This window comes from Drosophila subpulchrella, chromosome 2L (genome assembly GCF_014743375.2).
Source record: "Drosophila subpulchrella strain 33 F10 #4 breed RU33 chromosome 2L, RU_Dsub_v1.1 Primary Assembly, whole genome shotgun sequence".
Lineage (NCBI taxonomy): Eukaryota > Metazoa > Arthropoda > Insecta > Diptera > Drosophilidae > Drosophila > Drosophila subpulchrella.
In genome coordinates this window covers 18,491,321-18,719,824 of record NC_050610.1, presented here as the reverse complement: position 1 = coordinate 18,719,824, position 228,504 = coordinate 18,491,321, and the positions used below count along the sequence as shown (strand labels likewise).

General features: G+C 38.7%; 6 protein-coding genes across 13 annotated transcripts; 4 read left to right on the top strand and 2 right to left on the bottom strand.

The window, feature by feature from the left end:
- Positions 1-1,422: 1,422 nt before the first annotated feature.
- Positions 1,423-3,841, bottom strand: LOC119547289 (spindle pole body component 110). Of its 2 annotated transcripts, none has more exons than XM_037854077.1 (2): positions 3,710-3,762; positions 1,423-3,639 (listed from the first exon to the last, which is right to left on the bottom strand). In XM_037854077.1, exons 1-2 carry the CDS (start codon positions 3,729-3,731, stop codon positions 1,466-1,468), a joined length of 2,196 nt encoding a protein of 731 aa, XP_037710005.1. In that variant the 5' UTR covers positions 3,732-3,762; the 3' UTR covers positions 1,423-1,465. The 2 variants fall into 2 exon arrangements, with proteins under 2 accessions (XP_037710005.1, XP_037710003.1); XM_037854075.1 differs by having other exon boundaries at positions 1,424-3,642; positions 3,710-3,841.
- A 4,191-nt stretch (positions 3,842-8,032) lies between these two features.
- On the top strand, positions 8,033-29,685 carry LOC119546735 (cytoplasmic dynein 2 heavy chain 1). The gene is made up of 25 exons (XM_037853230.1): positions 8,033-8,112; positions 8,170-8,486; positions 8,751-8,835; positions 8,940-9,069; positions 9,127-9,587; positions 9,648-10,176; positions 10,320-10,743; positions 10,810-12,719; positions 13,979-14,195; positions 14,263-14,529; positions 14,588-15,271; positions 15,749-15,931; positions 16,126-17,027; positions 20,039-20,164; positions 20,229-20,363; positions 20,420-21,347; positions 21,426-21,542; positions 21,744-21,857; positions 21,917-22,019; positions 22,652-23,107; positions 23,161-24,490; positions 24,549-25,849; positions 25,915-27,293; positions 27,354-27,659; positions 29,389-29,685. Exons 1-25 carry the CDS (start codon positions 8,076-8,078, stop codon positions 29,659-29,661), a joined length of 12,714 nt encoding a protein of 4,237 aa, XP_037709158.1. The 5' UTR covers positions 8,033-8,075; the 3' UTR covers positions 29,662-29,685.
- Positions 18,190-28,556, bottom strand: LOC119546734 (putative mediator of RNA polymerase II transcription subunit 12). Of its 4 annotated transcripts, none has more exons than XM_037853226.1 (4): positions 28,342-28,556; positions 22,318-22,464; positions 19,704-19,850; positions 18,190-19,456 (listed from the first exon to the last, which is right to left on the bottom strand). In XM_037853226.1, the coding sequence occupies exons 1-4, from the start codon at positions 28,399-28,401 to the stop codon at positions 18,344-18,346; spliced, it is 1,467 nt and encodes a 488-aa protein (XP_037709154.1). In that variant the 5' UTR covers positions 28,402-28,556; the 3' UTR covers positions 18,190-18,343. The 4 variants fall into 4 exon arrangements, with proteins under 4 accessions (XP_037709154.1, XP_037709155.1, XP_037709156.1 ...); XM_037853227.1 differs by having other exon boundaries at positions 19,719-19,850; XM_037853228.1 differs by lacking the exon at positions 19,704-19,850.
- Positions 29,686-81,497: 51,812 nt separating the features above from the next.
- Positions 81,498-81,617, top strand: LOC119548579. Its single transcript, XM_037855897.1, has one exon. It carries the CDS (start codon positions 81,498-81,500, stop codon positions 81,615-81,617), a length of 120 nt encoding a protein of 39 aa, XP_037711825.1.
- Positions 81,618-92,310: 10,693 nt separating this feature from the next.
- On the top strand, positions 92,311-215,502 carry LOC119547459 (putative neural-cadherin 2). Of its 4 annotated transcripts, XM_037854336.1 has the most exons (17): positions 92,311-92,903; positions 93,243-93,719; positions 110,241-110,276; positions 123,709-123,753; positions 135,881-136,601; positions 184,367-184,510; positions 189,764-189,879; positions 191,486-191,650; positions 194,349-194,486; positions 197,921-198,341; positions 199,231-200,139; positions 201,976-204,301; positions 205,118-205,288; positions 207,630-207,871; positions 212,850-213,071; positions 213,149-213,322; positions 213,911-215,502. In XM_037854336.1, the coding sequence occupies exons 5-17, from the start codon at positions 136,547-136,549 to the stop codon at positions 214,222-214,224; spliced, it is 5,397 nt and encodes a 1,798-aa protein (XP_037710264.1). In that variant the 5' UTR covers positions 92,311-92,903; positions 93,243-93,719; positions 110,241-110,276; positions 123,709-123,753; positions 135,881-136,546; the 3' UTR covers positions 214,225-215,502. The 4 variants fall into 4 exon arrangements, with proteins under 4 accessions (XP_037710264.1, XP_037710263.1, XP_037710265.1 ...); XM_037854335.1 differs by having other exon boundaries at positions 92,311-93,719; XM_037854337.1 differs by lacking the exons at positions 92,311-92,903; positions 93,243-93,719; positions 110,241-110,276; positions 123,709-123,753; positions 135,881-136,601 and adding exons at positions 158,874-159,002; positions 176,648-177,107.
- LOC119547460 (akirin) lies at positions 187,748-188,470 on the top strand. The gene has a single exon (XM_037854339.1). It carries the CDS (start codon positions 187,847-187,849, stop codon positions 188,396-188,398), a length of 552 nt encoding a protein of 183 aa, XP_037710267.1. The 5' UTR covers positions 187,748-187,846; the 3' UTR covers positions 188,399-188,470.
- Positions 215,503-228,504: the final 13,002 nt, after the last annotated feature.

Below are 228,504 nucleotides of genomic sequence, written 5' to 3'. Positions count from 1 at the left end.
AAACAAAGATAAACATTTTTTTTTGGGAGATTATTAAATATATGCCAAACTGTAAAGCAATATATTTACACAGCCGGCTAAACGGAACTCAATAAAATTCACGCAAACAGTTTTGTATTTACAATATCCTCGTGATAAATTCATGTTGGCAGCTTTATTTTTTCTCTTCCGTTTTTGGCAGCATTTACCCATGTGCAGATTAAAATATGTTTGCCATGGGTTTTATGAGTTTCTCGCATTTTATGAGGTGCCCAGAATATGGCCAAGAAACGAGAACCGAAATTGAATATTAAATAACCTCAAGCAATAAACAGAATTACATGGCGTGCGAATGCTGTGTAGTTGGATGTATAAATTGTTTATGACAATAATATCCGTTTGTTTGTGCAATCATTTAAAAAGGATTACACGATTAGCATGGTACGGCGGCAATTGATAACCGCTTAAGGCGATGCGGAAATTGTCATTTATATTAATTTTCCTCATAATCGCTTATGCGAACCAACTGCTGTTTAAATGGCAGCCAATTCCTCTTAAATGTTAGCAAAGTGTTGGAAGGGAAATACTTGAGGATTCTCAATACCAAAGATCCCAAGACCACCTATTAGCCAAACTGGGGGTAATCAATTTTAATGTTCGACCCGAGGCTTGGGCCACAAATTTTCAACAATTGAAATGTGTGCGGCCTGTCAAAGGTTAAAGGCGTTCTGTTGTATTGCCAAATTTGCTCTTGACCAACGAGCAAGGCGACAAAAGTGGGCGGTCTCCAGTGAGGACCACATTGTCAATCAGCAATTCCTTAAACACAGCTATGCTTCATCCCCATTCACCCCATCTACACGATCTCCACTGGGTTATTTGCCAAAGTCGGAATGGCAAACACTTGGCCTAGTCCTCCGAATTGGGTTTGTGTATGGGTTTGGGATTGCCACCTGGCCAAAAGCCGGCTGCTGTGTCGAAATTTATGCATTGCAGTTGACTTATTAGGGTCTATCAACCCCACGTTGAACCCCTGACCCCCCACCCAATCGGGCTGTTGATTCGCTTTGATTTGGCCAAAATGCCCCCGAGCTGGCCAACTGTGTGTGTCAGAGCTGCGCTTTGCATTCGGTTTCGGCCCGCTCCGGGGGGATGTGCTCTCGTTAATGGTGGCTAATAATGTTTAATTATTCATTTGGGATTTCCAGAAGAGATGCCCGCCATCCATAGCTTCGTAAATAGGAAGTAACATTCCTTTGTTTCCATTAAAAGAACAAATATTTTGTAAGGCAGGCGATACTTAAAGTTTAAATTTATTAAATACTATTAAAAGAAAACCAAATTTTTCAAGCAGGTCGATCTTTTAATTTAAAATGTGGAAGATTTTATTAAAAGAAAACGGTTTTCTAAGCAGGTAAATAATTTACGTTTAAATATTTTATTGTAGAACTTAAACCCATTCATACAAATGCATTTCAAAAGATTTTTAAAATTTTGTGATTGTTAACTCGTCATCACTATTGTCTTGATTTCCTGTGGATGGGAAATTATCAAAAACTTCATTATTAAAGTGCTTGGAGTTATTAGTTATGGTTATGTCATCATCCGTTCCCTCTTCGTTTACTAAAGGGAAGTCTTTAGATTTAGCTCCAGATGGTAGTACTCGATCGGGTAGAAGAAATGTCATCTTTTCCAGACAAGCATCTACATATTTACTAAGATCTTTGGAAGCAGGCATATCCGGAAGAAGATTGCCAATCTTTTCTGGACTTAAATCTCTTTCTAAACCTATTTCACAAGCAATAACATTCTTTTTGTTTTTGTTTCTGCGTTTAGTAAAATATCCATCACTTTTGGTATCGTCAAAATTACACTCGCTTAGGCCTGTCATTTCTTGTGGGGAGATATTTCCTATTTCTTGAAGAGCACTTATCGGTGTCTCATATGCAATCACGTTTTCTGCATCCTCATTTAGATTATTTAAAATTGATTTTTGAAAACTATAACCACAACTTTGGGAATTATCTGTATAATTCTCCATTATCTTTTGTGACTTTTGATCAAGCTGTATTTCTTTAGTACCAGTATATTCAGAGATCTCGATTTTATTCGATTCATTTTCAATTGAATCGGTTATCGAATCATTATCATTAAATTCTTCTCTATCGGTACAATCAAGTGAGCGCAGACTTAGAATATCTGTCATACGTAGAATGGAATCATCCACTAATTGGTGTATTTCAGAAAGCGGTGTTTTATTTTGGCTGTCATCATATTCAAATTGTTGCTTGCCTACTTCTGTATAATTTGTCATATATTTTGGTGATAATTGTTGATCTTTGTTATTTTTGATGACCTCAGTCGTCGACTGATCGCGAGACCTATTTAAACTCATTTTTCCGGAATTATTTTCACTGGAGTCCATTTTACTTAAATCATTTTGGATCGGTTTGGTTTTAATGGATTTTGTTTGAACTTTTTGAACTTTAATTGCAGACTGATCCTTGTTCATTTCCAAACCAATTTCAGACGGTTTGGCTATCATGGAATCATTTTTAGTAGAATCGACTTCAATTGAACTATTGTTATTAGATTTAATCTTAACGGAGTTATTCTCAGAGACATCATTTTTCTTTAAATCTTTTTTTGTTGAATTTATTTTAATAGACATTTTTTTCATCGTTTTGATAAACTCCGATTCATTTCGAATCATATTTTCAACAGAATATTTTTGGCTAGAAGCATTTCCCGTTGAATCGATTTTAACCGAACTGTTTTGAGTCAAATTAATATTAATCATGGTTTCAGCCGAATCAATCTTAGAAATTTCATCTTGTGTTTTCTGTTCTCCTAATTTTGAAAGAAGCTCGTTGATTTCTCTTCGTACACGATTGACAATAGAATCTGACAATCTTTCAGACCGAAAAGTTGAAAGTTTATTTAACAGATTTAAAATATCTTCTGTCATGTGGCTCAATAAAGCGTTGTCCTTTTCCACCTCTGCCATAAACTCTGTGAATTCTCTTTCAAAATCCTTTTTGGTTTCCAAAAACGGTTCTGGTTTCTCCATAAAATTAGTCTTCATTTGGTTTAGTTTTTCAACAGCTATTTTTCTGTGAGAAAGAAATTTTTCCTTTTTCACTAAATATTTTTCTATCGAATTGATTTTCTCTCTTTGAGCGTTTACAAACTGCTGATCATTCTCGATTTTTCTTGATGATGTCTTGAGATCAATGATTTTCTGCTGAACCCAGTCCAAGGCCTTTAGAGGGGTGAAGCACCTAAGACCCTTATTATTACTTACGTTTATGTAAACGTAATCGGTGGGTTTGTACGAGATTGTCACATAAATTCCTTTCCCTTCATTTATAACATTCGCCTCGACTTTGCTGTCTTCCATCAATTTTAAAATTACCTCCGCAGCTTTTTCATACATTATAATCTCGTGCTTAACTCTTAACTGGCACTCTTTGAAAATGGCCTCCCAGTTGTCGTAATCGGCTTTCATAAGTCCTATGTCCAGACGGAGTAATTCACACTCGTATTCATCGCACATGCTTGAATTAATTTGCGGCTCGATTTTATCCGGACTTTTAACGCAAACTATAGGAGCTACAGCTGTTATTATCTCTTTTGGTTTCGATGGTAAATTCATCTTAGCTTCTGCCAATGAAGTAAATGTAGTTTTAATTCTGATTGTTTTTATTACATTTAAATGGTTTATTCTTACCCGGAAAAATATATTTTTTCATTTTTAGAAATTTTATACTTTTTATTTTTACTTTTCTTTCCGTTTACTAAAAGTTTATTGCGTATTTCAACTAGGTTGTTGAGCATTAAACACCTATGCTCCTCAGTTTACACTCTACAGCAGAACATAAATTTTTAAATGTTTATTCAAGAGTTTTACTAGTTTAATCAGTGGGATAGAAAATAAAATGATTTCAATATGGAAAACTACATAGATTTACTAGGTCATCAGAAAAATATCTTCACATTAAATTCAAAAACTTGAGACCTGGCTCACCTTTAAGGACCCGTGCTGCTCCTCAGGAAAGCCCCAAAGTATGCAGCAACAATTCATCGCCGGGACAGGGCTTTTAATCAAGCCAAGGACCCAGACACGAATACATACATATACGGCTCATGTTTACATATTCCTGCATACTTATGCGCTCCTCGGAGACAGGGACAACATAATCACATGCGTAGCTGCAATTTCCGTTGCATATTTACAGGCGCCGTCTCCTTGGACCGCCCCGATGATATATAACTGCGATTCGCAGGCTGTAAATTTTGACTCTCAATGCGAGCTGGGAATTTGACATTTACTAATTGCCGGATTATGCCGCACAGACACAGTGAAGACCCCCTAAGGATGCGAGGACTCGAAATGCATTTCCCAATCGAAAAACTCCCCAACTATGTAAACTGAATGGCAAGCATTTCGCAAATGAAAGGGGTTAAGATGCTCTTAACTTTCGAGCCAGAGGTAGCAAAGCCAGGCAGCCCGACTAAGTTCTATTTCCGCTCGAGAGGAGGAAATTCCAGCATCTGTCATCGGCAATATCGACGGCATTAATTAATCAACGTTATGCATGTCAATCGACATCTCTCTCCTCTAGTGCTCGTTGGCATTTTGGTTCTTTTTTTTCCCCCAGCACAATATCACTTTCGCAAATTGAAGTTGCTTTTCCTGTCTCTCGATTTCTGTTGTTGCATGTGTGGCATGCTTCATGGCAAGTCATGCATATTCATTGTTTACAAGCACACAGACACCCACAAGCATAAACAATAGCTCGGCAATTCTACCTGATTTCTTTTCAAAAACTTCCATCCACTCCGCCCCAATTAGATTCATCCTGCCATCCTGGCTTATTTGCCGATGCATTTGGTATTGCTTGATGCCGTGGTAGCCAGAAAATATTTCGCATGCAATGGCCATCATGAGTTTACCCCATTTCTTTTGTTTTGCCATTTAAGCTATTTGAGCAATTAACCAAATCGTATTCGGTAAGGAGGCAAAATGTTTGGAGTTGTTAGAATGTTAGAAAGCTAACAGAAGGAATCGAATTTTGTTTCGATTTTTCCAAGCGTTTTATATATATCCGAAAACTTGGAAAAAGGCAATTTAAAAGCATGGTGCCTCATAAATGTATCTTAAACATTGTAATTTAATTTACATATTATATAATTTCGGTTCATAAAATGCCCCAAACTCGTATTTTAAAATCCCCTCTCAACCCTTCTGGTACTGATGTACCACACTTTTATTGGCCATCACCAGATATGAAGGAATTTGCCCAGCAAGCCCACAAACACGACCTGTAACTGCTCTTCTGTTTTCAATTTATATTTATTTATTAGTCTGGACAAGCATAAATTGGATGTCGTCGACAACACATAACAATCATAATCTTCGATATAATTTCCACTTTATGGTTGCCTAGCTGTTGGGCTATAAAAATTTACACATTGATATGCTTTTATGGTAGGCAAAAATAAAATAAGGAAAGTAAACAAATAAACAATGTACGGGGACATCAAAGAGCAATTTCAATGCAAAAAGCCTAAGACACACATGCTTCCCAATTTTCCCAATTCCCCCCTCCTTCAAATGCAAACGCCTCGAATGTTTTGGCAGTTTATAGACAAAAGGTTGGTTGGAAAAGCTGGCAAGAATAACATGTAATTTGACAAAATCCATAAACCATAAATTCTTGGCCAAGCCAGCACTAAAATTGCCACATGCCTGGAAGGAAGTTCCACCATTGTCTTTGTCAGTGGATTTGTTTCGCAGCCCCCCGAAGAAAACTGTCTCGTAATCGCAGGCAATAAAAAAACAGAAACACATAAAATATTATCGATACGAGTGCGAGTAGTTGGCAACCCTGGCAGCCGCATAAAAATCCCCCAAAACCATAAATCGCCATCAGCCAGCGCAGCCATCACGACTATTAGGTTAAATCAACCCAAAAGACACCAGCTCAAATCGGCATTGAATAAATTTAGTGCCCACTTTTGGGTATTTATCATGTAATACTCTGTTCCATTTTGTTAAATGCCCAATTAGAGGGCTTTTGCTCGGATTCCCTGATGGGAGCTGAATACTCAAATGAGCTGCAGATCATAAATTGTGCCGGAAGTAATGCCTGTTCTTAATTTGTAATTGTGAAATATTACTGCTTAACAAAATATTCTGTATGACAAACAAGAAAACATTGAGTATTATATAAAAATTAAACTTATTTTATCTAAAATATTCATATAATTAAACTTATTTTGGGTTCTTAAAACATGTTAGTTATATAATAAATGTTGATAATAACTAAATATCTACTGTTATAGCCAGTCTCCCCATTTTAAGTGATGAATACGAATGAAGAGAAAGTTTGTGGTAAAATGAAACAGGAAGCAGAGATGGCAGAACAATTTAAGCATACAGTTAATTTGCTTAAATGGCTAAGGGCTGCCACAGAAATGCGAGTGTTGACAGTAGTAACAGTTTGAGCCTTTCTACAAAAAACAAAAGAAAAAAGCTGCTTTTTGCAAGCAAAAAAAAAGAATTCCCATTTTCCATGAAACTTTGTTTGATTCCAAACAAAAGAGAGTGGGGAAAGTAAGAGGGATGGATGAAAGGAAGTAGAAGGCAAACATTTCGGCGTTTGCTGCATCAAACACATGCAGACAGCTTAAGCGCCTGATGCTTGGCTTTTCCTGTGACTGTGAGCCACCCAAACCCATTCTGCGAATCAGCCAGCCTGCATCGGTTATTAAATTTGCGTGGAGTTTCCCTCTGTCCCTTTGTAGGTTAAGCCTTCGCCCGGAATATGCGGTAGCCTAACTCATAGTTTACGGAGTTAGTTGGCCTAACTAAGTTTTGCACCAATGCCGAAAGTTTAGGCGCAACTTGAATCCCCCAGCTCAACGAAAATGCGATTAGAATCAAGACAACTTCGGCCCAAGTGGAAAAGGGGATATAGAAAATTAATGGCTACCCGGATATATAACAGAAAAAAAATCTTAAGGATTTATAAAGCCCAGTTATTAATAAACCAATAATAAATATTTTTAAAATTAAAAAAAATTGTATTAAATATTTAAGTTTAGCTCAATAGGCTCTAAACTAAAATCTTTGGTCAAGAAAAGAATTTTCTGTTTAAAAATAAATTCGGTGAACTCGAAATAAGTCACACTCCTGCCCCAAAAGTGGACACATCACCTGCTGTCCCCCAAGATTGAGTTGTTACAGCTTTGGCAAAGTCATAAAACCGGCTCCTGTCAAATCTGGTCATGTCCTGACCAGAGTCCTTGCCCGTGTTCGTCCCAGATGCCTGGAAAATGGCATTTCAGCACGCCCGCACAATTCAATTAATGGGCATTCAAATGATATAAACCTGCTGAGGCATTTTTAGTGCAGTCGCCCAGTCGAGTGCTTCGTTTCATTAGCAGGCGTCCAGAGTGGATTGAGGTATTGCCAGGGGATGCATGAAAACTGGACAGGGGCTAGCACAAACCACACAGCTCCTCCACAACACATACAAGCCATGGCAACTACAACACGTGTCATATGCCCAAGGGTAAACAACAGGTGCAGGTAGGAAAAAACACCGAAACCCAACCACCGGCTTAGTAACAGAAGCTAATACACTGGGGAAACTAAAAAGTAATTAAGCAATTATCTAAATATTTTTTAAATAACTTAAAAATAAAAAAGAAAAAATGTTTAATTAGCTTATTCACCTCAATCAGAATGTATGTATTCCTGTAAAACCCATTTTAGCATTACTATTTGTAAGTGTAATGAGCCAAAGCGCAATAAACTTTATAATAAAGCATCAATCCTTTATTAAAACAGAAGCAACTTAAATTATAATATAAATAAATGAATGTATGTGATTATTATATCTTTTAAATAATAAATGTACTAAACGCTTTATTTCTGTGTAAAACCCACCACGTCGGGGCAACAATGTTCTAGTTGCCCATGGCGACCGAAAAGGACAACAAATGGTTTCCTTTTGAGAAAAGTGAAAGAGTTTTGGTGAAAAGTGAAAATTAACAAGAGGCGTTGGAAGCGGAAAAACTAATTCAAGATGACCCAGCGCACTAAGTTTATAATAAATACCTCGGGTGAGTATTGTGGTATTCTAACCATTCGAAGTCATATAAAAATATGATATCGTTCAGTGGAATACTTCTCCGCCCGGTTGCCGGGTTCAGAACTGGACGAGCAAACGGCCATGATTCTGGAGTTCCTGGAACAGGAGGAGCACACGGTCATCTCGGCAGTGCACAGTAAATCCGATGGCAAAATCCGGTTCCACCATCGCATACCGAATGAGGAGCTCTGCCTGCTTTTCTACAAGGTGCCGCAGGTGGGGCAAAAGCACCAGGAAGATAGAAGTGAGCCTCTGCTGGGCATTTTAACCCTTGAAGGGGGCCTGGTCAAGTCGATTTACAATTCCGTTTCTCGGGTTTTCTCGCCCTCTGCCAACTCAGCCCGGGTAAGTCTGCAAACATGTGATGTATAGTGTAGTGTAGTGTAGTGTAGTCTAGTGCAGTCTGGTGTAATATTCTACCTGGCTAATTCCCTGACTCGCTGTCGCACTCTCCATAGTCTTAATCGCATTTGCGCATAATTCAATACAGTTTGCAATTTCATTTTGCCAGTTATACTTTGTCCTGCATCCGGCCATCCAATTTGTTTTTTTCTCCTATGAGTTATATGTTTTTTTTGCTGTAGTACTTTCTTATATTTTTATTTTTAGCGCAGCGAATATGGACCCGAGTTGAGTGGGATACTGGAGAACTTGCATCAGAACTTGGGATCCAGCCTGGGATTACCACAGAGCGGTGGGTTTAGATTTTTAATTAAATACATAAAGTGATTTTAAAGTTATAGAGCGGATGGATAAGAATTTATGTGGAATATAATTAGCTTTAAATGTTTTATAAAGGCATTACTAGTCTGCGAGATGAGATCAAATATTGGAAACAGAAGCTGGGTCAAAAGTCTAGCTCCCGTTTGGACCGAGAAGCGGCGCAAGTGTTTATTGGCGTTCTGGAAAATATAGAAAAACAAATAGGGTAAAGTGTAATGGATGGTATAGATTCATTTAAATTCAATTTAATTTGCAATTACAGTACCATTGATGGAGCCAATCCGAGTGGCACTATTGAGGAGTTCCTTGACCATGCCCACAACAATCTGGACGAATTGTGGCGACTGCCCTACAATTATCCACAGCAACGGATGACGGACCTCCTGGACATCATTGGAAAGCGGCTGCTGGAGGTCTGTTTGACCCAGTTGCTGGCCGAGGACATCTGGAGTCTGAACTCCAGTCACGTCAACAATCTGATGGGTCAGAGCATTGATACGGTGGATGCGTGGATACAGCTCTGCGACTCCCTCACTCGACTCTTCTGGCCGAACTACGTGAAGCATCCTTGGCTGGGGGATCCCCATGTGCCGAAAAGAGGACAACTGTTTAAGGAGCGACTCAGTGAAATCCGGAGCATCAAACAGCTTTACAAACAGATTGCCACCTTGCTGGATGACGCCGAGCTGCAGGAGATGTTCCAGGAACAGGCTCCATTCACGGGTGAGTCTGAAAAAAGGGTTCAACTTAGGGAATTATAAATACTAAAATATCCTTCTATAGATTTCAACATATTTGACACCACCTCGCTGGGGCAGGCAAAGTGGCACAAGGCTCTGCAGCACTTTGAGCAGGTCCTTCAGCCCATCGATGAGCGAATTGCCGCCGCCCTCAAGGGTCAGTTGCATAACCACCTGAGTAATCCGCGGCAGGTGATCTTCATCTTCTCGAAATACGAGACACTCATCCAAAGACCGGCTGTTCTGGAACTGCTGACCATCGAAAGGGAGCAGTTTCTGCAGTCGCTGCACATTCTCTTGCAGGATTTGCGCAAGGCGATGGTGGACACCAATATGGAACCAGATACGGGTCATTTGTCGGTGATTTGTAATGAGTGTCGCTGGCTGAAGGTGGTCCAGCATCAGATCCAGGAGATCGAGAAGGTGAGCCATTTGATTAGTGGTCGGGAGGGCTTCGATAAGATCAACAAGGCGGTGCAAGAAATCAAGGAGGAGACCGAATCCCTGCTGCGCACAAACTTTGAGATATGGTCGGGGCAGTGCTCAACTGACGTGAAAAGCGGCGAGCTGAGGTGAGACTACACTGAAAAAAAACTATCGTTGCAAAAATAAAATCAAAGTTTAAGTCTTAAAACTAACATTGAACATATTTGAACATATACCATATATTTTATCAGTATATTTAATAATTCATTGAACCGCATATTCAATTTAGACTTCGCGACGATCAGGCGGTGGTGAAGTTTGAGAAGGAGGGTCGCCAATTGATGCGCGTTACTTTCAATCCCAAGCTGGTGACCTTCTGCCAGGATGTGCGCGAGTTCGAGAATCTGGGCTACAATGTCCCCTTGGAACTCCGAGCAGCTGCCACCCATGCAGCCAAATATATGTGCTATGCCCGGCGACTGCAGCAGATTGCCACTTTCCACAATACTATCGGGGATCGGATGATTCCCTGCCAGAGGCCAATAATGCTGAAGAATGCCCTGGAGCTGCAGTATCTCGTCCAAAGCGAAACGGTTGCCTGGCAGGACGAGTCCTCCGTCCAGCGATACGTTGATATCCTGCAGTCATCCGTTTCCAGACTTTCCAGGGATAATACACTCCTAGTGGGATATCACGAGCAGGCCAAGAGAACGGTTTGTATCTAGCGAAGCCATAGGATATACTATACAAACTTAACCTGGCCAACTCTATTCTTTTAGGTCATGAAGCTAATGTCCACCGATCTCTTTAGCCAAAACCAAATCTGGATGGACGAGCTGCGACATCTGCGCGAACTGGTTGCCACCTTGGAACGTCAGGGCTACACCCATTTGGATGCCTTCAAGCTGCACTGGGATCACCAGTTGTATAAAGTGCTGGAGTACCAGTATATCTTTGGACTGCTCGATATGAACAATAAGCTGCCCGACATACATGTAAAGCTGATTTTGCGACAGCGGGAGCTGATCTACAGTCCGCCGGAGGAGGAAATTCGTGACCTGTACTTCAGTCAGTTGAGACGCTTTATCGAGAGACCCTGTAATTTCCACGGACTGTCGGAACAAAGTCAGGAACTCTTTAAATCCATGGTCACTGTGAATCGTCACCACTTTGGACCTCTATACCAAAAAGCAGCTGAGTTATTTGACAAGCTGGAGGATTTCAAGACCATTTGGTTGCCCTGGATTGCCTTGGGTTGTGTGGATGTAGAGCAGCTATGTGGAATCCATCTCAATGAAGCCCCGGATTGGGATCGTAACTTCAGGGCCTGCAAACACTTCAGTCAACAGTTTGCGAAACTTCAGCAGGCCGAGGAATCCATCGACTGCATAGTGATAAATGTCCTCCCACTAAGAACGGATATAGAATACATTAGCAGACGGTACTGGGAGGCTCTGGCGAATAGTTTGAGAACGGCCATACTGACGGATGTGAGTTTGATCCAGGAGTTTCTGCAAAGTGCCTTGCAGTTCCTCCAGAATGTGCCCATGGATGAGGGCAGTATTAGCCAATCGGGAATGAAGTATGAGAAGATAATGAGTGAGCTACCGCAGATTGAAAAGACATTGGAGGCGGTGAAGGAAAAGGACGCCTGTCTGGCTGGTTGGTGCAAGGAAAGGGTGACTGCTCTCACCGGAATCCTGCAGCAATGGGAACAGTTGCAACCTCTTCTCGAGAACCATGCCGTGATCCTCCAGCGACAGGTGGACATGATTAAAAATCAGGCTGAGACTCAATTGCAAAATCTCAAAAACGAGGCAGAGAAATTTTTGCTCAGATGGGAGTCTACCATAGCCGAACTGGAGGCCAATGAGCATTCAACTCTGGAGGTTTTCAAGGAGCGCAGACTCCACTGGCAGCAATTACAGGAGAAGAAGAAGATGCTTCTGGAGGAGTGCTCCAAATTTAACATGGAATTTCCATCGGAGATGCTGACTCCCTTTACAGAAATCGAGGGGCAAATGGAAGAGCAATCGAAGCAATGGCAGGTCTATGATAGTTTCCTAACTGAACTGCAGCCAATTCTTCAGGAGGAGTGGGCCATTTACAGGCGACGTCCTTATGTCCTAAACGAGTTCATTGGCAAGTGGGAGGGCTCTGTTCATGCCTCGATCGATTTGCCCTCCAAAAGAATCCGTCAGCAGGTGGAGAGAATTCAAGCAGCTCTACCAATTCTCCAACAACTCCAGTCGGATTCTTTAAGTGAACGCCATTGGGCCAGGATATTTCAGCTGCTCAATCATAAGGAAACCAAACCATTGCACTCTATACTACTCCAGGATATCTTACAGGACTTTGACATCCTGCAATCGGCTGCCCAGGAGATCGGTAGTATAGTCAGGCAGGCTTCGAGTGAACAGATTGTAAGACAGGCACTGGTGGAACTCGATCAGTGGTCAGTCACGGCCCAGTTGAAACTGATCACTAAAACGGATGCCTCGGGCCAGAGTGTCTCCTTGATCAAGGATTACCAGGAGGTGCTCAACAAGATTGGGGACAATCAGTCCCTGCTGCAATCCGCCAAGAACTCGGCTGCTTTTGATAGCTTTTCGGATCAGGCAGAGCTATGGGAAAGTCGCTTGAACACGCTGGATGCCCTTCTTAGCAGCTTAAATCACTCTCAAAGGCGGTAAGTGCTTTTAAGATATGTATTATTATACCCGTTACTCGTAGAGTAAAAGGGTATACTAGATTCGTCGGAAAGTATGTAACAGGCAGAAGGAAGCGTTTCCGACCCCATAAAGTATATATATTCTTGATCAGGATCACTAGCCGAGTCGATCTAGCCATGTCCGTCTGTCCGTCTGTCCGTCTGTCCGTCTGTCCGTCTGTCCGTCTGTCCGTCTGTCCGTCTGTCCGGATGAACGCTGAGATCTTGGAAACTATGAGAGCTAGGCTATTGAGATTTGGCGAGCAGATTCCTGAGCTTCTTACGCAGCGCAAGTTTGTTTCAGTAGAGTGCCACGCCCACTCTAACGCCCACAAACCGCCCAAAACTGTGGCTTCTACAGTTTTGATGCTAGAGTAAAAATTTAAACTGAAATGAATTGTTCTCATCAATACCTATCGATTAACCCAAAAAAAAGTTTGCCACGCCCACTTTAACGCCCACAAACCGCCTACAAACTTCAAAAAATCGTAAATATGAACGCGGATATCTCGGAAACTATCAAAGATAGAGTATTGGGATTTCAGATTTAGATTCCGTAGCCTTGTACGCAGCGCAAGTTTGTTATGCGAATATGCCACGCCCACTCTAACGCCCACAAACCGCCCAAGCCTGTGGCGCCCACAATTTTTATGCTAGATTAAAAATTTTAACTGAAATGTATTGGTCTCGTCAATGCCTATCGATTGATCCAAAAAAAAATTTGCCACGCCTACCCTAACGCCCACAATGCTTAAATCTGTCTTCCGCCGGTAGGTGGCGCATTTAAATCTCGCTTTGCTGCTTGCATATCTCCATTTCCCTTTGGTCCCTTTAGCTGAGTAACGGGTATCTGATAGTCGAGGTACTCGACTATAGCGTTCTTCCTTGTTTAGGAACTGTAATCATTATAAGTTCTATAAACCAAATCACATTTTTATGAATATTTTTTGAGCTTTTAATTAATGAATCCAAAAGTACAAATTATTTTTTTGGATTAATATGGACTAATAAATAATGGATTATGCAAAAAGATTGAAATGGTATTATATATAGTCAATCAAGACAAAAAATGTTTATTGATTTTAAAAAATATGCAAATTATGTATTACTAATTCAATAAGAAATACTTATAAAGTTATCGTATTTTGTTAGTAGGTTAAATAAATATAATTAAAAAATTCCGAAAACCCTTCAAATTTTTTCTAAAAATTAATTTCCAATTTCAAATATGTTTTCAGTTGGGTTTACTTGGAACCTGTCTTTGGATCTGGTACCCTGCAGCAGGAGCAGGCGCTGTTCAAGCGCATCGACAAGGACTTTCGTTTTGTGATGCGGGAAATCGAGATGGATCCGCGGGTAACTTCGCTGACGAAGATAAACAACATCAGCACCATTGTCAATGCACTGGAGACCCAATTGGCCAGGTGCCAGCAGAACCTGATGAGCTACATAACCGTGAGTGGCTAACGCAATCCAACAAATCGCATTATCCATCAGGATGTATAAGTAATCCCTTCCGCAGGACAAGCGCAACTCCTTTCCCCGCTTCTACTTCCTGGGCGATGATGATCTACTCGAGCTCCTTGGACAGGCCAGCAAGGATGCGGATGTCATCCAGCGGCACATCCGTAAACTGTTCCCCGGCTGCCACAGTCTCAGCATCCGGCAGGTGGCCCCCAATCCGGCCACATCCTCCGATATCAATCAGTACAGCATCATAGCCGTGCACAGTGCCGAGGGCGATGAGCTCAAGCTAAGCCAGCCCATAGAGATGAAGGGCGACATCGAGGTGAGTCTCTATCCCAACAACTAGATTATTTTAAAATATATAAGTATATCATATGCAGAGCTGGCTGAATCAACTGGTTAAAGTGGTGCAGGATACATTGCGTGATCAAATCTACGAGTGCTACACCAGCACCACCGGAGCAAGTGATAACCTGGATGAGAAAATCCTTAAGAAGTACGCCAGTCAGGTTTTGGCCACCTCCAGAGCCCTTCACTTCACGCGTCAGGCGGAGCAGGCCATTGGTGGCATGTCCTTGGGAAAGCTGCAGCAACAGTTAAAGGATGAAATCAACCACTTGGCTGCTCTGAAAAACAAATCCCAAAACGGAACCCTGATCAGCCTAAAAATTAGGGCCCTTCTTCTGGACTTAGTACACTACTCCGGTGTGGTGGAGCAGCTCCAGAAACACAATGTGGTGCACACAGCCGATTGGCATTGGCTGTGTCAACTCAGATATTACCTGGGGAAAGGGACCGGAACGTCGGGCGGAGTTAATACCAATCGACAAGTTTGCGTCCGCATGGTTTATGCCGAATTTGAATACGCCTACGAGTTTCTGGGCCAGGCCAGCAAGCTGGTCCACACGCGGCTCACCCACCGCTGCTATCTCATCCTCACGCAGGCGATGCACATGGGACTGGGCGGTAATCCCTTTGGCCCGGCCGGCACCGGCAAGACGGAGTGCGTCAAGGCCCTGGGGGCCATGTTGGGCCGCTTGGTGTTGGTTTTCAATTGCGACGAGGTGAGTCATGGTACACTTTCGAAAATAGTGCGCACAATGTGCACTTTTACTTACAAAATCACTTAACCTACACCATATTTTAATATGAGGATATACATTTGTTGGTAATAAGTACCAGTAGTTAGCATGTATCAAAATAATCAGTCATTACTTAAGTCTAAGAATATCCTAATTTTACATATTTACATAGTCCGAAAAATTAAAGGTTATATCTCATGCAACCTTATACCATAATTTATAATATCTTGTATGTATTTAAAAATTTGTAATTTTGTTTAAACATACTTTTAAAACCAGAAAGATTATACATAGATAGATTTTTAAAATTTAGAGAATTAGATGACAAATACCCAGATGTTCTGTGGAACATTTTTGTTAGTCTTTTTAGAAAGCTATTCTTTTATTTCTCAGTATATTGGTTTCTGAGTGCATGATAATTCCACTGCTATACGTCATTATGCCATGGATTGTTTGCAGAATGTGGACACCGAATCGATGAGCCTCATCCTCACCGGCCTGGCCCGCTGCGGGGCGTGGGGCTGCTTTGACGAGTTCAACCGGCTGCAGGAGGCCACTCTGTCGTCCATCTCCATGCTGATCCAACCCATCCAGAGCGCTTTAAAGGAGCGGGCCAACAGCGTCCAGATTGGCGAGAGACAGGTGAGCAGGATGAGTTATGAAGCGGGTCGAAGTTGAAAATGCTGTGACAGAATTTATGGCATGATTGGTTGAGTGCCGAACGAATACTGAAATGTAGACTATAATGAATTTTTAAAACATTTCTAAGGCATATTCTTGTCTTGATAATTTTATTATATCCTTAATTTATTCAAGGGTAACTCTCCCTTTCTTAGGTTCAACTCAACCAGCACTGCGGCATCTTTGTAACCCTGAATCCGGCCGGAGCTGAGTACGGTGGTCGCCAAAAGCTGCCCGGCAACATCCAGGCTCTATTCCGACCCATTGTGATGCAGCAACCGGAGCCGGGGGAAATCGCCCGGGTTATGCTCTTCGTTGAGGGCTTTTCCGAGGCCTCCTCCATTGCATCCCGCATCGTGGAGCTGTTCGATTTGTGCGGCAAGATGCTGTCTGCCCAGCGGCATTACGACTGGGGACTCCGGGAACTAAAGACGGTGCTCCTGGTTTGCGGAGAGGGTCTGAGGGGGCAATTAGCCGGCGAGAAAAACACCCAGACCACCACCACCACCACTGCTAACGAGGAGATGTCGGTGGTGGTTCGCTGTTTGCGTTCATCCACCATGTCTAAGCTGGCCCCCCATGATGTCACTCGATTTGAGATGATGCTTCGGAATGTTTTCCCCGAGATTGACAGCTCGCCGGCGCCAGAAACTCAGCTCCATCAATCTCTATCCGCCGCTTTTGCGCAACTGGGACTCTGTCGAAGCGAGAGGCAAATTGAAAAGGCTTTGCAACTGCACGAGCAGCTTCAAAAACGGATGGGAGTGGTGATGGTGGGGCCACCAGGATGTGGAAAGTCCACCATCATGGCTCTCCTGAAGCAGGCTCTCAGTGGATCCCAACTGAAAGTGCACACCATCAGTCCAAAGTCCATGAGTCGAGTTCAATTGCTTGGCCGGCTGGATGCCGATACTCGTCAGTGGCAGGATGGAGTGCTCACCCACACTGCGGTTGCAGTCAATCAGGAGCCATCCCATGTCCATTCGTGGATCATTTGCGACGGCAGCATCGATCCAGAGTGGATAGAGGCACTCAACTCGGTTCTAGATGATAACAAGTAAGTATAACGTACCTAAAATCCTGCTGTTTCCCCTTCACCTCATTTGTTCCATGTAAAATTTGGATATATTTTTTAGATAAATATCCCCCCTTTAAAGAACTCCATTCTATTCTTAGCAAATCTCGTTTGCTGCTTATATTTCGCTCGTTTTTTGCGCATAAATTCGTAATAATTATTTCGCGGCTGGCAATACTATATCATCATATTATATAGGTATACAGTTAGCATTAATCGTATTGTAGATCGTATCATCATAGACTTGCAAATATTGTATCATCTATCACTTAGCGACTAAACAAAATACGTACAGACCTAAAAAACAGAGAATTGCTGGAAACTATACGACAGAAAACAAATTATGACGGGGAAGCCCACTAAACTAACGTAATCCGGATTGCGTAACGCAACATAATACGTATCGGCATTTTTTAAATGGCGTCTACCTAACATACATAAAAAATTAACCTGGTTGTGTTTCAGTGCGAGTGTGTGCGTATGAGATGTTGGCACACATCCTTGGGAGTTGTGACTACCATATTAAATATGGGATAACATTATGCGATTATAGAAAAGAAGAAGGTTCGATCGAAATCAGTACAACCTTTTACATCTTATGAAATAAGGAAATTTATAAAAATATCAACCAATTCTCTACCAACATTTAATATCAATGATAGATTAATATACAAAAGTCTTACCATTTTGAATGAGCTATAGGTGCATTTTATCACAATGTGTTTTCTTTTAAAAGTTTATGAAATTTGTTCTTGATTCTAATACTCTTGGTTGGTTGTTCGTAGTAAATCGGTTGATATTTAAATGTGGTCTTAACGGCCACAACAAACAAAAAATGTTGATGCAGATATGTTCACAACTTTGATTCTTAATCGGCTTATCAGCATTTAAATGATATTGGACATTTGGGCATCAATATCTTTTTCACATTTTCAATCCCGGTTGAAATGAATTTCATATAAACATATTTCGTTTAAACAGTTTTAAAGTTTGAGTTGAGACAAGCGTAATAAATAAAGCTCTTTGCAAAGAGAGTTTATGGTAAATATCAAAAATGAAGTATACTTTGGAAAATCTTAGTCCATTGCAGATAGACATTATTTCATGATTACCTGTCATTCCTGTACATACACCTTTTTTCTGTGCTTGGACATTTCTGGCAACCCAATACCGTTAGTTCAAGGGACTTCAAAATTACATAACTAATAAGATCACAACTCCAGGCGTGTGTGCCCTCAAACTATCGGATGCGTTTAGCTGGCTAGAGAATTGAGCTTAGGACTACAGGCGAGAATATCTCACTGCGGTGCATGTTGTAGTTGCTGTGGCGGCGCAGGTTGCTGCTGTTGTTGTTGCTGGTGTGTTGCAGGTGGCGGGGGCGGCAGCGGTGGCAAGGTAAGCGAAGGGGGCGGGGGCGGAGGTGGCAGGGATCGCATGTGTTGCATGTGCGCCTGGGGAGCCATATGCTGGAACATGTTACAATGCTGCTGCTGCTGGAGATGATGTTGCTGCTGCTGTTGTTGATGTTGCTGCTGCTGATGGGCGCTGAAATGATGCTGTTGCTGCGGCGGTGGCTGGGCGGGATTCACGTCGGGTCCGGTTTGGAGTACGATTTCCGGTTCGAGGTTTATAACCATATCGGAATCATCTTGATGGTGCTGCTGGGGATTCCTTAGCGAAGCCAAGGCTGCCGCTTGAGCTGCTGCCATTGCCGAGATATCCTGACCGTACTCCTGTTTGATGCCATTCGGTGGACCCGCATACAGAGTGGCACTGAGGTTTTGATGCAGGATGGGATGGCAGAGCTGCGGCATCAGCGTCACCCCAGCGATTGGCAATGCGGGATGGCCGAAGCTCCGTGGCGGATAGAGTTGCTGCAACTTATTCAGCTGCTGCAGGTGCGAGGCATGGGCGGGGGGCGTGGCCAGTTGAGTGAGCTGGCTGGTCATCATTCGGTTTCGCTGATGCGCCAGCTGATGGCTCAGGTGCTGCTCCTGCAGATGCGTGGGCGGAGGTTGCTGATGCTGCTGCTGCTGTGGCACCTGCTGATGTTGCTGCAACTGCTGCTGTTGCTGCAGCAGTGGCGTCGGCAGCTGCTGACTTTGGGGCGGGGCTGGTGGCACACCCAGCTCGGGTTTCACCACAGGCACTGGCGGCATCATGGCTGCGAATTCCGGCGGCAACTGCGTCGGGTCCCCGACCAGTAAGCCCTTCTTGCGATCCTTTCGGATCTTATCCCTCAGCTTCTCCAGCTGCCTGAATGCCTCGTTGGCTCTTCGCGCCTTCTTTCTATCCCTATCACGTTCCTGCTCCAGCCTCCTGTACTCCGGATTCATTCGCTTGATCCGTTTCCTCTCCCGATCTCGCTCCCTTTGGATCATCTTCAGTCGCAGTTCCTCCTCGGGGGTCAACTGCAATCGGAGATGAGAAAAGAATGGGTGGAAAACATATTAAAGCACGGTGTTTCGGGCCACAGAAACTGTGGGAGTTTGTCTGGTTCGGAGGGTTCAAGAAGTGTCAACGGTCCCGGGATCTTCTAAGCCCCTACCCCCTAATCTCAAGCCATGTGAATGTGTGTGTGTCGTGTGATTCGAGTGTACGATTGTTCGAGTGTGGGATAATGATAATAGATAATATAGTATATTGGAAAAATGCTACGTTAGCACGTCGTGCCTTCTTGCGGAATCGATCGCGCTCGCGTTCCATTCGCCGGTACTCGGGATTGAGGCGCTTGATCCGCTTCCGCTCGCGATCCCGCTCCCGCATGATGAACTTGTGACGCGCCTCCTCCTCGGGGGTCATCAGCTGAAATTACAGAGAGAGCGGTTGGTTGGCAAACGGCAGTCAGCAGAAGGGGTCGTGTCTCGATCTGAGTCTGAATCTCGGGCAGTGTTCTTGTGTGGCTAAGCGTGGTCTTATACGGTAGAGTGTTCTCCTCCGAACTTGTCTTGAAACCAGGATATCCATTCCATACAACTTTCTTATCTTTAAAGGCTCTTAACTTTGCCTTCGGGCTGGAGGATTGAGTTCGGGAACAATGTCAACTTTATATTCGAAACAGACGATGTTAGGCATGCTTCACCGGCAACGATTTCCAGAATGGGTATTGTCAACATGAGGTGGGTTGTTGAAATATATTATATATATATATAATATATTATAATATATATTATTCTTAAATAGTTATGACTACTATCCTGCTAAGGAGATACTCAAACATGAGCTATCAAAGGAACCCTATGGCGATCTTTTGCAGAATTACGTGGATGGTAACTTTCAATATGCAGTGGATTGGGTGGAAAGTCAACATTTACTGAGGTAAGTTGCTAACGTATTTGCAAAAAACTGGAAATACTTTTCTATATTTCAAACAGTCACCTACCCGGAATAAATCGCGCCCACCTCATGCGATCCCTACTGTTACAACTCCACGGCTCACAATTTCTAGAGGAATATGGAGCAGCCACCCTTCGTGCACTTTTTGGATATATACCCAACGATAAGCAGCGGGAGTTTGCCCAACTGGTCCTAAAACGCGCTAATCTCTACATAGCCAATCCTAACTACGCTGAACTGACTTACTATGATAGCCGCAAAAATTCCCTGGAGCAATATTCAGTGGATGCAATGGAGATACCAGAGAAAGGATCTCAATTAATAATTACATCCTACATGAAGACGTACTTGGACATACTGGAAACACTGCTGAAAACCCAGGGTAATCGTATCCCGCCCTTTATGCTAATAGGTCCGAGTGGCTCCGGTAAAACCTTGCTACTTCAAAGAGCAGTTCTGGACAATTCGGGCTACCAGTTGGCCACCATTAATTGCTCTACCCAACTTACACCCAGCTATATTTTCCACACTTTAAAGACCCACTGCGTTACAGTGAGTGGAATCAAGGGCAGAGAGTACAGACCAAAACAAGCGAGATTAGTGCTATTCATGAAAAACTTGGACCTCTGCCAGCAGGATTCTTGGGGGGCTTGCGAAGTGGTGGAACTGCTGCTTCAACTGGCCCAACGAGCAGGCTTTTATGCCGAGAATCTCGAATGGATTGGCGTAAGCGGGTTGCAAATTTGCGCCTCCATTAGCGGAAACACCGGAAAAATCTCGCCGCGCTTCTTTGCTATCAATCAGTTTGTGCGAGTTTCCCGACCCACGAGACACGATATGCTGGAAATCATCCAGCGGCGATTGGAACCTCTTTTGGAAGAGCACTTCAGGGGTTCGGCAAATCGAGGAGGGTCGGGAGTCAATTTGCAGCACGTCAGCGAGAGCCTGATGGAGTGCTTCGAGAAGGTTGGTATCCGTATCCTCATCTCCCATCCTGGAATTCATCATCGCTGGACCTGCTAATTGACTTTGCCCCATTTTTAGCTGCAGGCGACTTTCACCACCGTGGGTGGCAGGCAGGGGCACTACCAGTTCAGCCCCAAATGCATTATGAAGCTGCTGGACGCACTCGTCTTTTATCCCTCCAGCGATTTCAATGAGGTATGGGTGTAGTGAGAGAAAAAATATTATAAACAAAAATATACAAACTTATAAGTAGCAAAAAAAATCAATCCCTAGATATTGTTTATAATTAAAATTGTAATATCGAAAAAGTTATCTCAGAATTTCACCTATCCAACCATAGCTCCATTTGAAATATTTTCTCTCAGTTTACGACTAATCAGATTTGGTCTTTTACAGGCTCTCTACTGCGAGCTTTTGGGCATGTTCCGTGATAGATTGATTAGCGAAGAGCATGTCCAGCAGTTCGAAGCGATACTCAAGCAAACGATGCGCAAATATTACGGGAAGGAGGTAAGTTTACTTTCCTGTTTTGCTTAATGAAAGCTTGCTAATGAACTCTGCCCTTCAAGAAAGTATTTTTCGTGCCAAAATCTCCAAAGTCCAGGGGTCAACTGCATTGCCTAACCCATGACGAATGGCTGGAAGAAGTTCAGCGTCAAGTGACCATTTGCAGTGAGTATCGAATGATATTTAAGACCCATTTAATGTCAGAATATCGTTATAGTTTAAGGACAAAAAAATATTTCACTATTCAATCCTAAACAATACTGTTAAGTAAATTTTAGTCGCCACCTATACATCCGAAGTACTAAAAATCCTAAAAAAAAAGCCACCTTAGCCCTATCTCAATCAATAGATTTAAAGTCAGAGGTCTCCTTACGCATCTGTTGAAGTTGCCCGTTGGTAATTCCGCAGTTTCAAGACAAGGGAAGGAGATGGATGAGAATTTGGGGTAATCGGGGATAACTACACTGGGCCTGGGCGTCAGCTTGCGAAACCGATCCCGCTCGCGTTCCATCTGCCGGTACTCGGGATTCAGGCGCTTAATCCGCTTCCGCTCGCGATCCCGCTCCCGCATGATGAACTTTTGCCGCGCCTCCTCCTCGGGGGTCATCCACTGAAAGTACACAGAATCATCGAATTTCGTCTGAGCATCGGATCAATTTGAAAAGTGTTTAAGTAAATGGAGAGGCTGAAAACCAATTAGTTTTTAGAAGAAGGGTTACCTGAGAGTCAACCTAAATAAGCTACGATTTTTAAGATGTAATAAAATAACATCTATGTATATTCTCAATTTCTTATAGATACCGAAAGCTACAGCATCACAGCCCCCATCACAGAGGAACTTTTGAACAACACTGCTAGAATAACCAGAGTTCTATCACGAACCGATGCCCACATGCTTATTTTGGGTCAATCTGGAGGTCGCCACCTGGATGCCATATATGCGGCAGCCACTTTGCAGGAGGCCAAGGTGCTAACCCTGCAAGGTGGGTCCTCCTACGACGTTTCAGAGTTCTACAACGACCTTAAAGTGGCCATGCAAACAGCTGCCCTGGAGCAGCAGATGAGTTACCTACTCATTGAGCATTGTTGGGTGAGTTACGTGCCGGATATTCTGAAGCCCATTGAAGCCCTACTCGAAGGTAGCGAGATACTAGAGCTTTTTGGCGAAGATCTGGAGACAGTGGCCAGCAGTCTAAAGCAGGCGGCACAGCTCGAAGGATACCAGGAATCTTTGGGGACCTTCTTTATGAAGCGTGAGTAGATATATATGTAGATCATTTCTTATCTGACCATTATCCAATATAAGGTGCCCGTGAGAATCTCCACATCATCCTAGTGCTGGATCCCAGTAGTGCCAAAGTACAGGACTACTTTAACAACTTTCCTGCCCTGCATCGTCAGATGGATTTACTGTATGTAAGGGGAGAATCCAGGGAATCCCTTGCCATTCTGCCCAAGCAATATATCGAATTGCTCAACGAATCAGTCGCAGGCGGCGGAAGTGGGCGTGGCAAGGTACCCGCCTGCAGTCACTTTGCAGATATATCAGATGAACTGCCCCCCGATGAGGCTTCCCAAAGATATTACCAACTCATCCGTAGCTATTTCCACATGTACAGCAACGCGGCCAATGAAATCGATCAGAGATTGGGTAAATTGCAAATGGGAGTGGATAAATTGGCCTCTGCTCACGCTTTAGTGGACACCCTGAAGTCCAATGCAGCAGCCCAGGAACAGGCGTTGGGTGAAAAGCGACAGCTGGCCAACGAAGCTCTGGAAATGATTTCATCCACGATGAGAAATGCCAATGAACAAAAGTCCAGCATGCTGGAACTGAAACAACAAACTCAAAAAAGCAGCGAACAACTGAAGGTTCGACAAAAGGAAATCCAACAGGAATTGGCAGAAGTGGAACCAATTTTGGCGGAAGCTAGTAATGCAGTGGGTCAAATCAAATCGGAGGCTTTATCCGAAATCAGATCACTGCGAGCTCCTCCAGAGGCTGTGCGGGATATTTTAGAGGGCGTACTCCGTCTAATGGGCATCCGAGATACTTCCTGGAACAGCATGAAGACATTTTTGGCCAAGAGAGGTGTCAAGGAGGACATAAGATCATTGGATCCAGCTCGAATTAGCCCGGAAAATTGCGAGGCTGTGGAAAGATTACTCCTGGCCAAGGGGGATTCCTATGAGTCGAAGAACGCCAAACGTGCCTCGGCAGCAGCTGCTCCTTTGGCAGCTTGGGTGCAGGCTAGTGTTCGGTATTCCCGGGTGATCCAGAGCATCAAGCCCCTCGAAAGGGAACAGAATGAGTTGCAGCGGAATCTCAATGCAGCCGAGGATGAAATGCAAGAGTTGGCCAGTGGACTGGACGATGTGGATAAAAGGGTTAAGCAGTTGTCTGCCAAATTGCAGACCTACACACAAGAGGCGGCGGTGCTGGAGCTTAAACTTCAGGAGGCCAGTGGAACCTTGCAGGCGGCAGAGCTCTTGGTGGGCAAACTAAGTGCTGAATATGCTACCTGGAGTGATCAGTTAACCGAGCTTAAGAAGGCACACAAAACACTGGATGGAAAGACTCTATTGATAGCCATAGCTGTGAACTACTATGCTGGATTGGGACTGGAACAAAGGAGGTGAGGATGGAAATAATTTCTCTACATTTTAAATCTTATTATTATCTTGGACCCACAGCTCCTCAATCAAACGACTGGCGGCGGACTTTCATCTGCCCTCCAACTTCGATCTCCGTGGATCACTGCTCACGGAACAGCAGCAAATTATTTGGGAAAGTCAGGGATTAGCCCGTGATGCGCAGATCATAGAGAGTGCTGCTCTTCTCAGGGAAATGCTTTCTCTACCCTATGGAGCCTGTCCTATTCCCCTGCTCTTGGATCCCACTCAAACAGCAGCCAATTGGTTAATGGCCCATCTCAAGGGAAGCGGAAGAGCCTGCGAGTTGACCACCCACGGAAATGAGAGGCTGTCCTATCAATTAGAACTAGCTGTTCGTTTTGGAAAGACTCTTCTGGTCACCGATTGCGAGCAACTGCGTCCTCCTATCCTTCAACTCCTCCAGGGTCATATTTTCGTTCGATTCAACAAGCGACAACTAGCCGTTGGCTCAAAGTTGGTGGATCTTCACGAGGGTTTCCAGCTGGTGCTGATAAGTAAATCACATCGTTTGGATTTACCCGAAGAGCAGAGAAGTCAACTTAACCTGCTGAGATTTACGGTTACTGCGGCTGGATTGGCTGATCAACTGATGTCCAAAGCGATTGTGTTGAAAAATCCAGAGTTGGAGCAGCAGAGAATAGAGTTGCTACAAAAAGAGGGGGATCTTCTGAAGCAGCGAATGGATATGCAGGATAATCTCCTTGAACAACTATCAAAATCAGAGGGAGATATCCTGCGAAATGAGCAACTTTTGGCCAGTTTGAATGAGGTCAAACAAAGCAGCGCACAAATTGAAGAGGCCCTTAAACAAAGTGGGCAAATTAGGGATACGCTTCTTGCCCAATTCCGTTTCTTGAGAGAACTCTGCTCCAAGGCGTCAGCCTTTTATGCAGGTCTCATTCAGGGGTATGAACTATCCGCCTTAGTTTACACAGAACTATTTTTGGGTGCGCTCTCGAAAAATCAGCGAGACGAGGCCAAAGTCTATGAATTACTAGTAAGATCTGTATACATGAATCTAGCTAGAGCTACTTCCCGAGATAGTCAGCTATCCCTATCCCTGTGGGTTTGTCATCAGGCGTATCCCGACAGATTAAACGCCAAGGAGTGGGAGTTGTTTGTGAACAACTTCATGGGCAGTTCGGATGGTAGTATGCTCTTGAATCAGCTGGGAAAACTACCCGATTGCATGGCCAAGGAGGCGCAGTTAAAGCTGGCCATGTTGCTACAGTTGTTCCCGGATTTGCGAAGCAAACTTCAATTGGAGAAGGATTATATCTGGCGAGGATTCATCGAGGCTCAAGCGGATGATGTGCTGCGTAAGTTGAAGAAACTATTTTAGTTTATAAAATTCCCTTAAGAAAATGTATTTTTAAACTTACAGCTGCCTTGGGATCCAGTTTCCAGCGTGTACTTATTGCTCAGATTTTCCGACCCGACTTGGTGCTCCTCCAACTTCGCAAGGTGAGCAGTGATCTTCTGGGAATTTCCCCAGATGCATCCACACAACCTTCTGTGGAGCAGTTGCTACAACAAAGCAGTTGTGATCGCCCCATTTTGATGGTAAGTCAAGCGGAAAATGATCCCACTACCGAGTTGAGAAAGTGGGCCAATCAAAAGTACAGGGAAATGGCCATTGGAAAGGGTGCTGAGAAGAGAGTTCTATCGGAAATGCGACAGGCTGCCATAGATGGCCACTGGTTGTGTGTGAAGAATGTGCATTTGGTGCCCGAGTTTCTAACACAAATGGAAAGGGAACTGAATGAAATTCAAAAGTCCAAAGACTTTCGTTTGTGGCTGCTGTGCGAATCCACCGAGGGATTTTCCGAGTCTGCCGTTTATAAGTGTCTAAAAGTGCGGTATGAGCAGCCGAAAGGACTCAAGCAGATTGTGATGCGTTTGCTCCAGAACTATGCAGCAGAACAGGATCAAAGCTTGAAGAACCAACCAAAGAGTCTCAAGATGCGACTGGTCTACTTTATCCTAACAGCTGTACTCCAGCAAAGGCGTCAGTTTATACCACAAGGTTGGTCGAAATACTACGAATTCGGGGAGGCGGATCTCAAGGCGGCATTGGGTATCCTTAAGTGGATGGATCAGCAATTGAATTCTGGAAAAAGCGATTGGTTGCTATTGCAACGACTTAGTGAAGCTCTGGCTTTTGGTGGAAGAATTAACAACCTAAGGGACTTGGACATACTCAGGAGCTATCTAAATCAATTTTGTTCTGCGGATGTTTTGAGCAATCGCTGGTCACCTCTGGGATTATCCCTATCCATTCCTACTAGCGGTCAACTTCAGGACTATTATGCTGCATTGGAAAAGCTTCCCGAACTAGATGAACCCAGTATGTATGGCTTGGCCAATCAGGCACAACAGCAACGCGAAATTGAACAGGCTAAAAGGATTATCAGGGAACTAAGGGGATTACACTATGGAAGAGGATCAGCTGGAGATGCAGGAGGATCGGGAGAATCCAGAGGAAGCGATCAGCTTAGCGATCGTCAAAGGCTAGAGCACCAAATAAAGCCCTTACTTAATCTGTGGCGGAAATTAGCTGGATCCTGTACCATAATTCAAACGATTAAGGAGTCAAAAGAGAATTCCGGGGATTCCCCCTGGTCACTCTTTGTGCTGGCTGAGCTGAAACTGGGAGCAGATCTATATGGCATTGTCCACCAAACCTTATCACAGATGCATGCCTGGCTCAAGGACTCGCAGGACGTGGATGTCAGCACTCTGAGAACTCTGGCAGAGCAGCAGGTTACAATGGAATATATTGGGAGTGTTAAATCGTATATTTCATTTTAATATCATCCTTAGATCCCTGCCAGTTGGCTGAAACTATGGAGTGGACCTGGCAGCAACAGTGCTGTCGATTATTTGAGAGCCCTTATTATTCGAGCTCAGGCTGCAGAACTGCGATTTAAGGAGCAACTGCATCTGGAATTCGGCGAGGAAATCAATCTCGTCCAGGTGTTTAACTGCGAGAACCTATTGGCCTGTTTGAAGTTGCTGCAGTCTCAGAAGTTGGCAGTTTCCACCGAACGTCTGGAGTTGCGAACTTGCGGGCAACTGAATTCAGATGGGAACTCCTCGGATACAGTACTCAAGCTGGCGCCTTTAAAGGTAAGTAGTAGATAATAAATATTTTTTGAGAACTCTAACCAAACTAACCAAACTACTAATATAACCATTTATCAAACAGGGAACTATTTATAATTCGTTTAGACAGTTTCATTTGAATTATTTGACTTTGATTTAAAGTATTGCTTTTAATAGAAATAATTTATTCTATGATTCTAAAAATAAGGTAGATAGGTAGTCTTTTTAAAAATATAAATAAGTCAAAATTACTTTAGGTCAAATTATCCCTTCTATATCTTGAAGTCCTCAAAAATATAAAAAATTTGGATTTGAGCTATGGAATCATTTATTCTATGATTTTACAAATAAGGGAGATAGGTAATCTTTTTAAAAATATAAATAAGTTTGTCTTATTACTTTAGAATTACTTTAGGTCAATTTATGCCTTCTATATTTTGAAGTCTTCAAGGTTTTAACAAATTTTGGATTCGAGCTATGGAAGCTAAGAATTTGCTTTTATTTAGGGTCTTGCAATGGATGATTTGCTCAGCTTGTGATATTTTTGATGCTTTTTGATGTTATCCCAAAAACTAGACTGTCTACAGTTTGTCAGTTAGAAAACCTTTTTCCAAAACCATATCCTGAAACCCATACCGATATTTCTTATGGGGACTGATGGCATCCTCCCCCTCTTTCTCATCGGCGTCTTGTCTTTGTGTCTCACCTTCCCCATTTTGGCCATAAAATGGGTCTCCATCGCCGTCTCCATCCTGACCGTTTCCATGGCTCCGGTGTCCGTAATCCTGAGGCTCCTGTTTCCCGGTCGTCGTTTCCGTTCAATGCATCGAAATTATCCTGCTAATTTGCGCTGGCTGCCCGTTCTTTTCAATTTTTCTCACGCCGCTTTTTTTGTTTTCATTTGATTGACATTCCGGCACATTAGAGTTGGTCAGGGCTGCACATTTGTCCCGTCAAATCTGGCTTTTTCAAGGGCTGCGGGAACATTGTGAGAACTGCGGACAGCTAGAATTCTGGCTACCTCTTAAATTTTGTTTAAAGGTGTTTCCATTTAATTACAAAAAATAGGATACAAAGATAAGATCCGTAAGTTTTCTTCAAAAAATGCGTTGGGCTTTTTCTTTTTCAAAAACAGCTTTTATCTTCTTGAAATTTGGCATCACTGAAGAGAACCAACTCACGGTAGTATCGATATATTGTAATGTATATCAGGGCTGGCAATAAAATTAGGAAAACAGAGTACTGTAAAAACTGTTTTAAAAAATTTGATTATGTTTTCATGAAAAAATAATAAAAAATTGAATACACATTAAACATATTTGTATAAAGTTATCCTTACTTAAATAACTATTAAGTAACATCCGTTATTCAAAGGTAATAAAATAAAAATTAAATGTAGAGTACTCTCTACATCTTATGTAAAAAGTCTAGTTGAAGCACTCGCTAACTATGGAGTGTGAAATCGCTAAGTGTGGATTGTGACTTCGCTAAGTTGTGGATATAGTACCGAAATAGGAAACTCAAAAAATATCTCCGATTTTTAAACTTTTTTGGGAAACTTGTATACACATTAAATTAAAAATCTTTGTGCTAATAACTTAAAATTTTTTTTTTTTTTATCAATGACTTGAAAAACCACCTACAGTTGAGGGATTTTGTTTTTAGCTTATGGACCAAACAATATCAAATTCTAAAATCTTTTTTAATTACAAATTGAATATTTTTTAATGACGCAATACGTTTTCCATTGCAGATTGATGGCGCCAAGAGTGGACAAGACAAATCCAACCCCTTCTACATCAGCTACAAAATTAAAGAAGACGCTAGTAAATCGACGGCCAGTTCTTTAAAATATGGGAAAAATTCGCTGTATCCCACCCAAAAAAATGAATCGAATCCCAAATTGCCCTTATATTCTCGCAGCTGTCGGGACAAACTAATTTGCCACCTCAACGTTGATATTGTGACGGGAACATCCGAACAGATACTCTTAGCTGGAACCGCTCTGATCGTCGAGGATTATTAGAAATCAAGCAAATAACCAATTTACTATAAGCTGATGTCAACAAAAATATTAAGGAATATTTATAAAGCTATCGTATTTATTATATTGAAAAAATCGTAACATTTTACTTTAACAGATGTTAAATAATTTATTATTTGAAATCAATTTCTTCTGTTTGACATATCGCCTTTTCAGACCAACCTTACTGTCAGTAATATTTAAACAACCAACAATTAGGCAGCCAAACACAAACAGCAATTAAACATTTAGGATCTGGACTCCGACTGCAAAGTGCTAATTGATTTCCATATGTCTGATATTACGGGTTTCTCGGTGTCTGTGTTCGTTTGGGGATGCCCCGAAAATTAATTTCCCACTGCCGAAGGGATTTTTGTTGCGTCCTGTGTCCCTCATAATCTACTCATATTAAACTAATTGGCGTAAATTTCAACAACAAACTGCCATAAATGTTGGCCATACTTTTAGTTGCCAAGACATCCCCGACCCCCTCGGGCCCAAAACCATTTTACCGTCAAAAACTTGTCTTAACTTTAATTAAGTGGCATTATGTTCAATTAGGCAAAAGTTTCCAATATGCAAATTAACACAATTTGAGTGTAAAGTGCCTCCCGGAGAAGAGGGGCGTGGGCGGCAGGTTGGAGAGTGGGCGTGGCAACCAGCTTCTGTGGCAAATAAATCAAAGTGCCTCGAATTGGTGGGCGTGGCAGTTGGTTAACACATTTTGCACATTTAGCTATGCTAGATTTCTCAGAATTCGTTGTACGCCTTTCTTAACTTGTTGTGCTGTCGGCTATGGATAATAAATAATTTATAACGCTTCAAATGGCAATTTCTTAGCTTCTAGTTGAGGAATTAGGCTTCCGGGATAAGGGGCAATAAACTCAAATGTCTTAAGGTTACTAAGAAGTAACAATAATAATCCCCGAAATATTGTAAGTAACAAATCTGGAATTAATTTTAACCAGCGGTGGTCAGTTTTCCATTAATCGGGCAAAGGGATCACTAAGAAAATAATCCTTTTGCTTAAATTTCATTCTGAATTACTTTCTGTAAATGAATAAAATGCTTCTTTGTGAAAGTACATTCATTTTCAATAGCTTGTAGTTTGCATACAACATAAATGCTAAATGCCATTATATTTGGAACCCAAAACCACATTTATAAGACCCTTAACTATTTGACCCACCGCAATGTTGGATTACCAACTTACCCAAATAGTTCATCGCATTTAATGTGAAAGGCTTGTGGTTTGGTGACTCGGAATTCGCATTGGATAATCCCCACAAAGTTCCAGCTCAATTAGGTGCCCCTTCCTAACCCCCAAAAGTCGCAATGACGATTAAATTTCGAATGACTAATTTGTAGTTGATGGGCGGCCGATTCCGTAGTGCACACTCCCATGCGCAAATTGATATCCTTTGGCTTGGGCAGCGTTTGACATATGTTGGGGCCAAATGGTTATGTCCTTGTAATCCTTGCCAGCCTACAAGCAACGGTATCGTCATCTAATTGCAATCGCTTTAATTAAAGTATAAGGCTAATATGACATTTGCATGTGTTTCCGCCCATATCCTGGTACAAATGAATGTATGTACCGTAAATGAAAGTCCTTCAAATGTGATTAATAAGCTTGCACTAATGCCGAACTTTTGACTTTTCAGCTGGGATCTGGTCCTTTGGCAAGGGATTGGGTTTCTTCATTGACATCGACTCCTCTTCGATGGCACCAAATGACCCAGGTTCCCATTATAAAGGGGTTATGCCATTCACTCCAATGCCTTTGAATGGCCACTTTCTCCTTTTATTGGCTGCTCCTTTGAGGGGTTTTTCTGATTTGATGACTATTTGAAAACAAAACTGTTATGGGCATTAAATGAGACAGAAGAAGTGGGGGACTTAAGAATTTCCTTGAAATAGTTTGGGTTCTATAAATTGTATGGTATGTTTTTGCTATCAATTATGAAATTACCATGAAAAAATTTGTAATATAAAAAGCAGCTTAGCTCTGTTTGGTTGAGTCCAGATATTTATTTTTATTTAATCTTTGAAAGAACAACGAGTTTCTCAATTAAAAATGTTTCTTACCTCTCTTGCTGAGCTTAAAAGAAAATAATATGAAAATGTTTCATAAACTTTAAAGTTGCCAAGGAATTTGGCCATAAAGTTCATAGCTCCATGGCAAACTTCTGCTTCGATTCGTTCGTTTCAATATGCAAACTTTGGCTTCGAGAGTCTACAGCCTTCTCCGGCATTATCAAACCTTTCCTCCTATTTCTTTTAGGTTAATCCCGAGTTATCTCACCTCGGCCGATGAGTTCAGGAGCAGCAAAAACACCGAAACATAGAGAATAATTCATGCATAATGCCGAGCAGCAAAGAGGATGTAGAGTCAACAAAATGCAGATAACGCGATGGCAGCTGTGCCTTTCCTTCGTTTTTAAACAGGCTTTGCTGTCAGCGGCGGCATTTCCGGTTCCGTTTTGCCGCTCGCTGACTAGCGCCACCTGGCGGTCGCTCTCTCTACCTTTTTGCACTTCAGGCACGTGATAAAAGTTACCTTTATTGTTTTTTTTTTTTCACAGGGCTGGCAAATAAATTGCATTTTTGTTTCGGCAGCCGCATTTCATATTTGTATTCCTGCACTTGCACTTTTTTGGCCCTCTTTTTTTTGCTTAGCTGCTTAACCCCATGAAGCCGTTTTTCTTTTTCCTCTTACCAAGTTTTGTATTTATTTGCGTGTAAACTCAGTCACGTTCGCTGGAAAAAAAGAGCGTGGGGAAAATGGGGGTGCAATCAGCGTTTTATGCATTCCAGCCGGGGAGTTGGAAAATCCCATTCAAAAGGCCCCTGTTTTTGGTGGCTTTTTCCTGTGTCTGTTTTTTTCCCGCCCCATTCTCGCGCACAAAGGTGCATAATTTTAGTTAAATTTTTGGCATTTCATGCACGAAAACGTTTCTGGGTTAATTTACGTGCGGCATTCAATAATTGTATCTCCACCAAATGAACCCCTCATCCCCCCGTTGAATTCCCCGTGCAAGGCACATGCAGAATGTGACAAATAAAATTGAATTAACAGCTAAATGAAATGGAATTTATGCCCCGCGTGTGCTGATATATTTTTGCCTCTGACCAACATAATTCGGTGGCACCATTGACCTGGCAACAGGTGCAACACCCACGGGCATCGGCATTCCAAATAAGAGCCTTAATAAGAGCACCATAAACCAACACATGCTGCTTTCGGCAATCAAAATTTAATTGTCATTTCAAATAACAATTGTTCAGAAGCCGTGTTGCTGTTAATGCCAAATGCGGAATTTAATAACATTAATTGTTGGTCAGCTTGAAATCCGAAAGCTATTGTTGTAAAACTACCCCAAAACAAATTGATACACAATTAAAATTTTGTTGAAGTGCAAGAAAGTAGTTTCTAACTATTCAATAAATCAATACATATATTGTATATGCGCAGTATTTATTTAAAGTTAGAAGGCATAAATGCCATACCATTGTATCTATGATTTCATTTCATTTCCACACACAGAGAGAATTTTGACGTTCCCATCTGAGTTGAAAATGTGCTTTAAATAGAACGAATTTTTGAAGTTGAACATTTTTTCATTGTGCTTAAATCAAGTTGAAGTGCCGTAATATACATTGTATATCTTAAAAACTAAACTGTTTTTTAAAAGTTGTTAAATGAACTCAATTTAACTTTTCTCTTCCCACCATTTCGTTCTAACATTGAGAACATTGATACCAAAATGAACTTACACGGTTTTTAAGAAGGAATGCTCTTAATTCAAGAACAATGTATACTTGAATATTTCTCTCTGAGCAGCAAAGGTCAACTTGCAATTAAGTTTGAGAACATTGATACCAAAATGAACTTACACGGTCTTCAAGAACGAATGTTCTCAATTCAAGAACATTGTATACTTGAATATTTCTCTCTGTGCAGCAAAGGTCAACATGCAATTAAGTTTCAGAACATTAATACCAAAATGTACTTACACGGTTTTCAAGAACATATGCTCTCAATTCAAGAACAATGTATACTTGATCATTTCTCTCTGTGCGGCAAAGGTCAACATGCAATTAAGTTTTGGAGTGAACTTGGCCGTAGAAAATGGGACAAAACCTCAGAGTAAAATAAAACTGCATGAATCGAGAACGAATTAAATGGAACGAAACTTTTATGACTGCACCCCTCGCTTCACATGAATGTCAGAACAATTAGGCAACAGTTATCTGTCCATTACACCAAGAAACTCTCCGGATAGATAGGACTCCGTCCCCCCTGCCTGTCGTCATAAATTTTGCGGCCCAGGGCATTAAACAAACTAGCACAAAACTCATTTGGTAAACAGGCAGGATGCAGGATGTGCATGTGTGCATGTGTGTGTGTGTGGGGAGTATCTGTGTACGAGTATCTGTGTGCGGGATTAGGGGAGTGTGCGTGCACTTTCAACACACTGCAAGTGTTGCAGTTGTGAATCTTGAAAGTTTTCGGCCCGGTTTGTCCAAAAACTTTTCGTTACCGCTGCCTGCTGGTCATGTTGCCCATGGATTTTGCTTTGGAATTTGCAGCTTTGTTTTTTCCAAGGGCCTTTGCATACACGGAGGTCCTTAGCCTTGGCAGCGACTTTGGGCCGCAAAAGTTATGGTCGGAACACGTCGAAAGCCAGGTTCCCCCCTGTGCCTACCAGATTATGCTCCTTGCCCCTTTTTGCGGTCCTGTTGGGCACATAAAAGACGCTCGGAAAAGCTGGGGGAACTGTGAAAACTGCAAAAATGTGTTAATTAACCAAATGTGAGTGTGTGTTTTGTTTCGGGAAAATTAACACTTGTGTGCGTCAAGCGCAAGACAACTAATTAGCCTGTTTATGGTTAAGTGTGGATCTAATATAATAAAATGCCCCTAGGGCCTACTTAAATCGGTTATTTGAGATTAATTTGGGCAATAAATAACAACCGTTATTTAAATTTCGTGAAAAATAGTTACATATAATATAAATTTTGTAGAACCCAAACTTAAGATGAATTTTAAGTTTGTCGGTTAGAAAATTTTAAATAATTTTTAGGTTCTGTGATTTATTGAAATTAATATAGTGAAACCGACGTTGAATAAAATAGTCGTAGAAAAGCCACAATTGTTACGATAGGATGAGTAATAAAATAATACTTTCCTAAGTATTGAATTGAAATTAATTGGCTTAAAAATAATACCACAAATCCAAATTCTAGACTGTTTAATATAGAAATTAAATTTTAAAGTATTATATTTATATTATTAAGCCTTAAATCTATACTTTAATATCATTACTGCCTCTGGTATACTTTAAATACAACCGGTATTAAAAGTTAACTCTCTGTTTTTTTTTGGGGTACAAAAATATATTTAAGATATTGTAGGATACTTTGTGGAGTAGCTTATAATGTTTTTATGTGTGATTTATTTATTTTAAGCCAATCACAAATAGGTTAGGTTATTTTGTGAAACCCAAAGATTTGTTTGTGACGTTTTCGAATATATATCTTTTGCTTGAAAGAGACACTTAAATTGTTTCAGCGCTCCGTAAATTAAGAACCGCATGTGATAGTTCATTAATTCAAATTGTGGACTCTCCACAATTGATGATGCTTGCTCTGGGATCTCCTTATTTACTATATGATTCCCATATCCCACATTCCACTCATTTGATTTCATTTGTTATCATCATCAAGGCGAGCTCAGTGGGATGGAGGGGTTTTTGGACTCAATTTGCGTCTGCTTCTGATTTCTTGTTTGGCTAATTTATGCGCTCCGCTGGATAATAAATTTTATATTTACGTTAAACAAAAACAAACACGAACAGAAAGTCACATCGGTCTAACCATATGTTGTCCCTCTTTCCCTCTCTCCCTGTGTTTTTTCTGCCCCTGACAATATGTCATTTGTTCCTAAATTCACCAGCGTCCTTCGCTTTTCTACCCGACTCTTCTTTATAAATATATTATATATATCCCTTGCATCGTTGTTGTCTCGATTCCAAACCATTTGTTATCGAATTTGTTTGTGCTTATTTCGTATGCCAAGCGGCACAAGAGTCCTGTTCCGATGTCACAGGATGGGCTGGGGATTCGCCATGGGGCGACATGTGTCCTTGTGGGCTCTGCACGAGCTCCTCCATCACATCCCATCGCATCGCCCACATATATGCATGTTAATTTGCTGTGATTCAATAGGTTCCCATTGAGTTATGGTGACATTAGGCACGGGAAATCCTCCAGGGATGAGCATTCGTTTGCATGCTCATCCTGGGCCACAAAGAGGCGCCCACTTTATGGCTGAATAAACGCAAACAAATTAATGGTTCAGTGTTGTTCGAGTTCCCTTTGAATTGGTGAAAAACGTTTTAAATAAATTAAGAATGAGAGGTGATTGTTATATGAAAATAAACTCTGGTTAAAGCAACACTTAATTACATCAATCGTGTGAAACAAATGTGGGGGAGGGACATTTTAACTCTCTAGAGCGATTTTTTTTCGATTTCGCAAGCTGCACATTTTAATGAATGGACCTATTGTATTAGTTTTTGGCATGTAAGTCGTTAAAAATATTTTACCCTACGAGTAACGGGTATACAAATTATTTTACTTAGTCTTAATTACTTTATTTAAATATTAATCATTTTAAAAAGGATAATACAAAGCATTAAAACTGTTTTTAAATGCAATTTTAACATTAGAATAATAACAAACTGGAATTACCAAGCGAGAAAAGGTTTGCTTTTTAACTAACTAAGTTAATTATTAAAATAGTTATTTTCTCCCTTTAACCCAATTAATATTCAACTTTCTAAGCAAATATTTATCTCCAAGGTTTCATTTGACATTCCTCCAAAGCTGATAAGGAAACTTTCCTCGGATCTATTCATTACGCAAATTAAGCAAACTAGTCCCGGACAACTTGAAATTCACTTACAAGTAACTTCAATTGATTTCTCTTGTCACATTTCCCTGGACAACCCCCCTTTCGTCCCGTTGCCTTCGGTTCCCTCGGCATGAAATTATGTTTAACATGCTTTCAAAGGAAATTCTTATAAATGTTTATGCATTTCCGCTGCGCATCCACAAACTGCTTTGGTATTACAGAAGCTTATTGAAAACTTTCACAAACTGTTGCCCGATTCCTTGGGGGCATTTTATCTTTATGCCAACCCAGGCCAACCGGACCGATTTTATCCGAGGTCATGGGGTTGAGGTTGAGTTTGGAGGTTGGAGGCAGTACTTCAAGTTATTTTTGTGTATAAACTGCTATAGAAAGTGCTGTGATTTCATGGTTTTTGGCCTTCTTTGGAGGCAGCAATTGATTGGTGAAATTTGTTCGGCTTCGGAACTCTTCTTATTGACCACTTATGCAAAGACATGTCCTAACCTTCATTAGCTTAATTTAGTTCAAATACTATATTTTTATGAAAACACATAATATGTATAAAATCTAGTTGTTAAAAACTAAATCCAGTGTTTTTGGGTTGAATATTTAAGTGTATGGAAACAGCCTAGACCAACATGGAATTTCCTCACACATTTGCATTAACATGCAACATATGCCACACAAAACATACATCACAAAGTTGCATATTAATTTCCTTTGGTATTTTTTGTGTTTTTCTGTCCAGCTGGCTGGAAACATATTTTGTTTTTATTAATTTCCACTTCAAGTTGCAGGAGGTTCTCTTTTCCTGCGCCCTGGTAATGTAAACTTTTGCTTAAAACAAACAGGCAACGTCACGTGATGGACGGTCAACAACTTCAGGGGCAACCGGAGAAACAACATTCGAGATGACGGTCGGCTTGATATGTAAATCATATAGCCAGATGTGTTCAACATTTGCAGGGTCCTGTTCCCATGTTGATAAATCATAATATGCCCCATAGCTGTGTTCCACTGTGTAAACGTATAATGTGTTACATGAAAATTTCTAAATTTATTAAGCATTATTTTACATTTGTTGGCATTGCAGTTTGAGTAATGGGTGCTAAATTTAAAACAATGGAGGTAATTAAATGTTTAAGAGGCTGGATTTGGTCTTGAAGGTTTAAAGATTACTCTAAAAAAAGTTTATATATATAAGCCAGCTTAATATGCTCTTTAGTATACCCCCCATCAAATTCCATTTGAATTATCATAAATAATTCCCACTTAAATTTAATTTTTCCTTTCACCTCTGGAATGATCCAAACTCGCTTCTTCGACTTTTATGAGCTCCTTTGACTTTCTCAACTGCTCATCTTTCTGGTTGAAACTTACGGACAAGAAGACGGGATATTTTCCAGCTTTATTCTAGCCAATCTGCGTTGAATATTTACTCGTTTTTCCTTTGTTTCCGCATGCACAAAAAGTTGTGCATTTCATGGTCCATTTTTTATTCGTGGCGAGGTCGTCTTGGTCGCTTTAAAATGCACAAACCCGGTTGGTCCAAATGGGCTTCCTTTTTGGCTACCGCTACTGCACAGTCGAAAATCCAAAATCCAAAGCTTTATGTTTGCGTTAACGTGTGCAAAATCTGATGGTTGGCACTAACTTGCGGATTTAGGTGTTGAAAATTATGTGTAAAATGTGTCACAGCTAAGCTCCGCCATGTTCCGGGCTAAGTTTGGTAAAAAGGGGGCGGCCGAGTGGGTGGGCGTGGCGACCACGTTACGTGGCGAGTGCTAAATGTCGCCCAAGGCCAGGCCATGCCCCTTTCGACTCTACAATACCCCCCATTCTCCACCCCCTTTTGCAAATTTTCCCATTTTCCCTACTACGCATCCAGCAGGTCACATTTTCGAGTCATAGTTTTCAGCGCCTCCATCGCTGCATATGCAGATGAGCGGGACACTAACACACACAAAAGACAGAGGAAAAGCGGGAAAAGCTGAGGATGGAAAGGGAAAGGGGGGGAAGGGGGGTTGGATTTCTGGGGATTGGATGGCAGAGCGTGTGCATTATACAAATGAGTTTATGCAATTTTCGACTCAACTTGAACTTTGCGCTGTTTTTGGCCAACTTTCGGAATAAACTTTAGTTTTAGATTTAATCGGTTGGCTACAAAAAATCACAGAAAATTTGATTAATTAAAATAGCATTTTCTAAAATGTTGAAAAGTTTCCTGATTAAAGTTTTAAAAACTGCTCAAAATTATGCCTGAAATTAATTTAAAAGTTTCTGTCAAGATACTATTTATTTATATTCAAGTACAAAAATTAACTTTGCACGTGATTTCTAGACTTTTATTTTTATACAATATTATTTAGCCATCAAAGCCTGTGCGTGAAGTGTCATTAGTCTGCACATATTGCCTCTCAATCTCCTTTGGCCTCGCAACCTCAAGACCTGCATGGCACTTGAAGCTGATCCACCGCATCCTCAGCATCCTTTTCATCCTGCAGGATGGCTTTGACCTGTGCTTCATCTTAATTAAAATATTTAACAAGCACTTTTGGTGCAGGCAACAAATTAATGCCAAAGGCCTCTTATCACAAGGCAGAAGGGACCACTAGCAATAACAATTTATAAACGACGTTATGTGGAAGGGATGCAGTGGAAAATGTGATACTTTTTTATTAAAAATGATTAATATCACCATTGGACAGACTTTAATATGGACTACAACTCTTTATGGACTGATATAAAGTACAAATTTCAATAAATAAAGCTACAATTTAAATTTCAAAAATAAAATTCGATTTATTTTTTGGAATTTATAATTTTATACCCAAATCATTTAAGGTAAAAAATCTATTAATTTAAAATGTGTATATAAATTAATATTTAAATAAACATTATGATTATTTTGTTACTTTTGAGACCGTAGTTTCAGCCAAAAACAGTATAATCGAAATGCATACTACTTAATAGAGCTTAGATCAACTGTTTAGCTATTAGGACCCTGCTGCCTGTGAACAGAACCGAATTAAAGAACTTAGTTTATTATCGCTTTTTCTCCTCGCAGCAGGCCGCAGCTTGGTTATTTTGTACAGGACCCTTATCCCGGCAGGATCCCCCATTTTGGCCACCGCAGTGCTGTTGCAACAGCCGCCTCGACATTGCAGTTGCTGGCTGCCAAGTTTGGCCAACTAGGCAGAAGCGACACTGCCAGAACGGCTAACAATCCAGCGTCAGTTGCCAGTTGCCAGTTGCAAGAATGGGCCTCGGAAAAGTGCAGCTGCCACTGCCCCAGCCCTATTCCATACCCCCAATCCGTGACAGCAACAGAGTCTGGAAAAGCGTGGAAAATCTAAAATATTTATGCGGCCCGGCTGGCGGCATCCATCGCCTGCCGGCGCTTCCTGCTCGTTGTTCATCAAAAAGTTCGACTGGGCGAGGGGGGAAAAGTCATACAAACTCGATGAAAAATTGAAAAACTATTAAAATTGTAAATGTAAGCAAATAAGAAATTTCATCTGACTAGCTGGAATTGCAAATAATCTAAACACCGGCAGTGCAAACTTCCATAATGCTTTAAAAACTTCTGTCACTTAAAACATTTTATTAAGAAATGTTTACAACTTATTGAAATAAAATAGCAAATATAAAGGTACAAAATTAATGTACATTTTGTAAAAAATCCTGGTTGGCTAGGCAACAAAATTCAACACAATTAAAATAAAAATGATAATATTTTTCTGTTTTTATTTATACTTTGGAGCTGCTTGTTGCGTTTATATGCTTGAAGCTCGTTCGTGGGATGCCTGATTTGTGTAATTGTTACGGTAAGCTAAAAAAATAGTTTGTTTTATTTGTATATAGCTTAAAATCAATCCATTCAATGGAAACAAAAAATCAATTAGAACATTTAAATTGACCAGTCAATGTCCCAACTTAAGCGCATTAAAGATAATTGCAATTTGTATTATGTAAATTGCCAGTGGGAAAAGTAAAAGTGGAAAACATGCCAAAGGCAAAACAAAAAAATGTGCAACATTTTCGTGAGAAAAAACAGTAAACAAATTAAGTGCAGAACGCACGCGTGAATACTTCTTTTTGGAATTTTCCTTTTTTTCATAATTGTGATAATTGTTTTCCAATTGATCGAGCATGAATGCAATTCAATCATAAAGTCGCCATTTTCCCAGTCTGCTACTATCTTATATTTCTTTTGCTTATGACGCATATATAAATGTATGCAAAACTTTTTCGTATCCCATATTGGAGTGTTGGCTATGCAAAAATAGCCACCATTTATTTGGCTTAATAAATAAATTAGTTGTTAGCCGAATTGTTGCATTAAATTGGTGATTATTGGCCTTAGCCATTGCCCCATAATTGGTTTTCGTGATTTCATAAAATTTGAATTTAAATTGAAAACTAAAAGCAACCAACATTTTTGTTTAATTGCATTCTGCTTATTAAACGTGCGTAAGAGCATTTATACTGATAGCGAACTGTTTTGGCCAAGGATATCCGGCTGGAAAATCATTTCCGGGATTTCAGATAATAAATTGACTTTGCTGTTTTCACATTTAAATAAATAATTGAGAGCATTGATTTGTTGGCGCTCTTCTCAACATAATACTGTTTTTACTAAGATATATTGGGGCAAGCATTTTGGTAATGGTTTTCCAGGTACTCACTTTGAAAATACAGTTCCAATTGGATAAATAAGTGGGTGAACATATGTATAAATAAAATGAAAGTATATATTAATGGCTTTTTACCAGTTGCATTGGTTCGACTTTAATTGAATTTGAAATCTCAAAAGGCTTTTGATTGTCCAAGAAAATCCTTCTGTCAGTGGCAATAAAAGCTGGACCCGAAAACTGGGTCGGTGGCTGAGTATCTGAGCCCTATTGGCAGCAAAGCGGGCTGGGCAATTGAAATGGCCTACCGACCTGGCCTACACACATACACGTGAGGGCTGGGATGGCTCACACGGATAGGGAAACCGCACGGTCCCTACACGGTAATTATCTAACAAGATTACGCAAAATGTTCCTCCCCAGCGATGGAAGCGGAAACAACGACAGCCGTTGCAACGGCAGTTGCAGTTGGGGGAAAATGGCGAAAAGCGGGTGGGAAAATGCAGGTGGGGAGGTGGAAAATTTCAGGAGTAGGAGGGGGGGGGGGGGGGGGGGGGATGACAACGCCTGATGACAGTGGGCAGAATGCAAAATGTTGTTAAGTCGCTGGCAAAACGCTCCGATGCACAAGTGGACTGTTGGGTTGTTGGATTGGTGGTTATGGCATCGCAACGGAACTGGAACTGGATCCCAGCAGGCGGTGGCGTTGGATTACGGGCCTTAATCCTGCGAATTTCTCGCTTTTACAACTGGCTTAAAGTGAAAGTATGTCAGTCTCAGGTGTCCTTGCATCTGCTGACGAATGGCGCATCCAGACAGACGGATCAGGCACAGTTGCTGAAATCACTCGCAATCCCCATCATGGGGGAATGTTTGGTATTTCCCCAGAGAGGAAAGGTGAATTAAACTAAAGCCAACTGATTTAGGAAAGCAGCGAAATATAACTAGATATATCAAAGTAAAATGAACTAAATCATTAAACATCTTTTAAAGTTAGATTTGATATTCTATCCAATTTATAAATGGCTATCTTGAAAGTTTTAAGATCTTTTATATTGATTTCCAAACCTTTTTGTATACTAAATTTATCTGAAGAAGAGACAATCCATATTAGTTGAGCCAAATTAAAAACATGTGATGCTTTCAAAGTTCAATTTTAAATGTTGTCCAATTTTTAAATTGCTATTTTAAAAGTTTTAAGATCTTGTATATTAATTATCAAAACTTTTTACATGCTAGTTTTAAGTGTACTTAAATCTTCTATTTTCCTTTATTTATTTGTTAGTCTTTTCCCACGAGAAATATATTTTTTTAGTTGTGGGGTACAAATGAACTTGATAAAAATATCATAAAATGTTAAATTGCAACTCGCAAAGGGTAGATTTAAATTCATATTTAAAAATATTTTCACTATATTTTTTCTGATTCCTCTCCTAAATTGTTTTTGTTCTGGTTCTCGTTGAAGTAAATATTTCATGCGAGTCTCTTGTGACTTTTTAAAGTTTAAAAACACTTTCCATGCTGCCAGTTACATTTTTGCTGAATGCAATTTTTATGCACTCCAGATGCACGCGGAGTTCGCAGCCTGCAGTCGATATTTTATGTATATTGTTGAGGGATTTTATTTGGTTTTTCCGACCAGCCAAGGTCTGAACATCCTGTATCTGTGGGTGTTTTTGTGGGCGAGGAAAACGCGCATCAAATGCAAATTTGTCCCCTCCTTTGTTTGCGCTTTTTGTTTATTTCGCTTGCTGTGTGTGCTGATCTTTTGTTGCCATGTGTCTGCATCTGGGGATAATCTCAATCCCTACTTGGAACAAGTTTACCTGCATACGACCGGATTATTCGAATTTACTTGTGTATATTTATAAAATGTACATTACCTAACCGAAAGTCAAACAAGTGCAAATGCTGTTTGTAGAGATGACACTGGCAAATTTGTATTTTATTGCTAGCTGTGATAAAACAAAGACATAAAAAAGGTATTCGGTATATTAAAAATGTACCTCTGACTGACATTTTATTTTTGTTACATTAAACTCGTTCTTATACTAACCAATTTTAAAGGTACAAAATTATTACACTAGTATTCATTCAAATATTTAAACTTCGGGCTGAAATTTAAAGGTTTTGGAGTTAACATTTAAAGTATTCCCCAATAGAAACACTTGATACCCCAATATAACACTTGATTTCCCAATATAACACGATCCGCAATGAAATCCCACATTGGTTTGTCGGGCTGCTATTTTGGTGGACGAATTTCCAAATGTTTTTGTGTTATATTTTTGCGGCAACGATTTGCGGTGGTCGTGCAAATGTTTTGTTATCTATCGCTGCTTTTAATTGATTTTCCATGTGCGGTTTGTAGATTGGTAATGATTTTAATGAACTGCAATTAATTTCGGCTACTGACATGGCCAAATGCAGCAGAAAACACGAGCCACCTAATATAATAAAATAAATTTCTGATTTTATGGCACAAACGTTATTTTTGGCATTTAGAGTTTTAAAAAGGTTTCATGTGCTGTCTTATCTTAAAGCTAAATGATTCGTATATTATTTGGTGTTGTTCATAAATGTTAATATTTAAAGGACGAGTAAAATATTTTCTTTCATACTTTAAAGAAATTATATTAAACTACTAATAAATTTAAGTTAAGTTAAATACACTTTATTTTAAGGTATTCTCTGTGCATTTTCATTAGGTTAATAAACTCCTTGGGAGGAACCTAATACGCTAATTAAACTTTTAATCTTTCAGATCCCTCTGTATACACACGCTGCCGAGGAGGGGGAACTAAATCAAGGTAATCTTGACAAAACCGCTCCAGATGAAACCGAGTCAAGGCCCAAATCTTTTCAAGTGGGTGCGAGCCATCAGCGAGCGGTGAGGGCAAACCACATCAAAATCAAGTCAAAACCTAGACAAACACACTTGTTAGCTTATCATGTTACCCATGTTAAGCGTATTAATGGCAGCGAAGACGATGACAACGATGAAAGCAACAACAGTAAGAGGGCGTCAGCCAGGCAAACAAACAAACAAACAAACAAACATGGAGGAAGAAGTAAAATATTAATAGCCAGCTACTAAAATAGCAGGAGCCCAAATCCAACACAAAGAATCGGAATCGGGGCCAAGGAACCAACGAGTTTTGAGGTCCCCAATAGGGGAAGTAGATGGGTGGTTGGGCGTAGGGAGTGCCTAAGCCACTTGCAAAGTCCTGGCTCAGACAGAACTTCGCATCCAGCCAACCATGAAGCCATCGCCCACATTCCCTGTTCCCAGAACTTTGGCTCAACCTCAGAATTGTGTGCGGCTGGCTGTTAATGTCCCATCTCGGTGAAATCTTGGGTATGCCTGGTATAAGGAGGTTCATATCTGGTAATTTATGCGGAATAGTTTGATTCGCAACTAAGTAATATGTCTTTATGACATGTATTTACATACTGTAAGGCTGATTATATACTTACTGTACTTTAAGTAGAAACAGCTGAAAAGTTATATATAAAATGGTAAAATGAAAAATATAAAATTATATATGAAATCAAAATTAATATTATTTTTTATTTTGGGAATTTATTTATTTGGATCCCCAACCCTCTGCAATTCCTTAATTAAACATATTCCCAACTGGCACGACCATGTGGCCCTTTCTAAACATTTTTCATAACTTTTTCAGCCATGTTGTTATCGCACGCTCCTTTGTTTGCCGGTTTTAAATGTGTATGGTTATAAATTGCCATTCATTGACAACACAGGCGTTAAGCTGGGGGGCGTGGCCATTTCTCATGTTAAACGTTAAACACAAAAACCAAACGGCAGGCCAGACTATGCCATATATTGACATATTGCCGGGCTTTAGTTTCCTGTTTTTGATAGGACGGACTGACTGGCCACCAAGCGACCGCGCCATAAAAATAATCAACATAAATTGTGAAGAGCCAAACAGTGTTTGGGGGGGGGGGAACAATAACAATAAAAATAATAAAGCAAAACAATGGCAGAATATTTATGGGCACTACGAGCGAAGAAGAGGCCCTACAAATAAACAAAAAAAAAGAAGAAAGATTGTTATGTGCCCAAATGACTGTGAAAAAAGCGCCCCCTCAGCCGCTCTCTAAATATACTTCTGTCTGCGTCTGGCAACGTAAGCAAATCAACCAACCAGCACTGGGCCAAATGCTGCACTGGGAATAGGCATCAGCGAACAGGGAAAGCGGCTCACACAGATACAAACTGCTCACACAGATACTCACCCACACACTCGGCAGCGCAATGCATCGTTAGTCCTAATGCTTGGTTACCAACAACAGTTAGTCCCCGATCTCCACACCATTTTCCTCGCCATAAATCTTCCACATTTTTGTTTTCATATTTATTTTTGAAAAGTTACTGCGCTTACGATAATAATGAATTTAAAAAACCTTTTAATTTGTGCCTCACAAAGAACAATACGGGATGATCTATTATTGATTTTCTTATAATTAAAAAAAACTAGTCGAGGGATTTACGTCATATTCAAAATCATATTTGTTTATGATGATTTTTTTTAATTTTGCAAGACATTAGTTTATTTTTTTTTTAAAAATCATTTTTTTAATACATCCATGGTTTTCATGGGAATATAATGGCGATAAAAATTAAGTCATAATGTTAATTTAATATCAAACAATCTACTATAATTGATAGTCTTATAACTTAAGCTATCTATAAAGATGTATACCTATTATTAATATTAGTATTTTTTTGGGAGTTTTTCAATTTTCAAAACCTTAATTTATTTTTTTCAAAAAAATCGTATAATTTTACAATTTGTTTTTCTTGGAAAAATTATGGCGATTAAAAATAAATCACAGTATTTATTAGATATTCCTCATTCCACTGTAATTCTTAGTCCCATAATTCAAGCGATCTATAAAGATAATGAAATAATTCAAGGCGAATTTAATCTTATCCAAATGTTTACTTATGCTTATTGTTTGACCTGAATTGAGATTCAGCTAAGGTTCTGTTCGGCTGGGTTCTTATCTGCTGAGCTGTTAAACATGCAAAGTCACTTTGTTGGGATTGTGTGTGTGTGGGGGAGTTTGCTTATATGTGCAAACAAATTAAGGCAAAAGCCAAATATACGGAATATGCAAATGTTTCTGCTCTTAATGTTTGTTGCCACTCCAGCCTTGGGATGAGGCATTTTTTCTTGCGGTTTTTATTTTGATTTCAGTTGCTTTTTTTATTTTGTTGTTTGTTGGTTGCCAACCTAAAAGTTTCTTTATGTAAATAAGAAATTTATTTTTATGTAAGCGCGAGCCTAAAGTTGTAAAATTGTTTGTTGCCACTGCTTTTCGGTCGACTTTCCCCGTTTTTCCTCCCAATTTTCCTCGAGTCCCTGCCGGCTTCTACATCTTTTGTGGGCCGTTGCTTTATGGCCGGGTTCCTTAATTTAGTAGTTGGCTCTGAAGACGTAACTGTACATTTGGGAGTTGGCCCTCTGCTCTCTTGCTGCAATATCTTATGATTGCCGGCTGGATAATGTCTATAATTCCGCTGCTCTTTTCACTTGTGTAATCTTTGCAGTTTAATTTACATTTTTGTGAGGGCCACAAGTGAGTGTTGTTGCTAATGGAAGTGTTGGCCAACATGACTGACAAATTGCAGGATAAAAAACACCTTAAAATATCTTGGGATTTAAATGTCTTAAAGGAGATAAAGCAAATTCATTATAAATACATAAATTAAAATAGAAATATTTTATACACATATAATTTTTATATTTTTATTTAAAAAGTTAATATTTAATATAAGTAACGGTTGGATTTCTGGAATTAAATGCCACTCTTAAAATACTAAATATCGGAATACTTAGGCTATTTTTAGATATCGTTTTAATTTGTTTTAATTATATAATAAAGATTTCCTTTATATGTTACCCAAAATGCTTCCTTTTCTATGCCAATCCACATCCCCTATTACAAACGTAAAATTAACATGCATTTCATGCCTAACTCACATATGCTAGAATCCATAAAATTTTGTTGCCTACTTTTTCGGGTAGCCTGCACGCAAATTTTCACCAACGAAACAAACCGGAAACGGGGAAAAATAATAATTTACAGGAAATCAATATGGAAAATGGCGAAAAACACTGAAGCGCGCAATCAGGGGTAAAGGCAAAGGCAATTGGCACTTCATCACTTAAGCACCTGAAAGGCATTTTTCACTTTCAATTTCGTCGCAATGCCCCATAAAATCAAGAAAAACGCTGATAACACGCACACAAGTGCCTGGCAACCCATACATGGACAGGGTCTGTCAATCGAGCAGCTGCTGTGCAATTTACACGCACGGCATCCAAATTGACAACCCGGTGACAACAGCAACAACAAAAACAGCATCAAATACACACACAGGCGCAACTGAGGAGACAACCATCGAGAATTGTCGAGCGATGTACGTGTGCACTTTGGGCGCAATCATAAAAAACAATTGAAATGTAAAATATAACATTTGCTTTGCTCCCTTTTTATATGCTCTACGAAGGAGTATGTGCCATATCAATAATATTTCTAAAGCTCAGTTCAATAAATACTGTCCTTTTAAAAAAAATAAAAGTAAAGTAAAAGTAAAATGTTCCAAATAAGAAATATTTTTATAAATATTAAATCAATCCTGAAATTAAATTCACAAATTGAAATAATTAGATACTCTTTACGTTCTTAATAGCTTCCTTAGTTTCAGGTATATCTATATAGAGTCGATTAGTGATCTCGACCAAGAATATTTATACTTAATATAAACTATACAAAACTATTTAAAAAATGAGAGTGAAATAAATACTTTCCATTTTAAAATAATGTTAGAAACAATAATAATAAATATTTTTTATGAATAATAAATAAATACACTAATTGAATTAAACATTTATAATGATCAGATCCCTTTTCTGTCTTAATAGCTATAGGTAAACATGGCTAGTGATCCCAACCAAAAATATTTATACTTTATGAACAATATTAAAAGCTATTTTAAAATGGAGAGTTTAAAAAACACTGCCCTTAAAAATAATTATTAGAATTATTTCCTATTAGTACATTTTTTTTTAATATTATATTAATACAGAATTTAAAGTTCAAAATTAGACAGATCAGATACCTTTTCTTTCTGCTTCTGTAACTACAGGTTATCTATAGATAAACTCGGGTAGTGATTCCGAATAAGAATATTTATACTTTATATAGAATACACCCTTTACTTGTAGATAAACAATTTAAATTCAGAAATGTTCAGTAAATCATAAGGACTGCCAGATGTTTTTCCCTAAGAGTATACCCCTGTTCGGATTATATTTTATTTAAAACGATTCTGTTAAAGCTCCTATCACCTGGCACCAAAAGATTCCGCTGGCGATGTTGTTGCTCTCGATGCTTTTAGCAATCGCGCGTTGATTGCGTATACGACGAGTCAGCCAAATGCACACACAGCAATTTCTATTGTAAATTGTTCACATTTCTCACACAGGTTCAAACAAAAAACAGCGACGAGACAGCACAGTGGCAGAAGCGGAAAAATATAAAAGTATAAAGGCAAGCCAAAATCGTCTTCGTCATATTTTCTGCCCAAGGCTGGCAAACAAATTTCGGTCACAGCCCTTTTGTCTTCGCCTCCTGTTTTTTTTCCGACCCCGATGCCATTCTTTCCTTTTGGCCGCCGAAAGGTTTTGAGTGGAGGGGAAGTTGCGGCGACATGTTGTCAATAAATTGACAGCAATTGAAGGTTTATAAAACACTTTTTTGGCCCTGGTTTTCGGGCTCGGTGCCTGAGTGTGTGACAAATATTTGAGGAAAAAAACAGACCCAAAAGCAATAAATTGTCTGGTTAAAATTATGTTGTGCACCTTATTTCGCAGTCAGATAATTTGAAATTTATTGGGCTTTTCTCAAGTCGCTTTAAAGTCACTCAAAAAATCGAACATCAATTTGAGGGGGAAGGTGAATCGCTTTCCCTACTTCTATTTTACAAACCTAATTTTCCAAGAATTAGCCTCTTGCCCAAAATTAGAGCTTGATGCTTGGCGTAAATCAAAGGGAAGTCAGCTTCTTTTCACCGAAAATAGCTCCCTCTGGTGCCAGACAGTCAGTCAAGTTGTAATAAGTATCCACCGAAATTAACATGTCTCCGCCGAGAGACATTTGTGGTAAGAGAATGGGTGTTTAACAGTGGGTCCCTCTTGGAAGCCATGTGGATTCTATGGAAGTTGGTTTTAAATACCATTGCGGAGTGTCGAAAAATGTTAGTGCCCCTTCTTTTAACGATCCACATATGAGTCCTCCATTCGAATTGCTTCCCCTCCAAAACTTAACAGAAATGTTGGCTGTTCTCCCCTTTAATTTTGCATAGGCAACATGTGGCCCATCAGCATTTTGATTGACATTATGGTAGTTTTACAGTCATCACTTGAACTTGGGCAACTTTTGAAATTGTTGGGAATATTTGATTTTAATTTGGTGTGATGCATGCGGTTACTTTGTTAAAAATGGCATGTTCAAAGGTTCAAGCGATCTAAGAAAAGTAACGAAATAATCGGTTTAGAAAGGGTTGCGATAATTTTAAATACATTTTTAAGCAGGTATCTTGAATTTATTTTTAAAATATTATATGGCCCATTTTAATAGGAAGTACGGAGTTCTAAAACCTAGACTTCAAAGTGCATTTTGGAGGAAGCAAGTACCCAATGTTATTAAACTGCACTAACCTATTTCCCTGCAATAGAAACAAAAGTTAATTGCCGGCTATAGCTCATTAAGCGTATTGAACATAGAACCTGGTAATTGGCAATTAATCTTGCATGTCTGAAAACAATTTCCAGTGCCTCGACAGTGCTTACAATTTTTATTTTACCATCACTAATTGGCAGGCAAACAATGGAAAGAATAAAATGGAAAATAATGTGGAAACAAAAAAAAAATGTCGAGAGCTGGGAGTCAATGTGAATGATTAATTAAACACATAAATGACTCGGCGAATTTGCTTTTCAGTTTTAATTCATAATGAATCGGCATCAAGAGCGAGAGTGTTGTGTACACATGAAAATTTGATATGTTTGGTTTTCAGGAAGCTGTGCGTTGAATAAAACATGAGGCATGAGGTTGTTTTGAGGCTTTTGGGCTACTAAATTGGATTCGAAACGTAAGTGGCTGCATGCTGGTTGCTTTTGCCAAATCGATGCGAATCAGGGCCACTTCAAATTACACCTGTCCCAGACTTTTGGCTAATCCCACGGGCCAGGCCAATACACACACACACACACACATTTGGCGAATTATTGGCAAGTCGAGCAGCAACAACGGCTTCATGGCTGTGGACACTAATCTAAGCAATTGTGTTGGTCTATTTGCATGGCCCACTCACACACACACACAGCCTCACCTGCCGAGTATCTATATGCGCAGGTTGTTTGTTATATTTGCTAAACGTTCGCCACAAATACAGACACACACCGGGAGTCGGGGGGCAATTACAGATGGCCGTGGCTGGGGCCCAGGGAAAGTCCCCGCCCACCGAAAGTCATTTACATGAATATAATTTTGGGGGGCTTCGAAATGGGAGAGGTTAGTCAAATTCCGAAATGCGATTTCGGCGATATATTTGCTGGAATTAAAAGCCGATGAAATTGTTCTTTCCAGAAGGGGAGTATATATTGAGTAAATAATCAATTGCCATGGAAATGAAATGTACTACTAAATAACAAATAATAAATGGGATTAAAAATGTTTAATGAACTTAATTGTTCATTCTGTAAATTAATCTCTTTTTATTAAAGAGAGATTTAATTAAAAAGTATTTTAATTTGTAGATTAATGCCATTAGTCACTTGATGGATATTAACGAATAAATAACTAGCTAAGGACATTAATAGTAAATTTTTTTAAGGATTTGTAGTCAATGGAAGTCACTTTATATTAATAATGTATTTTTTAAAGATCAATGTATTTTTCTAAAAAAGAAAATAAAAAGTATTTTATCTAAATTGTAAAATGAAATTGCCATTCCTCCAAGCTTATAAAATTCAGGCAACTACTTTCTTGAGTGTAGTCTAGCATATATATTATTTTAAGTTTGGCTTACTAAATGTCGATAGAACAATTTAATTTAAATTCATTCAATAGTGATTTCAGACAATATTCAAATTAAGATTAGAATCGGCATCTCGGAACCACCTTTATTGTGTTTAAATTTGGCCCTGGCCATACTTTGGCTAGTGAAAATTGCCAAAAATCCTGCCCCCTCGGTGCTTTACACTTTCTCTCTCCGGGAATTCAGCACAAGGCACAGGACACGGGGTTCCCCTCGTCCTTTCTCCGCTTTCGCCCAGTGGTTTTGTTCGGCTTGTTGTTTAGTTGTCTCTGGCTGCTGCTCCTGTTTGTCATTTGTTTGCAGATTTTTGTGTAGATTCTGTGGCTTCTTTGGCGCTGGCTTAGTTTATTTATTGTTCCCACACTCCCGCACTCGGAAGGTCCAAAAGGAAAATATGTCAAGGTGCGCCGCAGGAGAGCCGAACTTGTTTTTCAACCCCCCAACTTTCCATTTTCACCCGTAAGCTTGAGTAATGTTTGCAGCGGCCTTGTGGCTGCCGTTGGCTCAGTTTTTTGGTGGCATTGTAAATAATGAAGACTTTAAGCTGGCTGAAATTAGCGCTATATTGCTGTTCCAATGTTTCTGCATACCTGTGGCCTCCTGTTTGTTTTTCTTAATGAACTAAACAAGGAGGCATAACGCAGTCTAATGAGAATCTGGTAAAACACATGTGCATATGACTTGACAGGGCGGAGAAAAACCCCTTTGTTTATGGCTTATTAATGGAGAGAATTATTCGGCTTGATTCATTCTGCATAATTGCAAAAGAAATTACGCATTTTACGACCCATGAATATTTATGACTGACTTGTTGATTCTGGAAAGGCAGTGAAATGCTTATTTAAAATTTAGAAAGACAAAGGAATCAACAAAAAAAAAACATTTTTAAGTGCCGTGGAAATCTGAAAAGCTCTTTGAAGAATTTTCCAAGCAGCTCACACACACTCCACAGAATGCATTTGATGCTCTTTTGCACTCGTCTTGCATTCAAATTACAAATGCACATTGTTTTACCCCCCGAAACAAGCATTTTTGTGGCCTGGCTTTACTTTATTTTCCCCTTACGCCCCCCATAGAACTCTATTTTAGTTTACTTTAGTGCATTTTGTTGATATTTATTTTGATTGTATGTACTTTCGCTGCTTTTGTTGCGGTTGCCCATCAACCCCTTTTGCAGCTTTGTATTTAATTTTGTTTATGCACAACTCGAACACATATTTGAGATTTCTTCGGTTCGCAGAGCAGTTTTACCCCATATCGGGCACTATTCAGCCGGCAGCCTTGGCTGTTGTCCTGTCATTGTCCTGGCTGCCAGAGAGATTTTCCCTACTGTTACTGGTACTACTACCACTACGCTGGCCTGTCGTTGTCGCTTTCCCATGTCGACGTTTATTTATGCAAATTTAATTTCCATACTAAACGCTCTTTTGTGTGTAAGTGTGTAAGCGGGGTGAATTTGGCCGGTTGTGTGTGTGTGTAAGTCTGCTCGAAAAATTCACTTTGCCTTGCCCATTTTGGCCTGATTTTACTTACTCTCTCGGTGGGCGGGAGCTGCAGCTTCTGTGGATGGCGCAAGTATTTTTCCATTATTGCTTTTTATCAGCCTTGATAAGTGAGAGGGCTGTCGCTATTTTCCCCCCCTTTCCACCCACGAAATTTTATTACACTGCGGCGTTAAAATTGTTTGCTTGCTAATAGAAAATGATTTTTTTTTACACCCAGCCACGCTCTTCATTTGCATGCCTTGGGCCGAGGGAGCAATGCCCTTAATTAAGTGGCAACAGGATGCGGGGAAAGTATGGAGAAATTCGGTCGGGAGTAAGCGGCTTGTCATATGTGCTTGTTCAGTTGAGTGCCTCTGCCATCAGAAAGTTAATTTAAAATCTCCAGCATGCCCCTCCCTGCAAGTTTTCCATTTGCTTTAGTTTTCCATTTCAAGTTTTTCATCTTGTTTTTTTTTTCGGTTATGTCAGGACCTTGCCAGAAATCGGTTTTATGTAAATGACGCTCAGCGGCAGATAAAACATTTTAATTTTTTTGTCTTGCTCCTGTTCTGGCAGCTGGAGTTATTGGCAAGCATATATGCTGTATATATAGGATGTTGGCATTGAAACTCGTTCCAGGATAATTTTTGCACACCCACACACATTTTGACCATGGACACAAGCTCCGTATCTTTGGTTTTCCCTCATTTTCCATGCATTTTTTTGCGGCTCACCCAAATGATTCTATTCGTGTGTGGTTATGTTTTCATTATGGGTAAACTTTTTTTGGCCCCAGCTGAATACCTTCGTTATTGTGACCTCTACGGATTTTTGTGGTATTCAAAGTGACAATTTTTTTTTAATTTGGTTATTTAAGTTGAATTCTCTTCAGTACAAAATATTTGAAAAATTCCGGGGACTCAAATAATGTTAAAATATATATGACTATTTTATAGACGTTTTTATTCGATGTATTTTTATAAATAATATATACTAAAAAGCTAGATAAATAAGTTGCTTATTAAATATTTTAAAATAAATGTATCTTATATATAAATGGCCAACGGTCCATATCAATGTGATTTTCTTTATATGCTTGAAAAATTCTTGAGACAAAGTGAAAGAAACTCGTTGGACTCATGAAAATAATGTTTCTTTGTAATAATTAATTAAATATTCCATCTTAAATGTCTCCTTTATTGTTAATTAATTTCCGAGAAGCGCACTCAGCTTTAAAAAGGGCTGTGAACATTGAACCTTCGGCCAGTTCTTGACCTCTCGGGTCTGGGCCAAAACATAACACATGTGGCAGGACCCAGACGACAGACACCCAAGGTCTGTCTCTCGCAGCATGTGGCCTGCTTTACGGCGCATAAGGGATACAAATTTTTTTGGCAACTGCTGAATTGCTGGCTGAATGGCTTTACAGGGAAATAAAGGACTGCGTGTGGCATTCTGAGGATTGGGTAAATAAAAATCGTTGGGACGTCAAGTGGCGGCAAGAGCATTTAGGTGGCGTAGAGTTGCTCTAAAGTTATCAACGCGCCACTTTTGCCGCTTGAATTAATTTTTTTTTCCAGGAGAGTTAGAAAGGGAGAGGTAGAGGTATCGAAACGGATGTCCTGCCATAACGCAAAGCAAACCGGAAGCGCCAGCAGAAGCTGCTGTTTGTCGTCGTCGTTGCCGCTAAAAAGGAGCTCGGCTAAAAGGATTCCGCCGCAATTTGTTTGATGTTTGCTACGTGTTTTCAAATATTTTCCTCAGTTTCAGCTGCAGCTCCAGCTTTATCCTTTCGTCCTTGCTCGCTGGCGACAGTTGGTGGCCCAGTGCAACAACAAATACTGGAAAGTATTTCATAGAGAATTTCATAGAAAATTCTTCAAACTTCGAGCAGACTTCTTTTTATGCGACTGCAGTGGATGCGAAAAGAAATGAGCATCCCATGGCGACTGCACATTTATTTCTGTGTGCGGATGTTTGGCCAATAATAAACTTGGTCCCAAAAACGCTTTGGAAATAAGCTTGCAATAAAATATATTTTCGGTTCGTTTCCGTTCGACTCTGTCAATATGAGGAATATGTGTGAACCAAAATCAATAAGTGGTAACAAATATTTGAGCTATCAATTCAGACTAAACGATTATATTTAAAATTGAATGGTTTTAGGTTATTCTATACATTAAGTATTTTTGTCCACATTATAAATTTGCCCCTGCTTTTTAATAAAAGTTAACTAAGCCTCTATGTAAATTAACATAGAATACCGCTGTGCTAGTTAATTTATCATAACTGTATCAAACCCAACCACACTATAGAGCACAAAAATGAAAAGAAAAATACTTACCGAAAAAAAAAACGAGGAAAGTATAATGCTTCCGCTTCGCACTTGTGGCAAATAAATGGTGAGAAATTTCCATAAAATAAAAGTAAATGTAAAAAACGCACACACGCAGGAAGCAGAAATGAAGTTTATGAGAATGTGAGGGGGTGTCGGTACAAAGTAGTAAAGTCCCTAATAGAAATGAGGCGTGGCCGGGCAAGGAAAACCGCACAAAACTAATTTCCCCAAGGCGCGCTGCAAGAAAAACAAGCATCTCAAATGGGAGGAAAACGCCCCGGAGCAGACCAACACCAGCAGCCCATTGGAGCAGACAAGATTAGCGAGTTTTTCCGGATAGGTTCGCATGGGGGATCTAATGGGGCGTGCTTATATACAGACGATATATGAATGGTTTCTTTCTTTGCCGGGGGTCCATCAAAATGTGTATATTTAGGTATAATAAACATATATACCAAGGATGTGGAATTAAAAGTTAATACCTTAGAATAAATATCGTCCCTATTTTAAATGTTTCTTCTAACTTTATTATTTTGGATATTTTTTTTTCAATGCTCAAATATTATATTATTCCATTGAAAAAAATGTGAAACGTCATATCAGAATTTAAGGTTATTTAATATTTACCTCTTACTAGATAGTAAATAAAACTTTAAATATACATTTAATACCCATCTCTAAATTTTCAAAAGAAAAGCAAAATTGAATTTAAATGGATAATGAGCTATAACATTGTATTTAATATTTAACTCTTACTAAATAGTAAATCAGACTTTAATTAGGAATTTTATACCAATCCCTAAATGGTTTAACGAAAAGCAAAGTGTAATTCAAGTGGAAAAGGAGCTACAATATTTAATATTTAACTGGTAAATAAAACTTTAAATATAAAATGTAAAAAAATCCCTAAATTTCTAAAAGAAAAGCAAAGTGGAATTTAAATGGATAATAAGCTATAACATGTTTCTATAATATTAATGCTGAGCAAAGCATTAAAATGCGTGCCAACTCATTTCAAATTCATTGCTCCTTAAAACGTTCTACATATTTATGTAATTTAATACGCTCAAAAATGTTGAAGCATTCTACGGTTAGTTAGCTGAAGTTAAATAAAATACAAGTTAAATCCACTTCTCTCGGTTGCTTTTTAAGCCACAGGAACTTTTCGCAATTGTTTCATTTTCTCCCAGGAGTGTTTATTTTCGCCCCCTGCCATTTTTTCACGCCTCAAAAAGTGCGACAAAGTATAAAAAATGTGGCAGCCGCACAAAGGACACAGTTCGAGTGCACAACATGTGCTGTGAGTACAACTGGAATTGTAAAAATATATATATATAAATTAGCAACAATCCGTCAGCGACTTTTCACTGCTCCTGCCGTTTTATTTCGCCAGCCCCCCTCTTTTTTGTGCGGCCTTCTCCTTCCTTACTTACTTAAGTGTTATTAAAGGCGACGACTGACGACTGCAGACTGACTGACTCTTAGGCATAATTGTTGCTTTACTTAGCCCACCCACTTGGGCCACCCAGCCCCCATCATCCACCTTTCACCACCCTGAAAGCTGCACCTTTTACGCTTTTGCCTGTAGTTTATTTCATTTGTCTGGCACTCGGCAGCATTTTCACTTATTTCCCTGACTCGCATTTGCTTTTCCTCATTTTCCCTGCTTTTTTTTTCCTCCTTTGGCTTTTATGACTTTTGCCTTTTAGTGGCCTCTTAAGATGGCCAAAGTGTTTGGCAGCCCACGCCGCGTATGAGTAATGAGGCGAAATGCCGCATGATATTACTCATACGCCCCGTTATTCCCGTGTCGCTAATAATAAACACCTTTGGGGGCCTATCAAATATGTGCATTAAATGAAGTGCGGATGTTTATATTGCCTGACAAATGACTGGGATTTAGTGGTCTGCAAAAGAAGTTTCCCACCACCTAATTAATACGGTTTGCAGGTGAACACAACTTGGGGCGTGATAAACATGGGAAAATCTGCCAATTAAGCTGCTGGAAATACATTTCAATTACGGCTTTCAACAGGCTCGTCTCCACCTGATATGCCATAATTTCGGTATATACATATATGTGTGTAATATGACCGATTGTTTGCCCTGGGCTATATATCGAGCTAATGCCAGTCACGTCATCCTCAAGTCGGGGGCTTATCAAGGTCCCCAGCTGTCGACCGGGGACTTAAGTCTGCAGCGCCCGTATTTTGAATATTTGTTTGTTTTACTACCCTGCCCCCGCCCTCGTGTGTATAATGTTGCCACTTCAAATTAATTTCTCAAGAGCTCAAGAGCACATGTGACGAGAGCACAAACAGGAATATTCCCTTTTCTAAACACTAGCTGGGAAAACAATATCGTGTATATTTACTTGTATATATTTTCTGAATGCGACTGGCAGGGAGACGGGCATTATGTCGTCGCTTGTTAAATCTGTTCAATCTGGGCGTGCGATGACATGTGTTTGCGTCTAGTCCTTCGTCCTTCGTCCTTGTTCTTGTTTTTGCAGCTCAGTTGTGGGCAAAAATTTGCATTAAATTAATAACTCACAAGATAATTCGTGCTGTTGATGTGAAAATGCTGCCATTAAAATTGTTTACCTCAAGCTAAATGAATCTTGTTTAGCTAGTTAGCAAATGCATGTCGTCTGTTTGCTTTGCGGTGTTACCCAATTTGAAATATGTACTCTAAATTATTGCAGATATTATGTTTCAAAATGTAGTTAACGTTTTTATTTACCTCTGCAAAGCAATAAGAGCGCATTTAAATTTTTAAAAATTTTCACTTAGCCACATCAGAGAATGGCAATAATTTGGGTATTCCAAAGCGAATATATTTTTCAATCATTTTACCAATTTATCCAAATGAAAACAAAAGCGGGCCATAAAGGAGATGGCAAAAATGAGAAATATGGCTCGCTCTCTATTTCTCGATCCAAAATACGCATCGAAGCGTTTATATATTTCATTTGCCATTGAGCACTTACGTATTGCCAGCAATTTTTCTGCATCAAATGAAATTGAAGTTCCGCTGCCCTGAGTCCTGCCAAAGTCCTTGTGCCACGCCCCCGATCAGGGCTATCAATATCCTCGCGTAAAAGCGGAAGAAAAGCGACTGCGAGGCAATCAACAAGAAATACATTTACCCCACAATTTTCCCTACCATTTTCCTTTTCCCTGCCATTTTTTTTCCTTATGAAATCTCGCATGCTTCATTGCCGATGATGAGGAGGGGGGATGGAATTTTCCGTGGGTGAGCAGTCAAAACATTTGTTCATTTCCGTTTCACGACAATATTCATATTAGCGGCAAATTTCTGTGCCTTCAATTGGAGATTTTCGCCCAATAAACATGCCGGGGCATTGGTCCATGATGATTGCTCTGCTCCCAATTCATTTCTGGCTTTTTGTTTATTTTAACTTCGGCATTCGGGGAGTCGGGAAATGAATTTGAAATCCAAACATTTCCATCCATACACGTTATTATTTATTAGGCATTTGTGCTGATGTTTTTATATTTATAGCATTGGCCCGAGATTTATTTTTATTGCCAAGTTATTACGCATATCGGTATGATAATAAATTTTCCAGCCCGGAGAAAAAGCAACAGAGAGCTGAAAATGCTGGCGATACCAAAGTGAAAGCTCTATTGAAGCGTGCCATTTCCACAGGATTCAAGTTTTTTTCCCCCCTTTCTTCCGGACTAGATTAAATTTTATGCATATATTTTGCTTACATTTTGGCAATTTCACCATTTCCTTTTTCTGCATTTTATTTTTCGGGGTAAGCCCCTTGAATTAGTCTGGGTAATTTTGTTGCCAATTCGAGAGCTCTTCGAAAAGGCAGTGCTCGAGTCTGTTGTTCATGCATATATATTTTTATTTCACTCTATATATATACGTATATCTGTGTACTCATGCATTTCGAAGAGTTATTGCATCCCTGTGCATCTTGGTTGGCTTTTGGGTGTCATTGAACTTGCCGAGTGTTTTCCATTTTCGAGGCAAATGTTCCATAAATTTAAAGCACATAGAGTTCCATGTTGTCGTCTCCTTGTCGCTTAGTCCATTGTTTTCGGTCCGACAAAAGTAATTGAAATTTGCATCTTGACATTAGCTGGATGAAGTATTTGCACCACACAAGTTATGACAGTTTAAACAGACGTGCTGAAGTAAAACATTTAATAAATTACAATTTCAAAGAAAACTCCGCTCATCAGCAGAGATTTGAAGCCACAAAACTATCTTACTGACTTTTGGTTTGTCATTTAAATGTCTGTTCTTGTAGTTTGGGAAGGGTTACTTGTTGAAAGCACCCTGGAGATTTAAAGGCTTTTCCTAAGACATCTCAGGTTTTACAAGTTTTTTGTTCAAATATAACAAATAAAAAAGCATACGACTGGACCCAAGTCCTTTTAAGAATGGTGTTCTCTAGGGTTTATGATGAGTTAAGACTTCTGTTGGTTAACGAAAATAAAAATATATAAAATCCTCCCAATTTAATTTACAATGTGCTTAATTAAATTGGGTAGACTGGTAAGACTGTTTAGGAACTGCTTGTCGGTAGCGTCTTATATTCCAATTAATTTTGGAATCAAGACCATAGAACCAACCGACTATTCCGATTGTGTCCATACATAATGTAATTAATCACAGGCACAAGGCCCGATTGACATACACATTGTACTTGATTGTGCAATCTCTCCCACTGAAAGTGCATTTGCGGGTTCATTTAAGTGTGGAACCCAGTTTCCGTATTAGAAGCCTTCGCCAGAGGATAACTAAATTTCAATTAGGTTTAAATGTAAGCCCAGTAAATTTCCGAGTGTCCACTAGGGCTATCTATTTGCATTAGTCTGCGAATGAGAATGTACGGTATTAATGCGTAATTATGCTAACAAGTCAAAGGTCTGCCCTCTGACCTCTGACCCCAAGCGGTACTCCTAATACGACTAAATCAGTTTAATTATAAAAGATTAACCAGCCGGTGTCTGACAGGCAGACTCAGTCGACTGCTCTCTATGTGGATTTAATTGAAATGCCCCGCACACAGTCGATTCAAACCCAATAACAATGCTGTTGCCGAGGCGGAAGTTTGTTTTCGGCAACTAATCCCAAATGATTAACGAAAATGCGCGTGAAAGTGTTGGGATCCCCGGAATGTCCTGCGGCCCCTTTCCCACATTTTCAGTGTCTGTCTTCGTTCCGAAGGATATGTGTATCTCTACTTATGTGTATATATAGCTCAGGGAACATAATTCAATGTGGCCCGGTTGTTGTTGCCTGGCAAGTGTCAATATTGGCGAAGGGAAATGGAAAGCGTTCACAGTGAATACATTTGTAATAGAGATGGGTGCGTGAGCGGAAACTGGTAATCAGATGAGGGATAATCAGGATAATAGTATTAATTCATGGCTTATGACTTGAGCGAAATATTTCATAGATATAAAATAACTGAATGGAGTCTAAAATATCAAGTCGATAGAGTTTTAATTTGGATCTTAATGGCTTTACTCTATTTAAATCCATATAGTAACAAATAAGAAGTGTAAGATCCAATATACAATTGATATACATATTTTAGAATACAAGTTCAAAAGGTTATAAAAAATAAAAAAACAATATTTTGTATTTAATAAAAAATACCGTAATAAAAAAGATATAATATTTTAAATATTATATTAATCAAATATTTTCTACCTGAATTCCATCGCTACTTTGTAATGGTGACAGCCTGTACCGCGTCGTTTTGTTGCGTGAATGTAGGATAGGCGTTATATGCGTGCGGAATTCAATAAAAATTCTAATGGTTTTCTGATGATAATCTCATGACTGTGAAAATCAAACAGCCAAGCGTTTCCCGGGCAATATTTGCTTTCTGGTCTGCGATTGGGTTTTGGTTTCGGTTTTCTATTGCCTGGCTTCTCGTACTCGTATTTTCCTAAATATTTGCCACGCTGCGCGCTGTCAACTTGGTAACTTCGATTGAATTCCTTTATCTGGATGCAGGATCCAGGATCCACTTCATGCTTCGTTAACTGTGAATTCCTGCCAGTTCTGGGCGCATACGTCTCAGTCTGTCTCCTTTTGTTCGGTCGCACACCTTTTTTGTTTGCCGCCCAAGCTCACATATTTGTTAATACCTATATCCCCGACTGCCAGGGCTGCACAGGATTGGATTTAATCCTATTTGCCGCATTTGCTGCTTGGTTAGCTTTCTTCATTTCGCTCGCAGCCCTCCTTTGCTTCCTTTGCCACCCATTATTTTAGCATTTGCACTTTGACATTGTGATTGGCATTGACAATTCGCTCTTTGTTTTAAGCTTCCACTTGAGATGACCCTTTTTTCTGTGTTGGAAATTGAAAAATAATATAAACAGCTTAAGCTTAAAGTTGCTCTGGGGCTCACGTTGCGTATGCGCAACTTTTCATTTGTGTTTCTGTCTGTCTGTGTTTTTAATCTAGACAAATAGCCGTAGGTCGCAGACGTCTAGATGGATCCGATTAAAATGTAAATAATTTGAAAAATTAAATGTAAGGCAATGTAAGTTAAGCAAAGGGCTTGCAATTTTTTAAAACAAATCTGATTTGACCATTCTAGGATGGTATTATTTTTAATTACCAAAAGGAAGTTGAAAAGGAAACTCTTGCGGTATAAATAAATGAAACACTTTCTAGTCTTGAACCATTATATTTATTTTTAATTTTATTATTTAACATAAATATATTCTTATTTCTTTCCCTTAAATTAGTCTGTTAATGTTGACTTTCTTCTATTCAGCTTTAACATTAATAGTTTCAAGGGAAGATTAAAATTCAACCAGCTCGGCTGAACGCCTTTAAGACAATGTTTTAGTTGGCATAGCATCCTTTCCGGCGCAATTTGCCCCTCTAAAGCAGTTGGCCCCATATCCGGGCAACTTTCACTCGAATCTTTGGACCACAATCGCATGTCCCGACTGCGGTTGAAAGCAGCCGCTGGCGTTGGCGATAAGTCCACCCAAAAGTCATTAAACTTGTACTCGCAACTTTTTTCGGGGCGTGGCCGTGAAAGAGCAGGCTAAAGTCAACTTTTATGCACATGGCCGACGTCAATTCGATTCAATTTCTTGGCACTAAACACAGATCTTCTCTGTGTGTGTGTGTGTGTGTGTGTGTTTATTTCCGGTTCCGGAGCTTCTGGCCCACTTGCACACTGCGTGCAAATGGCTCAACAAATTAGCGACAAAACTTTACGGACGCCACAACACAGGGCAATTAAAAATACACAAGTAAAACAGGAGTAGCAGGAACAATAATTACAAAATGCTTTTGGCGAAGGAAAGTTTTTGGTGGTTCAGTGCCGCATCAGCAGGCGAGTAATAACAGTTTGGCTCCAGAATCCTGGACGAGCAGGAGCCGTTCCTCATATTCAATTTCGTGCAGCTTTTAATTTTAATTAGAGCCAATTAAAAGGAAATGCTCGCTGTTTGCAGTCTCTCCCATTCCATACTGCTCTATCTCTATTTATCTACCATTTTCACCCGAAAATGTGCACACGCACACACAAAACAAATTGTCCTGTGTTTTTCCTGTTGGCTCTTGGCATCTCAAGCGGGATTCCTTTAACGTATAATTGCTCTGCGAAACTACAAATTCTCCACAGAATTTCCCGCCCCACTCTCGGCTGCGGTGAGGCCAAAAGCCGAGTGAAAAAACAGACAAAAGCAGTTCCAGTAGCTTAGAAAAAAGTCAGCAAAGCGACAAAGGCGTAATACAGAAAAAGAGAGATTGTTGGTGGAAAAAATTTAAATCAGGGTAAAAAACTAACTTCAGATACTCTAAAAAATTATTTTTGTACAGTTAAAAATGTATAATTTGGTAAAAATATTTTTATTACGAGCTGAAATAAAATCACGATACTGTTAAAAGTATAACAATTATAGATTACAGAATTTAATTGTAATTGAATAAAGAATTTTAAAATATTTTCTTTTGTTCAACATATATTTTTTTTTAATACTGCATATATAGAAATTAATTAAAGCTTTATAGTTTCTTTATCAATATTTAATCGGCAGAATATGATGCAGATTAAAATGAAAAACGGTCGTCGGAAGTCATCAATCAGCTTATGTGCCTAGCTGTAAAAAAATACTGCAGCCAAAGTGATTAATATATTTTATCTGATTATCAGGATAATGCCAACTGTGGCATAGTCCTTGCTGCCATTGCATCATCGAATCGCTGGAGGCCATGACACGAATTCGCATTTTGTCATGCGTCTGTGTTTGTCTATGTTTTATGTGTGCGGTGTGTTTTGCCTGCGAGTGCACAAAGTTAAATGGTTTTTTCATATACTATCCAAGTGTCTCCGTCTCTTTTGCCCACTCTCCCTCTGTCTCGCTCTTTTTGTGCGTGTGTGTGTGTGGTTCTGGAAAATAGCATTTGGTTTTCGGTGTTTGCCAGCGGACACAGAAAACTACACACACAAATTCGAATGTGAAAATAATTAAAGTATTTAATAAACTGATTCACAATCCATTTTTTCCCATGGAATGTTAAGCAAACACAGGCTTTATAAATAGTGAACTTTTTCAATAGGCCAAACATAATGGTGCAATTTTATTAAATGTATTTGACTTAAAAATTGTATATGCCACTTGCCAAAATAATACGCAAGCAAATAGGCTGTGTGAATGTTTTTAAGGGGTCAATGATAAAAATGTTAAATTTTATTGCATGGATGATACTCGTTGCAAATCGAGTGAACAAATATTTAAATAGAAGTACAAATATTTAAAAATTGAAATCAAAATACTGCTAATACTTATATAAACTAGTTTTAAATTTTGTTCAACTTCCAATACTCGTACACTTTTTTCAAAAGTGGCAAATATATGTCAGCAATAAGTATACGCTCTGTTGGCAAAGGTTAAAGAGTTCCAGTTGAAAAGTTCATGGAGAAGTTTCGCCGCGAACGCCTCATTGTGATGCATTCGTTTCCTGCCAAATCAACTGTCAAATAGTGAACGGTACTTTTGATTATCAGCCATTTTGCATACCACCCACCAGGGTTGCCAACCCCCCTGGATTTTCGCCACGGGGAAGTGCGTGTGCTGGGTTTGCCTTGGGTACATTTAAATTTCCATTTGAAATTGGCAGCTGCTGCGGCGGAAAAAGGGGGGAAGGTGAAACAGACAGCTGTTACAATATTATTGACTCATATCGCATGCACGGCACAAGCTCACGCCAACTCCTCCAGGACACCGGAATATCAGGATCCCCGAACCCACCTCCTTTTCGCTGAGATACAGAGCTCGTTTATACGCCTGCTATTTTTCGGAAAGAAGTGGTTTCAATGATAATAACATACTGATTACACGCTATCTCAAACTCACAAGGAGGTTCGAACCAATATAGGTTAAAGCATAAAGTTATTATATAATCAGATGCTTAGATAAGGTTCTCTAATAAGAAATATTAACATTTATAGCTAATGAATAATAAAAAAATTGTGAAAAATTAAGTATCTGCGTGTCCAATTTTTCTTTATTATGTATTTTAAATTGATTACCTTCCGTTTGCAAAGAGTATTGTTGCATACTTTTAGACACCTTACTGATTTTCATTGCATTGCGTTCGTTTATTTTACTTTTTCAACCGTGTAAACACAAAAACCAAAGCAAACAAGCTGTTCCCGACCTTCCTTTCTGATTTGCCATCGACCCAAAACCTGTGGGTTGAGTTTTGAGTGCGGCGAACTTGGCATAAAATTAAGTGCTCCATTTTAATTGAATTGATGTCGGTCGGAGAGCCAAGAACGTGTTCCAGACTTCTGCGAAAGGTAGCTTTTGACAATCTTGTGTCAATAAATGGCTGGGCGCTTCAGCCACATATGCTGCCAATTTCGGGGTTGGCATACCTTTTGACTTCGCTTTTTATGGTCTCCGGTCTCGGTCTGTTTTATTTCGGTTCAGGTAATCATCGGGGAACTCGACAGGCACGTCTTCGTCTTGAGTTCCTTTCTTTTTTATATTTTCTTCTCTGAGTGGCAACATCTGTTTGATAATGTCTGCCAAATGTTTATCACTTTTTTCGTGTGATTTTATTTTTGTATTCCTCTCCATTTATGCCGTTCATGAATGCATAAGCTGAGATTTTACTTAAGTTGGGGGGCAGAGAAGGGTCCCTAAAAGTTGCCAGAAATGCCAGCTTCCACATTCGAACGAAAAAGCATTTAAAGGTCATGAATAAGTTTAGAAAGTTAAAAGCAAGTCGATGTAAGAGGCAGCAGATTAGCAAAGTTTTAAAAGTGTTTTAATCTTATTTCAACAAACTAGAAAATTATTCCATCAGTTTAGACATTTACATATTACAAAGTTCAACTGTATATAATAAAATATGATATAAATTCGATAACAGAATGTGAGAATCACAAGAATTTAAAGATACAGCAACTTTTTTACATGTTAAATTAAATATGAAACAGATCCTTGCAAAAAAGTAAGCCCTTTGTTTGAATTTTTTCATCAGTGCACATAAGAGATTACTGACTCACAGCATTGGTGGCCACACATAAATAGTCAACAGGTTAAAAATAATAAATCATAGCCCAGTGACTCAACACTGGGAAAGTGTCGTTTAAATTCCAATTTTCAGCATCGATGCCGGCAAAAAGTTGCTTTCATTCCCCGTTGGATCGGGAGTTAATCGGTGGTGGCATGTGGGTGCCCCGGATCCGATCCGATGATACATCCGCTACGTTTCGATCAAGTGGCGGTTGTTAAGTACAAAACGCTTGACATCATTATCGCGACTGTCAACAAAAGCTGCTCATCCCGAATCTGTTGATTATGTTGTTGTTTTCAACGCCGAGGAGGTTCTGAAGTTTGCCTTCTGATTGACAACTTACAGGGGGTTGGTTCGAAGGTCCTCAAAACTTTTGCACCCCAGTTGTCAATTGTCACTCGAATCCAATTTAACACACAGACACACACGATGCCTGAAAAGGCAGTCGTAAACAGCGTTTTAAGCAGCCACGCACCGTGTCGCCCAAAAAGGCATCACCATTATTGGCATCGTCATCGTTATCTGACAGTTTGTGTTCGACAAAAGTGTCGAGGTGTTAACGGAGCTTGCTGCTGCTTTCCACTTGGCGGTGGCAACCCTGGCAACTGTCACAACTTTTTGCATCACGTCACGCATCCTAAATGACAAGGCAAAGTTTCTGGAAATATTTAGCTTAACTTTCCGCTAAAAACGACTCAGAACTCTGTACTTTGCTCTTTAATACAAATCTATTGATAACTTTGATTGATTGTCAGGTATGTTAAGTGAAGAATCAATGATTTTCGTTTTATGTAAGTTGCAACAGTGTACTGTACTGTGTACTGTGGAGATATATAACGAAATATATTTTTAGGTAGTTTATTATCGTATCCTTTAAATATAAGTTTTTATAGTAATACACAAAAACTTTTAAAATAACCAATTTGCCAACAATTTTAATTGCTTTTACATTTGACGATAAATTAAATTGCCTTTTCATCCACCCAAAATTATAGAAAATCTTAAAACTATATTTGAAGTTGATTTACAAAAGTTTACCCTCCTAAATAAACATAACAAGATGAATACGGGTTTCTTTGACTTGTGCTATGCAAATGTTATGCAATTTCATTTTTAGCTTTAACATTCCAACTAAAATGTTTTCCCACCCAAATTAAATAACAAAATGTTTTCGAGACCGAGCTCCCCCGAGCAAGCCGCAAAGGTAAATGAAATGTGCAATCTGCGCAAATCGGAAAATCGAAAAACTTTTAGTCCAAAAAATGTTGCCAGCAGGCGAACATGGCAAGCTTGTGTTTTCAGGGAAATCCGTTGGAGCAGCAAATGTGTTGTTAGTCTTAAAAAAAACAACTCCATTTTCCCCATATATAAATATTCATTTATTTTATTAAAAATATTTTTTGGCTTACCCTGAAGTAAGTAAACCGGATTACAGACCTGGAAGGAAAGGCAGAGAACTCAAATTCCCGGAAACATATTTTCTCTGGCTAATAATAATTACGTTTGTCTTCTGTCGGAAATGAAAAGGTAAACCTTATGTTCGAGTGGCATTTGAAAAATACAGAAAAGTATTTCGAGCTAAAAGAAATCAGGAAAAATGTGTGCGAGTGTGAGAAGGCCATTGGGAGTCATATTGAAAAATATGTCAGCTTTCATACTAGAAATTTGCATTTGGCAACGAGTTGGTCAAACTAACACCTGGCATTGTGAAATTGTAGTGAAACATTTCTCTATTTTTTGCCATTTAGAAAATTGCTGAACACGTGTGCGCTCGTATGTAGAAGCAGTTGAAATAGTTTGCACATTTCCATAAAATATAATTAAAGGCTACTCGCCGGAGACACAAGTCTAACAGATTTTGTGTTAAATTCCATTCGTAACTCCAGAGATTTCTTGCATATTTTGCGGTGTTGGCTCAACTTATATATAGCCCGGCTTTCAACACAATTATCCTTACGATAATTGTGCAAATGTCTCAGTCAGTATTTTGGCAAAAATAATTGCATATTTTATTGTAACTGCTGTTTGCAGCTGACAAATGCCTTTTGTGCTGTTTGTTTAATTGTAACTACGTCTAATTGGGAGAATCAACACTTGTTTTGTGCAGGCATCTTAATTAAAATACATACACTCGGTTATATAGGGCCGTAGGGGTCTGCTGCTGAAGTTTGAATGACTGCCAGCGGAGCTGTGGGAGAAATCGAGTAGACGCCCCTTGAAAAATTTATCTGACATTTTCGCTCGCTTTGTTTCGAGAGGAAAGCTCCGCCAACAGGCAAGAGCCAAAAAAGAATTCACGCTCGATTTGAAGCTCATCCTGGGAGTCTATCAGTAACAGCAGGTACACGGGGAAAATAGTTTCAGTGGTATTATAAATGTTTTTTAGAAATATGTCTTATTTGTTTGTAAATTGTAAGGTAAAGGGGACTAAGAAACTCTTAAGTGTTCTATGACCAGAGATCTTAACTTGCATAATCTAATGATAAGAGTAAAATTTAAAAAATTATACACTTTAATCTGAAAATCAACTAGGAATAATGACTGGAGATCGCGGAACTTTTCCAAGTGCAGAACGCCCAGTCCCTCTGCGAAAGCGACAGTTGAATGGGCCCCATCTCAATGAACAGACCCCGACATCCCGTACCACACTCATTAGATCTGCCCACTGACATTGGCAGGAGAAGTCCTCCTCTCGGGCTGACAACCCTTTTCCGAGCTCTGATATTCGTCACCTAGGAACTCCAGGATACCGGACTAGAAATTGTTTTTACATAAAAGAGAAAGGGAGGGGGCACAGATAGTTAGAGAGAGAGAGTGAGGAAGAAAGGTCCCGGTATTTTCTGGCTTTTCCGGTGTTATGTCAGTCATAATCATTCTGCTCTACATCGCCATCCCCATCGGCCATTTGGCTGAATGGATTTCGGGTAGATGTTTGCCCGAGATGTTGCCCCAGGCTCAGAATACAGGACATGGCCCAAACAATGGTTAACCAATTTAGTGGAAAGTGTGGGCGGCGAGTGTCTGAGCGTCTGTTTTGCGGTTGAAATCCGGCTATTGTTCGCAATTGATTTTAAATTAGCTTCATTTGCAGTTTGCTCGGGTGGCTTCAAGTGGACTTTTAACGGTGGCTTTAAACGTAGCCTGTGTCAGCATCAAAAAATGTACAACGTTTATAAATTGAGTCCTGATTCTGTTCTTGATTTTTATATAAACTGAATGAGTGTGTTCTATTAAATTTAGCTTTAAGGATAAATTTACTAATTAATTAATTAAGCTGATTAAAGGATTTTTTCAACTTGCGATGCTTTTACTTATTTATCGGTTGACTCTTAGATTTTTGTGCTTATCATTTAACAGGATTATGGGAACTATGCATTCAGAGCGCAATAATAATGGCAGACAATGACCGGGCTGAGAGTTTGAGATGCAAGACGAAACAAAGGCGAAACGCAAATTGCATACAAATGCCGCGGATTGCAGGGAACGTCTTATAGCCGTGCTTAGTTTAATGCGTTTCCCCGGAGACCTCGACACTCCCGGAGTGAGTTGACTCGAGTTGGCTCACTTCCGGCACATTGCGACCATTTTATTTGGAAATATTTTCGCCAAGCCAACTGCTGTCTGTCGTTCAATCCTTTGCTATTCCCCTTACATACAGAAAAAACATGGTCTCAAAAAAGATTTACAAGACTTATTAATTTTTAATGTTATTCTCATAATTACCATAGAATGATCAAAGTACGATTATTATAGAGAAATATTAAATTTAAATATATTTTTTTAATTAATAGTAAATAAATGTTTAAGAAATTAAGTTTTTTTCAGGACTTTAAGAATTGAATTCTTATTGATTCCAAAAAAAAAGAAAATAATAATATTATTATTATAGAAAACAAATAAAAAATAAAATCATAGTTATTTTTTCTCAACCACTACTAGCTTTTTAGTAAATTAAATTCTCTCTAGGTATTTTTCCTTGTGCACTGACTTGGCTTCTGTTTGTTTTTACTTCGGCTTGTTGTCAAATAGTAGCCCAGCTATAGAGTTTCCCATGGAGTTGCGGAGAAAGCGAGACAATTGACAAATGTGCTGGGTTCAACAAACAATAGATTGGCAGGGGTATCTCCAGAAAATGATTTCGTCTCCGCTTGGAGAATTTAATTTCCCGACTTCGTGGGAGCAAGAAAAATTATTGACCTAAGTTTTTGGCATAAATTCTTGAAGTGTCGCGAATAATTTGAGTTTTCTTCAATTTCGCCTAAGTGCCCTGCCAAGTTCGGGATTTCCCATGGCACTTTTGAGTGCTATTAGTGCATTCATTCATGCAGCTCGGAATTGATGTCAGGTTCTTTGACTTACGATGCTCCGCAGCAGGCTCTTTGGCGCATTGCCTTTATGAAAGTCATAATTCCTATTTTCGCCCACTTTTTCCTTGCTCTCGGCCGGTTTTTGCATTTTTCCCTGAGTCCACTTTAAGCGACTGAATGTGATGAAAAGTGAAAAAGCCTTCTTCTTGAAAGGAGCTTAAGGATGTCGAGGTAACTTTAAATGCAGCAGTATAACTGAAAGTTGAGAGGGCTTTATAGTTTTCAACTGAATTTTTTGGAAACTTTAGACTCGGTTATATAAACTTAAAGGAATTATTAAAATTTTTTTTTTTCATTTTTATAAGCTAATTTAATTTAATTTTCATATGTTCAGATTTTTTATTTAATGGGAAATTAATAAATTATAAATAATAATCATTTTAAAATTCTTTTTTATTTATGTAACGATTTTTTCTTAGAGTGTTTGGGGAAGAAACGCCTATTGAACATTTGCCAGTTGTTAAATTAGAATATATCCAGTTTTGGCACGCGGCCGCAGCCTTTGCATAATTTAATTATGCCAACTCTCATGCATATTTAATGTAAAAGCTTTTTAACGCCTTCCTTATTTATGTATTTTGAACATTGCAAATTTATTCTTTGTTATTGAAAGCAGACAGAGGAAACAACAACATTATTTGCCCGCGAAGTTATTTTGCCATCCCACTTTTTGTTGGCCCCTAATTAAAAACACTTTTTCGGTCTGAGCTTCTATTTATGCCGGGTGCTCTAATTGGTGAAAATAAGTTTTTGGTTCCATTTCCAATCTGGCGGCGGATCGGCGGGTATGGTGTCCGAATCGATTTTCAATTTGCCAGTATTGAATTGTGGCCTGCGGAGGCAACTTGACAGCAAAATGCTCAACTGCGGTCCGTCGTTTAGATAGGCTGACCATTTTCCCAGGGAAAATTGATAAACAGAAAGAATGCCATGGCATGCCCAACACACAAATCGCCATCTGCATCTGTTGGCGTTCATTTAAAAAGTGTTCGCGGGCCAATATTGATAGCATTTCCCATGTGAGGGCGGTGCGGCCTCTATTGCTTCAATTACTGGCCAGTGGAGTCATGACAACCCAAAAAAAAAGGGGGAAAATGTTTGCGTAGTTTGGCAACTCTGGTCAGTGGGCCTGGCGTGGATCTGCGGGCTGTTCCCTTTGCCATACCTCTCTTTACATTTCAATGGGCGTGCGGTGGGCGTGGCCACTTTGAAGCAAACAGCCCTTGATGTTCTGCGGAATTTGACTTCCAACAAGCCGGAATTCGGTTGCTAGCAAGCCCTTTTCAGTTCGAATAAATAATAATTCACAAAAATGTTTATTGAGAGAAATATCTGCATTTTATGGAAGATCAGAGAAATGTCAATGGTACTTATTGAATACCATTGTACCTTGAGTGAAAAAAACCAACGTATTTAAACCAGGACCGTAAAAAATAATAATAAATAACAGAAACCATTTCAATTGAAAGAAGTATATTTATTTTATTGACTATCAGTAAAATGTCAATTATTCGTGTTGCATACCATTGTACCTTGAGTTAAAAATAATTTGTATGAGGGACCGAAATAAATAATAATAAATTACAGAACAAATTCCAATTGAAAGGGGGGAATTTGTGATTTTCATTTTAAAGGGTCTTCTGGAACATTGTTTAAAAATATGGCTCTGTAAGAATCAGCCTTATTTATTACTAAAAATAACCCAAATTCCCAGTAAGTATATTATTAAATTATTTTAAGTTCGGTATCGATAACACTCTGTTTTTAGAAATTTCTTAAAGTAATCCGGCTACTTAAAATATAAGTTGTAATGGTAATAATGGTAATGGTTGTAATAACACACACTGGAAATTTAAATATTACTCAGGCCTTTTATTAACCCATCTAGTTCGTCAGTTATGCTCTTCATTATACCCTCGGCAATTAACGGATAACCAAAAACCCAAAGGAACAGCCCAAATAATTACCATATTATATATCCGAGGGGGCAGCAATAAAATTAAACATAATTACAACAAAGTGCCTTCAGCCAATACAATCAATGGATAAAATTACACACACACAAAAACATGGATTGAAGAGCACACAAATGGGCAAACACCAATATTGCGGGAAAAATGGTATAATTTTGCAGAGCAAAGAAAATATTTTCGTTAGCTTTTGCATAGAAATCGAGTGGCCATTGTGAATCGTTGGCAAAAACTGAACAACAAATATAAACCAGGCACACACATATAAAATTTACTGGTGTACCAGCACAGATTCGCAGAAATAAGAGGGCAAACGTTGCTTTTTATTAGCAAATGCGTGTTGTGCCAGTCGTACGTGCCTCGAATTAGTTTTTTGCGATTTGAATAAAATGGTTTTGAATAAATTTGAATGCCACACCCCAACACGCACCAGTACATAACTACGAATCCATGCAATTGTTAACTGGGCAATGGATATTCCAGCGAGGGGCAAACGACATTCAATTGTCCCCCGAGGCAATTTCGTAATTAGACAATCGCAAAATCGATGGGTTTTTGTAAAATAGAATAATTGTGTGCGTGAATGATGACGATTGGTGCTTTAAATGCAATTGCATTATGTATGTCTATGTAGAGAGTAAATCAATTGTTTCTGTAATAGTCAGAGTTTTTTCTGAGTTGTAAGGCATTTTTGGAATTTAATTCCTAGCAACACTTATTAGATTCCATATGCTCGAATTTATCAATTAAATATCCATCAATTCGTTATTGCATTTCAGTACTTTGTTTAGTATTAAAAAAAATCAATTTAATAAACATTAATTCGTTATCACATTTAATTATTTTGTTTAGTATTCTTTTCCCCTTTGACATTTTACAATCATAATTGAATTTTTCTGACCATATTTTTTGTAATTACGAATTTAATTGACTTTTACATTGCAATTAAAGCATTTATTATGTTTCCATTAGAGGTGAACGAACACAAAAATCAAAATTAATGTAGGCCAATTAACTGAATCACAATTAGCCGACCCCTTCCCAAAAATATCCAACTTAATCGCACAGGCGTGACCCGGTCAAAGGTTAAGGCAGCATCGAGTGGCAACATAAAAGTCGAGCCTTAAATAAGGCACACTCGTAAAAACAAAATAAGGGCGGGGCCGGGGGCACCAATACAATCATAAATCTAAGTGCGCATCTGGGTGTGTGTGAGTGTTCGCTGGCATTTAGGTGAGCGTTAACAAGCCAAGGACTTGTATAATATTTTCTAATTTCTCAATTTCCCGCACATTGACATCCGGAACTAATAAAAATAAATCGCACTTTGATATCCGCTGCGCATTGCGTTCGTTCATTTGGCTCCGTTTTCCTTTTTCCCCCAGTTTTTTCAATAATCGTTATAGCCAAACTCATATAGGCACACAATAAAAAAAAGTAGTGTGTTGAATGATGATGATAAATTTAATTTTTTTTTATTATTTGTAAAAAATATATTTAGTATCAATATTTTAAAACATTTCTTTGGATGTGCTGGTTCCTTAAATAAAATCTTCTTGCATTATTAATTTTTCATAGCTAGTGGCCTTTAACTTTTTTTAAAAACATCAGTGCTGGAAGAAGTTTGGTATTAAAAATAGTTATTACTTTAAATTGCTACAGATTTTTGTTCAGTGCACTCACACACACACTCACCCACACATGGGTGACTCTATCGGCTGTCAGTGTCGTGGCCCACTAACATTTTTATATCATTTTTCGTATTTCTTTTCCATTGTTTTCCCTTTGGCTCCCCACACTTTTTTGGCCTGGCGAGTTAGCGCCAACAATAAATAAATACGCTCACATTCTCGCAGGCACACATACTCTCACGCACACACGGACAGAGATACAGTTACAGGAAATTTATAGATCTGACCGGATGTGCGTCTCTCCGGTGACAGAAACCGAGAGATAGGGGAAATAGTTGGGAGCGAGCCCCATATCTGGCAGATACTGTATATATTACACTTTATGTGTGTGTCTATTACATGTACAAATAACAACAAAATGACCAACTAAATAAATAGTTTTCTAACCGCACAGAGGCGGGCGGAACAGGCAAACAGGAATGTGTGGCAGCAAACACCACTCCAATTTCATAGAACTCGCTTCGACGGCTTCCCAGTGCCCAATTATACAGCAGGGGTATACTATTTGCACGAGATCGAAGGGAATATTCCATTTTAGAGAGGTACATATATATTTCTGAGGGAGATGGATAAAAGAATAACACCTTTCCTGGCTAGTAATTGCATTGCATCTGAATCAAACTCAATTTCCCAGCCCAGCCACCTAAGCTCAGCCCCTTGGGCAATTGTTCCAATCGAGCACTTTCGGGCTCCCTGGCAATTTGAAAATAGAGACAACTCTGCGCTCCTGCTTTTCTGCTGATTTCCTGCTGCTGGCATCGTAAATCCTGCCGGAGGGATAGCACGAGTGTATATATCACCGGCCCTACAATATAAGCGACTCAGGGAAAGACGAGCCAAGGCAAGCGTATTATTGCTTCAGTCTTACTGGCTGTATCTATTTCTGTATTCGGGGACTGCACACTTGGCGAAATCGTTTGTTTCAAATTACAAATAAAAGTATTAGTTTATTTTTGGAGAAATTATTTTTTATCAAAATTAAAGGTCTATAAAAATAATGAACTATATTAAAAGAAACCCAAAAAGAATTCTATAAGTATTTTGTTATATATATTTTGGGTAAGGTTGAACAATAAGTTAAACAATACTATTAATGCGTAAAACTATCATTAAGTGTTAGGTTTGACAAATTGAAAATTCGATGGGTTGAGACCATTTAACTATTATAAAGCTTTTTTGTGTATAGAAATGTATTACAAATAGCAAATATTTTGATAATAAATATTAGCTCGATTTTAATAAATGTCAGATTTCTAAAAAAAATATTAAGACTTATTTTTGACACCTCCCAAATCTAAGTCAACCTTAAGGCGGGTTTCAAAAATTTTCAAATGATTAAATATTAAGAAATTCCTATTGGTTTAGAAAACTTTTTCATGATTTAATCTTTGTTTTTATTTCAAAGTTTGTACCATCAATCTTCCTCTTTTTCTCAGTGCAGGACAATAAAATTTCTCAAGTTGATGATGAGGAGCAAAACGCTTCTCATCGTGTGCCATGTCTTAGATATATTCACTTGCAACAGGAAGAAAGCAGGTCAGAAAATGCAACAAAGCTGCTTATCGCTTAACGCTCTGGGTAATGCGTTTAAACTTGATGATTGATTCTGGGCAAATGCCCTTTGACCCCCTTAGCCAACCGCTCTCCAAAAAACCCCCTTAAGCCATTAGCTGCAACTAAGTGCAGATACCGATAGACGACTGAACAAAAGTTTCTTGGTCAAACTTTGAGGGGGTTCGGGTTAGGGTTATCCCAGTACGGCCTAGGCTTAGCTAAGGGAAATCCCCTTTTTCATCCCCCCTCCCCTTTCACCACCTCTTATAACAGATTTTCCTCCTGCTGGCGCCATTGTTCCATTCATTTTATGTTGTTGCCTGCGTTTTATTGACTGAAGTGTGGCCTGCTATGGCGATGGCGGCCATTGTGCCCTAAACTAAAACAAAGTACTGTTAGAAGCACTTTCTCCCGCTGCCAATGTGTGTGTGCGAGTGTCTCTGTGTGTGTGTGTACTGGTTATGACTCGCCGTTATATGCGTGCGTGTTACTGCGCAAAGATGCCCCATAAATTTCGCGCGTTTTCGCCTTTTCGCTTTGTTTTTAATTTTTTGTTGCTTTATTTTCAGTGTTATTTTTTATGGCACAATTATTTTTCTAGCTCTAAGTTTTTCTTTTTGCACTATGACTGTGCAAATCTTTTTTCTAAGCTTAATGACTTTGGCAGTTCTCGGTCACTAAATCAAATTGTTATTGCCCGCTCCTATTTCTCGTTGTCACCTAAATTAATTTTACGATGTCTGATGTGGCAAGTGTCTGCCGACAGTATTGGTTTTTTTATGTGCTCCAGTCAATGGCAAAAAATGCTGAAGACTTTTTTGCAGCTGGTTCCAGCTAATTGGCTGAAAAGCCTCTTTAAAATCGAAGGAATAATGTCGGCGACAGAATTACAAGTGCAGACAGGGAAAAAGAAAAGAACTTCCGTTCTGAAAAGTTCACAAGAAAAAACGAATCGACAAAGCCATAAATTTTCTTCATTAATGCAGACCCAAGTGACTGTGCAACTGTGAATCGAAAGGAATTAATGTTTCAAGGGGTGGTATTATATTCTAGGACTTGCTGAAACTAAATTAGGTAAATTCATTTAATTGCCATTAAAAAAGAGAGGTTTAAAATTTAGTTTTAGTTTCTTGAAGTCGTCGAAGGAATTTCTTCTTCATAATTTCTTAGTTCCCATTTAATGAGGCACATTTTAAAAAATGTCTGTCTTTAAATATTGGCTTTCACACAAAAGAAATATTGAATTTAAGTACATTCACTTTGTCTTTATAAATAATGTAATAGACGGGATAAATAATAGTTCTAAAATGCATCCCACGGATATTTGACACAACTTGGAGACCATGGTTAGTAGATTATTTAAAATTAAAGTCAATGATGTCAAGAATTTTCATCCGATTGTAGGCATTAACCAAAGACCAAAATTTATTAACTTTAAAAGGAACTAGTGCTATTTGTTATTTCGATATTCCCATAAATAAGTATATTCTTAGGCCCCATTCAACAACATTGATTTCAGTCTTCGGCCATGAACCCTGGCACTTATTTAAAAATATTTTCCCTTATAAACAGACCATCGAAATTGGTGAGGGCACCCGTGCAGCATATTTACCTGGTGTTTCGGCACTTCGGCACACAGTATTTATGGCCCAGTGCTGTAGTCAAATATTTTTCCACGCACTCAACTCACGCACGAACTGAAGAGGGGGAAATTCACAGTGGCAGTGGCAGTGGCTATGGAATCGGTGGGAAAACGAGGCTTTTGTTTGCATATTTTTTGGCATAGCACTTAACGCCCAGGCCGAAACGCAGAGCCGACCACAATGCCCAGGTTCAACATGCCATCCCACCAAACTCCGGCTGTGCAGTCCGTCGGATTGGGTCCCGATCCCGGGCGGGGACTTATCCCTGGCTTTTCGGTCAGTCCGGTCGCCACTTTATGTACTTGCATTTTTCCATTTCCACATTTAAAACGCCGCATTTCCCTCTTTGGCATCGGCCGGTTCGGTTTTTTGCATTTTGCCAGTGCTTTTGTTTTTCCCATTTCCATCGTGACGACGACGGGGCTCAGGTAGCGTTAACACTTGTTTAAAAATTTGTTATTGGATTTCTTTTGTTCGCATTGTTTATTTATTGTGGCAGTCGGCCGATTGGAGAGTGACAAAGGGGACAAAAAGCGGGGTAAAGAGCCGGGAAAATGGTTAACAGGATGCCCGGAGATGGCTGACAAGTTGGCCTCCCATGGGTCACGAGTTCCCCTTTATATCCGTTTATCCCCCTTTTTTTTTGGTATGCAAGCATGTCTGCCCAGTAGCGCCTTTGTCACTTTCCATTGGTTTTATCGGATTGCACGTAATATTCCCCGGCAAATTGAATATAATTGCGCTTAAGCTGAAAAGCGTATTAACCAAATTGAATATCATCGTCTCGTTGAGGTAACGAAATTTATTTAAAATGTCATATGCGCAAAAAGAAATCCCGCAAAGAAGAGTTTCGTTTTGATTGGAGGTGTTTAATTGGAAAATATAAGCCAATAATAAGGGGGAAAATATATGTACTAGCAAAGGTATTCCCAACCTACAGGTATTTATATTTTTTGTGGTATTTATGAACTGTTATATAACAAACTTTAATCCAAAATTTACAAAAGTTTGTCCTTTAAAAGTTTCATTTCTTTGAATGAAATAGAAATCCCATTTATGCAGATGTTTCCTCTCCCTGTCTTGGACAATAAAACATTTTATAATTCACCTTTCTCGTTTTAGGCTAATTAACTTGTCAGCAACTTTGTTTGGCTAATTTCATAATTGAAAGGACAGAACTTGTTGTTTTGCCTTGGTTCACATATGAAATAGGAACAAGAACTTCGTTTGTGTTGGCCAGCAAGTAAATGAAGTTAATTAGAGGCAAATGAAATATGAGAAAAGTTGGCATTCAAATGCTGCAAATGCCCCGTAAGCAAAGTAAAGCGTTGCCATGGTCGTGACTTTGTTGCCGAAACATTATATTTTCGAGCATTAAATTTCAGGGGAGCTCGAGTCACGTTTTACACTTCAGCAACATTCGCCGGGCATTACAATTGCGTAAAATTGTTCAGTTGTTGCTGAAATTAAGGGCTAGCCAATGTCTGGTCTGTGTTTTGGTTTGTTGGCCAGGTCCTGACCCCCGAGTCCTGGTGAAAACAGGAACGGCGGGGAACAGCTGCGAGTAATTTTAATGGAAATATTCATTCGCGCCCACAACGGAGACAAGCGGCGGTTGAAAGATGGGCGAACACTTTCACCGGCAGCACTTAATGTAATGTAATTTGAATGCTTTCGGTTAATTATTCAGGAAATTACCCAAGGCTTCTCAAATGGTTTATATCAGTTAAACGCACACTTTGATGTCGCGATTTGCTGAGAACTTTAGTTGGCTAATGTTACACTGGCTCTGGTTTTTCGGCTGGCTAATTAACGTTCCTGAAGGAAGTCGCAAATTCAATTAGTTACATTTTTCAAGTATGTTTAAAGTACGCTGCTTTACAAAGAAAACGGTATCAAAGATACTTTATTCATTTTTTCAATGCCGTTTCGATTTATTTCCTTTGTCACCCTAAGCTCTTAGATTGAGACATTCCGCATTAAAAATTAAGCCAATTTCCGATGCGCCATTAGGGAAATGTCACGACCAAATTTAGACCACTTTGATTCTGGTGCCGCATTTGATCTTAACATATAATTTGATTTGCTCTGTCAAGTATGAATATTTCCTATTTTCCACGCTTTTGGAGTGGATTTTCTTGCTGCTGTAAATCAATGATTTTGAAAATGAGGTGGAGAAATATAAATTTCAGTGAGGGGTGGAAATAAGTACAGTTTGTAAGCTGTAATATTTTTAGTGTCATGAGATATAAATATACAAACTGGGGTTACTAGAAAAGGAATATAATTTATTGGTGTTGCTTTAAAAAAATATTTTTACCAAAATCCGTCTCTGAAAGAGTGGGTGATTTAAAACCAACATAAAGAGGCTGAGATAAAAGAATTTAATTATTAATATAGAAGTTTAATATGACATTTTTTTTTTATTTTTTAAGATTAAGTAGATTTTTAAATAAAATGTTTGATTGTCTGACATTAAAGTTCCATCAAGAGCGTCTTAAAGTTTTACTGCTGTACTACAAAGATGGAAAATGCCGGCAAAAAGCATCCTTTTGTCCTGGCATAAATCAAGGCTTGTCTAGAGGGCAGGTGTGTGAGGCTACAAGAGTGGGAGTAAAAAAAAAGAAAGCGCGGAAATCTGCATTAACCAAAAGGGCATTTGGGAACGGTGGCCGCGGCCACGCCTGCTGCAGAAATTAAAAGCAAATTTCCGACACTCTAGAGGGCTCTCTCTTTTAGCCGTTTGGCAGTTTTATGAGCCGGCCTTAAAATCACGTTAATGATATTTACAGCGGCGGCTATGCGGGAAGCTGGGCTGCAAGCTCGCAAGTGGAACGGCGGACTCACTTCGGCCTTTTGACCAGGAACACTTCCGTTTCCGCCTCTCTCGACCATGGTGTTAACTGTGTGAATTTCCCAGCTTTTCCCGGGCAACGCAAGTCATTTGCATAACAAAGTCCGACGAGCACACACAGTTGGTATTTACAACATTTAAATTAGACATTAAATTTGAAAGATGGGCTGCCGAGGAACTTTGCCCATTTCTCTCTCAGGTGTTCCCTTCTTTATTTAGCCTGACATTCCCGTCTTCTTGTACTTTTTTTCCGCCAAATTTATTTAAGCTGCAGATAATTTTTGGTCTCGGCACTCGGCAAATGCCGCCCTTGATTTACTTATTTACTTTGCTTTTATGGCACTGAAATGACATTCCTCCTTTTGTTGCCGCGTGTAATTTGGCCAGTTGTCGAGTGTTTTCTTTGGGTCGATTATGCCGATAAGCGTAATTCCTTCTTTTGGCCAGAATGAGACCAGTCTATATATTAACTTATTGGCAATTACAAAAGAAGATAGCAGCTGCAGAGTCAGCAAGTTTGGAAATCGTAAATATGTTTCGGGAGTTCTAGTTTAGTGCTAACGTAATTCAGGGGAATTTATGGGTATTGAATTGGTATAGTCATTGGATGTTCTGTATTTAAGGAAAAATGATTACATAAGGCTATTTAAGTTATATACATTAAGAATTAAATAAATTTTAAAGTGTAAGACAGAAAGGAAATGGAGTTTAAAATCAATATCTCCTAATACTTGTTTTAAAGGGTTAGTTATATATAGTCAAAGGGAATTTTGTAATTAATTACTATCCTTAAAAAAATACTTTTGAGTGTGAAACCTAAATATAAATATATTAGTAACTCTATAAATTAGATTAAACTTTAATAATTCGATTATTACCATAGTCTGTGAGTCCTGCTGTATCCCCTACTTGATATAAGTGCTATTTGGTTATCTTCTATAAGGCAGAACCTGCTGCAGTTTGTGCTCAAAATATGCCCACTTATGGCCATTAGGACTAAGAGCATAACAAAATACCAGAGCCGAAAGCGCAAATTAATTCTCATACAAAAAGTTTATTGCTGCTGTCTGTTTTTTGGGGGAACCCCAGGCAGGAATCATAGCAACACTATCTAGATGCAGGGGCCAAAGAGACCGGAGAGCACTAAGGAAATCAGCACATTTGGTTTTAACGACTATGTTCCCGGCATTTTTTTCTGGTAACAACAAAGAATATGCTCCACTGCTGGTATATCTTTGCCTTTGGTTGTTTTCATCTCGCTTTCTTATTTTTTTTTTGGTCCAACCAGCTCGTTATTGTTGCTTTTTAATGTGCATTTGCTGTCGCCGGTGGTGTTGGTGGTTGGGTGGTGCTTTTTGGCCGCCATTTGAACAATTCAGCACTGCAAAACGTCACAGGACGAGACGCTGAAAATTCCTTTCAAGGGGTATGTTCATATTTGACAACATTTTGACTCCAGATGAAATCCAAATAAAAGCAGATTTCCAGCTTGGGTCTGTCGGGGCATCCGGCTATGATATATTCTAGAGTTATATTTCTAGATTTCATTTTATATGCATATCCATTCGCATTCATAAGGCAATCAATCTTCGGCTTTCCTTCGCTCGGCAGTTATAACTGCCCGTTTTCTGGTCCTTTTCCCTGTGTGGTGATGGTGGTGTCCTGTGAATTCAAGCAGCTGAGGAGCTCTTGAAATATGCAGACAGATGAGCCGGCAACAACCATCACCCACGACAGCAACAATGGCAATGCGATGATGGCAAACTGTTATTATGCAAACAAATTACATGGCGGATATTTCACTGAGGGAAAATAAACGTTTCGACTTACAGAAAAAAATACATTCAAAATGTTTCACACTTAAATTTGCAAGAGAGGTTTCAGATTACACTTAATCTTCCGGTTTTGGGACTGCGGGCTTAAATCGTTGCAAGCTTAAACACTCTCACTTAAGAAAACTATTTTTTAGAATTGTAAGTAAACGATTTTTATATTTTTTATGATGATTTAAGAAGTCGTTCCAAATGGTTCACACCTAAATTTACAAGAGAGGTTTAAATATTAAATTTAATCTTTACGTATTAGTATTGTGGTTTCAAATCGCTGCAATACTCTAATTTAAGAAAACTATTTTTTAAATTTGTAAATAAACTATTTTTATATTTTTAATGATGATTTAAAGTCCAGTCGAAAATATTCTGAAATTATAACTTTCTAAGCGTCAACACTTTAAGAATATAACGTATGTGTCCTATTAAAAAATGTTTAAAGAGGAATTCTTTACCGACTCAGTGATTTCTATCTTTAAACGATCGAAAGTATGTATTATTCGAGTAGTATTTATTCTAAGCTGCTGAATAATTTCTTGCAGTGCATGGAAACTTTAGTAGATCACAACTAGTGCTCTCTGACGTTCCTATGCGTATGTGAGCAGTTATTATTTGGCCATTTTGGTGGGTGCTTCGACTTCGTTTATTGCCCAATGTAATTAAAATATCCAATTAGTGCAGAGAGCGATCTGCATATATGTATACGCCCTGGTGGCCAGGACTTTTATGAGCTCCAGTTCCTGTTGGCCACATAACTAATGACCGAGCGGACAACCCCGAGTTCGGCCGGCCACATAAATTCCCTTTTGGGTAAAATTAATAAAAATGATTGCACTCGCCTGTCCTCCTGCTCTGGCACAATGAATGAATGGCGCATGCCAGCTGTTGGCCAAACACGCTTTTGATTGCCAACAACATCGGGAGCCAGAAACTACAAACCAACATTGTTGTAAGCCAGAGCCAGGCCCAAAACAAAACATCAGCCAGGGAGCCAGTGGGAAAAAATGGAACCCGTCTTTCATCAGCGCGTGCATAACAAGCAGCTCGGCTCAAACTAAAGCTGGACAGTCGGGTGGTTGGGGGGAACCATGGCCAAGGAATGTCCTGTCGCTCACTTGCCTCATATGGTATAGGGATGGCGATTGGGATGGGCCAGGATCGGCTTGGAAAACCATTTCGGATGTCCTTGGTGTCGCTTTCCTTGTGTCATGCCACAGCAAAATGACAAACAGTTCGCGGGATGTGATGCCAACTCAAAGCAAACGCGAGAAATAAGACAGGACCAGTCGAGAGAAGAGAGGACTGGAAAATACCCAAAAACCTGGAAACATGACAGCTTTTTATAATTGAACAATTAAAAATGAATATAAAAAATAAATGGATACCTAAATATATTTATTTACAAAATAATAAATCCCTATTATTCAAGAACCCTTTTAATAAAAATGAATAAAGTGGACTACAAATTTAAAGGAATCAATAAGAAAACATTGCTGAAAAGCATTTATAAATTTAAAAAACATCAAAAAATATTAAATTTTAAAAAGTCTTCAAATTGTTGCAAAAATACCCATATACATATATACGTAAAACTTAAAAATAAATAAATGCAAAGCCCATGTATTTAAGACCAACACACCCGTTAAAAAGCAATTTGACAGGTTTGTAAGTCCAGGGTATCAGAAAAAATTCCATTTGCAGAAGCCTGTCGCCAGTAAAGACCACTCAGCCTGACAGGCAGCGAGAAATCCTCAAACTCAGCTGCTGTTTAAAGCGCCTTTTAATCCAACATGGCGCCCAACAATTGCCATGGATTTTTTAGACCCTCAAACCACATCGCACCACCAGCCGCGGATGAAAATCCACAAAAGCAACCACATCGCTTATAAGCACTTCACATCTAATCAATTATGCCATCTGCACATATCGCTGAAGCTCTTAGAGAAGCACATTGGCCAATGGCCACATAACATTTAAATATGCATGAAGATTTTAAAGCCCCGCGCTTCAAGGATCAAGGATTCAGCGAGGGAAGAGCAGAGATAAAATATAGCCGTACAGCCAAATGAAATTGTAAGGAATAGCGGCACGACCAACGTGAGATAAACAAAGCAAAAATAGAACAAAAAAAAGTGAGGCACAAGAACAGCCATGGCAACTCCAGAAGACCAAACACGGACAGGACACTCCAGCTGGAGTGGAATCGGGATCCGAATCACAACCAGAATCCGACACAGAAATATCAGTCTGGATGCGGGGCAGAAACAGAAACTGGAACAGAAACCAGAGCCAACATTGCATGGCTGATGGTGCGCTAATTCCGTTAGCAATTTCACTTGCCAGCCGAGAAAGCGCACGGAAAAAAAGAAAATCACGGAAAATAACCAAGGTATCGACTTGGGAATACTCTTCAATAATGGCTGCACTATAAGAATACTAGTCCCTAAAAAACCATAATCATCTTATTATTTTAAGACCGAATTTGAAGAAGATTTACCTACAAAAAAGGACTTAAAGGACTTAAAAAGTCCTTTAATCAATGCTCAAACAGTCACTTTCTTCCTGAGAAATACTAATTTTTTAGTTAACTTAAAAAAATTGTAGTACATTTTTTTCCTCTTGATAAAATAATTTACAAATTAATAATTACATTTTTTTTTAAATATGAATTTTAGAATTGTAGCCTATTAAATCGAGAAAAGCTTAATGTTAAACAAAAACCATGAGAGAACTAGCATTATTCTGCGTTCATTTTAATACTCAAGAAAATATTTTTTCATTTTAGCTAATTTGGTAATAGTTCTTACATTTAAGGATTATATTTTCTAAGTGCATTTGGCTAAAAATTCCATAGATACAAGTGAATCCAAATAAACAAAATGAAGTAGTAAAATTTATGCTACTCCGGGAATCAACTTCAAACGCACATATGCGTGGACTTCTTGGCATAAAAACTCACTTTCCCGGGAAACAAGGGCAAACATCCCAATGTCTGAGTGTAGGGGAACAAACAAATCTTGCGCTGCAATGAAAAACGAGGCGAAACTGCTTAACGGCTGCCGTTTTCTGCTGCCATTCGTCCTGTCAAATGTGCAAAGGAAAAGCAAGATGGCAAAAAAAAAAGGAAAAACAACAAAGGAGCCGGAAAAAAGCAAATGAAATGGCCAAGCAAATTGTATTAGTGGGGGAGTGTGTTGGCCACATTGCAACAGATTAACGTGCTTTACTTGGCTTAAGCATTAGCAAACAGGGCCAGAAGATACAGTGTGGGAAATGAAACTCTGCCCCAAAAGTGGACGCCGCACAAATGTAACGTTAATTGCATTGAGGGCACACATATGTGGTCCCAGCTGAAGTTGCCCCCTCGCTATTTCGCATTACCCTCCTTTGACATCAACAAACAATTTTTAAATAAAAGAAACCACGCACTCACTCGCTTGTTTGCCTTATTTCCTCTTTCTGGCTGCTTGTTTCTTGTATTTATTTACATTAATTGGATTTCAATGTGTAACCAGCAGATACATTCGATACAAATTGGATACAAGAGCCGGAGCAAAGGCGTTCTCAAAAGCTCAAAGGGAAGCTCAAAGGACTCAAAGAACTTAAGAGCCAGAAGTGATGGTCAACTGTGTAAAACTGGGCAAAAAAGTCAAGGTTTTTATTCCATTAACAATATTCGAAAAAGGGCGTAGTTGTTCGGAAAAATGTAAATTAAATTGTAAAATAATTGAAACCAAGCAAGCATCAATTATCATAAACTTATAAAGTTTATAAAAGTTTTATATTCAAACTAGTTTAAGCTTGGATTTTAAAAGAAACCATGAATATGGTACATAAGCTTTAAAAGCACCTTTAAAATCAATATAAAACCAGCACAATCCACTCAATGACGAGATTAGAATTAATGGTCTAAAATAATTAAGCAGCCCCTGCAAACTGGCTAAATCACTGAGTCCTTGTGGGCTTAGTTGAACAGATGATGTGGCCCTGCCAACCAAGTTAGATGGAGTGTGTATGTGTGAGAGTTTGAGTGTGGGGCACAGGATCTCCTGCTAAAAGGATATGTAGGACTTATCCTAAGTACGGGGAAGCCGCAGCCAAGTGCAACGGCGACACTAACAAATGAACCCTGTTCGGGGCCATGACAATGGTGGAAAACGGGGTGTGGGGAATGGGTGGAAAACTCGAGCATATTGAGCGTAAAACCAGAAGATTTAAAGGTACATGCACAAAGATGATACTACTTAGACATATGTCTTTCGCCCGGCTCCCTCACAATTTATGGTAGCAAAAAGAGCAGCCAGCGAGGCATCAACCAAACTGGCCAGTGCAAGCCTTTCGCCATTCTATCCATCATCTTGGCAGCTTTTGCATATACCAAGTCGAGTCCTTTGGCCGGAAAAGAAGAAGAAGTGGCCAGAAGTTGGGAGAAAGGGCAAGAGAAAGCCATTTCATTGTGCCAAGTGGCTGTTTATGATGTTGTTGCTGGCCGGAAGTTATCAGTTGCCCCGGCTCAGGCTCAGGCTCAGGCCCAGAGACTCAGTCTTAGGACCAGGAGCAGAAACAGGACCAGGACTAGACCAAAACCAGGACCGAAAGTCAACTCTTGGTGTTGCCCCAAAATGTTGTTAGTTTGCCATTTTGTTGCCTCACCCTTTCCAATTTTATAGGAGGCTGGTTGCGAGGTGTACTCTAAGATGAGGTATTTTAACTTCTAAAGTTACAACTTCCATACTTCAAAAATGTTTGGTTCCGTAAAAGTTCCTAAAAACATATTTCTATACATAACAAATTTTACATACGCTAAAGTTGCTTTCATTTCTGTATTTATTTTAATCTATAAATGCCTCTCAAAGTGAATTATATTAGCTAATCCATATTACGCTCTCAATATAATTTGTTGATCATTAATCATCATTTCGCTATACAACTTCTTGAAAAGACCAATGTACTATTAATAGTTTTTTGAAGAGTTTAGAATTTTACAAAGAAATGGTTTATAAGTATAATTAATTTTTAACGATTATTTAAAGGTACTTTGGTTTTCTTTTATGTTAAAAAAAAATTGCCAAGGGTATATAAACTTCGCAGCTTCTTCATAAGCACTGTATCATTTCTTTTTGGCCACCCTCAGGGCTTAGCCAACAAATGGTTTTCTTAAATTGTTTGCCATTTTTACTTTTCCCAGCTCAGTTGTTGTTGTTGCTCCTAGTGCGGCTGTTGAAAGCTTCCTTAAATAAATTTTTTGTAGTTTACAGTTTCCGCATTTTGGTGTAGAAGACGAGCCACAACCGCACAGAATAACAAGCCGATGGTGAAAAAAAAGCATCCGCTTGTTGTCGTGGCTAAAGCCAATCATCAGAAGGCTTGCCTATTTGGCCATCCGAGTCGAAAGTCCCAGACCCCAAGCTTCCTGCTCTCGTTCGCTTTAACAATGTTAATAATCTTATTTTGTGCCTCAATGGACTTTTTCCTCCTTTTTCCCTGGGCCAGGGCCCTTTGTTCGCAGCCCGAGTGTAAAAAGCGCAGCAGGAGCAAAATGTATGCATGGCATTTTATTGCATACCTTAAATGCAATTTTTGTAGCACAATTTTTGGCGCTGCTTTTTGGGAACTTGCCCTGGGACGGCAACAAAAAACCCTTGCCCACTGATTTTCGTGCCTTTCAGTTGGCCAATTTTTTCCCTTCCCACTGCCACTGCTCCGTTGGCCCGAACAGCAGCCTTTGCCATTTTTATCATTCCGCGCAAAGTTGCAGCAACATTTGTCCCTTGCCATCCCCAGTTGGCCCGGTCCAAACGCTTTGAGCCTTTTGCAATGTCATTCGACCACTTTTTTCCGCTTGGCAATGACAAGCCAGTTAAAGAAAATTGCTTTAAATGATTTCTTGTTTACATTTCGGATTTGGAGGAATTTTCACGGTATTTTTTAAGATTTTGTTACATACTCTTTGAAAACATGCTTGGTATTTGAGACCAACTGAAGGTTTCCATTGCGTCCGACATTATTTTTGACTTAAAAATATATAAAATTAATTTATAATCAGTTTATCTGATAAATAGTACGAATAAATAAATTTCGCATAATAATTCATATACTTACATAAATCATGTTATTATTCATTTGGGACATTCCTAATTTGTATCTAATGAACTTAATACTAATTTAATAGTTTATTAGTTTTAATGTTTTAATCATATTGAGAAATGAAATTAGACAATACTTAAATGATAATCCCATTTGCTAAGCAGCTTGTTTGGTGGATCTAATCCGAGAACAGCCATTAAAAGTATCCTAATGGAATCAAATGGATTTATGCCAAAATAAAATCAAATGGGGCCGAAACATCAAGTCCTGTGAAAGACAAGCACAAATAAAAAGGGAACAAGGTGACTGAAGTCTTTTTACCAGATGATGAAAGCTTAATAGATGAAAGCGGAAGGGAATAAAGGAAAAAGGAAAGCAGGGTGGTATCATATCATTGAGGGCCGAAATTGGGGGCGGGCCAAATGTGTGGCGGAAAAAAATTATACACGAGGAGTAACGAAATTCAAACAGATTACCGGCAGCATGAAACGACATGGAACGGAACTAAAGCGGGCCAAAAGTAGTAAAAAGAGGGAGGCGGCGAATAAATAAATAAATAAAATCAGGAGCCAGCGCTGATTTCGTTAGGGGGCAGGGGCATCTCGTCCTTTTCCGGGCACACAGCTGCAAATGAAACCCAGCCAGGCGAAACTCAAACAATAAATGGCATAGATAATGCCCTAAAATATTCAATTAGTTTATGGCCACGTTGGCCATTTACGTTTGCTCCACGGCTGCCCAGGGTCCGGTCGAACTGGAAACTTCAGCAGCAGGGAATTTCCAAAAATTTGAGATTTTTCGACCGTCGTTGTTGTACCTTTTTGATATATTGTGTGGGTTTTTTGTGCGGCTTCTTCTTTTTCGTTCACGTGCTTGGCAGCCCTTTTAATGGCCAACCGTAAAGAGCCAGGATTCGAGTGGCGGAAAACAAGAGAAAACGAAAAATGTTGCATTAAAATATTTTTATTGCCTGCTCAAGTGCAAAAGGAACATTTTCAGAATTAAAGGGCAAGAGAAAAATTGAAAATAAAAATTAGATAATGGGCGAAAAGGGAAGACCTGATAGAACTTTTACAGGTCATAAACATGCGTTTTTAGTACGCAACGCTGCTGATAATGATATGCGGAAAAAAAGTAATATTTCAGTAAGACAAGCTTTTATTGTATTGAGGATGGAATCAGGCTTTTATTTAAATTTAAAAATTTTTTCTAGAACCAAATATAATTAAATATTAAAATATATGGAAAAAACCGTACCAATATAAACATTAAAGTGAATTATCTTTTTAATAAATAAAATGGTTTAGTTTCATAAATTTAAATATAACACTTAAAAAGGTTTTTAAGTAAAACGTACTTATTTTATAATGACGATAACAATGTTTGCAAATTGTTGAAAGAAAAATACCTTTTCTTAAATATGTTTAAATGTCTAGAGCGTACAAAAATAAATTTAAAAAAAGTGTTCTTTAAATATAATGCTCTGTGAAATATATTTAATAATAATCCATTTTACGTATGTTCATTTTCTTCAAATTAAATTTCTTTTAAATCGACCTTTTCACAGTCTGTCAATATCAGCAAAATGTATCATATTTATTTAAAACCTCTTATCGAACAGTCTCCTTTGATCTCTCGTCAAGTCTTTCAAGACTCTCATGTGTCACACAAAGCCCCTCACTTATCACCCGGCCAGATACAATTCGCAATCACCAAACGAATATGGCACTCCAGTCCAATCCACTCACTCACTCATTATTCACGCATTTGACTGCTGTCGCAGACAAATTCGGGTTTAGCATGCACATTTGCCAAAGCCCTGACAAATTAATGCACATTTGCGATAGCATCTTCAATTCAAATCACGCGACATGTCACAGACTTGGCAGCAGACACATGCCATTGAAAATCAAATGGCAACTCATTTGGTGCAGCCCCAGATGTTTTTACCTTTCCATCAAGACAACGGGTGCGATGTCGTTGTCTCCGTTGTATTCGTCGGCATTGTTTTGGGCCAACGTGTTACTCATTGTTGCCTGGCACCCAAAACACTCATTTGCGTGGCTCCAAGTCTGCAAGTCTCTCGGTCTGCCAGTCTGCAAGTCCACGAGTCCACCAGTCCACATCGCAGTCTCGAAAATGCGCAACAATTCGCTCAAGTGTAAATAAAGCCAAGAGCCTGGAGCCTGGAGAATGAGTCTGGCGGGTATGAACCTTATCTTTCTAAGTGGAGCTCGTCCTACTGGCGTCTGCGGCGCCAAAATGACAAAACACCTGCACGAACACCTGGCAACGGGGCAGGTGGATGCGATTTCTGGCTCCTCGACTGCAGCAGCAGCTATTTTCGCCACTCTGAGGAAGGGGATCCTAGATCCTAGTCCTCCAAGCATATGGATAAAATAAGCATCTTAAAATGTTCATAAAATGCAAAGAAGCTGCGAAGTAGATGTTATCCTCAGACAAGCTCAGCATTTGCATATTCTAAAAGATCTAAATTAATGACAGTGGTTAACAAAGCTTATACCGTATAAGCCTCACACATAGGCCACTTTAATGCTCTGAGTGTTTAAATATTACATATATTGTACATATTATTATTATTATATATTTCTTTATAGATATCTACTTAACAAGAAAGAAATAGCATTCTAATGCTTTAGCTTCAAAACTAAGCAAAACATAAATGCATATATTTGAATACTATTAGAATATCCATTTATGTTTTTCAAATTACACATATAATACATTGAAAACGTATCCTAAAAATTTTAAAGGGCTTTCATTTTCATTTACAGATACTTGTTTTTTCTTAAAAAAGATGCACATTATTATTACTCAAATCTATTTTTAGAATGGAAAGCAACGGTGAGAGTATGTCACCTTCATCAGAGACTTTAGGGACTTGTTCGCCTTTCTGGCAACTATTGTCGCCAGCCACGCCTCTTTTGCAGGCGCATGCAATCGCATAACAAATATAAATGCAGAATGCCATAGGTTCTGTCCCCGTATGGGTATCTGTATCTGTATCTGTATCTGCAGCCGTGTCTCGATGTCTGTCCTTGTGAGTGTCTGTGTTCATCGCGAGGTGAATGCATTTGGCGCACACGTGCTATTCTGGTATTACCGCCCCGTACTCCCAAAGCCCCTCCACTTTCAGCATCCTCCCATGACTCCCACCATAATGTATTTGTTCCCGAGCCCATGTGACTACCGTTCCAAAGGATCTCGGGGTATTGTGTGAGGTCCTCGGGTGGACTAGGCAACACGTTGCCCCGCCGGGGAGATAATAAGTCTGGCGTAAATTAGTTTGCCATTTTGAGTTATGAATGCGCATTTCAGCGGACTGCTGGCGTCCTGATTGCGTGCTATTTAGTGGACCAAGGCGAAGGGGATCAGAATGAGTTGCACTAAGCTGCTTTCAGCTAATGAAGAACAACTCTTCTATTTGGGAACACAAATTTTATTGGCCTAGCAACAGAGCTATACCTTTTTTTATTGACTAGGTAAAAAGGCTTACCCCAGAGAAGCAAAGAAAATATTTTCTTAGATTGATAATAGACTTGCACTATAGAAATAAGTCTTCTAAATGTAGTATTGATTATTTTTCTCTTAATTGTTAATATGTTTCTATCTACCCAAACAAGCCATGATAATAACTACTTCAACTTCTGCTTTCCAAACCGTAATCACATGTGTTTCCCTCACTCATGTCTTCCCAATTGGAACTGCTAAATATTTGATGCTCGAATGAAATACGATGTACGCATAATTAAGCATTTGATGGTGCAAACAAACACTCTCAAAGGATCCTGACTAATATGCCCAATCATAAAACTAATCCTCATGGCACAAGAAAAACCTCATTAAAATAACGCATACGCAACGTTGTGTGTTGACAGACGGGAGTACATAAAGCAGGCCAACACGGGGGCCGTGGTTAATGTGTCTGCCGGTCCGAAACCGACCCTGGTTTTTGCGGCCAAGAAGTCTAACCAAGCGAAATTAACATAAATGAATTTGCAGCTGTCCGAAGGGGACCCCTTTACCATTCTCCTACCATCCAGTTCCTAGCTGCGAACCCTAACCCTTGCCCTCGAAAGGCGAGAAATGCCCAGACAAATGGCCAAATCACACTGACCTGCAGTTTAATGTGGCGAGACGTGTGTGCATGCTGGGTTTTCGGGGCTTTGGGGATCGGGCCGAGAATTAAAGATGAATGAAAACTTGCGGCAACACCAAATAAATCATTTATGCCATGCTAAGTCCAGACCCACAGCATGAAATGAGTCTGGAGCCAAAGGTGGCTGGCATATTAAGTAACGCAGGGCTCGAGCCTTCGAAGTACTGGCTTTAAGGCGACGACGAGGCACTAACCTACAGCAATGTGAATGCGAAAAGTGTGTCAGCCGAATAGAAAAAAATGTCTAGAGAGAGAGGAATGTGCAGGACATGCGCACTTCCCATTGCGATCCACAAACAATTCGAACTTCGGGTCGCTCTGTTAACATTGACCAAGAAATTATTCGAAATGGCCAACGACAGCAGCATCCCAGAAAAGTCAGTCAAGCGGCGTTGCTGTTACCGAGCACTACACACAGTATCCTCAGCTTTCGTCTGGCGAATCCTTTGCATCCCTCGCAGAAAATCGCGTGAATTCGTCGTGATTTACCGGCACATTTTCTGTTTGATTTTTCCGCAATTGCTGCCAAGCCGAGTGTCCATAATTGACAGACCTGTCAGTCGAATCCACGTCAAATTGAGGCTGAGCTGAGCCAAAAGGGCCGGGAAGTGTGTGTTTGTTGGGGGCTCCATTTTAAATATCAAAAAGGTGCTGGAGCCAACTGCTAATTAGCCTAAGGCGTGTCAAAAAAAGGAACAAATAAACCACAAGAAAAGCACAAAAATCAAATTAACTTCCATCAATAATCAAAATTAAAACAAAGCTTAAAGCCCATTAAAATCAAAGTAAATACAAAAGTTAATGCAGTGAAAATCAAAGCAGTAAATACAACAAACAAGGTTTGTCGAATGGTTTTTATCTAACGCAAGCATAAAAAGTAAAAATATTGTTTTTTCCAACCAACCCAAAACCAACAACTAACGTTTAAAAATATATAAATCAAATAAAGAAATATATACTACCATAATACCCAGAATACAAGCAGATTTTTTGTAAATTACTAGAGGTGTGTGTTTCAATGGTACCCAATAAATTACCATACGAATAGCCACAATAAATTCCGTATTAAACGATCAAAAGAAAAAATTGGATGACACAAAAACAGAAAGACTCAACGATATCACAATAAAAATCGGAATATGAAACGTTTACACCGATAAACCAAAGTTTTTAATAGAGGTGTGCATAATTCATAATTCCCAATGAATGCAGAGCAACTGATTCAAATTAATCCTAATTAGATAAAGTGAAAAAGAATAACATATGCTTATTAAATCAATGATAAAAACTTTATTTAATCGAGATTCGTTTGACCCAAATCCATGTTAATCGGGAATATACATAGCAATTTGATCAAAATGCAAATGGCAAGAAGCAGCGGCACTTTTATTGACAACAAAATGGCGGAATGCATATAAAATGCAATAAATAGCAAATGGTAAAATTTCAAACGGCAAATAGCCATAAATCGATGATATAAATGCATAAAGTGCTCAGTATTACGCTACCCATAAATATATACGTACAAAATTATACAGCTCTGTGCAATTGTGTTTTTGTGTGGGCGCCGCTTAATTGAGCATGCATTAAAATAATAGCAAAATATAAATTAATCTCGTCATAAAATATAAAAGAATGCTTACATAATTTAGGCTTTTGAAACATTGAAAGCCACGGGAAAAAAGTATATGTTTACATAAATATCAGTGTTCGTGGGTGTGACTGTGACAGTGAAATAAATGCTTTAATTAAATGCATGGCATAAACAATCGGCCAGCTCGGATTACCACTGGGAATACGCAGACAAAAAATAATCAGTTTGGTAAGCTTAGATTTGGAATAATTTCATTTATTTACCATTCAATTCGTGCGAAAGAAAATCAAGCAATATAATCCAGTGACGTTTTTTGTTGGAAATTAATTGACTGCACAGTCATGAGAATTGTAGAAAAAACCTGCAGGTGGCCACTGATTGAACTCCATCAATGAAATCAATTTGTGTTATTGAATTGTTGGTAATTCCAAGCTCATCCTTACGTTAAACCCCGAATGGCACTCAAATTTAAACGAATTTATTAGAAAACTTTGGCTGCAAAATAAGACAAAAAACTCCCAGTTCACTGGGGAGTAAATTATTCATAGATTGTGAGACCTAGTGGAGCTGAAATAATTTGGAAAAACAACAATATAAAAGTCTCAAGCGGAAGAGAAACTCTGGCACATTTGATGTAATTTTCATTGATTTCCCTTTGGCATATAAAACGAAATTAATTGATTTCTAATGTTGATAAAAGTAAAGTAAACAGAACACTTGACAACTTTTACGCAATGTTTCTTCCACTTTTCACCTACACCCCGTGTACTTTCCCAAGCTTTTTTCCTGCGTTTCTTTCTACTTGTTACATTCCTTCCCCATTCTTGCTTGTCAAAGTTTACTTTGAGTGTTGATTTTGGGGACGAAATAGCAAGCAAGTCTCCATCAGTCGAGCACTTTGTGCTGCTATTGCATGTAATTAATTTTCCAGCTCGAAGCTGCTGCGAGTTTCCCCGGCAACCAGAAATAAATACAGCGAAAACTCTCCCATAATTAATTTAAATTTGGCTTAAAATGTTTTTGAAATATTTCGAAAGATTTACCATCCGACCTTTGGGATGAATTTAATAAGTGTAGGCCATGCATATTTAATTCCTCGCTACCCAGAGCGTAAATAAATTCCGCTAATAGCCATTATGAATATTCTTTAATAATAGATTGCAAAACTGTGGGATGTTCTTGTAGTTCTTGTGGAAAATTCCTGACTAATTTGTGGTAGCTATAAGGTGCAGATTTTTGAATCAGTTTTGATTTAACAAAGCATTTTTAAAAATAGTCATCTCATGCTAAAAATATTTTGGTACTCATCAGCTCTACCTTAAACCAAAATCATAGATTTTATTTAGTTCTTAATAGAACTTAAAATTAGTCGTAATATTGAACTGAAAAATGTACTTTAAGACCCTATTTTTCAAGCTTTGTTTAGATTAAATCGTTCTTTTACCAGCTCTAGGGAAACATAGTATACCCTTTAATAAATCCATAACACGTTTCAAACAATTATCCGCCTCCCATAAGATTATCATTTAAGATCTAACTAAGCACCGGCTTGTTGCACTAATAGTCGCAGCTGCGTTTGCACGCCCCATTTCCATTCGCCACCCTTTTCTTGCCACAAACGGCGACGTGCTCGAGTGCATGACAAATATGGTGAGGTAAGCCGAGGGAATGCTGCACCAGAACCAGACGCAGCAGCTCCGATCCTCGAAACCATGGCCATTCCAAGACCACATCACAGCCAATCAAACCGAGTGTGTTTGTCAGTTGCATTGGCCCTGGCTGCTTAGCGCTTAATGTATAATGCTAGAAACCCAACGACGTAAACAATTTGTAAGTCATGTGTAAACATCATAAGTTGGTTGGCGCATCCGTTCATTCGTTCGTTCCAATTATAAGCACTTAATGTATCACCGGGGAAAATCCATACGCCACGTAGGCCGCATCCTGCATATATTACGCATACGCCACGTTCGCCGGCAATAAAAACAAAGAAAATACACACGTACGGAGCGGAAGCCGTCTGAGTGCTGCTACCCGGAGTTAGTTAAACAGCAGCCAAGTAATTAGATTTTTCCACATGAAACACAGACACAGAAAGTGCAAAAAAGTGAGAAAGAGAGGGAAGTGGGCGGAAGCGAGACGGCGCATCGGGCCAAGTAGTGTGCAAATACGAGTAGTTTGAAGTGCAAACAAAGGGCCTGCTGCCATACAATTCAATTATAAAAAAAAATCCGTTGAGGGAAAAGTTTCAGCGGAAAACTTAATGCATTTAATGCGTGCGGGGCAAGCAAATGGATTAGCGAGCGGATAAAACTTGTGTTATTCTCGTTAAAATATCCGACATGTCCACCAGCACCACCCTTTCACCCTGAGGAACCAGCCACCCACCTGCCATAAAGTTTGCGTTGTCATACGTACCTTACATACGTACCTTACATACATACCTTAGCCATATATGGCACATATACCATATGCCACATGCCAAAATCTCTCCTGAGCAAAAGGAAAACAAAAATAACCCAACTGCAGCCCTTCGGGTATTTTCCCTGTTTGTTTGCGTATTTGAGTTGGTGTTGCTCCCCCCGAAAGTTATGCTTGAATCTGGTATTACACGTTCGCTGGATGTGTGCTTTTTGGCATTTCTTTTTTATCGCGTCACAGCCAAAAACACGTGACTGCAGAGACAGGTGGCAAGTGGGCTTAAAAAACGGGTAGCATAACTTCGACTGGGCAAAAATTGATGTCGTTACAAAAAAGGGAATGACAAAAGAATTAATAAACTTTTCCGGCTTTGTTTAATTACCCAAAAGTAGTTAAAGTTGAGTCATGCAAACCGTAATTGCCAGAAAGATTATTTTTTGATCAGCCAAAGTAAGCTCTTATAAGCTGCCACAAAAAAATGGCGTGAGGAAAAATTTTTTTGGAGACAATAAATAGGGATACCAGAGAAAATGAAGGTAAAGAAAAAATCATTCTTATTTTATTCCAAAACAACTTTACTCTAAAATAGCTGAAAACTCTGTGTATCATTTTCAGTGCTGTAAAAATGAATATTTATAAAATAAAAGTAGGTATCAGGCCATCTCAAAATTTTGACTATACATTTTCGGGGAGACATCAACTAGGGAAACCAGAGAAAATGTAGGTAAAGAAAAATGTGTACTTATATTTTTTTTTTAAATAACTAGACTATAAAAAAATTAAAATTTTTGTGTATAATTTTAATCACTGTAAAAATGAATACTTATTAACAAAAGAAGGTATCAGGAAATTCTAAAATTATATCTTTACATAGAAAAATTGTGTAGGTACATAATAAAACATAAACATAACGAATTTCAAAAAATATATATTTTAAATTTTATCAACTCAGTTTGATTTGACTTTATGTGCTTTCCAATAACGAGTCATTTATCATTCTTTTCAAAACCTCTTCTGTATTGAAGACTTAAGTTTCTGTAGCAGACATCATAGACAACTCATTAAGCCCTGTTCGAGAATGGAAGACAACAAATGGCCTGCTCCGGGCGGAGTCATGTTGAGCTCACCGATGTCTTGTGTATCAGGTCTCGTGCACTTGCTGGGGATATATGTATCTCGAAAATGCATAGGTACATCCTGCAGTCGCCGCAGGTATAAGCCTGTGTGCCTGGCTGGGTAAATTTTAAAGTCCAATTTATGCATATTTTAAATAACATGGACTTTGTGCATACGCAAAGTTTATGCGACCACAGAGCAGCCAAGTTTATAGTATGTCTGCGGATAGGTGAATCGCTGGCAGGCTTTGTGTTTTTGGCTTGGTCCTAGACTGCAGAACCCAAGCTCCTTTTTTGAGCTGATACTCGCATATTCCACTTGTGCGCATACCAGATAACGTAGCTGCATATAAATCATGTCATGGCCAAGATAAAGAGCGAAAATAGTCTTCTTCTGTGGGAAAAAGGAACAGGAAAAAATATAAAAAGGTGAGGACTCGGACAGGGGATTCTCAAGAGACCAGGACTTTGTTTGATTCCTACTTGAATGCATTTATAATGGTCAAGTGCAGTGTATCTGCAAATATAATTGAATTACTTTTCAGAGATTTTTCTTCACGATATCGGTCAGGACTTGCAGATAAGCATAAAATATATGCTTTTCATTTGGCCGAACACACAGGCTTTGGAGCACTCAACAATATTTGACCATAAATCGACTGAACGAACACATTTTATTTTATAAGATCTTCCGTCCGAGCGTAATATTTTAATGTGTTTCTTGCATGTGGGCATGATAAAATATACAATAGAGCTTAATATCAGGCATAAAATTTGAGTTGATATGGTTTTGATAGCTTCTATTTATTTCGTGGAAAATAAAGTCCTTCCTTTCAAGGCTGAAATATTTTGTGCAACCAAAAGTAGCACAAAAACCCATTGCCATGTATTCAATAATTTCTCTTTTAGCTTAGTAGGTGGATGTATTTTCCTTAAATTAATTCCCATTAAATTTAAGTTGATAATATTTTGATAGCTTTTATTTATTTCGTGGAAAGTAAAGTCCTTCCTTTCAAGGCTGAAATATTTTGTACAACCGAAAGTAGCACACAAATCCATTGCCTTGTACTCAATAATTTCTCTTTGGCTTAGTAGGTGGAAGTACCTTCATAATTCCCCCAGCGGACATAACCACTTTGGTTTCTCGCTCGTTTTCCGATCCCTAACAAGTTTGCCCCCAAGTATGACGCTAATCCCCAAGTAATTGTCTGCTTAGCGCTTACTGCCAATTTATTGAGATTTTTGTTTTTCCTTTCCCATTCTCACCTGTCGCACGTAGTTAAGTGTGTCGATACTTTTTGCTCAACCTGTGAGTTTCGTAGGAGCTGAGCTGGAAATTCCCTGCACACATAGTTACCACGTCGCAAACTTTCCGCACTTCAATTTTTATTATGCCATTTTATTTATTTTGATTTTGCCCATGAGAAAGTTTCCAGCCAACGTCTAATGATGTTAACTGCCAACGGCTTATCCGGTGAGAAAATCTGCTCGGGACTTAATAACATTGACAGGGCGTCCTTTCCAAATAGTTTCCCCGAGCATTAAGTTACTGGATTAAGACCGTTGTGGCCTGGCTCTTAACCCAGCTCAGTTCCGTTCATCTCTGGGTTCCGTTCTTAATTAATACCAGGCATGTGCTGAAATCAACAATTTTCTCTGGCCGAAAAATTTCTCGCCCGAGAAGGGGGCGCTTTCGACGCAATGAACTGTCTCGTTCCTGGACTTAATATATTTTTCTTAACTTTATGCCGGGTATCCACCTATCCACCGATCCACCTACCCCATGTGCAATTTCAATTTTCCCGTACTCCTAAAGGGGAATGCAATTATTTTTGCGCTACTTTTGCACCCACTTCACACTGCATGCGGATATGTATATAGATATATATATATGGCTGGATATATATATCCCTAGCACACTGCACTGCAGCTTCGGGGGCCCATTGATGGTCATAAATTTTTAAACAACAGAAATTACAATTACTGACCACGGCCAAAGGGAAAATGCAATGGGCAATGGGGCAGGGGCAAGAGATGGAGAAAATTGTGAAAAATGCATAATGAAAGCAATCCATATTAAAAATATAAATCACGCAGTGCGCCAAGGATGCGGAATTCGGGGTGCTGGACATATGCCGCACTCTGGGAACAATAATAATATGGCCAGCTGTCAGTCACCTCGCCTGCGGCGAAAGTCCGGCCAAATAATTAATTGGCTGCATTATGGCTTTGAGTGCCATAAGAATTCAGAATCCTTGGGGAAAGTGGGTAATCGTGTGCGGAGCGTTTAAAGTGACGAGCCAAGGGGCAGAAAAAATTGCAAGCCGCACTTCCACTTCCGCTTCCACCTGTCAACGGCAGACATCCATCGCTGTCATCGGCCATTCCGGGGCATAATTTTCAACTTGTCGTGGTCGCCCAATTGCCATTCATTAAGAGCGCGTAATTGTGGGCAAAGTGGTTTGGTTTGGCGCCACGATGCTATGGGACCCACATTCAGTGGACCTGGCCACAATGCCACACGAGACGATATTCTCGAGTGGTCTTTAATGGTTCAAGTTAATTATGCGAAATTTATTTTAATTGTTCTTCAAATTGAAATAATTGCCCCTGCCAGAACTCGATTCTTGTGCCTTTAAAATAGTACTAAAAAGATATGCAAAATGTAACAATCCATATGAATAGATCAGAACTAATAAAACATCTTTTTTTAAGAATTTGTAATTGCATTCTTAGTATTTTTTCCTTTAAAAAATGTATTTGCTTGATGTTTTCGATATTTATAACTCTCATTGATAAAGTACATATTTATTTTCGATTTTTTTTATACATACTCATCCTTTTAGCAACCTGCCCAGTGGTACTTGCACGGTTTTTTTTATAAAAATGTATTTGCATTAAAGTTGAAATGTTCGATATACATATTATATTACTGATTGATAAAGTACACATTTATTTTATATTTTTTTTAATACATATCCTGCCTTCTGGCATCTTGGCCACTGAACCATAGTTATTTATTTTTTCACTGCCTCAAGGAAGCCAAGCAGTTTCCTTGGAATGCACAACATATCAGAGACAAGAACAAGTCAAGACAAGTCAAGTCAAGTCCCAGGAAGAACAGAAGGAGGGGAGGACCCAGGGCCAAGGATATTAGCCTGCATTCCGAGCAGCTGTTGTGTCATTGTCGCCAGGCAATGTCCTTGTTTTTATAAGCTCTCTTGCATGTAATCAGTTAGGGATATTCATGGACATGACTATGATTTTAGTGCGCACATACAAAAAGAAAAACACAATGGCCTGCATGTATCCTACACAAGGAAAAAAAATCATTGCATTAAAATAAGAATTAGCTTGATCGATAAGTGTGGGTTTTTGGTAAATTTGGCATATGCTTTCAGAAAGTAAAAAGTAAATATTTATTTCAAGTTTAGTCGTATTACTAAAATATATATTCGTATAATAAACTTGTTCACTATTCTTAAAAATGTAATTGGCATTACATTCCTTACAATAATTGCAGTTAGGATATTAGGACTTAAGGATCTATATTTTATTTCAGTGCACACATGTTCTGCAGAGATTTGTACATGGTCTGGCGCCAAGTCGCAGCAAGGAGTCCTCCGATAGAAAAAAGAAAGCCCTGGCTTGAAAACAAAAAGCCAAAGAACGCTGCAATGCCATGCAAATCCTGCTGAGCAACACAACTCAACATGATGGCCAAGGAGCGAGTCCGAGCCACTCGTGTGCTCCTGGCCATTTCCCATTTGCCGTCAACAACTGGCCTGTCCAGCTGGTCCGGCCATGGCGATATATGTGGCTGCCCGGCTCTAAGCCCATAATCAGGCGATTTGCAGGCATTAGAGAGGGCCGAATGGATGAAGAGGGGAGCTGCGGGGGCAGTGTATCCTGCCATCCGAGGACGAGGACACAAGGCAGCCTGTTGTCGTACGTCAGCTTTTGTCTATGGTTGATCATTTGCTAGCCAGTGGATTTGGTTCCTAATACTCTTGAAAATGTCTCCGGCAGTTGTGTCCACTAGATTCCCATGTGAAGCCGCTTAAGGTGGGCTTACCCATGGCAAGAAACTTAAGGCCAAAAGCTTCGCTAATGCTAAATTGGTTACTTCACAAGTTTGCAAAAAAAAGGCTGCTTTTGTAGAGTAGTTTTGCATATTTAAGGAATATAAAAGCATTTGGAGTTCCAAGCATTACTTAAACAGTTTTTAATAAAAACTTGTTATTAAAAATTGTAATAATGCTTAAAAATAGTGTGAGGATATTTCTTAATTCTCCAGATTTATTGCACACTTTTCCATTACCATTAAAAGTTGTCATCAATTTGCCTTAGCAATTTCGCAATGCGCTTAAGGAAGATTGTTTCTTAACTGCAGCTTTGTCTTGCGGTTTTTATTCTCTCCTTTAGACTATCAACTATTTTTTATCGAACAAACTAATCTAAGGTAGACTCAAAAAAAGAAAACAAATGGCCATCTATCTTCGGGCCTTATGGAAATCCGTTTTCCCTCTTTGCCCGGCTTTTTAGCCACACGCACTTCTTTTGCACTTCATTTCCCAACTCTACTTTTACACAGGGAAAAATATGCTTAGCTAAATAAACTTTGAATTTTGTAGTTTAATATTTATTAAAATTGTTTTTAATAGAAAGTCAAATATAAAATTATTTTGTCTTTCTTATTGCTATTATAAGCTATGATATTTTTTTAAAGAATTTGTAATTAATTTTTATTTTGTGTACAGACTTCAGCTCTTCCTTAATTTTTTTTTGTGCTTCAAAAAGCGGAAAAATATGAGTACCGAAAGTTTTCTTGTGTATCTCTTTCCATGGTTTTTCATTGGTCCATTACTGAAGAACAGGTCTTTTTTATAGCTCTTCAGCGCACATGCTGACATCTCTTGGCTGCAGTTCGGCTTTCATTACGTCTATCCTGCTCTGCATTTCCATTTCCATTGCCACTGCCACTGTGACTGCCCTTATTTTCTTGTTACACTTGCTCCAAGAATTATTGCCCCGGCATATTCCACTCGGTTCTCGGGCGTTTTTGTATGCGCTTTTTTTATGCTCCGTGGCATTTTTTGCCGGAATTCTTTCCACAAAAATGACAGCTGACACTTGCGTTTAACCGCACAGATTTGCTTTTAGTACGCTTTAGTGTCGTCCCCCAGTCGAATCCTTTATCCTGTATCCCCTCCTGCGATTGCGGTCCATCTGTTTGTACGCTCGTCCGAAGGCAAGTTGTAATTGTCGTTTGTATTACCAGCAAACGGAGACTGGGGGCGTTGTGATTGCGGTTTCCCCCTCTGCAGGCTATTTTACGACTTATCAAATGCAGCTCCCCATCTGACATTTCCCCGTTTACCTCTGCCTTAACAGCCCTTGTGGTTTTCCTAAAATAGTTTTAAAGAAAATAAGAGTTCCATTAAAATGACTCGGCATTTCTCTGGAATGAGCTTACAGTAGGAAAATATTGACTTTATTATTCAGAATAAAGAAAAAAAAAGGAAGAACATTAAAGAACGAGTTCTTTTTGTTAGACTTCTGCTGCTTACAAACTTTTTTTTGAGCATGGACTTTGTAATTTTTTGTAATACCCGTTACTCGTAGAGTACTAGATTCGTCCGAAAGTACATAAGTGACAGGTAGGAGAAAGCTTTTCCGACTCTCCGTCCGTATGAACGCTGGATCTATAAAACTATAAAAACTAGAAAGTTTTGATTTGGTATGCAAATTCTTGAGGTTCCTGCGCAGCACAAGTTAATTTTAGCACGGTACTCTAACGCTGTTTGTACTTAAAGCGGACCATTCATTAAGAATTCATAAGCAAATAAAGTGCGACATCTCGAACACATCTCCCTCGTACTACCTTTAGCTGGGTAACGGGTATCTAATAGTCAAGGACGTCGACTATAGCCTTCTTTCTTGTTTAATATAAACTTTTATTGTTTTAATTTATAAAAAAAAAAACAAGAAATGAAACCAGCTGCAGTCTGCCAAAATGTATTTTCTTTTTCAGTTAATACCATGTTATGTTGTTGAGGGATAGTTTCCGAGGCAGGCTTACATTTTAGCTTACTTCAACTGAAAAACCGTTTGCATTGGTCCCCTCACCAGAATCCTATTCTTCATAGCCCGGTTTATCCTTCCAAACACCCGGTTAAACCACCACTCTCATCAATCTCGTTTGCATGGTCCTGAAAAATATTTCCAATGTTTTACAGGGCCCATGATGAATTTTTTGCTAACTGCCCCCCTGTGGGTCAGTGGGGTGTTGAACAATTTCAGCAATATATGAGAAAACATTTTTGATTTTTGAAGTGTTTCGAACACAAGTTAGTTGCAAAATATTGCGAAGCCAGCAGTGCTAAAATTGTTTTTTTTTTATTCTGTTTTATACATCAAATGCAAACTGCAATTTTTGTTCCTTTAGTAAAATTGGTTTTCAAGCTTTTTGAGTTTCCTGCTAGCTAAGGGTGTAAAATATTCAAGCATTGAGAAAGCTAGAAATAAACATAAAGATCTGCCTAGTAATTTAAAAACAACAAATTTCAATGTTCCAAAAATGTAGTTTAAAGAAACTTAAAGTTGTGCATTTAATTTTAAAAATAATTAAATAAGATACATGAACATTATTTTTCTCCCTTTAAAGCTGCTACTAAATCTAACCAACAATGAAAAACTTTCTAATCATCCACTAGATAATAAGGCCAAAAAAACCAGCATAAAGTCCAAGAGTAAATGGCTTAGAAAATGTTCACCAACAATTGCCATAAATAAGAGTCACTCGAGGCCACATAAATACAGTATCGAACAACAACAAGGACGCCGGTCCATTGACGATGACAAAGCCGACAATACGCAAATAAGATTTGGCTCAAAAATTTATTTAATTTCATTTTATTGGATGAAAGTCAAAGGCGACGAAAGTCCAGACAGCCAGACGATGGGGAAAATCCGGCGGGCCAAGGGAAATGGAAAATGTTTACCATCGAACAGCGGATCCGATGTCGAATCATTAATCTTTTTGCGCTGAATCAGCTCAAAGAGCTTTGGCCTCTTTTGGCGAGACTGAGCTGAATAAACAAAGCAGAGGCAAGCATTTCGATGCCAAGTCATTTTTGGGGCTAGGGCCAGCTTCTGATTCTTGGCCATTTGCAAATGAGTCGCCAGCATAATGACCATGAAGCTATTTGCTCGACAACAAATTGCCAACAATTTTGCACACTCCATTGACTTTGGCCTTTCCTCTTTGGCCTGTTCAATTCTCATTAATTTACTTATAATTATTATTGTCGACATTTTCATATTGACTCTGAGTCTGACTTGGTTGGTCGTCCGGCCTAAGAAAACAAGTCAAATTAAAAATTTTAACTCAAGGATGGGAACATGGAAATTGCTTTTGTGCCCTTTTGCATCCCACGGCAGCAATAAAAAAAGAAAGCAATGAGAAATATGCGCCTGTTAACTTGTTCATTACCCTAATGGAGCGTTTTTCCCATGCATTCTCCTCCTTAATATTTCGTTTCTCTCACATTCGGCATCCCTTTGGACCTTTTTGCCTTCTGAGGGTCTCCTTTTCTCGAGATTTCGTCCTTCGGTTCGTTGCCCCCACCGACATTGTGTCCTTTTTGCCCCATTTATGCGGAGTGGCATAGACAAGAAAGACGCGCCGAGTGTCCCGCCTTAATAAAGTGAAATTCCGCACTGTTATATATTTCATTTAAATGACATTTTAATTAATGTCAACAATTTCGCCATTGTGGCGAGTCGGCGCTCTCATTATGATGCCTTGAGAATTCCGCTCGCGCTTACCATCACTTTCAACATACTTTTTACAGTCTGCCGCTTTAATGTGATTATTTCTAATTAGATATTTTAATTATGCGTAAGTTGTCGAGGGGCTTCCCAAGGTCCCTTGTTCGTTAAACAATTTTGCAGCTGAAGGTGAGCGCGTGAGTTTGTGTCCATCTCTTCCCGGATGTTTCACAAAGACCCACATTATATACAAAAAATCTTGTGCCCATGAAAAAAATCACATTAATAGGTAAAAATAATTGACAAGGTTACAGTATAAATAAAATGACATTAATTTAAATTTTATAATATTTTTAAAGGATGTCAAAACAAAAAGCAGTTCAATATAATTTTTCGATAAATTACGCAAACCTGTTGCTTTGTAGCAAATATTTGACTTTAGGCTATTTTTAACTTGGCCAGAGTGATCAAAAATAAAATACAAACATTATACTTATTAAATTGTTTATGTATTATAATATTATTGGACGAATTTTAAAACCAAAAATCACTTTCTATTTATTTCACTTTGTGAAATTACGACGTCCTCTCTATTTTAAACTAAAATCTTCCTGGTTGCCTGGTAACAAATTTTGGGCTTTAAGCGAATTTCTACTTGGCCAGCTCATGATTTCTTATTCAACAGCCCTAACTCATTAAAACATCATTTAATTCAGAGCCAGCATGCCAACAGAATTCATATCTGCCTAATCCCAGATCTTTTCGAGTGTCAATTCAAAGGGAAAAATTACCTATGTCCACAGATGCTGGTAAATAAAAACGTCAAAGGAATGTCAGCTACTAATCACAGCTTAATGTCGGTTTTAATCCCAACCAAAGTCACTGCTGACAGTCGAATGTTTGGTAAACCGAAATCTTAAGCTCACCAAAAAAATAAACATGCACAAAGGCTCTATTAAATTGCCCACGAGAGACCAACAAAATTCAAAGGGCCAAAGAAATGAAAGTCCTTACTTATTTTTTGGTATTCCGAAAAAAGGGGCTTAACTTTTAGTTACAATAAATTATATGCAACAGTTTTAAAAAAAGGGCCAAAGAGTTAACGATGCTGTGAGCGGTAGCAGGGGATCCTCGAACATTTTTTGTTGCCAAATAAAGAACTTGAGGGAATTGCACATAAAACGACTGACGGATGACAGGGGGGAGGAAAGGGTTAAGGCCATCATTGGCATGTGGCGAAAAAATCTTTTCATTTGGGAGATGCCAAATATTTGCAGGTAAAAATAGACGACGGAAAAGGGACAAATCCCAATATGCCAGGCACTTTATTGCAATCCCTTTAAACAAGTTTTTCGAGCTCCCTCCTTATTTTTTATACATATTTGCTTGGACGCCTTCACGTGCGAATGCGGCAAACAAATGGGTGAGACTTTTTCACCAAACACTTGAAATTGTGTGCTCGAAGGTCGCTTCGCCTGTTCGGAATCCTTTCTATTTCGGCAAATAAAATATGGAATTACTTAACGGCCATGTCAGAGCGCAGTCTTTGTGTGCGTCTGTCTATTTGCCGGCGGTTGCCTTTGTGCTGGATTTTATTTGCTCTGATGTGATTTGTTTAGCTCAGCAGTCCCATATGTCGGGTTGTCTTTAAATTCTCGTTGAGAGTTCCCCGTCCCGCCATTCAGTTTGGGGGATTATGCGAAAGTAAGTGCTACATGTGTCTCTGAGTTGGGGCTTTAAAAGCAATTTTCCTTGTTTGTCCAAATTGTTTTTACACTTTAAGCAAGCAGCTGCGTGTGATTGATATTTTCGCATCACAAAATTATTAATACCACACTGATAGGTGGCTTTAAAACAATTTAACGCTGATTTTCGTTTAAAAAAATGTAAATTGTTAAGAGAAAATTCCCCTAGTACTTAAAATGTTTTTCTGATAACTGATACAAATCTAAAGCCAAAAACTTTTTATAAACTTTTGGAACATCTAAAATCATATTTGTTAAACTCCTTAATTTATTGCAACAACTTTCCCATTTTGAGCCATAAAGTTTTCTATTAAAAATTCTTTCGTCTGACCAAATTTTGCACGCCTCATAAAGCTGCGGCATATAAATAAAATTTTCATAAGAAGACATGATTTCTGAAGAAGGGTTGCTGGTTGGGGCTGAAAAAACTCATCAGAAATTCAGCATGCGTGGTCTTATGAAAACTTGATGCCGCCGTGATGACACTCATTGTCTTGAGTGAAAAGTGTGGCAAATGACATGGGCGTAAGAATGGGTATGAGGCCTGAAAATTTCGGCCTTTTGGAAATTCCCAGAGCACCCACACACATTTTAGTCGCGGTCTTTTGTTCAACATTCCCCCAACGCTTTTTAAACATTCGCCACACACATTCTTCTTGAGCGGCAAATGACTTTCAAGTTGCCATTTCCTCCGGATTCTGCTTCAGGTGTACCCCGTCTCGCTCAGTGCATGAAAAGTTTTCTAATGAAAAATTCAGCTGCTCTGTTAAAGTTTTGCTTATGAAAATGCAGCTGCCAGCCGAGGAGTGACCAGATAACAGCGAAATGGAAATGGAGTTTTCGAGAATAACTCCTTGAATTGGATGCGGATGGCTTAAGCTGCACAAACTGCCTCGAAATGCGAAATGAAAAGTAATCAAATTCTTGTTGCTAGTTGGCAGAGTCGTGAAAGGTTGAGCCAAGTTCTTACGGAACTCTCAGAAGTTCAGAGTCGTGAAGGTGACATTTTGCCATAAAGGCGAACGAGAACGGTAATAAACTTGAACTACTGAATGGAACTGTTACAACTTATTTAATTAGAGCCCTGGCTGTTTGTTGTCTGTTTTTTATTGTGTTTATTTGAAATCGTTTACCCAAAGTTTTTACCTTTCCCTAAGTTAAAAAAAAAATTTGGAGTAATCTTGTTTACTTAGGATCATTGTCATTACTTATATACTTTGCTGCAAAATATTTACCAAAATAATGCACGTTCGCGAAACTTGATTCTCTTTTAAAAGCATTTCGCCGTCAATGTTCAAAATTAATTTTGTTCTAGTTAAGAGATGGAAATTTCATTAAAGCCCACGCCACTGCCGTCCGCATAATTTACAAAGTGTCGAGCTGAAAACTGCCCACCGAGCAGCTTCAGCTTCAGCGGGAGTTTCCATCTAGAAACCGAACATCCGACCATCCGACCATCCAACCAACCAGCAAATCCGTCCATTTATCCATTGAAGGTCCGGCTGCGGCCATAACAAGGCGTGACTTACAGCGTACTTGAAGGGCCAGAATGAAGCAATTTTAATTTGCTGCTCTTGGCTGGATAGTAAAACATCAGCAGTAGCAACAAGATGAAGATGAGAGTCGGAAAGAAAGGGACTTCTGGCGGTCCCCCGTCCAAAGTTTTTGCAGTCAAAATGCAGTGGGTGGCTCCCAAAGTGTTGCGCTTCATAAATAAAACGGGGGGAAGAAGTTCCGGGGCAGAGGATGTGGTGCTGGATGAGCGGCAAACTTATAGCTGCGTTGGCCAGTGTAAAAGCATATTTTCTGCTTTTAATTGCAATATATTCTTTTAGACAAAATGACTGATGATGGTAGAGTTGGCTTCCTTTCTCTCTTTCTCTCGCTGGCTTGCTTTCTTCGCACAAGCGGCAAAAATATATTGCCATGAAATTTGCAGATGGCACAGGAAACGGAAACCCAGCGGAGACAGGCATGTCTCCACACTGGCAAACTCCGTTTGACTGCTAAATGAACAAGGAAAACCCATTCTTCGCTTTTCTCTGCATTTTCCACCCGCCGCCCAAAACTTTCCACTTTCGCACAGCTTCGAGGCACTCGGAGTATTGTGGTTCTCGGTCACTGCGGTCCTTGCTGTTATTTTTTATAAGGATACTGGGAAAAATCACTTGAAAAATCCGAGTATACGGTTTATAACTGTAGAATGGCATAATAATTTTTTCATGTAATAGATACGTTATAACGAATCCCAAAAAAGATACAGCAGGGGTGCCAGAAACTAGAAACTAGAAACTAGAAGCTTCAAAACAGGTGTCTAAAAGTATGCAATGGAAAAACGTCATTTTTCCATAGGACCTTAGCATTCGACATATTTTGTTGCATATTTTTAGGCTTTTTAAGAAGTGAATTCAAAAATTAAGTCATTTCTTTGGAACCTCCCGTATTTCAAAGTTAAAGAATGATGAACTGCTTAAAATTCGAGTCTATCCTTTATTTCCCAAGTGTAGCCCCCTCGAATCCTTTCTCCGCCTTAGTGAAACAAATAACTCAGAGATAAAGAGAGAAAAGGGCTCGGAAAAGAGGGGCCCTACAGAGGCCTTTGTCTTAGCCATCGCGACCGCCATTTTGATGATGAATAAATGAAGGCCTTTGTGTTTTTGGACGTGGCCAAGGAGAATTTACCACTTTCATTTACTCGACATGCACTTCTCCAGCCGAATGGAATAATTAAAATCTTCCCTAGTACTTTAATCCTTGTCTTTCAGTTAATAGATTTAATATTAATGACTATTTCATGTTTAGTATTTATACGTTTTTGGGTGGCAGCTTGAAATGCAGCGGTCATTAGTCATGAAAGTTTTCTCCTTACTCACTTGGCTTGTTAGAAATTCTCTAATTTATTTCTCACTGAATCCAGAGTTATTTTCCCATTCCGCGCGAAAAAGTGGGTGGGGCAATTTTCGTTGAACTGCAAAAATGGCAAATCGCTGAGAAAACTCATAATTTTTTGCCTGACCTGCTGTGAAGGCAGCGTAAATTTTATTATTGGCAATGCCAACTGCACGGGCTCCACCAAGTACAACAAAGTTTCCGGCCAAAGTTTTAGTTTTTTTCCGCGCCCTATCAGCCCTATTTACACCCCCCTTAAATTCCCTCTCAAACAGATGATTAATGAAGCTTTGAAAACTTGAGTGCAAATTTAATCAAGCGCACAAGCAAATCGAAACAATCGACGAAAAAATGGCCAAGTTATAATAAGCTCCAAATTGGCACAATATGCCCAGGAAGAAGGGAATAGAGAATGGATTTATGTAAAGAGGGAGGTTGAAACAAAAGAGCATCAGGCTTAGAAAATAAATTATGCAATAAGTAGAACTCTGGCACTTTTTGATTTATTATTCGATTTTTGACATGTATTCAGAATGCTGGAGTGGAGAGCTGAATAATGAATAATTGGCCTATGTAAATTGTTTGATTCTCATAAAGGCAAAACTAAATAATGATTGATTCTTTGAAGATAAGCTTTTGCAAATAGTATGGCTAATAAAATTGAGCTCTGACTATTCAAAATTCAATAACCATTTCTCTTCATTTTGTTAAGGTCAAACGTTGTTAAATTAACAACAGCATACATTACCACATCAATTAAATTTATAGGAGATAACTTTAACAGTTTAATTATCTTTTAATTACAGTTGACCAACTTGGTATCGTCTGCTGACCTTTTAAACGTGAGTATACATTTTATATATTATAGCCCCTAAGCAATTCAAGGGAAATACATTTGTTTTAATTGAATATTAAACATTATAGTTTATAACATTTTAATATTAGAACTTTTTAATACAATTTTTCTCAAATTTCTTACAAATTATTATATAAATAAACTTTTAATATTGTAATGTTTTAATTATTTAGAAAAAGGGTCACATATTAACCCTCATAAGCATCAAAAGAGCACAATTTAGTCCTGGGGAAAATATATGCCTGTTGACTGTATCTTACCCTCTTCAAAATATTATCTCCTCTCAGCTCGCAATCCACTTTAGACATTTCCGTAACCCTTTTCGCTGGCACGTGTTTTAAATTTAAGCAAAAGTGCGCTGGCCCAAAGGACAACCTACCGTATGCCCTCATCCGCAAAGACAACTTCATTCATCATGCTGTCTGTTTTATATACAAATTTCATTAAACTTTCCAAGGACCCCCAATAATCAAGTGGACGTTTTATGCGTATTTGCTCTCTGACGTATTCATGAGAGCCAACTAACGCCATCAATTTGCGAAAAGTCCTGCCACTCCGAAAAGATTCGCCCCGTGACAGGCGAGGGCCTAACTTTTGGCATTTCTTGGTCCTGGGCTGACCTGACAGGACTTTGGACCTGCTGTCCCGGTTCGTGGCCCAATTATTATCATAATGCCAAATGAAGATGACAACATTGACAGCATGTTGGCCGGTGGGGGGAAAGTTTTAATGATACTCCCGAATTCGCTGGCTGAGGGCCAATTAATCACTGCTGCCCAGTGTCTCCGCTTGAGTGTCACTTAATTTTTTTATGATACTCCGCCTTGACTTGGCGTCAAACGATTCACGTTCAATTGTTTTATGCCGTCTGCGCTTTGAGGTTACGAGTGGTCTCTATAAAGTGTTTTTTCACCCCCCACTCCAACCGCATTTTCCATCCCCTCGAGCGAATTGTTGTCGAGACTTTCGAGCCATTTTGAGTGCCAGCGTTCTGGGCAGAAAGTTTTCACTGCTGCCCGAGAACGAAACCGTCAATTTGCCGCAAATATACGTACACATAGGATGGGGGGAAAGTACATACCAACTAGGAGAAGTTTTTAATGGCCATTGAGGCCAGTTTATGCAGCTGCCACTCCCATTCAGCATTTACCAACCAGCTGCCCTCAATCCGCCCTTCCTTACGGTCTGTTGTCATTATTAAATTAGTTGCGGGCGATTTGTGGTAATTAGGGTAAAATTTAATGGCTCTTTGAACACGCTGGCTAAATGGAAAATGTATATGCCAACATTATGCATGTTTGGTATTATTCCACACCCTTTAACCGACATTTTAAGGATTAATACTAGTATTTTATAGAAATATTCAAAATAATACTATTTAAGAATTTCGGGAATAACTTGGGTTGTTAATAATAAATATATATAAAACGTTAACGTATTCATTTTTAAACATACCAATTATTTATTAATATCGTGGTATTGTTTTTGAATAAACAAACGAAATATTTGGAATAGATGATGATATTTTTGAGTTAAAGGATACTTTGCGGTATTCTGCATGTTAAGAAATATTGCCCAGAATGTACATTAAAATGAAATGTTGAATGAAATGTATTGGTAAAAAAAAATGAAAAAGGAAACAAGTTACGGATTTAGTCCTGTTATTAATGGTGCCAATTTTAATAAATTTATAATCAAAAAAAATATTTTATTCGTTGCTTAGTGCTGATAGTAAATACCTGAGCATGGCTGATTTATTTATATTGTGGGACAGGGAATACTTTGTTTTTATTCAAAAAATGTAATAGCATTGAATGCTAATAATCTTTTTTATTAACATGTATTCTTGATAAGATATTGTGGCCCCACACACTATAGCTCATATAAGCATCAATTTAATTAGGGAAGGCGATAGCTCATCTCGTGCGTCTGTCCTATCATTGGCATACACCTGGGGTCTAATTAGGTCGCATCACTGCATCGATTAGCTGGCACACTATTTCCCCTGGGATCAGACCGACAGTCTCCCTTACGACGGCTCTGCATGAGATACAGATACGTATCTGCGCTGCAGAGATCCTACCAGGTGCATAATCCTCTTTCTGCCGGCACCTTCAGTCGCCGAGGTCTCGCCAATCTGTTCGTGCATGATGCTGAATCCTATTTGAGGCATCAGCAGCCGTATCATCGTCATTTATTTATGCGTGGCACAGCGTTGCGTGGATGCATTATGGGTATGCCGACATCTGCTGGATTCACGCGGTGTTAATAACACGTCAGCATTCGGGGCGTATACTTGATGCCTGTGTGCGCGTGCGGTGTCGCAGGTGGGTGGATGGAAAAGCGCATCAAGTATACGCCATGCTGGCATCTTACACAATGCTGCCACTGGAAGAAGAAGGCCAGTTGACAGCGGCTGCAGCTAAACGCCTTTAATGGCCATCGTTGTCTGTGGCGCGCTGCGTCTTGCAAATTGCAATTAATTAATTGAAGTGCCGGTGGTGTTGCACATCCCCAGCCACATCCACATCCCCATCCACATCCACATCCACATTCACCCATTAATGTCGGCACAATGCCGGGCTGCGAACTGCTTAAATGGCTGTCACGTCTGCCTCTCGAGAAACGGCCAAAGGAGCCACCCCGGAGCTCTTCTGTCTTATTTATGAGTCTTAATAGCGAACCAGCAGCCCACACAGGTTGGCCATGCTTTCTTAACAGGTTAAGTAGCAGTTCGCCTTGGCAAATTGAAAGGTCTAGCGTTGAGTGGCATATGCATGCCACTTTAATTCCATATTCAGTTGGATGTTTAATTTCATGGCCCCAGCTTAATGAGGGTAATTCAGGAGACTCGCTCCTCCGTCAATTATTTAAGATAATTTGGTAAAGCAATGGGAGAATTGGCAAAATAAGCAGCCGTAATGAGCATATACGCAGCGCAAGTGAAATTGACATTAATTAATTTTCATATTTGCCATTTTTATTGGATGAAGAAAGTAAGGTAAGGGAAAATAAAGCGAAAATGAGTTTAAAGGCAGCATGGCCTGAATGCCATTTCCAGGGGATGACTGCATAATACCCCTTTGTATCCCATTGAAAGTTTCAACCTTGTAAAAGCCTTTTAAATTTCCCAATCGAAATCAAAGTGACAGAGAGGAATTGCCGGCATGACGCCTTTAAGCTGAATATTTGGAATTCCACTGACGTGCGTGTCACTTAATTAAGAAAAGGTACAATTTTACATCCCCAGCAATATGCGTTATTTTTGCGCGTGTCTATATACATGCTGCTCTCAAATACAATGTTTATTGTAATTTGTTTGTAATGGCATGTAAAAAAGAAAATTGAGCTGGTGAATCAAATTAAAATTGCACCCACATTTAATATTCATTGAAAACATTTTGTAACAACAATAATAATGCTGCGTGTATCTCGCAAACCGACTGGCGGAATTGAATGGATATTCGAGAGTATATATACATATAAAATACAAAAACGGGATATCCACGTCTGATATGAAACAACAAACCAAACTGTCGTGGTTCGAATGGCAAACACATTGAGAGCCCCAAAAACCAGGGTGAATTTATTGATGGAATGCGTTGTGGCCCCATTAGGGCTAAACGTTTGCATTGAACGAATATTAGCATGAAAAGGATTTAAATTTTTTTTAGTTACCCCAAAATGAATTAGAAATGAAGGGGATTTGCGACAATCAAATTCTTTATCGATTTTAAATAATCATAAAGAGCTCTTTAAATATGAGCTTTGAATTCAAGCAGCTGAGCAGATAATAACATATAAACTAATTATACCTTGATTATTTTATTTAATAGGATTAGATATATATTTTTGTTTTTAACATATAAAATAAACGTTTATATCAGATTTGCAAGAGACAGTTTATTAAAATTGTAATTGTAATAATTCACAGAAATTCAGGGAAATCAAATCAAACTTTTTTGTTATTTCTGTGACTTCTTTGAACAATTTATTGTTCAATAAATTGAATCACTTTGTAGTCAGACTCACTAATCAGCTCAATGAGCACTCTCTTATTCCACCCAATTACTCATTTCCTTGAAAGTCAATTATTTCCATGACTTGTTTGGTCAATATTATTTCCCAAAATTATTTATACGGTAGAAAATCTAAATTTAATCGCATTATTTGCGTTTGCTACATTAACCTTTGCCAGCAACTGAAACAGCTCATCACTCCTTTCATTTGGCACATTAAATTCTTGCCAAAACACAAACGCAGTCCCTGAACATTTGATTAAATGCCCTGTTCTAGCACATGCTTATAAATACACATGCATCTATCAGGCATAATGAATTCAATTAATTTACTCCTGCCAAAGTGCAGGATTATATACACACATGGCAGGCCATCTCATAAAGGGACCTCCGCCCCAAACTGAACTTTATCCCCGATGTTTGAGCATCATTATGATGAGTGATTGTTGCTGCTGGGAGTGTCTGCGTGTGTCGAAGATTTTTCTCAGCCGATTGTGGGCTAAATAATACTTTCCCCAACTTCTTTTTTCTTGTTTGTAACGATTTTTCCCTTTTGTTCGTCGCACGTTTCTTGCGGTTTTATTAATGTGTGCTAAATGTGCCGTCTACTTATAATATACGATCTCCTCATCCATACTCACTTATGCACTCCAGACGCGAATGGCTTATTTTTATGGAGCTCTATGAACTCGAGACTCCCCAATCCAAGATGATTTGTTTGCCCACAATGAAGCCAAGGTTATCTGCGTGAAGTGTATGTTTATGTACCCCAAGTGCCAACGGTTTTCAGGCTATTTTTCACCATGACAATAACCTGATGGCTATTTATCATGTTGTACATAGGAATCGCGGTCACCGAGAGGGCCTGTATAAATTGGCCAAAGCGGATAGGACAGACAATTTCAGCTAATTGATGCTGAAATTTGGGCACATCCATATCAAATCCTGCCCATTGATTTCCATTTTGATTTTCAATTGAGCCAATCTAATCGAATGCATTTTAAAAGCCCCACTTTTTGGAAACCATTTTCGGTTGCCCATCACATCCTCGATTTATATTCAAAATCTGCAGCGTGCGACATTTGAAAAGCCAATTTCATCCGCATCACATCGCAAATTTTCCGCCTGGAGCCAAACTAATACATAATTAGTTCAATTTCCGTTGTTGTCGATGACAGCGAGGCATTTTCTAAATTTTCCCCCAGCTCTCTGCAGTGCAGTCGTCTGGCTGCCTGGGAAATTCCACCAACACTGCATTTTGTGCAAAATTTTGAATGAAAATATATGTCGAGTGGGCCAATTTATTCAATTAAAAGTTTGTGGTCAATGGTCCATTGAGGTTTATTGGCCAACGCTTATTTACTAACTGTCCTTAAAGGGCTGCCATTAAATACGAAGTGTTTGAATTGTAACTCAAAACTTTCGGCCCAAAGAGGAGGCTGAAACAAATAAACATAATGCGTCTATTTGCCACTTAATGAATTTTTTTTGCCAGCAAAAGACAAAAACAGGCCGAGATGGCAAATGGCAAACCTGTGTCCCATGTCCTGTGTATTGTTCGGCGTCTTCATTTCTTGGCTTTGCCAACTGGCAACTTTCAGCCAGCCGAGTGGCAAATAAAATATCGCCAGGATATCTTGAGGACATTTTCCGCGGGCAAAAAGGAAGGGGACTTCTGGCGCAGAGTTACAAAATTTTCGCTTCTGTCTGCCAAGTTAAATGTAATTGTAATTTTTAATTTTAAGTGCTCTACCGAAGACGAAAAAAAAAAGAATAGAATGCGGGAAAATGTCGGGTGCGCCAGCATTACAAATGTTAATTGCGCAACACATAACTCATAGTCTGGTTGAGACTGTGGACTGTGGAAAGCGGGAAAGGCATTTTCCTATCTGCATGGCTGCTCGGAATTTCTTTTAATAAGTGGAGCATTCGCAAATATTTGTTTTCCCTGCCAGGTGAACTCATGCGCTGCAGGTAATATTTTCATGTGCCACATAATTTTTTTGTCAAATGGATGGGTTGTGTTTTCATATCAAGTTGAAAAATATTCTGTTTTTTATGACTTAACTTATACCTACCTACCTAAAAGAAACATTGCACTTGGTAATTTTTTAATGTTCTTATCTTTTTTAAGTATTTAATTTTGCTAAGTTACTTACTAACTTACTTTAAGTGATACTTTGCTAGTTTCTATTTCCGGTTCCTACTTTTTAAAGCGAATCTCAAATAATGTATATGATCCGTTTTTTTTTTTAATTAAGCGCTAGATATTTTGTTTATTTTAAAAGGTAAATACACATTTATTTTAATAGTGCAATTTTCTAGTTTTAAAGGGTAAGATCGATTTTAAAGCCATTTTCATAGCGCTTTTTGAGGGTGCACCTGCTATTGAATGAAAGCGATGCCAGTCAAAGGAAGTTCGTTGCAAAGTGCTTGGGATTGTCAGCGAGGCAATATAAACTGTCCGCTTCCTGTGTCCACAAACCCCCCTTTTCCTCCGCCCATGCCCATGTGATATACCCCTTGGCGCTTCTGCACTTATGCCTTTTGTGCGATACTTATGGCAGGCAGTGTAACTGATAAAGGGGGCTGTGTGTTGGCCATTGGGTGCTTGCAGCTTTTGCTGCAGGACAAAGCATAAATTCGGCGTTTAACGGGGCCCACATGGGAGCGATGCTGGTTTTTCCCCTGACCGCCCCTCGGAAAAGCCCTTCCAATTTTTGAGACCACCCGCAGTGACCATTGTCCTGAGTTCACATCTCGCTTTCCCGGCAATTGCAATTGTTTTCTATGGTGCCTGCATCGATGATATGGTCATGACTTGGAGTTCAGCTATCTTAGCCGTTTGCCCTTTGCTTTTCCGCCCCGCTTTCCCGAGCTCTCCCTCGCTTTTCCCTCCTCTATGGCTATGGTTTTAATTTTCTCCCTCACTGTCGAAATGGCTGCGATTTTAATCAGCTCACAATCGTTGATTGCCGGCCAGTTGCAGTGCCTGTTGTTTTTACTGGCCACTTGCAGTTGATTATCGCCTTCGCACTTGGCCAACTACTGAATTGGAAGGCGCTTTATGACCTGCTCATTAATAATCAAGGACCCGTGTTAAGGTTCTATATGGAGGTTGGGAGACTTTAAACTAGCATGAAATAGAACGCAGGTACTGCAAATGTTTAAAACGGTTTAATAAAATTTAATGTTGTTATAAGATATGTTAATATAATTTAATAACAATACATAAATTACATACAGGTAATTTAAAACCACATTTTATTATCTAAAAAATGATACAAATCTTATAAACCTCAGAGCTCTGTGTTGAAAATTTAAAAACAAATTGAACAAAATTCATTAATTAATACTGTCAGCAGAGTTTGCTTTGTTGGCCGACATGTTTTCCGTCCTTTTCGTGCAATGTTTTTGTTTGTGCCAAAATCACAAAACCAGTTTGTAGAACGACAGGCTCTAAGCCCATTTCAAATCACAGCAGCGACAACATTTCAGGGAAATAAAAAAACCCCAAACAGGGACGAGAGCAAACAGATAACAAATTAAAAATCTGGCGAGTTTGCTTACATTGTGTGGCCGGAACTTTGAATGACAGGATGGGGGGCATATGGTCCGAAATATTTTGCTGGTTACATAATTATTTTGGTTTGCCCTCTGGCGGATGTGGTCGCTTAACTGCCGGGACATACAAAACTGCAAAATGCATTTGATGGAAATTTATTCAGCCCCCGTGGCATCCTGCGGCTTCCCATCAAATCCCATATCCTACACATATTCACCGCCCTCCCCGCAGAAGTTGGTAGCAGCGAAAAATTCAATAAAATCCTGACCCCCTTCGCCTTTCCTTTTGTTGGCCTGGTCAATTTTTCTAGCTAATGATTTGGTTTCCGTTCGGCAGAATGTGTGTGCGTGACCCACTGCGGTTTCGCCCAGTGTATGCGTGTGCCTTAAATTTATGGCTTGCCAAGTGGTTAATTGTGAATGCGAATTCGCGGCTTGGAAGCTGAAATGTGGATACGCTGGTGGCTTATAAGTGAAATGGGCTGTGATTGAAAAGCGCAAAATTGCATTTGGGCGCTAAATCCTAGGACAAAACCACCAGAATGGCTCTTTATGGCTTCTACGAAATGAGAAAATTCAGTTAAACTCTATCTACTGACAAGATAATTCTCAGAAATGGTGCAATTAAGCAACTGTGTTGGGCCATTGCATTTTAATTTAAATTCCTAAAACAAAAAGTGTACGAAACTATGATGTCTACATGCTTTTTTTTTAATTATAGATAAAATATTTCCTTAACATTTATAAATATCTACTTTATTCCAGAGTAAAATCTGTGAAAAAAAACAATATGTTCTTATCCCTCAGGCACTTCTGAATTCGCAACTACAGTTCAACTTCCGAGCACTACCAACCATTACGACTAAAGTCCACAACTAATGAGCTTTCCGAAAACACGCTGTTTTGCATACATTTCCCCACTTAACTGCTGTTTCCCCCGGGTAGCGAATTCTGGTATTTGTGCGGCTTGAAATTAATGGACAGAGGGTGGAAAAGTGGGTAAGGGTGCCCGGTGCGTGTTGGTAGTGCCAGTGTGTATCGAACAAATATTCCGGTTCGATCGTGAAGCGCCACCTAATGAGAAATCCTATTAAAGTACAAATTTAATCCTCTAACTAATTTCGCAAGCACGCCGGGAGAAGCACGCACATATTTGGTAGCTCCCCTGCTAGTTGGCTTCCGATTTTGGAAACCCCATGCCTTCGGCAACGACAACTGACAGTTGGTGTGGATATTTAGTTGCTGGCTTACAAAGAACTTGCTGGTTCACAGAAAAAATATTTTTAGGAACCTAAATTCGTTCTCAAATAATTTAATATATAAAGAATACAAATATATATATATAATAGAAATAATAATAAAACTACAAATAATATATTTGTGTACGTTTTTAAAACTTTGTATTTACTTCTTTAAAGGATAAATGATACATATCATTTTGATACAAATATCATATTATATTTATTTCTTAGTTGTGTCAAATATGAAAAAAACAATCATATTGATTATTTTATATTAATTTATTTAAAACTGTTGCAAGCCAATGGTTTTTTCTGACAAAAAATTATTAAAATTCTGTCTTTTGTATACATTAATTTGGTAAATCTCAAAAATCTAAAAAAAACATGACTTCATGGACATAAAATTATTATTCTATATATTTGTTTAATTTCTTAAAATCTGTTACCGAAAAAAAAAATTAAATCTCATTTATTAGCTTAAAACGATTTGGTAAATCCCAAAAATCTAAGAAAACATGATTTGAATTTTTTTGGTATGTGCCAGACCAAACTGAAGTCAACCGAAAATATGCACAGGCGATTGAATCAATTAAAAGTTTCCCACAGAAGTGCGAGTGTGCAACACCAGCTACAAAAGTGCATAGAGCATGTGGCAAGAACTCGATGGAATCACCAGAGCGGTTCGGAATGGGAACCGAAACATTTTCGACAAATTTACACAAAAATTAACAAGATATACAGAAGGGAACAGCGCGGTACAGAACTCAAACTTCAGCTTGTGTGATAGGTAAAGTGCACAAGTTGTGGCAAATATGTTGAGCGCACTTTATTGACCAATATGTGCAGCAGTTGCCAGTGGGAAAATGTGGAAAATGCTAGGTCGGACAGCCAGTCAATTGATGTGGCTCTTGGTGATATGGGAAACTTTGCCGGCAGTCCAGTGGGACAAGTTTTCCGCACACAGCGGAGGAATCCAGCGGAAGTGACTGAGTTCTGACAAACTTCAAAAAGCTTAGAGAGCTTGAAATTGGCATTTTTTAATTGCTCTATACAGTTATTAGGTCGTGTGACTGGATAAGCTGGCTGATTTATCAAAAGTTAAAAGAGATTAGAGATTAAACTTATCTTATAATATACTTTAGGTGGTTTTAGTTGCAAAAGAAAAAAGGTAAAGCTCGGGACTGTGGTAATAATTATAAATACTTAAACACAAATATGAAACCAAATAGAATTTATTTATAGTTAAAATCAATTGATTTATATTTGTAAAGGTTTAATTACTTAAAATATTGAAACAAGAATTCCCTTACCATTTCCCTCTGTGTAGAACCCATATAAATTGATTGGCTCAACCGGCTCACATGTAAATAAAATCCCACACACTGCATATAGTGTCAGCTTAAATGTAATTGTTTGGAATTTTAATGAAATTGAAAGACTCCGTGCTGATGCAGCTGCAGCGTAAAATAAGAAGTAATTGGCGTGCAATAAAAAATGGCTAAGAAAACCGAGAGAAACTTAGCAAAGACGGCACGCAGAGTAGCAAGTGGAAAGTGGAAAATGGGAAATGGGAAACTTCACATGAGCTGGCAGCCCTCGAATCTATTTGCACTAAGTGTTCGTTAGAAAATGTTTGCATAGCAGCACTCAACGTCATTCAAAACACATGTAGAGTCGTCGGAGACCCTTGAAGAGAGTTCTCTGGGCTTGGCATGGAAATTGCGTGGGAAATGGGGAAAAGTCGGGAGGGGAAAGGGGAAAGCGGAGGAGGCCTTGACTGTGCGATCTGAGTGAGGAAAATCAAAGAAAATCAATAAAAGGCAAATTGTCGCAGGAAAACAGAAATGTGCATCATTTTCACTTTATGCAAATTGCAAAATGTGTGATGAAGTCGACAGCTCTGCCGCTATCCTTTTTCCTTTTCCCCACTTTTTCTGCTTTTCCCGCTTTTCCGCCATTTCATTCCTTCTGCAATCGTCATGAATGAATACAAATACAAGTAAATGTGTAAGCCCGCCCCGGTGCCACGCCCACTTTTCCACTGTTTGTCATGTGCAAATGCAATGGCTGACAAAAGGCATTTGCATATTTAATGTTATTACGTTATTTTGCATGGCACACAAAAATTTATGTTTGCATGCGACAAAACTCTCAGACATTTTCATACACCCATACACTCACCGCATTGCGAATGCGCATATTCGTTATATTTCCCACAAATTTCACAATAATTCCCTTACAACTTTTTGGGATGCTGAAGCCCCAGAATAGTAGGGAAGTGGAATGAAATCTCGTTTTCGCCATCGTCATCACCATAAATAATACAATTATTGTCTGCTGCCAGTTTGAATTTACGCCCCTTTCGGGGCTTGGCTAGTGGAGTAAATATTGAAAATGCAGAGCAACAGGAGTCGGGGATGTGAAGAAATGCAAATGCCATTAAAAACACGTTTCAGATTACAATACTTAGGTCTTCTCGTCGCTGGCTTCATCGTCTGAGAATAGTGCATTTTAATAGTCCAGTCTATATTCGCTTTTATTATCTTTTATTTATTGAAAAATAAAAAAACCCCTTTGTGCACTGGCTTCTCACAAGATATCAACGTTTACATATCATTTAGTCGCACAAATGTTCCACCATTTTCTTTACATAATTGAGTATGATGACAGTCAAAGTAGAAGCAATATAATGAATAACTTTAAGTTTTAAATAGAGAGGTTGATACCATAAAGTTGCCAAACATTTTTTATTAAATTTGTATTTTTAAACCTAAAGCTTACCCATAAATAACATAATTGATAAGTATATTTTTAAGCTTTATCGCATTTTCCAAATCTAATTTATTAATGCACTTTCTGGGGTATTTTTCCGCATAACTTTTCTGGTGAATTTTCCGGCATAACTTTCTCCTTTGAAAAATACCATCTACGAGCAGGCGCAATTTATGATTTAAAATTCCATATCATCATAATCAATGTTCAAGGCTTAATGTGGCAGGGCACCCACACGAATGCCACCACCCAAAAATACACAGGCATGCTGCCTCAAAGGACTCAAAGGACACGAGGACAGCAAAAGGCAGCCGAAAGTGTGACTTCAGTCACTTGACTTTGCCAGCCAGAAAACCAACCAACGGGCAAGTCAGCAGGTCGATGCCATGCGATGGAATCCTGGCCTACAATACTGCCAGGATGTGTGGAACAAGGACACGATTGGGGAGGGGGGTGGTGGGTCGGCAGGAGTGAAACGAAGGCTGCATCTTCTGGTCGACAATCATGGCAACCGCAAATCATCATAGATATTTCGAAAATTTCATTACATTGTTCGGTTGTGCGGGGCAACTTGCTAAAGGTGGCTGGATTTCTTCCGCCTCCTTCCTGGAAAACACCCTACACCATACCAGCCCATTGACCCACCTAGGATTTCTAAGAACACTGAGGGAAAACGTGATTATTTTTAAATCAAAAACATAGATCAATATAAGAAAATTTCAAAAAAAGTTAAATAATATTACCACTCTATTCTGGTTAGTAATTTAGTAAATAATATAGTTCAATACTTATGAAAAATAATTCATAATTCCTAGAAGTTGGTTGGCTATTAACTTGTTTTCCTTCATCTAGGTCTTATATGATCATCAAAATTATTATTAAATTATTTGCCTCCTTAACAAATGCCTAAAATATAGTTCTCAGTGCATTTGTGCACTTGGTTGAATGTTATCTACCATGCCAAATGATGTCAATGAATGGTTAGATGAGGTGTGCTTGTATGAGTCCCCGTATTATATAACTACCAGTCCCACACACGCATAACAGTTAATGACGGCTCTGGAAATTCCCTGGCAGGAAAAGCCCAAGTTCCCGACAGAGCCCAGCCGAGTCGAGCCTTTCGTTTCCACATTTTTCCCTCCTACCAAAAAAAATGTTCTATGCCGTTTTCGTTGTTGTTGTTGCTTGTTTTTCCCCGGTTTCCCTCGAGCCACTGCCACTCCCCCACCCACACCGCCCCCTTTTCCGCTTGTAGTCTATTGTCTCATTGTCTGTGCGCTCATGTATGATTTTTTATTATAAATAAGCTTGTAGGCATGTGTCAGCTAGGAGGGAAAAGCCCTCTGTGCCAACTAAACTCTGGCCGTAATCTGAAATGGTAAGGCAACAGCGAGAACAACAATGTCTGGCAATCATGGCGAAACTGCCAGCAAACAGTAAAAACAGAAACATCATGGGTAAAATACGTGAAAATGTGATGTGACATTAAAATTTAAGATTTCAGGAAAGCATTCGCCTCAATTTCATTAGATGAATGCAGGCAATTGGCTTTAAACAGGAAGCTGTGGAAATGAAAGAAGCACGAGTAAATATAATAAATATATTTGAACAAATAACAAGACAAAGCTGGGCAAACAGAATACTAAATTATTTTGAATTGCAGTTGGTTCACAATTAAATACATTAAAAGAAAAATGAAGTTTAGATTTTATATGATGTTGATTTTGGCCACACAAATAATATTTAATAGTGACACATTATTTTTAAAAATGTCTTACTTCAAGAGGTATACTAAATAATTTTTCCTTTTTATTCTTTTCAGTTCTCACACCATTAACTAAAATACCAAGCGCCAGCAATCAGAACTGTAAGTAAAACTCACCGTTTGGTTTTTAGCAAGAAATAAGCTCGTTTAATAATCCCCATTCAGACAATCTCTTTTAATTTATTTATGAAAATGTCTTGTAGTATCTTTTCATTGTTAAAACAAATTTATTTCTTCCGAGCAATTCAAATTGAGCACCCATAAATACCTTGAGCAGTTGCCGTTGGGCTGGTTGATTGTTATCCCAGCGCAAATCTGGGCAATTCAATAAAAAATAAAGACACACAATCCAAAAGCACACACACATGCTGCATTTGTCTATCGAAAGCAATTTGGTTTTATTTAAAAATTTCCGAGAACCAGAAGAATTGGAAACCTTTGGCAGGCACACGATTTGTATATCTAAATCGCAAACAAATCGAAAGCCGCAGACTTTGTGTGGGTGTGGATGAATATCTCAATTGCATAAGGAGTCGATGGAAAGCAAAGGAAGGCCGAGGAAAAGGTGGTTGGAAAGGAATACAGATTGCCCAGGGCTTATTTGTCGATTGTGCGGCAATGCAACACTTTTTGCTCAATCCCCAGGTTTAAATGAATAATGGCTGGGGCAATGGCAACACCACTCGCCATCCGCCAATTCCCTTCGCCAGCCACTCGAATCCTTCCTTCCTGGAAACTGTGGCTGCGTCATTTCCATCAGTTGATTGCCATTATGTTGTTAAGGTGGAAAGCGCCGACATTGTGTGGCAGCAATATTGCGACACTTGCAACCGGCAACTTGCAACAGCACACAGCACAAACAAAGTGCAATGAATGGAGCAGCCTTTGCTGTTATTGTTCTGCTGTTGAGTGGAAAATGAGTTTACACTTAAGTAAATCACTTTTGCGCTTTCATATTGACAAATGAAATTAACCCCGGGCGCAGAGGAGAAGAAGGAGACTTTCTCCCCCAGGGCACGCACACGTAACACATTGCGTATACGCAATATCTGGGCTGGCTTGCCTTCCTGCATTGTTAACTTGTTTATTAGTGAGTAGGACATCCCATCGACCTGATTCGGAAAAACCGAACCGGTGATAAAGAAAATTTGATTTCGAATTGGCAGTACAAACCTCAGAATTGCGCTGGGGTTGGGGTTGCGGGTTGCGGGTTGGGTATAAAAAAAGGGTCAGAGGTTGCAGGACTTACTCAATTTGCTGGCTAATTTAATATGCAGGCTGCAGAAAAACCTACCGAAAAGTAAAATAAAGGCACACCAAACACATTCAGCTCTCGTAATTGGATTTTGCAAAGTTATTGTCTACAGGCCGCACAGCCCCTTTCTTTATCCCTCGTTTCCATCTCGCACTCGCTGCATTTGAAATATCGAAAAAGTTTCTGTATGGGAAAAGGGTTTCGAGTCCTGAGTATGAGATATGCATGCTAAGTCACGGCTGACCAGGCACACGAAAGTTTTAAATGACTTTTGCTTACTCTTCGGCCCAGTAAAAAAAAGAAAAGTACCACTCACACATCTGTATGGCACAATAACTTTCCGCCTGCAAGTTTAGTTTAATTAAATATAAAAAAAACACAGCTATAAGGAGGGCAAAAATTGTCAACTCTGCCAAGTTTCGCAAGGCACACAACTATTCCAATTTATGTAACATTGCACGTCGGCAACTTTTCAAATTCTTACTGCCACACCGAAAATCCCTTCTTTTTCGCCGTGTATATGTACGGAAATATTTTCAGCTTTTCGACACCCAAAAAGTTTCTCCTCCCTCCTGTTCGCCAATTATTTAGTTAATTTCACTGATTCAGGACCCCTCACTGTTTTACCTTAATTTGATGTTTCAAAAGTTTACAATATTTACAGATCAAAATAGGCAAAAAAAAACATATCTTGTATCAAATCTGAATTCTTCTCAAACTTTGCATAACTTGTCATCTGCAGAAAATTACTTTCACGTCAACAAGAATACCATTTTTCCACCGAAAGTTCTTTTCGTTTTCTTTGCCCAACTTATGTTCGACACACACAGGGAAAATTCTTTAAGCTTTTCCGTCAGACGCATATCAGTAAACTTCGGAACTCTGTTTGACTTTTCCGGAGTTTTAAGGATTTTCTCACGTTGCAACACCCTGAACTTATTATGCCTTATAAGATTGATTTTCGCTTAACATTTGAAAACATTTTTTAAGCTGCTTCTCTAGGGTTCATGGATATATTTTACAATCTTTGTAGATATTATTATTTTATTTAAATAAAAAATATTTATTTTAATACATATTATTATTACACAAAATACTTTTTAAATAAGATTTCCTTACGTTATTATTGAAACATTTATTACTTAAAAGTGACCGCTAAGGAAAAAGGATTAATTTAATAACGTAATTCCCTTAGAAAAGGGTACTTAAAAATTCGGTTTGACTTGTTCTTTTTGCTGAAATTTTTGTTTTAACCAAACACATGCATAATATTCATAATGAAAATGTGCAAAGTGCAGGCATAAGTTGAAGTTTTTGCAGGCGGTTCTCAAAGCAGTTTCCACCGCTTTCACCTTTACCACTGGAATTTTCCCACCCCATTTTCCGACCCGCGTAATCTTTCTCCTAGAGCTTTGAACCTGCACCTTCCGCTGTAACTCAAAACTGTTTGTTGGCAGTTTGATAACGTGTGTGCGTTATTTTCTGCTATCAGCTGCTTCCTGTTGTTAAGTTTTGCCAGCCAACTTGTGTGCATAAAGTAGGTTAGCAACTAAAACTGAGGCAAGTATACATTTTAATGCCACAAAACAGCGGAAATTGTTGAAAAAATCAATTCAATATGGTAGCTGTTATGCTGATGCTCATTGTAATCTCTTCCAAGTTCCCATGAGCCGCAGCCCACACAGCTGGCATAACAATGCCAAGTGATAGTAAAAATCAAATGTTATAGACACAAAGCAAAGACTTGCCCTGGCAGGGCCGAAACAATCTGGCCAACAGAGAAGTCAATATGCGCCTGGCTTGTGCATTTCTCAAGTTGGATTATATTGCGGCAAGCTTTGCATGGGGGAAAATGTAGAGCAAGATGAGGAGATTCAAATGCACTCAACATATATGTTTTCTCCTTAAGGAAGTCCAAAAAAATGTGAATACATTTATTAATATATTTTAAATGTATTTATACAAAGTAAACGCCATTTAAGCCGACATAAACGTAATTATTTTTATATAAATATATTTAATAAATATAAATTAATTACCTACATTTTAGGGAAGTATATCGGAAAATGTAGAAAATGTGTTGAACTCCTATACAACTATTTCTTCTTTTTAATGAATATTATATTTGGTTCTAAATTTAACTTTTAATATTTTTCGGAGTGTTGAAAAGGCACATCCGGCTGCAAAAAACTGCAACGTCTTAGTTTTTAGCCGACTGTTGCCCTCTTTTGACTGTTAATCGGCTGCAAAAACAAAATGTACTCGAGTGGCAAAACTTCCCAGCATCGTCAGCCAACTGTGAATGCAAACAGGAGCTCCGTCGGCAGTAAAAGGGGGCAGAAAAGGACTTACAAAGGGCAGAGGATCAGACGGCAAACCCTTGCAGACTGGAAGATGCCCTAATGCGGTTGCCACACATCACCAGCTCCCTGGACGGCTGGCAGTTGTTGTTCCTGTGGCAACTTGTGGCCAAGAGTGCCTAATAGCAATTCAATTTGTTCCAAAACGTAAGCTCCGAAGTGGCAACAACTTGGAGAAGCAAGAGATTGAACGGAGTTCTTGAACTCAGAACGGGATTAGACTTGTGTAAGGCATCAAAGAGCATTGAAACATTTAAGGATACGAAACTAAAATACAAATTAATAATAAATAGTTAAATTTACTCAATTAGCTGTCCATTAAATTTGACAGAACTGTCAATAATTTAATTTACTTAGCTACATATTTCAATACTTTTATTGGCTATCTAAAATGAAAGCAAAATGTCCAATTTCACAAAATTTCAAAATAATAAGAGCCTTATTTACAAATAATGAAACAGCAATCCAATTAGACCATCCAGGCGTGCTTAAAATTTCACATTACAAGGAAAGTGAAGACAATTATAGCAATCAAAATGGAAAAAAATATACTCATTTGAAATCGTATCTGGAAAAGTGTGTGAACTGAATGGCAAAGCGATTTTCTTCGAAAGTGTTGAGCATTTTCGGGTTATACCGACGAGCTGCAGGGATAAATGAGCGAAAAGCTATTAGGTCCTGCCGTAAATTCAACAGTTTATTGGCTCCTTCGCCCAAAGTGCAGCCAAAATATTTTGCTCTCCTTAATTGAAAATGCACTTGGCTCGAAGAGGAGATGGGCCACCCAACAAAAACACCCGTTCAACCACCGGTGCTCTGTCTGGAGCATTTCTAATGAGCACTTAACAATTACATACCTCCTGATTACGTACTGGCAGGGCAGGGGAATTCGCTTTCATTCCATTCTCCCTCCTTCTTGAACAAAGTTTAGCACATACTTTGCTCTACTTTATTTCCCAATGTCCTTTTAATCAAAAGCCAACTTGACCGGGCCAACAACAAAGACATCCAATCGAGAACGACTTTCACAAGGGGCATTCACAATCGAGCATTGAACAGCAATCGATTTAGTTGGTGGAAGTGCTGGCCCAGAGGAAAAGCGAATCCTGCAGGACCAGAAGTAGGAGCTGGAGCATTCACCTTGTCGAGGACTCTTCAAGATGCACTCATTTAATTGAGTGACCCAAAAATGAACGAGCTGCATGTTTAATTTCTCGCTCTTGTGCCTCTCGAGCACTGATTGAGATCCCAGACTCCCAGTCGATTGCTCTTTAAATATTTAAAGATAATTTCACTGTGAAAGGGCATAAGTGGTGTCTGCCAGGAGTCACCAAAAGGCACTTAAGTGGCCATAGAAGGGATGTCTTAGGAGTCTTTCATTATGGGAAGAGGCTGACAGTTGAGCAGTATATTGCATTTTGCAGTTTGAAACAGTTAGCTGAGTACTAAGATCTTCTAAGCTTATAATACAGAGGACTTAGATCTTCTAAGCATATAAAAAAAAGAATTTAGATCTTCTAAACTTATAATAAAGAGTAGACTGAATTCAAAATGTATATATAAAGTATTCCTTAGTAATGCCTTTTTTTACCGATACTTGAGAAATCCCATTGAAATTTTCAGGTATATAAATATACTCAACCATCGATTCAAACGATATTATACTTAGTAATAGCTGTATCCGATACTTAAGAGAAATCCCATGGAAACTTCCAGGCATAGAAACCTACTTGGCCTTTGACTCAAACGATATTATCCTTAGTAATAGCTTTTTCCGATACTTGAGAAATCCCATAGAAATTTCCATGTGTAGAAATATACTTGGCCATCGATAGGCAGTTTCAGCTCCTTCCCCTGGCTAATATCAACATGGAGTTACCGCAAACAAGGCGATTGCATGTTTCCAGCGAATTAATAAACCAGAAGTACACGACCGTCCTGGAGCACTCATCCAAATCCCGGGGTCCCAAGGGCATCCCCTACCAGAAAAGCCCGTTAATGCGTGTACATAAAACCAAACTGTGATTTGCCCTCTTTCCGCCACGGTTTCCTCCTTTTTTATACATCAGAAATTTATGCGGCCCGAAGGTTAATGATATGGATAAAAGGAGGCGGAGAGCTGAAAGTGCTACAACTAATTATGCGCATGTGGGAGGAGGTCGTATGTGGGTGGGCGGTGTTTTTTTGGGGGTGTCATGATCCGGGCACATTAGTTGTATTATTCTAATTAGGCAACGGACAAATTAATCGTGTAGCGAAAAACCCAATGAAGTGTGGGCATCACAGGGAAAAGCACTTTGGAAAATGGTCAGACATTAACACCAGCAGCTGGTTTTCTTTTTTCCTCCTTCCTTCAGGTGTAATCGCTTGCAATTGTTTCTCTTACTCTAGCGATTATTGCGGTTTTCATTTGACCCTTAATGTTCAATGGTTGCGTGGAGCATGGAATTGCCAGCGTTTTAATAACAATCAACTAGCTCCACCCCTTTTGGCCATTAAAACCACTTAATTTTTAATAACCAGCAGTTAAATGGTCAGACTCGAAACACACATTGCATTTTAACACCATTCGGACGTCATCACTTGAGTCAACATGCAATCAATGTGATATATTGCGTGCAGAGTGTGAAATGATGTTACGTAATTAATAATCAGTAAAAAGGAAAATGTGGTGAAATATTGGGAATTACAAAATTAATAGAAATATATTTATCGTTGAAATTACACTCCATTTTGCTGCAAAATATAAGGCATATATATATTTCATTAGAGCTTGTTAGCTATAAATTAATCAATATTTTTTATCTGATCAGCAGAAGATACAATCGCCTCTCTTGTTCATAAAAATCCATAATTAATTAAAGACAAAGAGCCATTTCTTAACTGAGTCCCCTATCGCAGGCGGCTTCGTGTATATCTTGAGATACGAGTACCAGGGCATAAATCAAATCAAAAGGAAGGTTATCACGTTGATCACGTAATTGATTATGTAAGCTGTGCAGTGGGTTTGTGCTGGGGTGCCGTAGAACGTACATAACATATATATCTAGGGAAAATGCTCGTTTCTGTTCCGCCAAGTGATTTCGCAATTAACAAGGAAAAAGTTAGCTGTCATTTGAGGGGCCAGTCGAGGGGAAGTTGGCCAAGAGGAGCACGCAATCCCCCAGCACGTGGGCATAAAAAGTCCAGTCTCCGGTCTCCGGACTCCGGACTACAGACTACGGGTCCAGTCCGGTCGGAGGCCATTTGGACTGCCGGAGTTTGCCATTGTTGATGCTGCCTCTTTGGGACGTGACAATAAAGCGCCGAACCGTTAAACTATTGTGCGCCGTAAGGATTAATGTCATTTACATAATTTGCCCATGTGTGAGTGGGTGGGTGGTGGAGGAAGTGGAGGATTTGGATGGGTTGGAAAACCCCAAAACAGGAGAACATGCGTTTCGGCATTTCAGCATTTTGGCCACTCGCACGAGCAGCTGCTGCAACATGATTGAGCTCTCAAATTGCTAGACCACGCTCAACGCTTGGATCATCAAGCTCTTACACTGGAAAAAAACGTATACATCAAAATTCAGAGATTAACATTTGCTTATATCAGTGTATTTAAATTTAAGGAAATATAATTTCTAGATAAAAACATTTTTAGAAGACTACCAATATTTGATTTACCTCCCATTGTCAAGGCAACTAAATAAATAATGTATATATGCGTATATGCCTATAGGCAACAATAGGAAAAACATAATGGATGTAAATGAACTTTAAGTGTCAATTAAATATTAAAATGTTATAAATAACGAAAAGCTTCCTCTTAATTCTTACCACAATCGTACATTGACAATACATGACATTGAAATATAAATAAAAACACATATCAAACCACGATTTTGCACAATTAAAAGTCAAATTGCGAAATACATTACGTATTTATACTTAAGGTTTTTTTTAAATCAAATGATGTTAAATTAATACCCAATGTTCTTACAGTGTAACTAACAATAATCAGAGAGATCAAAGGCTAAGGAAACCGAACCAATGGCATCCGAAATGCTTCGACAAATTGCGAGCACTATGTGCGTTGAAGCCTTGTTTAATTCGTTGTGTATTTAGCCGGGGAAACTCATCGAGTTTTCACCGCTCCCACTCGCTTTGCCCACCCATTCGTAATCAGAGTCCGCACCTGTCATTTGTTTTCCGGCATTTTCCTCCATGGCCATAATTATCCCTCCGGTTCGTGCTCATCGATGTGCAATGTCGGGACTTTGGGACAACGGTTGGACATTTTTCGACAATAACGGCGACAACCGCAGTGAGCAGAGTGGAATGGTTGTTCGTCATCTAGTTGGAACTGCATCTCCTCCTATTTGACTCTGGCTTAAAATAGTTGGGGCGTTTTCCGGGCAAAACATAAAAACTTTGCCCCCAACACTGTCAAACCACAATGGAGTCCCTTCCGCATGCATGATGGTGGCATAGTTGGGTTTTCGTTGGGTTACTGAGATATGCCCGTATTGAGGGGGAGTTGCAACTGACAAAGACCACTTGCCATTCCAGTGGTCTTTGTCAGTTGCAACTCCCCCTCAATACGGGCATATCTCAGTAGCGACAATTGCATTGGAAATTGGATTAAGCACATGCCACAAAGAAATCAACAGCAGCTGTCTGCAAAACAGCAGCTAAAAATGGGTTCGGCATAGCTGACTGAGGTGGAAAATAGAATAATAATATGTTTGAAATTATTAAAATATATGAAAATTATATGTTAGAAAAGCGAGAAAAACGAGCAATAGTTATAATTAAAATAATAATTAATAATTAAAATAGAAAATAATACATTTATATCTACCAAATATAATATTCAGAGACCGTAAATATCATTATTTTTTTTAAAAACCTAGTTTTATACATGTTTTGGTATTTGGTATTTGGGCAAGAATATATATATTGTTAGTTTATCTTCAAGTTGGGTTATTTAAACAGCCCTCGTGGACAAAAATAAAAATAGTGGCCTTTTGACAACTAAAAGTAGGAATCACAGAAACTAAAACTTACAAATAATGATTATTTTCGGTTCCTGTTTTTTTTTTGATCAACTGTTTATAGAATTTATTTTTCTGTTTCACATTTCACTTGCAAAAAAAATATATTAAGGAATTCTTAGGTCTACAAATCACTACTTAAAAATAAAAAAATATGGCTTGTAAAAATGTTTATTTTTAATTACATCTAAAATAATAAAAAAATTTTTTTTTTTAATCACCGATGAAAAAAGCGTTTGGGACAGTGGCATACGCCTTAAACAAACACATGTCGGTCGTAAAAAATGCTTGCCATGTGCTGAACAGACAGTGACTATTGCATTGCTTCGCAGCACCGAAGAACCACCCACTTGGAATGGAAGCACCCAAAAGCACCCGGTACCACAATCATAAAGAATCATGGAGAGAAATTGTTGAGCACAGTCGTCATATTTAGCCCATAACTCATGCTTTGTCCTCTTGTTCCACGAATCTGTCTAGAGCTCCTGACACGCCCCCTATCTGCTGGCACGCCCCCTTCATCCAGTCCCAACCCACGCCTTAATCTGTAGTCGCATTTGGGTTTTAGGATTTGGTTTTGGTTTGGGTCTGGGTTTTGGTTTGGCACTGGTTTCGTTGACGTGACGTGACACTGGAGTTTTAGCCCGGTTGGCCAATGACAACGACATCGTCATGTCTTTCGCAGAAACATGAGATGCCGCTCTTTCATCGTCTAGTCTGTTTTTTTCCTCAACTCCTGTCGATCCAGATATATAACCATACATGTATGTATATATATGAACCGCACTGTATGGAGATGAAACGTGGATGCCAAAAGCGCGTGCCTTGGCTTACACGTGTCAGTGGTCATGTCAATTGTCCGAATGAAGTGCAAGTTTGCATCGTTCCATGTGAAAATTTGAGACACTCAGCATCAAACTCTGGCATTGATTTCCAACTGTTGATGAGCTGAATAGAAGAGCTTCACATGAGCTGATTGACGGTTCCAGCGGCAGTTATGCAGTGATGAAAACGATTCCTATTAGCTGTTTAGAATCCTGGAAAAATATATTTCGAATTTAAACATTCACGTTTTAGATATTTTTAAATGGTTAAATATACTGGCATCTACTATATATTTAAATTATTTGAAAATAAACAAATATTAAAATGCTTAAAATAGAACGTAAAATACTCAACAGGCATATAGAATATATTTAAACCATTAAAAATGTTTAAACTGTAAGGTCCTTAAAAAAGAAAAGTAAATTTGATATTAAATAGATTACCTAAATTTTATTTCAAGTATCCATCTTTTATTTCGTGTAATTATCAACAAGTAGAGTACTTATTACTGCAAGCATAGTTTCATCAACTCGAACTAGTTGGTGAAATTTTGGTTAAACAAAGTATACCGCTAATTAGGTAAACTTAATAGAGACTATGATGATGAGATGCCAATGAGGTCGCAGTTGTTGATAATCACGATGATGCAGCAGCTTCCTTTGGGAAATTGAGCACTACAGCGAACATGTTAAGCATTAATAACTTGTGATTTATTGCAGGAGATTAACTTTCACCCACGGTGAAAGCATTCCTGCTTAAAATGGTGTTAAATTGCTACCAGTTCGATCAAAGTTTTCCCCGAAAGTGTGTGCGTGTGGGGAGAAAAGTTTTCGCGTCTAATTCGAAAGGATGGGAAAAGTATTTGATAAATGGTGCATGTGATTAGTGGATAAATTTGCCAGTGGTGTTTAGTTTGAAAAAGCAGACTTGTGTATTTGCCAAAAATAAACAAGTTTTAAGATATATTCTAAGATATGTAATGTTAATAATTCAGAAAGCAGTTTAGCTTTGCTATAACTAGTAAATATATTTGTTCATCCCTTAGTCGGTAACGATTTTATTGATCATGTTTTAGAATCATTTCTCCTTTTCGCATAAACAGAAAAGAAACCCCCTTAAAGCGACAGACACTTGGCATAATAACTGGTAGCATTTGCATCTTTTCCAAAACATAATGACAATGTCGGTCCCCGACCCTTCAGTGATTTCTAAACTGTCTTTTGTTGTGCCAAGCTCACAGAACAGAAAAAAGAACTGGAAAATGAGGAGAAATAGGGAAGCGTGCATGGAGTGCAAGATAAGTCCCTGCTTTATCCATTCCCCTTGTGAAAACGCCACAATGCACAATTTTTACGCGCTCTACTTCATAAATTAAATAGCAACCGTCCTCCGTGCGGCTGAGTGTGCGAGATTCTTTCCACACATGGCAACCGAGAGGAACACACACAGGCAGTTTTATTGTCTTCTGCGGTTGTTAGAAAACAAAACGTCAAGAAAGTAATTCATGGCACAAAGAGACGGGCCGCGAAAAACGAGACGAGACTAGACCAGAACCCCAATACAATGTGCCAAAGTTGCCTACAAAGTATTCGAAACAACCTTTAAATAACAATCACCACAATAATCCAGTTTTTAAACATTCAAAAGGGTATCGCTGGATTTTAGGAAAAACAAAAATAATTCGATATCATTTAAAATTCAACCTAAATACACATAAAATACATTTTGTTTTCCATCAAAACAAATAACAAAAAAACATAGTTTGCAGTTTTAATAAAATTTGAATATATTTATTCATGCTTATTTATGTGACCATAATTCAACTAATAAAATAATAGTTGCATGGCTAAAACATATTTTCACAAATTTTAGTTACTTTGATAATGTGCAATTTTGTGAGACTCCTAAAATATTTCCCACAAAGTATCACTAAAATAGCAATAAAATGGCGTAAAATATTAATGAAGCCTTCTCATAATAACAGCTCATCTGGCACTTAAAATTTAGGGCTACATTTTCGGGTCGATAAAGTTGTTTTCTCGAGTTTATGACACCTTTATGGCGAGTAAACGAAGCCAAAATGACAACAATAAATGCAAAATAAGCTCTCATTTTTTATTGGTCTGACTTCGGTAAGCTGGGGCAAATTTGCCGGCTTTATTTAATATATTAATTATGGGACGGCTACTGTTTAACTCATTTGCTCTTTTGCCTGTTTCCCTGTTTACTTCGCAAATATGCACACCACACTTTAAATATGGGATGCAAAAAATGTGTCACACAATTATTCAATTTCGCTTTTATGTCCCTGCATTTATTGCATTTTTAATCGCACTTAATATTTCAGTTTGTCGCGCTTTGTGTCTGTGCTGGCATGTTATTATTTTCTTCTGTTCAATATTTATTATGCCAATAATTTGTGCCTTTAACTGGGTTTATAATTAATCAATGACACTGGCGGGGAATGTAAATACCAGCAAGTTAATATAGCAATTCCGTAACTTTTTTGTGATCTTATTAAGTTGCGTAATTTTAATAAAAATGCGTGTCAAAGGGCAAACATATTTGAGTATTAAAGTAAGTGTCGGGATTTTGTATGTATATAATGTTATTTATGAAAGAAGAAACAATGTCCACTAAGTATTTTAAATGATGTAAATTTTCTTTATGGGCGTATTAGGCACTAACATTTTTTTGAACCCAAATAAGAAAATCTAATCTTCATGCTCTTTCCATTTCTTCTTTTGCAGAGCTCGCAACAACTTAAGCTGGATTCAATGGGAAGCACAAAATCGCAATAATTGACAAATCCAGTTAAAAACTGTCCAATCTCCCAAAAGCGAACACAAAACCGGCAGTAAAAATAACTTAAAGTCCGGGCCGAAAAAGCAGGGCAAGAAACAACGGGGACTCAGTCCCAAAATTGCCCAGAAAATTGCATAAAATTGCAACTAGCCAACAGGAAGTGGAGAAGTGACAGGGAGAGATACGACGGCGATAACCAAAGGACACAGACGGGATAAATCCGAACGGGGTCAGTCATTTAGTGCACGATTGCCGGCCCAGACCAACGAACTGAAAGTTTAATTGCCTCTGTTATTCTGAAAAAGGAGCAGGAAAAGCAAGAAAAGCTGGAAAAGCAGGAAAAGCAAGAAAAGCAGCCCAGGCGAATGCAACAATTAAAATCAAAAAGTTTTGGACAAGATGCTGCTGCCCACGCCGTGGCGACAACAAATCCCAACTGCTGAGCGCATCCATCGACAGCCCTTCCGAGCCTAAGATCCTGTGGAAAATCAAGTATACGACTAGCGTGCAATCCTTCGAGCGAAAGAAACGGACTGAGACTGAGCGAAAGAGAGGGGGAGAAAGCCCGCTGGCGAGTGGCGGGGCTTTTAAATCGTCTGCTTCTAATTTGAATGGACTCAGCCGCATTCGACATTCAAATGCATATTTGGAAACTTTTGTTAATTGGTAAGTGCCAGTCCGTGTTATTTTATGCTTGATGAAAACGAAAACTTGACCAGTCCCAGGCAACTTTTGAAGACCTTAATAAAGTTGCACTTGAAAAATTGATCAAAAAACCAAGAATCATTAAAGGAAACTTAATAAGGAAAAATCACATTTTTATTAACATATTAAATACCTACATTTTGATCCGAAGACTTAAGGCTTAAAGACTACTTTAGTTCTTGAATTATTTACAACAACCTTAAGAGCTTAAAAATTTGGCAAGTGTATTTATAGAACACGTAAATGGGAAATCTGAATGCTAATTTCGAACTTTCAACGCGCTGCGCTTCTTGAATAAAAAAGAAAATAGATAAAAATGTAATGTAAAAATTGCAACGATAGCAAAATACTCTGCAAAAATAAGAACCTTCTTTACAATTTAATACGTTTAAATAAGGAAGCCCAAAATATTCAGCCCCCTCGAAATGTTTCCCAAATTTACTAGTGCTTTTAGTGAGGGTACAAAGCAAAAAAAAATCCAAGAGATAGGAAACTCTTTTGAATAAAGGGTTAAAAGTTGCCGCTCTCATATTTCTGTATTTTATTTTTTTCTTCGCCTTTTCCTCTTTTTCTGTTCATATTTAACTTGGCCAAAGAGTTTTTTCCCGCCGAGTGGAACATTTTTTTTATGCCACCCCCTCACTTCTTGAGCATTTCAGCAAGGCTGGTTTAAATAGTACTTTCACCTACTTTCTTCCGAGTTAAAGTTGTTGAGGGTTAACCCACGGGAATAGACTCTCCTCCATGGCAGCCAGAAAGCTTTTTAATTATGAAGCAACATCTCTGGGGTGAATCTGCGGGCGTTTAGTTAACTTGTATTTTTCAAGTTTATTAGAAAACAGAAGTTTGCATTACGAAACTCGCTGGAGAAGTACCAGATGCTCAGCGGCTTGGAAATTAATTTGATGCACTAGAGTCCATTGCAGGCCAATTTTCTTTGCATATTTGCTCAGATCAGAGCCTACACAATATACTAATATATCATATCAATTTTTTCCGCGATTTCTTTACAAACGTTTATATTTTTTTTAAAAAGGCATTCTAAAAATTTGAAGGGTGATTAACAGCTGCCTAGAGGTATTATAAATAAAACCTTTTAAAATAACATTGAAATGGGCAAATTCTTAACTTTTAAAGAGTGCCGAAAAAGGAAGCACCCAATCCGCACTTGAATAATGCATCTCCACCCCATTTCCGAAATTAATTTGATGCACTTGGATGAAACTTTTAGTTGCGATTGCCATCCAATTGCTTCGCCATATTAACAGGCAATCAACTTTGATTAATATCGAGCACAAAGCGCTTGCCTCTCGATTCAAGTTCAATTTCAATTTGTGGCCCGCATTTTCCGCGCCAGAACGATTGCATTTTTTCCTCCTCCAGGGCACTTTTCCCTTCAAGTTTGGAACTTTGACATGAGGACTTGCAGCACTTAACAAAGTTATTTATCTAGACCAGAGTTTGCAGTTTAGCTCGAGGTAAAGAGCATGTGCGTTGAGGTGATTGATGACATCGATAAGTTTTTATAAATTGCAACCGCTCGGGGCGGACATCCAAGTCACTTCCTATATATATATAAGCCAGATAAGCCGGCCTTAAGCCTTGGCATCTCGGCAGTCACTCTAAATTGCGCATACTAAGAATCTGCATGAACTGGCAGAAAAAATGGCAATTTCTCTGCCGCACATTCCGTTGCATAATTACGCCATCGCCACTGATTTCGACCCCAATTAAAAGTCAACTGCACTTGAGACTTACTTTGGCTGACCACACACCGCCGGCAAAAAAAAGAGTTCGTAGCAAAAAACTGGGTAATATAGAAATAAAAGTGCTAAAACTTTTGCGCCAAATACTTAATGAGTGGCTCATAAAAATTCCCATATATATGCAAGTGAAGTTGCCAGTGCGGGCGAGGGCCAAACACCCAAATGTCAGACGCAAACAGAAACCTCAACAATTAAACTTTGACTGGACTCTACAAACTGGCAGACCGAACTGTTTTATAATGTATAAAGGTTTTCTGGCAATGTCAAAACAAAATCACTGCAAATTGCACACACAACTTGGCCAGCCGAGTTATTCAAGTGAACAGATGCCCAAGATCCGACTGTTACCAACTAACGAGAGCCTTTGTGGCCCAGACGTGTGGTTTACTTCAAAAACAATATTTCCCAAAAAACATTGAAGGCTTTTTAGGGGTTTTGACCAGAAGTTGAGATTAAATAAAAGTTAATTTTTTAGTTTAAAAATATGTTATTTCTTCCCCTTGCTATTTGTGATTTCTCTAAGAAAACTACTGTCTCAATAAATTTATCGGAAAGTACACACTGTAAAATCTGGTCTTAAATAATTTACCGCTTTCTTGGATTTTTTTGAAAATTTTTGATGAAAACTGTCACAAAAAAGTAGCCGTTTTACTATAAAAACTTAATAATCGTGGGGAACGTGGGGAAAATCAGAAAAACTCTCCAGAAAAGCTTTATGACAGAACTGAACGAAGGATGCCGTTTTTCCATAAAAGCTTTATCCTATAACTGTGCTTTGAAATGCAGAATGTATAAGATATTTCAAAAAGCTTTTATGGTATACCATCTTATACATTTTGCACTTTCTTATAGTTATACCATAATATTGTACTCGTATAATATACTAACGTTATAAAAACATTCCCTAAAAAAAATAGTATAGCTCAACTTTGAAACTTTCTAGCAAAATGTTATAATTTGTAATCTATAAAACAAATGAAAACTTATATTCGTAAATATTTTGATTTCGACACCGAATATAAGGCTCTCAAAAAGCTTTCGAATACAAGGTATATTTTATACGACATGTAGCACCATAAGCTTTATATAAGTGTTTTTTGGAAACATATACCTAAAGTGTAATAAAATGATTGTTATATATGTTTTATTTGAGAATGAATAAAATCCCTATATTTAATCGTACAAGTATTTTAAATTTATAGAAAACAGAAAAGTGTTATACAAGATATTACAAGATAGAACGTAATAGCTAAAAGAACTTCCAAATGTCATGTGTTGAGTAAATTATAAATTAATTCTTCAAGTAATATGACACCACCCACACCACATATTAAAATTCTTGCAACACCAACGAAATGTCAAACTAACTCAATTGCAAATGGTTGCCAACTTCACACATCGCACTTAAGCAGCATTATTCAATTTAGACGTCACAAATGTCATCCGTAATAGAGACAAACTCAAAAGGCAAGAAAGTCGCCGAGAACTGTGGCAATAATACAAACAAATTAGAAATTACGATGCGACAGAGATGACATCCGAGGGGCAGAAGAGGGTTAAGGGCAGAGGGCAGAGGGCGGAGGGTTAAGCCGTGCCAACTAACCCGCAAAACCATTCAGAATGTTAGCACCGAAGATAAGAGCAGCTACTACAAGTACAACTGCGGCTCGGGCAGGAAGAACAAACTACAGCCCAGGGGGGAAAGCCAGCTTAAAACTATAATTTGTAGGTTGTTGCAGTCTGGCAAAGCCACAAACACACTCATGTGTGCGTGCTGCACAGTGAAAGAAATTTTTTAAAATATTATTATGAAATAATTTGGAGAATTACAAGGGAGTCACAGAAATATAGAGGTATTTAAGGAATTTATTAACACTGTTTTGTCATGGTAATTCTTAAGATAAAATATCAGTGCAGTTTCGCTCTGATGAAAACTCTTTAAATATTATATCCAATTGTTTGTAGTACTTAAAGAATTTATACAATTTTTTATCATGATTTTTATATGTGCAATGTAAGGAATGCTCTATAAACAATATTTGGTAATGGTTATAAGGAAAAAAACATTTTAGGGCGAATTTTAGAAATGCCGTGATTTTAACGGATTATTAATATTTATAAAATGAAAACCATATGGGAAAATTTAAAATAATTTTGTGGATACATATTTTTCGAGTGTACTCACATGAGAGTCTGGGGTTTTTATTATTGTGGCTTCATTTGCAATGCACAAAGTGAACGGGACAGAGGAGTTATAGTAAGGGGGACACAGGGAGGCAGATGCGTGGCAAGTTAGCGACCGCATCTGAAATGAAAAATCTCAAGCACAAGCTACACATGGCAACAAATTTTAGGAAAAACCGGCGGGTTGCGATCCCAAGAAGGGACAACACTTGTGGCTTTTCCGCTCACACTAACACGAGCAGTTGCTGCGGGTGCTAAAATGGCCACAGCCACAATTTGTGTTGTCACGAAGTAAATGTTGACACTTGACATAGACAAATACAAATATACACACACACATTCACCAGAAAGCACGCATTCGAAAGGAGAAAGAGAGAGAAATTGAAAAAAGAGTTGCTAGCTATCCCGTTAGGAGTTTGTTTTATGCTTCCGCACACTTGACGTTACACTGCCATTGCACATCCTGCCCCAACGCCCATTTGTCCCATTTCTGGTCCTTCCTTTCATTTTTTGGTCCTCTTGTTTCGCTTTTAATAGGGTAGCAAGGTTATATGAAATCAAGAAGGCAAAAAAGGACAAAAGAATAATCAAATTAATTGGAGCTGCGTAAATTGCTTCGTTTTAATTGCTTTTCGATCTCCTTCGCATGGTCACACTAAGCATTCTTTGCTTAGGCATTGCTTTTATATCGGTCATGGTCACACTGAACACTTTTATTTCAAAGATGAAAGAATTGAAAACTTTTGAAATGCGAAACAAATTTTAGTTTGATTTAATATATAATAAATTTTAGTCTTCACAGAGCTTAATAAATTATACCATAAAGTCTTGAATTTTCTGCCAGATGTGCCTTTTTTTTCTGAAAGCTCAAAATCCTTTTCTAGGGTATTCCCCCAATGACTTTTGCACCCACCCTATATTGTTTATTTGGATAAGAATCGCTGCCCAGCCCCACCCACCACTTTACTGTCGTTCGTGCCTTTATTCAATTTTACTTTGACTGCTAAGCTCACTCGAACACCCAGCCGTCCCATCTTTTCCCCACCCATCGATCCACGAGGCGTTTAGTTGTCACTACTTCGGATGGGATCCCACCCCCTGCCGCTCCCTATAAAACCCCTATAAAGCCCCCTGACGAACCCCGGGCACCCTGCTCGTGACACTCTCTGATAGCAAATTATTACAGTCTGATGAGTTCGTCCTGCTGATGAATGAATGCGAAGCCAATAAATTGTGCTCTGGGCCAAAGATACTGGACCATTTTTTGTTTTTCCTGCCCTGCTTCGTTACTTTTTTTTTAGGGAGTGAGGGACGGGAATCTTGTTATATTCAAAGTATGGGTCACATCAATTTGTTTACTTTATTTAAGTTTCTGTTTTGATAAAAATTGTTTGCATACTTTGTAGAAGTCAGCTGCCTGGTCTCTCATATTTGATTGTTTGTCCATGCATTATGGACTCTTCGTTTGGGGACAATATTTTCACAGGACAAAGGACGGCTGCCACCAAGAATGCTCCATACATACCTAACTCAACTTAATTTAATTTATCTTTGAATTTCCGAATTAACCACGTGCATAACTCAGGTCTAAAGGCAAAATTCAAACCGAAACCAAGGACCGCAAATGAGCGGGCTTTTGGTTGTGCCAAAATATGTTCAAAGAAATTAATTACGCCGGTGGAAAGTGGAACGTGGAAAGCGAAAAGGGGAAAGGGCTGCTCGGGGGCAAATACCTGAGTATCCTTATTGGCCCTATAATGCGGTAAGTGGGCAAGTGCATTCCAACTGCTCCGAGCAGCGTCCCCCTTCCGTAATCCTTGCAAAATAAACTACCTTGCGGTTCAAAGTTGATGCCCGGAAACTTCTGGGAATGCCTCGCGTCCGCAAGTTAATTAAAGTGCTTTATATCCTGTTGAGGCATCCGTGCACTTGGCATTTTATCTTCAGGTTCTTGACTTTTCGGCTGTCGATACGGGTTACTCTTCACGTCGGATTCGCTGTAACTTACGCATGTGCTAGGATAGAAATATATAATCTTTGGATTGCCTGGGAAAGTCAGAGATTATAACTCCAACGACAATGCCACAGGGCTTTTTGTGGACCATTGATAGATTAATTCGATTACGTATACGCCACGTTGCGTTCGAAATTCGCGACAAAGGCATAATTTGCGGTGGCATTAAATTGAAATGAATCGACTCAATGTAAAGTACCATAGTTCAGGCGGCAAACAAGGCGCAGTGAAAAACTTTAATGCGACAATTTGCAGCTGCCACAAAGACGGCGAGAACAAGGGAATTGGCCGGGGAGAAAGAGGGACTTGTGGGCGGGTAGACAAAAGAAAACTGGCAGAGAAAAGTTGCAGCTGGGAAAGCTGGGAAAGCGAAGCGGAAGCAAAACTTGCCGGCAACTTGCTGACTCCTCTGAATGAAAATGAAGTTGAAAAACCAGCGAGAGAACCAGAAATTTTCCAGGAACAACCCGTAATGATTGCAAGAGTTTTTGATTGTGACAAGGAGCACACTCACACCAATCTGGGCACACAAACATATATATATTCGGCTAAACGATGATAAATGTCCAGGCAGGCGACACGAATTTGTCAGGATCCCGAAAATAGTTTCTGATTAAGATCTTTCTGCCCATTTTTTGGGTGGCTGCGTGCAAAGGCATATAAACTGTGAATTAACTGGCTTTTGGGGCGGCAACATTTGTCTTTGATATGAAAATAGCCCTTGGCCGAAAGTGCTAAAATTAAATAAATATTTATGAATGGCCCCAAATCAAATCGCAAAATGACAAGTAGCAGCTGTCAAAGCAACTGCGAAGGCTTTTATTGCTATACCCATCGGATGTTCGTGCTCTTTTACCTGGTTGTCATTTGCGGAGGAAGTGGCAGATGACTTCCTCTGGCTGGACCACATCCTGTGCTGGCCATCTTTACCATACTTTTCATTGTTTGCTGCAACCTTTTTACCTTTTGTAACCTTATTGTGCACAGAGAAGAATTGTATTTCCTTTAATTTGATTAAAATTTATAACTTTTGTTAAAAATGTTTAATGGGTAATTGTGCATGTTGGAGAAATCAATTTACTTTTTATGATAGCCATTCTGTATTAATGATTATTTCACAATGTCATTAAAATTTAATTTTCTATTTGACAGTAATGTAAAAAAATGAGTAAAAATGTTTAATCAAAAACAATCCTCAAAATAAAAATTTATTTTTAATTATTTACGATATTTAATAAATTTTCCCAGTTTGTTGTATTGTCTTGCTCATTTCCCGACTCCCTTTTACACTCCCCACTACCCCTCGAGTTATTTAAGCTGGCACTTATTTAGTTCTCATGTAAAGTTGATGGCTGCTGAAAAAGTTTCCCTCGCCATTGTTTAGCAAAAGTTAAAGTTAAACTGTCTTCAGCTCGAAAGCCAAACAGTTTGCCAGCGTATTAGAAATTCCAGTACGCAAAGTTGCTGGTGTTTTTTGTGTGTTCCTGGCTGCTCTTGGCAGCGGCTTCCTTTGACACAAGTCGTTGGATCCTTTGGCCCCATCCCCGAGGCAGGATTCCTGTGCTCCCTTATTTACTTGTGGCTGGCCAAGTTTTCATTATGCTTGCATAATTGAATTCCTTTTGGGGGTCAACAAGTTGTTGAGCAGGGAATAAATGCGAAAATTATTGGTCGAGATTATGAGATTGCGGGCGATTCAATTAAATTATATATTCTAGTAACTTATTTATGTGGATTTTCTTATTGTCGATTAACTCCTTGGATTCAAATCAGTTTCCTAGGACTGCATTTATTTACACACAGTTATGTGTAAGCATGGTAATACAGAACGAGAATTTAATTTTAATACTTTAAAAAGCACATTAAGCTAACAATGGCAGCCCTCTCTGTTTTGAAATCCAATTAGTATCAAACGTATTTGACCTCTCCATCAAGCTGATACATTTCACTGTCATGAGAAAGAAAGCACACATTTTAACATGCTGCTGTTTAATTCAGCACACCCTTGGTTGAATTTCAGAGGAATATTTATGCTGCCACCATGTTTGTCCATCAAAATATTAGCATAAATATTTTCCCAATTTTCTCCCTTGTTGCATGCCATATTTGCATTTTGCTTTTAATTTTCCCGCTGCATATTTACATAGTTTCCAGGCATTCGAAGAGCGTGCCTGATTAGGCGTCTCATTTGGTTATTTTCGATAATAAATAATGCAATTTTAAGGTCTTAGTTCATGGCAATTTATGCACCTCATTATTACAGTGGAGGCGTAATGGTGTAAAAAGTGCAGGCACTTTTTCTCACAATTTGTCACGTTTTCCACCAGGGACGGTTGGCCTTTTCCTTATCAAGGCCGTCTTTGGTTGCTAACGAGTGTCAGCTGCGGCGGCGAAATCTTTGAGATTCATGTTCGGCATGCAAACGATGTCACAAAGCGCCGCCTGCCAAGATATTTGCCTTGACGAGCGTGTGTCAGGCTGGGTGAAATCCTTTGGCTCTGGAAAATCGAATTTTGTCTCTGGTGGATTAAGCTTTAAACCGGAGAGATGCGGAAATTGTGGCCGAGTTTTCTGGGTTCACTGCACCCGCACATAAGAGCCAATGCGAATGCCTGGCGGAGCAGAGTCCTTTATTTCAATTCACTGCTGCATAAAACGCGGAGCAGTTAAATGCCTTGAAATATACAACAGCAATTTGTCAGAGTGTGCGTCAGCCAGAGACAAATAAACAACAATTCATTTGTGCGGAAAAAGAATAGATGAGAGCAGAGTGCACTCAGAAAATTAGTTGCAAATTAATTGAGATTAATTATTCAAGAAATTACATTCACCTAAACCTGAAGAATAGAGGTTCTAATATATTGTACTTTTGATAGCAAATAAAATACTAGGTTACTAGCTATGTAAATATAATTATTGACATGTACAACTGATTACTGTGTTATCTTGATTAATATAAATCATATTATTGTTGCTCTTAAGATGTTGCCTTAATAAGTTTCTTTATAGACTGATTTTTTAGTAAATAACTTTCCAAACTTATACCTATTTTCCAAAGTGCATTATAAATTCGAGGGCATATATTCAACGCACTCGCTCATGCAGCCAGTGTGTCACTCTGCGAACCCTGGCAACCCTGGATTAGTGCATTTTGTGGCCAACTGTACTCATACTCCCCCATCATTCATATGGACCATCATGCCATTGGCATTTATCTTCGTTCTAAACTGGGCATTGTTCCCTTGTCTTTTGTGGGTTGATTTGTACAGAAAATAGATGGGCAGACAGGACATGTTAATGCGTCGGAAAGTTGACAATCTACCTGTGCTTCAGCCCCCCTTTTGGATTGCCGTATTGACCGCATCTTTGGTCATTTTGTAATAGTTACACTCGTTGCAGAGCTCAATGCCTATTGTCATTAGGAGAACGCATTCGGGTGGTAAGTGCATGCCTGTGACCGTATAACGATGGCCCAAAGGCTTCAATGTGCAGCCTCTGCGGCATTTTTCCATCATATCGCCCGGGAAAATTTTCCTCCCAACTCCTGTTCGGCAAAGTTAATTGAAATTTAGAGCTCTTGAAATTAACTTTTCAATTATGCCTCCGCAGTCGAATTCTGTATAGAGTCCCAGCCCATGGCTGCTTTTAATGTTTGCCAGTGCTGCATTGGCGAGTTTATAGGATGTTATATGTGTTTTATGTTGGCAGTGTTGTCGCTGTTTCTGTAGGTCGAGCAGTGAGAGAAAAAAGTTGTACTTAGGAAATAGTTTCACAAAAACGTGGCTCAGTGATTTAAATAGTAAAAGACTTTATAAGATTTTATTGTTAAGCAGAATAATTTAGTTTAATTTTAATCTATGGATATATAGATACTATATAGATTGATATTCTTATAAGAATGCATCTTAAGAAGTTTTCGTAATAAAGATTTAAGAAAAATTAATATTTCTATCTTCATTTTTTTATATCATAAGAAGAATAAATACTTTTTAAGAATATATGCATGTTAAAATGCTTGTTAAGTTAAATGATACATTTTAAATTTAAAGGTTTTTGTCGATGACTGTTTTGCTTATCTTATCTTAAGTTGAATACTTTATGCATATCATTAATTCCTATTTGAAATCATATAAATAACAGGACCTTTTTCGATGTACTTTGCCCTACTGGATTTTCTTTCAGTGCACCCTAAGTGATCGCAGCCAAGTCCATTACCATCCGAACGGCTTTCTGTGCGTTGGCTGCTGTTCTGTGCCGTTGTTGGTGGACAACATGTTGACAACAATAACAACGAGTGCATACATGCCTCGTTGCAGAAATTATAGACATAAAAGCTATGTGCCTGCCATCCTGCCCGGGCACACATCCTGCTAAAATACCGTTCTACTCGGCCAGAGCTGACATGACAGTAACTTCAGCTGCAATGCCAACAACGGCAGCAACGGCTGCGTCGAGAACAAAAACTGTTGCACTGTCTTTGCTTGCAGAATGACATTCATAGGTGGTTTCGAGAAGGGGCAACATTTTGGCCCAAACTGAGGGATAAAAATTGCATTTATGCATGTGACGTGTTGCTCGCCCCGACACGCCAGCAATTTGGCACAGAAAAGAGGGGCAAAAGGGGGGCAGGAATTTTTGGGGGAAATGCGCAGGCGAAGTTTTGAGTTCCTGCATCGGAGATTTTCCTGTCATTGGCGACCGCACCGCACAGTCCGGCAGCTAACAAAAAATTAAGCTGCAAAATGCAGCTGACACTTTGAATGCAACGGCAAGTTGCTGTCAGCATGGTCACTCCAAATCCGTGGGGTGTGACTCATTGAACGGCCTGACTCAAAAGCCTATGAATAAAACCTTTTCGATATAAACGATTTATCGAAATGCAGTATATTTGCATTTTAAGAGTTTATTTACCATTTGCAACTAGTTAAAATATTTCCATTAAAATGTAATTACTTATTGACATTACAAATTCGTAAATTAAAGTTCTGAAGAGTTAAAAAATAATCTGCCCTATTTTGTATATCGATAAAATATTTTTTATTGGATGTTTTCTATGACAAATGAAAGCTTAATAAAATAAAAAAAAATGTTTCTATTTTTGACTTGGCTTTTCCATTAGTTGCCTACATTTGGAGTGGACTTTTCTACCATTTCTGCCATATAGCCCCCAATAAATCCTCTTAATGAGGAACAACCAGAACAAATCCCAAAAAACTCATCCTTTTTCCCCCCCATGCTAAGTGTTTTTCCCGCCGGGATTAAAGCCCCATGAAAAAGCTCCTAAAAAATGGTGAAAACCCACTCCAGTGCCTGAAGCACTTGGAGTGGACGTGGACTGCATCAATGCAGGACGTGTAGATCGGGCAAACATATATAAATTTCTGCACTTTTTGGGGTCAGCGGGATAATGCCGATGGGCGTGGCAGCTGCCTCTAACGCACATGTGCCAGTAATTTACATGCCTGTCTATTTGCCGGCGCTTGGAGGTCGCTGGCTGTCAGGACACTGGTGAGAAAGACGGATGAATGGGTGGTGCGGGGAGGTGGCGAGGGTTGTGAAAACTGAAAGGAAAAGCGGGGAAAATGCCAATGGAGAGAGAAAGAGAGAGAGAGACAGGCACAGAGAAAGCGGCAAAAAAATTGGACATGTAAAATTCGCCAGAAAAAGACGCCCATTGCCGATGCAAAAGGCAACCTTCAAAACAGTTGCATGCATTTTTCAATTTTAGGATGACGAGGCGATGGTTTATACGCCACACCCCCTTTCACAAAACCGCCCCCTTTTTCCCGCCTTTGCAGGCAGGCGTTGGTTTTTCTGCTGGCTTAAAATTTCACCGCATGACATTCATCATGGAGCAGGACCATTTCGACCCCCAGCTGTGTGGGAAGGGTTAAGGCTGCCACTGCTTTTTCGCCTGTGTGTGTGCTTTAGATATTTGGGTTTGTTTTTGTACTGAGCAGGGAGTCACTGGGTGTGTGTGTGTGTGTGTGTGAGTGTGTGTAGCCAAAACAAACATTGCAAAATTTATGTCGTCTCATAAATTTGTAGCATAATTCTGGAACTGCTGCCACTGCAGCCGCCACTGCCACTCGAAAATGTTTGGCTGCAATTTTGTGCTTCTGGCCAAGAGCAACCCAACACGACCCGTTTCGACCCGGATTTGCCTCTGGACCAACTTGGTTTGGCCTTTGAGCCGTTTGCCCCGCTTCTTTTCTCTGTTTGTTGGTCTAACGAACCGCGTAAATGCAATTTCTCGGGTTCCGTTTTTGTTTTTCCTTTCACTTTGTTGCAGGATAAATCAAACGTTTCACATATAATATTTAAGGATTTTAAATGGGAGCTTCTGTATAATATTTGAGGATCTTAAATGGGAGCTTTTGTGCCCCGAAAGACATTTGACATGGACTTATTTTATAACATTATTAAGTTCCATAAAAAAAAATAATTTTAAAATAAGATATCAACTTGTTTAACTTTCAACTTTCTTTTTATTCATGAAGAATTTAAAATAAATGAAAATTGGAACTCTTTCTTTTTAGTAAATTGCCAAAGTTATTATAATAAATATCAGGGTTCATGTGCCATTTTTTTTATAGTGCCTTTTATTTATTGCGTATTATTTCTTTTTACTCGCGAAAAATTTAAAATAAATGAAAATTGGAACTCTTTCTTTTTAGTAAATTGCCAAAGTTATTATAATAAATATGAGGGTTCAAGTGCCAGTTTTTTCATAGTGCCTTTTACCAAAACGCGTGAAGCTTGGGCATCAAATCGTATGAATAATTGGCCTTAATTTGATGGTGTCAAAAAGTGCAGCAAGCTGAAAGATCAATAAACTGTGTGAAATATTTAAATCTCCTGTGGCAGCTGCACTGGCTATAAAAGTTCTGCCAAGTGTCGATGGCAGAAAAGTAGTCACAAGAGCATTTCGCAAGACTGTCAACAAATGCCAGTTGGCCAAACTTTCGGCATGCTAATCGAAGGCAGTCAGGCCCGTTGAATCCGTATAATCAGGTCGAAACTCGGGAGCTGCCGTCATCAATTATTCCCGGCTTCGGGGGAATTCAGGGCTTAAGTCACTCGGTGTGCATCGTCGCATAAATCAGATATTAAATTATTTGCACTGCTGGTGGGTTAATGGCAAGAGTCACAGCTTGTAGAGCTTGTAATGCGCTTAAGTGGAATTAGGCTAAGACCCGAAGACTTGCTTAGCAGATTGCGCATACGCAGCGTATGCCAGCAGCAGTGGCAGTTAAACGGGGCTTTGGCCATGTCACTCAGGCGGACCCTCTGACTTATGCATATGCAAGCATGCGGGGCCAAAGAAACCAGGTAAACCAGGTGAACCGACAGGGAACCAAAGCCAGGAGAAAGGAACCAAGAGCCAAAAGTCAAATCTCATGCCAGTGACAGCTAAGAAGTGCAAGGGAAAACTTTCCCGAGGCTGAGCATCAAGTAAATGCATGAATTAGTAATATAAGAAAAGCGAATTTCCTGCTGCACTCAAAAATATTTATATTTTTATGTTAATAATTAATTGTACTTGTTAATAAAAATAAATAAAATACTTCACTAAATTTTAAATTCATAAAGTTTTTGTCAAATGTACCTAAGTCTAGCAAGTCTTCCCAAAAACCTTAGTAAATTAATAATTAGTATATTTTCTTTGCCTGTGTTTTTAAATTCTCCACTATGGCTTTCACCTTTGTGTGCTCAACTAAATGAGTTACTCTGATTAAACCCGATTATGGTGGATGATAGTTTGTTATCATCATACCGGCTTCCGACAAATTTACTTCCCCTTGTGAAAATGTTTCCGAAATCTGACCGCAAACACTTTTGAGCTTCGGTAGCTGAAGCCGACTTTCGCCTAGAAAGCCACCAAAAGTACTACCAAAATTGCGGCTCTGGCAATTATTTTTGCAGCTCTTTGGACAAACAAAGGGCAACAGAAAAATAGGGGGAGTGGGTCTCCCTGCTTTTGGCCAACGATACGGGTGGGCCAGAGTGAAAGCCACCTTCGTTCCAGCAACATCCTTCCTGAGTGACTTTCCTTTGCCGCTTAGTTGACTTGCAAAATGGCTGAAATTTCAGCAGGCAGCCAGGCGGGCCCAATTTGACCTACATGCCTACCAGAGACCAGAAAGGTCCAAAAAGGTGCACAACGCGATTTTAATAATTCATTGAAATCATCGAAACTAAAGCATTTTAATGCCCGCCTCTTAAGCTGACTTTGCTTATTGAATTTGCATTTTATCTATTTGAGGCTGGCCTCCCGGCCCGGATTTGCCCAGATTTAAATATTGCAAAAAAAATGACCTTATACATTCTGAATAATGTTGAGCAATTTGTGGCTGCATTTCGGAGGGGAGAACTTAAGCTTTGCCATTAATTTAGATTTGAGGTCGCCGGCCTGGTCAGCAGATTTTCAGTGGACCACAAAAAATGGCTTTAAATCCATTTTATGGCCATGGCCATTAACCGAAATTTGTCTGTCATGTGAGGCAAATGTTTACGATGATTCGCATACGGCACATGTAACATTTTTGGGGCGAGCCCTTTTAATTTTATGGCAGACTCATTTGCCTCGAGGTGAAAGTGGAACTATCGGCCATTGAAAAGTTTTTTTTAGGGGAAGGAAATCACGCATACGCCGTGGTAAACACATTCATGTTTGGCAGTGAGCTACAAAACTTTTTTTCGGGCTCACAACTTTCCTCATTTAAATGCTTATTAAATATGCCTGGCTTGGTTTTTAGGAAAAGGCCTTTTGCAAAAAAGGTCCTAAAAGGATTAAGCTCGAAAGAAGGATACCTTAAAGTTTATTTATATACAAATTGAATAGCTATTTACAAAATCATTAGCAGATTTCGAAACACAAAAATAGAAAAACACAAAATATAAATATAATCAAAGCTGGGGGCCATATGAAAAATTGTATTCCAAATGAAATATTGTTTTACTTTTCCATTAATTAGTGTACTGTTGGTTTCAAAGTAAATAAAATACAAAAAAACTATTTTATATTTTTAAATATTAAATATTTCATTATTAAATAAAATAATAATTACATTAATCCTGAATCTAATGCTCCAAATAAAGTTAACCGTAGCCATTTTACATTCTAATGGGATTTGGTTTGGATTTCGGTACTTTGTCGTATTCATAGGCAACAAAGGTTTATTCAAAGTTCCAGAATTCATTTTTCGGTGGTTCTAAAACGCAAAAAATAAAAACCAATATGCCATTTAACAGCCAACGGCGGCGGAGGAACGAACCCCAGAACTATCCGGGCACAGTGGTAAAAATATAATCAAAATAGAAATTGTTGATTTTTCGTTTCGTTGCGCATACTAACGAGTTTTAAAAACTTTAACCCACCGAGCGACGCACTGCCACGCCCACCCAAATCCAAGGCCCCATTAATGTTAACCCATGCCGCCCCCTTGACACATTTACTCCCTGCGCATTCGATTTCATTTTGCATTTGTGGCCCTTGTCGCTGCCTTTTTTTTGCGCCATTGCCAACTGGCGGCTCTTGTAATTTCCGCTGTGTGTTCTCCATTTTTTTGGTCCTTTTCCCCAGGATTGTAACCCTTTTTTACTTTCGCTTTTACTCCTGCGACACGGGAGCAGCCTTCTCACAGCCATTAAGCTGCTCGAATGCCCGAATGTCCTGGCTGCTCCTGCCGCCTGCTAAACTGCTAAATGTCGCATAATTATCGTATTTCAACGCCAGTTTTTTTCCAAGGATTTTATGCGGACCTCCCACGTATAGATGTTTCTTATTATTGTCTGCTCCGTCTCTTTTTTTTTTAAATCCGCTTTGAGTATTACATATATTTTATCGCTTTGAATTTGACAACATATTTGCCGCATAAAAGAAAATGGGTTTATATTAATTTCAGCAGGCAAAATATTTTTATTCCCGTTCCTACAAAGTGAGTTGGGTTCTTTGCAGCTAATTAGAAAGCTTTTCGAAAGGGAAAACCAGGTGAAAGGGTTGTAATTCACTTTGGCTTTGGGCTAATTCCTGTATTCATGTGAAATTCCACGAGCTCTTTTCAGCCTTATCTGCCTAACTTTGATAAATTTGCTTGGGCACACATTATCTTTGGGCCATTAAAAACTTTCAGGCCACTCCAATTAATGTTGACAATAACAATTAAAATCATTTAAACCATTCAAGCTCACTTAGGGCCCACGCGTATACCATGTATTTCGACTGCAATAACCATAAACTATTTGCACAAAACTTTTCGCTTCGCGGCATCGTTAAAAGGACAACCAGTGGAGCTTCAAGGGTCCTTTTTGCAGACTCACTGAAAGCCGCAGAAACTTTTGAAAGTCCTGCACTAATCGTTTGACACACAGGCACACACACTAGCAAAATGATGTAGAAGTCCTGGAAATAGTAGACAACTTTTTAGGTGCACAAAACACAATACAAGTTTTTCGTGAAAATTATTTTTGGATCCCCAGGCAGCAAGTATTGTCTTCCTTCGCCTGTTTTTCTTTTGGCGCCACTCCCACATTTTTTTTTCATTCTCCTTTTTTATTTCTTGGCTTTTTTACGAGGTAGCCAGGCGCAAGACAACATTTTATTATTTTGTAACGTTTTATTTCCGTTTACACTCTGCTTTATTTTATGTGGCCCAGCGAGCCTAAAAGTTTTTCAAACAATTCCACCCAGCTGAGTTTGAAAATGATTGTTTCTTGGGCCATCTTCCTTATCCCCCGCTTAGCCTAAACGTTTTATTGTTTCATAAATACTTAATATGCATGGTAATTACTTTCAAGCGTCTTATCATCGTTTATTATCCTCGGTTTATAGTGCTTCACTGGGATCCTTTATGTGAAAACTAAAATTGTGGCCGAATCGTGTGCGGTTTCATTAAAGGGATTCGCCCCTTTTTGGCCATTCTTCCATTTCAACTTTGCGGCAGCACTCAAAATGGTCAGTGAACAAGTGTGTGGAATGCCTTTCGGGGTTGGCTAAGTGTGAATTTAATTAGAATTTAACTGGAGAGCCATGCAGACAGCTTTTGAAGTGGGTTAATGTCATTGAGGCGATTCGCAGAAGAGCCCAAAATTGGGTTTCTAGCAGCTCAGTGTGTGTTGACCATAATGTCTCCATTTCATGGCCAATAAACATAAGACCAAGCCTCCAAAATTCCCTATCCGAGTCCCAAACTCCATGTGTTGCCAAGTGCGAAAACATTGCAGCCATTTCAATTCATATAAATAAATACATACGTATATTTATATATAAATGCCCAGGGTAAGATAGACTGGCAGTATCTGCAATAAGCCAAGCAAACGTAGAAGAGGCGACAAATGCCAACAATGGGGGTAAAAAGTGGCCAAATAAAATCCATAAATCGCCAGACAATGCAACAGACATGGCGGAGAAAGCGGGTGAAATGTAATAAAAATACGAGTCACAAAGCAAAAGGGTCCTGGCATCCGAACATGGACTTCATTGCTGCGGGAAAATGCAAAACAACAAATACTGCATCTTGTTGTGGAAATTTTCGGACTCCATTCCATCGTCCATCTGGGTTTTAATAAAATGTGCCAAGCTCAACTCAAGTCGGGTCCGTTCTGCCGGCTTAGACTCAAAAGCGAGCTGAGCTCACTCAACTGTAGTTATTGCTATTCTGCTTCTGGTCGTATTCCCAGACCCGTGCAATATCAAAAGCTGTCGAATCTGGCCGCAGAAATGGCCAAAAGGACAGGACATCGCATATAGTACACACACTCTCGCCCGGCACTTGACCACATTTGAAAAGAGTTATGAATATTACGGCAAGGTCTGCAGGAGAAACGTTCTATGGGGGGTTCCCCTATTTTTATGACCCCGATGTGTGCATGTGTGTGCGGTTGAAATTGTTATTTTCCTTATTTATTTCAATTTATGAGATTTTTATATGCGCACTTTTGTGGCCTCAGTTTTCCATGCAAGTCGTCGGGGCAGAGTATATTGCCTTCTAAATAAAGCTTTTTTTAATCAAATTTATTTGTGAATAACAAGTCAAGGGAAGTCGGTAAATTGTGAAGAATATAAGGAACCCGATATCAATCTAAATGAAGGTTCTCCGATAAAGTGTTTTGTGATGTACGGTAAATTTCCTTGTTGACTAGTCGATTATTAACGAAATTCGAGAAAATGAAGTAAGAAAATTCTTGGCTACGTATATTCTGAATGAATCCCTGTGTAAATAAGCTCTCCCAAAATACCAGCTCTTAATTCTTAATGAAGTTATCCCATCCCATTTTATGTGGACTGTCAATATGAACTGAAAACAAATCGAAAGCCAAGTGCTGCCAGAGATTCGAGCAAATGGAACCTTAACAAATTATCACATCCATTACTTGGCAACCTCCTGAAACCATTCGAAGATTAGGAAACCCAACTGCCATTGCCACTAATTCAATTTCAAAGGAACCCGCGGAAAAGACAAAACTGAAAAATCGGATGGGGCGAAGTATATATATGGTTTTCTCGCTGGAAAAACTAGTTTAAAGCGACTGCAACTCGGTCACGAACTGCCATAAAAAGCGCAGTGAGAATGGGAAAAGCTAGGAAAAAAGGGAGGTGGTAATTTCGAAGAGGGCTGCTCAAAGACTACCGAGAGTGTGTATTGGAGTTGATATTTGCGCATCAGTAAGCACATTGAACTGTCAATGCCAGAAAAAGGAGCAGGCGAAGAATAAGTTCGCTGGAAAATGAGGGGGGAAATGGGGAAAACCGTCTCCATTGCCAATTTATCAATTGCAGTTGGCAATTGACAACGACGAGCCCTGACGACTAATGCAGCCATTGCCGTTTGACCCGAGGGCTGAGTGCCCCATTCGCAAGCTGAACCTCATCATGTGCGTGTTGAAAAAGTAATTACATCGTGGACTGCCAACTATAAATAACAAAGGGGGGCACGAGTGAAGCGACACCGTTTTTATTGCAACTTTAAAGTGTCGTTTTTGGGGCATAAATATCCCCTCAAAAAGATCTTTCACCGACTTCAGCCTCTACGGTCTCCTTACTCTGCATAAATCAACGTAAATGAATGCTATTTAGTTGATGGCACAGGCCAGGAAATGCGCCGCTTAGCCAAAACACACTCACAAAGATGCACACGCAGGTCCTTAAAAGTAAACACTCAGAGAAAAATTATGGGCACTTACAAAAAAAATTCGAGTAAGAAGTTACAAGTCAAATCCTTAAAAAACCATATTTAAATAATGTTATGCCTTGCCAATAATTGCATAAGTATAAGAAACCAATTGGTAAAAAAATTCTTGATAGCTAATTTTTTGAATATTATAAAATATAAGATATAAAAATATAAAAGCCACTGTAATATCTAAAATATTCAAATAATTCTTATTTTTCTTAATACTAAATTAACATTGATCTACCTATCTTAAACTTTGCTTTAGCTTTACAGATTATTGTTCTTAGTTTTAAAAGATTTATAGAATTTTTGGAAGCTTAGACTTATACATTAAAGATTTTTTTTAAATGCTTAGATATTGTGAAGGTTTTTAATTCAGTTATTAATTAAGAATGATGGTTTTAAATTTTAGGGAGCAAAGATATATGCAATAATATTATTTCTAAAAGTATTCCTTGATATTTTAGAGGTTTTGAAGCAGTGGTAAATTTTTTCAAGTGCACACAACTCTCTCCAACTGGTTATAGTTACAAATGCAGGCAGTGGCTGGCATTTTCCACATGCATTTCTCAAATGCTCAAATGTATACGGAAGCAGAAGCCAAGTGCAGGCGGAGCGATGTTGCCAACCGAAGAAAGATGGCCCAGAGAGAGGGGGACAGGCGATCCCAGTGTGTGTGTCTGGGTTTGGCACTTCCGTTTGATATTAGCCCGTTCTCTTCTGCAAATTTAGTCAGCATCCACAAACACTGGCCCTGCCCCTTTGAATTTTCGGTGGGTTAATGCATTTCTGCGGTTTTGGCCAGACTTCAGGGGATGGGAATGCCTTGATGGGGGGGCATTTTGTCTTGAGGAACTGAAGATGTTTTGCCCGCCAGCCAAGACCAGGCATATTTTGCATACTTCGAGGCTAAATCGGCTATGCCCATAAATCCAGTGCGGAAATGCAGGATATAGCTCAGCCAGCCAAGTGTAACATGCCACGGCGATCCAAAACGATTCTGTTCGAATCTAATGGATTCGCTGAAGGCGCTTCAGATATCTGGCCATTAGTTATGCATTAAGTTGCATATTCAGCAGATGCCGCACTAAAAATGGCAACCAAATATGTATATTTTAAATATCAAATAGCATTTCAATTAATGTGTTCGTGACATTTAATATGTTCAACTAAAAAGAGTACTTGAAAAAATAAAATAAGGAAAAAACTATAAATTCACTGACCAACAATTGAATGCATAAAAAGTATTGAACAACATTTTGTGGCCTTACACAATACAGCTGGGGCTGTTTATTCATATGCAACGAAGCTGATCAAGTTTTCAAACAAAAATATTATATATTTTCCGCCATTAATTAAAGCCGTAAATGTTGTACTTAAATACGTTTATCTGTCATTTTTTTCAGGTAAGTGAATTTATATTCTTGACTGACATGCACTGAAGCGTAAGTAACAAAAAATGTATTATTTTAAATACAACTTTCCCTTTTTGTTTGCACTATATTATAGAGTCAAAGTTGCCAAGCAAATAAACAAAGTGCTGCGTGGAAATTAAATAAATAAGTTGCAACATTTTTTTAGTACCCCATGTGGGGGGACTCGAGATTTTTCAACAGGCAATGTCCGGATACGGGGATAATGCCTTTGACAGGGGCGAACACTCAGGTTGGGGCGTCGACAACATTGTTTTATTAAATACAAAGTAATGGCCACTGCCGCCCAGGCCCACCCTAGACCACCCTAGGCCACCCTAGCCCACCCACACATGCAGACACGGCCGCACTCTGACTCCGGAACGGCTTAAATCATTTTCCAACTTTCCACGCTTTTTCCTCGATTTTCGTTTTTCATTTTTGCCCAGCTCCTTTATTTTTGTTGGGAGGCACTTAAATTATGCAACAATCGTTACACACACACACGTGCACATAATACACATACTTGCACGCACACCACCATGAGTTATGGTGACATTTTCCAAGTCGGAAAATTTAAAGCTTTAACCACTTAGCCCCCAAAATGGCGTTGAGTAATGTCAGCCGCAGCATTAATTGAAAATTCTTTAGAATTTCTGATCACTTTTCAATATGCTTAGTTGAGATATGGGTAATTAAATAAACATGCCATTTATTTGGATTTGTTCTGGGCTTAACCCATGACAAATGTTGGCAGTGGGTTAACAGAGAAAGAGAATGTGGCTTATATGGGGATGAAAAGAGCATGTAACATTATATTTACAGAGGTTGGTGGAAAATACTGTTAATAAGAATGGTTAACTGTGGAAAAGAGAGAGTTTTCACGTAAGAGGAAAATTAATGTTAAGTTCAACTGGTTTACCATGAGCAACTGTCTAGGCAGTCTTTTGTTTTTAAATTGAGTTAATAATATTATATTATTATAAATACTATATTATGAAATTATATTATTATAAAGACAGTATAGCTTCTTTGGGGATCCAAAGAGCATGTAACATTATATTTGGGGAAGATACCCTTTATTGGGATTGTTAACTGTGAAAATTTTAAGAGAGTTTTCCTGTAAAGGAGGTAAATAAATGTTATGTTAATCTGGTTTGCCATGAGCCATTTTTATAAGTCCTTTGTTTTTAAATTGAATTAATAATATTATATTATTATTAATATTGTATTATAAACTTTATTATTATCTGGTTTATAATTGTTTTAATTTCATTGAAATAAATACCAAAGTATTTTTAGAAATGTAGTAACTAAGTGAAAGTTTAAAAGAAGCTCTCTTAATATATCCCCCAAATATGGCCAACTTATGAGCCCATGTTAGCACTGCCAACTTGGTTAACCTGACTTGTTGAGTTAACAGAGCAAATGCTTGGCCATCTTGGCCAACTGTTAACCCCCAAAGCCAGCCGGCAAGAGAAAATATCCCTTTTGGCCAATGCCGGCTCCTGGCAACCTACTAACCTACTGCGGCCTCTCCCGCAATCGCTTGTTATCACATTAGGAAATGTCCTTTGGATAGCAGTAAGTGCCACTGTAACTGCTACCGTACAGAGAGCCCACTGTACAGTGCAGCATCCCGACGGCGAAGTCGCAGGACTCGCCATCTCAGTACATTTTGAGTTGTTGACGGCGGTGTGCGCGTTCTTCGGCATCCGAGAGCCCGAAAATATGTGTGTGCGTTTCCGTTTCCGAGTGGCTGAGTTGTGAAAAGCATGAAAAATTACATCCAAATGTAAAGTGTATTTTTGGTAGGCAAGCTCTCTCCTGGCCCAAACATATCTACAAAAATAATGAAGGAAATAAATTATTTTAATGTGATATGATAGCCGAGAATTTAAACGCGACGCGCTGATAATGCAAAAATTTCCATGGCAATCACTTTTGGTCGAAGTAAATAATGCCAGGAATTAAATTGAAATATCCGCGTGCTAGAATGTGGCATCGTTTAAGCGCCAGTTTATCACAATCGAGCGTGCGTGCCATCGCCTTAATTAATATTCATCGAAATGCCCTTGTAATGATTAATGGAATACGAAATCAATTAACTGCAAATGCTTAAAGAATGGTGTCAAACTATCCACGGAATTTACACGCACGTGCACATTAATTAAGCAATGTTTTGCGCGGCCAAATTGTGTAAAAAGTTTTGATAAAGAATTTACAAAACTTTCGAGGTGCGCTCATGAGGAATAAATTTGTATGCAATCAGAAATTTAATTAAAAGTAATAAGACTAATTGCACCGACCACTGGAGTGTGTAAAGTAATTAGGGAAACATCGTAAAATAACATAACACAAATTATGAGCAAAAAACAGCGCAGTTTAAATGTTTTATGTCCTTTGGCTAAAAAAATAATATAATTAAAAACTTTTGTGGAGTGTTGTTTGTTAGTTTGAATTTAATTATGTTAATCAATTAAGTGTCACGAAAAAAGAAACAATATTGGCGACGATAAAACTGCTTAATTGACAATAAAAAAATCAGTAAATAATTTCAGAAAATTAAAAACAACCAACAAATATTCATGCTGGCATCCTGCATAGAAGGACTATGTTTAAAAAAATTTCAATTTATTGAAAACAAAAGCTTCAACCTTAAAAAAGCATTATTCTATTTTAAACATTTTTAATTTGTGACTAGGATAATAATATTTCCAAACATTAAAATTACAAAAACCATTTGTGTGGCATAAAATATATTTTGAACGGCTTTTCATGAATTGATTATCATAATTAATTATGGTGCACTACTATACATCGATAAATAAACCATTAAATATGCTGATACCTCAAAAACGAATGATTTAAGTGGTCAAATGTTAAATTACCCCAATAAAATGAGGTATCAATGCCAACTAGCTTTGTATAATGAACTGTGAAAGATAAACAAATTGTCCCGGGGCAAAGCCAAACAAATCTAAGCGACTGAAAACGAGTAAATATATAACAAATTGCGCGAATAACGCCAACAATTATGGACAATGCAGCAACAATGTCACAACATCGCATTCGGGCCACAAATCTGAAAACACTAAGCGGCTTAAGTGCCATTCATGTTATGTACACACAGTGTCAATCCCCACCCAAAAAAAAAAAAAACGAAAGGCCCATCTGAAACACGATTAATCTCAATTTATGACATCAGCCGTAGGAGCGTGCGAAAATCAAAACTTGAAAAAATAAAACACGCTCCTGCAAAGCGCTAACGATCAAACTGGCAATCAATCAATCAATTTATCAATCATCACTTTACGGCCAAGTGGAGCAGGAACTCCGAAAACTAAGCCATAATTGACGTTTACGGCTGATGGGCTTATATCTTATACCCAACCAACCCCAATTGTATGCATACATATAGGTCTGGGAGTACGAACAATATGATTTATGCAGCAGCATAATTAGAGTTCAGATGATGGCTGGATATATATGTCATCGCTGCTATTATCCTGCTGCCCTAATCACATTTCGCATAATGTGGAACTTAATAAAATAATAATATTCCCGAAATTATGCTTCTGCTAATTAGTTGCATATATCAAGCCATAAACCGGATGGACATCCTCCTCACCCATATCCTTGTTGCTAATTGATTAGAGTTGTAGACATGATTTTTGCATTTCACCCGCCCAATTTTGATGGCACTACACAGTATGTTATATCTTGCAATAAACCTCACTAGGGGGAGAGTTCCCCGGTGAAAGTACACCGAATCTCGGTTATTTCACACCTCAGTTTTCACCTGACTTTCACTGAAGTCCTCACTTTCGCTCCACTGGCTGCAAGTGAAATGTTTGCCGCTCTTAATTTATCATCTGGGGTTCATTTGCCGTAAGTGAGTCTGCGGTGTCATTATTTTTTGTGGCTCTGAGGTCATGTGGCTGAGTCTTACATGCCATCACATAAAAAGCGATGCGTGGCATTATGATTGGGGTACGTGTGTCAGCACGGTCTGGATAATGGAATCGGGCTCGGAAATGTTAAGCCAGGTTAAGGCAGCTTGGCCGTATCGAGCGCAAATTTCATTCTCAGCGAAATCATACGGCAATCCAAAGCCAACAGCCATAAATCCCCCTGATTGCCTTCAATCTTAATGGAGGTCCTTGAGTTCGTATGCTCGAGTTGCTTCACTTGCTGAGCCATTCAACATTTGAAGATAAAGACAAATAGTTCCGATTAATATCGATGATAAGGAGCTGCAGCGAACCAAAATAAATCATCTAGATGATTTTAGTACATTTTTGATAAGCGAGGACCATTTCGGAATTATTATTATTATAACATAATTAAGTATATACGACTTCGTACAATAATAGCGAAAACTGCAGAATTTGTTTTATAAATAATTGGAATTTTGAAACAATTATTGTTAAGGCTGCCAAGATTTATTGTATTAAAAATTGTTTCTAAAACTAATGGTTCCCATTTAATCTGCAACACAAAGAGTTCCCTCAAAAGGATCGCATTGCTTTTAAGCACTCATTTATTCCGCCTTTGCAGTTTTTATCCCCAGAGAAGACCCAAAAGAAAGTGCAGCAATAAAATAAAATTATTATATTTGCCGGCTCTGTTCTGCGACAGATAAAATAGTTGCAACTCCCACCGCTGGGCCACAAATTGGCCATATATCCCGGGGATGCGAAATCGCGCCATTACACAAGCCAAAAGCCGCGGGTCTGCGATTCCGCCAAATGTCTCTCGATATTTGTGGGTGGGAATTCAGGGGAGGATGTGAGGAAAGGCGGCCATGTGAGCAATTTGGTAGAACCCCCGAAAACAGAATACCCTGGGCCTCGAGAGGAACCAAAATTCATAGTCAGAGCCGGGGAAATCGAATCAGGGACCCGCAGCTCACAGCCAGATAAGCAGCTGTGATTTATTGCATCTAATTGCTCACGAGCCGATCCGCGAACGTGCCCCAATAACATTTGGGGGCTTCACACCTCAGCGGATTCATAGCGGATGCCCCAATATCCAAACGCCCCTAAAATGGCAGAGGAATGCTATCAATTGCCTCAAACATTTTGTGGTCCGCGGTTCCTGCCAGCCGTTAATCAATTTAAACTGAAGTGGACACACTCCATTAAAACCAATTTCAACGGACATTTTGGCACAAATCAAAGCTTTTGTCACATTCCAGAAGCTGAGCTAACAATACCATACAAGCATGGTATATAAAATTTTAACAAATAAAATAAAATCAAAACAAGAAAGAACCCCTAAAAATTGTTCTCATGGGAGCATTGTATATTCGAAGCTTTAATCACAGAAATACTAAGATAGTGTTCCACTTGAATTTACTAACGTGCATAATGGTCTTTGCACTATTTTGACACTCATTTTCCTTTGGCAGCTTTATGATTTTAATAAATTAAATTCGTAGTTATGAAATATTAAAAAATTCTATATACCGGAGTAGGAGGGAAGCGATGACTATTTTATTATAATTTTCCATTAATTTCGAAATTCTGAAATGCTTATAGAATTATTCCCTAAGAGCACAAGTTACTAGTCAATAAACACAGAAGCTTTAATTTCTTTACATAGTGAATTGTTTTTAAAGAAGTAAACATAATATGAAAGGATTTCCCCATTTTTTTTATCCATGTTGTGTTTCAAGTGTGTATATTTATTTCATTAATCAAGATTTAATTAGTAAATGAATTGCTTTTGTTAATAAATTGATTGAACCACTTAAAGCTCAATTTTTGATAGAAATAAACGAAAAAGGAAGTTGAATACATGAAACTAAGCCGATTCACATAGAAACAAAGCAAGAGGAAAATGTTTATGCAATTTTAAGCAGCGGAAGAAATATATAAATAAGTCAGGGAACATTTGAGCAGCGCCTTGGGAACAATCTCTTTTCCAAAGTGCAACCATCAAGGGACTTAAAAAGCGGGAGAAGCAAGACCACCAAAAGCCATTGAAGGCGAAAGAAAAGAGGAATACTGTTCCAATCATGAAATTTGCATGCAGCAAGGAAAGAAGCTGCAGGTTTTCGTTTCGGCCCCATCTCACCAACAATAGATGCAGAATACCAAGAATTTTTCATTAGATTTCTATAACATACTGGGAAGGAGGCTAATTTATTCGGAAATGTTTGAGCTGCGCAAATAAACGAGCCACGACTACATGACAACAGTTTAATGAAATTCGCAGTGGCAGCGGCAAGAACAGCCTAATTAAATAACCACGCCCACTTCGAGCGCACTTCGAGCGTAACATTTACCCTGCCACGCCCACCGCCCCCTGCACCGCCCCCAGGATTTTTCCACCCACTGAGCTGTCAGGCCATGGATAACTTTATAACTCGAGTTAACTTATTTTTTGCCACTCGAACGCTTTGCTTTGGCTTCGAGCACCTGCCGAAAAAATAAAGGAAACCCACTCTGGATTTAAACTTTGCAGTCCGTATTGAAAAAGCACAAAAGCTGTTTTATTTTTACTTTTACTAAAATAAAAATGTTTTTCACAGCGGAAAATTGGTAATAAATTCATATTTACAGAGAAAAGTTAATACAATATTTTTAGCTACACCTATTTAAATAATATTGCTTACGCCTTCGAAAAAATAAATGTATTATTTCACACTGAATTTCCATACAAATATTAACCTCGTTAAGATGATATTTTTATTCATAACTTTTTAAAAGAATGTGTTAATATCATAATTACAAAAAAAATATTTGATGTACCCACCAAGTTATAATTAACTTTTAATTAAAAGTACGTAACTGTGGGAATGTTTTACAAAGAAAAATTCAACTTTCTTAACTTTCCTGAGCCTTTATGCCTGTCTGCCAATCAATTCCCGCTGTCTGTTATAAAAGCATCCTTTAAGCCCAATGGAGCTCCTAATTAACCAACAAGCCAGAGAAAACAATGAAAACAGATAGGTAACATTTTCATAGTTGAATTTAAGATACTCAAATTGCAGTTGTACATAACTTAAAATAAACGTAAAGATTTTAAAACTTGCTTAACTTCGCATTGTTGTCGAAACTTTGCCACTGAACTTTGCTCAGACATCTATGGCAAATATTACGAGAAAAAGAATTGAGAGCAAAAGACGAATAAAAGTTTTTCGGTGTAACGCAAAAATTGCTTACTTTGTTTTCCGGTGAACCGAAATATAAAGTTGCTAAAATAAAATTTAATTTCAACCGTCGTTGTGCCACACAAAAATAAAAATGAAATGGATAGAGAAAAGTGGGTCAATAAAATGCAAGTAATGCATAAATTTGCAACAGAAACTGGGACTCGCAACTGTGGCTGCGATCCGAGAACCGGGAATTGTGCTATGCCCCCGGGGGAAACGGGGCAGCATTAAAATAAATAAAAATTAATTGGTATGTTACCAGCCGTGGGGTCGGGAAAAACCGGAATAAACGGAGGAGTGGGAGCAAGGTGCTGGCCATTCAGGGCATTCGGAACTCAACTGGAGTCCACACAGTTGGACAGCTGAGTCAACTGCCCTCAAAAGTGGGCTATGCATATGCACAAGGGGCGTGGCAAACAGGTACAGATACAGATACAGATACAGAGAGCGAGTGAAAAGGTCCTTTTCCAGCACTCCAGTTCAAGTGTATTAACACAGCAAATAAAGAAAATATTACAAGAAAATAAAGCGAGTCAAACAAACTCAGTCTTCAGGCGGGGAACATATCCTCTGGCGTTTCCCCCTTCAACAATAATCCTCGAGACCGCAGGGAACGGCAAATAAAACGTGACGGGCTTTGTTATGTTTCATAAGAAAAACAAAACGTGACGAGATTTTCCCGAATTTCTTAGGCCGAATTTTAATTGAGTGAGATACCTTAACCAAGAATATCACGAGTGTATCAAATGTATCGCAGATTAGCCAGCTTGATTTTGGGTAAAGGAACCCCTTATTATTTCCCTGAAAGTTATGAATAAATTGAATGTATGATAATGATAATGATAATGATAGTGATAAATTTATCTGTCGATGATAAGCTAAATATATGATGATTTGATTTTGAGAAGCAAGGTAATGCTAAATATGTGGAATATCCTTTTAAATTAATTTAAATATAATGTTATAAGTGTTAAATGTAGATGTAATCAATTATACCTTAGTGTTTCTACCACTTGAAGCATATTCTCCCTGCCCTTAACTTTTTGCGCCACCAGCCTTTGAACTTTGACTAACTTCTTACCAGTAATCTTGTGTACTTATCACAGCATTCTTTGCAAGTTTTCTGTGCCACAAACTTTAAGCTACCTTTAAACCTGGTAAAAATGAAATTTCCAAACTTATGAGTTTGCCAACTTTTCTGACAAACACGAAAGAGAAACCTTGGGGCAATTCCGAATCGGGCTCAGAACTCGTTCATCAAATAATTTTATGGTAACTAAGGAGCATATTCTGTTGGTCTGGGTAGTCTAGGTAGAAGGAAGTGAAATGCATACTCGGAAAATATCAAAAAGTAGCTGGGATAAAATGCAAGGCAGTTGCAGCCCCATTTTCCAGGGATTCGGAGGGTCGGAAAAGCCGGGAAAATGGGTCACACGGCTGAGTGCATTTTTGGCGCGTCAAAGATGTCGATGTGCAGCAAGCAGCTGGCTGTGAGTTTTCCACCGACTTGACAGGCGGCAAAGGGAAACGGAAAAGCATTGGAGAAAATTGTGTCCTGTTTAGGCGTGCCTGCCTATGAAATATGCTAATGATCAACTTGAGACATGTTCAAATTATTGTCACTGCTTCGGGACCAACTTGTTTGGCCTCTCCCATTTTCCTCCTTTAAAACTGGAAAGTTTTCTACCATTTTCATTTTTTTTTTATTTGTTAAGGCAAGAAAAACTCTGGCGGGAAAACCGGAAGAGGCCCCCAAACACAGCACGCTGCTAATTAAGTCAGTTGCTGCTTACTTTATTACTGGCGTCATATTTTTTCAGTCCACCATTTCTTCTGGAAAAGAATTCTTTTTTATTTTTGTTGACGGTTGCCGCTGGCAACGTTTTGGCACTTTTGTCTGGCTGCGCAAATGGCTGGCAAATTAATTCTTATAAATTTAATTAGCCCTGCATTCAGTCCACATTACCCTCAGGCAATTTGATAAGCTCGCGGATAATTGAGCTGAATTTGCAACTTGCGATGAGAGCAAGCGCGTGTGATGCTTGGGAATAAATTGAAATTCTCGATAAATATTTGCCAGCTTATGAACCCGCCGGGCATGACAGATTACTTGAAGATTTTTAATTTTGGCTAATCCATCAAAGAGCCACTGGACAAACAAGTGGATATCAGCCCTACCTTGCAAAAATTGTATTTTCTCGTTTTAATTGCAAGGTTTTTGGCGCTGTCACTTTTGTTGTTCTACAGTTAACTAAGGAGCAACAGCGGAAAGGACTTTTGCCACACACATTTATGTCCTCCAGAGGAAAAGTCAGGATGGGGAAAAAACCTAACAGGACAAGCCAGGAAAATAGACTAAAAAGAAAAATTAGTATTCCAGATCTAAAGGGATATTTGTTCTTAGATATAAACATTTTTATTTAAGAATTTAGAAACTAAAATCAGATAAAGAACTTAAACATCTACCAAGCTATTAGGATATTTTAAGGATGAATAACACGCACTGTTATACCAATAATAATTGCCAAACGTGTACTTTTCCATTCAATTAAAGTTCATTTTAATTTACCAATAATATACAATTTATAGCTTACTGCAAGTGTTGAATTTTCCCTGAACATCCACTTATCCAAGCAGCAAATTTTCCTTGCTTTTCCCCATTTTCCCGCCGTGAACTGTAAGCAGAGAGAAGGATGTGTGATTGTAGCCAATGCAAGGACGAGTGCACAGGATCCTGCATTAGTTCCCGCACGGTTCAGTGCTTCAAACTTAATCCTTGCTCTGTGGGCGCCTCCTTTTCCCCCGATGCTGCGCTTTTCCGGCTCCTGCCACCGCTCCATTTTCACCACCGATTTCCCAGTCGTGTGTGGGTGGATCGTTAGTGTATAATTTTAAAGTTGGGTTAAGCAAAGGAAGCTGGGATGCGCAGAGAAAGGAATGTGATGGCAAAATCAGGTCAACTGTATGTGTCATTTTTACAGCTTATTATGGCAAACGAAATGGCCCCGCCCACCACCACCGCCACCGCCCCCATTTGAGCACTATCTGTTTGTCACCCTGCAGCCTTTTATGGAGCTACATTATCGCATAATGTAATCATTGGCCCAAATGATGGCATGTCCTCAAGACAAATTCTTTGTTATATTAGCCTTGGCAAGCCCCACTGAAGGCACGTCCTTGTAGTTCGTCCATAAAACGGGCAAAACGGAATGAGAGATGGGTTCCAATAAAATAATAAAAGTAAGTTTAGTTAAAGGCAGTGCAAATAACAACACCTCGGTGGCAACAGCTTGTACATCTCAGGGCTATAAAATGGCCATTGATTGGTTTTTTTTTTCACAGGGAATAGCGCACTCAAGGAGAGTGGAAAATGGAGTGGAAAATAAATACAGCATAAGCTGCATTTAGTGTGCTATCTTTAATCAACTGCAGAGCTGCAATTTAATTAATTTCCATCGATTCGAGGGTCTCCAACTGCCTGGAAAAGTTTCGCGCACTTAGAACTGAAACAATGGAAATCATTCTTGGCTCAGATGCGAAACGCAGCAGGGAAATGGCGAGTGAAACTAATGAGTTTCCGCTAAAGTTTAAGTGATTTGCGGTCAGCTTTAGCTGCTTCACTTTTCACAGTGATTCATTTTCCGAGCCGCACTTTTCCCACTCGAGAGTCCAATAATGCAGTTTTATGAGTTCGCAGTTTTTATTTATTCACATACTTTTGACAATCTCCTCGCTTCTCTTTTCGAGAATTATTTGTATATTTTTCTGTTTAGGAAGCGAAATTTGCATATTTATGGGACAGTTTTGTAAAGCGAAATAAATCTGCGGGCCATAATGCAAAATAGGGTCCGGTCATAAAAATGAGGCCCTTTTGGCCAAAGTGAGAGCCAACTATCTGGCTATTGATCTATCTCGAGGAATATACTAATAAAATAAAATTGTTGTTTACATTGCGCAGACAATTTGATGCTCCAACCAAGATTATGTTTGGCAAAGAAATTTATTATGTTTTTCTTGCGAAGCATAAAATCATCACAATCCTTTTGTGGCACTGGCAACTTTTTAATGATCCCAATGCTCGATTGCTTGGCTAACAAACAGCAATTTGTCAGGGCAATATAATGCGAAACTTTTGTTCCACAATAATTGATTTACTTTGCCTCCCCGTCGTCAATCAATTGACGATGCCAGCACTCATACGCCACGTGGTACCGAGCTCAAGCGCCGATATAACGAGCAAACAACAGCAAACTCGCTTTGGCATCGGCATTACATGCTCCGCTGCTGATAACGGGAAAGCTAAAGCACGTGTGAGTGTGTTTGTGAACACATTAGGGGCGTGGTCGGGCGCCTTGATTGATGTCACTTTAGCTGTCGGTCCAACTCGCGATGCCATCGATGATTGAAGTCCCTGTTTTCTAAGCAGTTCGAGGGCGCTCGTGGAGTGCGATCTTTGAATTGAGTTAAGGGCTGCTGAAATTAATCGGAGTTGAGTGGATACAATGCCCGACAAATAGGGAGGGTCTCATAACTAATGCATTCTAAGGGAGAATCTTTTAAACAAATGAGAGAAATAGAGAAATTTCAGTACTTCATTAAATAATATATTATTATAATAATAATATTTTGTTAAATATTAATATATATTGTTATAATATTAATGTTTTAAATATTTATATATTATAGTAAACTTATATATTGGCATAGCATATTATATGATTATGAACAATATTTAGCGCATATATTTGTGCTCTTACTTAAAAAAAAATATTATGAGGTTATTTAAATTTCAAAACACATTAGAAAAATTAAGGTTTACCCTGTTTTGATTAATTGAAAAATTTTTTATGATTTACTGACAAATAACGAAAGAAAATTTCCTTATACTTCTAATATTAAGAACAGAGCTATTTTGTTTTATTGTTCAGTTTGAATGATACAGATTTTCCGCCTCAATTGTTTCCTCGCACTCCGGCATCCCTAAGTAGAGAATAATAATTCCACATGAGACCCGCACAATTGCGCCATTTAGATGACTTCCTTCGAGATCCTCCGTTCGTGTGATAGGGTATGGAAAAGTTTTTTTCGGCACGTGACAAAGAGCTGGGAAATGAGGAAAATGAGGGCGTGGCTGATATGTCTTTAGCTTCTCGGCATTTCTCCGCGATGTCGTCAGCCGCAAAATGACAGGCAGAAATAATGACGCTTATATTTATGAAATTTATGCGTGACACCCACTTGAATGCGAAAGCGAGAATGAGTTTGTCTTCTGGCAGAATCACAAGCGAGTGTCTTTGACGCTTATCAGCGGGCCTCCAAGGAGCGTGAACTCCCCCTAATTTCGTGCCTTTGTCATTTTTAATCTTAATAAAAGAAAGTTTTTGGACAAAAGTGCCGGGCGAGTCGTTTTTATTGGGCCACTAACAAAAGTCGTCGTGAAAACAAAATGTTTATGTCACATGACAAAATGGCAGGGCAGTTGGGTAAGGGGCACATCATTATTATCAATGCATGTTGACGAGGATGGGCGGATGGGCCAGAACTTTCGCCTGCAATAAAATCAAAATATCATAAACACTTGAGCCGGGGGCGTGCGTCTGGTCTGGCCAGATATATATTTATTTATTTTTATGCCCGCCGACAAATGCCATTAGATAAATAATTCCAAATGGAATTGGTCGAGGAAAAACTTTTTCCCAGTTCCTGGGACTTTTTCCTTCTCGCCCCGGCAAAGCAAATAAATAGAGCCAATAAAAGCCTAGAAAATTGATGAGGTTTTCTATTTTCCATTGAAACTTTTCTGACACATTGGCCTTGAGAATTCCTCAAACGGAAAGTTGAAAAAGAACCATTTTAAATGCTGCACATAAAATCAATTATATTCTCCACTTACTTTCGTTGTGCTAAAAGCGAATCTATTTTCTAGTATTCAAAGAGTTATTACGATGCTTTTTAATCCTGTTTCGAATTAGTCCCCGTATATGCATAAATTTCATTGCCTGCGTCACACAAATCCTGTCGGAAAAAAGCAATACTTTTTCTGCCATTTCACTGAACTATAACGCCATGGCACCAAATAACTTGTGTGTATGGCAAAAAAATATACACTGCAATTTTTATTGACTGTCGCAACGAAAATGAAACTGCAAAAAAAAGGAAGCTGGGCCAAATCAAATAAACATTCCGCATAAAATAAATTCCGGGGCATATCAAACAGCGCCACCCGAAAACTGAGTCTGAGCAAATACAATACCATTTTCATGTGCAAGGGGCGTGGTCGGTGGTATTTTATTTACGCTGGAGTGGCAGCGATTGCAGTGCAGATGAAAAAAGCAAATGCTGGAAATCAAATAAATCAAATGCTCGTAAATAAATCATTTGAATTTATTTTCATTTGGCCAAAACCGAAATGTTGACAAAATAAAAGCACAATAAATACTCGACGCCCGAAAACACGTCGTACGAGTATTCACATTCCCATTCACCCCAGCCCAAAAACATAAGTAAATAGATATTTATTCCCGGCGAGAGCAACAAGAGTCCTGCTGACTGACATTGGACAGGCAGATGAAAGTGGCGAGTACAAGGAGCCCGAGATCTCGTGAGCCTGTCACGAGCCAGGGAAAGCTAAAATGTTATTTTCTCACTTCCAGCTTTGCAGCTGGGCTCCTGCCATCCTGGCATCCTGGCACACTGTCCTCCTCTAGTGTCCTTCGTCCTGGTTCCGTTTGTGTGCCTTCCACTTGCGGTTAGTTATTTTGCGCTCTAGAGCCCCACCAGCCCAGCAATTGTCCCTTCGCCACTCTGAATTACGTATAAACGCCGGCCTTATGGCTGCTTTTATAGTATTTCATTTTATTAGTCACCGACTGTCGATTGTTGTGTATCCATGACAACATGACACGTCTGCCGCAGTGGCGTACTTCTATAATAAGACGATTATGGCCCACTAAACCAACCCACAGATGCACAATGTTTTGCTACTTTTATTGGATTTAAGTGGAATTCCATTTCTGGCTAGGTATTCGATAGCTGAAAAGCTTTAAAAGAACATATGATATCGTGATATCACATTTTTGTAGTCTAAAGAAAATATTATTACAGAGCGATAAAATAATATTGAATTTAAAAATTACTTACAAAAGCTTCTTAAATTTCCGAAAATTTTCTTGAAAGAAATCATTGCCTATTATACACTATAAAAACTATTAATTACTCTTAAAAATTGCTAGTAATATCATAATTAAAAAGTTATAATGATATACTGATTTATTTATTATCAAATAAACATTTGGCAAAAAAAATCATTCAATTCATGGTAAACTATCTGTTGTTTACTTAAAAAATATATACAAAGCGTCTCATGAGCAATATTTTATAACTTAGCAATTTTTCATCTTTTAAAAAAAGCCAACTAAATGGAAACCATCCAATACAGAATGTCAGGTAGTAATTTGTATCTATGCACAACGAAAGGCGGAATTTCTTCCATCCAAAACTGATTTAATATCGACTTTGTGCGAAAGTTTTAGACAAATTAGCAAGGCAGGACTGGAGCTTCGTTGCAATTTGCAGCTTTCAACAGGATGTTCCGGCGAAGGTGGTGCTGGAAAATCCCTTAAGCCCGAGAATTGCTTATGCCAAATGCCGGGCGGAGAACAAATTGAACAAGAGTTTCTGCTTCCTGTTCCCTGCGGTCGGATGTCTTCAACTGCAGCTCTGCATCTCAAATGAATGCTGAGGGAGTGCTGAGCTAACTGCAAAAGTTCTGACCAAAAATAAAAGGGAAAACAACCAGAACAAGCGGTAATTAATTACATTTTATTTAAGTTTTCCCTGGCCGTTGGGACGATTGATTAATTCGTGTGCGCATATTTGGTGCTTCATCTGTTTGCCAGCCAGCCAGCGAAACTCGAGACAAAGTTCCACTTTGGCGCGGTGATCCAGAGTTTCCAGCAATCCATCTTACAATGTCTCGCTAATTGAATTGTTAAGCGCATTTGATGCGTTTGCTAAGTTGCTCTCAGGATGCAATTTTGCAGGGGATTTCGCGTCGGCGGGCGAGCAAACACTTGACTGGATGGCTGCTTGTCTGCAACAGGCAGCAATCTGCTGGGTTTTCCGGAAATGCTGGCTATAATTGTTTGCCCGCCACCCAGGCACTTTTCCATCTCCAGACCGCCTTTATTCACTTTGTTGTTCTGCAACTGTGAGCAGCATCAACAACAATATGGACATACATATGTTGCCTGCCTGCTTGTTCTGGCTTCTCTGTTTTAACAACTTCAAGTTTTCATGTTTTTCCATATATATTTTTTGCTCCCCTCTTTTATAGCTTTTTAGTTTTTATTATTCAGCTCCACTGTATTTTTTTTTATTTTTAGTTTGGTTCGCCAGATGTTGGCTTTGGCGTTCGTTATGTGGGTCACTCACTTTTTGCGTTGTTAACTCATTTGAATTGCACGTCAACAATTGTGAAAACAAAGCGAAAACTTTTGCCATTTGTTTGGGCAACAACAAACAGCATTCGACAGCAGCAACAACAAGAGCGATAAAAACAAAAACACAGAGGATCCCGGAATGTAAAAGCGCTTAGGGATCTAAGCTCTATCTGCTAATTCTTAAGATAATCCCCCGGAGCTACGTAGATATATTTAATTGCATGGGGAAGTTTTCAATTGCGACAAGCGAATGCACTTCGGGGTTGCTTTAAAAAGTATTCATAATTCGTTGGATTGGGACTCCTCTTGGGGATGCAATTGCACTTGACTTCCTAAAACAATTAGTCAACCAATTTCTGGAGCTTGTTTACAACCTAACTTTACAAGTTATGTAAAATGGATTCAGAAAATCGTTCAATTGTAATTAATTTAGTTATTTATATTATTTAGAAGGTTTATTATAAATGAAATCAATTATTAAGTGTATGTCCAATTGTTTTAAATTATTTAACAGTTTTTTTAATTAGAGCTTCCCTTGTGAGCAGGATTTTCATTTTTACAAATGCATTAAAAACTTATTTTTTAAATCACTTTATAAAGTGTGTACAAATTATGTATTGCAAAAAAATCCATCAAGATTTTCTTAGTTTATATTATTTATTTTTATTTGTGGCAGATAGGCTTATACTTCATTTTATTCGATTTATTTCTCTTCCAATGATCGCTATAGAGTGATCCTCTTTCGCTATATCCTATCGGCACATCGTCTTAGGTGCTGTCGTACATCTATCGATACATCATTACTTAATACATCATGTTTTTGCTAATTTATTTTTTTTATTTTTATTTACATTTTTTTGTTTAAATCTTAGTTATTTATTATTATTTGAAGAAATTTGAAATGTTTTCCTTTAAGAAATCGCTGCATTAAACATCAACTGTTGGCAATTTTCCCTGACACAGCAGGTGGTCGACAACTTATGGCAGCATTTTCCATAAATAAACGAGTTGATTTCCTGTGGTCCTCATAAACTTGTCATTCCACTTCCATTCGGTAGGTCTCACATTTCGTTCCTTCTGCCACTTTCTTGCAAGTGAACTTGGCTAATTTACTTGGCTTGTTTCCTTCTGCCCGCCATATCCACGGACTTGTGGGATCGGGCAAGTTTATATTCATTAAACTTCCGCCACATTTTGCGCTTTATATTTTGGCGCTTTCAAATGTCGGCCCGGGACACTCGACTGAAGAATTCACCCTCACCGCCCCGAAGAGTGTGCGGTTAGTTTTGGCCGGAAAGTTTATGCTTTTGTATTTCCGCCGGGGCTGGGCAACAGTTTTACCCACTTCCTCTTGGTTTTTCTTCTTTTTTCTCCTTTGGGCGACTTCATCTTGGGCCGGAAAAGTGCAATTTCGAAATTTGCGCTGCATTGAGGCTTTCTTTTCTTCGGTCCGTTTCAAAGTAAAGTTAAGAAATGAGCATGTTTAACTTTTTGGCAGGCAAAGGAGCATAAGACAGCCGACCGAAAACAAGAAAAAATTCTTGTTTGCCGACTTCAATTTCCCATCTCCGTCTCCCGTTTTGATGCAAGAAAGCAGCAGCTGCCGTTTGAGCAGGAGCTGCATAAATTTGCATAAATTGCGTAAAACGGGGATTATAGAGCTGGCAAAATGACTTAAAGCCGGCAAGCCTGACGCTAATTTCCCTGACCTCAATTCTCTTTTTTCCCCCCAAAAGCACTGGCCAACAAATTGTTTCGAAATCAAAAAAAAATTGGATTATGGGAGAAAAACAATGTAATATATAAAAAAAATGTGGGTAGGGTTTTGTATGGCATTCTGATTTTTGAATGCAGTACAGAATATTTTTTTTAAATATAAAATAAATGGTATGTACTTAAATATCCCCACTATATGGCGAATATTCCAAAAACAGCATTTTTTAAATCTTTGGTAACACTGAAGTGTGAACCACGCGTTAAATCTGATCGCGTAAGCTGTGGATGGTTGAGCTGAGCTTAAAAAAACAATATAATCATTAAAGGCAAAGTTAAGCTGATTTAATTATTTAACAACATTTACTTATATTTTGGTACGTTATATTAAAATATTCTGTAATCATTCATTTTTAAAAGTATTTTCAATCTTTTTCCCAGTGATCTCTCCCCAATTTTATTCATATTCGAGCACGCCAGTTGGCTGCCAATTGATTTGGCCAGCTTGTGCCGGCTTACGGGTTTATGACAAAACCACCAATAACCCATCAAAGTCCAAACAGGCGATTTGTATGCGGTGCTCAGCGCCAGAGCGAAGCAATTGAGTCACTAATTACTTTGCCTTGGCTTTAATCGTTTCGGCAACGCAAAAGTGGAAGCTCCTCCGTCGGCCAACTGTCCATTAAAAGTCTCTTTCCAAGTGGGCCAAATTGTTAAAGTAAATTGTTAGCGGGGCGGCATGGGAACGGAGCTTAGCCATTACCCTTTATGGCATAAGCAATTAAATATTTAGGAGCCTGTCCACGCCTTCGGCTCTTCATCAGATTGCGAGATGTATTCATCAGCGGCATCAAATTGAATCACAAGCGACTGTTGCTGCCGCTGTTTTACAAGTTCCATTTTTTGAGTGATTATTATGGTTATATTATTATCGAGCATCAGGAATTGAAAGCAATCGATGGGGATTTTATTGAATCTAGGAAAATATGAGCCGTCTGAGAGGAAATCTAGCTATATCTTATATCGCTTTCCAAATTATTCATTCCAAGGTACCCCGTATAAGATGCTATAGCATCAAAAGGAGAAGGCCATGGAGTCTGTCCTCAAGGCTGTGACCCAGGACGAAAAAGCTCCTCGGGCGGATTTGGGCCAGCTTTAGCTGCGTTAATTGGCCCGCCTGGGACGGCCTTTTGTTTGGTCTGGGTCCAAGTTAGCTAATGGCCAACTGTTTGAGCAGCGTTTGAGAATTTCCATGCTTGGCGATTCTAATTGCTAAGACTTAGGCGCCACCTTGCCTGGAGCTCATCCAAATCTAGAGCAGAACCTTGGCAACAGCTAAGACCTCGAAATAATTAATCTCTTTGAGTACAGCAGTAACAAAAGTAATGGACCAGTTTTTGGATGGCTATTTCACACTGCGTGGGATATTTATATCAAAGGAAATTTTATCGAATTTTATTTAAGAAAAAGGTTATTCATTTTAAATACATATTCTTTTAAGTACCACATTTACTTCTTAAGTCCTCTTTGCAGTTTTTAATATGTAAAAAAAAAAGAAATAAAAATATACAAGAATGTTAAGAAAGATAAATGAGTAATTAACAAAAATATGAAATAACAAATAATAATATAATATGAATAAATTCAACCGCAGGTTGATGCCAGTCAATCATAACCTAGTTTTACAAGCTTTCAAGCTCATAACAATGTTATCAAAAGCATAACTTTCATGTAGATAGCTTCATTACCTCGCCCAACCTTGTCAATCATTAAAAGTTGCTTCCTCCTTTTCGGGAAACAAAACTTTATGTTAACCAAACCTAATTAAGTGGCCACAAAAACGACCGAAATTGCTGGAAAAGCGTACTCAGAGTTTTCGACAATGTCACAAGCTTTTAATAGCTATGGATTATGTTGGCAATGGGGATAATGGTGCTATTGTGTGAGTGCGTGACATTGTTGCTGACATAAATAAACGAACAATTTTAATTGCCCTGCCAAGGACAAAATTAAAACAAATTTTAATAACCAACGAAATCGCTTCGAAAACTGCGCTTCAAAATATGAAGAGACTCTAACTCAAGGCCGCGAAGTGAAAGTTCAATTTGTGTAAAATACTTTGTGTGGCTTGTTCTTTTAGCTCGGCGCTGAGTGCAAAATGATAGCTTGAGTTGAAAACAGCAAGATATTAAAGCCAACTACTATGAAAAACGCGCAGCGTTTTGATTTATGTGAATGCCATAAATGTGCAGAGCGCAAATTGCAAAAATACCTCAAAGGCAGCGGCGAAAGCGACAGCCACCACAGTAACTCATTAAAACTAGTGCAAGTCAACAAAGGCAAAGGCAGCCGGGAAAGCTGGAGAAAGCCGAGCTGGAGCTGCTAAACTTATCATTTTAATCACTGCAAATCGCGAAAAGGTGTCGCCGCAAAACACCTGGCAACAAACATCGAGGCAAATTAATTGCTCAACGCTTTGCGACTTTCAGCAGTTTGTTCACTTGCAGCCGCTGAAATAGCTTTCCACCGCCATTGAAACTGCGTAGTTATGGTCGATCCATTAAAAATCTTTTGGGTCCTGACAAATAGCACCTATTTGGGTAAGTAGGCACGGCCATTCGTATACCCCGTAGCTGTAGTGTGTTCGTATGTGTAGCTACTTGTAAGTGCATATGATTATTTACTCATAAGTCCCAGCGTCGTTATGCTTATGTAAATGGTCTTGTGAAAATTTCATGAAGTGTAATTTGTTGGGGAGCCGAGAGTGAAAAGGCTCCGAGAATCTGGGCCTGCACGTGTGTACGTGAGGGATCCTGGCTAACGACACCTCGGGGGATGTGGCTGCTCCTTGGCTTAAATATGCATTCTCGTTTCCTGTTTCCTCCTAGCGTAATTTTCTTAGTTGATTTCCTCTTGCCGTAATGAAGAAGGTAGCCGACACTTCTGCGGATAAATGAACACAAACAAAAAATGATATTTTCCACAGGTAAACTTTGTTGGTTTTATAAGTAAGTGCTTGGGGACTTAAAGCAGAAGAGCTCTTTCAATTAACATACTTTAGACACTATCTCTTAGAGGTATTGTAAAATGCATAGCCTACTATTTAGGGCTTTCTATGACTAATTAAATACGTTTGTTAAAATTTTTAATTCGCCGTTTCTTGTGTTTTATTTTTAAAAAGATTTTTATTTTAAGCTTTGGATTGCTAAAATATTATTTTTTTTAATATATGTTTAAAGTGAAAGGTTAGGACTCAAATCAAATTATTTTTTTTTAATTTTGTTAGTTAATTCGTTTTGAATTTTTTTAGCTGCTTAAATATTTTATGAAGTTATACCTAATTCAAAGGTGTGGATTTAAATTAAAACAAAATAATTGTGCTTAATTTTGTTAGTTAAATCGTTTTCCATTTATGCCGAATTCAACAGGGCCAAAATGCAGTCAAATCCAGTATTCTCATCAATTTAGAATTATTGAAAATGTATTTGTCTGTCTTTCCAAACAACATGTTCCAGCAAGAAATTTAAATTCCAGTCAGCCTAACTGATTTCTAATTGCAACTTTTCAGACTGGATCGGAACTTTAAATTAATTTCTGATTAGGGTGACTTTTAAGTTCGGCCCAATGGCCATGACACCGCGCACATGGCGTATACGCAACATGACTGAACTGATAAAAGTGCAATTTCTACGCGAACCAGCTTTTTAATTGCGGATTTTGGTCCTGTTCCACCCTTAACCCTGTCATCGCCGCGCAGTGGGAAAACCACCCCCCGTGGCGGATGTGGGTCGTAATTAACACGCCAGTGGACCATCCTCTGCTGGTTAATGAACAGCCGGCTGTGGGAGCTATGAGAACCAGGCCCATAAACAAGGTCTCCACCTCACTGTGTCTTCTCGCCCGAGAACTCATTATGACTGACAAAATATTTGTCAACTCATCAACGCTGTGGTGGGGGCTTGAGAAAAGCGCCATATTTTTTTATATCGGTACACTGTCTGCCCCTTTTTTTTCGGTTTTTAAGGATTATTTTGTTTTGCTGTTTGACGCTTTGTTTGTCACTGGCCGCCGCGCACACTTTTTAATTAGTCCGGTTGAAAGGAAACTCACAGGAATTTTAATGTGCCTCGAAATGTCGGCAGCGAAGAAATAAAAACACCTCTTCTAAGCATTTCATAAGTTTAATTAACAATTTTTTGTGCTGCCTAACTCGCGCCAAAGCCAAGGGGATAAAGCTGAAGTGCAGGTCACTTCCGGCATCGGATGTTGGTAACGATGATCATCATCATCGGGCCGGCTAATGAATACAAATATTCCGCGCTCTTGGACCCGGTTTTAATTGAAATTTCAGGCCAACAAAGAGGCTCAAGCCAAGGGCCCCGAAAAAAATTCTCACTGGCCATCATCAAAGTTAATGAGCTGCCTGCCACTGGATACCAAAAGAAGAAAAAAATTGGAATTGAATACATGGCCGAATGGCCCAAAGGGTACTATTTGAATTTCGTGGGGTTCAACGAGTTCATTTAAGGGATTTAATTGTACTTTTTTCGAAGGAGATTTATCAGTCCAAAAGTTTTTCCCTGTGAGATTAGCTTTTATCCTTATTCAGAAAAGGAAAAAACAACGAATCAGACAACTAAATAATGGTTCGTTTCAGTAAAAATAAAATATTCCATTTCCCTATAATAAATCAGTAATTTAAAAAATTGTCAACCGAATCATTGTTTTTTATACTAATTAGTAAATGGACATTATTATTTATAGCCGAATGTCAAGTGTCAACAGCAGTTGCTGCCAAGATCAAAGTGCTCTCACCGCAGCGATAAATTAATGGTAAAACTAATTACAAAACTCCCACGACCCCGATCATATGTGTCAGAAGTCAAATGGGCTGCCATTATGCGAATGCCTCGGCTGACAAATCCAGCGAAACAAAGCTGAACCCTTGGCTTTGTGCATACATCAACATAATGGGCGGGCAAAAACTGTCAGCCAGTTTAAACTTTTGCCGCACGGATATCACGCATACGCACTGTTTGCCGTCGTTCCTCTTCCGCTCGCCAACACGTGGGGCATTAAACTAATAACAACTTTTACACGCTCAATTGGGGGGTATTTTCCGCTCTAACCCCACCATCGATCTCCGTCAATATTTGTTTAGACTCCGGGAAAGCGAAAACTTTTTTGCATATTACACAGAAAAGCAGGGGCGAAAACTTAATCCAAAATACATTGGTAAACATAACATGAGCTTATCATAAACTTACTTACAATTTATTGTTTTTTGCGGCTGTGTATGAACTAAGCCCCCTTAAACGCCTTGAGGATTAAAATCCAGCCGCACAAACATTATCGTTATTTATGCGCACTCCACTTCTGTACATTTTCGACTGTGTTTATTTATCTGTTTGTTTGCTTTGTTGTCAAGCGCTTCGCCCTGAAAACTAATTAGCAAATTAAAACTTGTAATTTATTTATTTGCGGCATAACTGTGATGGCATTTGTTTAACTAGATTTTCCACCAAACCGAATTATGCCGAAGGGAAGAATACACAGCCGGAGGTAACTAATAAGACAATTTCGGTTTTCTTTGTATGCAAATATCCTTTGAAGTTTGTGGCTGACACTTAATGAGTTAAATCGTTTAAGCTGTTTTTCTTTTTTCAAGAGCAAAGTTAAATTCTGTATCTATTTGAGTAGAAACTACATCTTAAATGGCCGAAATGTTACATTTTAAACAGGCTGTAAAAGCTATTAAATATTTAAGGTCTGATTACAAATTGGAATTTTAAGTGTAGGTACTTGAATAAAAATAAATTAGCAATTTAAATAACAACTATTCTTTAGGGTGTTCCAAGTGTTTTTATACACAAAATGAATTTCGTTAAATTAACCTAAATGTAAAATGAATTAGCCTTGATAAAAGTGAAATGAAACAAATATATATATATATTAAGTGTTTGAAGAGGTGTCATTAAGCACCAATCTTTTTTTTGTTTATTTAAATACTTTCATATTTAATGTATAAACCATTTGAAGTGCTTCAATATTTTCCTCTTCAGCAGGGCAAATGCAATCCATAAAACGTAAATAAAATATTTTAGGTTTTATATTATTATATACGTGACTTGAAAATTGATCCATCGAAGAGCGAATATTAAATTTAATAGCAGAGCAAGGGCGTATGAAAATGCCACCCAAAAGTAGGATAATCTTGACCCAGGGAAACCCTGCAGCTTTTGAGTCGTCAAAGGGAAAGGCCCCACACTTTTTCCCCCTCCATCCTGTCATTTTTAATGTGATGCGCTTTGTTGCCTTTTGGAAAATGTAGCTTCCTCCTTTTTTTTTCAGCTCCGCAAAAACTACTTTGACTATCTCTGGCTTTGCGAAAGAGTCTGCGTCTGTGTATCTGTGTATCTGTGTGTTTGCCATGGCTGATTTGAACAGCTCTGACATTTGACGCCACTTTGCACACACATTTCTCCCTTTCCACCGCCCCTTTTATTTATTTTGCTTTGCTGAACAAAAAGGCTAAAAAATAGGAACAACAAAAACGAATTCTAAAGCAGCATATACTATAGAGAAATGTTTACGGGGGGTGCAAAAAAAAGAGGAAAAAATAAAGGAGTAGTGCCAGCTGCCAGTCATTCATGGACTGACATATGGCTCACCAGCAGGTGGGCGGCGGTGCGGGCAGGGGGCGTGGCCGGGCTTGTTAGTGTGCCAGTTATGCGGCCATAAATAGCTGACGGCAGCTCACCTGCCACTGCCCTCGGGCCACGCCCCCATGCCCCAACGCCCCCTTTCAGCCACCAACAGCACGTTAATAGTTTAAAGTGAGCCTTTTCACTGCCCCTCCGACGAATGGTGGGAAAAATGGGGGAAATGGAAAATGGTGGAAAAGCGGAAAAACTGGCTGATGACTAGGGCGCAGTTCACTTTGCTGCTCAATTTAACACCAACAAAAAAGGCAGCCACTTTAACCAAACAGCAAGCACAGCTTTTCGAAGGGGTACATCAAGGGATTCAAGAAATACGAAAATATTGAAGGAGGAGCAGTTTAGACCTTCGGGAAATTCGACATTTAAGAAAACTTTATTTTTGAAATATTTATGATACCAGGAATATTCATCTTTTTAGATATATTTTCTAATTAAAAATACATTTCCTCAAATTATGCATTTATTGTTTTGCAAAAAAATTTATTTGGTCTTAGTTTATCTAAATTTCAAATTGTTTGACCATTTTCAATTTGTTTTAATACTAATTTTGATTAACAATTTCCTTAATATATTTTAAAATAAAGAATACATTTAAAAAGACATTTTTTTTGCTTAGGATGCCCTTGCATCTTGGTAACTCCCTATCAGTTAGTACTACCAAGTCCATTCGTTGGCCAGGATTTCCGTTTACCTGGCCATAATGCCAGAGTGCCAAGAAATTAAGTCAAGATAGCTGAGAGCGAAAGGTAAAGCAGAACGAAATGCAATTTCAACAGCCAGTAATGTTTGTTCATCGTGTTTGCGGGTGTGTTTGTACTTATTCAGTGTATTGTAGCTGCACACATTCGCTGAGGTCCTTGGAGTTTTCCAACCTAAACGTTTTCCCTTCTTTTTCGGCGTCTTATTTATACGAGCTTTTGGCCCGAGCTGATGCCTTAAAAAAACGAGTGTGTGCGTATTTATTTTGCTCATTTCTCATTTTCTTTCACTTTCTGGGCCAAAAAGGAACCATATTACGTGCTAGAGTTACCTGCAAACTAAATAAAGCAAAGGGCTAAATTCTAAATTAGATTCTATTTGTCTTAACCCACACTTTAGTATAAAAGACCTGAAAGGCAAGGAGTTCATTCATTTTTTTATTTCGCTTTTCAATGAAAGGAATTTTCAAGTTTGACATGAGCATTCACACGAATGAATGATGTGTGTGAGTGGAGATTTCTAAGCGGCCTTGCCATAAACACACTTTACCGACAAAGGGTGAAAGCATATTGCATTTCTAATTTTCTCTCGAATATTTAATTAATTTTTCCGAAACTTTTCTTTGCCAGCAACTTTTGACAAAATTCAATTAAGTTACAAGCAACGCAAGCTAAGCAAACAAAGCAAAACAGATTAAACAGTTTAACAGATTCTGCAATGCATTTGGCAGAGTTTGGCCCAGTCAAACATCGAAAGTTTGCTCAACACTTCCGCTTGGCTGCCAAAAATTGTATATCCAATTTATGTCATCTGCCGAAAAATTGCAAAAGAATACGATGGCAATCATAGCCAGGACCTTGCCTTGTTTACATAAAGTTTAAGAGATAAATAAATTGCACTTGTACGAAATACTGCCACCATATTTTTCTTGGTAAGATTGCAATATTTTTAAAGCAGCTTTAAAACGATTAACGATTGCAAAGAGTTGAGTGCATTTAATACAATGCCTTTGCAGCCGAGAGGCTTGCCCCAGCAACTGTCGTCTTTTCAATATTACGTATACGCAATGGGCGCCTGCTGGCCATATTACTTCCTCCTTTCCCGTCCGCTCTCCTTTGCAATGTGTGAATGCCGGACTGAAACACTTTGCTCTTGCTGTTAAAGAACATTTACTCTTGTTGAAAATACACATTTTATCGTACTTATATTTATGCCCAAGTTGGGCCAGCTATCTGTTCTTTTTGTAAAAAGCAGATTATTACTTCCTTCGCATGGGAACCGATACAAAAACAGAGTAAAGGACCATCCCGAGGCTCTCTTGGGAAAATTGAACATTTAAAACACTTTGTTAGTTATGTTGACAAAAAGATGGTTCATGAAAATCTGCAGGCAGTGAACAGGAACTTAATTATTTAGGGAAAACTTAAAAGCTTGAGAGGATTTCTATGGTGATGGAACGACTTTTGGGAGGATTTCATATTTTTCGAAAAACAATTGTCAGGCTTACCAAACTTTATAAACTTTCTCTGGGGGGGGGATGGGCTGGCAAAAATCCACGCTTATTTGTGAAGTGCAGTTTCCTTCCGTATTTGCCCTGGGCTCCCCTGCTCGAATAAAACTCATTAACGCACGTTCCCGCTCCGAAAACTAAACTACACAACTATCCAGAAAGTTTTGTTTGGCAAGACATTAGCAGGAAATAAGCAAATAAGCGGGGCAAACAAACGCTGCTGCATTTTACGAAGGGAGCGGCGGAAAACCTTCAATTCGCTGTGCACTTTGTGAAAACTTATTTTGCTTTCGACTGCAAAAGGGGGACACAAACTTTTCACTCTGAGTAGATGGTTTTGCGACTTTTGTTGGGTTCTAGTTGTGCAGCATATTCTCATAGTTGGGTCTATTTGAGCGACGACTTTGTCTGGTTTGGCAAAGGGATAACATGTTCACAATTTACCTAACAGCCGAGGAACTTTCGGGAATCAAGAATGTATTCACTATTTAAAATAAAAATAGGACTGCACATAAACAGCTGACGGCAAATAGGTTAAAAGCATTGCGTATTTAGTATAAACTTTCTTTTTTATTTGAAAAATTATTTACTGGCAAATATATTTTTTAAAATTTTAATTTTTAACTAATGTTATTTATGTTTTATGTATTATCTAAGAAAATCTGATACTTGTCGGTGTATTGGAACTAGTTACGGGAATTTCCCTCTTTTATGCCTGCCACGTTTTGGACATAAACGAATAAGTTTACGACTGCCTCGACCGCAAAGGAGGCACGCGCCCCATTTGTCAATCAATAAATTTGCCATAATTAATGCTGCTTATTGGCATTTCATACACTAACAGCATGCAACCAACCAACCAATCTATTTATATACAAGTAGTACGTGTATCTATATCATGGCTTGCCTTCTTTTTTCTCATTTGCAGTTACAAAATTTGTACGCATTGGTATTGCCGACAAAAACGATTCACCGCCATATTTCGATAGATTTCTGTACGAGACTGAAATCGATGAAAATGCCGATTTGCAGAGCACAGTCCTCACTGTCAACGCCAAGGATCACGATGAGTGTGAGTAACAACCCAAGCTCCAGACATAAACAATAAGCCATCCCTTCATCTAGTTTAATGTGCCCATGTCCTTCTATTAAATTGGATTTCTGCCCGAGCTAAGGGCATTCGTACTTAATCGCTCGAGCAAAAGAATATATATCGCATAAATTGCCAATTGATTTAATTAAGTGTGTCTTTAATTGCAATTGTCAAGGGAGTGTGTTTGTATGTGTGCTTGTGACACAACGATTTGCATTTGAAAGATATTAGGATGTAGACAGCTGCTTCAGGGATTGAAAGTCAGTGAACTTTAAGTAAATATGTATGCAAGAACTGTTTGAGCAATTAGGCACAAATAACTGGTAATTTATTTTAAACATAGTCATTTTAAATAGCAATGTTACTTCTATCTACATCTTAGATTTTCTAATTAAACAAAACATATTGAGTTCCATGCCATTTGCAAATGGTAAATAAATTTGTAAATTGATAGAACTCAAAATAAAGAAAAGGGCTTAATTGTTTAATATTTAATTAACTAATATAGAATGCTTTTCATGAATATTTTAGTTGTACATAAGGCAGAAACAATTAACTGGAAATATATTTTATTTGCAAACATTTCTTGGTTCTATGTCGATTGATTTACTGCGATTTTATTAACCGAATTTTAGCAATTAAGTTACTTAGTGAACTGTGAAATGATGAACAAAAGGTTTGAAATACGTACTCACAAATGACTCAACGAATCATAAAAAAAAACTGAAATAAATTAGGCAATAAATTCGTATGCAAATAAAATGGGCATTGATAACTAAATCCGGAATTGATTTACCTCCTCAAACTATGTATAACCAATAACATGGTCATCGGAGAATAATTGCTTGCATGATTTTTGCCAACTCATGTGACAACGACATTTTCAGTCAGTTTCAGTCATGAATTCTACGACTTCCTTCCATAAAGCACACAAAAAATAAATATACGACGTCATAAACATTTAGAAAAAACCAATTTGGCCATTTCCCTCACGGGGCCACAGACAAAATATATGCATAAATATTAAAGCAGCGATTCAGAATTTTTCCCAACCACTCGGTCATAATAGACATTTACAACATTTATTTATTTTAATACTTCGCAATATATGTGTGGGTGTGTGCAGCCATTGTCAAATATTATTAGGCAGCGGCCATGTACCGCAAATATTTACGAAATATTAACAAATAAAGGCTCATTGTTGCCAAAGATACACAGCAGAAGATACAGCTCAGAGTCATGCATAAATCCATAAAATCCGAGGACAAACACAAATGGAGAGCAAGTGAGCATCTAATATGCGTATTTGTATATCTCTCTATTGATTCCCATGCGGAAATTATTATTGTTAATACAGCGAGGGATGAGGTAGGGAAAGTTCTTCTGAGTACGCGGCAGATACGATTTGCAGCACGAAAAACATTCAAAATCTCATTGAAAGCGTTTAACAACTTTTTCTCAACCGATGGAAGCGCCCAACTTGCGGGTAGAACTTTGTCTTTTCCTGGCTCAGTCTCCCCAACAGCAACAGCTCGCAAAGGACATCCGAGAAAACTGCGAGTCCTTGTTGTCGCCGGCGCGACGACTGCGAAAAAAGCATTAACCCGAATTGGAAAAAAGCAGAGCAGCTCGCACAACAACAAGACAGTGCTACAAAATTATGTTTTGCATAAAATTTGTATAATATTGCTTAGCTAAAATTAAATAAGCGTAAATATTAAAGTAAAAATATACTTTTTTAGAAAAGAAAAAAATTAATATTTAAGTTCAATTCAAAGATGTATTTTTAAGCCACTCATTTAAAATCAAATAATGGTAAATACAAAAATAAAAATAATTTTACTGGAAAAACAAAATATTAATTTTATTTATATAAAACCGAAAATAGTAAGCTCAATTTAAAATTAAGCTTTTTTATCAAAGTAATCTTTGATATAGTTAATCTTAAATTTTAAAAATCATTTTAAGACTTAATAGATTTTATTTTTTAAGGACCATTAATTCAGGTGAACTTAAAACAGATGTAGGTGCTTCAACGTGAAATAAAATCTTATTTAATTTTTTCAATTAAATCCAAAAATGCCTCCAATATCTCTTAGTAAAAATAAAATGCAGCCCAGTGTAATCTCCCTAGGAAAAGGAAAACGGAGCCGGCAAACGGAAAAATAAATGGGCACACGAAAATTTTGAACTACTCGACGAAGGGAGCGGATTTCAATTCCATGTGTGAGTCGCATAGAATATGAATTGAAGGCTGAGACTAACGAAACAGGGTCAGGACAAATCTTTTATGCCATTCCGTGCGTTGCCATGTTTGTCTCTACTTTGAAATACGAATGGAGCTGTAAAACTTTTGTGCCATTGCGGGCCACATTGCGAATTTATGAGCGAAAAGATTATTTATTTGAGTGTGCGCGAGTGGTTGCCATGTGTTGGCCAAATGTTTTCACATTCGAACCAGTTTGAAGTTCGAAGTAGAACTTCTTCCGGCCCATTACAAACGATGCTCATTTATTTCCCTGGCATCCCCCATTGCTTTAAGAGTTCATTTTTAAAGACCCCAGAAAAAGGTGGTTGGGAAATAAACAAGAAGTCTGACAACCTTTCGGTGTGTGCCATAAAAACACTTAGCCCCCTACCCCAACCTTCAAATAAAATGCAAAAAAAAAGCACATGAAGACCTAGAAAGATCAAAAACCAGGGCAAAAAGCAAGAATGTTTTCTCCACCACTTTCTAAAATGACTTTTCATGCTAAATAAGTACACAGTGGATCTGAGGGGCGTGGAGAAAGACTTTTACTGCCTTGGCTGCTCCCATGTGTGCCTGGGTCTCTGGTGTCTGTATATTAATTTATTATCATTATCAGTGATTTAAAAATGGCGTCATGACATCGTAAATTGTAAACGTCATTGTCTAAGACTGGGGACTACTTAACAAGACTCGCCTGAGCTACTCTCAATGTCCCTGTTGTTGTTATTGCCAGAGTTTGGGTGAAAACATAAAAAACGACCAAAAACAAGAATAAGTAGATGTTTTGCCTAGAGCACTTTTTATAGGTTTTCTTTAACGGTGAGTGTAAACTTAAGTGAAGAAAATATTGTAAATAAATATTTCAAGCGAGGGGCGCTACATGCTGTTTTAAAATACATACGGCTACAAAGTTAAGCTGCTGACATTATATAGTAGGCATAAAACTAAGTTTGATTTATTTCTCTAACACATGGTCAGTTCGTTTTAAAAATCGAAGTGAACAGACCAAAACAAATATCTCAACAATATTTCAATCCAAAAAAGTATATAAGGAATTTGGAGCCATGAATTGCATATCCCTTAAGCGTTCACTACCTTTGGAGGACGATCCGCAGGACACTTTTTCCGCAAAACGAAGACGCCAGGAGAGGAAATCAACAAAATTACCAGATATAAATGACCCAAATGGAATAAAAAGCACATCCCTAAAGCGCCGCCTATCTTTCGAGGACGATTCGACTATATTTTTTCAGGCAAAACGAGAGTGCAATCCAAAAGCTACACCCAAAAAGGACAAGCATTCAATGGTTCCAAACGATTTTTTAAAAGGCTTACCCGTACTGCTGGATACCGATTCAAGTGATTCGGAAGTTGAGTTCCAGTCATCGCAGATCGATACGACAAAGAAGATCACTAAAGATAATACAAATCTATTTAGCTTTCAACAATTGAAGTCCATTTGCGCCGGAATGATGAAGCAATGCGAAGACAGAGTTCGGGAGGAATATGAAGTGGCTTTGACCCAGCAAATGGCAGAGCAATATGATACATTTATCAAGTTCACCCACGATCAGATGCAGCGAGAAAATGGAATAAGTACCAGTTATTTGACATGATTGTCTAAAAATGTTGATCGATTTTTAAGTTGTGTGCAAATTTGTTAATGAAATTATTTATGTTAATAAAAGGTTATAGTTTCTTTATGAAACCAATCCTGTTATCCAAAAGTATTCAGTTTGTGGTGAAATTGGCAATACTTCTAGCACAAAAATATGTATCGTTTAGCATCCCGTTCTAACAAATTAGCAAATTTATTCTAAAGTGCTAAATTCATTAAAAAATCACCATTACAAATGAATATGTTTTCAAGAACTTTTCATCCAGCTCTCTAACTAAGTACTTAATTGCGCAGAAAGCTGTTAGGGTCCACAAATAGCAAAAGCCAAATGTGGCCAACTTTTAATGCCTCAGAACTCCAGCTTGCTGACATCCTGCTCATCCAGTCCCCTACCATCTTCGCTAGTCGAGCAGGTTAAGCGATTTACGCGTCGCTAATTTACGCTAATGTTTGCCTTTCGCATTTCCGCATAAATGCACAGACAATGTGGCTACATCAGCCCCTGGTTTTCCACCCGTTTCCCCATTCTGAGCCCCATTTTCCACAGACGTGTTTCCCTTCAGGCGTGTCCTGGTTGTCACATATGAGAGCATTTCCATATTTCGCCAGCGAAGACAACACTTTCGCAGGCTGTTTAAACACGAAATAAGTAAATTATATGGCATCCTGTTGTGCCTGGCAATCTCGTGAAACATTGGGGCCATGTCCTTGTCGTCTCTCCCGTGGGTGCAAAATGTTTTTTAATGGACTTAATTATTTCAGCTGCCTCCTTGGCTGCCGCTTTTTTCGTCTCTTTGACTTTGTTCATGGTTTTTTGATCTTGGGGCACGTTAAGAAATTTGAGTTGGTAGGTCTTCCCATTCCTTATGGGGATATTGCAAAGCAAAGTTTATTTAAAATTGTATGACACCAAAAGTTACAAATGTGATTGGTTTATATGAAGATAGTCATTAAAACAATGATTTATATTGATGTACTTGTATAATATACTATATAATACTATACTATAGTATTTCTTTTCCTTAATAAAATAAAAAAAAAAAAAAAACGTTTAAAAAAAAAGATATATAACATATATATATATAAGAAGGTTTAATAATATCCCTAAAATCAACCTTTCAAACATTTTATTCATCCAATATACAAAGATTCTTATCAGTTAAATAACACTGTAACCATGACATTAACTCTGCTCTCTGACAACCCTGTTCAGCATCTTTTTAATACTTAATAGAGCGAAATTTGATTAATTTCAACTACGCATACGCCGGGTGCGCCCCTTGCTCTTAATAAATCAATTTAATTACCCCCTTGAATTACCTTTAATCTCTTTTAACATCATACCCTCATTACCTCTTTGCAGCGACGAATATTCGATACCAGATCACAGGCGGTAACATAGGCAATGCCTTCGCCGTACAAAATACCACCGGTGTCATTTACGTGGCAAGTCCACTCGACTACGAAACGCGGCCAAGGGTAAGTAGTCGACCGCTCAGGGACTGTCTACAATTGCTGACAGGCTCATTTTAACTGAGTTACTAGTCTCAACTGAAAGAAAAATATTTTTTACATCATTTCAAATTATTTTTTAAGTTTCCTTAGAAAATATTTAAAAATTTTGTTGACAACGTGCGAGTTTTATAGTTTTCTTTATCGCACATTTTTATTTTAAATAGTCCCATTTAAAATTTAATTTTAAAAAGGGAAGGAACATTTTTTTCCACAAGAAAAAAAGTTCACAAAAAAAAGCATATACATTATTTATTTACACCTTCGCATTTCTTCTTGTGTATCCACTTGTCTACAAGTTGATGCACATTTTTCTTAGTCCTATTTTTTAGCTCGGTCCTAACTTTCTGTTGCATGCATAATTTATATATTTTTCTGCTTTGGCGATGAACAACAAAAAAGGAAAATATGTAAAACTATGCAAAACTTTTTCGGGGGGTTTACGCAAAACTTTCGACCAGGCAAGGCGAGGCGTATAAAAAAAAATTAATCCGAAAAAAGGAAAATTCGCTTACATGCAGAAAGCATTTTCATCTCAGAGAACCAGAGGGGTACAAGGGATATATGTAGATATAGACAGCTACAGCTGTCGTTACATTTCCCAATGCGCATTTTTAGCGTGATTGCTAACGCACTGTCTATAACTTAAAAAAATTTGTGAAAGAAATATTTATAAACATATGTATACCTAAACCAAATAAAAAATAAATTCAAGGCTTTGCCGCAAAAATGTCTGTATAAATAATTCCCAATCAAATAGGCACTTCTAAAAAATAATTTAAGTATAAAGTATTCTTTCAATTCTTGAATAAAATTATTTGTTCAAACTCACTTTGTATATTTATATGGTTTTCCTTAGAAATAAAAGCGTTTATAGGAACTTTATATGTAACTTTTTTAATATGAAAAGCGTACGATTTTCAAAAGTTTTTCCATGTGCATGACTGACATCCAAGTAGAAATTCCCCAACATCCTGCATCGCGTAGTCATCACCTATACGCAACTTGTTTTGGCACCCCCACAGGACTGGAAATCCGTGTAGCTGTCAATATCCAGCCATGCAACAAGCTCTGCAGTGCCACAACGGCCAAAACAACAAGCCACAGCAGCCGGAACATGTGTTGCCAATTTCGTATTTCTACGCCACTTTTTTCCACTTTGTTTTGTTCTGCCCGTTGAAAAAAGTTCCACTGACCATTCATGCGAATTTGGCTTTTGTTGCCCAAATTGCGACAGGACAGCCTCGTCGGCATCAGGCGCATTAAAAACGTCGGGCCGGAATAAATTTCCTTTGCTGATGGCGTTTCTATTTTTTCGTTTCTCGAAAATTTCCGTTGGAAATATCCATAAACGTAGTTTTAACTTTTGAAACGTTTTTGCTAGATTGGGTTAAAATTTATTTGTGCATACACTCCTCAGCTTTTGACAGTTTAAATGTATTATATTTTATTATATGGACTTATTTAGTTATCGCGTATCGTATATATTTATTCTATGAATATTTATTTTTTGGATTTACTTTCACAATCTTTTTTGAAAATGTATTAAAGGAATTTATACCTATTTTTTCAGTTCGAACTGCGCCTGGAGGCAACTCGAAATCGCAAAAACAATTACACCACCGTTGTGATCAACGTTCGCGATGTCAACGATAATCCACCGGTTTTCGATCGTCAAACATATCGCACACAAATCACTGAGGAAGACGATCGCAATTTGCCCAAACGCATACTGCAGGTAAGTTTTCGGTTTTTAAGAACTGTTGCCGACTTTTCAGGGAAACATTTACTTTTTTGACTTTCCCAACTTAAATATTGATACCGGCAGCGGCATGAGCAGCCAAAAAAAAAACATGAGCCAAAAACAATGTTGTATGCAATACTCACAATTTGCATATAAAGCCAAAAAATTAACAATAAAAACGAGAGAAAGGCTGGCCGTAGGAAAACATCAGACAGGGAAACTTAAGTGGCGAATGTATGGTGGGTTGAAAAAAGGAAAAAATGGGGAAAAAAGTTGAAAGAAAAGTTCTTCACTCGCGTGGAGCAATTCAGCCGTAAATATAAATAAATACTCATTCATTAATAATAACGTGATAGTTTCGCAACGGCAGTAAAAAGCGTACACATTCGCAAATACATACAACCACTTCATGAGTACGCATTCAGACATGCATATATGTAAGGAAAAACACTTACATATTTATACATATATATTTGTACAGGCGACTTTTATTTATGCCATCATTTACCAACATAAAGGCCAGAAAGGAGAAAGCCAAGTTTATGACCACATCAACATTTAAATACACTTTGATGCATTATGGAAACTGCCATTTATAGATAAAAATGCGGAACATGGGTGGATAAATAGGAAAAAATGTAGTGTTGGCAGGCACTTAAAACCAGGCAATGAAAGGATATTTTTTCTACCCCATATAATATCTTTTCTCATATACCATACATTGAAAAACCCTAGATTTTTTTGTATTTATTAGATTTTATTTTATAGATAGCCATTTAAAGAGTATTCAATTTGTGTCAACTGTTTAATGTTTTCTTAACATTAAATACAAATTAAAATTGCACAGCTCAGCGGGCGTACCCCCAACCAATAAAAAAGGAGCGATGAAATAACACAGGGCGAATTTTTAATTACACATTTAAGGCAGGACAAAGTGCAACCGTGGGAGCATTGTCACGGCGGGTCCCATAATGAACGATATTTCTGAATATATATGCTCCGTTTATGGTGGCACAAGGATACAAGGATACAAGGTGAACGGAATGCGTTTGCTGTCGCCGACACCTTCGGATGCAAATTGATTTCTGTGCTTGGAAAATGAAATACAAATATTTTTTTTTTCAAAAGCGCTGCACTTGCGAGGATTCTGTGAATGGGTTATGGTGGCAAAGGCTTTTAAATTATGGCCATAAAGGTAGAGAGCGGGAATGTGTGTCCTGGCGAAAGGACAATGGCGCACGCAGCTCGAAGGCTCGCTTCCGCCTCCAAAATGGGCGGGGCAATAATAATGGGCACAATGATGGCACGTAGACAACTCTTTTGTCATATCAAATTGTGCTGAACATTTAACGTAAATTGTCGCATTGTAAATGTGCAGGGGGAATCGGATGGCCGTTGAAAACGGGGATGGGTGGAAATGGCAGGCACTTAACACGTGACGATGATTTAATGGACCAGGGAGCCCAGGGGATATTGCTGCAAGTTTGCTTGTAATTGTCAACTGAATCTCGCTTTTCTTTCATTATGATAGAAAATGGGTTGCACACATGCATAACTCGTTTTGTTTCCACACTGCCAATCCGCACAGATACTCCACTTTGCACAGGATAAAAGGGATACAAAGAGTGAGTTGAGATGCAAACTGAACAAGGCAATTATTGCTTTTAATTGACACGACAACTGTTTGAAGGCTCTTCCATTCCGTTGTTCTCTCCATTAGTAAAGGGATTTTCATTTTCTGCACAGCAATAAAAAGGTCCTTCAAAAAAATATTTATCTTCCTATAGAACAATTTAAAGTTACTTTAATTTTGATTAATTACATAATTTTAAAATCATTTTTTGAGTTTGTTTTTTTGTCAGCAAACTATTATTTTGGTTACATTATTTTTTTGTGTGCACGAATATTGTTCTTAATGTTCACTTTGCAGTAGTGCTGTTAAGAAGCGATTACAAGAGCTTGTAAGTTTTCAGTCAGCTTATAAGCCCTACAGGAGAATATAATCACTTTCCTATTGTTGCCATTACTTCAAAGAAGCCAAAAACATGTAAATCCCCATAGCAATTTATAGGAATATTTCAAGCATTTTAAAGTTGTTTTAGATCAAGAGCAATCTTCAATGGTCTTACATTTATTTGCCTTTATTTACTTACCCAACCGCCTATTGAACCCAATCATACTCGATACAATCAAATATTGCAATAAAACGCCTCTAAATGCTGATTTAATTTACCAATCCCAAGCCAAAAATAAAAGTAAAACAAAGTAAGAACCGAAATCGGATTGAATAATTACATAAATCTCTGTAATATTAGCATTTCTTTCCATTTTTTCATTTGTTTGAAAATATTTTGCGGTCAAACCGAGAGGGCCGAATAAACTGTGCAAAAAATAGAGGAGTGAAAAAAACGAAGCATAAATTTACAAGCAATCTGGCGTGGAAAAGGAAAAATACCAGCCACGCCCACCGTCCAGATTTTTCAGCCGCCCTTCCGAATTTTCCCCCCATTTCGACATTCACGTTGCCCTTTATTGGACATTTAAAGCATTTGGCTCATTTGCATATTTGATTTATAGCCTCCAATATTGTAAGCAGCGTCCAGTTTCCCCCCGAAACCGAGTCTGTATCGCCACCTTATAATGCATTTTTTGTTACCAACCGCTTTTCGTTCTTTTCTCCATCTCGTTGCAGGTCACAGCCACCGATGGCGATGTAGATAGACCAATAAATATTGTATATTTCCTGACTGGCCAGGGCATCGACCCCGATAATCCAGCGAATAGTAAATTTGATATAAATCGCACCACGGGCGATATTTTTGTACTCAAGGTAAGTGAGCGCCCGTTTCGCCTTTTAGCGTTTTTAAACAGATTCCAATTTCGAGACCCCTCGTAAAACGGGCGTAATGAAAGCCTGTGGAAAATTCGCGCCGACCCCCCTGAAAAGCAAACCGTGCAAATGGCGCGCAATTCGAAACAAAAACAGGAAAATAACTTTTTCGTTTCTGCTCCAGCTGGGGGTACTCTATAAGCTCCGGGGGGCTATTTCTGTGACAGGGGGCTTTTTCACTTTGGCCGTTTACAATTGAGCCACAGTTTATGCTCGCACAAAGGCGCAGTTTATATTGTGTGACGAGTTAAAAAAAGAGGGGGTCACAGCGCCATGGAAATGGGTCTACCCCGAATTTGTGTGGGTGGAATGACCTTGCGAACCTTGTTGTGACAGAGTTTTTACCAAATTAAGGGAGACTTCACATTTTTTATAGGAATAAAAAATGTACTTAAATGATTACTAATAAAAATATACCCTAAAATAAAAGTGGGTAAAATCATTTGGGGAAAAAATTCATAAAAAAGTATTCATTAGTATTCATTAAATCTTCTGAAAATAATTTAAAAAGCTTTTTTGCCACTACCATTTTAAAATCATTTGATTTCTGACAATATTATATATACTAGATGCCCACAAAAAGCGTCGAGCGGCTTATCATCGATTTTAACTTTGTCACTGCGACACTCTTTTCATAACCGGAAGGACTTGAAAACGTGTTCAATATTTAACGCTTTTTGTCGGCTTCTGATTGCTGTCATCCCCTACCACCAGCGATTGCCAGACTTTTGTAAATTGTAAAGCTTTCTACGCGGTTCGGTGGCGTATGATTAATTTAAAACTGTGTCAAACCGCACACACTCGCTCAAATGCCACACCCATTGGTACATGGTCCAACGGAAAGTAATGTCATTTAGATGCAAAAAACTGCCACCATTGGTTGTCAGATACATAGACTCCAATTAATTTCAGACAATGTCCATAAAAACTAACGAGTCAAAGTGGCACAAAACGAGCGAGAGGACATTAGAGTTGCTTACTATGGATTGCAAATGGCGAGCTGAGTGTGGTAGTATCAACTATCATTGTTTGGTATTTATTTTTATTTTTGAGAGGATGCAAAAGGATAAAAAAGAATTTTTATTGACGATATTATTCCCAATTAATTTAAGAATTTCACCGGCTTGACTAGAAATGTTTCTATGCCCAACGGATAATAATTTCAAATAAGAACATACACTATTTTTAAATACGGATCAAAAAAATTTGAAATCATAAAGAGGAAATAGAAGTTCTCCATGCTCTAATATCGATTCTAACATATAGATGGTTATACCTACCTTATATCTTATAATTTAATTTTATGGGAAAAGTGAAATCATAAAGGGGATATAAAAGTTCTCCATGCTTTGAGATAGATTCCAACCTATAGATGGTTATACCTACCTTACATTTTACTTATTTTATAATTTAAAGGCAAGCCCATCCCGCCAATAGTTGTCAGCACTACTGGGAATCCACGGACCTGTCGAAATTCGAGGCTCAAAAAACCCCCGTCCGATTCTGCATAAAATGTTCAAATGTTGCCTCTGGCGGTTTGCTTTATTTGTTTTATTGCCGGCGGATAGGGCAGTTCACTGATGCGATAGGGTTCAAAGTGGCAGGGGGCACAGTGTGTGGGGCAGTGGGCGGTGGGCGGTGGGAGGCTGTGGGCGGGACAGCGCCAGCATGTGGCATTTGTGGTTTTGACGCTCTACAACCGACCACATGTAAATGACGTTCGTCGTTCGTTATTGGTGCGCGGTTGGCTGGCATAAAATTGTGTGTAAAATCAGGCGGTGAAATGGGTGTTTGGTAAAAAAAGAGTTCAGAGTATTGGAGTTCGGAGGTCGGGGGCCTTCTTCGTTTGGCGGATGCCACTTGCCGTCTCTCTGCCGCCATTTAATTTGTAATTGCGATTGCATTACGTGTCACGTGGCAGTGAAACCATTTTTTCGCCTGCTTTAATTGAGCGAACTGGGTTTTAAAGTTTATTTGCCGACAGCTGTGTGAATAGCAATCAAATTGGTTATCTGGGTGGCAAATAAAGGTGAGCCAGTTACTGGGTCATACAAAACTAAGTACTTAAACAGGAAAAACATTGAATAGAGATAACTTGGGTGGATGGCTTTTAATTAAAGTAGGTAAATAGATACATTTTTCTGCTAACCTGATGTGTGAACATTTCATTCAGAAGATACGAATAAGATTACTCGCTATTAAATTGGGTATTTTTACACATATTTTATATCTCCTTTTATTCCCTTGACTTCCTTGACCACTCAAATATTCTCTTGGAAATCGCATTTTATGTGGTTCCAGTATTCGTTTCAGCCAACCCACACATTTCTTGTATCTTTAGAATAAATACAAGACTTAGCTTTCATTTACTTCAATAGGACTACAGAATTAATTCATCGTAAAAGCAAATTGTCTTTCAGACCGACCACAGATACCAACACATTGAATACATTTCGTTAAGGTAAGAGTGTATGCTATATGCATTAGCTGAGCAAGCAATGTGTAAGGGTAATTTGAATAGGGGCCAGGCCAAGACCAAAGGTTGACAGGGCCAACACACGGACAAGTACGAGTACTGGAGGACATTTCAATCGGATGGATGGCTTTTATTTTGTCATTGCCAATGCAATTTCGTGTGGATAACTCATTTAATGAGAAATCTAATAACGGACTTGTGTGTAAGACCACCTACCAACGCAAAGCCATCAAAGCCAGGTTAGAAACAAACAACAGGCGATAGCCTACGGCTCAAGGGTTTCAAGGGTCTGCGGCTCAGACTCCTTTACTGTTTACCAAGGGGCATAAAATAATTTGCAAACAAACAAACAGCTGCCAAATCAAATCCCCATTCGAAACTGTGAGAAAATAGTAGTTTTTAGAGAGAAAACTAGGTCTGTATCATACCTTAAGACGAATAGTATTTTTAGAAAGTATTCATCGTATAAGTATTTTAATAACAACATGATTTTGAGTTGGTCTAGCCGTTTAAGGTTCCTTATGATTTTAAAACAAAATCTAATAAAGAAACATTTTTTTTCTTGGATGGTACAATTTTTTATATAAATGAATGGTATCTGACAACAGGTTCATGGCCTATTTAGAAAGAAAAATTATACTCAAGCGAATCATCACTATATACTTAAAATATATTTGGAGTTAAATAACTTCATTTATTGCATTTCTTAATATTTTATTACCATTTATTAAATTAAAAAAACAAAATTGTAAAGATGTTTATACAAACTTTTAATGGTCTACTTATAAAGAAAGGTAAAATTCAAGCGAATCAGGACTGGAAATTGGAAATCTGCCTTAATTATAACAATTTCAAGATATGAAAGCTTAATATTTCACATGTAATCCCCTATCCACAGCCCCTGGACCGAGACCAGCCCAATGGCAGGCCACAGTGGCGCTTCACAGTATTCGCCCAGGATGAGGGCGGCGAGGGCCTGGTGGGCTACGCGGACATCCAGGTCAATCTGAAGGACATCAACGACAATGCCCCGCAGTTTCCGCAGGGCATCTACTTTGGCAACGTCACCGAAAACGGCACCGCCGGCAGCTCGGTGATGACCATGTCCGCCGTCGACTACGACGATCCCAACGAGAGCACCAATGCCAAGCTAATCTACTCGATTGAGAAGAACGTCATCGAGGAGGAGACGGGGGCGCCCATCTTTGAAATCGAACCGGAGACGGGTCTCATCAAGACGGCGGTCTGCTGTCTGGACAGGGAGCGCACCCCCGACTACTCCATCCAGGTGGTGGCGATGGATGGCGGTGGCCTTAAAGGTGAGACTGATGGATACACCTGGGTCGGGGGTTCGAACTCAATCAGCCAGATTGTTTGTCTGCCTGCGACACTGCTGTGGGTGATAATGGCCTCTAGCAGACATTTGTGATGCCCAAAAGACGGCATTTATTTCTTGATTCCCCTAATCCGATTGCCCAAAGATGTCTGGCTTTCGAAATATTGCTGTTTATATCGATTCCATTTAGGTCGTGGGCTCAAATATTTATTTCTTAATTGCAAAAGATGGTTTACCGAAGACCACGAACCAATTATATTTAATTTGCATATCAATTTTTCGTCGAAAAGAAAATAATACATAACGGTGGCTAGAATAAATTACATTTTTACCACAAACTTGACATAAAACCACTACTGTGGTTGAAAATAACGATTCCTAGAATTTTTTGTAATGCTCAGAAGACTTGATTTATTCCTTGATTCGCCTATTCAATTGCCCAAAGATGTCTGCAGGTATTAAAAGATTTTGCTTTCAAAATATTATCTAGAAGGTTTGTCGAGGACCAAAAATTAATAAAAATTAGTATGTAAATCCGTATTGCTTCAGAAAGCAAAGCCAGAAACGCGGTGCCTAGAACCAATTTAGAAAGTAAAATATTTAAATTACACAATCACTGATAAGGATTTTCCTAGCTAACCTAGGACTAACCTTAGACCATTTGTTTACATGACATAAAAACAAATTTCCTTATAAATGTGCAAAGGAGAATGTGAAATGCCCAACTTATATGAGAGACAAGCAATTTATCAAAATTATCTGAATAAATCAAATTTACCAAGTCATTGGCGCCATTTCTCCCTCTGCATCTGTCTGTAATCGACGGCCATCTGATTCACCTTGTCTGTTCTGTTTACCATCCCATTTCGCAGGCACCGGAACCGCCTCTATTCGCGTCAAGGACCTCAACGACATGCCGCCGCAGTTCACGAAGGACGAGTGGTTTACGGAGGTGGACGAAACGAATGGCACTTACATCCCAGAGACGCCCATCCTCACGGTGACCGTTCAGGATGAGGACGAGACCAACACGTTCCAGTACAAAGTGGTGCCCAATAGTGGATTCGGGGCGGACAAATTTGCGATGGTTCGAAATGGCGATGGAACGGGCTCGCTGAAAATCATACAGCCACTGGACTACGAGGATCCGCTACAAAGTAGTGGATTCCGGTTTCGCATTCAGGTCAACGATAAGGGCGACGATGGACCCGGCGGAAGTGACAAGTACCACGTGGCCTATTCCTGGGTGGTGGTTAAGCTGCGGGATATCAACGACAATGTGCCCAAGTTCGATCGGGAGCACATTGAGGTCTCCATCTATGAGGACACGAAAGTGGGAACTATCCTCGAGCAGTTCAAGGCCACTGATGCCGATCAAGGTGGTCATTCCAAAGTGATTTACAAAATAGTTCGATCCACGAACCGTAGAAGACAGTTTGCCATAAGCGACAAAGGAGCTGTGAGCATACAAAGACCTTTGGATAGGGAAGCCCTAGATCGACATCACATTCAGATCCTGGCCATTGACGATGGCAACCCTGCTCGAACTGCAACGGCAACCCTAAACGTGATAGTTAAAGATGTCAACGATAATGCACCCACTTTTGCCCAGGACTACAAGCCGACTTTACCGGAGAATGTGTCTGGTAAAAAAATTCTGGAGGTGGCTGCCAAGGATGCAGATGATCGACAAAGGGGCAATGGTGGACCCTTCACTTTTCGATTGGATCCTTTGGCCAGCGATGAAATAAGAGCGGGCTTTAAAGTTGAATATGATCGCAGTAAGTATTTAAATAATTTAATGATAATTTAAATATTTAAATATTTAAAATATTCAATTTAATTTTCAACACCTTTGGGTATTAATAAAATATAGTTAGATGTTAATCGAAATCGGCAACACATGTAGCAAATACAGCCGAGGGCAAATCATTTTGCATAATTAATGATGCAAAAAATGTTTAAACGCTCACTAAGCCCAACATCTGTCAAATAGTAATGAAAAATAATCGCCAGCACTTGAAAAAATTATAATATAAAATGCGGAGCATATTTAATGCATTAGCCTGATTAAATATGTATTCAATGAGATATGTCGCACCAATTTATACCAATTACGCATCTCATTTAAGTAATTATGCAAATTAATATCAAGCGAATACGCGAAATAGTTTGTATTTATGTAGACTCTCCATTTGTTTATGGCCAAATAATTAATTCAGAGTTTGAAAATCAATTATTTATTTTGATACCCCAAAGGCGTTTGGGTCAATTCGATTACAAGAGAGACACTTGAAACCCAAACACGTGCCAGGTTGTGAAAAAATTAGAGGCAGAGTGATAAAAACACATCATTGAGAATGGACCCTAATACAGGAGAGAAATGTGCCCTGAAATTCAAACTGGCGTGGCAGAAAAACTGGTCGAGAAAATTGAAAAACTTGCTGTCAATGTCAGTAGTGACACCTCAAATTTTCATTCATTTGATCGATTTTATTGGGGTGCTCTTCAAAGTTTTCCTTTTTTAAGGTTTTTTGTTCGGGTTTTTTGTTTCAAATAACTCCCAACAATGGCCACACAAAAAACTGTTGAGCAATTTCCATTTTACAAAAGAGGAGAGCGGAGAAAAAAGTTGAAAATCAAGATTGAGAGAGTAGTTATTTTCCAAGCCCGACCTAACTAACACACTTTGCCTCAAAACCTTAAGGTACCCATTAATATTTTTTATATTCTGTTTGGAATTGAGGAAATATTTAGCTTTTTTAGATATTTGAAGCAATTTTCTTTTAACTGAAGTATAGGTAACTAAATTATGAGCGTTAAAATAAATAGTTCCGATGATATTAATAAATTTATTTAAATTTAATAATGCGATACCTTAAAGACAGTTTAATAGTCGCTTGAATAAACATTCTTCGAATAAATATTCTATACAAGACTGACCCTCTTCAATGTTTTAAAAATTCCCACTCGTGTTTCTAAATCCCTGTATTTCCAAGAAAAACTTTATTTTTGTGCACATACTCTTACTCTAGGGAAAAGCCCATGAAAGGAAACACCAAATCGCAATGAAAACAAAAGCCGGCCGGACATGGTCAACTGCGCCAACCGAAACGATGCCTCGAGGCCAAGTTCTGTCCACAGTAACGTCGCTCCTCTGTATCTCTGATTCCCTGGCACTTTGCAACCAATTTCCCTATCTCTCAGTTGGGTTTTGCGGGCGTTTTTTCTTTTTTGGTTACTAACTTTGTGGCACAAACAATGCTGATGATGCTGATTGTCTGAAACATAATTCAATCACCATTACTATGCAAACACAGTTTGGTTTAGCGTTTGATTTCGACTTTGATTGTGTGGCAATTGCCTTGAATGAATGAACTGAATTGGGTGGAGTGCCCAAAAGCAGACGAAAAGTGGCGAAGTGGTTCGGTTTTGAATTGCAAGTTGTTTGATTTTAGCGTTTTCTGGTTAGTTTGGCCAAGTGCAGTGGCGTAGATCCGCACGGAATGGAGTTGGAAAGTACCAGTTTACTCATCCATCTAGGGCAGTTTTAATTTGTACCCACTAAGGTTTGTAAATACATTTGTTTTACCAAAATATTTATTTTTATTTTTCAGGAGGTGACAGTGGAAATGGCGTGGCTATCATCTCATCCCTTCGTCCCTTCGATCGCGAGGTGCAAAAGAGCTATGCCATCCCCATTGAGATCAAGGATAATGGAGCTCCTGCGATGACGGGAACCAGTACTTTGACCATAACGATCGGTGATGTAAATGATAACAAAATGCAGCCAGGCAGCAAATCCGTTTTGGTTTACAACTACCAAGGACAGTCCCAGGATACGCAGATAGGCAGGGTCTATGTCAACGATCCGGATGACTGGGATGTTCCGGATAAGAAATACTACTGGGAGATCAAGGAACACCAGCGCTTTAAGCTCGATACGGATACGGGAATTCTAACGATGAGAGCGGGTACCAGAAGAGGTCGCTATCAGCTGAAATTCAAGGTCTACGATCGCGAACATGGCCAGGAGGATATACCGGCCAATCTGAGCGTTACAGTGCGCGACATAACAGCAGAGGCCGTTCAGCAAGCCGGTTCCATGAGATTGGCTCACATAACGGATGAGGACTTCGTGAGAACTTGGAACCCAGTTAAAAATCAAGTGGAACCATCTAAATTGGAAAGATTTCGTAACAAACTCGCCGAATTGCTATACACAGATCGAGATAATGTGGATGTATTTAGCGTCCAGCTGAAGGAGGGTTCTTCCTATCCCCTAACAGATGTTCATTTTGCAGCCCGTTCTGCAACTCAGCAACCGTATTTCAAGGCAGTTCGCTTGAATGGTGTGGTACAGATGCATCGTGAGGAGATTGAACACGAAGTGGGCTTAAACATCACTATGGTTAATATTAATGAGTGCTTGCACGAGGGTAAGGGAAAATGCGGTTCTAGTTCTTGCACCTCCAAGGTGGAGTTGGGCAAAAAACCCTATACGGTTAGTGTAAATCGCACCGCTTTGGTGGGCGTTCGTTTGGATATCAGTGCTCAGTGTGTCTGCCGGGCCAGGAACTTTACCAATCAGGATCACAACTGCAGAACCCATCTTTGCTACAATGGAGGACGATGTGTGGAGACTCGAAATGGTCCCAAATGTGTGGCCTGTCCGGTGGGCTACAATGGTCCACGATGTCAACAGTCCACCAGGAGTTTTCGCGGCAATGGCTGGGCCTGGTATCCCCCACTCCAGCAATGCCAGGAATCCCATCTCAGTTTGGAGTTCATCACTCGGGTGGCCGATGGCCTGATACTCTACAATGGACCCATAGTCCCACCTAAGCCTGAAGAAACCGTGATCAGCGACTTTATAGCCATCGAGCTGGAGCAGGGCTATCCGCGTCTCCTCATCGATTTCGGCTCGGGAACCCTGGAACTAAGGGCAAAGACCAAGAAAACCCTGGATGATGGCGTGTGGCATCGTTTGGATATATTCTGGGACTCTGAAAATGTCAGGATGGTTGTGGACTTTTGTCGCACTGCCCTGGTCAGCGAAATGGAGGATGGCACTCCGCCGGAGTTCGATGATAATGCCTGCCAGGCGAGGGGACTAATTCCCCCGTTTTCCGAGGCCCTCAATCTGAATCAACCCCTTCAATTGGGCGGCCTTTATAGGCAGCACTTCGACCAAACCCTGTACAATTGGCAGTACGCTTTTAGCTCCAAGGGCTTTGATGGTTGTATCCGAAATGTTATCCATAATTCCGAGCACTATGATTTGGCTTTCCCCGCCTTGGCCAGGAATAGTTTTCCCGCCTGTCCGCAAACGGATGAAGTTTGCCTGAAAACCGAACATACAGCCCGTTGCTGGGAGCATGGTAATTGTGTGGCCAGTCTGGTTCAGGCCAAGTGCCATTGTCAGCCGGGTTGGATGGGTCCGGGCTGCAATGTGCCCACCATTCCGACCACTTTCAAGGCCCAGAGCTATGTGAAATTCGCCCTTAGCTTCGAGCCAGACCGATTTTCCACCCAACTACAGCTGAGATTTCGAACCCGCGAGCAGGGCGGCGAACTCTTCCGAGTTAGTGATCAACATCATCGGGAGTACGCCATCCTAGAGCTACGCCGGGGCCACCTTCAATTCCGCTACAACCTGAACTCGCTCAGAAACGAGGAGCAACTGCTGACTTTAACAGCTATCACTGTTAACGATGGCCAGTGGCATGTGATTCGCATTAGTCGATACGGATCGGCGGCTCTAATGGAACTGGATGGCGGGGAGTCGAGGCGGTACAACGAGTCCTTTCACTTCGCAGGACATCAGTGGCTGAGCATCGACAAGCAGGAGGGTGTTTATGCGGGCGGCAAGGCCGAGTATACGGGAATCAAGACCTTTGAGGTGCAGTCCGACTTTCAAAGGAGCTGCTTGGACGACATCAGGTGAGGGCTAATGCCGATTGAATAAGGTCATTCTAGGGGTGCAGTGCTGATACTCTTGAAGGGAGCTAATTGGACCCTTCCAGAAAATGTTTTGAGCTTTAAAAGTAAAAATAGATCTTAGTAGTCAATCAGAAAAGAAGAGTACAGAAAAATACCTTACCCATTTTACGTTTTCCTATATTTTATCAAATTATTTTTACTAATTTATTTATAATAAAATATTCAAGTAATTTTTTTCAATCTTCTTAAAAAATGAATTTAAAATTTCAAGAGTTTTGAACCAAAATTTTAAAGTAACCATGATCTAACTTAAACAAGCTTAAAATGAATTAAAATTAAAAATACATTTTCAAAAGAAAAAAATTCCAATAGCTTCGCTTTGAATTTTCTCCACTGCGGTTTTTTACTATTTATATAGCAAGTTCAAGGAAATCAATCATTTAATACCATGTTCTTGTTTATTAAAACAAAATAAGTTTACATTTTTTACACAAGTATAAACTATTTTTACCTTAATTTTAAAATTAAATCATGGTAGTCAACAGGTTTTTTTACAGAAAGGTATGATTTTGAAATGCTTATTACAAAATGTTAAATGGTATTCAATATGTTTTTTATAAAATGGTATGTTTTTTAAACAGTCATTATAAAATTAAATATTTTTTATGTAGATATTTATTTTAAGTGTTCAATTTTTGCCAGTGTAGTTAGCTGCCCCTGCTAATCAAAGAAAACAGTAAGGGGACACATTTTTAGTGCTCCTCGATTGCCGGTACTCATGCATAGTTTTCCCTTCCCCGCTTTTCCGACCGGCAGGCTGGATGGAAAACACTTACCCCTGCCGCCCGCCATGAACGGCACCCAGTGGGGCCAGGCCACGATGGCCCGCAACCTGGAGCGCAACTGCCCCTCGAATAGGCCCTGCTCGAATGTCATCTGCCCGGATCCCTTTGACTGCGTCGACTTGTGGAACGAATACGAGTGCACGTAAGTACACCTTTTCATTTTCATTTTCATTTCCTGGCCGCTTCCTTTGTGTACGGATTCATGGTAGTTTATTGGGTTTTCGATTTAATTACAGCCCCCTTTGATTGCCTTTGAGGTCAGAAGGCCAAAAGGTGTAATTAAATCGGTGCAACTATCAATAATTATTTCTTTGGCAATAGGAGATTGAATTTACTCAATTATTTCACAGATAAAGTTGTAAGGCTTTGTACTTAAATAGGTTATGTAGAGTCACGAACATAACTTTGTGTGTCAAAATGTCATCATCGCAAGAGCTATCTGGATTGGTAAACATATTTCCTAGAAGGACTCCCTGCCATTTTCCAGCTTCAGTCACACAGACAATGTCAAACTGCAAATTGACTAGGAATGCAAAACAAATAATATCAATTGCCATTGTCTTTCTGTCCAAGCTCATGCCAACCCAAACCGCAGAAGTAAAAAGTTTCACTTAGAAAAAAGTCCAGATATCAAATTAGCCAAAATATTAAATTAAACATAAATATAAAAATAAAATTAAACTAAGTAAAGATCCAATCTCAGTGACCAAAATATTTTTTAAATCTCTGCTATTAACTCTCCTTTCAAAATGTTTTTCCTAAAATGTTTTATAAACTATAATATAAATAAATAATATAATATATACAAAAAAGCTTAGTAAATATCAGACCAAAATATATTTTAAATCTCTATTATCAACTGTCCTTTTAATTGTTATAAATTGTTCTATAACCTACTCATTACCTTTTTTTGTTGAAGTTATTATTTAAATTTGTTAGCATAAAATTTTTCAAATGCAAACAAATTAAGCTTAATTTATGGTTAGGAAGCAGGAGAAATATTTCTTTTGTGCTCAAACGAATTGTTTGGAAAAAATGTATATTTTCCGAGTGTTTGCACATGGAAATATCTACATTTGCCTGGCTGGCCTGGCTGGGAGCCTTGAAATCTGGGGCACGACTCCTGATCCTGGCGCTTCTGCTCTGCAACACCTCATCGATGATGGGTCGCCGTGCTGGTGGCAGTGGCAGTTGCCTCGCCCGAGAGCAGAGCACATTTTCCACATCATTAGTTCTGCGGAGTGACTCCATTCGAGAGCCGACGACAGCCAGCAAGGACACCCAATCTGGCACTGCATCATGTCCTGTGCCTCCGGCTCCTCCTGGTTCTCCTCCTTTTGGAGCAGAAAGACTAAGCACCCCCAGCTGTGAGCTTCTCGCTCCATTTGCTTTCGGGAACAGAAACATCTGGGCCTGCTGCTTCTTAACACGTGTTCGCCAGGTCCTCCTCTTTTTTCAAGATAAATTTAAATAGTGGCACACGCTTCGCCTTCAGGTGGCGACGTGTCATAAATTATGCTTACTTTAGCCTCAATTTCGTTGCCGGTTGTGGGCAGCAGTTAATGCAGTGCCTCTGCAGGAATTTGTGTCACTCAGCCAGGACACTAAGATGTCGGACAAGGAGCTGTCCTCAATTGGAATACGAAATGACTTCAATTTAAATGTGCACAATGTGTGCAGGGGGTTAAGTTTAACTTTTCCCGCTCTTAAAGCTTTAATTTCCCCATCGCTGAGTTGTCCAGGGATTTTGCAGTCTAACCAAAACTTCACGCCCTTAATGCGCTTCGGAAAATATTTGAGAGGGGCGCGTAGCTCATGGGGGAATATTCTATCCCTTGGTTGCCCAACTCTGTGTGAAAATAAAAAAGTTTTATTTCGGCGAAAAAATAAAATTGCCAAACGTGAGTGCACTTTACCAAAAGTAGAATTTTATTCTGAGTTACTTTTTTTTTAAATTTGGTCACTCAACATTATTTTATGTTGTATAACTTGTGTTTCAGGTTTTCATTATATATAACTCAAGAAAATTGTTGTTTTTTTATTTATAAAGATATTCCTATATTATATATAATACCTTTTTTATATTTATTCAGGTTATAAAATTAGTTTTATTAAAAACTCGAGGAATATATCCCCCCTTTGGGTTAAAAAGTATATGTATTTTATTCCCAATTTTTTATTTCTACTCAACCAATTTTGTTAAGCCAACCAAACTCTTGATCAGCCACTTATATGATTAAACCTAATTCTCTGGGTTATATTTGCTCAGTGTTTTAAATGACGGCTTTAGAGAAATTTATGAATCCCTTTCATTAATGTCAAATGATTACCCACATTTTATTACGCAACATGACCATTTTTTGCCGAGTGTATGGACAAAAAGAATAGTATAAATCGTTGTGGCAGCAAACATTTCCCTCCCCATTGCCGTAATCGCCTCTGAATTCGTTATAACTCTACCGTCCTCCGATTTCTCGTTCCAGTTGTAGCGAGGGTCGCATCATGTCCTCGGACACCAAGGGCTGTGTGGACAGGAACGAGTGCCTGGACCTGCCCTGTCTGAACGGAGCCACCTGCATCAATCTGGAGCCCCGGCTGCGGTATCGATGCATCTGTCCGGAGGGCTATTGGGGCGAGAACTGCGAGCTGGTCCAGGAGGGGCAGCGCCTGAAGCTGAGCATGGGCGCCCTGGGGGCCATATTCGTTTGCCTGATTATCATACTGAGTAAGTCCACAGTCGGCGACCGCAAGTGAAGACGCCCCCCATCAACCCACTGTATCGCTAAGCTGCCCCGGGAAATTTCCCATTCATGTGTGTCAATTAAGCGGCTTAAGCAGCAACATTTTTCCTTTCCAAGCCCCCCCCCAGTCCCCAGTCCCCACTCCCCATCACATGCAAACTTGCTTCACTCTGTTTTCCCATGTTAATGCAATTTGCTGGGAAGCAAAGCCACCTCCACCGCCCCCCCAAAAAAAAGCCAAAAAAATATAACGACACGACACTGACATCTGTTTGGACAGTCGCGACCGTGTGGGGCTAAAAAAATAAAAGTGGCAAAGGGTTAACATGGGAGGACCCCATGCATTTTCAACAACACAAAGTGGCAACAAATCTTGTATTCGTTGCTTTATTTTTGCCACACTTTTTTATGCCCAGACAGGGGCAATTTGTTGGATTAGCTGAAAAAAAGGACGACGAAAATATTTGCATAGCGGCTAATTAAGCTTGGGGAAAAATACGAGACAAGTTTACACGATTTTAGCAAGACTTTTAGGAAATTAAATTCAGTATTTATGTGTATCATTTTTAAGAACGAAATATTTTACTTTGAGTAAGAAGTGAGCCATTGTATGCCATTGCAATCCAATGATTAAGGCACTTACTACAACAAATTTAATAAATGTTATGCTCTCTAGTTTAACGAGAAACATATACAGGCACTTCAGTTTTATGTAACAGCTTAAAAGAAATTCGTACATATTTATACCCACACCTTAAAAGATTTTTTTGTGTAAATTGGAATTGATTTAGTTAATCGATACCTATGAAAATGCTGAGAATCGAACCAATAGCAATATTATTTAGAAATATATGACTAACTAAGTTAAAAAGTGGCGTGGCGCTGATAATGGGTTTCTGATAGTCGAGGCACTCATGTTTTGTTCCCGTTTTAACTATTTTTAACTTAAAACCAAAATAGAAACTAGAAACCTTAATGGATTAAAAGTGAAAATAAACAAAAAAATGGCGACATTGATCAAAAATTAATTTAAATTGATCTTACTTTAGCCAAAGGACCAATCTACTTTCATCGAATTGTCCAAACCAATTAGAGCTATGTATTTTACTGCTTGAAAAATCGCAGAAAATGGAATAAAATTTTAGGAAAGCTCAGAGCACTTAATGGATTTTGCGAACGAGTGTTAAGTGGCTTTGGCCATTTGGATATTTTGTCCATGCCGGTTGTCCCAGCCCAATGCAAATGCGTTTTCTCGCACGCAATGCGCTACAATCTATTTTCGTTTCGCCAGCTCGTCTGGGATTTGAAGGGATTTTCAATTAGCGCAACATTTTCGCCCCTTACCCAGACTGGTTTTATATGCGCCTTCTGTGCGAGTTCCAGCCAGCTTATTTGGGGCCATATTTAAAAGTGACGCTGATTTATCCGGCCTTTGGGCCGACTTTAATGAGTACTTCGGCCATAGTTGCAGATGGGAGCAACAACAAAAGGCGAGGCTCTAAGCTAATTAGTCGCAGCTAAGGCAGATAATTACACAGTTGGCTGCGGGGCGGAAAAACAAAGACTGGAAGTGGCCATAAAACCGCTAAACCGCAAAATAGGCGCAATAAATAAAGGAGAGGAAGTCCGTCGCACAAAAGTACTTTCATCTCGGCCGCTTTTTATGATGTGCAAATATCTCAGGAACCGAAAAACATAAAATCTGACAGGCGCTGTCTTGTCCTCGGTGTTTGTGTTGATTCGCCGTAAAGTGGCGTAAAGTTTAAGGGCAGGGGCGAGAGACAAACTAAATAATTATCCAACATTATTTACAGTCAACGCTTTTTCATGTCCTGTCTGTGGAGGTCCTGGCCGCTACTGGCCTGCTCCTGTGTAATCTGTAAATCGCTGAACTGTATTTTAGCATAAAGTTTCAAGTGTCCAAGTGGAGCAACTACGGACTTGATGAGCTGACCTGGTCAGCAAGTTCAGGCCAGCAACAAGATATTACCCGGGTCCTTGGTCCTTGGTCCTCCACAGTTAAGTGCAAACAAAGGCCGTTAAAGAGCTTTCGGCCCGGCTTTTGTTCATCTTACTGGATATTTTTGCCTTTGTTTTTGCAAGTTTTTATGTAGGTTAGTTCATGTTCTCCTCTAGCTGTTGTGTAGTTTTTCGGGCTTCAACTTGTTCTTGTTTTATTTTCCTGTCGGTCGGTGGTAATGTTGATTAAAGGTTGATGAATGAACAGTTGGCCCTGGCCTGCTTAGCCAAATATTGTGCACTTTATCCACAGACTGCAGCCTTTAAAATGGGCTTTGATAAAGTATTTTTAGTGCAAATTGGTTAGGCCAATAATTAAGTTAGGTGCTTTGTTTCAGTTGGATTTTCGAGCACGTTTCAATGGGGAATTCAATCCAAAACTTTTCTCTGGCAGAAAATATTTACTAAGCAAATTTATTTTTCATTTTTTCTTAGGCTTTAGCTTATGTGTAAAAATATTACATTAATACCTCAATTTATTTTAGAATTTTAAAAACTGAAGAAAGGATTTTTGGAAGTGGTATTTCACTTTATGCAAACAACATTTTTCGTTTTACAGAAATAATCTTTATATTTAAGCATAACCAATCCTTTACTTATTTATTATATTTTTTGCTTTATTTTTGTTTTTTCTTTACTGAAGCTTATGTTTACTTTTACCTCTGTCAAAATTACTAAAAATAACCCTGACTTATAATTAAACTTTATGAAATTTTCTGATTTCAGAAAGTTTTGAAAACAGATTTTGTGTTCTTCGCTTTAAGACGAATTATCGAAGATTTCTTCTGGCTGTTTTTGGATGGGGGCACATTAATAGCAAAACTTGTGCGGCAAGATAATTTAGAAAGTTTGCTCGCTCCTTTCTGCGGCGAGAGACAAATTTAATGCACTTCAAGCCATGGCCAGGAACCAGTAGTAAACTATTTTCGGTTCAATTCGGTACTCGGTTGTGGCTTTCGGTTTTGTGTCTTGCTGCTGTTGCAACTTTATGCTGTAATTGTTGCATTAAACTTTCCAGCACCCAAAGACACAGGACAACTCGAATCGGGGTGAATGGTGGATAGTGGATAGTGAGTGTTTTAGACTCCCCACATTGACAGTCATTTGCCAACTAAGCGGATTACAAGTCGGCCAAAAACATTCACATTCCAAATGCACATTTCGAGTGTCGTCCGAATCGTCGTAGCATGAAAACTTGTTAAGTTCTGTGTCCTTTCTGCGTTTGCCGTTTTACTTTAGTTTGCTTAAGTAGCATAAAGTTATTAATAAGTTTCCCTCCACTCAACCACTGCAACATATTCTCGGAAAATTCCCAGGCCCCTCCCATTCTGTTTGTCGGGTAAACAGGACTTTTGCTCGACGGCACAAAAATAAAAAGGACTGCCGAAAGAGAATCCCTCTCGTAGACTTGCATTTTATCATTTGCGCTTCAGTTGACAGGAATATTAACTTGACTCCGGCACAGTGGGGTTAAGCAAACAGCTAAGTAAAAATAATTAAAACTCTGGCTCGACTTCTTCAGAACGACAAGCCAGCCAAGAATGTTTCTCTGGGGATGCACCACCCTCTTCGTCCCTTCCTTTTTTTAATTTTTTAGTTTTTAATGCCCCAGCATTTCTTCTGGGCTAAGCGGATTCATTAGTTGCAATAACTGCCAGCTGACTTTCGCAGAGACAGGCACAAAAGTTCATTTATAAGGAAAGAGCATTAAACATTTCTTCACTGGCGAGTTGATTTCTCGTAATTGTTGCCAACTGGGCGCGGCCTTGGAACCATTATCTTCTTAAATTCCAAGTGCTTTATTTGCTTGTTTTTCACCCCTCGCTTAAGCTTATTGATTTTCAGAAAAACGTTTTTTTATATTTAGGTTAGTAGACATAATTATACTTCAGCCGCAATACCTACTTTTAAATTATTTTATACTGTTTCCAGTCAGCAATTAAAACTTACATTTATTTTAAAGCACTTGCACCCAGTACAGGCGGAAAGTTTTCACTTCCTCTCCTTTTCCAAGTGTGGAAGCAACAAAAAACAACATTTTTCCCAACATTTAATTACCTTCATTAAATGTAAATGGAGTTGTTGTTATGGTTCTGACAGCTAACAGACACCCAACAGACTCCCAGCCTTGCTTTAGGTACAAGTTTCCCCATTTCTAGTTGTTTGTGCCTTTAAAAAAAAATACAACGGTCTTTGGTAGGAAAAAAGAGGTTCTGATAATGGAGCAGGAAAAATTATGGGCCATTTTAATGGGTATAATTTAAGGGAAGAGACAATTTGGACAACGTACGAGAAGAGTAGTATACTGCTTCAACATGAAATTAAATTGATAGATTCTTTTTTTTTGGATTTCTTGAACAATGTATATATCTAGTTATGAAAAGAGTTATAGAAATAATGCAAATATATTAATACATTTAAGAAAAAAAATCTATAAGTTCCATCCATCGACGTACAATGATACCAAGATACCAAGCAGTCTTTAAAAAAAGAAAAATACTTCTCTAAATGCCTGTATTGTATGTATTGTATGTATGTATTGTATTTTTAAAAGCCTGTTAACCACATAACATTTTTTGTGAATAGAGGTGAACAGATTACTTAAGTGTCCATAAGTTGTAAACGACTTAAGATATGAATAGACCCTAAATGAAAATCTTTAGAAGGGAATCGAAGCAATTTATTGACATGCATAACAATAAAATTGAATACAAACTCTCGAAGATAGCTATATTTTAAAGATTTAAAGATTTAAAGATTTTTAAAAACAAAATCTAAGTATGCAGATATGCTTGTATACGTCTATATTAACATAATATAATGACCATAGTCTGCACACTTTCGGGCAGTGTTATGTTAAACTCTTTAAATTCTAGAATTGCTAGAATATCTTTTCTGATAAAAAATAGAATATTTTACTAAAACTACCCATCTACCTCTCAGTTCTCGCCCTGATCTTTGTGATATACAGTCGCAAACGCAAGACGACCAAGAAGAAGAAGCGCTCGGGCCCCGAGAAGGATGTCCGGGAGACGGTAATCAGCTACGAGGACGAGGGCGGCGGCGAGGACGACATGACGGCCTTCGACATCACGCCACTGCAAATACCAATCAGCGCCCAGGGAGGACCGCCGGACATCGCCGCCTGCAAGATGCCCATAATCTGTGAGTAAACACGGCAGAGAGGTGCCGCCAGCCCCAGTGGGACATGGCCAAGTAATTGGGCGGTTGTTTGCACTTAGACCCCGTGATGACGCTGCTGCCACCTGGCCAGGAGCTGAACGTGGCCTATCTGATGGAGGAGCGGAAGCAGCGCATCGACAAGGACAACAACGCACCGCCCTTCGACGACCTGCGCAACTTCACCTTCGAGGGCAGCGGCAGCATCGCCGAGTCGCTGAGTTCGCTGGCCTCCGGTAAGCATATATTCTACACTTTTAGAAATCTTGGAAATTGGCCAAAGCTGTACTACAAATTTTAATAAGATATGATGATTATCTGGAGGAAATTTAGTCTCAATTTTATCTGAAAACGATATGATCTCCATCGTATTTTCTCTCTTCCGAAGAGCTTCGAATATTGTTGTCTTAGTCGTAACCAGAGTAATTTTTAAGCACTATTTCGCTCTTTTATTTATTTTCAAATTCAAGAGCATTTTTAAAAAGGTAGTAAATTTAACCATGGGAATTACCTAAGTCTTATAAATATCAGGACCGAGTTTTAAAGTTTAGATTTTAATATATTCTGAAATTAACGACTATAAGCAAGCCTTATATAAATCAATAAAAATATAATTCTTTTAAAGTTTCAAAATAAAAACCCATTACAAAAGTCGAAGTTCAATATACAAATTTAAATTGCCGCCTTAGGACTAAAGTCTCCTTGAGTGTAAACTAGATTTCCTAGTTCAATCAAATACCTAAATTTGATGGACATTTCCAACGTCCTCCCCACACTTTTCGCAGAAATCCTTTAACTCACTACTCCCCCTTGTCCAATTGCAGGCACTGATGATGAGAATCAAGACTTTAACTATCTACAGAACTGGGGTCCACGTTTCAATGCTCTGGCCGCCATGTACGTGCACGATAAGGCGAAAGCCAAGCAGCTTCCATCGGAAGGCGGTGGAGGACCTGCGGATGGACCAGGAGCCTCATCATCGTCGCCATTGGGAGGAGGAGGTGGAGGTGGAGGTGCAGCCGGGATTGCAGGCGATGTCCTTGCGGTGGTGGCAACCGGCAGTGGGGCAGGTCCTGGAGGCGGCGGCGGTGCCAGTGGGTTAATGATACTGCCCGATGTCGACAAAGTTGTATTATAAAGATAAATAGTTAAGTTGTAGTTAAAATGATGTTTCAGCTGTAAGCACTATGGAAGGTGGAAACCTCTAACCGAAACAGGTGTTTTGTGTATTTTTGTGTCTGGTTAGAGTTAATTGTATGTACATGTGGCTAACTGTGGAATTTAAGACTAACTTAAGGTTTTAGGTGTTTTCTCACATATAAGATATTGAGGGGCTCAAATAAAGAATGGGTTATCATTGAAGAACCCGCGTTACTTTCGCTACTTGTTAATATTTAAAAGTTATGGATTTTAAGTATATGTTAAAAATTAGACAAATTTAATGTTATTAATTTTAATATGCTGTTCCTCTAAATATTATTGGATACAACTTTTATGAATATTTTGGTTGTTGATATATATTTTTACATTTCATTTTAAGATCTTTGAAATCCACGGGAAAGGTTCACCTATAACCTGCCCAAGCCACTTTCTTTCTGTGTCTTCCCTTCAAGTCTCATCTGCTCGATGATATTCAACTGAACCAACTGAGAAATCAATGAATAAAATTATATGATTAAGCATACTACACAACAATGAAAAAGAGTTTATAAAACTTGCTACATATTAGTTAAAGACCCTGTATAAATACGGCGTTAGCTCTCTAGCACGTAAGTTGGACCGAACTAAACCGAAATTTTGCCCATCCTCTCAGAAAATGTTGAGCGTTGCAACTTTTGTGCGCCACCGACAGGGGAACGTGTCCAATTGCCACCGACCAGGTGGCACCTGAAAACCCAAAAGCCAACGCCGAATGCTGCCACCGAACCCATGCAGCCACAAAAGTTTGCAGAGCAAAGTAGAAATTTAATAAGAGGAAAAATCATAACTAACTTTGGTGAAAATTAAAGGTAATTGGGGGAAACTCTACTGTAACATAATTTTGTACATATTAAATTCTGTAATTCTACAATTAATTGAATGGCTATCATAGCGAAGAAACGAAAAGAAAAGAAAACAACTAATAGACTAATTAACTACAATTAAACCTACATTTAATTACCGACTTAACAGAAGCCGAAACCAAATACGAGTGTTGATCAAACCAATTTCATATTTCTGCATTTACTAGCAACTACACAACCAGAACAGAAAATGAAAGTATTAATAATAACATTGTAATATGTATTAAATTATGAGTCGTACACGAAAACAATGGTTAATTACAATTACGTTAGTTAATGGACAATTTGTTAGTAGTTAGCATTTAAGCATAATTTTTTAAAAATCAATAAAGCCCCAAAAAAAATAAAAACGAAATTATACAATTCCATAAAAAGTAATTTCCATGCCAATATGCAGTGTTCTTTTTTTCCAACGACTTCTGGATGTTAGCCAATCTGGCAATCCGCTTGTTGACACTGCCTAATGATCCTTGGTGCCTCCTCTTCCGGGCCAGACATTGCGGCATTTGGTGGCCTAAACGCGCCGTTAAGTCCCGGCAAAGGTGTCCAGATGGAAGCCGCCGTAAGGAAGCCACTTTCGGCGCCTCCTCCAGAAGCTCGAAGTTCAACGGAGCGTTTGACAGGGCAACATGCATTGCCTCTTTTGGAAAACCAGAAGCTGTCAGCCGACTGGATGAGCTCTCTTCTAGGCCGTAAAAAGCGTTGAGCAGTGACCTTTGAAATTTTTCGGTTCAGGTTGCCGCTTTTTTAGCCCACTTTCTCTGCGGATTTACCAGGGGGAAAACATTTTACAGCGCATAATAAATGAGCCTGGCAGAGCTATCGATATGAAATATGGTCACCAACCGTCAATTTATCCTTACTCCGCTGGCTATCCCACTTAACTTCTCTTCATGGGTCCGATAAATTGATGGCCTGTATTGACAGTAAAGAATTCGGTTGAAGGAAGTTGAAAATCGTGTAAGTAACTAGGGTGATTGCGTGAATGACCGGAACTAATAGATGTCATTAGGCTCAACTAATGTACCTTCGCAATGCTCAATTTTTAACAGATCAATAAAAAAGGCTTTCAGTTTAACCAAAGTTAAAAGCATTCTCCAGTGAACTGATAAATCTTTGTCTTAAGGCAAAGCACCATGTCTAACATGCCCAGAAATATTCTCCTCCACCGCAAATAGTAGTCGATTTGCAATCGGGAATCAATAGTTCACATGAAGGGGTGTAAACAGCGTTGAGTCGAGCTAATTAGTTTCATTAACACCATGATTCTTGGCGAGTGGGCTAGGCAGCCCAAGGCAAATGGAGTACACCAACATAGATACGCAAATAGGACTTATAGATGTAGGCACAAGTTACTGACGGATTTGCGAAAAGTTTAAGTCACTGTTGCTGGCAAACTTACGCCTTACCAGTTTTTGGATCAATATAAATACGGAGAAACAAACGGAGAATCGTACTGGAAACATCAAATAATTAATATCATCCTTGGTTTTAATTGGCAGTCAGCAAAGCTTCTAATGTTGAAACTGAAATCTTTATCATCTTATGAGTACTTGAAAATGTTAATTAGAGCACGCTTAACTGATTCCACTGCAGGATTAATTTTATGTTACCAAAGATATGTTGCTTACAGAACATTATTCAAATAGAAATGCACGTGACTTCGGATGCATAACTAAACACACGAAAGGCAAGAGCAATATGTATATTAGCCATTTATTAATACACAAAACTAGAAAGGAACTTTCGCCATCTTTAAAAATATTTCGGCTTAACAGGAAAAATAAAGAGCAAACATTTTGTAATAATTTCGTGACATATTTTGTGTACTACCATGGTTTTATAAACTCAATTGACGCATATATATATATGTAAATATTTTGAAATTGAAGCGAGACGGAAACTCAGCTGCATTATTTGGTATCCAAATTGTATGCTAATTACACAGATTTTCACCCGATTTGCCGCATGAACTTGCATTTTCCTCGCTGTACGGAATAAATTATTAATAAAAATCATGCAATTTGCTTAATTATATTTGCCCCCGATTTGTTTCGCATCTCGCGTCCAAAAATATTTGTGGATTACCTTTTAGACCACGAACTGCCGAATTCCTCTTTCGGCATCCCCTTTGTTTTGCATTTGGAAATTTCCATTTCCATTCGCTGGCCATTACTTAACGAAAATAGCCTGGCTAATGTGCCTGAATGTTGTTATTATTTTTAATTGAATTTTGGTCCAGCGGGAGGTATGTGAAGTTTGGACTTAGAGCGAATGCATTAAAGGTATTTACCTCGTCATTTGGCCAGTAATAATGGCCGGCAAAAAGGCGCAAAAGCAGTATAATGGAGCTCCCCAAATTACTATTCGTTCAAATTCAGAATAAATAATCGCATTATCATCAGGCTCAATTACATGTTTGAATATTTATTGTGAGAATTTCCATTCTGGGTAAGAAAATATGAAAATAGGTCCTTAAAAATGTTTTAGTCATCTACCTAAAAATTTTTTAAGGATTTGTTTGAGTTGCGTACAACAGAATGAAATAATAGTTGTAATTAATAATACAAAAAATACATTTTTATTAAGGGTTTACTGAACAATTTTGGTAATTTAATTGTTACTATCATCTTTGTAAGTTATCCCTTTGATTTGATATATATTAGTTTTAACATCTTTGATAATGGCAACACATATATACATAATATATTTAAAATTTACGATTTCAAAAGAACTTTCGTTTATTTCATTTCGCCTAGTGTAGTTTTAATTCGCTGCGTTTTGTTTGAATTCGCTTAGTATCTGACACGCCATCTACATTAGAAGGCCAGCAACTGACAATGAAAGATGGCGCCCAATATGTAGAGTCTACATTGTAGACTACGCTTTGGCGCCACCTAGATGCCAAAAAGAAGTAACTTTACGAAACACCACAGTCCGTTTACTTATCGTATTTTTTTTACGATACGATATAATTTAAAATTTTTCAGCAATTAAAAGAATCAAGCGTTGCCAGACCGAAAAAATGCTGTCTCATCTTAAGGGGAAAGGAGTTGTGAAGAAAGTGGTGAGGGGTTATTGCTATGCAGAATGGGGGTCAAAGAGAAAGACGATGTTGGTGTTACCAGCTCAGGAAAATTATGACTCATGTTCATGAAGAGGAAGAACACTTGGCGCCTTGATTCAAAAATAGAAAATTCAAGAGGAATTTCCTTTTAAATTCTTTAACTCCAAGGAAGGGAAACCTTTTTTCGTCCCGATAAGGGTATACATAAAATGATTTCCTAGAGTTTTATGTTGTTATATCAATTCAATTACAGTAAACAATTTGCAGGCATATAATTTTTATAAAAAAGCAACCAAGCTTAGTAAATAAATAAAAATTAAAAGTAAGTTATAGCGCCTTTAATGTTATCACAAAACATTGAGATAATGCGATGTTGTTATAAGGCCGGTTGGCCTTTATATATCTTCTACAAATATAGTATAATTATAATTAAGAGTTGCATGGGTGATTGGAAAAAAATATTTATGTACCAGTAATTTGCTTGGAATTAATTTTTTATTTTTTATAACAATGAAAACAATAGTTTTTAATTTTGAAAAAGCGTAAGCATTGTTTTCAACTCTTAGTTTGTATGAAGCTCGCCAAATGTTGAAAGCTCCTAAGATCTCTTCAAACCAACATAGTACATTAATATTGACACCCCGGCATCCGAGGCTAATCAAGCCACTTCATTCAACAAAACAATTGTTAAGGAAGCGAGAAAAAACCGAGAAAGAGGCCAGTAACAAGCGATTCTCACGCCCAAATGCGCCAACCAATAAAAAAAAAGCTCCACATCGAGTAGTTAGTTCCCCATGGAGTTGCTCTTTCGGCCACTTGCTGCTAATGCGAAACAAACGAAGCGCAGAAATTCGAGGGGAGCTCCATGGACCACACGTTGAGTATAACAATCAATCATACAATTAATAATTCAACATGTAAGGTTTGAAGACGGAAGAGAGAATACCTGGCACGGCTGTCAAAACTACCAGAAAGCATGAAAACATCGAAATAAATACGTTTAATCAGTGGGAAATTAAATTTAATTAGCGTAGCCCACAGCGAACAGAAAAAGAATGAGGCTGACAGCGATATGTTTCCAGGTTTATTTATTTCTAGATAAATAAATCAATTTAAATTACTAAATTGTCGCCGCGGTGCTGACAGCCAGAAGCTATAAAAAACAAAAAGACACAAAAAATTGTGAAATTTAAATGTTACATATGTGAACCGAGATTTTAATACGCTTTTCGATTATTAAATTTGATTATTTAATATGAGAAATAAAATGTTAGCTAAAATAATGTGCTGAAGTACTGAGGTATTTATAGTTAGATTTTAGTATTATTAAGGTTTGATTTAAAAAAATATTTTTTCATATATTTTTAAGACAGTTTAAAGCACCATCATTAACACGCAAGTGGTTAAAATCCAACGAACTCTCCTAACCGCAAACTTCGAAACAGTCGAGTGTTAAAATTTGTTTTTAATGACAAATGAAAAACGGCGATAATTCCGTGTCAAACACAGAATAGGCGGAGAAGAGGCTGTAAACTGGCATATGCCCCGATACATATTAAATTAATGATGTTTTTAATCAACGCACAATTTGTTAATAATTAAAATAGACATCCCCAACAAGCAGTCGGCAAAAATTCAAGTTTATTTTAATACATGTTTACCAATTTTTTCCGCTCAGCGCATTTCTATGAACTAAAAATCAATAACAAGCCTTTAAGTGGAGGCTGTGTTTGGGAACATTTTCGGTTCTGTTGTGGATAAAGTGTTTGAGTTTTATGTTTTTGCTTGTCGTTGACCTTTGCCAAATGACCGCCGGTTTGCGTTTGTTCTTGGTGTTTGTGCTGTGATGAGGCCGCTAATAAAACTTATGAAGAGGATATAAATTCTTAGACCCAAAGGGGATGAAACTTAAACTAAATTAAAATTCAAAGTCACCTGTAAATCTAAAAAGTTGCAAGGCTTCTAAAATAAACAATCCTAGCTTCATTAAATGGTATATTAAATATTTATAAAATTATTTGATTAACCATTGGTTACCCAATACATCTTCAGATTTAGGATCTAAACTTTTATATCCTTTACCTAACAGTTTTTACCAAATCGAAAATGAAACTAAAATGGATACTGCCCAATATTTTAAGCTAGATGTGAAAACTTTGGATAACAGGTTGACCTCCTTGCACATTCCTTCCATTTGTCTCGGACAAATGAAGGATCCCCGGAATTCGGGTCCCCTTTTCCCCGCCTAAATACCCTTTTAACTTTAGTTGTTGTTGCTGGCCAGATGCTCCTGCGTTTGGCCAAACTTTTGGAGCTGACACTTTTATCGGACTCGTGGCCAAAATGCAGGCAAAGGCATTTTTTCTCTTTCATTTTTTTTTTGTGGCCCGTTTTGTCAAAAACTTTTGTGTTTGGTAGAGGACGCGTCAGTTTTAATGAATGACGAACGGAGAGGTCACTGGAAATAATTGTCACACGCTTGAAAAGCTAATTATTTTAAGTAAAATTTACAATTATTAAAAAATTATATATTACTAGCGTAAGTAACAAAATAAAGTATATCCTTAAAATATGTAAACAATCTATTATTCGTCGGAACTGGATACATTTTCCTTTTTCCAGTGTAAGGCCTAAAGACGGGCTAGCTGTCTGACTGACATGAATCCCGGGACCGAACCGCATTGGATCCCCCGGTTTTCGGGCTTGAAGCGGAACTGTCCGCAGCACACCTTACGCACGTCTTTCCAACTAATTTCTCTGCGCTTCTCAACTTTCTCGCCTCGGTTTTGGACCAAGTTTTCGGCCCTGCCAGAAGTTTATTAACTGTCCCACCCCGCGTTTCGATTCTCCTCATAACCGCGATTCTAAACGGCTCTCACACACATTTTGGTATGGTCATGGGGGAAATGGTGCTTTGGAGGGGGTCTCGAACTTGGGAGCACTTTGAAAAGCGTGGCATTGTTGCTGCGGTCCCTTATGTAGCTGCTGTGTCGGTTGATGTTGCTCCTGTTACGCTTGTTGTTGCTGGTTTTCATGGTTGTGTCAGCAATTTTTCGTTCTACGCTGATTTTGTTGCTGATGTATCGGTGGATTTTTAAGTTTTGTCACTGCCCTTGTGTCTAAATCTGTGGGAAAACAAGATTTTTTTTTACACGATGCTAAATATATATATTATTGCGTTTGATTCGATTAATATTTAAGATTTTTTTCAGTTTGATGATAAAAAATATGAATTCTTGCATAATATTATTGACCGATTGGCTTATTTCGCTGTGCTACCTTAAACTATATGTACTTGTTTTTCGTGTGATTTAAATTTAAAATTTTTATTGAATTTTTTATCCCTTCTTTCTTTTTATTTTATAATTCATCACTCGCTATCACCTGTTAAGAGTGTTAATCACGTGCTGCCGTTGGCAGGTTTTATGAGTTCTTTTTGAACCAACGCCCTTTTCTTGTTGGCTTATTTTGGAACAGGTATATTAACAGGGGCCATAAGCTCATCCTTATTTTAAAGCCAATATCTTTTGATTATTTCAATGAAAAACGTGCAGCGCTTTAAAAATTAATTACATTTCACTGGGTAAGTGAAAGATTTCAAAGGGAATTTAAGGGGAGAGTAAAAGTTAAGCTCGGTTTTTTATGGTTTTATTTAATATAATGTACGAAAGTTTTAATGAAACGCTTCTGTTGCAATGAATGAATGGAGCAAAAGGATATATATACTCATATGTTGCAATTCTCTGTATTAAATGTCCGGAGTCCACCCAAAAAGTATTTCAGACAATAAGCAAATAACAAATAATTTTAGCAGACCATTTTTCACAGTCGAATTCCAACATCAAATTTCACAGTAACTCAATACCTTTCGCTTCCTTTTAGAGACTTTGGCAAACATTTGCACATAATCCATCATAAAGTGGAAAATCAAGTAACCAAGTGATTAAGCCATGAATGGAAATGGGACGAGGAGGTGTGGAAAGAGTAAATTCAAACAGCATTTGTAACGAAAATCAAATCGAAAATTATTCAATAGGCTTTTGCCTTCAACGTCTCGAGTGGCCATCGGAATCGGATTGGCTTGGCTCGGATTCGAATTGGATTGGCTTCGATTGGACTTTTTCTATTTTTTGGGCGGACTCCACAAATGCATTTTAGTTGTTTGCCCACTGGGACGACGATTTTTTGATGACGACGACGACAAGATTTACATAAATAAGTGCGCACCAAAAGCGGGATAAGAAATCGTTGATTCTCGTCTATCCCCACTTTTACATATTTATTCCCCATCAACGTTTCTTTCTTTGGACTCCAGATTGCCTCTTTTTGGGTGCCCATTTAGACAAACCGCAACGAATTTTCTCACTTTTATCGCATTTTAATTAAAAGCTGCCGAAGGTTTGATATCAACCAAAGAAAAACTGGATCGAAAGTAATATATGTATTTTAACGGAGCCAAAGAATTTGAGAGAATAGGAATCATATCTGGGATATTTATGAACCCATAAATATGTCTAATTATTTGGAAAGAGGTGCGGATGTCGAATATGTTTAATATTAATAGAAAATTAGTCGAAATGAGAAACGAAACCAGAATGCGGTAGTTTTATTGTTATACTATGAATATATTCCTTAGGAGACCTTTAAACAAAACCAGGAATGCAGATTCAGAGCTAAAAAAATTATTCTGTTAGATCTGAGATAATATTATATTTTAAATTAAATATTATAAATGAATCAGTAAGTTATACGAAAATGTACTGTTTTTTATTTAAATTTATTTATTGTACTCTGTTGCCAAAAGTTTAAAACTTAAGGTACAGGGAGGAATCGGCCATAGTTGCTAAGACTTTCGGCCGGACTAAATTGTATTTACAGGTTTACTTAATAACTAGAATTTTACATATGGGTGGGAAGAGAAGGAGATTAACAATTTAAATGAGTTGAAGTAGGTTAGCTGATTTGAGAAAGTTAAGAATTTGCTGGATATTTTCATATGAAGGGTTAATTAAGAGATCAGATAGTTTTATATTTGAGTTACTAGGTCTATGTGTTTGAAATGCGGTGCAGTCGTTGAGGATATGTGAGATCGATATGGCGTCTGTGGTGCAGAATCGGCATTGGCTGTTCATTGGCTGGGAGAATCGGTATTCGTGTGTCAGTTTTGTGTGTCCTAGCCGAAGCCTAATGATCTTGGTAATTTCTTTCCTTGGCAAGCTGCAAAGTTGTGTGTTTTTGGCGTAGTTGTTGATGCTTATCATCTGTGGGTTAATGGCTTGGTACGAAGGGGATGCTTTCTGTTGTAGGTTTGTGTTGTTTTGAAGTATATTCGTTTTTAAAAGTTTGTTAATGTCCGTGCGGTTTAGATTTGGGATGGAAATTAGGGGTGATCTTGTTGCATCTTTCGCTGCTGTGTCGGCGCATTCGTTACCTTTGATCCCAATGTGACTAGGGACCCAGAGTAACATGATTTTTGGGGCGAGTTTTATGATTAAGTCCCGGATCGATGTAGTGTAAAATGACACGTTGTTACAATTAAGGACAGCTTCCAAGGTTGACAGTGAATCGGAACAAATGCAGGTTTTACCTCTTTTCTTCTCGGCTATTTTAACAGCTTCCAGAATCGCGATTGCCTCTGCTGTGTATACTGAGGAGTAAGTTGGTAGGACAGCTTGCTTGATAATTTCCTCTTCTGTGGTAACTGCTAGCCCTATTATTTCTTTGTTTTTGGACCCATCGGTATATAAGAAGGAAAATTTCTTCTTTATAAGGTTGTGTTTGATGTCCAGGAACTTTTTCAGGTAAATATCTTTGTTCGTAGTCGATTTTTTGGCACTGCTTAATTGGATATCTATTAAGCTTGTGTCCATAAGCCATGGTGGTTTTATTGATTTGGGCTTGTAAGGAGCTTGGGTTGGGATATCGAGGTGTTGGCAGCTATTAATGCATTGGTTGATGGTAGAGTTTCTGTATTTTTTATTTTTGTTTTTGGAGATCCGCTGTATGATTTGGTTGAGCGGGGTATCTTTGGCCTGAAGAATAGTGTGGATTGATTTTGCTTTTAGGTATTCGGTTCTATTTTCTATTGATTGGATGTTTGCTTCAAGGTAGAGGTTATTTGTTGGCGTAGAGCAAAAGGCTCCTAATGATGTTCGTAGTGCGGAATTTAGTAGGGTTTTGATTGGTTTTAGCATAGATTTCTTTGACGTGCCGTATATAGGAAGGGCGTAATCTATCTTAGAGATGCATAGGCTTTTAACGATTTCGATTAAGGTATGTGGGTGGCTATTGTATTTTCCGCTGGATAAGCATTTTATTATGTTTAGGGATTTGTCTATTGATTTTTGTAGTTTCTTAATGTGGGGCTTAAATTTATATTTGTGGTCAAAATGTAGTCCTAATAACGACAGTTCCGTAACCGTTTTGATGGTCGTATCTTGTGTTGATACCTGGCATGAGCAGGCTCTCTTCCTGCAAATGTGGATGTGCTTGCATTTTGAAACAGAGAGCATTGCTCCTGATTTTTGGCACCAAGCGTTGATTTCGTTAAATAGGTTATTCAGGTTTATCAAGACATTTTTTTCTCGTTTTAAATTGATAAATATGTTAAAGTCATCGGCGTATGCTGTGTGGGTAAGGTTTTTGTATTTGTCTAAGATATCGGAGAGGCTGTTGAACGCGATAAGGAAAAGTATAACCGAAAGTGGGGATCCTTGCGGTATACCGTTGTGTAATGGTTGTATCGTCGACGTGCTATGATTGGCTCTAACTCTGATTTTCTTATTTGACATAAAGTGTGACACGTAGTTGGTTATAATTGGACCGCAGCCCCATGCCGCGAGTTGGTTAATGATTGTGCGTAGCCCTATTTTTTCAAATGCTTTGGCAAAGTCTAGGGATATGATTGAGAGGTGTCTCTTTTCGTTTAGGGCTCTGTTGATAAGAGCATCTGCGTAAAGCAAACAGTCCATAACGGATTTCCCTTTTTTAAATCCGAGTTGTCGGCTACTTAGTAGTTTGTTGGATGTTGCAAACCACCATAGCCGTTTCGAAATTATTTTATCTAATGTTTTTGATAAGCATGGATTGAGGGAAATAGGTCTGTAGGATTCTATTAAAGTTTTGTCAGTTCCTGATTTGTGTATAGGGATAATTATGCTAGTTTTGTAGGTCTGAGGAACGTGTGACTTTAGGATGACATTAAAGAAATTTATGATTCTCATTTTGACCGGGTTCGCGACGTGTTGGATCATTGGATAATTTATTTTGTCCTGTCCTGGTGTTTGACCTTTTAGGCTGTTCAGGGCGGCTGAGAATTCTAAAAAGATTATTTCTTGTTCCATAAATAAAGCTGTTCTATGTGTGGTGTTACCTTGGTTAAGTGTGAGTATGTTTTTTATTTAAATATTTATTCAACCTACTGCATTTTTATAAAAAGCACTATATTCATTAATAGAGTGCCGAAAGAAGCAGGCGCCTCCCAAACATTTAATCCGCTTACTTATTCGGTAGCTGTTTAATACCTATACAAATTTATATTTTCGTTTCAAGTAAGTAAGAAATAACCGTTTTTTGTAGACCTTTGAAATCGAACAATACATCAATCCATAATAATCATTGTGTTCACACTTCCAAAAATAGACAGTGAATCTATTCAAAGTCTACTCAAAATGAAAAGTTCCGTCTGCCTGGAAGTGCTTCCCAAATTTCAGTTATAAGCCCCTCAACTTAGCCGACTTTGGCATCCGGTAGCAGCTTGTTAGTTCGTTCTTAATCATTGCCCACTGGCCCGCTGACCATTTAGCTCTCAACGACTTCCGTTACGCTTGAAAAGAATTCTTATTTATTTGTTTTCACAACCCTCTCCTCACCTGACACTTTTATTTTACCATTTTTGCGCTTGTTTTGTCAGCGATTTCAAAGAGATGGTTATCTAAGAGCTTTCTGCCTGTCGGTGGCTTTGTCTCATCGACCATATACGAGTGTATAGTATCTTTGGATCCCAGCTTTTGTTGTTACCCGACATCAATATCTCGCCGTCGATCGCCTTTCATAATTGTCACACATATTTAAGCTGGAAAACTGGTTTCCTGATCCATGACATTCGTTGTCTGTGGGTCAATTTTTTCTTCATTAGTGCATTTTAGTACACCGACCGATCGACTGTCTTTTTCCTTCTCCGTCATCTTCACTTGCACATTTCATTTCGCTGTGACAACTTTTTAGCCAAGCGTTTTTTAATAGCGCCATTTTTACCTCATCATGCGAATAATGACCATTAGCCGACCGCATGTTTAGCGCAAATGTTTCAAGGTTGCTCACGATAACGGTATCAAGTCCGGTCCTATGAGTTCAGCGTGAGAGCAAACCCATCCGGAAACATTAGTTTGATTTATAGGCTCAGCAGGCAGACTATAATTATTTCAAAATTAATTTAGGCTGTGCTATTATTGAAATATTGATAACCCGATTAGCAAATCCCTTGTTTTTAGTTTCTTAAAGATTACTAAAAAGAAGAACTTTTCGTAAAGATCTGTACTTAAAACCTAGTGAATATTTATACCCGTTACTCGTAGAGTAAAGGGGTATACTAGATTCGTCGGAAAGTATGTAACAGGCAGAAGGAAGCGTTTCCGACCCCATAAAGTATATTGATAAGGATCACTAGCCGAGTCGATCTAGCCATGTCCGTCTGTCCGTCTGTCTGTCCGTCCGGATGAACGCTGAGATCTCGGAAACTATAACGGTATCAAGTCCGGTCTTATGAGTTCAGCGTGAGATCAAACACATCCGGAAACATTAGTTTGATTTATGGGATCAGCAGGCAGACTATTAATGTTTCAAAATTAGTTTAGGCTGTACTTTCATTGAAATATTGATAACCCAATTAGCAAATACCTTGGTTTTAGTGTCTTAAAGATTACTAAAAAGAAGAACTTTTCGTAAAGATCTGTATTTAAAACAGTGGTCGGCAGAGGCCTATCTAGTGAGCATAGGGAAGTGTTCTGCCCATCCTCTGCTAGCTCACGTATAACGTAGATGTTCGTATGACTTCGGCATGGGTCTTCGGGTCTTTTTTTTCTCAGCTTCGGCGCACTTTTTTGCTGCTGCGGCAGAGAATTTCAGTGCAAAGCAGAGAAACGTCAGGCGTCAGAGCGCTGCGCGCCAACTTCGTGTTTTTTACACTCACACTAATGCAAGGCAAACTTGCGATGGTATGCGTGTGCCGACCACTGATTTAAAACCATAGTGAATATTTTATTATACGTTTGATGCATCGAATAGGTGTTTAAAGATTCAGAAAAAAATCCACTAACTTAATTCTATTATTATCCATTTAATTCTAATATCTTAAAATTTTATTTTAATTTAATATGTTTTTCTGTTTAACTTGAGTTATACTTTTATTACATTTTTTTCTGTGTATGCCGAAGCCGGTTGTTCATTCAAAACATAAACAAAACTCAGTGTTCATTTTGCCGGCTTTTTTCAGGCACCACCAATGAACTCTCTCTCTGCAACGGTCGAGTTCATCAGTTCAGCAGCACGTGTAGTGGAAAACAAGAAAAACAACCCATGCGCTCTCTTGCGAGGCAGAAGATACTCAGATACTCGCCTCAACAACTGCGGATCAGCATCGCCGATGATCGTGGGCTTACTTTATTCCTCTGTTTTCAGTTCGATTTGAACGCGCGAACGGGAAGCTTCGAAAAAGACGGACGATCGCGGTCGGAAAAGCTATTTTCATTTGGCGGGAGAATGTGTAAAAAGTGCATGCCGTTTTAAAAAAGAAAAGTGTGTTGATGGAGGAGTTAGCCAAAAAAAAGGTGTGGAAAAAAGGAGGAACTGTGTCGAATGGGAAAAATATTTGTGCATTTATTTGAAATCAAAGTAAAAATTAAATCAATAAAAATATTTGTAAATAATACAATTAATAACAGTAACTAGTAATTCTTATAAAATTTAAATTTTGAAAATTTTTAGTCAAAACATTATATTTATGTGGGATATGGATACATTGAGGGATTTACAGCCACCTATTTAATTTCATATGGGGGCACACTGTTCAGAGTTCCACAACCTCATAGCATATTTCATCAGCCAAAAACGCAAAAGAGTTACTATCCCTTTTCATCAAAGTGATCTATATCCATCACCCTCTTTCATTAGAAATTACGCCTTATAAATGTAAGCAAGTCAGTTGGTTGGATGTGGATTTTTTTCAGAGGAAGTCGTGTCATCCATAGAGTGCGAAAATCGTGGAGTTTAAATATAAAACCTTTGTTTC

Coding starts and splice junctions, on each gene's coding strand:
- LOC119547289 (XM_037854075.1), bottom strand. CDS start 3,731: ATGAAAAAATATATTTTTCCGG. Junction 3,643..3,709: donor GAAAAAATATATTTTTCCGG/GTAAGAATAAAC, acceptor CTTCATTGGCAG/AAGCTAAGATGAATTTACCA.
- LOC119546735 (XM_037853230.1), top strand. CDS start 8,076: ATGACCCAGCGCACTAAGTTTATAATAAATACCTCGG. Junction 8,836..8,939: donor CCTGGGATTACCACAGAGCG/GTGGGTTTAGAT, acceptor TGTTTTATAAAG/GCATTACTAGTCTGCGAGAT. Junction 22,020..22,651: donor GCGTCAAGTGACCATTTGCA/GTGAGTATCGAA, acceptor AATTTCTTATAG/ATACCGAAAGCTACAGCATC.
- LOC119546734 (XM_037853226.1), bottom strand. CDS start 28,401: ATGGAAACGGTCAGGATGGAGACGGCGATGGAGACCCATTTTATGGCC. Junction 19,851..22,317: donor AGCTGACGCCCAGGCCCAGT/GTAGTTATCCCC, acceptor CTGTAATTTCAG/CTGATGACCCCCGAGGAGGA. Junction 19,457..19,703: donor AGAAGGCACGACGTGCTAAC/GTAGCATTTTTC, acceptor CTCCGATTGCAG/TTGACCCCCGAGGAGGAACT.
- LOC119548579 (XM_037855897.1), top strand. CDS start 81,498: ATGCAGACAGATGAGCCGGCAACAACCATCACCCACGACAGCAACAAT.
- LOC119547459 (XM_037854336.1), top strand. CDS start 136,547: ATGGACTCAGCCGCATTCGACATTCAAATGCATATTTGGAAACTTTTG. Junction 204,302..205,117: donor AGCTGCTTGGACGACATCAG/GTGAGGGCTAAT, acceptor TCCGACCGGCAG/GCTGGATGGAAAACACTTAC. Junction 205,289..207,629: donor TGGAACGAATACGAGTGCAC/GTAAGTACACCT, acceptor TTCTCGTTCCAG/TTGTAGCGAGGGTCGCATCA.
- LOC119547460 (XM_037854339.1), top strand. CDS start 187,847: ATGAATTGCATATCCCTTAAGCGTTCACTACCTTTGGAGGACGATCCG.